Source organism: Condylostylus longicornis, unplaced genomic scaffold (assembly GCF_029603195.1).
Source record: "Condylostylus longicornis isolate FDR11 unplaced genomic scaffold, ASM2960319v2 ptg000034l, whole genome shotgun sequence".
NCBI classification, from domain to species: domain Eukaryota; kingdom Metazoa; phylum Arthropoda; class Insecta; order Diptera; family Dolichopodidae; genus Condylostylus; species Condylostylus longicornis.
Window position 1 is genome coordinate 1,180,401 of NW_026578003.1, and position 288,358 is coordinate 1,468,758.

General features: G+C 24.5%; 1 protein-coding gene across 2 annotated transcripts; it reads right to left on the bottom strand.

The window, feature by feature from the left end:
• Positions 1-24,679: 24,679 nt before the first annotated feature.
• LOC129608763 (LIM/homeobox protein Lhx9) lies at positions 24,680-197,994 on the bottom strand. Of its 2 annotated transcripts, none has more exons than XM_055520462.1 (5): positions 197,904-197,994; positions 100,438-101,448; positions 98,264-98,417; positions 28,627-28,827; positions 24,680-25,429 (listed from the first exon to the last, which is right to left on the bottom strand). In XM_055520462.1, the coding sequence occupies exons 2-5, from the start codon at positions 100,772-100,774 to the stop codon at positions 25,240-25,242; spliced, it is 882 nt and encodes a 293-aa protein (XP_055376437.1). In that variant the 5' UTR covers positions 100,775-101,448; positions 197,904-197,994; the 3' UTR covers positions 24,680-25,239. The 2 variants fall into 2 exon arrangements, with proteins under 2 accessions (XP_055376437.1, XP_055376436.1); XM_055520461.1 differs by lacking the exon at positions 197,904-197,994 and adding an exon at positions 187,368-187,441.
• Between the last annotated feature and the right edge of the window lie 90,364 nt (positions 197,995-288,358).

The window sequence follows — 288,358 nt, forward strand, 5'->3', positions numbered from 1 at the left end:
TATTTAAAAGGAACAGTATAGTAGATATACAAAACAAAAATTATAAAAATAGGTCTTATCACTTTAAAAAAAAATATGCGGACTCTTTATAAAAATTCCGTCAAATTTGAATACTTTTATAAAAGTAAAATTATATAATAAAAAAATGTTAGATAAAAATTGCATGAAGCTGTTATTGCTATGAATCTGTACAGGGAAAATATACATTTTAAGACAAAGAGATTTAATGATACAAAAACTTGCTTCCATTTCTATCGCATATGCATTTAATATATTGCGTCCTTTTCTAAATTCGATTAGGCCGATTGAATTTTTTTTTTAAATTCTCTGTCAATTAAAGAAAAAGACTGTATAATTTATAGTTATTTCCCTGATCATTATTTTTACACAACATACCATATTACAATATAAATGTGAGGTTAGTATTTTTATTAATGTACTCTCACATTTTTTTTTTGTCCCATTTCATCATTAAATTAATTTATTTAAGTTATATTATATTTTTCGTTTTAATGTACACTCATTCACTTACTCACTATTATATGCCTCACTCCTTTATTCATTAATCAAAATAAATTCTAAGAGCTCTTCTTACTCTCTCTTTCTCTCTCTCTTTCTATTCTCAATATTGTTCTGTTCTATACGTTCGTGCAGTTATGCATTATATATTTTTGTATAGATGGATATATATATATATATACAATGTTTTATTATACGTATATAAATAAATTAAAATTATTTATGTATACACATTTATGTTTGTGTGATTTTACTAATTAATATTTTGTAATTAGTTCTTATATATAGTTTTGGTTGTAGATGGATTAATATAAAAGTTAATTAAAAAAAAAAAAAAGAAAATAATAATGAAAAAAAAATTATATATATATATATATATATATATATACGTTTATAAATTCTTAAGTTTTGGGGCAATGCAAGGTTATAATTTTAAAGAGCTTATTAAAAAATATAATGCAGAAGAAATAATATTAATAAGTAAAGAGAGGAAGGAAAAAGAGGAGAAAGAAGAGTTTCGAATTAAAATTTTTTTTTTTTATTTTAATTTTATTTTATTAATAAAAATTTATAAAATATAAAAGGAAAACGTTTTATAATTTAATTTTCACTTTAATTCTTTTTATTAAGAGCTCGGAGTGAAGGAGGTGGGAAAAGGGGGGGGGTTAAAAATTTAATTTTTCAATAATCGGTTAAGGACTCCTTAATAATGTTTCGTAAAAGAAATAAAAATATAAATTTTATAGAGAAAATAAAAGTTGGTCAATAATTGACGGTGTGGTAATTATTTTCAATAAATAAATTAAAATTATAGTGATTTTTCATTTTTAATAATTTCGGTTTTTGATTTCTTAATATAGAAGAGGAAAATTTTCTTGTTAAAATATAGTTTTTGAAATATTTTGAAATTAATGAAAGTTACTTTAATTAAAATGATTATTGGAAAATTTTCCTAGAAAACAGTTTTAATTAAAATTGAATATTAAAATCTAGAATAAATTCTTATTAATTTTTGTAAAAGTGCTTCTTTTCTCCTCTTTCACTCCTAGAACTGTGTAATAGCAATGACTTCATAGTAGTCGTGTTTCAGTTTTATAAAGTCATTACAGCGTTATCACTTTAGCTCAGTCTTCTTTTTTAAAATCATTTTGGCCTGACGCCAAATATTTTTCGTAATTAGTCGTATTTGATAAATTTTTTCAATCTTGAATAAAATTTTAATTTTTCTTTTGATTTAAAAATTTTTATAGAAAATTTAATTACAAAAATAAGCCTTTAAAATTAAGTTACAAGATTGTAAATAATGCTCTGAGTGAACTTGTTTTAATGTTATTCTATATACCATTTCCCTACTTCCATACTTGTAAAAATATTTCCATACTTTCAATTTGGAAAATGTTACACAAGTTTTTACGTCAACATTGTATTGTCATTTTTGTTATAGCTTGTATATATGTATATTTTGCTAGACATTTCACTATTAATTTCAGGTATCCTGAATATTTTCCAGACTTTATACAACAGATCAGCAACGTAACGTACAATGTAAAATTTGAAATAAAAAAGCTAAAATTTGAATTAAATTTGAAATTAGAATACAAATAACAGTTTTACTTCTCATATTAAGCATATAATCAACTTTGGCCGTTTATGCTAAAATTTGGCCCATTTTTTAATTTTTTCATGAGTGATAACCCTTTGGAAGTTACTATATTCTGCTGTGGTTTTTCTTTTAATATTAAATATTTAAGGTTATTGATATTTTTTGTTTTTTTTTCGTTTGTATTTAAAGTGGAATATTATATGAATGCAATGGTAATTTTAATGATCAGACCAAGAGTGCGTGAATCCAACATCTTCTTTAAAAGACCAGTGCCATAATCACTACGCTATTAGTTATAGAAATGTTTTTAGGAAAAAAAATTCTACAATACGGTCAAACATTATAAGTGAGAGTTTGTTAAGAAATTTGAAATTTTTTCGATTTCAACCTTAAACGACGCTTATAACTGGAACATTGTTGAATAATTTCGCAGATTTAATTTTAGCATCTTCTCTTTCTATAATGACTAATGAACTTTAGTATATAGGACACTAACCTTTCAAGTCTAGTTTTAGTCAAGTTAGTTATTCTAGTTTTAGCTAGCAATATTCGTTTGTTTAATTGTTTTAGTTTCTTATAGCGATGATTGGCATTAAGGAAGTATACCATAAAAGATTATATAACATTATTATATTAATGATATTAGGGAAATGTCTTTCTGGATTTCATTAAATTTTTGAGACGCGGGAATATATTAATAGTTTTGACCTAGTTTTTCCATGTCCAATTGATAATAGAATCTATGTCTCATTTTAAGTACTCCCAGTGTTAAGCTTTTTATGATTTGTTGTGAACATCAAATTAATTTTAAAAATTTAATAAATTTAATACTATAAAAATTTTGAAGGGTTCTAGAAAATTTCAATTTAAAATATCAAAGATATTGTAACTATATTTATCTACTTCTTTAGCACTTTACCAAAAATTTTTTGAACAAAAGTGCTTGTTAGTTTCACTCTCTGTAAACTTTTTTTGTTTACAAAACTTCTACACCCTTGAAGATAGAAAGAAACTTATTTCCGTAGAACAAAATTTTTACCAATCTCCTCCCCTCTAGAAGTTATACCCCACCAAAACCCTTGAAAATGCCCCTTTTTAATTATTTGTTGCAATGAAACCATAAGCTTTTTTGAAATTTTGCAAACGCATAAAGGCAGTGGCTTGCTTCCCCTAGCGCAGCATACTATAGATAAACTTTAGAAAAACAAAATGGCCGTTCAAATTTACTATCTATTCTATATATTCCTTTATCCAAAGTCCTTTTTTTCCAAATTTTTGATGTCATTTTTCTTCTAGACCCCTGCCTGCAGAAGCTTGAAATTTTAGCGGCTTTTAGACATTAACAAATTGTTCATTTTTTTAGAAGAAAATTTTTTTCCATCTCCACCCCCTCTCAAGTTATCACCTCTTGAAATTTGTAAAATTTGAATTTTTGACACCTTATATTTCCGAAACCGCAAGCTTTTTCTAATTTCTATAAACACAAAAAGCTAATGGTAAATTCCATGAAATTAAAAAATATAATTATTTTTGTTAACTCACACAATTAACTCTTAAAATCGAGCCTTATGTTAACTCCCCTTTACATTAATTTTTGCTTTTTTTCAAAGACTGCATAAATCGTTCATCCTAAGTATATGCAATCCTAGAAATAGTTTTGTATATGAATGAAAATAATTTTAATAGTGTGATAGATATTTATATAGACTGTATTTAAATGCAGAATTTCACTTGTTGAAGGGAAAAGTGCTACAATACAAACCATTGGTTTGACCCAACTTTATTAATTGGAATATTGCTATAGGTTATTGTTGTATAATCTGGAGACATATTGTTCCTTAGATTATTAATTAATGTCAGTATATATTTTGACCTTAAAAAATATACTCTTATTTTTAAGAATGATAGTATGAACAGAAAACAAAACAAAAAATTCCAAAAAAATTCTTTACAATTTCCGAAGAAAAACATTTCATATACTCAATTAGTTTAATTAAATATTTAATTCAGTATTGTAAATGGTATATACATATACATATATACATATTGTTTTTTTTTGGTAAATGAATTAATTGACATGACATTGTAATACAATTATTTAGAATACTGCACCTTAATATTATATGTGTATTGTGTGTATACAATAGAGACTCTATTATTTTTTTTTTAATGTCCCATCTTTTTAATTACTTTTATTTCCAATTTCACAAATGTATGTATGTATGCATGTAATATATATATATATAAGAATTAATAATAATAAATTAATCAATCTTCTCGTTTTTTTAATTTAATTTAATTAAAAATATTTTTTTTACAAAAATGATAATGAATTCTTTATATCCTTTTATACATTAAATACATTATGAAATTCTATAGGGGTGCGTGCTCACTAAAATAGGATATTCAATTATATTTGTACATATGTATACATATATATTCCAATTCATTTTATTCGCTTGTAAAAACTTAATACCCAGGATATATATCTAGAGATAAACATGTAATATACATCCATATATAATAAGTATTATATATATGTATGTATGTATGTGAATTGTATGTGTATGTTATATATAAATTCCCATGTCACTTAATTAAATTTATGCTTTATAGATTATTCATGATTATTAAATGTGGACTCAAAACTGAAAACAATTAAAAAGGAGCAAAAAGATAAGAAAAGACAAAAAAATAAAAAAAAAACGTGAAAAAAAGAACAACAACGGAAAAATTTCTCTACCGTCACTTACACAACACAAAATCTATGTTTTTGTTTCTTTAATTTTGTTTTTTGTTTTTTTTTTTGTTCCAGTCTTGTACATTTACAATAAGTATGTAAGTAAAAGCATGTTTGCATGAATGTGAATAACAGGAGCAAATAATTTTTTTTTTAATTCATTATTCTTATTATTGTATACACTCATACATACTTCATATATCCCATAATTGTGTATAGAAAATTAAAGAAAGAAGGGGGACAGAGAGAGAAAGAGCCCTCTTTAAAATTTTAATTTGTTTCCCTTTTTTACTGTTTTCACTTGTTTTTTTTTTTTTTTTTGTTTTTTAATTAACATTACCTTGTCCCATGTTTATGTTATTACCAGATGTACACAAATATTGTAGATAGATTATGGAAAGAAAGAATGAAGAATATTATGAAAGCAACAGAGTAAAAAATACACTTTATAGGAATAAAAAAAAATGGAATCTTAAGAAAAAAAAATGTTTAAATATGTGACTATAAGATTAACGTGTGTGTGATATACCGGGTACATAATATTCAAATAATCTCATTGACATTCCATATAAATATTTTTTGAAGTAAAATCGGTGATTTTAAGGAAAAAGAACAGGCTAAGCTAAGTTGGAAAATCATATTTTTTTATAGTAAATTCGAGTATGTATATGCAAATATTAATAATAACGGTATAGCACATAAATTAAATTATGTAAAAAATTTCAATGTGCAATTAATTTTAAAATTTTTTAATTCGATTTAGACGATTTTTACTAGTAGACACAGATTTTACAATATTATTCTGTGAAAACACGACATTTAAATATTTTTAAGACAAAATTTAAGAACTCAATGCGTTTGTACCTAGGGCCTACAATAGAATTGTTTCAAAACTGGAAAGAGAATATAGTTATAGTGTCAAGTCATTCGGCATTAATATATGACCAAATTATAATTAATAATAAAATGAAACAATAATTCATCCTAAATTTATGCAATTTTTCAAAAATATTAGTATAACAATTTATATTTAATTTAAATTTATTGTATACAAATAATTCGATATTAAAACTGTTGCAAATAAAGATTAGGCTATTGTAAAAAAGAACAAGACAACAAGAATAATTAATAACAGTTTGAGTTATGCATACTTAATTAAATTGACTTATGATGAAATTAATGTGCGTATATTTTGTATATATTTTACATGAGAATTGTAACTTAATTAAGTTTCGATTTCAAGTTCTAGTATTTCTTGCTCTCTACGAAAAAGGAATTTTAACTTTTATACTTATCCTATATTGCATATTAAATATATTACAAATTTTTTATTTTTGTTCATAGTACTTTGGTATTATTTTCTATTTGGCAATAAATTTTAAATTTGTGGCACATACTTACCTCCAATTTGTATCATTCCGGATATTTATACCCACACATTCATATATATGTTAATATAATATTGAGTAGATGTTTAAAAATTTAAAAATATTATAAATCGAGAAATCAAATTCATAATTTTTTTTTTTCATATTTTTTATACAAACATGTAGTAAATTTACTCCGAATATATTAAAATGGTTTATCATTGATTTGGAATTTTGGAATCTATATTCCAATTATATATAATATATATATCAAACGGTATATACTAATATTGTAAACATTGTTAATAAGTATAAGTATACTAAAACATACACTTATACATACCCATATACATACATAATATAGACATACTTCCGATCCCACAAGTTTTAATGAGATTTTTAATTGAAATTTTATTTTCACCTTTAATGCTTTAATTAAACTACAAAAAAAAAAATAAAAAACGAACTAGAAAATGAAAAGAACACAAATAAAAACACACAAGAGAGCTATGGAGCATAAGAAAGAAAAGAAAGAGAGAACAACAAAAGAAAAACAAAAATAATATTCTTAAACTCCTAATTAACAGCCCGAAGATAAAATCAATTTGCTTTGTTTAGTATTCTTGGTAATATCATTAAATTAGGTGATGGTATTATAAAATCTGTACTCATATATACACAAACACACACACTCTCTTACATGTTACCTATTATATATATTTATATATGAACATGAATTTCATTACATTTTTTTTTTATAAGAAAAAAGAAAAATAGCTAGGGAAACACTTAACTTGTATTACTTACCTGTAGAAGTATAAATACAATAAAGTTGGGTCAAACCAATGGTTTGTATTGTAGCACTTTTCCCTTCAACAAGTGAAATTCTGCATTTAAATACAGTCTATATAAACGTCTATCACACTATTAAAATTATTTTCATTCATATACAAAACTATTTCTAGGATTGCATATATTTAGGATGAACGATTTATGCAGTCTTTGAAATAAAGCAAAAATTAATGTAAAGGGGAGTTAACATAAGGCTCGATTTTAAGAATTAATTGTGTGAGTTAACAAAAATAATTATATTTTTTAATGTCACGGAATTTACGGTTAGCTTTTTGCGTTTATAGAAATTTTAAAAATCTTGCGGTTTCGGAAATATAAGGTGTCAAAAATTTAAATTTTACAAATTTCAAGAGGCGATAACTTGATGAAGCGTTTATTAGTGTCTAAAAGCCGCTAAAATTTCAAGCTTCTACAGGCTGGGATCTAGAAGAAAAACGACGGTAAGGTAGATAACGGTAAATTTGAACAGCCATTTTGTTTATCTAAAATTTAACTATAGTATACCGCGCTAGGGGATGCAAGCCACTGTCTTTCTGCGTTTGAAAAATTTCAAAAATGCATATGGTTTCATTCCAACTAATAGTTAAAAAAAGACATTTTTAGAGTTCTAGGGGGTATATCTTCTAGAGGGGGGGAGATAGGTAAAAATTTTGTTCTACGGAAATAAGTTTCTAGTAAAGATCTATGTACATACAAAATTTCAGTTTCTATCTTCATGGGTGTAGAAGTTTTGTAAACAGATACACGGACACACGGAAAGACGGACGCACGGTCGGACGGACGGACGGACGTACAGAGTGAAACTAATAAGCACTTTTTTTCAAATTTTTTTTTGAAAAATGCTAAAAAAGAAAAAAAAAAACAAAAGAAAAACAAAAAACACATAGTAAATTTATAATGGAAATTGTTTTTAATATTGGAACTCAACAATAATTCTCTTTAAAACAAAAACAAAATTTTTGAACAACCAAAAGATGCATTTTGGTTTTTAAGATATTTAAAATTATATTAGATAATATAAGTATGTATGCAAGTATATAGATGTGTACATATTCCCATTACACAATATTTATGTAGATTAATATCTAAGTATTTTAATCTCAACAATATTATTGTTGTTATTTTCTTTTATTATATATATAAAAGACTTCGTGTGAGGTCCACGAACTTCATTTTTTTCTTTTCTCGTCTTCTTTAATATTCTAGTCTATCTCTCCCTCTCTTTATACCTAATTAATATTAAAAAAACAAAAAAAAAAACAAATGGTAAACATGAAAAAAATGTAAGAAAAACTATAATTAAAATACTTAATTGTTGATTTAAAAAGGAAACATTGGGAAAACATGAAACATAGTTGCTTTTTAACTATGATTTTCCAAAATAAAAAAAAAAAAAAAGATTACTACAAAAAACCATTATTTAATTGATCATTTTCAATCGATATTTTTTTTTGTCCGATAATTAATTTGATTTTTATTTTCCCGGCTTAAAACACACAATCATCTCGATGAAAAGTTGAGATTTTAAAATTTACTGTCAGGACAAGTTGGATTCAATAATTTATTTGTGATTTCACAGCACAAAGAATATTTCACTAAAAAAATTTGCGAAATCTTAAAATGTAATTCATTTTGGATAACTTCATCCGAATTTACCTGTAAAAAATTCATATTCTTTGCTTTTCATTTAATATTCTATAAATTGCACTAAAATTGTAAGAGCTGTGTAAGAGAACAAATACATTAGTTTTTAAGTATTAGAGAGAAAAATACAACAATTGAGAAGCCAGTAAATTAATATTATCACAAACGAATACATCCAAAGAACACTGGCTATCCATGTAAATGTGTAACCTCGATGTTGGGTTAAATTTTAATTTACATCCCTAAATTTTGTTGTTCAACATGGAATCAGAAGGCAGGAGATATTCGCGCCCACTATTTTTACAATATTGCTTAATGAATATTTTGTAAACAAGAATCACTAGATCGAATTTTCTAATGTCTAACATCGATATTGCCAAAATCACATACGAACTTCCATCACCTTGTTTAAAAGGATTTAAAGCTGAAAATACCAAATTTTAGCATTATTTTTCAGTGTTTTGTGTACAAATAAAAGCTTAAATAATAAATCTAATGTTTCTAGAAGTTTTGGAAGTTCTCTAAGATTTTTGAAATTTATGAGTGAATCTTTAAATCTGCTATGTGCAGAAAAAAAAAAACTAAAAATTTTGTATAGTTGGTAATAATCCAAACCCAAAATAAAAGGGTTCAAAAAAACGTCTCGTTTCAGCATTATCGTGCACCCGAACTCATAATTTTACGGGAAAATTTTTAAAAATATTAACTAGGTAACGATCGGGAAATTTACGGAAAATTGTTAATTATTTTTTTTCTAAAATAAATTTCCATTTTGTCTCATTATATAGACACACACCAACACAAACACATTTTATATATAAAGTATAAACGAAGGTTGAGAAAATAAAAAAACTGAAAAGCAAATAATTGTTGAACAGTATAAGGAATCGAGATTATGTTACTGATATTATGATTATTATTGGATCGTTTAATGACGGTGACGAAGGGGTTGGTTAATGTTTAATTTATAATTGTTTTTAGTTCCCTCTTTTTAATTATTTCAAATTACCGGCAATTTTTTTTTTCTCATGATAGAAACAAAAAGAAAACAAAAAGTAAAAATAAAGAGAAACTACAATTTTTTTTTTCTCTTATTTGCTCTTTCTTACCTTTATATACTTATTAAATATATTGTATACATATTTATATATAATGTGTATATGTGAAGATGTTCAAATAAATTAGTATGAAAAAAAATGAATTTATTTTTTTATAGATTTGGGTTTTTTTTTTGTTTGGTTTAGGATGTTGGTATAGGTCAAGGTGAAAAAATAAAATTAATTTTCTAAAAGGATGGTTTTTATAATTTAATTTGGAAGAAATAATCCGAGTAAAATACACACGTACACTCACTCGCATGTCCATGTTAGTTCCTCATATCAAATAAAAATATTTTATAATATTATTGGCAACTCTTTATTTTTTTTCAGCTATTATTGCATTAGAACACAAATTTATGGTAACAAATTGCAGTAGCAACTTAAGTTTTACGAAAAAAAAAACATCCAAATTCAAGGAGCTCACAAATGAAAACTGAATTTATGCACTGAATTCCTTCAAATTTCCTAATTGTTTTCCCATCGTGTAACCAAATTTTCGAACGGACGAGGACTCGCTTTAGTAACTACATAATAACAGCATGATTTTTGTTGCGATAACGGTATTCTTATTTAATATTATAAAACTATTGAAGAGCTAAACACAACCTAAACTTAACACATATTAAAGGTGGGGATTAGGATTTGATCTTATAGGCAAAATAAACATTTGTAGTATTCCTAAAAAATTAATGAAATCGTATTTAGTATTAAAGTGATGGTCAGAAAAATGGGGGCGTTTTTAATAATTCAGCTTTAATTTAATAGTGCAGTGTAACTCGTTCAATATTTACATAAGCAGGTGCTGTAAAAACTACAAAAAAAAAATAAAAGCAATTTAATACTTTTATAATTATACAAATACAAGAAATTCTAGAAAATATCAATATTGTGTGTGAACTGAGACGCACTTGATTAGTTGTACAATTAGTTGTACTTTTAACGTCAGTATCAGAATTGAAAATTTTTTAAAAATTTTACTTGCTGGCATTACAAGTTTAGCAGATCTTTCAAATTTATTTCAAGGTTCGTAACACTTAATTCATTTGGTGTTTTGTCCAATTTATGGAGATGACAAAATAAAAAAAAATTTTTCTAAAGAATTTGATTTTTTCAAAGATTTGTTGTTTTTTTTTCGGAACAAAAATATTATCCTTGTTCGTCTCTTATTGATACAATCTCTATATATTGATTAATTTTTTTTATGACTTTCTCGTGTTCTTAAATTTTACAAAATTCATATTGATTTAAAATTGACTCCTTGAATATTTTTTTCAAGGATTTTTTTGTTTGAGAATAAATTGTATCTATTCCAATAAATAAATTTATTTTTGGTGGGTTTATTTGTTTATTTGTTTGTTTTCTTTATTTATGTGTTATACACACAGTTATACATAATAATATTAAAAGGAAAAGAAAATCTTGAAAGAGAATGCCTTAATGTCTCGACTACCAAAAAAAAAAAAAAAAAATCTTTATATATAAAAATCTCTAAAGTACAATCTCTCATGGCTAAGATGACAGAGGAAGAGAGTGGAGAAAGAGAGCAAATAAGTTACGACAGTAATCTATCCGATTGGCAAAGATTGCTTTTTTCCATTTGTTTTTCCATTTTTTTTTTGTCATCGAAGTTCCCATTACTATTATAATATAAATTAATATTAGTAGATTATTGTATGCCATAGATGTTTATGTAAGGATAAATATAAGAAATAATAGAGTAAATTATTGAATATTTATATTGTAATAATGATACATTTATAATATTTAAGATAAATATTATATTATTGACAATGTGTAGTGTGATAATTTTTAAATGGATGAAAGTTTTTAGTTGGATTTTTTGTCGAAAAAAAATAAACAAATAAATTTTATCAATTCTGAAATGGTATATATATGGAGGTTAAAAATTGAGGTCAAATCGATTATAAGGGTCTAACAAAAAATTGTAAATTTATTTTAACAAAAAGTTGATCTATATTAGTTAAACAAGTTCTTACAAAAGGAGTTCAAATGCAAAAGTAATTTTACTTCAAAAACTGATTTCGAAAATTTATAAAATTTTCTTTATTTTTAAATAGCCTACTTAAATGCTATATAAATTAGAAGACGGAAGTACATCCATTAAGTTGGAAAATTAAAATTGAAAACTGATACCAAGTTTGGATTAAAGTAGAAGAAACTTGGATATGAATGTTTTTTTATTGCAATAGGTGAGTTTTGTTGCAATTCACCATAGTGACGTATTTGCTTTATTTAGGTTTGCATAATTTCAGGTGGCTGTTTACTTTAGAATACTTTAGGAGGCTTAAAAATGTTAATAAACTCTGACAATAAAAGTCTCTTTAAATCTCTTACATTATTTACTTATTAATATACATAGTATAATTATTTACTTATTAATATACATAGTACAATAAAACTTATTTAACCGAACGGTTGTATAGATAGATCAAAAAATTTTAAAGTATGAGGAAGTACATATGTAAATTTAAAAATTAGAATGTGTCAGCCTGGGAGCTATTTAAGCTACCACACTCTTAATACTGTTAATTACTATTATAGTTAATATTGGTCATGCATGTTGGTCACGCATGTTGGCCACGCGATTCGGTCATGCAAGTTGGTCATGCAACTTGGTCATGTAAGTAGATGACGCAAGTTGGTTATATCAGTTAGTCATGCAAGTACGTCAACAAGTTGGTAATACAGGTTGGTCATGCATGTTGGTCATGCATGTTGGCCACACGATTCGGTCATGCATGTTGATCATTTATGTTTATAATGCAAGCTGGTAACAATGTTAGTCATGCATGTCGGTCGTGCATGTTGGTCATGCAACTTAGTGATATAAGTAGGTGAAGCAAGTTGGTTGTATCAGTTAGTTATGCAAGTACGTCAGCAAGTTCGGTCATGCATGTCGGTCATGCAAGTTGTTCATACATGCTGGTCATGCAACTTGATTATGCAAGTTGGTTATGTAAGTGGGTCACGCATGGTTAACTATACAAATTAGTCATGCAAATACGTCAACAAATTGGTCATACCTGTTGGTCTTGTGAATTCTCATTAATGTGGGTCCTTCATGCTGGTCTTACTACTAAATACTTATGCCAGTTATTAAACATACTATACCGATGTGCACAACCAACTAACATGAGCAAACGAAATGATCTCGTTTTAGTATATATACAATTAAAATTTACATCACATAATTTTTCGATGTTACTGAGTTTTCAATTATGCTACAACTACAGAACGTGTAGCATGTGGTTTTTAAATATGTTACAGCTTAGATCAACTACATTTGAATTGAATTTTCTCAAATACTTAAAATACGAACAATAATGCGTTTAATAATTTTCTTTTGATGTAATAGCATGCAAACAAACAAATTCATATACTTTATCTAATATACCTACATACATATATTCATATATGTATATAATATTGTTAATATGTTTTTAGTTTTTTTTTATTTTTGTTCTTGGTACATAAATAAATAAAAGCCGTTATTTCATTATATTAAAATCATTTTTAGATTTTTATATTATTAATATTGGAATCTTATAGCACAAGGTTATAATATGTGGTTTTACATTGTGTGTATGTATATATGCATAAACATACATAATATATGTGTAATTGTGCATTTGTAACAAATTTTGTGTGTTGATCATAAACATTTTTTTCCATTATTATAATTTTCATTTTTTTCCTTTTTCGTCCTCGCCAATATTGCGTTTTTCCTTTTTACTTCTTATACTATCTTTTGATTTTCTTTTGGTTTGGATAATATTTTCTTCTTCCTGAAAATTATTTTTGTGTTTTCTTTTTCTTCTTCAAAAGACTTGACTGACTGAAAGAAAATCTCTTTCTTACCAACAACAAAAAAAAAAAAAACAAAAAATGAATTAATCATTTCGAGAAGAAATAAAAGCAATTTGGGATATTGCCCGACGTAATGTAATTGCCACCACTAAGTCCCCTTTCAGTCAGTGATTATTGTGTCGGAGGATAAAATATAAAAATTAAAAATAAAGAAAAAAACAAACTGAAGGAAGAAAAAATTGGAAATAATAACAATAATTTGGAGCAATGTTGCTATATTTGTTATTTTACTTGTTGTTGCTTTTACTATTATACTCTGTTACTGTTACTGCTGATTACAAAGCTGATATCATTACTGTTATTATTTCTACTATTCAACCATAAATACCAATAAAAACAAAAACAACATAATGTAATCATCTCAAATTCTTAACATCTAATATGTGTACGAACGAACGAATAAGTTACGAACAATATTTTCGACGAGAAATAATATTGATATTTCAGGTATGAGAAAGAGTAACTGTGGTGTGAACTAAAATATATACTTAATAATATATATAGGAGACAAAACAAAATAAGATGAGAGAAGAAAGCATAGTCTCTTCTAAACGAAATGAATATATGAATGAACTATGATGAAAAAAAAAATTATATTTTGAAACTATACTAAAATACATTGTATGATTGCATAAAACAATAATAATAAAATATTTATAAATATAATATATTTTGTAAATACATACAGTGCTGTGCAAAATATTACCAACATTTCGAAAATATAAATAATTAAATTTAATTTTACGTAAATTATTAAATTCGCTTTCATCACTGAAATGTACCATCTTACATGTTTTAGCGGGACAATTTAAATATTTACAAGAATTTCATAAAATCGAGCGTAAGCCGAAAACAAATTATTAAGCCGAAAACAATTTTGTTAAGCGCGCAAATATTTACGCATCTTTTTTCAAAACTAACCTTTTCTCATAATATTTTTTTTTTAAGCAAAGTTTTTGAAAAAAAGATCTGTAGGCTTCAGAAGTTGTTCTCAATTGTACGTGTCTCTGAACTGTACTTGTGTACATATTCAAATTAAATTTTTATACAATCTTCTCTTAAATGTGCAAACTGATCTTTCGTTTTTAGAATTTTTTCTTTGTCGGCCTCTCCTAAGTTTACTATTTTAGTATTTTTGCATGACTGATATTTTTTTTATCCAACAATAAGCAACATACTTTAATTAATTTCGTATTTTTGGGCTATTTTTATTCGGATCACTGTACGAAAAAAAATCATTAAAATTGAGAGTGTTCCTTATGCTTTTTCTGTAGCTTACTTGCTGTTTGCAGTGAACTACAAAAAAATAATTTCATAAATAAATTTCAAATAAGCTAGAAGATCATTTAAACTTTTGTCATGATTACAAATTATATATAGAAGAACATTAAAGTATTTTCTTGAAATTCCATAAATTCAGAAAATTTGAAAAAAATTTTTAAAGTACAATATTTGATTGCTATATAATTTTGCACAGTACTGTATGTGATTGGATGTACTCTACATATAGACAATGTATATAATAATATTATTATTGTGATTATTATAATATGTGTACAATTATTTTATTATATTTATGTACATACATACATATCTACATACATATACGAAATAAAGGATATTTTATATGATTCCTTCTCTCTCCTTTATTTTCAATTTTGTTTTTGTGTTTCTTTGCACAGATAATGTTTTTTCGGGTATATGCTTGGTACTATATGCTTAAGTTTTTATAACAACAAAGAGAAACTTCCTTTAATATCGCAAGTATAAATTGAAAAAGCAAAAAGAAAAACAAAAAATATAAGCAAGACAAGAAATAAAAAAAAATATAATGGAAGAGCGAGCAAGAAAGGAAAACGAAAATTATTTTATTGATTTCAATTATTTTAAGATTGTTATAAATTATTAAAAAGATATAAAATGTATTGAATTAAGGTTTTTGTATAATATTAAGTCGTACTATAATGTATAAGATGTTATTGGGGTTTTTTCCTTCTATATTTTCCTTGTGAAACACATACACACACATGTATTGTATAACGTGACGATATGGTGTGTGTGTGTTTTTTTTTTTTTTTGAAAATTGAAATCCAGTATATGTTCTTAATAATGAACAGAAAATTGAAAAAAATCCACTTGAGTATATTAAAAATATAAGAAAAATGAAACAAAAATGAAAAAAAAAAAAAACGAATCATAACACCAAATTTTCAAGATGATCTCAATATAGAAGAAAGTTGTATAGAATTCAGGACATTATAAAATATATGTACATATACGTGTACATAAACCAATTATATACCAATGATTATTGAGTAAATTTCATAAATGGAAGGATAAATTAAATGTAGTGTAAATTGAAAGTTTTTGATTTCTTCCCTTTTTTTTTGTTTTCTTATTTTATTTTCCATTATTATTGTTTTTTTTCTTTTGATTGATTCAAAATTTCTTTCTATTCAATTTTTCTATTTTAATTTATAATATTTTATTGTTTTTTGTTTTTTAATTTAATTAAATTGAAGAAATTGAATTAAGAATTTATTTCTTTCCCTTTGTATATGAGAACACCATTACTATGAAAGTCATTTTAAAATATTGTGACATTTGTATTTTGATATATTTGTATTTTATAGTGACAATAATGACAAATACAGTGTTTAATTCGATAAAAACCTAGATATATTATGTATGTGTAGATACTGGTTTAGAATCCTTCTGAAAAATTTAATTAGCTTTATTCTAGTTGTCAAAGTAGAACGATAATTGTCGTTATAACTTGAATTTGATATTCTAAGCGGCGATCGTAGTGACATTTGTCGGGGTATAGCGAGAAAATGTGTTTCAGCCATATTCCAGTTGTCGTTCTGATGCGAGATATGTCGTAGTGAAACGACGTTTTTTTGTCGAAAAGTATTTAACAAGTGACAAGCAAAAAGGATACACCAAAAATACAAGTTAAAACAAAACAATTTAACAAAATTATAAAAAAAATTAATTTTATACATAAATTAAGTCATAAAATTTAATTTTTGTTTTTAGCGTGAAAGAATTTATAAATTTGAAGAATTGGAAATTTCATAAGAGAGAACGCCTTTTACGGGTACTCGTTTTTCCGTCGAATATATTCGGTAAATATACAAAGGCCTCCTTTTGGAAGTATGTAATGGTTTATAAATCTGTGAATAAAATAAAATGTTTGTAACTAACTTACTTGAAAAAATTTGGTAAATCCAATGAATTAGAGCTGTCGCTAATTTTAATTCTTTTGATCCTTAATTGTTGCTTTCTTTTAATTTCATCACTACCGGAATGAGATGAATTCGTAAACCATAATGCAAATGACATTTTTTATTATTTAAAAATATAAACATATACACTGAAAATTTTTTTTGGTTTTGAACTTTACTCGCCAAAATTTCTTTTCTTAAGAAACGTTTCATTTTCGATTATTTTTCGCACTCAAGTCACTCGACAACCAAAATACCACATTTCAAATGATGTGACAGCGACAACAACTAATGTCACGTAAGTGACGCGGCAACTAGAATAAGGCTCAATATTTTGAAAGCGGCTAACTGATTTATTAAAAATATTCTTACTTATTCATAGTTTAGAGTATCACGTAATATACACGAATATCGAATATTCAAAATTATGGATGGTATATAGAATATGGATGAAAATAAATAAATAATATGAGAGCTGGATAATACAAAGTGATACAACATATGAGACTTTCTTCTCAAATTTGGTATTACTAAACTAAGCGTTGGCTTTTTCTTATAATTCATGTCTCAAGATAAATACATATTATGTAAGAGAGGCAGACAGAGAGAGAGAGAGAGAGAGCCTACGTTTTACAAGCCCATTTTAAATCGCCCATTCTTATACAATATACTAATAATATTATTTTATGAAATTTTTAAAATCAAAATGAATATTCTTAAAAAAAAATAATTAGTAAAATATTTCTTAAGTGTTATAAAGACTTCTCAAGTGGGTGACTGTTATTTTGACTTCCATTTTATAACCAAGCTGTTATTTTAACATTCATTTTACTATTAAATAAATACATTTCAATAATAATTCCATCAGAGTGCATTACAGATACATTAAGTTAATAACAAACCAATGCTAACAATTTCAATTTCAAATTTGAATTGCTTCGACTACTATTGTTGTACTGAAAAGCTTGAATTATCGATCTCTCCTCACTTGTCAACTAGGTAAAATTATTAAATTTTAAATTTTCAAGAAAGCAGAGAGGGATAGTAAAAGAGTTTGCTATCTCTCCTATCTTTCTGATTCTCGATCTGTTTAAAATAATTTTCAACGAGCAGCATTACTTGTCTTACTTTACAGTTCTGTTTCTCTTCTGTTCTTAAAATTCTCTGAAATTTTGTAATGTTCAGTAAAATTCGGCTTCATTTTATTTGCATTTGAAATTGAAAAATTAAAAAAGAAAAACATTTTAATTAATTTTTAGGAATTTTTATTCGACAATTAATTTTAAAACTTACAATTATTATTTTTTTTTTTTCTTTAATCTTAAATTAATTATTTTCTTTATTATTTTACCTTGTTTTTTATTTTATTTTTTGCTTTTCATTTCGTTTATATTGGTATTTACAATTTGATTTTTTTTGTTTTTATTTTTTTGTTTCTTATGTTTCTTCTATTTATTATTTATTTTGAATTTTGTTTTTATTATTAATTTTATTTACAATATTCGGAAATTCCGTACTTAATAAAATTTTAGAACAAAACAAAAAAAAATTGAGAAGAATAAAAAAAGTAATGAAAAAAAAATAAGTAAAAAAAAAAATTTTATTATTAATTTTTAATAATAAAAAAAAAAAAAATATTTTTTATCGTTTTTTTCCTGCAACAATATTTTTCGGTTTTGTTTTGCCTAAAAAATTGAGATTTTATTAAGAATTTTATGTACAAAATTTAAAATTTTCCAGAATAATAAGATCCGGGATGAAAATTTTTTGAAATTAATAAAAACCTTAATTCACAATTTATTGTATGCAAAATCATTAATTCACAATCAATGAATGCAATTCAAATCGAAATATTTTTGTATTTAACAATTGAATTCTAAAATTAATTTGATCTAGATTTAATTCCAGTTTTGATTACATTTTTTTTATGAAATTTAAATACTAATTTTTAATTAATAAATTAATTACAAATTTCATTCAAAAATTTTAGTTTTTCCTCAAAATATTTACAAGCATATTTGAATTATTCAGCCAGATCAAGTAGTAAAATTTTAATAAATTTAATTAATAAGAAAAATATTTTTGCAGAAAAAAAATTCTTTAATTAAAAATGAGTTTTTTTTTTAATAACATATTTAATATTTACATTATAAACATGTCAGATATTCTTAGAAAATATTTATGTAAAAAAATTAAAAAAATAAAAATTATAAATTATATTTATTTTTTTATATAAAGAGAAGTTTTTATTTCATTAAAAATGTAAATTTAATTTACACTAACTAAAATATTTGAAATTTATATAAATTTTAATTAAATTATAATACATAATAGAATAATTATAATAAATTTAAAAATCACAATAAAAATGTATGAGTTCTTTTAAGAATTTTTTTTTTTTTTTTTGTTTTTGGGAAATTTGAAATTATTTTAGAATATAGTTTGTTTGAATAGGATTGAAGAGATTTTCGTAAACGTAAAAAAGACTATAAAATATTAAACTGCATGAAATTTGCAGCAATATTGTAGAAACATAATGTGCCAGATATATGCAATATATTTGTGGCAACTCTTATAATTGCTCTTATACTCGCCGATTCTAGCCATTATATTGCTAGATATATAAAACCTCATCAATATTCCTACTATTTTTTTAATATTTTATCAAAAAACTAGATTAGAAACATTTGTTTATGAATATAAATATAATTATGGTTCCCCCAATATAAATCACGATATATTTATTGTGTTTATGAAAAGATCATTTAGTTTAATTAAATTTTTAATATTTTAGATATAAAATTAGAAAAAACATACAGGATTATGTTAATTCAAATGGTTTCAAATGGAACCATTACAATATTTTTCCTTTGAATAGTAAATTTTTCCTATCATTTAATTAAAAAAAAAAAATTGTAAATAATTAAAAAATGTGATTTACAAAGAAATTAATTATAGTTTTATAATTCTATTGTAGATGGCAGTTCAATTTAAGATCTAAACCATCTGTAAAATAAGTTCATAAAATTCTATAAATTATTGTTAAAAAAAAATATTAATTGTTTAATATTTAAGAGTGACAAAAAAATGAACCAAAAACAATTCAAGCATTTAAATAAATCAATGGACAACAATCCCGTAATTGCTAAAAGGAATAGGAAAGTTCAATTCAATTAAAATTCAACAATGTACATACATATGGTAAATTCTTAAACGTCAAATTTTACAAAATCTGAGTTGTCTGAGTTTACGAATACTCTACTGCGTTTTTACTTTCAGTCAAAGCTTAAATTCTTAAACGTTTAAAAAAAGTCAATTAAGCGTCAAAATTGTAGATTTTTTTTTTTTTACATGCAGACAGTCTGACGTAGTAATTCAGTAAATAAATTTGATGTATTGAGTGACTATCATTGCGTTAAAAATAATATAAAAAATATTTTTTTTGTTAATTTTTAATATGTAAGTATAAAATTATTTTAAATCTAAAAAAAAATTTTTTTTTTTTGTTTTGACGTTTACGAATGATCAAAATTCAAAGTCAATTACGGGTAAAAAGTTTACTATATTTCTGTCAGTAAAAGTTTTATACGTCAGACAGTTTGCAGACTGAAAACAAAATTTTGACGTTAAAGAATTTGCGGATAAGTGTGGTGTTAACCTTATTATTTTCGGTAGGTTTTCTAATGTCATGCGATAGCAACATTTTGAATCTGGCGAATAAAAGAATTTAAAATATCATTCGTCCATTCGCCTCGTCCATTCGATTCGATCATAATAAGGTTTATAGTATTGAATTTTCATTCTGCAATATAATTCGCGATAAAGAAGTCATACATTTTCCAATGATAAATTTATAAGAATTGTAAATAATTTTTAATTAAATAAATTATAATCCAAAAGAAAAAAAAAAATGAAGAATTTAAGAAAATTTGTCATGGTTAATTTTTCTTTTTCTTTGTCCTAATTATTGTATATTTTTCTTGCTGCTTTTTTTTTTTGTTATTTTCTTTAATTTTTTTTTTAATTACAAAATTACATACATAATATAAAATAACTATATATATATATATATATATATATTATTTATGTAAATACTTCCTCTCCTATATATAATCATTTCATATAATATGAATTAAAAAAAACTATTAAATGTTACAAAAAAAAAAAATTGTTTTATACAAATTGTAAATTTAAATATAAAAGAATGAACTAAATAACAGTTTGAGAAAAAAAAAAAATGAAAAAAAAAATTAAATTAAATTAAATTTATTAATATTAAATTAATTTATTTGATACAAAAGTATAAAGTATGAAAAAAAATAAAAATAAAAATTACAAATTAAAAAAAAAAATGAAAGATTTTTTCAAAATTTTAATAAACCTAATTAACAAATTAAATAATTACTAAAAAAAAAAAAATTTTATACTGAATTTCATTATTAATAATCAGTTTTTTAATTTATTTTATTTTAATTTTCATATGAATAAATTTTACGAAAATTTCACTTTTTCTTTTTACTTGTGTATATTTTTGCGTACGCACACAATATAAATTTATAATTTCTTAATTTGTATATATATATATATATATATATATATATACAATATATGCGTAATATACTTAAGAAATTGCTTACAATTTTTAATTTATAATTGCATTCAATTTTTTAGAAAAATTCTTGAGCTAAAAAAGAAAATAAAGTACTTTTGGTAAATAAAGTACATTTTCCCAACAAAAGTACTTTATGTTATAATTTTAATTTTAATGTTAAAAAAATTTCATATTTACATTACAAAAATATTATATAAAATAAAAGTACTATAAAATTACTGCAAAAAAAATAGTACTATTACGATAAAGAAAAACCAATTTTGTATTTAAATAAGTACTTTTTTTTCAAAAATTTTTTTAGAAATGTGCTAAAATTATAAAAATGACATTATTATATTTCACTAATTTTATACAAATATATTTTTAAGTACTTTTACAGTTTTTTATATTCGATAAAAATTAAAATTTTAATTTTTAATTCATAAATTTTTAATACAAAAAAAAAAATGTAATGATAAAATTATCAAAGTGTTACCAAATTTAAAAAAAAAAAATAATATTTTAGTAATAATATCCGATAAGTATTTTTTTCATATACATAAGTACTATAAAATCATAAAGTACTAAAAGATTGTCATAAATTTTAGTACTAAATTTTAAATTATTCTATATTTTAGTAGCTTGAATTATTTGAATTATTTTTTTTTAATCTTTAAATATAAAAATGTTGTAAAAACTGTAATTTTGGTACTCGTAATTCTTCTTTTATAGCTCAAAAATTTCAAAAATTAAAAATGTACTATTAATTTTCTTGTGTTCTTTTATTTTTACATTATTGCATTTTTCTTTTTTTTTTTGTTTTAAATTTTATAAGAAAATTCAATTCAAACAGAAAAAATTGCAAGTATTAAAGAGTTTTATTAAAAATCTAAATTTTTTCAAATAAATTTAATTTAATTATTTAGTTCCAATATTTTATAATGAAATATTAATTATAGACTTTGAAAGTTTTACGGAAATAATAATACAAAAATTATTTATGATTGTGTGTAAGTAAATTTGTAAAATATCTTTTGTTTCTGACTAAATGAAATTATAAATAAAGCAATTATTGATTATAAGGTTTCGGAATCGGAATCGTGTTTAACTTTGAATACGAACTTTCACGCTTAATATTTATTATTGTTATATTTAAACATTGAAATTAAGACTCCGAATATTTGATTCGAAACGTTTCTACTTCTATTATAATATATATGTATGTCGAATTTCAACTCCGAACTTTTTTTGTTTGCAACTCCGAAAAAATTGATAAAATATGTTTTACTAAATTTCGGAATATAGTAAAACATATTCACTCCTACTTTATAATACTATAAGCCGAAACATTCGTTCCGATGATATTGAAATTGATTCCAAGTTCTTTATTCAAGCCTAATTCGGAATTGATATTTGAATTGTAATGACAATTCCGAATTCTACAATTTAACTCCGAAATAAATGATAATTTTTGTTTAACTATTCTATTAAAGTATATTTTGTGTTGATTGGAAAAAAAAATTCTGTTTCGAATTGATTTTAATATCAATTTTCTCCGGTAGGGAAGTCGAATGTGACAGATAATTAAATATTTAAAATTCAAGCAATTTGAAAATTTTTAATTTGAATTGAAAATTCTTATAAATCTTATTTAGCGCTATTATAATAATATTTTTTTTTTTACTTTTTTAACATTTTTATCAACCTTTAATGTTTGAATTTTTTTTTTTGATTTTTTCTTTTATTTTCTTAAAAATGTTTAATTTTTTTTTCTTTTTCAATATTTTCAATATAAATTTATAATTTTACAATTTTTTCTTTTTATTTTTTTATTTAATATTATTTACAGTTAATATTTTATTTTATTATTATAATTTTTTTTTTTAATTTATTCTAATTAATTTTAATTGTTTCAATTAACAATTTGTTCTTTTCTCTTTATTTGCAATGTTGCATGTATTGATGTGTGTTTATATATGTTAAATGTGTGAATTTAAATAATTTGAATTATTTTTATGTTTGTCATCTTTAATAAAAAAAGTTGACAATTTGATTTTTTCTTAAATTTTTTTCGTTATTTTTAATAATATACATAAATTATTCTTTATTTTTATTTTATTTTTAATTTTTTTTATATATTATTAATATTTTTTTTTATATTTGGCTCGGTGGCGGCTTGCTAGCTAGCTATACTTAAGAAAAAAGAAAGGTTATTATTTTTTTTTGATTGAGGCAAAAAATAAAACATACTTCTTACAAATACAATAAATACTTCATATTTAAAAGAAAAGGAAGAATATGGGGTAGCTAATATTATGGGATAGTTGCAATAAAACGGAATTGTACTGAATATTTCAACAGATTTTCCAATATAACAATGTAATTTGATCCACAAAATTAGTAAAATCGTAAATTGATTCAATAAATTAGTAATTGTGATCCGTAATTAATGATTTATTAAAATTGTTAAGTATTTTTAGATTATTTTTACGTTTCTATTGTTTCTACCAGAAAAGAAAAAAACTTAACGAAACTTAACGATGAAGTTCATGAACTGAACGAAAAATTAATTTTTGAATTCTATACGGAATCTGTAACTCATGAATTTTAAAATTTTATAAAATTATGTTATGTAAGTAGCTTTGTCACATGCAAAGAAAATACTGAAAAATTTAACGAACTTAAATTTAACGAATGAAAATATTTAGTTTTACATTTCAGACGGTTTTTTTTTTGTTTGTAATTCAAAACTTATTTATTTTGTTTTTATGGAAAAACTGGAAAGAGTCTTGTCAGATATTGCAGTTTTTGAACTGATTTAGGAAAGGAAAATGCAACGAAAATTTAACGAAACTAAAAAAAAAAAATTCAACTTCGCTTTAATTTGCATTTTTTCTTTGTTTTGTATTGGAGCGGTGGCGCTGTTTTTTGTATTGTTTTATTTTTTTTTTTGTATTTTTATAATTTATATGTGTTTGTTTTCATTGAATTACAAGACTAGATAGATTTCATTATTTTAAATGTAATTTAATTTGTTTTTTTTTGTTAATTTTATTGCTGTTCTGAAGCTGAATTTGTTGCTTTTTTGTTTCATTTATGTAAAAATTTTCGTTATATAGATTTTGAGTGTTTGTTTTATTTTTAAATTAATTAAAAATATGAGAGTGTGTGTGTTTTTTTTTGTGTTTGGTTTTTATTTTTTTTACTTTTCTTTTGTTTTGGAAAAAATTTTATTTGTTCTATTTTCTTTTATTAATATGCAATCATATTTTATGTGTATATAATAATTGTATAGAATAATCTTTGTATTTATTATATTAATATTATTACATACATACATATATAAATATTAAATAGGAGGCTCAGGACAAACAACATCACAGATTTCCTGACCATTATAATTTAATTCACTTTTTTTTTTTCATATTTAATTTTTTTTTTTTTTTAATGTGTTGCGTATTAAAATTATTTTTTATTCATTTATTTTGTCGTTGTTTTCATTTTATGTATTTCATTTTTTCAATTTTTTATTTTTATAATTATTATTTACTTTAAATGTGTGTATGTGTGTGTGTGATTTTTAATTTGAAATATTTATATTAATAAATTTATTTTTTTGTTTTCTCTTTCTTTTTTTTTTGTAAGTATTCTATCAACTATTAATAATAATAATAAGAATAATAATAATAATGATAATAATAATAACATTCACTCTTTTGTACGTCTAGGCCGTCCTACTTTCCCTTTTCTAACAGCTGCAGTTGTTCCATTTGTTGTTGTTGTACTACCACTTGCACCACCAGGGCCACCGCCTACAGCACCACCATTACCAGGATTATTTTTAATTATTTTATGCCAATCTTGTTCACATACAAGACTACCAGCTAGCATTGTATATCTATATTAGAAAAAAAAAAAATTCAAATTAAATAAATAAATATTTTTAATATTTGAAATTATTTAATAAATAATAGAAAATCTGGTCAGTTAAACTCATGTACTAGACAATTTTAAGTAAAAAGCTAATATTTTTATTACTTTAGGTGTAAAAAATCTATACATATATGCGGGTATTGTATATAAGAATGAAACAAAAATTTTGTATCACTGTATGCGCGGCGGTTTCTACAAAAACATTTTGAAAAAACCTGTTCGATTCGAAAGTTGTAGCAAATTTTGAAATCATAAGTTGTATTGGCTGGGAAGCTAATCGGAGAAACTTAGAAATTTTCTTCCAGAAAATTTTTGGCAATTAGTTCTGTAATATACTACAAATGACAAAAAAAAGGTGAATTAAATAGGAGGAGCCACAAATACAATTTTGGCTACATATGCTGACGATACCGCAATTATGGCAGTATATAGCATCAAATATTGACGACACCACAAGAAAGTTGCAGCAGACAAGCAATACCTTTGATGCTAGGACCAAGAAATGGAAAATAAAAGTTAATGAAACTAAGTCTACACAAGTATATTTTACAAATAAAGTTCTTGTGAACCCCCCACGTGTTAATTTAAATGGGTAAATGTTACGCAGGAAATGCGGCGAAATATCTAGAAATGACACTGGATGTTAAGCTAAAATGGAAAAAACATATTAAAAAGAAAAAGGCAAAATTAGAATTAAAATATGAAGAAATATATTGACTCCTGGGTCGCAAGTCAAGATTGCCGATACAGAATAAGATCCTGGTCTATAACCAAATTATTAAACCGGTTTGGTTGTATGGTATCCAGTTGTTCACAAACGTTCTAGAATAGGGTTTTGCGGAATATGATGGATGCCCCTTGGTATGTGCGAAACGGAGATTCGCACAGGGATCTAGGGATTCCATGAGTTGGTTGACGAAATTAAAGAAAGGGCGGTGAGACATAGAGCTCGTCTGGGGCAACATATCAACGTAGAGGCCTCTCGGCTTCTTATTATCTGGGATTCTCCTAGAAGGCTAAAGAGGACTTTGCCTTTTGATTTAGCGTAGAATGCCCTTTACCAAATCGTTAAGCGTTAAATATCTTTCAATCTTTATTATAGAAAATGTGATGGTTGGTCTAAGGGGACTAGTATCAGAATAGGAGGAGGAGGTTTTTGTGGTAAAACACATAACTAACTATGGGTTGACAGGGAATGGCATGTTAGTAGCATTCATGCTTTCCTCCTTCCTTCAATGAAAAAAAAAAAAAGGAAGAGCCCTTCTTCCTTTTTTTTTTTAATTTTTTAACTAATTATTTCGGTTGCAATTTTTTTGTATTATTTTTCGCAATTGCACATTTTTTCCAACTTATAATTTGATTTGATTGCGGACTCGTGTTGCACAATATCAATTTAAAATTAAAATAATATTTATTGAAAATCTTTGAATTTCGACCAATTTTAGGAATTTTAAAATTAGTCAACAAGTAGAAAGTAACAAAATAAATTATTAATTTTCAATAAATTCAAAATAAATTTCAAAATTATTAAATCACGAACTATTTTAATTAACTATAATCCAAAAATATTTTCTAAAATTAATAATCGTACAAAATAATCAAAAATTCAACAATAATAACTTTGATTTTAAATCATAATTCAATTTATTTCCTTTATTTTAAAAAAAATTTTATAAATATTTAATAACTAGGTTTCAAAATTTTCAAATGAAATTCACAAAAATGAATTCAAATGAATTTTGAAATGAATTCAATATCAAAAATATCCAAAAATAAAATTTATTTAACAAAAAAAAAAAACTTTTCTTGATTTAGAAGAAAAACTAAAAAAATTTCTAGAAAATTGAAAATTGAATGCATTTTTGTACATTTCAATTAAATAAATTATTGTAATTTGCTAAATTGTCTTGAAAAGATTAGAAAAATAAAAATGAAAAGGCAATTTTTTTCCCTTTTCATCATCATCATAAAGGAAACCAAGTCGTATAGCTATATGCTTCTTTTGATGACACCATAACCGTAATTATATATTTAATTCATAATATTTATACTAAACACATATGCATACTTATGTATGTATATGTGGTGAGCCAAAAATAAATTTATGTACATTTAGATATGTGAATAAGATTTTAATAAAAAAATCAAATGAAAAATTCAATTTTTATACATTTAATGTATGAATAGCATACATATATATATATATATATATATATATATAAGATTTTCCACTTATATATTCTATTCATAAATTATACATACATATATATAACGTAAATCTCTGAGGAACGACGATGAAATTGTCCATGAAATTATTACAAAAAAATAAATTTATCTCATATTTATTTTATACACATAGGTATGTATGTATGTATGTATGTATAAATGAAATTTATAAAGGTGCATTTTTATATATGTGCATACATACATATATTTTTATACAAAAAAAAAATCATATTATAGATTTTCGTAATGATTGAATTGGAAATGACGACAAAAAATAAAAAAAAAAAAAAATTCATGAAAATTTTCCAAAAATCAAAGGAAAAGGATAACGTTTTTTTTTTTTTTTTCGTTTTCTTTTCAAAAAAACATAAATTCCCATAAATTATCCTTTGCAATCATAAAAAGTGCTAATAAATTTGAGATCCTTTTTACTCTCACTCTCTCTCTATCTCTTTTTCTCTTTTCATATAACCACTATTATTTTGTACTTTTCTTTCCTCTCTCCTCTCTATATATAAAAAAAATTATTTGGAAAAACTAAAAGTAAAAATTTTAGCAATTTAGCAAAAATAAAATAAATAGAAAAAAAAAAAAAATTGAGAGAACAGAAAAAAAAAATCAAAACTTTTTCCTCTCTCTTTTTTTCTCATCTTCTTGTTTTTGTTATTTTTTTTTTCAAAGGATTTTTCAATTTATCATATTAGCTTTTTACTTACAATTTTTGCAATCATTGTATCTGTCTCTATTTAATATGACTATAATTTTTTTTTTTTTCGTTATACATACATAGCACATATGTATGTATGTATGTATAGGTATTGTATAAATATTATATTGAAAAAAAAAAAAATAAAAATTGAAAATAAAATGACAACAAAAAAAAAACAAACTATACTTGAAAAAAAATTTTTTTTTTCATTAGCGTAATTGACTTACCTATCACCAGGTCTTAGATGTGCTCCACATTTCGTACACAAAAAGCATTTCAAATGAAATACTAATAAATTGCTTTGACTACTTTTTTGGTTATCTAGATTCGTTGTTTGTTGATTTAATGGTGACACCGCTTTGGCCACCAATTCATTTGGAGGAATTGTTTGACCACAACCTGAACATGTGCCAGAGCATCCAAACATACTGAAAAAAAATATATATAATATATATGTAAGTGAGTATTATATATATAAGACATAAATAATATTTTGTAACTTATAAAAGGAAATTTAATTTAGAAAAAAAATGAAAATAATTTTTTATTATTAAATTTTCTTTTGAAAAATAAAAATAAATATTTTTATTTATTATTAAAGACGTTAATATGTATATATATTAAAGTATGTACGTGTATATACAATATGCGATGATACAGTGAATCAAAAAAATAATTCGTATACATGCCAACCATTTATTTTGATTCTTTCGTTAATATTGTAATTATAAAACTTTATATTTATAACTATTTCGACATAATGATGAAAATTTTATGTTAGCGCCATCTTTTAGTATCCACTTCTAAATAACATATAGAAAAGTTTGACAGTTTACTATAATTTTTACAACATATCGTTGGTATTATTGAATATGACATTAAATTGACATTAAATTTAAATTGTTGAAGCAAATTCAGTGGATTTTTATATTTTAGACCAGAAAATTGTTTTTTTACTGATTGACTATAAATATATATCTAATATACATATATATATACAATGTTAATAAATAATGATCGATAAAGGGAATAAATAACAAAAAATGCAAAAATTTTAATTTGCTCTGGCACCATTTCCAAATTCAACAGAACCAGGATACTAATGCAAGATAAGAGAACTACCTATATATGGGTTAAGAATTAACAGGGATCAAAATGATTATAATATAACAACAAATATAGATTTGAGTATGCATATATGTATTTCAATAAAATGAGTCCTATATGATGATCCTCAATCAGATTTTATATTGTTATTTTATATTGGACACTAATATGTCTAAGATAATAGTTTAAAATTTATTTAATATAACAAAATTAAAACTGTTATATAGAACGATTTAGTCAAAATATTTAAAATTTTAAAAATATTTTTTTCAGAGCTGGCAAGGTTTTAATTTTAAAGAGCGACCCCTTTAGGTAGAATGCTATTCTGTGCTCAATAACTTTTGCACGGGACTTTATAAAAGTATAACATTTATACTCTTAACAATTTATACATACAATTCAATAACATCTGTACTTTTAACAATTATACTTCAACTCCAAAGTTGAACATTTTATACTTCATAAAAGTATATAAAATTTTAAACAATTTTATATTCCAAAATTTATATTGTATATAAATAGCCTCCTAATGTCGTTGTCCTTTAAAAATTTTCATATACATCTGGTAATATTAATTCAATTTTATTTTATAATCAATAAAAATAATTTTCCATCTTTTAATCTCTTTAAATATTATGTAAGTAAGAATTTTTTTACTTTTTATTATAAATTCAGTCTCTATATATATATATATATATACATACATACATCATATACTTGAAATACTAGTATATTAATATTAAAATATAAGTATACATACACGTATAATTTAATAATATACTGTATTGAAACTTCTTTAAAGAAAAATAATTCCATTAACTTAATCGATTACATGATTTTGCTGAACAAAAACAAAAAATAAGCAAGAACACGAAGAAAAAGACGAAAAGATCCTACGTCGAACAGGAGTGAACGAAAAATAATAAAAACAACAACAGCAACAAAATAGAGAAATCTTAAAAATTAATTTTGTTTAATCTTTCCATCCATTTTTGAAATGAAAAAAAAAAAAAACAGAGAATCAAAAGTAGAAATTGGAAAATGAAAATAAGAAAAAATTATAAACAAAATAAAAATTCTTGGAAATTCATTTATACATTTTTACACACCCACACACACATACATTAACATACAAATAAAAAATTATGTGAAATATACTTAAGAATTGGAAATTCCTAAAATGAAAAGGGAACCTCCAATAATAGAAGTAGTATACCCAAAAGAAAAATTTTAAAAAAATTCCCGAACAAAGTGAGTCATCTTTCTAAAAACGGCAACACACGGTGTAAAGAGAGTATAAAAATTGTTGAATATCACCAGTTCCTATCACCGCCGTGCCATCACTTTTCTCTTTTTTTTTCTTCTAAAAGTGAGAAAAATAGTGAGGAAATGCTAAAATATAAAAAAAGAACTTCTTGCTCTAAAAGCTTATCCTTTAATAAACTTTTTTTCATTTTTCTTCTGTTTTTTTTTTGCTTTCTTTCATGGTCTTTACTAAAATCAAGTGAAACAAAATAAAGTAGAAAATAAATAAGAAAAAAAAACAGGATGATTATAGGGGAGGAGTGAGATTATAGAGAGTATAGGAGCCGAATCGTATATAATTCCTTTTTAAAATTTACAAGTATAAATATAGAAGCTAGTGAAATTTAATGAATTAAAAATTTTACCGCAAAATGTGAAAAAACGAAAATAAGTGAAAATCTCATTCCTTTTCTTTTATTACACCTCTCATGTTCTTCTTCACTTGTTTTTTTTCCTTAAACATTCTTTGATTTTCATTTTCTTCAAATATCCTTTTTTCTTTCCTTTCCTCCCTCTCTCTCTCACTCTCTTTACCACCCGATCACTCTGCTTGTATCGTGTAATTTCTATTGTTATTTTTTCTCTTCTTTTCTTATTTTCTACCTTTCTATGGGTTTCAATTTCATTTCTATACACTCTTGTTTGTTTTATTTTTTTTTTTAAGTCCTTAATTTTTGTCGTCGGTCTGTACTTAAAAACAAAAATAAAAAATTTCAATATTCTTAGATCTTATAAGACTGCGTCATAATAAGTGTGTATCTATGTTCATATTTTAATATTTATAAGCTATGACTATATATAGATGGTCTTTTTATTTTTAACTTTGAAAAACAGAAACAGAAAAATGTCAAAGGTATAAAAAAGTTCTATGGAAACTATAAAGAAATTTCACGAAACGATATTGGAAAATATAAAAAACAAAACAAAGTTTTCTTTGTGTAAAAAATGATTTATGTATTAAAAAAAAAAAAAATAAATAGTAATTTCGAGATTAAAAAAAATTTTTGATTTTGTTCAATTGTTTTAATGCGCCGTCATAGCCGAGACTATTGAATATGCCGTTCAAAATCTTGAATATGATTTTTGCTTTGATTATTTGTTATTGATCGCAACAAACACGAATTATTAAAATTATTAAATCTGTAATTATTTTAAGTACATATTCCTTTTCTTATTTTAAGTGTTATATTCCGTTTCTATTGTCCATATCGGAATTGTTACCCTATATCGTAACAATTCAGTTTTTAAACACAATCGTAAAGTATTTAATATAGATTCTACCACAATTATTCGTAACTCAATTTAGTTCATACAAGGTGTTTCACATAAAGTGAAAAATAATAACAGGAATAATTCTTTGATCAATTTCCAGACGAAAATTTTATATATAGGGGGTCACATACATAGATGACACATTTTTGAGTCGGTTAAAAAAAAGTTGCTAGATTTTTCCTGATAAATAAACGGTTATAATTTCGGAACTACACGGCATGGAGTTACTATTACAAGGGGCTTTGCTTTACAAGAAATTGATTTCCCGTCTTACAATCAATTTGATTTGAGCTATAGTTTTCGAGATACAGCTCGCCAAAGTCAGAAGTTTTTTTTGTTTTTTTTTTTAAATTCGAAATTTCTCGAAATTTTTGTGTTATTATTTTTTTGTTCGTTGCGGTACAATGAGATCTAAACGTTAACCCATACAACATTTTCCTCTATCTCTCATAGTTTTGTCAGTAAAACATGTTAAATGTGCTTAAAAATAAGCGAAAAATGTACATATTTCATATTTTCCCTCCCACCCATACAATTCTTTGCTGGAAATTGATCAAAGAATCATCCCTGAAATTATTTGCCACTTTATGCTAAACCACCTTATATATGCAAGATATAAAATTCTGAGTTCAATTAAAAAATCCTACAATTCAGAGAATAAGTTGCACTCAAAGAATACTAACATACGTATATACGCACCCATCATTTTAAACTTGTTGACAGAAAAACTTGATTTTAATCTTTTCTTAATATGACAATATTGTACATAGTGCATGAACTTTTTCTCAGTATTCAAGTATATTTTAGGAAAATTTTTCTAAACTTAACTATTCTAGTATACTTTAAAGTCGACTTCAAATTTGAGACCCTTACTCATACATTTGAAAAATACCACTTAGTCCTTAGTTTATATTTCAATAAGAATTAAAACTTATACAAAAAATACGCATTTATACTTGAATTGTTTTCATTTAAAAAACCAATTTCAAATAAAAAATATGTGAAAAATTTTTTTAATAAAATTTCAATTACATTTTAAGTATAAATATAGTTTTTTTCCCTCTTATGATTCCCCCCATATAATGTTCTCTCTCGTCCTCTCTAACAATGCATAATGTCCAATTACATTTTTTTTTTTTTATTATTTTTCTCAACTCTTATATTCATTTTATTAACTATAATATTATATGAGATTGCATTCAGTTGAACAGGTACAGACAGACGTACTCATTTAATAAGCTGCTGTTGTGTTGGGTGTTATAAATGAATAAAAAATGTCTCTTGTTTTTATAATTCTCTTTATAAAATTTAAATCATGAGAAATTTAAAAGAAAATGAGCTATATGGTGGAAAAATTTTGTTTAATATTAAAAATTACCAGAAAAAAGTGTGATGTGAAATTTGAACGGAGGAAGAAATGGATAGTGAAGAACGAGAAGAGTAAATTGAAGATAGCTGAGAAAAAAAAACAAAAACACAATAACAAGAGACGAAATGAAAAAAAGGAATTTTTCTTTCTATTTTTTTTTTTTTTTTGGTTCTTTTAATTGGTATATATTATATAAAGTGGGTGTACGAGTGGAAATTAAAACGAGTATAATATTATGTAAGTATATATAGTGTGTATAAAATGATAACATACAAACACCCATATTAAAGTTAATATATCATTATATATATAAGGAAGGACTATAAAGAAGAAGGAAATGTTGTCAAAAAAAAAAGATAAGAGAATGGAATTTGTTTTATATTATCGTATATACATATACATACATACATATATATAGGTATAATATAAAAGTAAAAGGAAGAAAATGAAAAAATATAAAAAAAAAAAATAAAAAAAAAACAAAAGGATTCAATTTAATTATCTCATTTAATTATCATATATAGCAGCAGCACCCTTAATATAATAAAATTATTCGTACATACATATACATACATATATGTATGCGTATAAAATCAAAAATATATATGAATATGTATGTATATATACGCAGAAACAAGTGAATATGTATATATCCAAAAACGCGATGAAATTAATTTGATAAATGGACATTCTATTTATATATATATAGAGATATATATAATGCTAAGATATATATGTATATGTATATATATAATAAAATGTATATCCTTTTTTAGAATATACCACAATAAAATTGGGTATATCGTTCTGTTTTAATTGTATATATATTACAAGAGTATATATATATATATTATATTTATAATAATATATTTATTACCGGTATTAGAATTTATAGGAATGCATGTATCTATAATATGTATATATATACTCTAATATATATGAAAGCATATAGATAATATTATAAACGAGTACAAGATTGGGTTTCATTTATTTGAATGTTAGAAGTTAAGGGTTTGCTATTCCTTTTTTTTTTTTTTTGTATTTTTAATATCATTTCCACTTATTTATTAAAAAGTTTTTATTGTATACATTATGGACTCTAAAGAAATCTAGATATATACTATAATATATATACATGCATGTATAATTGTATAACTGCGTAAATTCATTTTGTTAAAATTAATAAATTAAATATATGTGTGTATGTGAGGATCTGGAGGAAAAAACAATAATAATATTCTTCCTTAATTACATAAATATTTGTAATTTCCTTTTATTTTACTCTTATTATAGTTTTAGATCTTTATTTTTTTTTACTCTCCATCTCTTTCATTTGCCAAACTTAAAAGATTTATGGGTATATTGTATAGAGGAAGAAATTTTTCAAGGAGGAAACTACATACATATGAATTTAACAGTGCACATATGTGCGTGATTATGTTCGTAAATATTGGTGTATGACTGTATATATTCTGTGTTAATTTTAATTTTATTTTATTTAATAAAAAAAAAACAGAAAAAGCAAAAGAAGTAATAATAATGAAATCCCAAGCCCAGCATCATGACATATTCTCATATATCATTTTTATTTACTTATTTTTTTTTATTTCATTTTTCATTTCATTATGTAATATGAAGTTGTATAGTTGATATACTGTTATGATTATTATTCATACATAATTTTTGTAATATTTTGTTTTCAGAAAGGATATTTAATAAAGAAATTTTAATATATAATAAGGAAAATGAAACGATTAAGTTAAAAGAATATTGTATATACATACATACATTATATATATTTGTGGTTTTTTAGTTTTAATTGAAAAAAATTATCTTAACAAGTAATTACTTTAAAACTATTCAAATTGTCAGTAAACGTATTCAATTTTTTAAATTCAAAAATGTTAATTAACAAGAATTTTTGATTAATTTAGAAAAATTTCATGAAATTCAATCAAAAATTCAATTTTTTAGAATCTATCTTAAATGTTGTCTTCAATTGCTTTGGATCACAGATTTAAAATAAATTTGAAAATCCAGGGTAATTAATATCAAATTGGATCATATACATATTAAAAATAAATCTTCTATTTAGGTAATTGCAATAAAAATTTGTTTTAAGTCTACCTTAATTTTGGTCTATACATAATAATATATTCTTCAAATTCCCTACATATATATTTAATTTATAAAAGAAAACATTGTTAACTCTAGTGTTACCAACTAAGTCCCTGTTTTTAATGCAAATACCGCAGTCATATTTACACACCAAACCGCATTAATTACATTATTTTATAATATACTCTTTTTATATGTACTTTACCATAATATTATATTTTTTAAATTTATTAATTAAATTTCCATAAAAAAAAAAAACAAAGAATAACTAATTATGTTTTTATAAAAACCAAAAATATAATTTTCAATTTTTATTTTCTTGTTTTTTTTTCCGTCCTCATGCCGTTTCATTTTATTTGAATTATTTGAGTTTAAGATATCTTTAATCATAATAAAATTATAATTAATTACCCAGAGGGTAAGAAACAAAAAAAAAATGGGGTTATACTCGTACTTTCAGTTCACATAATTTTTTTTTTATATTCATAGCTTATGACCGTCGTATTATTCATTATCATATTTACAGACATTTAAATATTAAACGCAAGAACAAAAATGTTACTACCTTTTCTTTTTTTTTTGGTATGATTTAGTCTTGTACGGTACTATACCAAATACGGTATGTACAGTACTATACCTAATATGGTTACCACCATCATAATATAATTATTATTATCATTTAACATAAAAGATAAATGATAAAAACAAAAAAAATATGTAACAAAAAAAATTGTAAAAAAAGCGAATGAAAATCTTAGTAAAATAAAAAAATTTTTCCCTCACACCGACCCTGTGATTTTATTAATGCTATGAAGAAAGAACAAATTTTTTTTTTTTTAGTTTTTCTCATCGTTTTTATTTTGTTGTTTCCAATTGTGGCGGGAAAAGAATGATTTTTATTTCTGGTTTAGTTTGTTTTTTTTTCTTGTTTCTTGATTTTGTACTTATTAAAATTAAAAATATTGTAAGAAAATTTTATTTTCTAATAATTTTATTTAATTTAATTGAAAAATCTTGTTCCTGCAGTCTTTTTTGCTGCAAATACATATTTCTGCTATTTAACATCAGATTTACTTAAAACAGAAACTTCAATTACAAATTCCTCCCAAAATGTATATTTAAAAAAATTAATTAATTAATTTCATTTTGAAACTGTAGCATTGTAAGACCAACCTATCTTTGAATATTATGAGATTTTTATCACAATTATGAATAAGTATTATGATCATATAAAAAAATGAAAGAATTTGTTGTTATATTAAATAAATGCCAGAAATTTGAAAAAAAACTATACGACGGATCGGTCTTTCTTAAATCAAAATTCATAATAGAAAAAAAAAACTAGTGTAACATAATCGAATCTACTAAAATTTCAATATAGTCTTAACTACAACAAGATATTATAAAACGAAACGACAGTACTGTGCCATACTCTTTTATAGTAAATAAATAAATTCTCTCTCTCTTTTCTCTGTCATTATTACATACTCTCCGTATAATTTAAAATAGAATGGTTAAGTGACAAGTGCGATGAAATAAGTTTGATACGATTACTATTAGTTTTTTACTATCATGACCGAATAAGCATAATTAATGTAAGTTTACTATTCTAATTTGGCTTAATCCTATGATTTAAATATATTGCAATTACATTAAAATTCAAAAGAGCATTTGAATGTTGTATAAATTCAATTCTCCTAGTAATATTTTAATTATTTTTCATTAAGCTCTTAATTTTCGTATTTAATTTAATTTCGAAATTTAGAACTGACAATAAAAAAAAATCAATATATGCAAATCATTTATACTACCATAAATTTTGTAATCATACACACCGACATACCATGCTAAATTAATATTCTACAACTAAGACCTAACTCAATTTCATTAATATAAAAAATAATAAGCAAAACAAAAAAAAAAATAAAACCTCTTTTCTTCATTTGAATTAAATTTATTAAGTTCGAAAAGAGCAATGATGTACGACCTTTTTTTTTGTCTAATTTTCTTTTTTTTTTTCTTCTAATTTTCTCTCTTTTTAGATCACACTTATATTAAAAAGAAAAGAAAAACAAAATAAACATCAACTTTATGGTAGTTGTTTATGTAGTCTGTGCCTGCACTACTCTACGGTGGTAAGGACGTTTTTATACCGGTACGAGCAGATATTCGAAGGGTATAATAAATTTACCATTACATTTGTAACACTAAGAAATGGACGTCTGGAATATTATAAACACAAACATGTTTTTGATGCTCGAATTTTGTGTCTAATTGGCAATACCTATGTGTCAATTTGTCCGTCCGTCTGTCTGTTCGTCAATCTGTTCATCAAGCGATAATTCAAAATCCCATTAAGCTGTAGACTAACCAAATTTTCACCAACTTAAAATAATTGCTACCAAAAGAACTCTTTATAATGGCGTTCAAACAAAACAGAGGTGCCAAGGGCTGCCATACATCTTTAAAGCCAATTCGGTCATATTTTGGAAATTTTATGGTATTTAAATTTTCTACAAATGAGTGGGATTAAAGGGCAACTATTCCTTTAGATTAGTTTCGTTGTTTTTGTATAAGTTCTTAAATACTATGTTCAATAATAGAATCATTCTGAAAAATGTATAAGTGCAGGTATCACAGAGTTGACACGCTCAACACAATTTTTTCCTCGTTTTTTCTGTATTTTCTTCAATCATGATATTTTATTTTTCAATTTTCTTCTTATTTATCTCTCTTTGTCTCCCTTTCTCTTGTGTGTTAGTGTACTTATTGTAACACAGTTGAATTTAGATTGTAATATACTTACTTACTTGGTAAAAAAAAATAAAGGACAGAAGATGAAAACGAAAAAAAAAAAAAAAATGAAGATGGAATGTCAGCCGGTCGGTTGAGTTTTATTAAATTATGAAATCTTGTTTGACCATAAAAACAACAATAAAAAAAAAATTAAAGAAAAAAAAAATTATAAGAATGAGATAGAATTGAAGAAGAACGTATATGAAGAGGCAAAATAAAACAAAAAAAAAAGGGAGATGAAAAATCTTATTTGATAGTATCTTAGGCGACAGGACTTATGACTGATTACCAAATACCATGTATAGTTTTAGTGTTGACTAAAGCGCGGTAGTTTGATTTACCATGACAACAATTGAGGTCCAAGAAAATTAAGTTTAAATAAATTTCAATTGGAATTTACTATAAAATAAATATTTTTTTTTCTCCTGTAATTAGAAAACACTACAATAAGTTTAACATAATTTAAGAAATAAATAAATGAACGTATACGTTTACATGAACAATTTGTACATAATGTATATACATATGTAAATATATATGTAGGAGAATACTAAGAATATTTCATACCATTTTCTCATATGATATTTTATGGTACACTATAAGACTATGACTAAAATGAAAAGATGAAATTGTGGTAAGTTAATTAGATAAATGAATGTTAAAAAAACTCATACATCATGTAAATTACATGATATACTTATGTATGTATGCATGTATGTATGTATATTGAGCTTATACTCTTAAATATTAAAAATGAAAATACAGTAAAATTAAATGAGAAAATGATAGCTATAATGTTATACATATGTCTATCAAATACTATAACATTTATATGGGTGTATGTGCCCAACATTTTCTTATTTAATTTATTATTCTATTTTATTTTAATGTCTTGTCCATATACCACACAATTAAACATAAAGTTCCAATGAAATAAATAACATTTACATACGCATATTAACACATGTATAACTGTATATATTAAATTTTATTAATTATACAAAATTCATTATAAGAATATTCAAATAATGATAGCGTTCGTTTTAGGTGTGTATAATATTCTTTTCAACTCTTAAAGAGTAACAGTGGCGATTTAAAAATGAACTAATATATTTTTGAGGGATTTCAATTTAATGACGATTAAAAATTTCAAATTTTTAAAGTTTTAAGTATGCAAATTAATTTTTATATTAAGGTCGAGGGTATAGCAAAATTAATGGTTTATACAAAAAAATATACGAACTCAGCTGTCCTCTTGCAATTTTTGTTTCCGATTCATTAAATCATTTAATATATTCAACACTTACTTTAAATTTCGACAAAACTTTTGCGTATACATACTAGTATATTAGGGGAATTCAACAATAATAAAGCGTATATTGGGGGGAATTCAACAATTATAAAGCTCCATGCAATTATTATTAAGCTGGATGTATATTTTATTATTTGAAACAAGGCTAAACTCGCTTATCAAATTGAATACCATTTGATACCATTAGGGAATTAAATTATTCTTACATACTGAGATGGCACCTTGTTTCTATAAAATCACTTTACATAAAATGTATATTGCAAATGCAGAATAAATATATATATATATATTATGTAAATATATGCCTGTATGTATACATATTTTAATAAAAACAGAGATTTCATGGATCCTTCTTACCTAATGAATAAAACAACTCAACTAATTATTTTATTAATTAACTAATTAATGGAATATTAAAGTGGATTTTTATTTATTTTTTTTTATTATTATTTTTTACTTTCATTTTTACTTAATTTATTTGACGTTTATTTTAATTTTTTAACACAATAAAACTTAAATATAAAAAAAATATCAATTTCGTTGTTTCACAGCAAGAATTTAAAATTGTAAGTTAAAATTTAGGAGCATGGTGGCAAACTTTCCAATCAGTTATGTGTTGACTTAAATTTGTATAACATTAGAGATAATACTGTTGTGCTGCTGGCACAACATATTAGTTACAATAAGTGACATTTTTAAAATGCAAAATATTTTATGGCATTCATGACATTGATGATATTTCGATAATTTCCCCTCAAGTAATATTGTTACAAAGTTATATTATGTATGTTAATAAATTAATGGTATTATACAGTTATTTTATACGTTAAATCTCACTTTTTGATTACATCGGATGGAATGTTATGAGCCTATACAATCGCGAAGTAATTCACCAAAATCATCTCCACATAACCTACATATTCTCCGTAATTATAATTTATCCAATAAAAATATTACTGTGTTCGGTACAATAAAATCAAAGGTGTAAGAAATCTATAGCAGTAGCTCTGTTTTTATTTGCTGTGAGTTAACAATGTTTGAGTTACTTCTTTTAGATGTTATTACAACATATTACGTACTTAAAACATCGCGCCATACGAATTTACTATAAGATCGAAATTGTTTTTAAAAATTTTATTCATAATTAAAGAAAAATGTCAAAAAAAAAAAATTAAATTAATAAAAATTGATATTATTAAATTTTAATAGGCTAAACACATACGTAATTATATGAATTACACAACAAATACAAATTAAACTGACGAAATGTTAAAAATATTTATATATAAACGGTAACTAAACTCTAAGATAAAAATTTTGACATTTAATTAATGTCATCTACATAATTTAATAATTTAATGCGAAATAAAGTTAACATACGCTTAATATAATAAAAATGTGTAATATATAACAGTGTTACCATTTAATTTTTTCTATCACACGCACTATATGATGATACAAGTACGAGTATTAGTAAATTGACATTATCAACATAGATATCGTCGGTTAAGAAGCAGAAAGCATTAAGCCAGGAAACTGTGTTTTGAGTAAATTCAATTTGAAAAAAACGTAAAATTGTAAGTTGCGGTTTTAAATTATAAGAACTTGGTCACTGCATTCCATACTACAAGTATAAGCAAAACTTTTTAATAAAATCTAGAACATTTCACTATATATAAAGTTGATAATTACATTGTTGAATGTAAAATATAACAGTTTATTGTGGCAAAGTAAAATCTACATGTCTTTGTATATAATGCATATACTAGTATAAATATAATTACAGACATATTAAATTATATGTAGATATAATAAGTATTATAACGTAGTTAAAAAATTATAATGATACATGTTGAGTTTTAATTAATTTTTAGGTTGGAATTTTTCTCGTTTTTTTTGCTTTTCATATACATGTGTAAATATACAAGCTTGATTGTAAATTCACACATATATTATGTATATTTGTATATGTATATTATGTCGTAATTAAAATAAAAAAAAAAAAATTTTTTTTTTAATTTCCTTTTTTTCTTCCTTTTGTTGTTTTTCTAATTAAAATTAAAACGAGATAAATTTAAATGCTGCGGACGGATACCATTTGCTACTATACATATTATATACTTTAATGAAATATAAACACACGAACCTACGCCACAAATGAAATATGTATGTATATATGTACATACATATGTGCATAATATAATTATAATGCGTAGGTATGTGAATACATATATTTGTATATGAAATTATTTTGAAGGAAATGTATATTTTTAATTAGGGACGTTTTATATTGAAAAAAAAAAACAGCGGTAATAAATTACATGAAATAACAAACTGTGATGGAGAAAAAGAGAAAGAGAAGTAAAAAAGTTTACAAAATTATGACAGTTTTGATGACATGTGCTTTTAATTTTATGCATTTAAATTATATATAAAATTATTTTTTTATAACTTGTATTTTTTTTTTTGGTTTTTTAATTAATAGTAAAAAAAATAATAATAATTATTTTGTAAAGTACTAAATAATTAATTCCCTCTATTAAAATAATTGTTAATTTAATTGAATATAGCTGATGGTCGTCTTACACTCTCTATAATATAGAGAGTTAGAGTATATGTATAGGTATGGTGTTTATATGTAATTAAAATTAATAACTGTTTTAATATATTTATATGTAGTATGCAAATTAGTCTACATTTAACATCAATTATTTTGCAAGACTTGTCCTTTAACATACTCGTATATGTACATAATTTTGTGACAGAAATTATTTATTTATTTCTAAGAATTTTCTGCATATATTGTTGCAGTTATGAATTAAGTTTTCATCTTATATAGGCATATTCTTAATCATTTTTAGTGAATTGAATTTCCTCAATTAAATTTTAATATTAATTTAAGATAACAAAATATTTTAATTGTATATAATTTATGATGAAAAACAAAAAAATGAGCCTAAATGTATGTTTTATTTTAATTATATCTTTTCATGTTCACTATTATATTAATTACACAATGTAAAAAATATTTGTACAGAGATAGGGTACAAACAGACATATGTAAATCATACAAAATTTGTACCAATAAAACCATAACTATTTAGATTAATTGATTGTATACCAAGGATCGGTAAAATTTTATTTTGAATAAAAAAGGCTCTAATTTGATCAATGATAAAAAGTTCACTTTTACTTTGGTCTCGAAAATCGTGTAAACTTTAAAAAAAATTGCTGAAGATGGTAATAAATGTGTATTGGATTTGTAATAGGAATCATAACGGGCAGTGTTCCCACTCAATAAAAACAAAATGTATCCAATTTCAAGAAAAAAATGTATCCAAAATGTATCCAGCCTCCTAAAGTAGAATTATTATACTAAATCGCCTTATTTTATACCAATGAACTCATAAATAATATTAATTTGCTTTATTCAACAATGTAAGTTTCGTTATTTATAGTAAATTCTTTTAGAAATCACACGCAATTTCTATTACATTTTAAAATTTAAGATCAGAAATTATATGTTCTGTAGCTGTTGAACTATGCGGTAAAAACTATTCAGCACGAAAACGGGCAAATTTTATTTAGTCAGCAAATAACATTTTTTGGAAGATAATGCACTTAAAAGTTACAACACTTTAAAAGTTTTCTAACATTTATTTAGTGTTCGAGAAAGAAACGTATCCATATTTCAGCAAAATTTTAAAATGTAGCCAATTTCGACATTTTAGCAGATTTGAGTATCTTTGTATCCAAGCTAAATTTTAAAGCAAAAATGTATCCAAATGGATACAATTGTATCCAAGTGGGAACGCTGATAACGGGTCATTGGCTTCTTGGCGAATACCCCAGAAAAATGGGCTGCTCTGCGTACGGTCTCTGCAGGGGTTGCTGTGACGAGGAGGAGTAGTAGACGGCAGCTTATCTCCTTTGATCATGTCCAACTTTGCAGAAAAAAGGCTAAAGTTCTTTGGGTCATTTTTCTTTTAACGGACTATGGATCTGGAGAATGTAAATGCTAGCAGTCATAGCCGGTTTTTGGAAAGTTTGGGCTGCTTCTCGTCAGAACGAAGGTTTTGATGGATCCGGTGGTACCACAACAGGCTTTACTGGCCTATTGATACCTTGCGGTAGCCGAGTCGATCTAATCTAATCTAACCTTAGTAATAGATAAAATGGAAAATATTAACCCATAAATTCCACAAACTTGTTTTAAAATCGAGTTTTTTGATTTTTTTTTTAACAACGATTTTAGACATATTTTTTGAGGGTGATTGAATCGATCATACTGAAATTCTGATTTGAGAAGTTTTTCTTCTGTAGTGATTTATAGGTAAATCGTGCTAAAATAATCTATTATTTTTTATGGGTAAGGTACAATTATTCCAAGATCTATCATTTGATTAATAATTTTTCAGGCAAGAACTGCCGAACATATTCTTTAGGAAAAACTTTTTCGCAACTTTTCTTACTTTGTAAATGACTCCAATATAAATTTTTCTTTTATAAATTACAGTCAATCAAAATTTTTTTATTACTCTTGAATTTCGTTGTAAATAATAAATTGATGAAAATTTTTAAAATGTAATTTTAACACAATAATAGCGTTAACAAATAATCAAATTTTGTTATTTTCCAAGAATAAATTAAAAAAGAAAAATTAATATTATTTTATCAAGTTCAATTTGGAGGCCCTGAACTCCTATAAAACCGATGGTAAACATTACAATATCTATGTATGTCTGTATACATGCTTGCTATATTAGACATACGTTTACATTAATTTGCTCTATTCACATCAATCATATACATGATATGTTTTTCATTTATTCATTCATCCTCATCGTTCTTCTTTTTCAACAACATTATTTTTATAAAATATTGAATTACGGCTTAATTACATACAATTTTCAATGATATTCTTTTATACATACAAATATTCATATTTAAGTAAATACATACATACACACCTATAACAAAATCTGATTTGATTTTTTATTGTTTTTATTTCTTTTCTTAATTTTAAATGCCAAATACGTTAACTTTTCAAAATAGTTATTGAAAATTAACCCTAATGAACGTGAACTATATATATTATACCGACACATGTACAAGAATGAATATGTATATTGATTTTATATACAGTAGAAATATTCAGTAAAAATAATCAAATTTCCAAACCTTTCATTTTGAATTACAATTTATTCTTAGACATTATATAAAATTATTTTACATTTATAATAATAATAACAATAATCATAATCAATATAAAATATAGAAAATCTTCAAACCACGACTAAAGGATCATTAATTTTGTGTAACATTATAAGTATACAATTTATACAATATATACATGAATGTATGTACATATTATACAGAATGTAAACAATTTCATTTTAATTTTCTATAGTTTTGAACATCAAATATTCATTAATTTTGTAGAGCGAACAAAATAAAGTCTAATAATTTTGAATGTATGTACACATTGTCCATATATGTATGTAGAATATTAAGTAAATAGAATGAAGAAAATCAAATTTATTTGACATTCGGTGTTAATTTATAATGAAATTCTTAAAAAATAATCATTTTTCCTTAATTAACATTAATGATATAATGTTAATGACTTCTATTCATTATATTACATTATATTATTTTTTTATTTTCCTAGATTTATTTCTAAATTATTTTCATTATTTATTTTATTTGTTTGATATTTCGAATTTCTTTTACATGTGTTTTGGCTTTCTGTATTTGCTTTTAAGAAAATGTTTTGTATGTTAAAATTTATTGTCTGTGGTCAAAAAGAATAATCGCTTATGTCAGTTTCAAACAAGATAATTATTATTATTTTTCGTAGTAAAAGAGTTAGAATTTTATTATATGACTTTAATTCTCTTACTTTTGGAATCAAAGGAAGTCTTCGAAGGAAGCCTTCATTTCAGAAGAAAACATTTTTAGAATCTTTAATTTATTATATGAAAACTTTAGAAATGATTCCTTGAGTTGCCATATTGCAAAACAACAAAAAAAAAAAAACGTTTTCCCTGAAGTTTCAATGTCCATAATGCACACAAAAAACATTCTTTAAAGTCATACATTTTAAATTTTAAAATTTTCTAATATGAAGAAACTTACAGCATTGCAAAAATTGTGTGTTAAGAAAAGGCCGATTCCAACTCAGCACATGACACCGATTTCACTTACAACATTTTATGTCCAAAAACAGATACATTACACTGAATTAGGTATTGTGTTATAAAAACTGGAGGTGTTAATGATTTATTGGAAGAAAAAAGATTTTAAAAGAAAATTTGCGTTCGACAAGTCACTGATCCAAAAAACTATTCGGAACTGGTTTGGTTCCTTGAATATTTCCAAAGCATTTTTACAATATACTCACTTTTTAAATACTGTCCATACAGAATTGTTTTTCTTTTACATTCGGATTTTATAAGTGAATCAATGTTCGTGTTTTTTTTTTTTGACTACATACACAGTTATAAATTAATGTTCAAAATATGATTCATATACATATAAACATTTTTTATTAAATTTCTTTAAATTTTATTATCACATTGGGGTTAACTAAGCAAAAAAAATTACGATACTGATATTAATGTATAAGTTGACATTAAATTGTAATTTAAATAAAAGATCTAATAATTTGCAATGATAAAGGTAATGACATTGAAATTAAGTATATAGAGAACAAAAACAAAAATTTGATAATAATGATGTTCATGAAAGGCAGTAAATTTCTTCAGAATTTAAAGAAGTTCTCATTAATGCCATCTCTTATCAAAAATTATTGTTATTATTTACGGTATAGTATAGAATTGCCCTTTTATTATTCGTTTTCCTCTTTATCTTCTTATTATTGTTTATTTTTCATTTTTCTCCTCTTCATATCTTTATTTGCTCTTATTTACTTCGTGTTTTTATTTTTTTAGTGAAGAAACTCGGCTCACTATTATATTGTGATTTTGTTTTATAAGCACTAAATTGTAATTTTGGGGTGGTTATTAACGTGCTAAATCAACGATTTTTGCTGCACTTAAAATTACCTCTTGTAGATTTGTACAACGGAGATAACAATTGATCGCGGCCGCGTATAAGGATTAATTCTGCGCCCCCTTCAGAGTGCAGGGATTTCACACGCACGAGATCCACCCTCATGATGAGCTCAAGCAACTTGTGAGGCCCGGAAGACCACAACTCCGCCTCCGTGAGAGCAAAACCCACCAGTACCTCCCTCTTTTTATGAGCAAGAGCATCACACTCCCCGAAAACGTGCACCGAGGTCTCCCTATCCTTCCCACAGAATCTGAAAGTGACCTCACTTTCCAGGCCGAGCTGACTAGGGGGCACCTCAATGACCCTGATTCTTGTCCATCCCCATAATTTTCTTAAATCGCTTCTGGTCATAAATTCCCAGCAGGTCCTTCGTCTTCTCTTTGATTCCTTCTTTAATTCCCAAAAAGTAGTATGTGGTCCGATTCAGCAGAAGGATTCTGACCCAAGAAGAGATGTGTTTGCTTCCCACCTCGTCAGCGCATCAGCTGCTTCTTTCCTTCCACGTGCACATGGCTCGGAACCCAGCACATTGAGCTTCTCAAGCCAGCCACATTCTGCCGCTGATGATACCGAAAACGAGTTCAGCGCTCCGATGGCAGTCCGGCTATCCGACATAATCATTACCTACTGTCCCCGATATCCCCTTTTCAGGATTATAAAAGAATATATAAAAATTTGAACCATACAAGATTTCAGATTTTTTCAAATAAATGCCAGCAAAACACTTTTGTGAGTTGTTTTCCATTCATTATATATTAGACTATCATTAAAAAATAATCCTAATTGCCAATTAATTGGTTTCTATATCGAGACTGTATTGTACAATTCCAATTACTAACATTTTCTTACTATTCCTATTATTGTTGAAATTTTATTGTGCTGATTGGAGTTTTTTTTTTTATTACAGAATACAAAATTACTATTCAATAGAGATATAAAAATAATCTTTTAATTAAAAATCTCACACCATCTTAATTCTATATTAATTTTTAAAACTAAATTTTATGATACCAATTAACTATGTTTTCATACATACGTACGTATGTACGTACTTATATTGTATGTGTAAATAATTTGTTTGATTATAATAGAAATAAACAAATCTTTCCAATTAGTATTCATAAATATTACATTGTGTATGAAGTGGGTGCATAATAAAGTCATACTAACTATACGTATAGCTATAAATATAGCTATTCTAAATAAAATCTGTAGGCATAATATTATTTTAAATAACATGCATTAGAATACAATACACACATACATATATCATGTACTTATACTGAAAATTGGCTCTTGACTTGACCACTCACAAACTTCAATACTGAAAAAATAAGTATTTATTTATGTAGATCTACATATGGAAGGGAAGAATTTCAAGTGCGTTTTATTGTTGTACATGAGGTTATCATAAAATTTTCAATATAAAAAATATTACACTATTTAGTTTACACTAGATAAAGTATCTATGTATGTAAGTCCATAAAATACACTTTATTAAATTATGTTTTATGTTGGTTAATAATTCACACATACACATGCTTACATGTACAAATCTCTACAACTAAACACTCTATGTTTTAAGAGTTTGATTTTGAAAAAAAAAATTCAACTCAAAGCCGCAACAGTTTTTCTGTTCAACAACGACAATAAAGACAATAAAAAAAAGAGAATTATAGCAAAAACAACAATAGTAAACAATAAAACATACATACAATAACACAAATAATACAATAATAATAATCAGTGAAGTAACGAGACGACTAATAATCTGAAATGTCAACAACCGGGAGATTTGTAACAGAGGGCTAATTAGTAACAAGTTTTAAATTTCCTTTTTTTTTTTTTTCTCCCCATTTTATTTCATTTGAGTTGAGTGTAATGTGAGGATTTTTATTTATTTTATTTTTTTTTACAGGAGAGTTCATTATAACATTCTGTTATGTTGTTGTTATATTTTCTTTTGAAACCTATACTGATTTTTTTTTTTCTGATTTTTGTTTTATTAACACAATTTATTATTGTTTGCGTGGACTTTTTGGTTTTACAGTGTTGTTTAGGTTGTTATGTTTTTCCCATAGATTTTGAATATAGTATTTTAATTTATGATTTTAAAATTAAAATTTAAAAATGAAAAACAAAAAGAATTTTTTTTTATAACACCGAAATATATGCAATTTATAAGAGCCCTAACAATGTGCATGTGTTTTGTGGCAATAAAATGGTTCTATATGTTTGTAATATGAGGTTATTTAGAACTTTTTAGTTAGTGTTTAATTTAAATTTATGGTCTGTTTAGAAAGTGTATACTAATGACTATTAAATCAAATTGCTTAAAGTAGTTTGATAAAATATCGAAACATTGTAATGTTTTGAATTCCGAACATTCAAATCTATGGCAATGCCTATATAAAATTTGTCTTCAACTTAATCTTTGCCATGCGAGGGCATTCAAATTGCAACGGGTTTGAATTTCCTTCAAAATTTTGACTAAAATTGTTTTCTAATGAAACAATCTATACCGAAACTGTTTTAATTTGATTAATATTTCAATAATGACAGAAACGCCATAAACTATGCAAAGAGTATAAAAAATTAGATTAATCAAGAATTTTTGTATTTCAGTTCCGTTTTTGTTTTCTAAATTTGTTTCTGTTTCTCTAAATGTTAAAAAGATTAAAAAAATATTTTGTGGTCACCTTATTATAAATTTACACTTTTTTTTTTGTGTTGGTTTCATATTTCTTTTCTATAAATTTTGTGGCTTTTGTGTTATAACATGAAAAATAACATAGAAGCACTATAAGTGAAATAAAAAAATAAATTCCATTATAGTTAACAAAATTTAAATTTAGATTTAAAATAAAAAAGAAAATATTGTATACAAAAAGTTTAGTGTTAAGATTTTCAAAAATTATTGTGCTAGAATAGAAATTAGAGTGCTTTTCGAATAGAAGTGAATAACAAATAAAAGGCTCGATTTAAGTAACTTTAACTGTGAACATCATTTTCCTTTAATCAACGATTTACTGTAAATCTACTCGAAATTTACGATATTAAAAGAAGCTATTGAAATTTTACTTAAAGTTAACTATAAGAGATTTCATATTGCTTGTGTAAGATCATATCTCGCATGCAGAAATTTAGAATTGACAAATAATAATTTACACTATATCTTACTTAGTCTGGTATTTGGCGTGTTTCAATAATTTCATACAAATCTTAACATTTTAGAAACAAATTAATTTTGGATTTTCATTAACTTTCACGATATTTTTCATAATAATATTTTTCGGACAAACTAATATTTTATCTTAATTTTAAAAATTGAAATCAAGTGATTCCCTCTGTTATTTAATATTAGTAAAAATGCAAACACGGAGTCTCAATTACTCAATTATAAAATTTTTGTAAGCAATGAAAATTCATGATTTTACATTTAATATTAAATAGGGTTTAATGTTAAATTTAACTTCCCAATAGTACCATTTTTTTTAACGCTATACAAATTTCATCATTTTATTTTTTATTTAGTAATATGAAGAGTTTGTTGTAACTAAATAACATTTTAATTTAAAATATAATTTATTTGTGTACATAGACAAATCTCTTTTATAAAATGTAATTTTAGAAATATATTTCAAATATTTTTCAGGAACAAAAATTTAATTTGATTTGAAATTATAATTTACTTATATAATGTATAAAATGTACATTATTCATGTATATTTTTTCGCCCGAATATATTAATATTTGTGTATAATCTTATTACATGTTATTATCTACGTATCTATCATACCGTAAAATACCCTACATGAAAAATTAAGTACATATTACGAGTATGTACATATATTTAGCAAATTATTTAGGATCATAACTCTACTACATAAGAACATTTGTATTTTCAAATATTTGCTGTAGTAACTTTTTGCTACAGTAATGCAGTCTATCTTTCGACAAACACTTCCAGGCAGGATGAAACAATTTTATAATAAAGTTAGATCAAAACAGTGATTTGTAAAGTAACATTTTTCCTTTGAACCAATGAAAATTCTTCTCTTAAAAGCGATCGATTACAATTTAAATTACTACTTTTATTCATACCACAAAATATTTCTAAAGATTGCATATATTTAGGATGAGGTAAAAAAAAGAAAAATTTAGAAACATTAACATAATGGTCGAATTCAAAGGTTTAATTGCTTGAATTAAGATAATTAATGGTACGTCATTTTCTCTTAGCTCATCATTTATAAAAATTTGAAAAAAGCTTACAGTTTCGGAAATAAAAGGTGCCGGAAAATTCAAATTTTGCAAATTTTAAGTGTCGATAACTTGAAAGGTGATGGAGGTGGAAAATAATTTTCTTTTCATACATTTCGGATAACGCTTAATTTCAGCAGTCATTTCGTCATTTCCATGCTATGCTGCGGTGGATAAAAGTCAGCCACTGCTTTTTTTTATTTGCAGAATTTTAGGATTATGTGTGTTTTCGGTACAATAAATAGTACGGGCATTTTTCCAAAGAGGCTGTTGTTTTTGTAATTACATATTATGTAATAAATTTTCATATGCCGTTAATCAGTTAAAAAAATATTACATTTATTCGAATTCATTATGAATATTTATTATGAATATTGAGTGTAGGAAACGGTAGGGTATATTTAAAATCAAATATAACCGTATATATCAACTTAAAAACATTTTCATTTCATTGTTTTTCATTTAAATTTATTTAAGTACATATATTTATCGCGTGAATGTTTTTATAATATAAATAATCACTAACTGTCAAAATATTAGATTATACGTCAATATAGTTATGTACACATACGTATATGTATATTATGAACATGCATTACCTTTAGAAGTTAATAAAGGTATGTTACCCATTTTATATGGAAAAAATCAAATCAGAGGTAAAATAAAAAATGTTTGAAAATTGTGATGAATTTTCATCGACCAATTATAATTTTTTCTTGTTTGTTTTTTTTTTTTTAGAAAATCTACATTGTCTGTCTGTACTCTTATTATTTATTCGAAGTATATATGTATGTAGGTATATTTGTATATATGAGTATGCGAAAAAAAATTTTGTTTTGCACAATAATTTCAAATTTATTTATTGAATTGGAATAATAAAAAAAAAAACAGTATAGTTAGACACAAAAGTTATTTATATTAAAAATATCATATTTTAAATTAGATGATATAATAAATTAAATTTTAAATAAAGTCAATAATAAGGCAAACCAAATATTTATGCCATTTATAAAAATTACACAAGAATTCGTTTCGTAGTTTTTAAAAATCAAATTTTTCATAAAATTTTTCAATAAAATACTAGCACGATAATGATTTTTATTTTAAATATTACTATTGTACAGGTGGGGTAACAGTGCAACGCAACTAGCGTATAACACCCCTCGAAACCCTCCTAAAATATATGAGATTATCTTGAAAGGTCCGCCGAGCCCGAGATTTGCCAGAGTGTGTACGTAATTCCACAGTATTTCACTTCTAAAATATTGCTATAAATGCTAAGTTATTTTTTAATTCAAGAATTTGCTTTGTCTATCTTGGCAAGGCATATATTTTTAATAAAATTAATTGGAATAGTCAAAAAATTCAAATTTCCGTGAAAAGCAGTGATTTTAAATGTCTTCAATATAAATCAATTACTCACCATTAAAAAATAATTAAGGGTAATACTTTTATTTGGACTTTCATTCAAAATTTTCGAATCGAAAAGCAAACAAGACTGATTTTAGCAAACCATAATTATTTTCATGCACATTTCCTTAAAATATCACTAATATTGAGTTACAACATTTTTATACTAATCATTTTAAACAATCTGTTCTATAATAATTATTGTTATACTTTAGAAGGGAGAAAAAATATTATTTGATATGTTTTTAGGTACGAAAAACAATGTAAATTTGAGGTATGTAATTGAGACATATAATTTTTTTTTCCAAAATATAAAAGATTTTTTTGTATAACAATACAATAAACGTTTAAAATGGGAAATTAAAAAAAAAATTAAAAATTTTATGTAAAGCACCTATCACAATTCAATGTCAACAATTTGTTTATAGTAAAAGTAAAGGAAACAAAAAAAAAAAACAGATTATGTTGTCAGCGTAAATGTCAAACAATATAACAATAATTTTGACATTTGAGACAAATACAAATAATAATAACTAGAATTTTTATAATTTATAATAAATATTTAAATTATTTTTAGAAAATTATTTTTCCCAGCTTTCCAATTCTAGAATGGATTTTAAGATTTCATCGAACAAAATCTGTTTTAAAAATTGATTTGAATAGCTTTTCTTCAATACAGTATAAAAGTCTGTATCTGCGTTAGACAACTGAAATTACGTAATATATCAATCTTGATTGCTTTACAAAAGTATTATTGCATGCAGAACAAAGAAATTTTTATGGGTGTCCTGACAATATTCGTATACTTATGTTCCACATCCTAGATACACTAAATATTCGTTAATATTTTAAAATTTTTTTTAATTTAATATACTTAAAATAAAGGAATTAATTTTTTCTATAATTTAGAGTACCCATGAGTGTGGTATTATTTGGATTTTTAGAATTATTTTGAAATTAACTGTACTGGAATGTATAAGCATGTGTATATATCAATTCTATACCGATTCAATTACAATTTTATTTTAACTTATCTGTTACCAAGCCGCTTCTCTTTGTTAAATAACTAGTATCGATCAGGAGCATTCGGGAAAATGGTGAGCTAGTACCAATCAATTTGCATAGTACTACCTTTCAATTTCTGCAAATACGAGAATCGTTTCACGAAAATCAAATTAGATACATATGCATAAATAAGTAAAATATTGGATTAAATGGTTTAAAATCGTTGATAAATAAGTATGTATAAGCTCATTATTTAACCCCAATATTTCAACAAATACATTTCATTATTGGAACCAAATAGAGTCATATCTTAAAGCATATATATATACACACATATTCATATGTACATTAGGTACTAATTCATTATTAATAAAAATGCATATGGAATTCATGTTAATTAACACAAAAATGGAATTCTATATAAACATTCTTAAAAATAATTAATATTAAAATTAAATCTTGAATTCAAAGTTAAATTAATTTACACTAATTAACCAAAAATTTATTCATGCATAAATTTGTCTTATTCTATATTCAAACATGTACTTGGCGGCCTATGTATGTACATATATACATATGTAGATAATAATGACAATAAGTGCAATATTCAATTGAATTCAACAACGAATAATAAAAAAAAATAAAACAATAATAGAAAAAAAATTTATTTAATCACCGTGTATACAAAATATAAATTAAGAGAAAAAAAATAACAAGTTGCAATAACAATAACAAAATAATAATAATCATGGAAATAATAATAATAATTGTAAACCCTACAGATTTGGTGAGCCACTAATTGGCTAGAAATATGTTATGATCGTTAGTGTCTCTTTCTCTTTCTCCCTCTATCACTCGAATATCTATTAAACTGTAAAAACCGAAGAAAAATTATTACAGATATAAGAGTATAGATATGAAAAAATACCTATATAATAATAATGACACAATATAACAATAATAATAATAATAATAATCAAAAAATATACTAACCTAAATATGTATGTATGTATACATATATATGTATATTTTTAAAAATATAAGTGTATGTATAATTTTATTTATAATAAGAGCTAACAAAGTTAACTAACTAACTAACAAAACGAAATTATATTGTATAGAAAAAAAAGTTTTATATTAAGTACCAAGTTCATATATAAGATTATATATATATAGATTTATAGAGGGAATATTTAGATATACAATTGAGTTAACTAGAGACAAAATATATATAAAAAAAAGTACTCTGTATCATTTATAAGAGAGAGTAACCAGCTTTACTATTTTATCTAATTATTTAAAATTTAGAATCTGATTAAAAATACTTATATGATCACAGCGAGTGAAATATTTAAAATACGATGTTAATAGTCCAAAATTAGAAGCTATATTTTAAACAACTAATATTGACTCAAAATAATTAATATTAATTAATTAAATACTCATTTTTGCGTGTTCCGACAAATTCTCTCTCTCATTAATTCTCCTCTCTTTATTTAAAAATCTTATATATCATTATTATACGAATTCTCCACAAGTATAACAGTTTTCTGTTTTTATAACAAAATTTAACAAAATCAGTTTAATCACATCACACAATAATACTCCTATCGATATTTGGACAGATTTTAAAATAATTTGGTTCGATTTATTGAAATTATTGTTTTACATAACGCATCTGATTGAAGGCAAATTTTGCTTAATTGTTGTTTAAAATAAAAACTGATATATTGTATTTTGATTTTGTGTCAAGTTTTCTTAAACAATGTTTCTGAAAAAAAAATTGAGTTTCGGAGAGATTGTTGAATATACTAATTTTTCTCTAGAATATTTTTTTATATTTCTAGAATATCAAAGAGAAAATAATGAAAATGATTAGAAATAAAAAATCAGGTATTAAAGGGTTAAATCAATAATAAAATTTTATTGATGTACTAAATTTTTTTGTTGATTTTTACGATATAACCGAAAATGTAAGATTTTCTACAACATTATTCGAGTATATAATTAAAAAATTTTATTTTGTTCTTTAAAATTTTCATACTACGTAGGTAACCCTTAAATTATCTTTTTTTTTTTTTTTGTTGACAAAATGAACACGACACAATTCATATATCTGTATTTTTATATAAGATTAAGGATGAATGACGAGACGACGAGACAAGAAACGAGAGGAAAATTGAAAAAAAAAAAAAAAAAATGAAGAAACGAGAAGAGAAAAAGAGGAATTTTTTTTTTAATGTTTTTCATTATTTTTATTCTCATTTTTATGAAAAAAGAAGTTAGTTGCCTTGCAGAAATGACACCTCATTATTTCAACTTTTAGTTCTCATCTTTCCGAGAATATTTTATAATAAATTTATGTGTACATACATACACACATATTTATACTATATATATATATATGTATAAGAAGAAAAATTCTTGTTAAATCTGTTCCTTTTTTTCAATATGAATGTGCATTTACGTATCTCTATACATGCCTATATATATATATACATATTTACATACATACATATGTTATTTTAGATTTTATTCTATATATGTATATAATAATATGGCACAAGTATATATACCTATTTGAGTTCTATTTTCCTCTCTGTTTTATATTTCACGTTAGTGTTACCATATACTAGTTAAATATTTCAAAAATTTTAGGATTATTGAAGTAAGAGACGTGCTTCAAATCTTATAGTCTAAGACATAAGACTATAAGATTTGAGTTTAAAGATACCTTTAAACTCATTGAAGCCAAGTATTTCCGTATGATAGAAAGATAATGAAAAAATGTGTAAATAGCCACTTTAATTTCAAAATTTTGAATCGGCTTTCCTATTATAAAAATTCTTTTAACCCTATAATATCTTAACGTAATTAAGACAAATCAAAAATGTTGAAGATTCGAATCATATTTAAAAAAGAAAAATGAATTTGTTGGAATAAAATGTTAATGCATATTATGGTTTTCCATTTTCAAACTTAAAACTTTAGTCGAATTTTTCCCAACCCATTGCCGTAAAATGTGACAACGTCAAATTTTAAACTTAATTTAGATGGAAATAGAGAATCCCTATATTAGTTGAACATATTTATAATTGGAGAGATTTTCAATACAACTCAGTTTAAATGTAAATTGCTGAATTTAAATAAATTTTAAAACTGTTATACATGCATTATGGAACCCAAAAATATTTGCAACATGCAAAAAATTTAAAGAAATTTTTTTTTTTAATTTAGAGTTCGTGTTCACCATTTTGTTACCATTATTTTACATGAGAATTGAAAATATTTGAAAAATTTTTATGAAATCAAAAAAAAAAAAAGAGAAAAATATAGAAAAAGATTTTGTCACAGTGGGAACACTTGTTCTATCTTCCTTTATTTTTTCTCTTGTTGTTGCTGTTGTTGTTGTCTGTTTGATTAATAAAAGAACGTTAACTCTTAGTTAAATTTTAATTGGATACAATTTTGAGCATTTTTTTCTTTATTATTATTATTTTTCGTTATTATTATTGTACTTAAATATGCTTATGCATGTATATATGATGTATAAAATAATATGAAAGATATAATGTGTATGTTTGTGTATATACTTACATATATTAAAAAAAAAAAGCACTTTGTCAACTCAATAAATTTTTGAATATGGACACAAAAGGAAGAAAAATGGAAGATCATTAAATCGCAGTTAAGGTTGACGAGGTTTTTTGTTTTTTTTTTTTTGTTTTGTAATTTTTCTTATTGTTGTTGTTGAAAAGTTATTTTTGTATTGTTTCTTGTGTTTTTTATTATTATGATTACATTTTGTTTTTTGTTTTGTTCTCTCCTTGACGTTCTCTCCATTCTACTTCACTCTTCTATTTCAAGTAGAGTATAATATAAGTTTTAAATGCATAGTAAAAGATTGTCATTTTTACGAAAATAAAAATTATGAACATGGAGATTAAGACAGTGAACTAAAGAAGAGATATAGAAACCATTAATAAAAGTAAAAAAAAAAATTAAGAAAAAAGAAAAAAAAACTGAATCCGCGCCGTAAATTATGTTTATATGGTAAAAATGTCCTTAAGGGGTATTTCATATTTCCATGTTTCTAATAACACAAAATAAAAAAAAAATAATAAAAAATTTTTTATGTTTAAAATTGTTGAAATCTGAATTCTTGCTGGTTTTAGTTTCTTTTTTTTTTTGTATTACAACAACATCGTATAATTAATGCATAAAGGACAAAGGAATTTTTGGGAGTTTTGTTTAAGTTGACCAGGTTTTTTTTATTATCGTCACACCATTCCTTTTCTTTTTTTGCGTTTTCGATTCATTTAATTTTGAGTTCTTGGATGATCATTAATAAATTTTTTTGATTTTTATATTCTGGTTAAGAACTTGAATGATTTGGTGGTAAATTGAAATGTTCATTATTTCTTGGAAATATTTTGAAAATTTTTCAAATTTTTTACTATATGAAAAATACGAGTAATAATAATTTATTTGAATTTTAGTACAATTAAATGCTTTTTGGATTTAAATTATGCAAAACTCACGGGGTAAAAATTTTGATACTAAGCGAATTCAAATTGCAAAATCGTATATAATACATATCTAGTGTATCTTTGTATTACAGTATATAATACAAATCTATAAATAGATGATTTTACTGGGAATAATGCTTCACACATAAAACTTTTTTATTTACATTACAATTTACTGTTATATACATACATAATTTTATGTTATACCTTGCCAACTGTATGTATAATAAAATTATAACTAATTAATTCTAACTAATCATTGAAAACATCCGGGCTTACATACATATTATATACATACATATTGAAATTTTAAGTTTTCTATTCCGATTTCTGATAAAATCAAATTCAAGCAGTTGAATTTCCATAACACGAGTCAGCATTTTGAAATAAAATTAGTTTCAGTTAGATGAGAATTCGCATTATGGGGTACAATATTAAATGCAATAAAACCAAAATAAATATTAAAGAAGAAAGAAAGATTCTGTCCTAAGGAAGCTCATGTTATAGAATTTTAATTATTTTATTGTATTCAGAAATAATTATGATTTTTTAAAAATTGAATTATTAAAATTGAATAAACGCTTTTCGAGTAAATTTAGTTTAAAGTTTCTACTTTAATTTTTAAAATAATTCTAAAATTTTTACATAATAACTTCTCATGAAATCATATTATTTAACTTTAGGAGGAATATATGCATACATACACATATGTACATTAAATTTTTAAGGATTATAATAAAATTAATAATAATACAAAGCTCGACTAGAGCAATTTTTCCTTATACACAATAATTCAAATTCAAATTAAATCATTTAAAGATTCTCTAAAAGAAATTTCAAAAATTATTTTATAGAAATTTTTAAATTTTTATAACTTAATTTTCTAAAAAAAAACATATACATATGTATGGGCACACCTACACCAGCATTTTGTATTAATTTACATAGAGGAATAATGGTAAATATTAAAGTCATACTTATTCTATTTACATACATATATGGGAAACTTTAAAAAACCGAAGGCTAACACTGTAAGTAATTGGATTTCTTGAAAAGAACAAAAATCTTTTAATTTTTTTTTTTGTTATATTCTAAGAATAAAATTCAATATTAGAATTTTTTGTTTTTTATATTTTTTTTAATTTTCCCTTGTTATTTTGCAAATTATGAAAATAACAACAGTTTCTGTATTACCTACACACATATACACATCTATACTTGCATTAAATCTCACATACATGATATTTTAATCCTTTCTATACATGTAATAATGTTGGGAACATAGTATATAGAAAAAAGGAAATAAGAAAGGAAAAACCTTTTTTGCAATATATAAAAAGGAAAAAAAAGTTTTTATATTAAAACAAATTGTTCTTATATAATACACAAACAAACACTCATGTTTTTAAATGTACAACGCACATATATATATACAAGTATATACATATATCAATTATATTTATTCTATACTCAATGTACACATTATGTAATATTATACTTTTTTGACGTAATTAGATTTAATTAACTTAAAGTTCATTAAAAAATCCTTATATATATTTTTCTCTTTTTTTCTTTGCTCTTTCCCCACTCTCTATTCTCCCACTTCTTTCTACTTTTATATTATTTTTATTTCTTGTATATTTTTAAATTTATATTTTGATTACTTATATACATGTGTATATATATTTTTTTTTAATAATAATTTATAAAATGTCGAGGAGCTCCTTTTCTAATTATAATACTAATACAAGTATAATAAGGTCTAATATATTTGCATATATGTACATACATATGTATATGTATATTTATGCACTTATGTTTTGTAAAAGAAGATTATTAATGTATGTATAAACATTATTCCATATGCATGTACATACATAGGACATAGTTATACGTTAAACAGTCGCCTCGCAGAACCACAATTAGTCTAAGTTGAATATTGAAGCTTTTTCAGGAAAGTCATTATAAGTTTTTTTTTTTGTAAATAATAAAAATTTTATTAATTTTTATAAACCGCAATTTTTTATATTCAGAAATTTAAACCGTTTTTTTACGGAAATGATGAATCACGGCACTTTTTCAATAGAAATATTCGAAATTTGTACAAATCAATAAGAAAAAGCAGGAAATAAACTGAACGGGAGATTATGGCTCCACCATATCAGCAAAAATAATACTTAAATCTCGTAAGCAGAAAAAAAAAAACAATATTGTTTAAAAATGAACTTGTGATAGCTCTGATTTATGGCGACAATATCCACAAGTACATATCGTTTGTTTCCTACTACACTGACATAATCCTTAGCATTGTTTTATAAAGTATTTTAAGCGGCAAATTTCAAGCTAAAGAAATGGTCTTTTTGCACAAAGCAAATTTGTTTTTATGTGCAAATTTTTGTATATAAATAACTCAGAAATGGCATTTTTTGATTTATGTCACTGTTGCAACAAACGAGCGATATATATGTATATTATTATTTAATATGTTAAAGTTAACATGATTTTCCTTTGAAAAGCAATTTAAGACTTCAATTTTTTTTTGTTGCATTATGGATTTTTTGTTTATACGTAAAGCTACTTTATTAGTATACATACATATATTTATATGTATGTACATATATGTACATACTTTTATGCATATTATTAGCATATTTATGGGAGCAGTTGGAACATTGCAAAACAATTAAAAAACAAAAAAGAAAAACGGAAGAAGAAAAATAAGAAAAATACTGTGATTTTTTTATTTAGTTTTTTATTATTATTTTTTTTTAACATAGCGGGAGCGAAAAAAAAAATTTCCTTTCTAAAAATAACAGCGAATTTTGTGCAAATTCTTTACGTTGTTTTAGACAAAAAAAAACAGAAATATTTTTTGTTTTTTTTTTTTCTCATTGTTTTTGATTTATTTTTCTTCATTGTTGTTGTTGTTATTATATTAATAATTTGCAAAATAGTGCTAACAATGAACACTAAAATTAGTTTACAAAATTTTCAAAAAAAAAAAACAACAGATTTGCAAAACAATAAATGATACGAGTATTAGGTTGATGCCAGGGAAATTTGTAGTCAATTTTTTTCTTAGTTTTCCTGTAGTTAATCAGGGAAATTTTTTTTACTATTTGTAACTTGAACAAATTTCAATTGATTTTCAAAAATTTTGGAATTGCAATTTTAAAACGCGTGTTTCAAGTTAATTAACTCAAAATTTTGATTATTTATCAATATTTATTTTCAATTATCAAGTAGATAATTGAACTTCATTGATCAAGATTATGGTTAAAATAATGGGGATTTTGAATATGACAAGAATACGTTAACTGCAAAAATTTATTTGAGTTAGCTTTGTTTATGCACACATATTGTTGTATTTAAAATATTTGTAAGTTCATTCTATATACAGCAAACGCAATAGAATCTGGGTGTTTGTAAATAAAAATTCGATTAACTCCATTTATATTCGCTGTCATTTCTCATTATAATATTAAAGAATTTAAAAAATTTACCCAATTGCTACTTATTTTGAATTTATATTAATATTTTGATAGAAAAAGCTCCTCATTATATGCTCTAAATTTCTGAGTTTTTGATTTAATTTAATTGAGCATGTTTTATTTAGCATGTTTATTGAGAATTTTCAAAATTTGTATTAATAAAATAATTAAAATAATTTTACTTACGATATTTAACAAAAAATTTTTGATTAAATCAGAAAGAAGTAGAAACATACCTGAAACAAGAAAAAAAATTTTTGTTTTTAATTTCATTCAAATAGTCATAAATTTAGGAATCATATAATTTAATTTGTTAAAATGGTTATATAATTTAAAAAAGAATGCGACATGCAAATGAGGAATTCATATTTAAGTCATACAAATGTGGTTTGTTCCCTGCATAGGTCAACAAAATAAATTTTCCACTGATCGTGCATAGACATATTAGTTTCAGGGCGAAAAAGAAAGTTTAATATAAAGAAAGTTTTGTTAATATGATGACAACATTTATCTGAACGGAAGACCCCATGCTTCATTAACCATACTAACAAAAATTATTTATTTAACAAAATTTTTAATATTCTCCCACATCCGCCTTACAAATAACAAAGGTAGCAAAAAGTAAATTATGCCATTTTTTTTTTTTATGAATAACTCAATTCAATTTTTAGTGAAATTTTTTGCATCAGGCTAATGAAAATCCCCTTTAATTTCTTTTTGAAAAAATTTCAATTCATTTCGTGAAGTATATATATTTGTACATACATATGTATGTAAAAACTTTTTGTTAGTATAGATGTATATGTGTGCATGTCTTTTTTTTTTCTTTTTATACTCTTCTTAATTTATTTTACTTTAATTTATTATTTCTTTTTATTGTTCATTTCTTTTCCGATTTTTCTTTTTTGTGTTATTGTCCTTTTCTTGTTGTTGTTATTGTTATTATTATTAACAACAAACACCAATTTATTATACCCCAAACGAAGTACAACAACATACAATATCCCCTAAATGAACAGCAAATTTTCATTGCCCTAGGGTTTATTTTTCTCCTGCACTTTTCACAAAAATCAGGGTGAATGAATAAATTTTTTTTTTTCTACTATTCTTACATTTTATATACCTTTTTGCATTTTTGTATATATACTTTTATACATGTATATAGTATGTACATACACATGTGTCTATTATACTTATAGTTAGTACTCTGTTTAATGAATGTCATGTCTATACATTTATGTGTCTATTCTTTTTTTATAACGGAAACGGAAGTGGTATGGAGGTTACGTACGTTCTATATGTTTGTATGTATGTATATTTATTATATGTATTTGCAATTTGCAGTTTTTTGCTTGACTTTTTCTTTTTCCTTTGCGTTTTCCAGTTTTTTTTGTTTTTTTAATTTTATAAAGAAATATAAAATGAAGAAAACAAAAAATATGAATTTGAAAAAAAAAACGAGAAAAAAATAGAGTTGACCTTGTCAACTCTGTGATACCCGTACGAATTTGTTATCCTATGTGCGAATAACTAATGTGCCATAACTAACTATGGGGCAGACTATGACTTTAAGTTGCCGTATTACCATATTAATCTATGCAAAATTTCAGTACTATGTGTTATTCAAAATACTGGTTGTGCCAAACTACTATTGATGTTGTATGGCAGCTACCAGCAAGAGCCAAGAAATTTTAGCGAATTTTATCAAGCACATCGGCCCTACTAATATACTCACTTGTGTGAAATCTCAATATCACAGCTTTTATAGTTTCTGAGATATAGTCAAATAACTTTTGAAGTTGTATGGCAGGTACCAGAAGGAGACAAGTAATTTCAACGACTTTTACCAGACACATCGGCCCTACTAATATATTCACTTGTGTGAAATCTCAATATCACAGCTTTTATAGTTTCTGAGATATAGCCAAATAAATTTTGAAGTTGTATGGCAGCTACCCGAACCGGTACCCCGATCATGTCCAATTTAAATAGGGTTCTGGCACTTACTACAATAAATCATTTGTGAAAATTTGGTGAACTTAGCTCAATTAGTTTTTGAGTTATCGTTGGGACGGACGGACGGACGGACGGGCGGACGGACAGACAAAGCTAAATCAACTCAGAATTTGACGCTGATCAAAAACATACACTTGAGTCTATATCTGACACCGTTATTTCTTAGCGTTACAAACGGTAAGGCAAATTTAGTATACCCTTCGAACATACGTTCGTACGGGTATAAATATTAGAAATTTTATTGTGAGAAAAATGTAAAAGAAACGGAAGGATTTTAAACCAATTTCATCAGTCTGTCAGAAGACATAGAAAATTTTTTGGGAACAAGAACAAATACAATGTACACAGGAATGTTAATTGCAAATATAGTATGTTTTCTATAATTGAAGTTAATCTAATATTCACCTGCAAAAAGGTGAAATGAAATATGCAACGAGTTTGTGCAGGCGATAACTGTGGGAATCAAAATTATACTTTTACTCGTAAACCTAAATAAAGTGTTCGAAACTTAATTCCAAAATTTGGCTTTAATTAGTTCTAACGTATATTTAATATCAATTTTCATTAAGTATTTTTTAAATCTAGTGTATCTATTAAGCTAACAATAGGGCTAAAAAACTGAAAAAGGCCAATAGTATACTGAGATAAACCTGCTATCAACACTTTGAATCACTTCACAAATTTTATTGTTTTTCAGCTGCAGATTATATTTTGAGTGAAGAAATTTCTCCCGTTTATCTGCTGCAGACATAACATTCCATTTTGAGTTAAGCTTATATGATATAGTATAGTTTATTCTTATTGGCAAGAATATGTGTGGATCGTACACTATAATTATTGCAAATTTCTATAATTTTCTTTATAAAATTAATCTAAATTTTTGTTTTATATTCTACAATTTTTCTAAATTTTCAATAATTAACAAAAATTTTTCAAATTTATTATCAAATTCATTAAAATTCTATTGGATATTTTTCACTGTCCCAATCCCACTCCCTCCCTATATAAATCAAAATAATATATAAATTATAATAGTAAAAGAGGGTTAAATTGGATAAAAACAAGTTTTAGAAATTTGCAGACAATTAACAAGTAAAAGAGAAAAACAATAGCACAACAGCAACAATAACAACTGTGACGATATCGTACTCGTAGAAATGTTGTTATTGTTTCTTTTTTTTTTACTGTTCTATAAAGAAAAAGGTTAAGTAAAATGTTTTTTCTGTGTTTTTGTTTTTTTTTTTTGTTTTTTACTTGTACACCAACAATGAATAAATAAAGAGTATGTATTTAATTCTAGTTGCAAGCTAATTTCCTTCTTTTTTATTCTTCTCTAATATATGGAACAGTCGGCATTATTGTATAATACTTTATTCGAGTTTCTTTCCCTATTAAACCTATAATATGTAAACCATGTGTATAAAAGGTACGTAAGATTGTGAATAATTTTTGCAATTATGTACGAATACCGTTTATTTTAAGGTACACACAGATACATATGCATGTATTCACGTAACCCACAGATTGAAGTATTCAATTTTAAAATTAACACAAAAAAAAAGGAAAATAAAAGACTACACAAATTTTCTATAAAAAGTTTTTGATTTTACAGGTTAGAATTTTTAAAGTATAAGGCTGAAGTTTTTCTTGTTTTCTTTATTTTATTTATTTTCTTTGCAAAATTTTCAAAGTTTTGAATAAAATTTTGTAGTAACTAATAATTTTCTAATAGTATATCGGTATATAGCACACGTACTCGTATATGCATACAAAATTTGGTATGCATATGTAGAATTTGGGAAAATGAGGTATATTGTGTAGATATTTCAAAATTTTCTAAGAAATATTGCATATATGTACATACATATAAAAACAAAAAACTACAATATATAATTATACATAAGCGTTTTTTATTTTGAAAATTTATGCCTTTAGAGTTAGAACACTTCTCGTATATACGAAAACTAAAACTATAAAACAACATATACTCTATATACTCGAAATTTATGGTATTATACGGTTTCTTATACGGTATGTTCATATTTTTTTTTTACAACAGGATTCGAACATAAAATAAGAAAGAAAAACAAAATTTTCTATTTCCTTCCTATATTAGCGCATACAACAATATTAGAAGCATTACAGCAGCATATACAATTTGCGCATTTATTTCGACTTGTGTATGTATAAAAAGAAAGGCGAAAATTCTTGATACTCTTATAATAAAACAATCATCCTAATTGGATTCGTTAATCAAAAAAAAAGTAAAAAAAAAGGAATAAAATAAAATAAACGTTCTCCGGGGTTATTTTTTTTTCCTTCTTCTTTTAAATTTTGAATATTGTAACATGATTGCATTTATAGAGACTCCAGTAGTCACCGTACATTGACTATAATAGTTCTATACCATTCGTCACCGTATATGTTTGTGTGTAAGTTAATATTTATACCATATTGTATATAGATTTCGTAATTTAAATTTCAGTAATAAATTTTATGTGTTATATAATTTGAATGAAATTTTTAGAATTTGAATTTTAACTTATTATATATAATCCTTAAATTATAAACATATTGAATATCAGATTGGGCGGACGGACGTAGTTTAATGTAATTATATTGCAGAGAATAATGAATACTAGTTAATTACGTGTAACTACTAACTAGTAGTATTGTATTGAAGAAAAGGCGTTTGATATATTTAATTTCAATCTGTATAAGTAAATATGGCTGAAATGACTGGAATTACCGAAGATAGTTGAATGAGGAAAGCCATTATGAATTGAAATTTTTACAATAAATTAAAATTATTTGTGATTTACTACTTATTTTCTATACGCAAATGAGTTTTTATTAGAAATTTTGTTTCGTCATAGAAAAAAATTTTATCAACTTGTCTCACAAAGTGCTAAAACTGTTGTTTATATAAAAATACTCGCTTCAATATATTCAACAACAAACTAGCATAGGAAAAACGCCAATATCATAAAATTATTTCCCAACTTAACAGTTTCTCTATATCCTCTTCTAATTACCGAACTATTGCTTATTATTTCAATTAAATATCCAATATATTTTAATGACTTTATTAGTAGTTAATTTCGACTATCGTTTTACAATGTTTTTTGTTCTCCTCCTAAATGTATGCAATTAGAGAGTTTACTACACTGGAAAATAGTTTTAAAAACAAAAAATTATTTTTATCAAACCAGCTATATTTTTAATAATCCTGATAAATTAAGGGAAATGTACTAATTAAATAAAGAGCTACTTGCTTAAATGTTAAAGACTGCAATCATGATCAAACAAGAAAAACGTCCTCTTGGATAGACTCAGAGAATTATTTATTAAAAAACAAATAAAAACAAAAAATTTTCAATAATCAAATTTAATAAAAAAGTTTTGAAAATTGTTCTAGTTTGTCACATTTTCCTTATTTTTATGTATGTACGTTTAATTTGTCTGCATATTAAAATTTTTAAGGTATCAAAATTTTTATTAATATTGAATAACAAAAACATTTTTAATACCATTCACTAGACATGTGTATATGCATCTACATATATACAAGTAAATATACCCCTTATATATTCTATTACTTTTATAATGCCTTTAATTTTCATTGAAAATAATAATAAGACTATGAAATATACGAGTATGTAGACATGTTTATTTGTATACATGTATACATATACATTGATAAATATTATATTTTTTGTTAGAATATTATAATATGACAAGATTTATTGCGGAAAGGACTTTAAATGCTCAAATGCGGTTAAAAAGTATAGCAAATAAAGTAAAAAAAATAATAGTTAAAAAATGTTTTCATAAAAAGAAAACAGTTAAATTGTAGAACAATAATAAAAGCAAAACAAAAAAGTAAAATTTAAATGATGAAAACTTTTATATTCATTCACATACATGCTGACATACATGCATGAACTATAGCAGTTTTTCTTTTAGGTGTATATCAATTTTCATAATAAATAAAAGTGATTAAATAAGTGCCAACAATGTCATTTTATTTTCTATTTAATTTTTTTATTTAATTCTCCATTTTGTTTTTCAAATATTAGTGACATAATATTATGTAAAAAATGGAAGAGAAAAAAATTTCAAAAAAAAAAACAGTCGTATTTCTAATTGGATGGAATGATTTTGTATAACTACAAAAAAACAAGAGAAAATGCATAAACACCCACATAAGTATAATGAGTTAAGATTGAAATGAATGGAGCCCACACTTCATTTCTAAGCTCAAAGAATTAAAAAAGAAATTTTTATAATATACTCGTACCTACATTCTAACATATGTATATAACAGATTCAGAGAGTAAGTCTGAATATATTCTTTATTGAGTCCAAAGTGGTTTTAACTACCGCTTTTCCGACGAAAATTGTAGGTACATAGACCCTTTAAATACTTTTAGTAAATCAATAAAGAGAAAAATGTTATATGGGTTAATTTTTAGATTATATTGTAGCTCCTCGAAAAAAAACAAAAAGACAAAAAGAAAAAAATAACACAAATTTTCGTTCGAGTTTTTGAAAAAAATAAAAAAAGAAAAAAACAAAAATTTTGAATTTGACGAACTTTATCTCAAAAACTACGGCTCAAATTAAATTGATTGTATGACCGAAAATAAAGAGCAATCACTCGGCTGTGAAACCAGAACCCGATGGTTACTCTATGTCATATAATTCTGATTTAGTTATAAGCAGAAAACATCTGACACTTTTTTTTTTCAACTGGCTGTAGCTCGAAAACGAGTATATGTGCGCTTCACTCCCACCTATATACAATTTTTTTTACTGGAAATTTATCAAGTATCATCTCTAAATTTATATGCCACCTTATGCGAAACACCCTGTTAGCATATATTTGCTGAATTATTATCAATATATGTACTTAGAATGTTGTCCTTTATTTATGGTATAGGTGTTGTATATTCTTTATTTGAGGTATAGGTGTTGTAAGAATATATATTAAATTTTCACCGACCGAACATATACGCCCTAAATATACGATATTATTATGTTTTTTATAAATACTTTTAATAAATCAATTAAAAAATAATTAGAATTATTTAAAAAACAAAAATAATAAATTTAATATTTCAAGAATATTTTTTTGTTATTAAAAAAGCTTATATACAATAATAATTTATATTATATTTTTAATTAGTTCTAAAACAAATAAAATAAAAAATAGAAACTTTTACCCTCTATTCTGGTTTAATTATTAAAAGTAAACTAACAATTCTAATTAAATATAAGTGGGTATATGTACATGTTGTACAACAGGGTACTTATATGACATTCCCACAATACAATAATTGTAAAATATACGGAAAAATTATTAATAGTTTCCAAGTTAAATTATTATTTAAGTCTTAAGAGGAACAACAAAAAAAAAACGATGAAAAAAAAATGTGGCTTGTATGTAAGAAAAACTTTTACAATTTATTTTATTAAAAAAAACATTTCACACATACAGTAGGTATACTGATTCTTTATTTCACATAATATAGTTATGTTTTTTATTATATACATATATAAAGCAGTGTTGCCCAACATTTATTACATATACACACAGAAAAAATCATAATTGAATTTACACAAAAAAATTTATTTAAATATTTGAAAATTTCGTTCATTCTTTCCGAATACAAATATGAATGCATTCTCTTAATTCCATCTCAACGTTGGAATAAAAAGATTAGAATGAGAGAAATAAATGTCAAAAACTTTTATTTTATTTATGACGTATTCGTAACATAATTCGGAAATTACAATTTAAACCGAATGTTTCCGAAATTTATACGTATACCGAAACAAATTTAAAATTTTTCAATTAAATAAATTTTACTATAGGAAAAAGAGAAAGCGGGAAGCATTTCACTCATTTGAAATATTTTATACGAGTACTCAAATTGTGTGCATGAGTATTCTATCTCGTTGATTACCTTCTCACTAATAAAGATGTGAAAACATATTAATTTTTTTATGAAATTAAATTCACATTGGTTTTTTAATGTTTGTTTTAATTTTAACTGTCGAGACAATGGAAATTATAGCAGAAAAATTTTAGATTAATTTTAATTCAAACATTGTGGAATACAATATTGAATTAATTTTACGAATACTCCGAAAAAATATTCAAAACAAATGGATACATTTTTAAATCCTTTATTATTTTTAATAATATTCGAGGTACAATCGATATTCAGTACAGAAAACAGATCTAATACGTCTTATTTATCGTCATATACACATTTCCGAAAATAACTTTTGAAATATACTTCCAAACACAATTATATTAATATTTTGAACAAAAAATTCGCTTTAGTTTTTATATCAAGAGACTATTAGCACAATATATCACAGGTATATTATATTTTATACATATAAGATAATTGAATATAAATTATAAGTAAATTAAAGTAAAACTTTTATTAGACATACATATGAATATACATATACGCGTATACAATTTATAATTTAGAAAAAAAAATTAATTTATAAGACTTCCTTGCTATATTATAAATTAGAAATTTCTCTTTTTAAATTTATATCATGAGATATTTTTATATAACATAATATGTAGATATGCGATATATATAATAATACTTTTGATATTTTTATTTTTACTTCAATTTTTTCATGATTTATTCCGATTTAATTATGTGTATGTATATAAGTATAAAAATAAATAAATTTAATTAAAGAATTTTATTGGTTTTTCTTTTTATATAAAATTTATTAAATATTAAAAATATTTGCTTATGTTATTTTATTTTTAATAATTGTTATATGTTATTTTATAAGCAGAAATACATTTTTTATGCTATCAGTATATACGCTAGATGGCCTACATGCTAAGAGCATAATTTTATTGAGCATAATATTTTAATATTAATATAGGGTATATTGTTAAACATAAGATAAATTTAGTAAAATAAGTTTTTTGAAGTCTAATTCATTCATTCTCACGTGATAGAAATTCAAATAAGACGCGAAGCATTGTATTTAAATAGGTGTTTTAAATTAAAATATAGACGGAGAAGGAGACTACAATTATTCGTGAAATATTCAATTGTTGTCCGCAAACTTTGTAAGTATATATTTTACGTTTCTTAAGAATTAAATACATATATAGTCAAAATGAAATGATTCCAAAATTATTAAATAATTTCCTAAACTCATTCTTAATTAAAATAAAATATTACTAAATCGAGTGATTTCCAAAAATTTTTTAAGTTATTGACTGCAGTGTATAATCAAATAAAATTATAATTTTAAATCCAGCCTCAATTTGATTCAAAATCCTTTAACAATATTGAAAATTGGTGGACTATGTATTATAGAGAGATATATAAAGAAAGAGAGAGAAATATAGTTTAATTATTAGACACCCTGTCTACTACATTATGTACAACAGTAAATATAATATGAAAAAAATATATAACACAAACCATTTATTATAAATACGTAAAATATACCATTCCAATTTTTTTTTGTTTTATTAAAATACCCTGTAAACATATATGTAATGTAAGTATATATGATTGCAATACTGCAAAATTAGAAACAATTTATATTGATTTATAGAGAGATTGTGGTTAACCATTAGTTTTAAATTACTCTCCATTTTATTCTCTTATATATGTATATATATATATATATGTATTCGATATTATGCGAAAGATATTTTCAAATTCACCATAAATCTTATTACCAGATATACATACGATATACCCCCAGTTTAATTAATGACGATAAGAATAATATTCTTTATATTTAATTTATTAAAAAATTACTATCATTGTAGAAAAGAGAAAATTTTATCTGAATATTTGTAAATAAAAAAAATAAAAAAAAAATAAAAATGAAAAATATTTTATTGAGGAGAACAGGAAAATAAAATTAAGAAAAACTATTTTGTAGCATTAGCATATTTGTATGTATATGAATAAATGTGTGTTCATAAGACACAATTATACAAAAATAAGAAGAGAGCTAACATAAAATTCATAGAAGTAAAAAGAGTAAACTCTTTTGTTTTCCAGTATTTTTCTTAATTCGAATTTAAATTTTACTCATAAAATAAATTTTAATTGATTTTATAGAAAATTATTCTAATTCTCATATTCTAAAACAATAATTTTAAAATTAAAATTTGAATTTCTAAAAACTATATGATTCGTAATTGTAATAGCATATAGTAACAATATACTAACAACAACCGATCCCTTGAACAAACTCGAATTTGGAAATTTAAAAAAATTATTAAATTTTATAGATAAATTTTTTTCCAACATTTTGTTTAATTTGCCGAATTTTTGAAACTCTTTTTACTTTAGTTAAAATATTCTTTCCCGGAATTCAACAATTTTGTCGAATTGTGTATGAAAATTATGTGTCAAAATTTTTTTTGATATTGGCCAATTTACTGTTATGTAACTCGTACAATTGTACAAGTTAATGTATAAAATTTATACTCTTACTCTTACACTTCAGATTCAGGCACATAATTAAGTCTATATTCTTTCTGATATTCAAGAAAGTTTTATTTTAATAATATTTATATAAAAAATCTACTTGCTTATTAAAATAATTATTATTTCTGTTAAAATTTTTCATTATGTCCATATTAATAATGCAACTTTTATACGGTTTCAATTCATATACCATGCCTGTTATTTATGAATATTTTAGTAAATACATATGATTATGAAATTTCCAATACATATGAGTATGAAATAATACAAGTATACATATACATACTTTTTTCATAAATATTTTAATAAATTCAATGTATACACAACAATTTGCATTTCTATATAATTAGGACATCACAATATTTCCAATAAATATTCCTTGATTATTCTTTAATATTTAAAAGAAGTCTTTATATGAATATTAACTATGTTAATAATTGAAATATTTCATATATTCAAGACATTTACATACATGTTATACGGATATCGCCTATAGTAATTACAATAAAATAATTGACTCTTTATGAACGCATTTCAAGTTCTAATTTTTTTTTTTAAATATTAAAATTATGTATAACGAAGTTCTTATGGGAAAATATTACAAGTAATGTAATTCTGATGCATCAGAATCTATGGGAATGTATATTATATGACGTGTTTATGAATTTATTATTATTATAACAAGAACTTATACCTATACAATTTAGTTTACAATTTTAATAATATTAATCTATGTAAATTTGCATATTTGTACGTAAATATCTGCATTGCTATATGCTTTTAAAAGAATTTCTAAAATTACAGTGAAACTTTCATAATTCGAATCAATTCAAATATCAAAAAATAAATTTGAAATCGAGAACAAATTGAGAAATTGCTATTAGTTTCAAGAATTTCCATGCTTTAATAGAATGTTTCCCCCTCGGAAAACTAACAACTTACTACAGAAATTAATGATTATTTTTTTTTTATTAATAATTTTAATAAATTATTTTTAATTTAACATATGACTTTTGAATAAATATTAAAACAAAAAAAAAAACTGTTATACTTAAAGTTTTACACCCTCAATTTATTTCTCTATATTATCTTATCTATTAAAACAATTAATTTTTTGAAAATATTTTGATAATGACAAAATGATTTATTAAAATATCTATAAAAATTTATGTGTAGAAATGAATGTAAAATTAATTTTTGTAGATATATATATATATATAAATGTAATTTAATAACCTTAAATAATTATCATTATCTACATATAGTTGAAATTTTATAGTAACCCCACTTTTAACAGAACCAAAATAACAAAACTATATACACAATAATTTATTAATAAAATATTATTTTTTTATAATTATTTTAATATCATATCCAATTTACGTAATCAAATATATATGTGTATGTGTAGACGTGTAGATATTAGTGAATGTATGCATACAAACATTAAAAATTAATATTTTTATTGAAACAGCTGTCAAATCCAATAATCCTTAACATATTATCCTGTCTTAATTTTCCCACAATTTTGAATTTTATACAATTGCGATTGTAATTTTTTATTTTTCACTTTTTCTTTTCTATGTTGTTTATTTTTTTTCTACTTTATATTCTTTTGTATATTTGATTAACTTCAATTAGAAATTTTTACATATATACATTTTTACATCTACTATTAAAAAATATTTTTTTTTTTTGTGTTATATTTTTTTGCAATGATTACAAAGAATATTACATCATTGTATGTAATAAGAAAAAATATGATATACATGTACATATATACAACACAAATAACATAAAATTTATATCCCTTTTAAAAATGTTATATTTTATGTATGTACAGCATAATATAACATTATAATTGAAGAAGTAGTAGATATTTGAGGGAATAGTGTGGTGATAGTAGTAGTGATAGTGCGATATACAATATGATTACAATATTGTACTTACATAACATTTATTATGAAATTTCGTATAACATTGAATTATAACGATTATAATTATTATTACCATGTAAGATAAATTGCTTATTATATTTTCTTAATTGCATGCAATATATTATTACAAATTAAAAAAAAGAAAAAAAAATTATTGTATTCTGTATGCATTTTTATGTCTTTCTCAATAAGAACAAAGCAAATTGTATAATCATCCCTCTCCCTTAATATTTTCTTCTATATATCAATTCTTCTTTTTTCATCATCATGATACATACATGACACAACACAGCAATCATAATATTATTAACCGTATAATAATAATATTTTATTAATATCATTGCAGTATAAAATAATCGCATAATATTTATGTACACTATATTATATAAAATTAAAAGAGAAGAACAAAAAAAAAATATCCCAAAAAGAAAGGGAAATAAAAAGGGGGTTAAAAATGAAGAAATATATATAGATAGTAAAATAAAAATTCTCTTATAATAGATCCATATATGCAGAACAGCAGAGAATTAATGGAAAAAGAGAATAAGAGGAGAGGGAGTTTATAAAATATAAAGTCTGTATTAATGGACAAAATAAATTCATTAAAAACTTTTTATAGTACACATTTTATATAAATTTATGCACATATATATATATACGCATATATATATACAAATATATATATATAAAACTTAGATATTAATATATATAGTTATGCTCTTTAATTTAATATATTTTTTTTAATACTTTTCTCCTTTTGCTTCATTTGGAGGGTTCATATTATACACAAATGGGAAACATATGGTTATTTTATTCTATTTTCCCACAAAAAAAAATAAGGACAAGAAAAAAAAAGGCAAAAAATTTTCTATATTTTTTTTCTATTTTTCTTTTTGCTTTTAGATAGAATTTTCATCGCGTTAAAGAGAAAAACATATAAAATTTTTTTGGTTAATTTTTTTTTTTTTTTGTTGAACTTTTTTTTTTTGTTAAACTAATGGATAACAAACATAATATAACAATTTTTTTTTTTAAATTTTCATCTTTTTTTTTAAGATATTGGGCAAGGTTAGATGATTTTATATATGTAAAATTTTAGTTAATTTAGAATAGCTATTAAGAATATGAATTTTATTGGAAAAAAACTTATGCGTATGTAGTAATATAAATCACACTTTTTATGATCTCCAAAAAAAAAAAAAAACGAACAAGAAAAATAAAAGAGATTTCAAAAAATCTCATAAAACCAAAACAGCTTTAAGATTCTTTTGAACAACTAACTAATTTTGAAAGAGATTAATATACATTCTTCAAGCAAAATTTTAATATCTGAATTACTAGACTAAATAAATTCATCATCTAACTAAATCGAATATTTAAGGAATTATTAAATTAAGTTAGATGACAGAAATGAATATTAATAGCAAGAAATAAATTTTGTGAAAAAATACTGCCAAAATTTTGTTAACACCCCATAAGCATATTATATGGTAACATGAAACAGTGAAATTCAATGAAATATTATTGAAAATCATTCAAACCACACATGTACTTCGAAACACTATAGTTTTCTGCTCAATAAGATCGCAAAAGTTTTGAATAAGATCGAAAAAAAATTTGAATAAGATTTTCCGTTTTCAATGATTTTACTAAATTTAACCTAGATTTTCCTCTCATTAATTGTGCAATCATGCACTTTTATTTAGAAAAAAATGACAGCCCGGGATTTATATATGTGTATGATAACGGGCTTTCTTTTATTTTAGATTTAGAGTAACTTTGTTTTCATATAATAAATCGATTATTTTTCTTAAATATCTTAAATACAGTCGGACTTGAAACCACACCAATCACCAATTTTGCAATAATATTAGTTCATGTTAAGGAGAATTTCATTTCCCTGGAGCTTGTTTTAATATAGGGGTTTAATTGTATTTAACAAATTAATCGCCAAGATAATATCAGAAAAATTTTAATTTAGTTAAAAATGTATCAAGGAAACTTAATGTATCACAGAAAAAAAAATTTTTTGCCAAAATTCCCTGCAAAAACACTATTTTTTATGTCACACATGAATATCACTGACATATTTATGTGTGACATAAAATACATTATATGCGCCCTATATTAAAACTTGTTGTCTCGACAATCCATGTCTGTCATATATGTCAGACGCATCCAAACAAGATACAACAAGATACAAGAAACATATATATCGTTTGCGTCGGACATCTGTGATTGACGTGGCCTTCTACCAAAAGGCGTACATCAGACACATATGACTGACATGGCGATTAACGTGTTAAATAAATTAACTTAAGTTAAGTAAAAAGTATTTTAAACTAAATGCATGTTGTTAAATGAAAGGAACGTACATATATAATATCGTATTTCTTATACGTCAGTAAAGAATAGAAAAAACTTTAATTTTATCCATAAAACTCCGTGACATTAAAAATCCTTATTTGATTATAGCTTCAAAATACCGATTTTATGTTAATTAAAAATTTATTTTCACTATATAGAAATTTCATGTAATTTATCAATATTTATATCGTAAATCTTATATAATTCATTAATAATGCGAAATGCTATCGCTATCATCCTTTTTAGAAAAAAACAAGAACGGAATTCTAAAAAAAATCCATTTTAGATAATTAATATTGAACTTTTTTTTTATATTATGCGTTTTTAATTTGTTTTGTTACGAGGGTCACTATTTATATTTGGGGTCCTGGCAATACTAGTGCGGCCAGGTGCAATCTGACACTTCCATTGGAAAGTTTGACATTTTTTAGGACAACTTCACTCAGAACGTTTTGTCATTCGAGCGCGAATTGTTTTGTTTACAGTGACTTGAAAAATTCATCTCGGTCAAAAAATGGAATTGTCCCGTGAAAATTTTCGTGCGATGATTTTTTACGATTTTCGGCGCGGATTATCGAGACAAGAGTGTCTCGATCAACTTGTTGCGACTTTTGGTGATGAAGCACCATCAAAAACCACTGTAAATCGCTGGTACCAAGAGTTTGGTTTCGGACGCCGTTCGCTCCAGGATGAATTTCGTGAAGGTCGGCCAATTTCGGTCGTTTTGCCGGAAACCATCGATGCTGTGCGCGAAATGATAATGATGGACCGGCATGTGACATACTGTGAGATTGAGGCATCTTTGGGCATTAGTTCCACCAGCGTACATAAGATATTGCATGAACATCTTGCCGTGAAAAAGGTTTGTTGTCGATGGATCCCAAAAAATTTGACGATTGCACAAAAGAAGGCTCGTGTCGATTGGAGCAAAGAAATGTTGAAAAAATTCAATCGCGGTGCGTCAAAAGACGTTTATAAGATAGTCACAGGTGATGAATCATGGATCTATGCATATGAGCCCGAAACGAAACAGCAATCGACCGTATGGGAGTTCCAAGACGAGCCAAATCCAACAAAAGTTGTTCGTGGAAGAAGCACATCGAAGCAAATGATCGCGTTTTTTTCTGGTATAACCGGTCATGTGGCCACAGTACCTTTAGTGGAACGTAGGACGGTCAATTCTGAATGGTACACCACCATCTGTTTGCCGAAAGTTTTCGAAGAAATAAGGAAAACAAACAAGCGCCGGCGAATCATTCTTCATCATGACAATGCAAGCTCTCACAAATCAGCTGAAACAATGGACTATTTGAGCACTCAAAATGTCGAATTGATGGGTCATCCGCCGTACAGTCCTGATTTAGCACCCAATGACTTCTTCTTATTCCCTCACATCAAAAAAAAAATGCGTGGACAATGATTTTCAACACCTGAAGAAGCAGTCGATGCGTTCAAAAACCATGTTTTGGAGGTGTCTCAATCGAAGTGGAAAAAGTGCTACGAAAATTGGTTTCAGCGCATGCAAAAGTGTATTGATCTTCATGGGGAATATTTTGAAAAACAATAAAACCATTTCCAATGATAAATGTTTGTTTTTTATTGCTAGACCCGAAATATAAATAGTGACCTTACTTAAATTTTTTTCTTTTCGTTTCTTAATAAAATTAATACTTGAATTAGTGCAAAAATTTTTTTTCCCTCTCTACTACTTTTTGAACTTTTACCTTTTTTCTACTTTTTACTTTTAACGTATTTCTCTTCTTTTTTATTTTTTTTTGTCGTAAATATTTTCTCTATTAATAAAATTAATGTATAAAATTGCAGCAAAAAAAAAAAAGTGTGGAGAATGAGAATGAATGGAAATTAAATTTTTAGTATACTTTGTAAATGAGTTTGCAGTAGCGGAGATGATTTTCTCTTTTCTTTATTTTTATCGTATTAATTTTTAGTACTATAAAAATGTGCTATAAAAAAGTTCTATTTGTTATTTTTGAATTACATTTTAGTACTATTTTTAATTTAATTCAATAATTTAAGGAATGTATAATGTCGTATTTCTTATACGACAGTAAAGAATAGAGAAAATTTCAATTTTGTATGAATATGAGTATGAATTCTAAAGTTCCCGTAAATTAGATCCCGTAATTTAGTTGAAATTCAAGCTTATACCAGCAGTTTTTTCTATTTAATTTTATTTATACTGAATTTTAAATTAAAATTTTAAGGAATTATGCGACAAACATGATTTTTATTTATTTGTAAAATTTTTAAGTATCTATATTTTTATATATGAACAAATATAACACTTTAGTTTTGACATGTGGTATTTCAACAACTATATAAAAAATTTCAATTTCAAGTAAATTGTTTTAGAGTCGCATTCTAAGAGGCGCATCTACGGGATTAGTGAAATAGTTTTCCTTCCGTAAAGAAGAAAAAAAAAATTTTTTTTATTTTATAAAATTAATAACGAAATGATTTTTTTTTAATTCAGTATATTGTTTTTATATTTTAGTACCTTTTGAAATATTAACATCATTTAGAAGGAAAACATCACCACTGAATCTGTTAGGACTTTCCGGTATACATGAAGAGTGGAGAGATACTTGAAAAGGGGGGAGAAATAATATGGCGTGTATGATGTACGTATTCAAAGCTTAAAGAAAAGTTTGATTTGTTAAGAAAAATTTATATACAGAGTAAAAAGTTTTAGTTTTTTTTTTTTTTTTCTGTGAACATAAGGTTTTCTGCATGCCAGCAATTTGCAAAACAACAAGAAAAGAGAAAAATAAATATATGAACCTTACTAATTTAGTGGTTTATTTCATTTTTTTTTCTCTAATTGTTTTTATTATTATTTATTATACTATATTATTATATTATATACTTTATACTGTTATACACAATTATTATATTCGTTTTAATTTTATTTATAAAGCAATATAGCAACTATAAATAGAGCATATTCTCGTTTTTTACCTTTCTCCCTCTCCCCTTCCTATAAACAATATTTCTCTTTACATCCGTTTAAATGCTTTGTTCGCATAACTTGATATGGTGTATATTAGTAAAATGAGTATGGTATGAGAAATTAGTGTGTATTCAACATATTTTAATAAAAAAAAAAAACTTTTATAATATACACAATGTAGCTAATTGGTTTCCATTTATGTATGTATGAATACACATTCGATATATACCTATATATATATTTACATTTATATTAATCTTTTACTTTATATGTAAAAATTGTTTTTTAAATTAAGCTTTCAATTTCGTGCGCACGATATAACTTTTTATAACCTATTATACTAATAAAAAACAAAAAAAAAAGAAAAAAAATAAGAAGAAAAAAAAAAAGGCAAAAAACTCATTCCTGTTCCTATAACTTTTATCCAGCGATTCTAATATTCTCGAAAATAAATACAACAAAAAAAAAATAATAACAAAACATAATCAAAATAAAATAAAAAGGTTTATACTTGTACCACTCCTGCAAAATAGAACAACAACGCAAATACAAAAGAGAAAAAAACAACAACAGTAACACAAAAAATGTTATGTTCGTACGTATGTACACAGTGATTTTAAGTTGAATTAAGTCAGCCATCCAACTAACTAACTAACTAACCAGAGCAAATCAAACCAAAACTCTATCTATAATATACAATATAAGATTAGAGACATATGTATGGCTCTATATGTGTATGCATGTATATGTAAATTTACCTATATTATGCATTATTCACAATCTAATTCATTTAGTTTTCTTTCCTATATAAATTCACAATGTGAACATATGCGTGTATGTTTATGCGCATAATATAAAGAGAATATCCTTGTTTTATTAGATCCTTTCATCAATCTATCCATTTTTTCATTTTGTCTTTTCTTCAAACCTCACCATATAAAAGGTAAGTTAAACTGTTGTTATTTTTTATTTTCTCTTTTTTCTTTGAGATTTTTATTATATTATTTTGTTATTATATAATTATTTTTGTTGTTATAACCTGCTGGTTGCTCCTAATTTGAGTATTATTATTATTATGTTATTATTAATTTTTTTTTTTGTTTTTTGAAGAAAATTTAAGAAAACTGGTTTATTACAATGTATATTGTGTTAGTAAATGTAATAATATATTCATGTAAAATGAATTATGTAAACATATTTTATAACAGAGTTGGAATTTTTCATAGCATACTGTATATATACATATAACTACATATTGTGCAAAAATTCTATTTCTTAAATGGAAATTCCAATATTTCTAAATGAAAATTTTCTCAAAATTTTCAGGATTTCGTTTCAATTTCACTGGTTTCTTAGTAAAGAAGTTTCATACACTTCAAGCCTTGTAATTTTCTAGTTGATCCATTAATTTTTATTCATTAATAGATTGCCTTAACAACTCATCAGAGAAAATTATGGAATATTTGTGAAGTTTCGCTCAGCATTCAACAGCATAAAAGGTCAAATAATTTTTGAAATACATATGTGATCGATGTTCGAAAATTTATATACATATAGGTACTTGCCATAAGATATCGAAGATATTATGTCAACGAATTTTACGTCTCGGTTATATTGTTCGTCTCAAAACTTCCAATAGGACGTATTTTTGGGTTGCAATTTCCAATTCTTAAGGCAATTCCTGAATTTATTATTCAGTAACTGCAGTAAAAATACATTATTAACAAATTGAGCATATAAAAAAAAGATTGAGTTTGAATTACATACAACAATTTCTGCGGACAGGTGAGAAAACTAAGACAAATTTAATTTTCTTTTGAATTTTAAAAGTTAACCTTCTGTATAGTTTAATAACTGAAACGTGTAGACTTTCTTCATTATATTTCCCATTTACGTAAAAATTTCTGATAAAAATTATATAGTATATATGACAAGATATTTTTGAAATTTCTCTTTTGAATTTTATGTATTGTTGAAATAATTTTGGAAAACTACTAAATAAAATTGCTGCCACCCATACGATACCGTCTTGAATATTTAATATAATATTTGATTTTGTCATTAAATTTGTAATTCGTGAGGTTAATGCTACAACTAGATAATTCGAAAATTTTATATTTTAAGATAATTAACTTAGGCGTCATAAAATCGAATGCTCTTCCATCTGTGACCAATATCTAAGTGTTCATAAAAGTATTCTTAAATATTTGAAAATGATAATGCCAAAACTAGATATTTTCATCATAAATTAATTTGCTAAATTTTGTAAAGTCAATATCTCTAAACCAATAATTGCGAGTTATCTAGTTGTAGTATTAAGCTCACGAATTAATTGTAAATTATTAGAATTTCAAGAACAAGGGGTACGTATGCTCATTCTTATTAATTCTTAAATTTATTTAAGCTTCAAATTATTTAATTACTTACTATTCAATTAAAATTAAATAAACTATATGTGATTTAAAAACTTTTTAATCTGCATTTTTTTTTCTAAAATTCAAAACAAGAAATATTTTTTAAATTTTACAAAATAAGAAAAACAACAATCATTTTGTATTTCTATTCATGCTATTTTGGCATTTACAAGATATGCAGAAGAGAAGAAAATAGCGCAAAAAAAAATATTTTTCAAATTTAATTTTAATTTTTAACAAACATCGCACATCATAACGAAAAAATATTCAAACACACATACATCCATACTCTCTTTAACAAGTAAAATTCTTCAAGAAAAATTTTTTCACACTTTTACTCTCCTTTTTTATTTATTTCCAAATCTAGCAAGAAAACGTAAGGAAAAAGGGTAAGAAATTGTTATAAAAAAAAAAACATGAAATTTTTTTCTTCCTTTTCTAAAAAAGTAAAAAATAAAATCACAACAAATACACAGCAAATAAAAAAAAAATTTTTGCAAAAAAAAAATATTCAATCATCAGGAATAGAGAGAAAAAATTATTTGGTACGTACAAGGAAAAGAAAAATAGTAACAATAATAATAAAAGAAAACCAAAAAAAAAAAAATCACAAAAGGAAAAAAAAAGGATATTCTAATTTAATTGAATCGACATTAAATCAAATAAATATGTATGCATTATAATAGACATATGAACGCAATATACATATACATATATACATATAAGTAAAAAATTATTGTACGTACGAGTGTGTATACGTGTACAATATATAATAAATAAGTGAAGATAACAAAATAATAATAATATATTAGAAATAAATAAATTTAAGAAAGAGAAACGACACGATGATAAGAAAGGAGCGAATTCTATATATATATATATATATATATATATATATATATATATATAAATAAAAATATCAAGGGGAATAAACCAAAATGGAAAAAGGAAAACAAAACAAAAAAATAATATATATAATTTTCATGTCAATCTTCAATTTGGGTTTTTCGGATTTAGCATTCATTCATAACATTATTATAATATACTCTCTCACATATGTATATATACGTAAATAACACATCCGCCAGCCACCGCTCACAAAATATATAATAAAATAATAATAATAATAATGTTTCTACTATTGGTGTTATTATTACATGTATTATGTACGATGTTGTTTTTATACACTGTTGTTGTTGTTATTATTTGGTGTTGTGTCATTATTACTGTTACTGTTATATAGGTATTTTTTGTTTGATAATAGAATACAAGAGTATTCTTGTTGCTACTTTTTAGCTTTATTATTTTCATGTTAAAAATTTTTTTGAAGTTAGATAAAGACTATATGTATATATAAGTATGTGTCATGTGTTATATTCAGTATTATATTTGTATACATATATGAATAATGATTATAATATTGATATATTAATATTGATATTATTATTGATGATGATTATTGATGATGATGAAATTGACTTTATTATTGTTGTTATTTTGATTTTTTCTTCTTTTTATATAAAAACGTATGAAAAATATTATTTGGATTGTTAACATAGAAACAAGTCAATATATCAATTTATCGGTGAATAATCTTATTAAGTTATATAAGTATTATATATTATGTATAATGAATATAAATATACACAACAAAAAAAAATAATAATAATAAAAATTAGGAATGTGGGAGGAATTTCATTCACGTTACATTTTAAATTGTTACTTTATTATTGGTTATTTTCCATATATCAAAAAAAAAAAACCGAAAAGCCTATATCATGAACAAAAATAATATATAATTTATTATATTTGTATATATATATACACCAGATATAATGTGTTTTTTTCATATATTATAATAGAAAATTTATTAAGGATTAAGAAAGCAAAAAATCAGAATAAAAAATCAGATATAAGCGAAAAATTTTCAATAATTCGTTAAGGTACATAAGATTAAGACATTTTATAAGAGATAGAAAATTTTGTTGATATACGCATATTTTTATATTTGCTCATTTAAACTGAATACAAAAAAAATTTGCTAAAAACATATACACATGTATGTAAATCAGCAATTAGAAACAATAGATACGAGTAACAAGAGAAGATTTTAAATAAAAAATTTCCAAACAAACTTTTCAATTAAAATTGAAATGTATTGGGAAAAAAATCAAAATTAAATTAAATATTAATAGAATACGGCATTTAAATATTAATAGAATTTATTAGAATTAAAAAATTCCGAAAGGAAATTATTGAATTTTATATTAATGTAAAAAATTGCATACTTTTAGGGGTGCTCATAACCCCCATATATTAAATTATCCATATTTTGTAAAACTTTTCCGTCAACTTTTCTGTATAACAGAAATTATTAATATATAGACAATGAAAAACTATCGAATTTTACAATTTATAAAATCTGTCCAAAATTTACGATATTACAAGTTTTAGCGATATACTTTTCAAATTTCAAATTACTTAAAAATAAATTTTTTAGCAAAAACAAAATATTAAAATATGTTTTATAATAATTATCACAAATTCCATGACTACATATAGTAATTCTTATCATAGTAATTTTGGAAGATTATGTGAAAGTAATTTCAACAAGATTTTTATTATATATAGAGAGCACAAGATTTGTCTTTGTTTCGGATACAGAATTCGAATTAGTGTATTACACAAAATTTTCAGAAATTCGGCTCAAATATCAATGTGATATTAATATGAATAGGACTATTAAATTTAGTATTTTATAACATAAAAATCCAATTAAAATGCAATGACTATATAACCTTTAATACTAAACATTTTCAGTTTCTCTAATAAATTTGCATTTGCATCCTTTAATTAATGCGATTATCCTACTTCAAATAAGTCTACAAATTGGCAAATATCATATTTTTTTTCAATATTTATATTTATAAAACGTGGTGACTACAGTACAGAAATTCTAACATTTTCATATACTATAGCCCAGAAATATGCAATCCATGTAAAATTGATTAAGTTTTAAATTTTTCATTTTTTTGCAAAATTTTACAAAAATTGTTACATATGAGTACAATGATGTGCTATTTATGTGTGTGAATTTATTTTTAAATCTTAAAACAAAGGAAACAAAGTTCAAACTTCCCAACTGTATTTCAAAGGAAAAACCGAACCTAATAAATTTACTACCCACCTTCAAATTATTCATAGGGTTATGATATTGATTTTGGTATTGAATAACAGCTCTGGTTTTTTTAATAGAAACGCAAAACATTCTTTTCTTTAAGAATTTAAAATTCCATTTTAAAGATTTGAAAAATTTTTCAATTTTAAATTTAATTCCGAAAAAATTAGAAAAGAGAAAAACATAAAACAGAAAATTATCAAAACACAAAAAAAAAATGATGCTATCAACTATAATATAAAAGGGTTAAATGGTTACATGTGTATGTATGTGCCTCCATTTTATATGTATTGTATTCTATTTTGTATATTTAGATAATTTTTATTTAAAATCATGTCATGAATCCTTATTTTATAATCTATAATATAATTTTTGATTTCTTTTTTCTTTTTCCATAAAAATCAAAAAAAAATTCATAATATTTTTTTTCCCAACATTTTATATTTGTATATGTAACTTTAGCCTTTAAAATACAAAACAAAAAAAAAAACAAATTTTCAATTATCTAAATCGCGATTCTGAATATTATAAGTTTACATAAATATTGGCACCCATATTACTAAAATATAATCAAAATAATATTTATATATGCACATATTTAAACTACTCGTATATATTTTCAAATATATTAAAGTATATTTGTACACATATTAAATGTAAAATTAGACATGTTTGTATAACATATAGTGTTGTAACCTCTGGTTTAAAATAATATATTGGAATTCAGTTACAATATCAATATAATAGGGAAGTATTTGGTATATTGATGCTGAGACTTACAAATTTAAGGACTAATTTGAGCTATATCGTGTGAGAATTGTTGCTTTCCAATGGCATATTGTAAGAATTAGAAATTTTGTTGGACTATAATCATTTAGTAATAGAACAAATTGAAAATTTATAAACTATTATAAAATGATTTGAACTGTAACCGGGTCCGATTCAATTTTTGAGTATTTGTTTGTAAATTCATTAATAATTCTAACTGCTTATTCTAATCCAAGCTACATATTATAAGAGAAATTAAACCGAAAAATTTCCAATTTCATTAAAATTTTACTTCTAATCTACACCAGAACTTCTTTACTAACTTATAATAAGAACTTCATTTTTAAAAACCTAAATTTTATACCGTATTTTAACATGCGACTTAGAAATTCCAATTTCTCAAAATTTAATTAAAATAAGATTCAATTACTATTTTTTTTTTGAAATTTCGGTTTAATTCTTTTCTTCTTCTCCAAAAAAAAACTGTTTTAAATTTATTTTTATTATAATAATTTTTCTATAGATTGTCCTTACACTGGACTTTATCAAAAGAATTTATATTTTATTGCTCTATTTATGCGAGAGCACTTATTCAATCTTAAAAGAAGCAAAAAATAAAAATAAAATGTAATAAGAAAAAAAAATAATATAAGAAAATCTAAAGGTCATATATAAGGTTTTATGTCAGAAGAGAGAAAAAAAAAATTTCCTTAAAAAATTTCCTTCAACAAAAAAAAAAGTAACAACAACACCATAAATATAAATAAGAAAAACCAAAAAGAAAAACAAGGAGAAAAACCAAAAAAAAAAAAAAAGTAAGAAAAATTATTATGACGAACACACATGCATACAAAAACAAAAATAAATCCTGTTATTTTCGCTTCATCTCTCTCCCTTTTTTCAATATAAGAGAAAAAGTCTACCAAACATCCATTACTGTTCGCAATAGTATCGCAAACATGTGCTCATGTATGTGCACACACATATGTGTTTGTATAGTGATGTCATAATACATGTATATCAGGGTTGCCGTTTTAAAATATTTCAATAAAAATTTGGTTATTTTTTTGTGACTGAAAATTTAGTTTTCAATTTTGTTTATTTTATAGCGAATTTTTGCATCATATTTCATTTGGTTCTTTTTGTAGCAGAATATTGAGTACATACTTAGATAAAATATAAATTTTCTTTTACATACAAATCATTAAATATATTTTTTTTAAATTTTCAGAACGCAACTATTAACTATTGTAAATTTCTTCAAAAATTTTTTAAGCACTTTTGAAAAAAAATTGAAAAAATTAGAAGTTATTCTGTTTGTTGACACTCAAATTGTCATATATTTTACATGTTACTAATCATTGTGCTCATTGTCATAAGTCATAATATGCTCTTAATTATTTTTCTCCAACTTGGAAATTTTTTTTCATGAATGGCAACCCTAATCAAGATTTATATTTGATTTTAAGCATATAAGAAAGAAAATATTCTTATATGTTAGTATATATATATATATATATATATATATATATATATATATATATATATATGTATATTTTGTATTAATGTGAATATTTAAGTGTTATACTATATATATTATATAGTTATATGTAAAGTTGAGAAGTGAATAAAGAAAGGAAATTTGAAATAAGTAAAGTTATAAATTTAAAAGCTTTCATATTATATTTGAAAATCGATTGAATGAAGAAGTTTCAATCTGGAAATTAGTTTTTTTTTAAGTATATAAACATAAATATATGTATATATATGCGCAACAATATGCTATATATATATATATATATATATAAACGAGGATATGAATATACTATTTATGTAAGTGTCAGGTGTTCCCTCTCAAGACTCTTTTGAAAATAATTAAAATAATAAATAAATTTCGAGGTTCTAGGTCTAAAATGAATCAAAATTTTGCAAGGGGATACAATGTAATTTTACTTTAACTGTACCGAAATTTTTTATTTAAAATCCCAACTAAATTCCATTTCAATTTTCTAAGCAATTTCCAATTGGAATTCCAAGTAATTTAAAATTAAAATTTCAAGCAATTTTTGCTCATTACAATACTAATTTTCAATATCGTGTTCTAATATTTTTCGAAATTTCATTAAGAAATTTATTAATAAATTTAAAACAGTGGTATACAATTAACACAATAACACAAATTAATTAAGAAATGACAATTCCGGTTTTTATGACAATTATTTTTTAAGATTATGTTCCAATAAATAACCCTCGCCATCATGCAATTTCCTTTATTTTAAATTAAATAAAAATTAAAATTAATGGATTTTCAATTTCATTTTGAAAATATTTTAAATAATCCTTTGACGAAATTCAATTTTAAAATATTAAGAAGAAGAGAAAAAATTTAAAATATTTTCTATTTAATTTTTCTTTTAGTTTTTATTGATTTTTAAAATATAAATGTAAAAAAAAATTCTAGACACACTGTACCTATATATTTTTTTTTCCATGTAAGTAAAAATGCATGCGGTGTGTATTTGAAGAAAAAAATTTCGTTTCCATATAAAAGAGAAGAAATTTCATATACGAGGATGGTCTAACCTTGGGATATCCGTATAAAAAAGAATCTTTTACATTTATCAATTTTATATAAAAAATAAAAAGTAAAAAAATATGACAAACTATGTAAACAAAATCTAATATTTAAAAAATATATCTAGAGCAGATTTAGTGTCTGAATTCGAGATTTAATTTAAATTATAAATCAGAAATTTTTGGATTGAGATAAAGAGACTTAATTTTCTCGCGAAGACACTGAGTTGAAATTAAATTAAAATTAAAATTAAAAAATTTTTTGATTTATGCGGTGTTTTAGACAGTAATAGAGGGAAAAGCAGGGTAAGTCTATAAAAATTTATTGAACACGAAAAACGAAAATTTGTAAGAAAAGTGTGCAAAATAAAATATTTACAATATTCGTGATGCCAACACGTCATTATTGATGCCATTACGCCATGGTACACAGAAACGAGAAGCAGGGTATTCTCAACCTTATTAATTGTTATGACAATTTAATTTTTACGAATTAAATCAAAATTTTTAAATTTGAATTAATTCGAAGCCAGACTTATTGTGTTTCACAACTTTCCTAAAAATTACAAAATTTATTCTATATGGATCGTCCAAATGATACGTTAAACTTTTATTTTAATCGACAACTCCATCGACAACTTTCTTTAGTAGGAAAGTACACATTTAATTGGATAGAAATTACAAAGTTCCTTCAAAAACATACTTAGCCATCCAATTAGAAAAATTTCAATATAACATTTGGAATGATATTTCAGATATCATAATACCTTCGCAAAATTTTCGATATTCCATATGAGTATATATAAAAGTAAGGAAAAGCACGAAAAAAAAAAAAAAGAAAACTATTTGTAAAAATACGTTATATGCAATTTAAAAAGAATATCTCACCTTTTAAAATAATCTTACTATACCACCATTAAAATCATCATCCTTTTTCAATTTCATATATAGCCCATTACGTATACATGAAGAAAATTGAAAACACAATAAGAGAAAGAGGGATAACAAATGGAAGACAAGAAGTAAATTTCTAGACGAAAAGAAATCCTTTAATGAATATACACATACATGTATGATGATGATAATGATGATGATGAAGATGATGGTAATGATGGTGATTCTCATTTCATAAAAAATATTGGAAAGTTTTATTAAAAAACAGTTTTGATGCTTTTTTACGTTTATTTCTTTACAGTTTGTGTTGCCTTTTCTTTCGAAAAAAATCGAAATTTAATGATATTTTAAAGCACTTCCTTATTTTATACATTTTATATAGTGTGCAATTTATATTTTTAAATGAAAATCATTTTATTATTCCAGAATTCATGTAATGAGGAAATTATATTAAAAATATTTATTTGAAAAATTTTAAAATTCAATAGAATTGAATTTTAACGCGGAATACACTATTGCAATTAATTAATAGTGTTACGAACCAGACCAAAATTATTCTAATAATTGTTATAGTACTGATATAGAATTTTAACATTTTTAATTTTTTATTGCAAATATCTTTATTTAGAATAAAATACAATTAAATTAATTCATTCAGAATAAATTGTATAAGACATAAAAACTAATATTTTTTAAATGATGGCAACTCACAACACGACTTAAACTATAAGAAAATGTAATACGGTATATAAGACTATGTTTGGATTTAAAGAATTATTTGAGAATTCTTGTTGATAATTTAATATATTTCTTTGCTAAAATCGAGGAATATTCCTGAAACTTGAAAATCCAACAAAATGCTGTTTGTGATGAAAATATTTCATGCACAATAATTTTTTTATCTGTATAAAAAAAAATCCACAATATTAAAAATCTTATAGAGAACGGGGATGAAGGAAAGTTGATACAATTATATGACATTCTTATACGATTAACCATAACTACTTCAATTACTTTCAAAAAAAAAACTATAATCTTATATGTGTCACTCATTTGTTCCACTTATTTGTGGAAAATTTCAATGAATACACAAAAAAATTTCTTATGAATTCGCAATGGAATATGGAACCATTATCCAGATAGCATTAAAATTAAATATGGCATTTACTGTATACAAGTTTTAAAGTCATTTAATAAAAGGTACAGAAAATAATCCGAAAATACAGGACAACCTTAGCAATATGCGTATGTATTTCGAAAATTTTAGTCACCATTAACCTTTTAGTTGCTAAACAATTTAATAAATTTACAAATTTATTTAGTATTTCGTGAATGAATCACAAACTAAATCAACATCGAGATTTATTAAAATAAATTCTTATGTCGTCCCAAGAATACTTTTTATCATTAAATTTTAATTATTGTCAAAATGACGAATAAATCAGTTTTTGTTTTTTTTTTTAATTTATTTCATATTCATTATTTTAATTAAGACTTTAAGTATTTTACAAAATGAAAAATAAATTTGAAAATGCAAAAACTTCTTCTTTATTCCCGTTTTTCTCTCAACATTAACGTTTATTACAAAATTTTATGATATAGCCTTCCTTTTATATAAAACATAATTTTTAATAAACTTCCTATAGAGCGGAAACTATCATTAGTATAACGACTGTAATACAAATATGTATGTATGAATGTATATGTTCTGGTATATACAACATACGAGTATACAAAAATATACAAAAAGTTCAAACTACTCATAATTTTAATTCATTTTTATTAATATTAATTTTCATTCTCGTTCTCTTTTCTCTTCTACAAGTCTAAAAATTTAAAAAAAAAAAAAATTCCTTTTGCACAGAAAAAAAAAAAACTCTCTTAACCTTTATATTAAATATGGTTTTAATGTTTATTATAATACTATATGTGTATGTATGTTTGTGTCGGTATATTCTTACAACTTTTCATATGTGTTCACATTACATAATTATCTATATATTTATATGGAAAATTGTAAAATATACAATTATTGTGCATGTTATTATTAGTTTTGCATACTTTTAGGATATATTTCTCTTACTCGCCCTCTCTCTGTCTCCATCTATTCTTTATTCTTCCAGAAACCACCTTCAACATAATATTTTTATTGGTAAGTATACAAAAAACTGAAGACGATGATGATTTTTCATATATTTCATATACTTTAATATTAAAAATCTTTCTTTAATAATCTTCAATAATAATAACAATAATAATAAAGAAAAAAAGCGAAGGCAACAAAAATAATATAAAAGAAAATTTGAGAAAATTTCTTTAAAAAAATAAAAAAAATTTAAAACTTTTCTTCCTTGCCTGAGCTCCAAGGATTTTATACGTGTAATTCTTAAATATTTTCTCTCTTTTCCTTTTGTATAAAAACATAAAAATGTAAGAAATATTTCTAAGAGAAATAACATTCCCCCCCCCCTCCTCTTTCTTTCTCCTAATTAAACTATATACATATATCTGTTCATACTCCCCGCTTCAATCTCTTATTCAATTTCCTTCCTATACATATGTTCCTGTATATTGCATTGAATTTATAATGAAGTTAGATAATTAATATCGATTCATTTTTGATAAGGCCTTAATAGAAAATGCAAGAAGAAAGAAATGCGGAAGATGATGATGATGATGATGGAGAAGAAGAAGAAGAAAGCATCATCAAAATTAAAATTAAAATTTATATAAAATTTTATAAACTGCACAAAAGGATTCATTAGATTTATGCATTGTCCTGTTTCTTTAACTATATTATTGTTTTTGTTCTCGTACACATTATATTTGTTGTACGGACATTGTTTTTCTTTCTCAAGATACGAAGGTAGTTTAATAATTTTCTGAATTAAGATGGCACTTCAATCTCTTATTACTTCTATGTTCAATTTTTTTTGTTTCAGAAAAAATTTATAGATCATATATTAAAATAACTTGTGCTCTATTAAGATTAAAACGAAAACTATGAGTTTGTTTGTTATATTCGTTGAAAAAAAAGAATTTAGCAATTTTAAGCGTTGATTTCGAAAAATCGTAATTCCTCATTCCCAAAATTTTAATATAGCTTAAATTGGATTTTCGAAAATTGTTTTCGAAATTTATTAAAACTGAGTATAAATTAAGTACATTATCAAAATTTGTTCGAATTCTAGGTATTTTAAATGGCACAAATGGTAATTTTTTTACGAGATCAGTAAAATTTAACACTAGACTGGATTACGTCCCTGATATAAAAAAAACTTTAATGCATGTATAAAGATTATTTCATTTTAAAGTCACGACCTTATTGAACTACCCACATAATTTTAAGCTCAATAGAGAATACATACACATTTTTTTTTTTGTTGTATTTTTTACTTTTTGCAATATTTTGTTTTTAATGCATATACTTATTTCTAATAGATGTCAGGTATTATTAAAATAAATAGTGTTTTTATAAATTTTTTTTAAAAGTATGAGAAGAAAAAAAAAATAAAACCGATTTCTCCATATTTTTCAACAGTATATAGGGTAGTCTAATATGCAATATAATAGAGTATTGTTAAAAAAAATGCATAATATATAAAGTAATTGTAACATTTAAAGTCGATTGGTATTATATTGGAGTAGGTAAGTATAAGGAAATTTGTATATCTATACATTTTTTGTTAAAATGACGTTATTTTTTTTTTAGAAAAAGGATATTAAATATTATAATAATTATGGAAAAGACAAGAAGATTTTGTAAGGTTTTTTAGTTTTTATATATAGAGAAAAAGGAAATCATTACTTTCTTAAATTTTGAATATTGTACATAAAAACTATATAGTAATTAACTGGAATGTAATACAGTTTAAGTACAAAGAATAAGTATACATACAAAAACAATTTATTTTATAATAAAAATTCATTTTATAATTAAAAATTTAATTATAATTTATATTTTAAATATAAAAACAATGTCGGCATTTTTATACTAGGAAAACATTTAAAATATTCTTTATGATTAGAAAATGAAAATTTCATTTAATATTTAAAATAGAAAATAAAATTTCGGATTTCTATCCCTTTCGGAATCAATTTTCAGATTCGAATTCAACAAATTTTAATTGCATGCAATGGAAAGTAGAGACTGATAAATTAATAATACTGGTTAAATGAAATTTATTTAATGAGATAACAAACTTCTCGTTGAGTAGCTGTTTAAATAAAGCCTCAAATTATATACATAGAATGTTATGAACCACGAAAAATATTCATATACACTACATATAGTTTCGAATAAATTTTTTAATAGTGAAAACCAATTTAATTTTTTAAAGAGCTTGTTTATACGAGTATATAGAATATTGAATTCCTCCTTATTTTAAACTTAATATCTCATTGATTGAAGATTCAGCAAAGCTCGCCAGATGTCAGATACCAATCAAATTTTGAATTTGAAATAGAATTTGGAACAGCTAGCTCTTTATTGCAAAATTTTTTTAATTTTTATTTGAACAGTAAAATCTCTATAACGCAAACACTGGTGAGACAAAATTCTCTTTGACACACATCTACAATATTTTATTAAATTTTTCACACGAACTAATTTTATTGCGAACAAATGATTCATATTATGGACATTCGACTGTATTAGTATTTTTAGTAGACCAATTAATTCTTAATTGTCCATTTTTTTGGCACATGTGCATATATGTACTTATTATTCAAGAGCATAGCATAAGTCAACTTAAACGTCAAATAAGAAATAAATGTTACTGCACCAATTCAGAACTAAAGTGAGCAAGTCAAGTCACATAGGAATTTTTATGATTTACAGAATAAAATTAAAAATAAATTTATATTTATTTTTTTTTCTCTTTTAAAAGGTAAACGAAGAAAAAAAAAATTTAAAGGTGCGAGCGAACTTTAAACTTTTTTTCTCATTTTTTTTTTTTTGTTTCATTTGTCGACATCCAGATTTTTTTTGTTTTATTTTAATTTCTTTTCATCATCCTCATCAATACCGGGCCATCATCAATATGATATCTTGAAATCAAATATGTCTGAACTATGCAAGCATATAAGAGATACCCAAAAAAAAGAGAATGAGAAAAAAAAATTTTCTATATAAAGAGAAAAAAAAATCAAAGCTTTCACGTTTGTACGAATGTTTTTACGTGTCTAATGATGGTTTCAAGCTATTTCAAGTGTGATCAAATCAATTTTAAAAATTTTAATTTTTTTCTTCTCCATTTTTTCTATTTTATACTATATGATTTCAGACTCACCTTTTTGGATAAGTATTGAAAAAAAAAAGAAGAAGAAAATGAAAAATCAACGATTTTGTTTTTATCTTGAAAAAGATTAAAAATCAAAAATTAAAAGAAGGTAAAAATTGCAGAGCGAGATGAAAACGAAATGAGAAATAGAAAAACACATGAATTACGAAGAAGAGGAGAAGAAAGAGAAAGAATCTTTGGAATCATTATTTTGAGTACTATTTGAAGTGTACCACCTAATTTTTAACAGAAAAGTAATTGAAGCGTAATTCTTTGTAAAACTTTTTAATTTTGTTTTGTTTTTTCGTTGTTTTTTAGTTTTGTTTTTTTGGGCTTGGGCCTTTAAAACTCAGCCATAAGATTTATTATTATTTTCATTATTGTTTTCCTTTTTGTAATCTAAAAAAGGTAATTTTCCCATTAAGAAGAAGAAAAAAAGAATAATAAAACAAAAACAAAAAAACTAAAATACGATTAATTACATATCTTATCGTTGTTATTACCTTTATTGAAATTATTGTTGTTGTAATCATAGTAACATGTGTACATTTTATTATTATTATTTGTTAGGAGTGACCAGAGGTTTTACATTCAATTACAGTAATTTTAATATTATTATGTTCAGATTGTAACAAAAAAATTTTATTCTAAACTATCGTAATCCACGGATATTGCTTCGGAAAAGTTATTCAAATTCATTGGTTAAGTAGGTATCGAAAATGTACTCTAGGCAAGACCATTGAACGTTCAAGAGTGTAGTGTAGGATGGGGGGCACAATATTAAATTACAAAATATTTAATTAAATTGGTTATTTAATCCCCTTTTAAATTTTAATGGGATTGCAACTCTAAATTCAAAACTCTATATATAAAATTTGAGAATATCAATCGGATGTTTAGTTAAAAAAAAGACATATCTTTAAGTTCGACGTAAAATAATTTTTAAAGAAAATTCTAACTAGATTTAGAAGCTATATAGGCTCTACATGAAATCTGATAATTTTTCCATAGTGAAATTCGATAATGAAAATGTTTTTTTTTTTGTGATTTCCTTCCGAAACCAGAAATATTATTGAAAACACTAATATGCATTTCATTACATCTGGTCAGTCTAATTTTTTTATATACATGTACTATTATGTAAGCATAAAACTTTTATTGTCTTACCTTTTTCTATATATATATTTCTTTTTTATTTTCGTTTTTTTTATATATATATATATATTAGCAAAGGTCTTAATCGGTAAGGAGTGTTCTTAGAAAACAGATTAAAGATTAATTGTACGTGTGCTCAAATATCCGTATATCATTATTGATGGTGGGTTGTTATACATACACATGTATGTATATGGTTAGTGATTTACGTTTTGTGATATAAAAGTTACATACGGTATACTATACATATAATATATATAAATATATATGTATATATACAATGTATATAACACTTGTGTATAATTATTGTACCTGTCATTGAATGATGGCAGAGGTTGATCATTTCGAAAAGAGTGTCCATCAAAAGGTAAAAGACGGAAAATATATTATACAAGGTAATGAATTTTATTTATTTTATTATTATTATTTTTTTTTTATTACATTTTCTTTAAATAGCTAGCGTATATAGTACAGATAATATTTTTAATGATTTTACTTTTTCTTGAATTGAACGTTTCTATCATTGCGATTCATCTAAAAATTGAGTATAAATTCAATACTCTTGCTCTTTTTTTATTATTTAAGGGTATGTAATGATTAATTACAAAATCGTAAAGAAAATTCTTAGTATATAATGCTTGTGGGATTGGGAAATGTAGTAAGTATATGAGTTTTGGGTTAAGGTGCAATTCAATTTTAATAAAAAAGCAAAATAAATTTCATAAAGGGTCAATTTTGTCGGATAATTTTTTTCTAAAAGAGATTCTAAAGATAAAAGTAAAAATGTGTAATTATTAATTATCATTAGATGAAAAATTTATAAAGAATTTTATTGTTAAGGCGTGCGTGTGCGTTATATAAAAGATTTCGGTTGTTAATTAAGAATATTGAAACAATGTCCAAGTGTTTCTTTTTCTAATTATTAATTATATTTTAATTATATTTTAATTGCAAATTTAAATTAATTTGAAATTTTACTCTATACCTAAACGCATTGATGTTAAATAAATAGGTAATCATTATTAAAATTAAAAAAATTAGAATATGCAAATTTTTAAATAGCAAAGCATTTAATTAAAATTCACCGAATTTGTAATATAATTTGGAGAGTTTTGCCTTCGAATTTTATTTTTGGTATGGTAATTCAGAATGAACAATACTCGATTAAGAAAATAAGAGCAATAACATTTATTTTACTAAGAACTTTTCTAATACAACTAAATTCTAGGTAGTCGGTAACAAAAAACCACTAAATAGGAAATTAAACTTACTACGTATCAGCTTTTTAAATTTTTCGTGAGAAAGGCAAATTCGAATTCCATTAACAGGGCATTAGCAACATTTATAGGACTACATTTAATTAATAATTTAATTTATGTCATTATATATGTATAAACTAGCAATGTCCCATTGAGACCATGCCTACACCCATCCTACAACATGAACATTTATTGAATTCAAGTAGAAGATATTGGTTCTAGCCGATTTAGTGAGTAATCGAGTTAAATCAAATTATACTCCAATTTTTGTTACAAAAAGTATACTTCTAATTAAAACACATATGGGAATCATGTCATCTACCCGTCAAATAATTTCACATCACCATCATCTTCACCGTCAATCACCGTTACCATTACTTTCATCGTTTCCGTACCCGCCATCGTCTCTGTTTCCGTCTCCGTTACCGTTATCGTCCTCGTCACCGTCTCCGTCTCTGTTACCGTTACAGTCCTCGTCACCGTCTCCGTTACAGTTACCGTCGTCGTCATCCTCACCGTCATTGTTTTCGTCTGCGTCTCCATCTTCGCCACCATCACCATCATGTTGCCATCACGCCACAGACGTCATATTTTCGAAGACGTCATTTCGAAAAAATTAAAAATTTTAGCACCATATTTGAGTGCATCTTCTATAAAACATTCTGAAAACTCTCGTTGACCTCATATTTTCAATAGAACATTAAGTATGGTATCACCCTACATTCATTAATTAATTTATAAAAAAAAAAAAAATTATAACTCTATAATAAGATTATTAAAAATTCAAAATATTAAAGAGAAATTTTAATTTTTGTTTTGCTTTTCCTTCTTTTTTTTTTTAGTACTTTCAATCTTTCGTTGTATCTCTTTCATTCCTTTACTTTTATATTCATTTTTAAAACTTATAATCTTTTAATATCAGTAATTTAATATTTTTTTTTTTCTTCTTATTTTAATTAATTTTTTTGTTGTTATTTTTTTTCTTAATGTATATTCAGTTTCAATTTAAATTAATTTCCATTTCGTATTTCATTTAATTTTAATTTCATTTTTATTAATCAATTATCCTTTCTTTTTGATCCGAGCATACTATTATGTTATGTATATAATATGTTTGTACAGTACAAATAATAATTGCAGACATAATTCCGAAAAAAAAAAATAACAACAACAAAAGTACAATAAACTTTAATAATAAAATAAGAAGAAAAAAAATAACAGAATAAAAAAAAAATTATAAAGTTAATCCATGCTCGTTTAATCCCATACGCGTATATATTCATTTAAATACTTAATTTATACACATTCAAGCTGCATATGTGTATAACAAGTACATTATATTAATGCTCAGATAAATATATACATATATATAGCAATGTTATCATATTAATGCATTATAAAATTGAAATATAAATTATACAATAATAACAATAACAATAATAAATGATAATAAAGTAAATTTCAATTATATTATTATTAAAATTTAATTACCTTGAATAATCCTTTTTGCACAATATAAGTCCACGTCTAGTATAACAACTGGTTCCCATATCAGCTAACATTGCACCACAACAATTACATTTAAGACACGAATTGTGCCAATATCTATCTAAGGCGTGCAATAAAAACCGATCCGATATTTTCTCTATAGAAAAAAAACACAAAAAGACACAAAATGAAAATAGAATAATGATAATTAAAATATTATTGAAAAAAAAAAATTATTTTTTATTTTGTTAAAATAATAGAAAACGATGACTTTTTATTATTCGAGGATGGTTATGTTAAATGTAATTAAAAAAAAATACATACATTTATGAGTATGTACATATGTACGTATATGAAGATATAGGATTCCAAATAATCACGAAATTAAATTCAGCTTCAAGGATATTAATGAATTTTTTTATGAATAACTAATGGAAATCTCTTCATACAACTGCAGAACAGATGGATGACGTAATCAAAGGAACGAGTGAGTGAGAAAAAATTAAAAAAATTTTCTTCTCGAACTGGACTCCATCCACGTACCTGCCGCTTTCTATACAGAGGTATGAGAAGATTGTCGGCAAATTGTTCTTCACATCGCTTTATACTGTAATCCACATGATTATTAAGTATTGTTCATATTGTGATGCTACATTCAATCTACTATTTGAAACACACAATCACAAGAACTCGTTTACATTCATTTTTAAATATTTATTTGAAATTCATTTGAAAAAAATTTAGTCATAACTGGAAATAATAAAAGACCATTGCCCACTATCAAAATCAATTATTACTAAAAGAAAATTTAATGTCTTCATTATTTTTTCTTTCTTCCCAATTTTTTTTCTTTTGATATAGCTATTTAAGCGTCCTCAAGTTTGCCAAATTTTTGACAATACTACAATACTTGGACACTTTATGATAATATGTATATTAAGTGACATTTTTAACAAGTTTTTCAAAAATTGAAAAAAATTTATAAAAAAGAACTATGTGTTCACTTTTCAGAATTTTATTTTGAAACAGGTTGTTGTTTGCATGATTGAAAAGCAAATGCTGCCAGAGGACGAAATAGAAAATAATTATTGTTTTATTATATAAAGGAAAAATTGCCAAATTTTACTTTTAATTATTTGTTTACAATAATAGTGGTAATATGAAGGGGCTTATTAACAGTTTTTGGATGTTTAAGTGCCATGAGTACAATCAAAGAAACTCAATTGTTTATCATCTCATACAATTAGAATTTTTAACACCGACATTCACTTTTTACCTAATTTTATTTATTTTTTATTTTGAATAACGTTTGAATTCATTTAATTGAATTTACATCATTAAAATTTTAAAATAAAAAACAGAAAATAAATAGTTTTTTATTTTAATTAAATATAGAAAATTAATTGATTTGATTATTAAAGGAAATTAATCTATTTAATTAATTTAGAATAATAAATCAAAGTGATTTATACATTTTGAAATTGTACAATGAAAAATTATTAATTTATTCTTATTAAATTTGATTCAGAAAAGGAAACTATAATTATTCAATGGGATTAATAAAAAGTTCTTTAACAAATTAATCTTTAACATTGTATAGATAAATTTAAAATTTAAATTTTTGCTTTTAATTGAGACGCTTAGCGGATTAGTGGTCTACTTGCAAAAATTACATTTCGAGTAAATTGCGATTAAAATGTTAAATATTTGAAATTTTTAAGAAAATTTTTAAAAGGCAAAAACAAACTTATGTCAAATAGGAGTAATCTAAGACTAATAATTAAGAGGAGGAGTAATCTAAGTATTTTGAAAACATAGAATAATTTTTTAGGCCACTACATCTCTATTGAACATAATAATTCATTTTTGCAAGATTGTTGGATAGGCCACTAATTGAGCACTACAGAACGCTTTAAAATTATAATAAATTTATTAATTCATCGAAATTTTATTAAAATTTTATTTTCTATGAAAAATTTTTCATATTTTTTCCATTAAATTATATTAATTTCGTATATTTAAAACTATAATTAACTCAATTTTATATTAAACGCATACATATAATATAATATACTTATATTTTTAATAATTAATAAATTATTTATTTTAATAATAATCATGTAATTAAAAAAGTAATTTAAATAATTTGTTTTTTTTTTTTTTATTTTGTAACTTACCACCACAGCCTGCACAATGTTTAATTGGACTATTATTATTATTATTCAATTGATGATGTGGATGATGATGATTACTATGATGATTTTGATGATGATATTCTGGTGATACATCATCTGGCATTTGTGTCATTTGTGGTGTATGTACACCAATATGTCCATTATGATAACCACCCGCTGATAATGGCGGATAATTATTATTATCTGGACTAGGCGGATGTGTTGGTGATATATCCGAATACGGATGATAGGATGTATTCATTGCTACGGTAGCCGCCAGTTTGACGTTTTTATAAGGCAAAAAATCGGATTCTAAATCTGGTTGCGAGTAATCTGTCATGCAAACTAATTTTCTTTTTTTGGTTTTAATTTTGATTGATTTTTAAAAAAAAAAATATTTTTTTTTTTTAATTATTTTCTATAATAAATTTTAAATTTAATTTTAATTTTTTATTAATATTTATTAATTAATTTCAATTACATTTATTGTTTGTTTATTTTTTATTATTTTTTTGAAAAATGAATATTGAAAAGTGAAAAAAAAAATAAATTAAAAATATTCAATTATAATTTGAGTAATTTACGATCTCGTTTTTTTTTTTATAATTTTTTAATTATTTCACATATTTCATATTTGCGAACGTATACAACCCGAAGTAGAGTTAAAAAAAATAAATATAACAAAATAAAAAACACGAATAAATTAAAGAAAAATTGTTAAAATCATTTACACGCTTTTAAATTGAAATTTTTCACTCTTATGTGGGGTTCACAGGGTTACAAACTTTGTTTGCGTTTTTCTTTTCTTATTTTTTTTTTTAAATAAAATTAATTATCATCTGGTTTAAGGAGTTGAAGATTTAACACACTGATTTTCATTTTTGCTTTTCTCTTTTTTTTTCTTTTTCACCAAAGATTTTGCTTCTTAAAAAATTTTCTGCACTTCTAAGATCGTAATTTTGTGTTTTCCAATTAAATTTTCTGTTTGTGCCGCACAAACACGCTAATGTTCACCTATAAGAAAGTAAAATGGAAAAGAAAAATTAAATTAAAAATTTTTATTAAATGATTTTTTTTTTTTAAATTAAATTCAATTGATTCAAAATATTGTTGGAGTCATAACATTTAAATTAATAATTTTGAAATTATTTATTATTTTCCGTCCATTGCTGTCAATAGGGCAATTATGTCAATATTTGGGTATAGTTAATTTTCATATATTGCCAATGGTTTTCTTTCATCTTTACAGTTTTCAATTTTGTTTCGGCTCTGATTGCTTTATAAGCAAATACAAATTCATTTTATTATTAAAATAAAAATAACAAACAATTCAATAAAATTTTTGAATGGTGACTGAGATTATATTCAAAAGAAGCCTATATTTTTGATTTGAAAATTATTTTACCTTATTTACTTTGTTTATTTTTCTTGTAAATAAATATTAAAGTACGAGGTACATAAATTAATACATAAATACACACAAACTATATACAATTTAATTCTACAACAAAAACACATGTAGTTTTGTTCTATATAGGTAAAATATTTTACGAACAAAACTTAAATTAAAGGGTTAATGTAATTCAAATAACTAAATTTTTATTTGTATATTTTCATATATAGTTAAATATGAAACTAAATTACATATATATCAACTCTACATTATGCGAAATCTTTTCAATATTATTGTAGATTGAAAACAAAATGCCAATTTTGACCAATATTAGTTATGTAAACCACAAAATATTCAATCATTCAAAATTTTGTATTATAATTGACGTTTTATTATATGGTTTGTTGGTATATATAAGTAAATGATAATAAATCAAAATGGAAACATATATATCATTGCATTCATTTACATGCTATACAATATACTTTCGCGAAACACCAATTCAATTTTAATAAACAATGTTATACATACTATATGTACCAACACAAACTTACTTAGTGAACTTTAATATCGGAGAAAACTCTTCTTGCATTTCATATATACACACCTACACTATATTATTGAGTTTGGAATATGAAAGGCTTTTAAAAAAGTAATCAACACCTGCGCAATATTTTTAACACCTATATATGCACATGGATATTTTAGGTTTGTAATCAAGTTTATTATCATCTTTTGAATACATAAATTAATACACACATATATGTAAACTTAAAAGTGCATTAAAAAATAAGATTTAATATTTGTAACAGTAAAAACTATCTACTAAGAATACTATATCTACTATACTAGTACCAGATTTATTTAAATTAATTTTATAATACAATCAGCAAAGCTCATTCTCATATTGAGTATTCTTCATTTTTATCAACAATTTCAGCCAAATTATGCATAATATTTACCCTGCAATTGGGGAAAATTCTATATTAATTAATTTTTAAATCCACTTTTCATGTAAGGAAACTCTATTTTAAATATTATCGCTATATACTAAATTTTACTTTATTTTTAGGTTCATTTGTTTAGGTTCATCCAAAAAAATCAACAAATCAAGTCCGTATTTTTATTTCATTTAAATCTACATGCTTATTTCTCTGTAATATTTTACATTTTAGTCCTGTTAGGGTTTTGAACGACAGTACGTGTTAAGTAAGTGTGATTAATATCCTCAATCTAAATTATTTACGACTTAGCTCTATAACTATATTATTTTTTATATAAACGACAACACTTATATATTTAAGAATAAAATCTTATTTATTACCAGTGTTCAATTATTGTCCGAAATTTCACTGTACAGAAATTTTGAGAATTAATATTACATATATAATATTACATATGTATATACAAATAACACACTTGTATATTTAGGCACTTAAAATATATTATTAATAATAATAATGATGATGATGATGACGATGTGATGATGGTAACACTTTAAAAATTAAAATAAGTGTGAAAAACTCCGAATATTGCAATTTAATTTCTAGAAAACCAGAAAAAAAAATTTAAAATACTAAAAATTGACAATACATGCGTTACGTTCTTTTAAAAAAAAGTAAAAAAAAATATGAAAATTTATTAAGTATGTTTTACGAAACTTCTTTATAAAATTAGTTAAAGTCCTTCAACTTTAACGACTTTACATATACATACATTAAATGGAATATGTTGCATATAGGCATTGAAAGTCTATAACCATGTAGGTATATTTAAGTGTGTATAAAGAGAAAATCATCATCGTCAAGTCATTCTTCTTATTAAATTCAAAATATACGATAAAAACAAAAAAAAACAACAATTTTATTCCCCCTTTCATCCTAATGCAAGTATCTATAAGAAAGACTCACTTAAGTTTCAAGTTTTTTGAGCCAAGATCGTTTTGTTGCAATTTTAAAGTTTTTTATTTTTTCTCTCTTCTTTTTTTTTCTGGTATTTTGCAATATTTTTTATTATTTTTGTAATTTTTCTTTCTAGTACTTCTTAACAGTGTATATGTGCGTGTTTATGGTTCAGTTTTAGTTTTTTTTTTAATCTTTTTTTAGAAGTTGTACAGATATTTTTTCCCAGAACATATGAAGTGCAGGAATTCGACTTGTGTGCAATTTGTCTTTTTAAATTACACTATTATGGTTAATTTTTTTTCCGCTTTTTTAAGAGTTGCGTTTTTTTTTTTCCTTTACTTATGGTTCAGCTGCTTTTTTTATGTATTCAATACTCTTTATGGTTATTACATACATTATAAGCTTGTTTTTAGTTCAGTTTGCTGTTTTTATTTTAATATGTGACCGTGATTTGTTGATGAGTTCTTTGTACAAGTTATATAGATGTATGTACATTAAAATTTACTATTTTATTTCCTAAAATGTAATTAATAGTGTTGTCGTTTTGTATTATCTATACTAATAATGGAAATAATTTAAAAAAATTTAATAGAATATACACTAATATTAAGAAATTAAGCTGGGTGATTAAGGTTGTACAAAATTGGTGTACAAAATTAGCCAAGTAACACCTGATGTGTTGAAAAAGTGGCACAATGAAGGAAACACAAAAACTCAATGAAGGAAAACGTATTTAGAATATTATAGCATAAAATGAAGGTAGGGTAATATTAAAAGTAAAACTACATCTAAGGTTATACAATATTTTTGTATTCTTTAACCGCTCCAATTGAGGGGATGTCGTTAATATTTTAGTTGAGAAGCAAGTACTTTTGAATATACCTACACTAATTTTAAGTATATAATTCTTTGCCTTTTTACACATCTTGTTTGGAATTAAAAATTATTTTTCGATATTTTTGTGTTTCTAAACTTTGTGAAAAAATTGCCTGCTTATAGGATATACCATATCTGTTGATTGAACACAAAACAATAACTTTGGCGTCCTTTCAAGTTAAAAATACGTTCTTATTTATTATAGTTTTAACAAGTTTTATGCAAGTGCTTTAACTTCAAAAATTTGATGGTTATTGAAGTATAAAAAATTTAATAAATGCCAAATTTCAAATATAGTTTTTATAGTAAATTCAGTTATTCAATTGAATGAAGCTCAAATTATATCGTAAATTACGTTCTCACTTATTATGAACGAATGGACTTTTTATACATACTCCGATCAGAATCAAATGGTAATTTATATCAATAATAATGATAATTTCCTTTTGAAAAACAAAAGCATCTATAAGTTTATACTCTCTACAGGTGGGATGGCACGTTATGTCTCTTTCATTTTTATGATCTGAAGATTTATTTAAAAATAATGAATATGAGATTTTTTTTTTATTATTACTGTTTTTATTATGATGCCTCAGTTTTATTTTAGTTGTTGCGTTTTAGTTTTGTGGAGTGCAGTGGAGAGATAACAAAATGGAAAAAAGAAAGGAGAAATAAAAAACGGCAATAAACAAACACCTAACAGGTTTTATTTATGTTTTATTCTTTTTAGTTTCCAGCACTTAAGTGTATGTTTGTGTAATTGTAATGTTTTAGTTTTTTTTTTTGTTTATTATAAGTTGTTGCTCTTAGAGTTGTCGTTTTTCTTCTTCTGTCTCATCGCGCGCGTTTTTTGTTGTTTATAGGTCGCACTTACATGTAATGTCTCTTTGTCTTAAGTCTACCTATCTGTTTAGTTTTTGATGGAAGTTTTATTTTTGTATATATTTGTTTTTTTTTTCTTTTTTTGACTATATACGAGCAATTCGTGTGCGCGAATTCTTTAACACAAATTTCTTATTCTTATAATTTGGTGAGCCAAGAAAAGAATTTTGATCTTCATCGCAGAACGAAAAATTGTTAAAAATCATGATTTTTGTTTTTTTTACTTGCATGATTATTATTTGATTTGATTCCTTGCATATTGCAAGATTTAATTTTACAATAATAAAAGAGAAAAAAACATTCTAGTTTACTTGTGACCATAAAATAGAAAATAAAGTGCTAATGTACATAAAAGGTTGAGTAATAATTTTCATGGCTCTTAACAAAAACAATACATTGGACTCAATTGAATTTAAGAGGAAATTAATGTGATTGTGTTAAATTACAACATAGTGTAATTTTTTAAATTTTGATTAAATTGAAAACAGTCATTAAACAATAACAATAATGTTGGTTTTGATTGGTGCCTTCATATTTATAATGATAATGACAAATTATTGTATATAATTACGACTGAAGTCAGCAATTTTAAATGGTATAATAAAGAGCTTTTCATATGAAATTCAACTCTGACGCTGATTTAGCAAACATTCTGTATTCGTCAACGACTTGATTTTCAATGATTTCGTTCTGTTTGAAGAATATTTAAACAAAATGTAGTAGCGATAATAGCAATCGCAAAACAAGCGCCACTGTCTCGCGCGTACAAATATATAGAAAGACCACTAAGAGACTCTCCGCATTGCATTAAATTTCCCTAGTACAATACGACATGCTTCGTAAATTGAAGAAACCCTTCACGAACTCTTGCGGAAACTTATTAAAACTTCCAAACCGAAACTCCTTTAAAAATATTCTTCTTTTCCATATTAGACGATGTAAATTTACTGTACATATGGGCCACGCCGTCTTGATTGACAAAGATGATGCGGCAGATTCATCGTACTCCAATTAGCACAAAGGCCTCGTTTTGATATATTAAACGATTTTTAAATAAATTAATTATCCAAAATTGCAATAATTAAATATTATCTTAATATTAGATAGAACAACCATAAATTTGTTTTTCTCTTTTTTACATATTATGCAGAAACCATGGAAAAAAAAAGAGAATATATATATCATATTTCCAGTCGAATTGTTTGGTTGCATATATGTATATAATTTTTCCATTGTATTATTGTAATGGATAGAGAGATGCAAAAATATATAAATATGTAAATGACATTTAAGGCGTATGCATTGCAAATTTGTAATATGATATAAAATTGGAACCTGACATTAATAATTCAAAAGCAGAAGCAAAATAAGCAACCACCAGGAAAAATACAAAATGAGTATATACAAAAAAAAAATTTAAAACAATAAAATAAAACTTGATTTAAACAATAAACATGGCATAGCATATAGAGGTACTCTGTTGCCATATCAATTAAACTAAAATGCACAAGTAAACAAAACTCTAGAAATGTAATTATGTATTTTCATATATGTATGTGTACAAAATTGTAACGGCTTGATGACAGAGTGTCTAGAGTTTGTTTGTTTTTTTTTTTTTATCTGCCATTTTTAGTTTATCTCACTCATAAATTTTCAACACACGTCCAGCTGACTGAGATATAGGGAAAAAACAAACTGACACAGAAGAGTTTTTTATCATAACTTACCTAAAAAAAAAAACAAAAACAAAAATAACAAAAGAATTAAAATTCAAGTCTGAAATTCTAGAATCAAAATTGACTTTTATCATTTTATTGATCTGAAAATTAAAATACTGAAATGAAAAATTGGTAAAAAGAAAAAAATACGAGAGAAATAATATAAACTGTTAGTTACAACCACATTGAAAAAAAAACCGGTATTCATACATGTTTTCAAACATGTCAGCTTACATACACCTTTACATACGAACCTATATACTCGTTGTTATTTGAGTATATTAAGTTTGAATATATTTATGCATGTAAATATCAAGTCGCATATACAGTGAACAACACTCAACCAGTCATTTCTTATATTTTAGTTTGTTATTTTCAATAATATTTTTTTTTTTTTGATTTTCAACTCTTACTGAGGTGAGATTTTTTTTTTTTGCTTTTTTGGTTTTTATTGCCTTCCTGTCTTTTTGACTCTTTCAACCATATTATTTGTATATTTTCTCTTTTGTTATTGTTCTTTTTTAATTTAGTTTGCATTTTTGCTCTGCTCTGCTGCTAAATTTTTTTACAGCTTTAAAAATAAAGTTATCATTTTAAATTGCGGTTATTTTCATATCAAAAATTTTAACACATTTGTGTGTGTTATGTTATGTTAATGTTACCAACAATTTAGATACTGGTTCATTAATTAAATGTTTGTTTATTTGTTTGTGTTCTTTTTTTTTTATTTTTTTTTGTTATCGTGTTGTAAAGAAGTGAAAGAGCAACAATATTCAATAAACCATTGAAATATGAGAGAAAGATTAAATATAAATTTATCAAAAAACAATTTAAAAATCAATTTAGATAATTTTAATTTATAATATTTATTTATTTATTCTTCTTGTTTTTTTTGGTCGGTTGATTGGTTAGTTGGTCGGTTGGATGATCGGTTGGTAAAAATTTTTTTTTTTCTTTATTTTGTTTATTATTAAAAGCTGTTACTCGTTTACGATTCTGTTTTGTATATTAAAATTATTTATTCGTTATGATATGAATTTAATGAATTGTTCTTTAACATTAATTTTCTTTTTATATATTGGATAAGTTAGACTGTATAATAACGATAACTGTTTATGGGAAGTATAAGTATTGACATGGAAATGGTGAAAATTATTTAAAAGAAATTCTAATTTAAAATAAATTTATAATGATAATATGATTTTGTATTGGATTACCATATTATAATGTATAAGTATGTATGTAACTAGTTATAAATATATAACACATTTGTGAGACTAATGACATAAGTCAAAATGCAGAGTCATAAACTTGCTTTTATTACTATTACATTTTTAATATATAAAGCATTTCTGTAACAAAATAATACAGAAAATTTGTTCATATACTTGTAGAATAGTTATATACCAATGTACGAGTATTTTAACCTTCGATAATAATTCACACTCGACTATAAATACTTTAAATTCCAAAAGTCGAAGCTATATATTTGAGTAGTGTCATTATTCTTCCCCATATGCAACATGTACTTAGCTCGTTTTCGGATTCAAAAATTCATACTCCCATGACGAAGAGAGAGGAAAACAAAGATTTAAGAAAAAAAAGAGGTTTAGTCTTCTACATATTAAACAAAATCCAATAAATCACTTTTTAAGTACGGTTTATTCAAAAAAAAAAATTTTTATATTCATTGTTCTCATTTTGAAATACAAATATACATTTGTACATTATGTAAGTATGAAATATAAGTGATTCGATAAGAACGATTTTTCGAAACGAATTCATTTTTTTTTTTTTGTTTCTCAAATTTAAAAGTTGAATGCTGTATATATACATACATACACATACATGGGTATACATAATACCAAAATTTGAATTACCTACCCCAAATATTCAAGAAATTCGGATCAAACCAAATCTATTAAAAAAGTAGCGCGTTTCGTCTACAAATTCCTGTTTAATGAAAAAAAACATGTTTTATTTGAATTATTCCCTTAACATTATAATAATTCTTTCTATTGCATACATTCAGGAGGAGGAGAAAATAAAAAATGGTGAGAATAAAACATAATGATGACAAAATTATGATTAAATCAAAAGTTCCAATTAAAATCAAAAATTTAAATTTCTAATTGAAAATTTACCAGTCTTAAAGGAATGAGTTTCCGATAATTCCAAAAATTTAAATCATTATGATGAAAACTATTTAATTATAAGTACAAAATGATAAATTTCGGAGTCATCTAAATCTAATCGAATTTGACAAAAAAAAACTGATTCAAAAAAAAATATTAGTTTTTACTGTTATTTTGAAATGGTGACTTTTGCTCCGAAATATTATTGGTGTTTGTACACAATATAAGTTTTCAAAGAACCCTTGTTAAGTGCATTCTTTACAGATAAAAAATAAAAATAATAAGCATGCTGTGTTGTTTTTCTCCTTGAGAAATATTCTGTCATCGGTTATAAGTTTTTTTCTTCTTGGCCATCGAGATCTTTAAAACTTTCAAAATAGTTCGAAAACAATGTATATTTTTTATAAGTAGTTTTTAGCAACCTGCACACAGTTTTCGCTACAATTTCAATTAATTGAAGCTTTGCGGAGATGTACATATCTACATCAGGTTAAAATGATGTTTTGGATTTGACGTAAGGTTAACGTTTTATTGTGACTTGCCAGATTTTAAATTCAGTTTCTTGAACAATTTTATATTTAAACTACCATTGTATTCTGTTGTTTGACAAAGTGATTTGAAATGCAGTGCCATTTTGAAATTTGAAAGCAAATAATGGTGTTTAACTTGAAAATTCAACCTGTTCAAAAAGGTTTCGAATACGTATATATGTCATTTACTAACGCATATTTATTAATTTCAAGTATTGCAATATGTTAAATCTTAATTAACTTTTGAACAAATACAATATTAATGAATTTTTATTCAACATTTTTACGTACTTCAAATTTTACTTTTAGCTTGTTTAATTAAATTTTTTTCAAATCTAACAATTTCTTCGATTATTAACACAACATTATTAGATCTAAGGGATATACCTAAATCCACGCGTAAAGCGTAGTGCTTGTGTCACAATATTCTCATATCCGTGCATTTTAAATCAAGTGACCTTAAAGAGTTACGTAAGTACGCAACGTACTTTATGACACGCAACGTACTTGGAAGTTTCTTTATTTTTTAAAACAATTTTATAAATTTTTGCTCCTCCGCATCAGAATTATTGGTTCATAATAAAATTCTACACAATTTGCGAACAAGTATTTACACACATCTGTACTTGATGATGTATAGTATTCAAATAAAATGAAACGGTAAAATGTGGCAATACTTTTATAAAATTTATTTATTACGACTTAATTAATATAGGAAAAACAACAAAAAAAACCCAAAAAAAAAACAAACAAATTTTTTTTTTTTCAAAATAAATTCCAATAATAATTAGTTAAAATGTATGCAAATCTTAAACGATATGAATTTAAGTGATATTTAATTACGTCTGTGTAAATGTGTATATATATGCATGTATATAAATATATATATATATATATATAGCAAAGTGTGTAATTGTCTTAATTAAAATTTTAAAATATTTCTATATTTTTTGTGTTTTTCTTTTTTATTTTTTTGCATTTTTACTCGTATTTTTTTTTTTTTACATTTTATTTTCAGATTTTTTAATTATTTTGAAATTTTAATTAAAAAGTTGGAAAAAAAAAAAATTCTTTTTATTTTTTTTTAATTTATTTTGTTTATTGTTGTTGTTGCTTTTATTTCTTTTTTGTTTTTTGTGTTTCTTTTTTTTAATTTACAGCCCTACTCTTTGCTACTGTAAATACTGTGATTATGATTGTGATAATAATAGTGATGATAATGATGATGATGATGATAATTTTTATGTCCCGGTTTTTAAATACTTACAGATATATACATATGTATATTTATGTATGTATGTACGTTTAAAAGCAAAGAGATACATACTATAGTATGTTCATATTGCATATTTTTTTTTTTGATAAAAAACGAATATTGTACTTAAAATTTGTGCTCTCCCAAAAATTTCGTTTGCATGCACATAACAACATAAACCTACATAGATATGTACTTTACATATATTCAAATATATTATATAATAGAGATATATAAAAGTATGTTGCCCCTCTGGGTTTTTTTAAATATATATGCTTTACATACCATCTTTACATTATGTAGAACATTTTACATTTATGTTAGTACATGTGATAAAATGTAGAGTGGCCATATTTGGATTACGGAATAGGGGAAAGAAATAAAATGAGGTCAATGAATAAACACATTTTTTTTGATAATTGATAATTAAAATTAGATAACGAATTAATATTATATTAATAATAAATTTATATTTTACTTTGTATTTAGTAACTCGTTGCATGTTGCTGCTTGTTAGAAGAAGGTAGATGGGCATTTGTTTTTTTCATCTATTTACTTATTCTAGTGCTGTTCAACTATTCAATTTTTTTTTATTTTTGTACTAGGTGCGTATATGAATTAATCAGAAAATGATAGAGCTGATCCTCTCTATTACCATATGAGAAGAACGAATTTTTTCAAATTTATCCCATACACATACTTGTAACAATTATTCTTGCACTTATAAAGACCTTAAACAGGCAATGAGAATGCGTTATTGAAATGATTTCCTTACTACCATAGATATTTCCACATAAATAAAAGATATCCTATGCCTTTTAAAAAAAAATTTTTAATTATATATTCTGTTATTCAGTTAAAAAAATTATGAAAAATGGAACAGTATTGGTAACCCTACTAAAAATAAATACATTTATGCACATACATACATATATACAATTGTTATAATTATTATTATTTTTCATTTTATTTTTCGAATTGTAATAATATGAATATATTAGTATAAATGTAGGTATATTTATTAAATTTTTTTTTTCAAGATAATATTATAATGAATATTATACATATATATGTATGTATGTATATGTATAAATGCGACAACGACAACAATGTCAAACTGAGAGATTTATTAATTAATTAAAACGACAGGCTATAATATCACTCTTTTAATTAAGTTCATTATTTTTAATTGGATGCGGTTTGTTCTTTCGCCGACTTTGAAAATTAATGTCCGCATATCATTTTGTGTAGGTAGATATATGTAAATTTATATATATATTTATATATAAATGTAATTTTGTTGTTTATACGTATATTTACAATATAATAATATATTTTAATGAAAATAAATTAATTTTTGGTTTACATATAAGTAATTGTATAAAATATTTTATTTATTTTTTATAATTAAATTGTATATATACACACAATGGGTATATATATATAAACATGATATATTGTATATAAATGTAGATGCAATGTAATAATGGGAATTTGTAAATTTTTGATTATTATTACCTTTTTTTTCTATTATTTAATTGTGTTAATAATATATTAAAATAATTGCAAACAATTCTTCATAACTACAATTTTAAATAAAGAATGCAGGTGTATCGTAAAGCGATTGAATACCCAAACTATAAATTTTTCAAATTTGCAAAAAAATGACAGAAGAATCTACAATATACGTATAGTATGTGAATGAATGCTTATTGAAATTAGAGTCAATACCATTGAAACATATAAAATTTCAGTAACTTGAAACATAAGGAAGCAGCGAATTCGTTAAAAATTTCTGCAACTACCATACCTGTATTTCCTTTTTAATTTCAAGTTTGGTTTTAATGTTGATTCCCACTCCGAAATGTGAATAAAGTTTTTCTTTTTTTTAGACTTTGAATAATTAATTTTGACCCTAAAGCAGCAGTTGAAATATTTTCGAGTCTCGCAATTCTGTTTTAAAATTTTGTTTATCAGCTATTGAAATTCAATTACATTACATTAAGTGTATATATGTATATTGCATTATATTTTCTATTCAAGTACGATTGTGATTGAATTTTTTTTTCTTAAAAGTATACTTTAATAAAACTCACTTTAATTTTAATTTAAAATCAACATTAGAAGAGAAGCAAAAATCCAAATATATATATATATATATATATATATATATATTTTCTTTTGATGGTCACACATGGCTTTTGATGTTAAAATAAATGAATTGAAAATTTAATTCATTTGTCATTTTCACAATAGAATTCAAAAATAATTCATTTGTTTAATAAGATCTGGGGAGTACGATTATCCTTTCTATCTATATCTATACTATAAATATTTTTTACATTTCAACATTATATCAACAATAGTTTTTGTATATAACATTTAGTATATATATGTATATCATATATTATTTCACTATACATATATCTACGCAATATTTTGAAAATAAAAATAAAAATTCATTTATTTTTACACCCTAAAGGGTGCTCAAATAACAATCGTATATAATTTAAGTGAAAATCGTAAAAGGGGGAAAAAAATATTTAATAAAAAAATTTCAATAGCATATATAAATACTCTTGTTCACATTGTATATTATATAATATGTTCAATTTAATATTCTTTACTTTAAATAAAAAAGAATTTTTTTCGATATATAGGCGTTCTTTAATACATTAAAAAGATAAAAGATGTCGTTTAATATTTTGTAGCAAATGTCATTCCTTTGATTGGCAATTATGGGTGTTACTGCGTTTAAAAAAAAAATATTCTTTTTTAATTTACAATAAGGGCAAGCAATAGTATTCTTTATTTTTCTGTTAAAGAATAGATTAACCAAATAAAATTGGATTACATATTTTATGAAAACTTTTGATTATAAGAAGGGGGAAATTTTTGTATTTGTCTCGTATAATAATTTTATCGGTTAAATTTTTAAGTTACAACAATAAATGAAAAAAAAAAATTTAAAGTTGTCATGTCAAATGTCAAAAATTTGTTACATGGTAGCATTAAGTTAAATGGTTGGATAATATTTCAGAACATTGTCAAATACAACAAAAAAAAATTTATAAAGTCATGAGAATAATAGTCCAGTTTGGGACGATCATTGGTATGACGGTATACCATCTTATGACAGACAACTGTGTATGTTTTCCATTAACAAATGTCTAAAACATTGACATAATTATAAAATCGGCATATTTTTGAATATGTGGTTTAAAGGGAAAACTGCCTAAATTTAGTTGATCAATTTAGTTGATTTTCATAATGCAGGTACATTTTATGATTATTTTAATTTAGACAACTATTGCTTACATCCACAGAAATATTAAAAATTTGTATAACTGAACAAAACTAAACTACATATGTATGAGGCGCTCAGCACATTAGTGACATATCCAACATTTTTGCAAAAATGAGTTATTATTTTCAATAGTGGTGTAATGGTCTAAAGAATTGTTCCATAGTTTTTAAAATACTTAATTTACTCTTCTATTCACTCTATTTTGATATAAGTTTGCTTTTGTCTTTTAAAAATTTTCTTAAAAATTAAATATTTACTAGAAATGTCATTTTTGCAAGTAGGCCATTAATGCGCTGAGCGCCTAATATACATTCAGGTTTTTATTAGCTTCACCGTACACGATGAAGATTCACACGTTTTAAATATGCAATTGATTCACATTCCAAACCAAATAATATCGTAAATATTCATTTAAACTGAATTTTGTGATGTATGTTACAAATAATACTATATACATGCATAAATATATAAAAAATTAATTTTCAAAAAATTATCATTATTTACCATAATTATTTTTGAAAAGAAAACATGGAAAATTTATCACTTTGATATAGAAGAAAAGCAACTGATTTAATTTATTTCAATTTATATATGTAAAAAGAAAATACAGTAATAACAAGATTACTCTTTACACATAATACATATACAATGTATTTTATCATTATTGCAATCATATTCGTTAATTAACAGAGAAAATGTTTGGTGCAACAAAATTGCACTGATAAATTTAATACTAAGATGTTACATAGTATATTCAAATATTAAAAAGTAAAATAAAAAGAAAAATGCTATACAAAACAAGTTTCTAATGGTATAAAATTCAATTACATACATACAAGCATACTCATATTCAATATAAATTATAAAGGATATAGAAAATTCAATATAGTAGCTATTTTATTTGAATATAATTTTATGAAAATGAGTAACAAGGAAAATTGAAATATTTTTAAAATTATAAGATACTTAAGTATGTATAGAAATTTCTAAGAAAACAATTAATAATTTTATACCATGTTTGAAAAACAAGATATGTATAATTTTATTTTCATTCGAATTTTATTAAAATAAAATCTTGACTTCTATTAAGTTCAATAATAATTTCAACAACACACTCTTCATAAAAAATTTTCTGATTTTCTATACTGTGCTCATTTTTATATTATTAAAACCAGACTTCATTTAATAATATAACAAGTATATTATGAAAATTAAAAATTTAATGATTTATTATTCAGGAAATAAAAATATTTTATTTTAATTTTATAAATATACAAAGTAAGTAAGTGATAAATTTTCATAGTGACACATTACGGCCATTATGGATTCAAAAAACAAAATTTGTTTGTGATCAAAATTTTAGGATAACAAACCAGAATACCAAATATAAATTCTATTTTTTAATAAAACATGTGGACGGAACTTAAATAATCTGAATACATAATGAATTGTAAAAATCGCTAATAATTGACAATAAGTTGTCAAAGCTAAATATCGGAATATTATATCTGAGATGTGCGTGAACTAGAGATATTCGCCTCACAAAAAATTTTTACCAATTTCTAATTTTCATATAGAAAAACATACTTACAAACAATTTTTTTCTTTCCTTACAGTTAGTTTCGAAAAATATCCACTTTATATTGAGCTCTATACTATCTACAAACTTTAACATTTTACATAATTCTGACAGATGTCGCTTCAGAAATTATGTATATTTGAAACTAAATTTGTTTACTGTTATTTAAATGTAAATTGCGCCAAAAATTTATTACACAAAAATCAAAACTAAATTACAAAAGAAATCTTTTTAGTTTAAAAAATTTTAAATAGAAAAAAATCTTGCACAAAGCTATTTCAAATTTTTCGCTATTTTTTTTATGATCCACACTGTACCATAATATACGTATGTATTTTGTATTACGTACATGTAAGTAAATACAAAAATTGTTATAAAAATTTTAATTTTTATTTGAGTATCAATTTTATTTTTAATTATAAAATATATTATTAACGAATACAAAAGTATACGTGCATATATGTATGTAATATGTATATGAGTGCATATGTTGGTACAGTGAGATTATTTTCATCTATTAATATTGTTTTGATTTTTGCTTTTGTTATTTTTTTTCTTTTTTTCATTAATTGCAACCATCATTATACCATTTAAAAATATCTAACTAAAGTGTGCTATCTAAATATCTAACAATGTGCAATATGTGGTATATACAACAAAATACTGCATATACTCAAAAAAAAAAATAGTATATATGTATATACATAGTACTCATTCTGAATTTCAATTCCAATTAAGAAACAAGATATGTAGGTACTACTACAATGTACACATATATATATATATATATATATATATATATTATGATGATGATATATATTATGTTCGCATAGAGTATTTACTATATATCATGCATGAATGTGTACACATAAATATATATATATGGAATATGCATATGTAATTATATATTAAATGCGAAAATGTGAATATTATTGTACAAAATACTCGAATATATATATAATATACTCGAATATGTATACGTCTCTATATGTTCATTCCAATTAGATATTTTCATAAAAAAAATAAAAAAAAAACAATATAACGACAACAACAGCACAGAGTGAAGTAAAAGCGAAAAACATGAGTAAAAATTGCAATGAAAACAAAAACAACAACAACACTAACATCAACAATAACAAAACAAAATGAAATTCGTTAAAATTACACTCAACTCATACGAACAAATGCTTTTTAATTACTTCCATCTCAAAATTGCCGCTAATTGGCACACATAAACTTCTTGAATTTCAATTAAAAAAATAAATTTCATTTTTTGTTTTTTTTATTTTTTTTTTTTGCTATTACAATAATGCAAATATACATACGTACAAACGTTCATATATACTTACATGCAAACATAACATTTGTTCTTGTTATTGTTTTTTTTTTTTTTGTATATGTATGTATATATATTTTTGCGCTAATCTTATAAAAATGTTATTGTACCCCAGCATAGTATTTAATATTTACATGTTAATATACGTAAGCTTGTATATTGTATGTTTGTATGTATATATATGCGAGTAAGTGGGGTTGTATGTTTCGCCTTTTGGGTACCTATTTTTGTTTCTCTTTTTGTTTTTTTCTTTTTTGTATTATTTTATTTTATTTTAATTCAACTCAACTTCTCTCGTGTCTAACAATTCATTTTCGTTTTTTTTTTTAGTTGCTATTTTTTTTCTCTTTACTGTTGTTGTGTTTTTTTATTTTCTTTCTGATATTTTCATATTTTTAAGACCACCTTCACCACCACCTACTTCTTTTTTTACTTTTTTTTTTGCATTCTATCATTAGCGATGTATCGTCTATCTCTCTTATACTAAACTAGAAATTTAAAAAGCTATTTCATGTTGGAAGAAAAAGAAGGAAGAAAACAATATTTTGCACACACAAAAAAAAAAAAAAAACAAAATTATAAAAAATTAAAAATGTATTGAGTAAGTCAGTGTGAAAATTAAGAGTACGAAAAATGTACATTTAAAAAATAGGAAAATTTAAAAGGAAAAAAAAAAAATTTAAAGAGGGAGGTAATTAGCATTTTGTAAAATAATATCCTAAATTAAAAGAGTGTTTAGGTAGTATGAAAACGATTGATCGGAAAATTAATATTTTTTTTTTTTAATATTTTTAAATAAATAATTGCCGAATAATATTATAAAAACTTATCATTTTCTAAAAATGGAAATTTTATGAACCATTAACGACCCCCATCTGGAGTAAAATAAATAAAACAACTTTCGCTAATTCGATAAGATTCAATATTTCATCTAAATGTGATGCCATTACAAAAATTTTAAAACCAGAATTCCGAACCCGTAAAAAGCTCTCTCTCGTGCCTAGCAATATTAAATTTTCGCCTAATATTAGCTCAATCAAAAAATGTTATTAAATTATAAGCAAATTTAAATGATTGTAAGAATATTACAAGTAGTATCTTGTTGTTACGCCTAAATGTATGCACATTTTTTATGAATATATGTAAATTGATATGAGTTTTTCAAATATAGGTAGGAACTTTTGATTTGGGTTTGAGTTAAATAATTTGTAAAATTTTTGAAAATTTTTATTTATTATTAGAAAATATTTTGAATTAATCCAAAACAATCATCCCTGGAATTATATTAAAAATTATAATCGGAATAATAAAATTTTAGAAAATTCGAAAAATTGTCATATCAACAAAATTTTGAAATATTAATTTTTTTTATGTTATGTGCTCAAGAAATGATAACAACTCTTGTACGAACTATTTATATTTCAGTTATGATTCGCCAAAATTTTAACCGACAATTTCAAATTTATAGCATAAAATATGAACTTGGACATTCTAAAGTTCCATAAATTTTATAAAATTTTCTCTGTATTCTTAATATTTAAGCTGTTTGTTCTCCAAATCAAAAACTCGTTGAACACCACTGACTTAAAATATATTTAAACAACATTCTAATGAAAATTCCTCCTAATTTCTTATCATGTTCAAGAAATGAAAGTACAATATAGTAAAATAAATTGAAAAAAAAAATAAAATTATTATTAAAAATTGCTATAAAAAACTGAAAATGTGCTGAACAAAACTATAAAGATACAATCAAAATATTACAATGTTAGAAAAAAAATAAATGCATTTTTTCATTTTCGTTTTCTAATTTTTTATATAAAATCGGAATGCGAAAATTTGATTACATTCCTAAGGTTAAACAAAATTTTTTTTTTTATATATTTTTTATTTTATTTTTTTGACACATGAGAATTAATAAAAGCATCAACATCCTTTACTATAATTTTTAACTAGCATCTACATAATATTCTTTTAATAACGAAATTGCTTTTAGCAAAGAATAAAAGAAAAGAAGTGCAGTAGGTAACCTATGTAATTTCTATATGCTGTCAGTGCCTTTTTGTATATACCTATATATATATATATATATAATATGTACATACATTTCACATACATTATGTATACATGTGTTTTTCGTTTTTTTTGTCAGCATAGAACTTTCTTAAAATTGAATTCTTTTCTTGTCGCTTTTTATTTTTTATTTGTTTTTCTTTTTTCTCTTTTTATATTTTTGTCATCATTTTTCTATTCTATTTTTTTTTTCATTTTTTGCTTTTTATTTTTCTTTTTTACAACATAAAAGTGTGATGCAGAATTGCAACTTCTCACCACAGTTGTGCAAGAAAAAAAGAACAACAAATAAAACACAAAAATTCGTACATAACAAAAAAAAAAAAAAGGACAAAATTTGAAAGAAGAGAAATTTTTAAATAGAGAGTTGCTGTCTCATAGATTAAATTGCTACATCTTCTATATACAGTAGTATATAGAAGATATTTTCGTATAAATGTATAACAGTTTTAATATATGTACAGAATATTTTGTCTATAAACATTTACTATATCTATATGAAACTATATAATTAATATATATATGTATATAAAGACATTGTTCTGTTTTATGTGTATTTCGAATTGTTAAAGCAGAGTAAGACGAGAATTTAAAATGTTTTACTCGGACTCCTTGATTTTTTATTTAATCTCTTTAACATTTATGAAAATTAATTATATGATTCTCATAATTCAATTAAAAATTTTAAATTAAGAGAAATGGAAGAATGTTTTCCAAAATGTTTTCCAGTTATCTGGGGAAAATAGGATGTTTTTGAAAATGCATTTCATAAGGTTAGAACTGCAAAGTTTTCAAAGCTTCATTATACAAATTAAACGTATACTCGTAAATTTTAAAGCTTTCCAGTTCTAATCTTAAGAGTTTTATTTAATATTATATTTTTATCCTTTAATTTAAAATAAAATTAAATAAATATAGTCTATATAGTCATAAAAATTGCATATATCCAGGCGCATATTTCCTTCTACTAGAATAAAAACATACATAAGATTTAATTATAACAAGAATTTAAATATTTCGAAACAAAAATTGACATTAATCTAATTAAGCTTAGCTTACTGTTGAAATTCCCAAAAAATTACAATATGTAATTGAATCAGTTATATTGTCTTTTCCATAATTTTTAAAATTCTATCTAAAATTCTATTAGCATTTTGCTAATTTCTAACTGAAAACAATAAGCAAATTTTTTTCCTCCCGAAACATCTAATGATTAGGGCTATTACGAAAATTTATTTTTAAATGAAATACAAGTATATTTTCCTACATAACTATATATACATATAAATATATATAGAGAAGAAAAAATTATTACGTACCACCTGCGAAATATTTTTACCAACATATATAGGAAAAAAAAAAATACACTGTTTTGTAAAAAAAAATTTTTTATATATTCTATTTTTGTTTTTCTTATTTTCAGATGCGATACGCGGTAGGTTGATTTAATTGGTATTAATCAGAGCGTAATATTTAAGCATACAATATACATGTGTATGTTCCTATATGTAATTTCAATTAAAATAAAATATTTTTTAATGGATTTAACTAGATACATAAATAAAATAATGTGTAAGAAGCAAAAAAAAAAATGTTTTTTCATTTTGAAAAATAATGGGAAAATACAAAATTAAAATATGAAACAAAGAAAATGATATTAAAAATAATTGAAAAATTTTTTTAAAGTACTTGCTATTATTTATATGCTCATTAGACACTAATTGTTGTCAGAGATAAATTATATAGAATTACCAGATATTTCATAAATATTATAGTTGTGGGTTTGTTGTTTGCACCGGTGTAGGTTTTGTTTTTAAAAGAAAACAATAATTTTCTTATTTTCTGAATAATTCAACCTAATTTTTATTTTCAATATAATCTTCAATAAAGCATAATAAGATTTATAATAAAGTTTCATTTAACACCAAATGATTTTAAAATAGAGAAATTACAAACAGAACAAATAGGAAGAATAATATTAAAGATTTTGTCAATTAACTAAATATTGTATGTCAACAATTTCTGTGATAATTTCTTGGGGATCCTATAAGTATGTAAGTTCAGTAAGGAATTAAATAAAGGTGAATGTATATATGTACACAAAATACATATAATTTTATTTAATTTGCCTTGTAACTTTAGAATTTAAAATCCTTTATGTTTAATAATTTAATAATAGAATTTTCAAAACCACTGAATACATTTCATTAGAACCGGTTTCCTTTAACATGGATTACAAATATGTAACATGGTAATTGCGCAATCAAAACTAAAAATAAACAAAATTTATTTTAAAATACAATTTCTGAAATCATAATATTTTTTTTTCAAAACCGACCCCAAGAAATATGCAATTTTTTACAATTTATGTAAATTTTGATGAAAATCTATTTATTTTGATAGATTTACAAAAATTGAACCCAAAACAATAAAATATAAGTACATACTTCACTTTTATAAGTATATACTTATGTATTTATACAATGACTCATTAAAATAATTTTCATATGATAAATATTTTCCATTTCTGCGTTATATATACTCTATTTATTATATTGATCTCGAGACATGAACGAACAAAGAAACGAATATTTATACATACATATATGTATGTAAATATTTTATGTATGTATATAACACAATATAAATAAATATTTAATTTAAAAATTTTAATAAGAAAAATATATTTATAGTTTACGAATGATTAAAAAAAAATTAAACAGTTAAAAAGCCATTTAAATTTTACCCTCCCCCTTTATTTCATAATTTTATTTCTTTCTGTATATTAAAATGTAAATATGTATGTATGTACGTGTTTATATATAGAATCTACTCCTTTACCATAATTGCGATTCATAATATTATCGTGTATAAAATGAAATTGTTTTTTTTTTTTACTTTTCCTTTTTTTTCTTAAAATTAAATTCCATTATAACCCCAATTTATTTCTCATAAAAGAAAATAAGAAAAAAAAACAAAATGAAGAAAAGCAAAAAAAAAAAAAAATTTAATTAAAAAATTACAGCAACAAAAAAAAAATCAATAATGTCCTTTATACATACAAACATACTTGTATATAATTTTATTATATATGTGCTCTTGTTAAATTAGTATGCAACTGGTAACTCTAACTAATCTTCTGCAGTTTAATTTATTACATTCCTAATTCAAAACAAAAAAAAATAATAATAACAAGAAAGTCAAAAAAAAAACAGAAAACATAATTTTAATTAGATCCCCCATTCCAAAAAATAAAAAAAAAAAATAAAATTAAGCAACAAAAACAATAAACAGTAAAATAAGAGAAAAACAAAAAAGTAAAACAAGAGAGAAAATCACAAATAATTTCATTGTCCCCACTATTTTCTCATTCCTTCTATTATACTTTTAACTTAGATTGTTTGTGTGGTGCGTTAGACCTACTCGAGTCTCGCAATTTTCATTAATATTTCGCCAGTTGATATACCCATACCAGAACAATAATATACAGTAATATGTATAACAAATAACTAAAGTAAATGTATAACAAGAGCTCCTTCTCTCCTTTCCTTCCTTCGAAAAAAAAAAAAAAATAATAAAAATTTTAGACTTTAATTGTCTGTTGTTATCCTCGTATACATTTAATTTTTTGGTGAGAAGTAGTTCTATTCAAGTTTTTAATGGTTCCAAATAGTTTGAACACATTTACACAATTTAAGATTAATTTGGTAACAAAATTTCTGAAATTTTTTAGAAATTCAAGCGAATTTGAATGTAGCTTCTATCGATTTCCTCTCGTCAATGCTTCCTTTGAATTAAATGAGAGAGCAGGAGGAGGGTTCATAGGTTTTCGCTCAAAAAAAATATAGGTTTTCGCTATTCATAGGTTTTCGCTCAAAATAAATAAAAATTTGTTGTAAAAGTCTGAACACATTCAAGTGTAAAACAGTAGATTTTGTTAATTTTTTTTTGCAAATTTTGATTAAACATTTAAAAAACATAATAATAACAATATTATAACAACTCTAATATTCAAAAATAAAGAGAGAAATGTTCATGCGAGAGAAACAAAGGTTAGTATCTCTATTCCAATTCCCAAATTTGATATTCCGTTACAATTATTGTTGTCTTATTTTATTATTATTGTTCTTATACTTGAGTTTACCCAGTGTCTGCATGTTATCTATATACTTACATATATTTACATGTATATTTAAAAATGTGGATATAGATAAAGAGTGTAAACATCCTCTTATTTCTTTTCTCTTTTTAATATTATACGGTAAGTTACATGATATTATATTTTCTTTAATTATTATTTCAATTAATAAATATAAATACGTATTATGTTGTATGTATATTAATGTTATATATATATATACACATATGTTTATATAAATATACAAGAGAAATGTATGTATACATTTATATGAATATAGTAATATTGTATAGATAAGTAGTTTTGTAGTAGATATCTGTTGCAGTAAATATCCGAATTAAAATGACATAATTATTTTAATACTACTATCATTTGAAAGAGTTAGGCAATAATGTTATAATTTTTTCGTACCACCCTTTGATAAAGAAAAAATTCCAGTCTGTTAATAACTCTCTCGATTTGTGTCTATTTTACAAGGAATTTTTTCAATTATTAGAAAAATTAAGAAAACAGAATTTCGATCTAAGATCGCTTTTTACTTTCTCATATATTCAATATGGTTAAAATTCTGTAACTAAGTTGGTAACCAAGCAATAATTTTAAGCTTGAGCTGGTTGGAATAAAAATGTAAAAAGTTGGATGATTTTCATAAAAATATAAGAAGTTGGAAGATCAAATTTTTTGGTAAATACACCAAAATTTAAAATATTATTAAAAAACTTTAGGAGTTATAAACAAAATTTACATGAAATATTATTTATAAAGATGTGTTGATTAGATTTTAAAAAAATTTTGTTTATAAGACATTTATTTCTCTAAAAACCTAAACTGTTATACAAATATAACTCATTTAAGAAAAAGTTGAATTTTTTTTCAACATTAACAGTATAACAGTTACATGTAGTGTTACAGGAACACAGGAAAAAAAAATAATAATGTAATTATGTATAATTAAAATTATTTATAAAACATACTTAGTTATAAGTAAGTTTAAATGTATAACAGAATGTTAAAACAAATTTAATTATTATAATGGAAGATATTTATTATATTATGTGTGCCATCTCCATATACATATATAGTTTTCATTATTTTAATGTACTTGTGTATATATGTAACTGAAAATATTTTTAATTATTTGCCAACTCTATTCATTTTAATTTTGCTTAAGAGTTTCAAGTTATTCCTGATTTCTTCTCCTTCCAATTTTCTACTGATTTTTCACATTTTTTTTTCTTTTCTTTTGTTGTTTTATTTTTTTTTTTTTGTGAGTATTTTGTATATTTACATATACATAAACATAGAGTCATACATAAAATTTATTTTTCTTTTTTTATTGTTTTTGCTTTTGTTTCAAAGAAATTATTTAATTTTCAAGAGAATTGAAATTAGTTTCTGACTTTTGTATATAATTAAATGTTACATACTTAAAATGTCTTTTAATATACATATATATATATAAGTAGTAACATAATATACTTACATACATATATCTATATACTAAGTCCTCTTAAATGGTTGTGTGTATAATTGAATTTAGACACGATGTAAAAATTTCTTTAGATATGTTAGATAATAATGTTCATAAATTTGTTTAGTTTAAATTTAACATATACATACATACATGTGTACATAACCATGCATACTAATATATTTATAATGGGATACGTGTACATATACATAAATTTGTAATTCATGCAAGTAAGTTAAAATTTGTTTAAATACATTCAGACTCACAAACTTATACGAAAGAAGTAGAAATATGAATAAAATTTTCAATTATTGCTTATACGACGGGCGGAAAATTTGGGATGCGATTGGACATAATGGAGAATGATGGTGGGTCTCTATATTTCTATATACGAGACATTGGATAGTTTAATAATTTTTCATTGTTGTTGGGTAAAAATGATAAAAGTTTAATTAAATTTTTAATTCAAATAAAAGTATTTATGTAACTTAGTGTAAATTAGATTTGATATCATATAGAATACTTTGGAATTTTAGATAATTCTTCTTACTAACACTAGGGTACTAAACATATGCCTTAACACAAAGTTAAATGCATTTAATTCATATAAGATAAGGTTAAGAATCACGTTACAAATACGACATTTTCAATTCACATAAATTTAATAATAAAAACTAGTTAAAAACTTTTAATTGAATTTGAATTTTTTCTAATTTGTATTTATTATTTTTTAAAGTTGAAATATAGTTTTTCTTCTCAATATACATATTTGAATTGATTTGAGTGTAGAATGAAAAATACTTGTAATACAAGGGATGGTGTAAAATAATTTTCAAAATTCAAAAATTTATGAAAATTTTATGAAATGCATAAAAATTGCATAAATGCATAATTATTTTAAAGCTAAAAAATTTTATATTGTTTAAATAAAATTATTTGAATGAAATTGTGTGTATAGTTAGACTATCCTTGAAAATTTATGTATAACAGTTTTATTGGAATTCAATTCACATACTCTACCATAATAATATAATCAATGTTTTTGGCTTTTCTTAATATTAGACCACTGTATTTAATGAAAAAAATTTCAAGTAATGGTATGAAAATAAAAACAAATGGTAAATATCAATATAAAATACGAAGATGCCAAAGATGTCTAGACAGTATAACAAATACCGAATCAAGTAATCCACAGAACACCCAGACATTATTTAATTATTTTATAATATTACAAAAGGAAATCTTCATTAATTTAGTTGAAATTATCATAAATGCATCAATATTTTTATTAATAATATTTAGATTTAAAAAAAAAAGTAATAATATAACAGATATTTATTTAATTATTATAAAATGTATAAATACATATATTAAAATACTCAGTTACCTTATAACGAGCTACATTTAATTTATTTTAAATATTAAATTTCATGTTTTACAAATTACTTATATATATATATATATAAGTAATAATATATATATATTATTACTTATACTATATATTTATACTATAATTAAAACAATATATTAAACCGTTTATTTTATATTGCTTGTAATAATCCTCCCTATACAGAAATTTGTCTTTATTATTTAATTAAAGTTTTGATTGTAGATTCTTATCCTTTTTTTTATATATATTTTACTTTAATTTTATATAGCCTTTTATATAAGTTACAGCTCTACTATTCAATCTTCACATATCCATTTGTATATACATACACGCAAATAGCATTTTCTATACATACATATATACATGTAATAATATTAATAAGCTTGTGTAAACACTTGAAATTTTATAATTAAAAAATTTCAAAAAAAAAAAAAGCAATAAAAAATCACAAAGAATTGAAATATGAATTGCCAATTAATGATTAAAAATAAAATTAAAATAATAATAACAGCCAGAGAAAATATTAAAAAAATAATAATAATAACAAAAAAAACAAATTTTTTTATTAAAATGAGTATGGATTTTCTTTTATACTCGCAATATAAAGAAGAAGAGAGAATCATAAAAAAAAATATGATTATTCAAATTGCATACACTCTTACAAATAAAGCTATATTAAATATTTTATAAATACATAATTGTACATTATATACCAATAGTAATATATAACCATATAATCTCGGTATTATATAAATATATATAATATATATATATATATATGTATATGGTACGCGTCTTTATTAAAATTAAAAAGCTACCATCATACGCACAATAAATTTCATTTTAATATTATTAAAAAGGACACATAAACAATAAGAATATAAGTATAAAAAAAACAGCACAAATAAACAAAAAAAAAATGAAATGAAAAGTAAAGAACAAAGAGTGAGAACAACAGAGAAAGGGAAAAAACAGAGTATAACAAAAAAAAATAAAATAATAAAAATAATATCAGAAAAATCAAACATATTACGGGAAAATTTTTAATTAAATTTCCCATCGCTCTATAAATCAAATAAAAAAAAAACATAATAAAATAAAAATTTATAAATATGTAAACGTTATGCTTATACATATAGACACATATTTACGTCACATGTATACAAATATACATATACGTAAGTAAATATGAAAATATAAAAAATGTTCATATAAGTACTTATTTATATAACAATAATAAAGAGAAAATTGAACGCAAAAAAAAATTCACTTAAAATAAGAAAAAATTAAGAGAAAAAAGAGAAACTCAAACCAAAATAACAGAAAATATAACAATAAAAAACTGTAAAAAAATTAATAATAATAATGATAATATTAAAATTAATATACAGATAATCTGAGAAATGTTAAAGCATCTTTACAAACAAACACACATAAAATCTACATGGTATTGATTCATATCGGGGCCGATATATGTATGAATATGTACTTGTTAACACTCAAAAATATACAAATTAATGTATAAACATTGCATATACATATTTGTAAACTTGCCAACTACATCATATGAAACTATGTCATGTACAATATTGCTTAGGTTCCACTTAAAAGTATGTATTATTTTAAACGTATGACAATTTAGATGTAATATTCTAAACGTGTAACATTTCCAATGTATAACACTTCCAATGTATAACACTTTATATGTATAATACTTTAAATGCACAACAGTTTTGGTATATAACAGTTTTGAATATATAACAAATTGGGTGTATAACAGTTTGGGTGTATAACATTTTAGGTATATAACAATAGATGTATACATATTCAATTGTTAGATGTATAACACTATGGGTATGCAACTAAAGCAGCGAATGGCAATGGTGAATAAAATTTCCGTCATTACCAGAACAACAGTAGAACGGCGTAAGCAAATATTCATAGTATTTTGCATATAATATCACACACAAATTGAACAAGGGTGATATAAGATTTTGGTCTATTTTACCGACGTCCCTTAAATTCGAGCCAGGAGTTTCGTTTCATTTTGAGTAGTTCCATTTATATATGTGTATTGTATATGAATTTTACTTTTTACCACTCTAATTCTATTTTCAACTTAAATAGGTAATATAGTCCAAAACACCGGACCTCCAAAACACAAACCACGTTAATTTCACGTTAGACAGAATTTGTACTAAGGGCTATTAAAAACAATTCAATAATGCAAATGCAATAAAGCAAATATTTTAGTTATTATAATTGAGAAGGAGAGATCAAAAATTTTCATTCGGATAAAAATTTCTTATGCCAAAAATAAATTTTGTTTTTGCTATATAACAGAATTTTCTCACAGTGAAGTGTTCTATTTAAAAACTTTCTGGAGTAAAATTTGGAGCTTGATATATCCTTTCAAACACAACTTATTACTTATTTTTGCATATATATATATAGCTGATACTCAAATAATACTTATCTACTATAATTCTAAGAATAATATATGCAATCTCATATCTCTTTTAACCATCCCTATATCATCATCACCCAATATACAAAATATAAACCAGTAACATATAACATTAACATTAAAATTCTTCAAACTTAACATGCATTTCACAAGTACCTACATGTTACATAATATTAACATAGACATGAGTGTAGATATGTATATCAAAATATCACACATGTAAAATAAAAAAAAATACGTACATATCCATCTCAAATTCCATCACTAATTGGATTAATTTAATTAATTTTAAGATATTTAATCAATGATCAAATGTATAATGTAATTATATTATGTATATAAATTCATGTATGCATACGTATATAATATATAATATGTATACATATATATCATCATATAACGTCATATATAAAAATTACATACATTATATACAATGAACAGTAGACACATGTCTGTAGATAAAATAGATATTTATATTTTAAAGCATGTGTAATAAATATGTAGTATATATAAATAAGATTATATGAATATACAACTACATACAAACATTGGGTCCTTATTATTATAAAATAATAATAAATAAAAAATAATAATAAAATAAATGAAAAAAAAAGGAAAAATAATAATAAAGGAGGAAAGGAAAATATAAGATAACATGATATGTATAATTGTTATATTGTTATACATAAGCTTTATGTATATACATATAAATAGAAAAATTTGTTATAGGAATATCTTATATATGGGTTATGGCCATATAGAAATAATATTTAGTTGGTAAGAGATTGGTGGACTATGAGAAAGGAGCAAAATTGAAAATCCAAAAATAAAAAATAAATATAACAACACTTATGAGTCATAAGACAGTATAATTATGTATGTAATATTATGTAATGTTTATACTTCCTTGTATTCTATTTATTATAGAATATTTTATTATGAATGGCAGTTTACTTGTACAGAATTTTTAGGGATCTGCTTAAGTCAAAATTGGTAACAAAATTTCATTATTTTAAAAAATTATATTTTGTTAATTATTCTAAACAACTATATGGTAACACTATATTACATACAATATATAAATTATATCATTCCAATTAGAGTCGTATATTAATATACTAAGAAAAAAAATTCAATTCTTTCCAGAACGATTATTGTGGTCACTTAAACTGAGAGCATTAAAGAAAATATTTTGGAAAATGTAAATTTGGCGAATAAATTGTAATATTTTAAAGTCGCAAGATAAACTATAATTTAAAAATAAAAAATCAGCTATAGAAACGTGATAAACTCATGAAATTTTTATTTCAAGAAAGCTACTAAAATTTTAGAAGTAGCAGTTCTGAGGAAAATTCAAATGTACAAAAGACCCTTGCCGGAAAAATTATTAGTATAAAAGGAAAAATCAAAATCTTAAATTCGAATTTTATTTTTTATTTTATTGTTATTTTCCCCTTCTCCTTTTTTTGTCTGTACTGAAAACTTGTTTGATATTTCCTTTTATGAATTTCGTATATCATTAATACGCACGATGTTAAGTATGTCAAATAATTATGATAAAAGGATATTCGCTCTTTATTTTTATTTTCTTAAAAAAGTATCTAATATTATCTGTTTTCTCTATTCTTATGTTATGACAATCAATTGGCTCGTTAGTTTTCATGTAAATATCTTTAATAGTAACTCAATATGAGCATGTCTAGGCAATATTTACATACATACATATATATTTAATCATACGACTTCTATTAGTACTAGATTTATGTGTGTGTTTGATAGTATAAATAAAAGAGAAGGGAAGTAAAATTTATCTACCCCATACGGTTATCAAATATTTGTACGTAAATGTACAATAAACATAAGATGTTATGTTCCAGTTGAGATTTACACACACACACTTATGCAGACATATATATATAAGAATACTAAGTATGGTATAAAATTTTTTTAATATTTTTGTTATACAGTTATAATATAAGAGTTTATGATTTATATGAAATTTTTTTTTTGTTTTTATTTTTTTTTTTTCAAGATGAATTAAGGTGTTGGTGATTAGATTATTAAACTTCCTTTTATTATTTATTGATGTAATTTTCCATTGTAAGTATATGTATTTCTCTTTCTACAAACAAATATATATGTGTATGAATGTATATTACATAGTTTCCAATTTTGATAATAAACTTATCTATAAGGATATTTTGTTGTTACAATGGAATCTGTAGTTTTTCTTTTTTCAGCTTTGCCTTCTTTATTTTTCAATAGGAATAATAATAAAATATTATTTATTACATTAATATTTCTCTAATAATTTATTACTATTAAGTATAATTTTTATACGAGGATAGGGGAGGGGGGAAGAATAACAAAACAAAAATAAAAAATTAATTGTGTAAATAGCAAATTTTATATTGAAAAATCAAGGAAAATTTAATTTAATAATTTCTATTATGTAAAGCCTTTTAATATCGTTACGATTAACTTTTGAAATAATATGTCGACATCGAACTTTATATGATATTATATCATTTACATTATATACTTAATTCAATTGAAATCAAAATAAAATATTTATTAATTTTTGTAATACCAACTTAATTGTAATACGCTCGGACTGTTTTAGCGTTCCCGTTCGACTTCGAGTTATAGAGATCCCACTGTATTTGTTTATGCAATAAACAATTTATTCTGATTTAAAATGTTCTTGTATTTATAAATAACATCAAATTCATTTACATAATAACTTGATGGAATTTGAAAATATTCTACAAGTAAAACATGAATGCATGCAACCCTTTTAAAAAGTACCTGAGAATTTGAAAGCATTCATAGGTTTTGATATATAAAAATGAATAAGAAACATTTAAAAAAAAAAATTGGAATATTACCGAAATAATATGTAATGCAGGGCTTCTATAACTCAGAATTATACTGTTAAAAACCTACAAATATTGAAGGCAAAGATTCTTATAGAATTAAGCAAAAAAGACAAATAATTAAGTTTGATAAAAAATATTAAGATAAATGAAATTAATTAAAATATTTATTTATATTGTCCAACATATTATACGTATGTAATTAAAATTAGAAAATAATGGAACAATCCATTTCACTTTTATAAGAATAAAAATTAAATTAAAATTCCAAAATTCAGGGAACAGTTTCTTTATTCTCATTTTTGATAAAAAAAACCAAAAACAAAAGGAGAAAAATTTTATTTCTTACAAAATTGTATTTTATATGAGCAAAATAAAATCATTACTCTCACATTCTCTCTCACTCTCTCCGTCTAACACTTTCTTTGTCAAATATCTAATAACTCAAATAAATGAAATATATAAAGAAAAAAGAGAGAAAAACTTAACTATGATTAGAATTTTTCGGATATAAACAATAAAATACAAGAACAACAATAAGAACAGTAACAGCAAAAATAATAGCATAGCAGTAACAAAAAGGTGAGCAAAATAATCATCATCATCATCACAAGAATTTCATCACATAAATTGAATACAAAAAACAAAATAAGTAAAGAAAGAGCTGAAAAAAAAAGAAATTAAAGGAAAATCCAACACAAAACAAAAAAATAAAATAAAAAAAAATAAAAAAAAATCTCCCCCTTTTTTATATGAAAACAACAACAGCTAGAAAAACTACATCAAAAACAAAATTAATAATAAAAAAAAAGCAATAGAAAAAAAAAACAAAAATAAACAAAAAAAGGACGAAAAATTAAACGAAAAAAAAAAATATATTCAACTATACTTAGCGGCACCGGCAGGCGACATTTTCATTTAGCTCAATTACGTTCCAAAAACTTATTTTCAAAAAACAAAACAATAAGAAATATATATATAAATAAATAAAACGAAGGGGGTAACATGCCTATCTGACATCATTATTTCGACCCCGCAACAAATATTTTTTCCTTTTTCATGATCCGTTTTCTGTACTCATTTTTTTCTGCTTCTTCTATGTTTATTATTTCAGTTTATAATAACATTTTTCACATACATATGTACATATAAATATAAGCTTAACAAGTAAAACCCTACATACACACATTTATATATTCTTTTTCTTTATTATCCTAGAGAGTATCCACCGCCAAAATATGAATGTTTAGTATTATTCTAGCTAAAGACTAAGACGATAGAAAATTCATCATCCAATAACAATAATAAACTTTAGAACAGTAATACTTCATAGTTCCCAAACAACTACTCTTTCTCTTCTTACCCCTTATCCAATAAAATTGCAAAAATAAGAAAATAAAACAAAAAATGAATAAAAATATGGTGATCACGAGGAGGTCAAAAACAACAACAATCATATCAGAATAAAAACAACAACAATCATATCAGAATGAAAAAGAAACGAAATAATAAAATAATTTTCATCCTTAGAATTTAAAAAAACAAAAATAATAACAATAAATGTAAAGAATAGACCGCCCGATCCGGATAAAATTGGGATTGTAGAAGAGGGTAAACAACATAACCATAAACACATACACAAAAAGGGATAAATTGAATGAAAACGAATAAAAACAAGAAAAAAAAATGCCTTAATTTAATTAAATTCCACTACATCCTCTCTAGGATTGAGATTGAACAAGACCCATTTTGTATATATACATTATATATATATATACATTCGAACATTATGTATGATTACAGCTATATGGATGTAGATTTTCCTTTGTACATTTGTTGTATTTTATATACATATTTATATATGTGTTTGTATTTGATATGAAAATAAACAGTGAAACTGTTTTTAAAATATTCACAACAAAATTAATTCTAAAATCACAAAAATTTACTGTAATTGATTAATTGCTTATATCAAACTATTATTTTAATTTACTTAACCCTTTATGTTTTGAAATATGGAATAGGGCGTTGAGGTTTGAATTAAAATCAAACAAAATTATAGGTTTAAAATCATGGTTTGAGCTCCGATTTAAAAGCAAAAATTTTGTTTTTAAGCAGATTTTGTTTCATCGGAGGCTCATTTGTAGACAAAATGGCTTTGAGAAGCATAATATTTGATATTGACAATTATTAATAAAATTTCGAACTAATTCAACGCTGGTAAATTTAAATTCTATAGAGGTTGTTTGAAAGTCAGTCAGATCTCTGGTGAAATTTTAGAACAATTGTAATAAGTGCAATAAGTCTAAAATGAAAACGGCCTTAAAAAAAAAGATATACTGATTGAAATAGTAGAGATTCTACTGTATAAAAAAAATGTCTCAATAAAAAATATCAAAGTACGTACACATGTATGTATGAATAAACGGAGCGGAATTTATTAATGTTGATTGTATACATAAGCGCACAAATACTTACAGCGTATAATAAATATATTTAACAAAGGCACATAATCATATATATTTTTATAAATCATAAAAATATCCTTGATACCAGACATTTCGTCCTCTGTTTCTCGTAATGAAATTTTATCATTTTCAAAATACCCTTAATTTATATACAAATGTGAGGAGTATTGTTTTTGCATCAAAATTTTGTGGAAATATTATAACTCAAAATACATGCACACTAATTGATTATAACTGTTAAGAAAATTGATATTTGATTAATCAACGATTATAGTCTAGTTTAATTTTAAACACGAATCAGTGGATTCATTATAGTAGGCCTGTTGACCATTGAGAACTAAGAACTACCTCAAAAAAGGAATCCCCTTAAAATCCGATCAAAGACGCTACCTTTGTTTTACAGTTATTTGAAGCAGTTTAGTTTTTCCAATGGCGTTGAGGATCATTTTCCTGTATTAAACTTCACCAAATAATTAAAACATGCTGCAAATTATGCGTTGACCACATCAAATTTTTTTCCTTTATGTTGTTTTGTTCCTATGTTTATGAATTTTCCTAAATCTTATTTTTTTTTTTGTAAATTTATATCAATGGGTGTATGTATAATAAAGCTAAAATAGAAAATATTTATTAAATTATTTTCGTATACACATTGAACATACATAGATATTTTTAGATCATTTTCATTCATTAGAAATTTTTTGGGTATTTTCCTACACTTTGTTGGTCACTCCGGCCCATATCCGGTTTCAATAAAAAGAAATAAAAAAGAAAAACAGAAAGTAAAATTTTGAAATTTGTATGAGACAACGATTTGTTGAAATCATGGAAAGAGATGCCAGATTCTTTAAATTATCTAATGGTATATCTAATTTAGTATGTATGTAATTTTATTTCAGGTAAACTAAATAGTTTGACATTCAAAATAAACAGCAAGGACAAAATTAATAAAAGAAATATAAATTTGGCCAAGTTAAATTATTTTCATGGCCATTATTTTAAAAGGATGCCTTCAACAAATTCAAATTCATGATAGTATCAATGTATACCAATTAATTCCATAAATATAAGGTTTATAAACAATAAATAACTAGAACTCCAACTGAGAGAAAACTGATTTGGGATTATGAAAAATTTTAAATGACAATCTTAGGAATTTAATTTTTTCTTAAATACATCTGCGTTTTAAATCTTGTAATATATTTTTTTTGAAAATTTTGAAAAATACAAATAAATTTATTGCAATTTTTTATCTTAATAATTGTAGATTGTAGATTGCAAAGAAGGGCTAACAATGCACCGCCACCAGCATAAAAGGATCAATTTTGCCCCCAAATAGGTGTGGGATAAGTTCCTACTTCAACCCTTTGAGATGCATCCACCTAATGAATTCGAATAACTTGGAAGGTACGGCAGACTGCAGCTCCGCCAAAATCTCAATAATTAAATTAATACTTATTTATTACCCCAGTAATCGAAAAAATACATTAAATTTCATTTAAATTACAATAACAATTCAAAACTAAATTGATGTAATAAAAACGACTGGTCCATTTGTAAATTGAACTGATTTAAAGATTAATATACTTATGTACACACGTACATTACTCTAAAAGAAAATTCAAATACTTTGCAAATTTTCGTTTTTATTAAAAAATTTTATTTTACACTGAGAAAAATTGTCATATACTGTTATGTTCAAAGTGATTGTCATATACTATGTTGAATCTAAAAGTGAGCTTCAACAGCTGGAATAGTGTTTTTCTTCTTTTTGCTTATCCATGTAACCATTTGTATAAGTATCCTTGAAATAGGTAACTTACAAATAAGAAATCAACAATATATGTTATTATTTGTAGAGAGTCTATTAAAAATATTGAGTTGACGTTAAAAAAAATTTCAAATTAAAAGTACCAGACATTTGAATTTGATTTTGGCCAATAGAAATGATTCAATTACTTTTGTACTAATATATCGCATATACAATGTAGATATACATCTCCTTATACATAACTTTTTATAAATTTTGTATATGCTGATAACAGTCAATTATTATATTGAATTTTTCATATAATACATAGTTAGTTTTTCTCTGTGATTTTTATGCATAATATAAAAATATAGCTTCTCTCATATAATATTGCAATCATATTAATAATGTATAAGGTACAATAAATAAGTGTGCATGTGCGAATGCTAAGCTAGGCGAGTATCCATAAATAAATTGCTTTTTCAATACATACATATACCCAGCTATATGTAAATCTAAAACTAAATGTTGCTCTAGTAACTTGGAAGCAACTAAATAAAAAAAGAAAAAGAAAAATTGTTAACACCACGTGTGATTTCATTTTTATATCCAGAAATTTTTTCCATCTATAAAATCATAATACTAATACTTATGCATTTATATAACTTGCACAAATTGATTTACTACTACTCACACCATATCTACAACAGCTATTTCAAAAGAATATTTTAGGGTGACCATATCAAATTTTTTCATTGGATCCGTTGCAACTAACATGTTTCAATATTATGAGGCAGAAAATTTTAAATACATTAGAAATATTTAAATTTAATTGGGACACAATTAATACCACGCGTAAAGTGTTTGAATGAATGTTTAAAGAAATTAATTTAAAAATTTATGTAATCCCGCGAATATGGTAGTTAAATGGGAACTTTAATTTTAATTGTGTAGTTGTACCTCTATGTATAAGTAATAAACCTACATAAATATCAAGCTATGAAGAAGAAAAATAGTATTTTAGCCGCTGTTGGTAAATTTTTATTTGGTCTTCTTTTTTTCAGTTCTACGTTTAATATTTTTTATTGTTATTACTGGTATCAACACCATTTCATAATGAAACAAAATATGAACTGAAACACACAAACAAATCAGAAAAGAAAAGTGAAATCCAAATTGTGTTCTTTTTTGCAGAATCAGTTAGATCGTAATAAAGGATTAGTATTAGATTTGATCAAGAAATATTTAAGTAAAAAAATTTAGAAGCAAAATAGAAGCTTTGCAAATCTGGAAGTTATTAGAATCATTTTTGATTAAAAAATAAGCACTTGCCCGGTAATTCTTAAAAACAATTGGAAATCTTAGGAAGTAAAGTTAATCACCAATCCTTATTTTAGAGAAGTTATTACACTTTTGGTATAGCCTGAAATTTACATTTAAAAATGAAGTTTTCTTTATATCCGTAGATAAAATGTATGTATAACAAATTTGCAAATCTTCAAAACACACATTAAACACCTATTTTCAAACATGTTTTCGAAATGTTCCATGAAAATGATGGAACATGTCGAAAACTTTATCTGAACTTTTTAAAGACTAAGAGTTTTTGTAGGATTTTCGAATGATATACCAAAACAAATTAAAACTTTCATTAACCACGAGCACTAAACCTTATTGAATGCTTATTTTAGAATGCTTAAACAAAAGATACACAATATTTTTTGTTACTCTTTTAGTTTATTAATTTGCTGTTTTACAACACCTTAGAAAAAACCCAATTAACAAAATTTTTATTATACAAGAGTTACACATGTTCACGTTCTATTTAAAAGTAGTAATATAAAACTTCTAAAGTATAACACTTCGGATGTATAACATTCCGATGTACGGTATTGTATACGTAAAGAATAGTTGATAGGGCTGGTTACGCACGCATAATTTATTCCGCTAGAAGGCTGTAAATGTCAAATTCAAATCATTATAACTTTTCAAATTTATAAATTAGTTTTTGTTATTTTATAACAGAATAACTGGCAAAACAGATAATAAAAGTAGTTTAGAGTGTTATACACTATTAAATCGAACGCAAGTAATAATACGGCTGATTACAAAATTGATGTCCCTGATATTTGTTATTATTTTTTCGTTGTTTCTCTTAATATTTTGTCTAGCTGTCGTTGCTGGAGTTCGATTTCCTGTTTCATTTGGTTTTTTTTTTTCTCTCTTTCTTTGACTCTTTTTTTTTTTATTTGTTCTCGATTTATTTGTTAGTTGTTTTTTGTTAAAGAAAACCCCCTGCATCGTATTTTGGTTTCGAATACAAAGTATATACATATATTATAAACGGTGTGTTTTATATCTTGGGTACAGAGTACAGACGATTTTATTTTAGTTTTATATTTCTGATAGCGTATTTCTTTTTTTTTCTTTCTGCTTCTGTTCGGGAGTTTGTGTATGTATTTTGCTTTTTCTGTCTAATATTTAATAAAAAATTGTAAGATTCTTATATGATGAAATTGGACTTTATATACAAAAAAAAGATTTTTTTTTTTCGTTTTATGATCCTCGTCGTAGGTATTTTGTTGCCAGTCTGTTTTTTTTTATGTGTATACTATGAAATTGCATATTTTCCATTCAAAATGTTTAGGAAGGAGGTGAAACGAAAGAGGGGTGTACCGTATAATAAAATATAATAAAGGGAATTGTTTTGTTTATTTTTTTTCTGGTTTTTTGCGTTGTTGTGTTACTTTCCTTTTTGTTTTATTTATTTATTTATTTCGTATCCAACAAGACTGACTGCTACTGTTGGAATACCTTTCCATCTTTTTGTTTTTTTTTTTGTTAGTTTTTTTATTCAATATATCGGTCGTTTTTTGCTCGTATTTATATACAAAAATGTGTTGTATACCAATATTGTGTATTTGATGCATTTGCATGTATATAGGTATGTAAGTATGCATGCAATATAATATGGTAATGGAGACGACAAGGAATGAATGTCCTTTATTGAAATTGAGAAATTTGTCATTTTGAATGAATGGAAATTGGAATTGTAATGCACAAAATTTAAAATAATAATAAAAGAATTGCAAAATTTTAATATACACAATATACATACGTGTACATACAAATTATACATATGTATATAAAAATTGTATGTGTATGAACGTAAATAAATATAGCTACATATTAATATTATATATGTCGACGTATATTAAAATAATTGAAATAAATTGAAAAAATGCATGAAAACTGGAAAAAAAAAACAAGAAAATGAAAAAAAATCTAATAATTTTAAAGCTCACTCACGTATCTACTACAACAAATAACTTGATTCCATAAAGAAATTTATATTCGAATTTCGAACTATGATAGTGTATAAATTTTCAATTAAGAGATTGAGAGATTTAGGAAATTTATTGAATTTTTCTCTTTGTTCTCATTCTTTTCCATTTTTTCGTTGTTTTTTTCTCTTCATTTTTATTTCAAATTAAATGGTTTTAATTATTTTTTTTTTTTTTTTTATTAACAAAATGCATTTTTAAAAATGGATCAACTATGAAAATTTTATATAATAAAATAATAGACACAAATGCACACCCACTAAACATAAATACATACACAAACAAATAACGATGAAAGTTTTGCAATAAAATATTTTTAGAACTTGAAAATTTTCAAGGTTTTTACTCCTCTTTATTATTTATTTATTTTCAATTTTATTTTAAAGGAGAAAAAAATGAAACATTTTAAAATTTTATGAAAATTTATTTAAAGCGAAACTATAAAATTTTATATTCAACTTTTCAACTAATTATATGTACATACCAAGTACAAAAACATATTTATTAACTGTTTAGAATATTGGGTCATAATAGTGGTACCTGAGCTTAAAGCACGTGTCTAAAAAACAAAATAATTGTAAAGAATGAATCCAATTTACGCATTAATTTGATTTCGAATGTGATTTATTACGCGCACAGAGTGTCCAAAATACGTAACTTGGAAATTTGAAAAAAACCGACAGAAAAAAGGTGTTGCCAAACTAATGAACTTTATAAAACGGATAATTACCACGTGCGACATCTATTATCCAAAATATTAAACATATTAATATAAATTCAGTAAAAAATTGTGTTACTTCCAATACTCTTACTTGGCATGTCTACTTAAAATGAATGCTTTTAACTAATTTCCTGGTAACTCTTTTATTTAGAATTATATAAAATTCTATAAAATTTGCGCTATATATATATATATATTCGAATATTTTAAAATATGATATTTATAGCCTCTTAAAATAAGTATGATATACTTATTCGTATCTAAGTGTTAATAACAATGTCTGTTAACCATAATAATAAAAAATGAATTTATTCATAATTTTATGTATATGGTATAAATAATGTATATATATATAAGTTGGCATAATTAGATAATGTATGATATTGTATGATATTAAAATTAAATGAAAATTAATGAATTACTCTCATTATTATCATCATTATTATTATTATTTTATTATAATTCTCATTATATATTTGAAATTATTCTCATTAAAACTTGTTTTTTACATTAATTCTAACATAATAACATAATTTTAATATTTATTTTTGTACATATGTGATTTTGTATGTGTACATGTTGTTGAGTACAAATTATATGCATATATGTATATACATATAATATGTCTTTTTATTATTCGTATATATGCGTATATGTATAGTGCAAATAAACTGTGTAAATGGTAAAATCTGTGAATATTAAATTTTGTCTTTTTTAAATAGAATTCACTAATGAAATTACTAATCATAAAAAAAAAATATGTAATATGGAAAATATGTACATATGTATGTTATGTAGAAATGTACATTAATTTTTGATAATAAATATATTATATTATGTATGTATATATGTAATACATAAATATATTATACAAATATAATAACATTCAGCAATCAAAGAAATTCCAGTTAAATTTGATGAAAAATGAATTTTACAATTACCATTAAATTCCCATTAAATTAACTAGTAAAATCATTTAATTTTAACAAAAATATAATATATTATATATACATATATATATGTTAAGTATATATACAAATATCACAAAAAACTGTATGCGTTTATATCTACATACATATATGTAATTGGATAGAAAATTGAAAATTTATCTATTTTCCATATACAATCATCATCTATTTAACTAACGAGATTTTCAACATAAAATCGAATATATATACATAACGTATTTAAATACATATACGCATGTTAATATGTATATATACATATATATTTGTGTATATATATATACATATTTTATTTTTATTATGGGGTCAATTTATACATAAATTTTTTATGTTATTTTTTATAATAGTGTGTGTAGTCGGTATGAATGTTAACAGAATGCTTGAGATTCGCTAGTATATAATAACATTAGGAATATAGGTAAAATTTTTATTAAGTTAATAATTAAATGAAATTTAAAAATACGAATATACTATGGGAAACTAATGGGTTAATGATAAACAGATGTAATTATAAAAAGAATTGCATACTTTTTGTTACGGCCTGGAACTCACTCCTCATATATATGAGAGAACTATGTATGAGAAAGGCTTGAATAAAGCCATTTTTTTTTGCTGCTACTAAGAGATTTTTGCCTCTCTCAATACATAAAGCATGATTTTTTAAAAAAATAAAATTTCGATTTTATTTCAAATTGTAATTAAAAATTTTGGAAAAACTTAAAATATTATTGAAATTGTAAGTTGTCCCAAAAAGACCCTGCTTTTTTTAAGACAATTTTTTTTTGAGTTATGATTATTTTTGAGTAATTTAATCAATATCATCATCAGGAAAATACAACTAATTTAATTTCTTCTCTTCTCTTTTTTGTATACCATGATTAATATACAAGAACCATCATCGTCATGAAATTCATTACTGATTCACAATAACAATAAAATCATCACAATACATGAAATAATAATACAAAAAAAAAGAACTTGTATACAAGGCAATAAAAAATATTTTACTTATTGTAAAATTTATAAAATTTATAAAATCTATAAGAAATTACCTTGCGATATCTAATTTACCATCCGCACATTATCGTATATTAATAGTCATGTAAGATTTTGAACAAATTTTACTGGTAATTCCATTGAAAAATTTCTCTAGAAACAATAAAACTTAACTTGATTTTCATTGAATGGGAAATTTTCTTTTGTCTTTTATTGAATATTTTTTCTCTATGAGTCACGATTTCTTATAGTCGTAAAATTTCTTGCTTTTTAATCAACAATTACAAAAACATGTATTGAAAAAATTTCGAAAATTGAAATTTCCCTAATAATTGAGTAATTCAAAAATCTTTTGTAATCAGAACTAATTTTTTAAATTATGTAATTAAAATTTTATTTTAATTATTTGATTAAATGTTTCATATGTTTGTCTCTTTAAATTAATAATAGTAAAATATAAATTAAAACTGAAAATTAGGTTAATATTTTAATTATAGTCCAACAATTTATTTGAATCAAAAATTATTGGTGTTGCCGGTTTGCACATTTCAATGTTCTGAAAACTTTATAACTTTTTTCTCTATATATGCATTTTCCTACAGATCAATCCTAGAAATCAATCAGTGTAAGTTCACGAATTTGAGTTCTTAGATAAATTGAAAAATCAGAACAAAAATTTATATAAAAACAAATATGAAAAAAGCTAAGTTGGTGCAAAATCACCCATTTTTTGCAAACAATAACTGATTCTCGATAGGAAAGCGTCTTACACTGATTGAATTTTGAGCTCTCTACTGAAATCATATGTTAAAAGTTAATATGGAAGAATTTCTGTAATAAGAAAAATCAAAACTTATTTCTAAAAAAATTTTTCTACGAAACTATTTAGGCTGCAATATTTAAGAATAATAAACAATTTTGAAAAAATCAATCGTTCATTATGAAAATTTATTACAATAACAATAATTTGAACTATGTTTTGAAATACAAAACACAAAATTACATAAATTGATTAATCATCGATTTAAGTGCAATAATCGATTGGTTTTTTTCTGTATTAAATATTTTCTGCTGATTTCTATTTTTAATGGCCTTAAAATAACGATAAGTAAGTGTCTGAAAATTTTGTTATATCAAAATAAAAACAATAACGATGCAATACACACGAAATGCATTAACATAATAAAATTACAAATTGCAATCCAGAGTCTCTTAAAATGTATTTGAAATTACCCTATATACAAAAATGGATGCACTCATGTTGTTTTTACAAAATTATTTTATAGAAATTACATTGCAGTATTAACGATAAGTAAAAAATATTTTGTGAATATTATTTATAATTTCAATATACTTTGATTTAAGCAATTCAAACAGCGCTTGTAAAACTATTTGAAGCAAATATAAATTCGAAAAATTTAAAAACAACAAAATCTCTTGCTTAAGTTTATTTATGATTGCTTATGGATTATTTTGATTTTATCAAATATTCTAAATTTCCAATATTTTCTAAATTCCATTTAAATGAAATCTTAGACGTTTACCCACTAAATCGAATTGAAACGAAATCTGAACATAGATAGACAAATTGCAACATTGCTTTTCTAATTTTAAAAGGTTCAGTGTTTACTTAAGTCAAAACTTTTTTACAAAATTAAGTATTAATCTTAAAAATTGACAATTTATACAATAAAAAATTTGTTATACTTATCGTTTCTTAAGACAGACTTGTTATAAAATTAATATATTTTAAAAAATTATGATTCCTCTTATGTAACTAATTCTAAGATCAATGGGAAACTGTTGAACATACCTGTAAAGAAAAGAAGAAAAAATTTATTAATTAATTGCTGCCGTCAAATTTTATTTAAATTTAAAATTTTAGAATTTTTTAGTCAAAACATAATAATACCATAATTATCAAAACAGTAAAGTCAACTTGTTAGAAGCTATAAATGCAAAGGTTTCAAAAGAACTTTTCAAGTTTACAAGTTTGTTTAAAATTTTTATGTTCTGCGCGATTGTCTTGCACTTAATTATACTGATAAAATTTGTCATTGAAAAGTTTGAGACTCACTGGTTCAATTTTATATAGCGCTGGTACTTTTTCAATTATGATTCATAGAATTTTTTCTTGTTTTCTTATTTCTTCATATACTTGCAGTTAAAAAGATTTTTAGTGGGTGTATTAAAAAATTATAAAAAGTTTATTACTTCTCTGGTTTTCAAAATTTTTTATTATTTTATTTGCCTTTTATTTTTGTTTTCCTTGCGCGCTATAATTTTGCAATACTTTGCAATAAATTTTCGCGAAATTTTTTATACCATTTAATATACCATACTAAACAATGTATAATGTTTAATTGTGAATGAATTATGAAATGCATAATTTTTAACGATATTAGCATTTTTACTGATTGAATAGTTGACGAAGCATTTTCAGTACTAATTTTTGCTATTAGTTGCAATAAATGCTATATATATATATATATATATATATATATATATAATATATACATACAAACGTATAAAACTTATATATTAATTTATAAGACTCTTATGTAGAATGCAACAATATACGTATGTGAATTTATAGAATTTAACAATAGAATTAAGTGTTATACGATATAAAAAAAAAATTGTATTTAGCTCAGATCTATTATCCATTGTTCTCTCATATGGAGTGTGTGGTATAGAGAGTAACAATCAAAAAATTTTATATAAAAATATTATAAAGGAGGTGTTAAAGTGTTAATTATTAAGACAGCTAATTTATTTTTTTGTTATGGTAACTAATTTCTGATTGAAAATTTAACAAAAAAAAAGAAAAAATTATTTTGACACTTTTTTTTCCTTTTTTTTTCCCAACACTTTATAATTATATAAGAAAAAGTACTAAATCGTATATAAGTAAAAAAAAATTAATATGGGGGCGGGAATGAGTAAAATATATAACAAAAATATAAAGTTTTTCACAAAATGCCTAACAAATCTATGATGTTGCATTAAAGCGGTCTTAAAAGAAATTCAGTTGCATTTTTTTCATTGAATTATTCTAGTGTTATAGATCTACCCCACATGATTATACTGAAATTTTTATACACGAAATTTTTACTGTTTATAAAACTGTGCAAAGAAATCTCTCCTATATATTTGAAATTTTTTCAACTCTTTTTTGACAACCTAGGATCACACTTGGAAACTGATGTTCAAAAATCACCCGAAAGAAAAATCGGTGATCTCGCTGAGACCGTTTCAACCACATCACATATGGTCATGTTAGTACAATAAAAGGCTTCAAAGACCTCGAAAATTCAATTTTTGGCTATGACTACTGAACGGGTCCAAATTTTTTCCAAAATTTGATTTTCCCGAAAACCATTGCGGGATTACATTTTCTAAACGCAGCATACAAAACATAAAAAATTTACTTAATTGGATTAAAAATTGTTACGAAAAATATTCACATATTCTATTCAATAAAACATAGGACGTATTTGTTTTTTATTAATATTCAATTTTTTCATCAATAACAGAATCTATACCCTACTTTCTTTCCATATAAAAATTTCAGGTACATCTTACCCATTCTGTTGAAATAATTTTTTTCTTAAATACAATTTTGTTTCATAAAAATTCCATGAACATGAAATTAACCAGCTTAAGCTCTTGATGACCTTAAATTAATTGGTGATTCAATTTTTTATGTCTATTTCAAATTTATAAATCTGATTCTCCCTTTTTTTTTTGGTTCTTAATAAAATAAAATTAGTATTTTATTACTTTATTTAAAATTTTTTCCAATAAAAATTAATAAGGACAGCTTAAATTTATTATTATCCCTCAATTTTTTTTTTTGATTTCAGATTGAATTGAAAGAGTTATGAAAGTTATATCTTGTATATTGTGTTATGAGCAATAATTCTGTACAGATGCAAGTAATAAACCCATCTTATTCTACATGTATGCGAAGGTAATAAAATCATAAAATTATATTTAATTGGTCTAAAGTACAAGAAAAAAAAAAATACAGAAAGTTTAAAAATAATTATTTTTTTTTAATCTTAAGTATAACAATAAAATCGAACCCCATAAAATAAAATTATGAAAATGAAGACAATTATGATTAAAGATTTTAAATCAAGAACCGAACAATCAAGAAATTGAATCAAAAATTTTGAATTGGAATAAATATTTTAAACCAGATCTGATTTGTAAACGAAATTCAGTTAGATAATATGCAAGATCAAAATTTTTACTGCATTATTTTAGTATCCTGCATGTAAATTATGAGAAAATCTTCAAATGCCATAAATATTACATAATAGTGAGAGATTTTTGTAAAAAGAAAACGCAAACAGGTTCTTAATGGGCTTTTAAAACACTAAAAATTATGAGGTAGTCACCACTCAACGTAACAGTTACCATGTATGAGGCATAATAAAATTATTGTCTAATTAAATTGAAATTATCTTTCTATTTTCCAGCTTAACACTCCCAATATTGAAATTTAATATTTTGTTGACTCAAAAAAACAAAACAACAATCATATACCACAAATATAACAAAGAACTCGTTTATATATAAACAGGATATGATGCATATTTTAGCTTCATGAAATATGGACATTAAAAATATTGCAAAAATTTGTGCTTATTAAATTAAAAATTGAATTCAAGTTATTTGTTCTCTTTATTACAAACATTGTTGTTAAAAAAATTTAATTTACCAAAAAAAAAAAATTTTGTAATTTTATATTTTATAAAAAAAAGAGGCAAAGAAAAAAATTTCTTTTAATCTTACTATGTAGTCAACACAGTATATACAAAAAACCTGATAATAATATTCATTTTAGATTTTGGTTATATTATATTTCAAAAATCAGTTTATTACCTACATAATTATACGTATATCATTAATATGCACACTCACATATTTCCATGTAGGTAAAACAGAAAACAAGTCACTTTTCAATTAGGCTGACTGGATACTATGACCGGCCATAATAATATTTTAATGGTTGAATCTAAAGCTATAAATATCCTTTTTCATCTTCTTTCTGCACACACTACCACACATAATATTATCTATTAAGCATTCATATTTTATTGTATAACACTTATACAAACTTGTGTATTAAAAGTGAACATTATACAATATCACAGATTTATATACACGCATATATTCAGTGTAATCACCTATACAAATATTTAAATAAATTTTTGTAATACAAGTAATATGTATATACGTATATTTTGTGTATATATAATATATGTCATGAGATTTTTATTACATTCTGTATTTTTATTTTTTTATTTTAATTAGAGACATAGCAGACAATATGAGGTATTTAAGTGCACAGAAATGAGAATATTGTACTCTCAAGTCATAAATTATATTTTTAATGAGATATCATTTGATTTATGTTTTAATATCAAAAAATACCTTTAAAAACAAAATCATATTAAAATTAACATTGAGTAAAAGAGAAAAAAAAAACAAGCTGTGCAAGCAAAAAAAAAGAGGAAAAAAATATTTTTAAGAATTTAGAGAGAAGAGATGAAGAATTAAAAACAGTAAGTATAAATTGTATGTAGCACATAATTGGATGGTATATTGAAGGAGTTTGAAAGAAGTGATTATATTTTTTTTTGTTATACTGTTAAAATTCTGTAGCAATACATACAGTAAAATCTGTAAAAATTGAAATTTTTTGTCAAACAAAAACTATTTTCCAACTGAAAATTTTCTAGATGTAAAGAAAAATCACAAAAATTTCTACAAAACTGAAACATACAGAGTAAATTTAATTTCATTAACAAGTTGGCAGCTGATAAGGAGCTTCAGGGACGTTAACTTGACTTTATATGCCATTTGTTCAGAAAGAAAGAAATAAGAGCAAGGATTCTCACGAGCACTAATTTTGAGGTGGAATAACTCGAGAGAAGAGTAATAGCGTAATAAAGGAAAAGAATCAACTTTTTTTTTCCCCTTCAGTCTCCTGACAATAAAAATGGGTAAAAAGATGAATTTTTGAGTTTAATAAAATTTAACTTGAAAGTTATTTAACTTGTTAAATATAAAACTACACTTTTAATGTATATGGACATTGAGAGTGTGACTAAAAAAATTTTATATGAATATTATTATAAGAAAAATATTTATTGATTTTAATTTAAGGCCAAACTCTGTAGGTGCTTTTTAACAAGAAATCATTGTAGACAATATTTAATTAAATTACAACTATATCTATATGTATGAATGAATTTGTATGTAGTATTATGACATAAGAAAATACTTATATGCGTGTATGTAAACCTCATAATATCCATCGTAATACGAGTACATTACTACTTTATTAAATATTTTCGGATCACTTTTTTAACTTATTTTTAGCACTTTTCTAAAAAAAAAAATTTATAAAAAAAAGTGCTTATTTACTTTATCCGTCCTACCATCCATCTGTGAACCCGTTTACAAAATTTTTAGACTCTTGAAGATAGAAAGCTGAAATATATGTATATAGATATTCTGTACAAGAAAATTTTTAATTAACACCGCCATCTCTGAAAGTTGTAGAAATGTCATTTTTGGCAATTTACTTTAAAGAAACCATAAATATTTTTCAAATTTTGCAAACACAAAAAAGTCGTGTTCGGTTTCTTCTACTGCGGCATACCGTCACTCAATGCTAGAAACACAAAATGGCCGCCAAAATTAACCGTTATCTAAAACCCGTTTTTTTTTTCAAATTCTTGTTATAATTTTTCTTTTAAACGATAGGTTGTAAGGGTCTAAGATCTTAGAAACTATTCAAATATTAATAAATAGTCTTTTTCGTTAGAAGAAAATTTCTTTCAATCTCTACCCCCCCTTTCACGGTATCATCTCATGATTTTTGGTAAATTTGAATTTTTGGCAATCATCTAATTCCGAAACTACATGCTCTTTTAAATTACTATAAATACAGAAAGTAAACAGTAAATGCCATAACATCAAAAAGGAATAATAATTTTTCTTAACTCACGCAATTAGCCCTTGAATTCGAGCATTATATTAATGCTTATTTAAACTTTTTTGTTTTATCATCCTAAAAATATGCAATATTTGAAATATTTTTGTATATAAATGAAAGTAATTTAAATAATGTAAAAGATTGTTTTTAAAAGCAATATTTACACTTGATGGAAAAAAATGTGCTACTTTACAAACCATTGGTTTCACTAAACTTTATTATTATTACTATTATTTCTTAAAGAAATAAGGATATAATATATGAAAATTATTATTTTTTTCTTATACAGAGCAAAATGATATAGACGCATTTAAGTTTATTATTATTCATAAAAGTATCATATTTATACAATATACATATACATTCATAGTTATGTATATATTTATTATAAATACATAATTTGTTAATATTGTGTATACCGGTTTGATTGTAAAACTTTACAATCCTTTTTTTTTTCTACATAAGTACATTATTAATAAATACCTATACTCCATATTGTACAAATGGATACGAAATACATAACTAATATGTGTACATAAGAATGTTTACGTGTATACTCTTATAAGTAAATTTTATGTAATTTAATATTCAAAAATAAAATAAAAATTACAAGAGAAGTTATAATAATATAATAATGGTCTTTATAATGATGGATAATTATATTAGAGCCTAAAGTGTATCCCAGATGAATATTTACATTCTATAATATTATAATAATAATATAATAAGTGTATGGCAAAAACATACTCACATATACATACAATTTCTTTGTATTCGAGAGGCAAACCTTTAAGTTAACATACTTATGAAAATATAAATAATAAAGTACATATGATATATTATGAATAAAATATTAATTGTGGCTTCGAACTACTCTCAAGTACACATACTTTTCTTAGATAAACGCATTATAAATAGTTATTTAATTAAAGATCACAAGTGTATGTAGTGAATTTTCACAAGTTTTCAATTTTTTACATTCCGAGGGGAGATTTTTACTTCAAATTCAATCCAAAGGAATTGTAAATTTAAAAATTATCAATTTTTTAGAAAATTCTATAAAAGAAATATAAACAGAATATTAAAATAATTTTATTCAGAATGATTTTTTCAATTCTTATTTAATGCGAAATTAATAAAAAATATTTGAACGATCGGGAAAATTAACGCAATTCAGTAATTTTTCTTCGAGTATATTTATTTAATTTATATGTATTGTAAAATTGAAAAGGATTCCTATGTTCACCATTATTTAAATATTAATGTTGAATAAACCCTTTAAATTAATGCGATAGTTAAAAAAAAAGGAGCGTAAAATTTTTTTTTATTTGAATTTATTGAATATATTTAAAATTTTGCCTAATTATTTCTTAGATTCCATAAAAGGATAACTATTTAATAATTAAATTTCTATGAAAAATTCTACAATATTTTGGGTTATTTTTTTTTGTTGGATTATTAAAAGTGGGATATTGGAAATGTTATGGTTTTCTCTTGAAAATTTTAATTTGAAATACACAAATACTTGTAAAATCTATATACATACAATAAATATTTATTTAGAAAATATGAAAATCGTAAATCGTTTTTAGAAAATCAAAAATTTAATTCAAATCAATCAATAATCATAGTCCTCTTACGCAGCATGTAACAGTACAAAATTTAACTTGATTCAAGCAACTTACGATCCAAATTGTTCATAATAGCTCTTTCAATGCATTCAAATTTATATTTTCAGTTATATTTTTAAGAAACTCAAATTATTTTCATGGAACTTCGCAAAACTTGCTCAAAATTTTAATTGATGCTAAATAGTTATTTAAAATATTTGATGTTGAGTTAAAAAGTTCCAATGCTGCATTTTATATAAGTAAATGCAATAATAATATTAAGAATTGAGTGAAATTTCATTTCTTAAAAATAATTTTACATTCAATTTTATTAAATTCAAAATTTCACAGAGATTTTAAGTATACTTATATCACTACTCAAATTAGAATAATTATCACAAGTACAGAGTTCATTTTTAATTTCGTAATTTTTCCAAATATATTTACTTAATCTGTAAGACAATATTGTTTTTTTTTTTCGAAACTGAATCATTAAAACTGATAATTATTTACAATTTGAACATAATGTTCAAATTTACTTTTTGTATACATATTCTTATTACCTACTTTATTTATAATCTCAAATTTTTAGACCTACGGTTCATTAATTTATATACATACATAGTTTTTTTAACCTCTGATACTTTGAGATAATTTCTGATTGGCAGACAATGTTACAAAATTCGAAATTATAAATGAATATTATTATTTTTAATTAATACAATTATGTCTGACCTTATTTTAAAATAAAAAAAAATAACCTTTGGAGCAGCAACATTATATTAAAAAAAATATACTTATTTGAAATTAAAATATACTTATTTAAATTGTTTATAAAAATTTTAATAATTAAAATTTCAAATCGTAATTTACGTAATTAAGTAATTGATTTTTCCTAAAGTTCAAATTCTTGTATTTCCAAAATGACATAAAAGTTCTATTTTATTTTTTAAGCCTCCTATTAGCTCTTTCAAAAACTGTTTGTTTAAAGCTTCTACCTTTTTTGGAACGGAAGTTATGAGCAAAAAAAAGTTAGGTATTTTAAAATTTCGCCAAATTTTCTTAAAATCTCTATAACTCTGAAACGGTTCCGATTTAACACTACGTTCCGAAGAAAAATTTTACTCCTTTTTAAATGTCTACCCGATAGTATAGGATGTCCTTACTTGTTGCTAAACCAACTTGTATATTTGTAAGTTATTAGTTATTCAAATATATTGAATATTCTTATTAACGGATCGTAAAACAGACAATTTCATTAATTATAAAGTCATTTGTTATTAAGAAATTCATAAAATAAAATTATAGCAGCTACAATTAATTATTAGTTTCTTTATGCTAACTAACATAACATTTACGGCATAATATTAATAATATAATAATTAAATTGTAACTTCTAATTTTACATATTATCATAAAGTATACAATAATATATGACGCTATATGAAAAAGAAAAAATATAGAAGAACAAGAAGTTTAATAGGAATATAAAGTTTGACTGAGATATTCAAATTGTATACCCTATGCGTCTCTTCAACGTAGTTTCAGCAATGATATGAGAAATACTTAAAGACATTAAAGAGAAAAGCTGCCAACTATAGAAGATATTCCTTTATTGTTGCTAACCAAATGTTAAGGTCTTATTATTCGGTTGTTTCGAGAACATATAGTTTAGCCACCTCTGTACAATACCAAATAGACTAAGTTATAAAAATAACTTTGCTGTTATTTCTTATTTTGATGGTGTCTATAGCAATAAAATATTAATTTTTATATAATATTTTCTCTGCCCTGACTTTAAACATTATTAGTTAGTTTTATAAGAATTAGAGTTTTTTTACTTGTAAAATATTAATTTTAATTCTAATCAGACATTTATTATAAGATATTAATTTATTATTATCTAACCAATTAAATGAACATTTTTATTAAAAATTTCGTTAACAAATATAAGATTATTATTAAATATTATAAAATATTAATATATGAGAAATAAAATCATTATTATTTCATATTAAAATTATATAACTGTTGGTAATATGGTATTTATCGGAATTTTCTTCCTTCTTTAATTTAGTAGAATGTGATAAAAAAGCAAATTTTACGATATAACACTCGTAATTTGATTGCAAATATTATGGTTTTTTTGTGGCATGATATAAGCTATGAATGTATATACATAATATGTAAATATAAATTTAATTATATTGTAAAAAAATATGCTAAAGAATCAATGAAAAAATTTTGTATTAAAAAAAATTTTTAAATAAAATTGCTTTATAAATGTTAACAAGTAAAAATATGGCTAAAACTTGTATTTAAAGAAATTTATATGAACACGTCTTAAATGAGATTTTATTAAGGAACACGAACGAATCGGATTTTCCATATTATGATTTATTCATAGCATAAATATTTATAAAACATTAACAAAATATTTAAATAATAATTAAGTTTCTCTCTCTTTCTATGATAAATGTTATCTTGGTTATTAAGAGCTTCCATCAAAATGTTAAAGAAGTAAAATGACAAGCGGTAAAAAAAATTTTCGTCTTAGATCATCAAAATTTTACCACGGTTAAAATCTCACGCGGTACCATTTTGGTTTGCCTTAATAAAAAAAAATTTACGTTAAGTGAAAAGTTAAAGTTGGTGTTTCTCTTTTAATAGTTAATTGTTATTTGAGTTTAATCTGTTATTTTTTTCGATAATGATCGGTTTACACTTCTTATAGTTTCGGAATTCGTAAGCTTACTGTATAATTAAATATAATTTATTTATTTTATTTGTAATGAATTTTTATTTAAAGGGATACCAGTCCAATAAAACATTTTACATTTAAAAATTAAAATTACGTAAGTAAATTAGAATTATAATAAATGATCATTTTAAAAATAACTTTATTTACAATTTTACTACATGAATTTTAATTTAAATTGGATATAGGAAAATATGAAAACAAAAATTAAAATGTTACACAAAATAAAAATTTTTTCGAAAATTCTGCTACGCAATACAAACATTACTACAAAGTATAAAATTTTAATTACAATTTATATTTTAATTTTTTAAAAATTGAAAAATTTTCTAAGAAATCTCATTACGAATGGTTGCCTTTCAAGCATAACAGAAAAAAAAAATATTAAAGATCTAATAAAACTTCATGGTTGGTCAGCTAATTAAGTTGGTAATTAATTACAGATTTGCTAAATTTACCAAACCATTTTTTTTTTAATCCGAAAAAAAATACTTGGAAGAATTTCATAAGAAATTTTCATATGAAAAAAAAAGAAAAAATTTTCTTTTTATTTTTATTTAAAAAAATAAACTCAATTTTTATTAATAAATGTGAAAATATTTTTTTTTTTTCTTAAATTTTATACACGGACCGAGCTACCACAGAAAAAAAATATTGTCCAATTAAATTTTTGAATAAAAAAAAAATTTTTTTTTTTTTGGTGTTTTTAGTACAATTATATTACGAACGAACTTGAAAATGAATAGGCTGACCAAATACCCAAATAAAAATAAAATAAAAATTTATTTTTGAATTTTTTTTTTGTTCTTTTTTCTCACCAAAGAATATTTTAAATAAATATTATAAATAGTAGTGTTGCCAAAATATAATAATTACGCTAGAGAAATCAAAATTTAGAAAAAATGTTTTTTAATGTTCAGAAGAATTTTTATTGTAAATGTGATTTTGATTATTGTTTCGGGAACCATTGTGAATGTCGCCATCAGATTTACACGCACAAAGAAAAAAAAAGAAGGACAAAAAAACAAAAATAGCATATTATGAAAAGATTCATGTAAAAATGGATTAAAATCGAAATTAAATCGAAAGTTCAAAGTTTAAACAAAATGTCATTTTAAGTACATTTCGTATCTGAAAACATATAATTTTGTTCTACATAAGACAATTTGTTCTGTATAAAACATAAATTTATAAAAACAATGGGACCATTTATTTACGAGTATAATCATAATTTACGTGACATTTTTGGTGCTTACTGTAATATCTTTTTGATTTGCGCCCTAATTTTTTCGAACGCATGAAGTGATTAATCATAAACTACCCTTCAAATAGAAATGTAAGAGGTTTTTAATTTAAATATAACCGTGAAAATGTCACATATTTCACTTTTAAATAATTTTCTTTTTGAATATAATGAAATACATAATAATTAATAGGAAAATCAAAATACTTTTCAATAATATCAAAAAATGGCAACACTTATCATATTTATGTTTAGATTTTTTTTTGTTTCTCTTTCTCTGAATTGAAATATATAGGTATATAATTATACACATACAATATTTTTCTCTCTCTCTATAAAGAATGTGCTTGTTTTTTTTTTGTTATGTACCGGTTCTTTAATTAAGATGGCATTAGCTTAGTAAATTATCATTATCAATGCTTCAATGATAATAATCACAAATCGTATCTGACAAGATATAAAGAATCCCACACCTTTACAAATTTTTATTTCTAATGAGAAAATAAAAAGTAAAAGAAAAATTTTTCTAATTTTTTTTTTTTTTGAGATTTTAAAATTTGAAAAAGTGTTTTGTGAAAGTGAAAATATAGGAAGGTTTAAAAATTTTAGATACCAAATGACATTATTCAAAAATTATATTTTTATCGTATGGGATTACAAATATGTAAGGATGTACACAAGCCCTTAACTACTATTGTTTATGTAATCATTTACTATATTGCATAATGTAATCAATTGAGTTATGATCCTAATTGGTAAGTCTGTGTCAATGGCAAAAACAAAATAAAATGTGAGTTAGTCATTATCAGTTTACATATTATTTTCGTATGCGATCGTAAAAATTTGCGGGTATCGAAGTACAAATAATACTGCTTAATTAATTGGCAATTTTATTAAATTAATTTATATTGTATAAATTTGATATTAATTTTTGAATTAAAAATTTACACGTTTTAGAATCTTTCAAATAGTTCAAAAGATTCCAAAAATAAAAATTTATTTTAATTAATATTCTTAGAAATTCATCGTCCTTTCTGAGTCTCCTTTTCTTTTATTCTAATACAAAATTTATAAATATTTTTTTTAATTCACTTGTAGTACAATTTCAACACCAGAAATTTTCAAGCCAAACAAAAAAGAATGGGTATTTAAAGTAAAAAATTTAAAGAATGAACCATCACCCAAACAGCTAGTATAATGACATAAAGACAGGAATAATAACCAACACTTTAAAATAAATACAATCCACATTAAGTGTATAAAACATAAGTATTCAGTTCTTTAATTCCTTTTTAAATGCGGCATTACTCAACGACAACCAAATAAAAATAATAATAATAAAAATAGTAAAAAAAAAACGTAAAACAAGAAAATAGTATCAAAATTATATTAAAGAAGAAAAGAGACAGAGAATACAAAAAAAAAGAAAACAAAAAAGAAAAAAACAGAGACAACAGGTGGTGTTATTCTCACAGTATTTAAGAGTTTTGATCGTAAAATTTTATGTCTCATTCACACACGAACATAAAACCCAAATAGAATTTTCGTTTTATAAAACATTTATTTTGTTTTGGATACAACAGTGTTATTGTGTGTAGCACACTCATATTGTACATTTTTAGATATTTTGCTGTTAAATCTAGCCAAAAGCAATCATTATCTATATTAATATAATATAGTAAGTGTTTTATTTATGTTATATTTTTTTTTTGTAATCCTGCATGGTTTTTGTTATACATATGAACACAGAAAAGCAAACATATTTAGAACATTTAATTATTCCAAATAATAAAATAAAATAAATAAATGAATTCGAACTTATGTTGAAAATTTCGACTGCCATGCCATAAAAGCATATTCCAATTAAAAAAAATACTGTTTTATAGTATTATAATAAGAATTATATTACATACAAACACAGGTAACATAACCAATTTAAATTTAGAAAGTGCATATGTGTGTATACTAAAAATATAATATTCATTTATCAGTGTATGTACTATACTTATGTAATGTCCTTTAGTATAAAGGGTTTAAAAAAAATAAATTATGACGTGAAATTTTGTTTTTTAAAATATACTCACATAGTTATATAAAATACTTTATTGAATTATGAGCTATTAATAAATAAATAAGTAAAATATACTTAATACGATAAACTGAAAACGTATCGACGACTTATTCAACCCCTCATTCCACTCGTAGAACTCTACGAATTATACGAACTTAGCTATGACGTAGAATTTTGAATGATCACAAATTCCATTCGAAGAGATTTTAAATTAGCAATAGTATCATCATTTTTCGGAGTGACAAAATCAGTATTTCATTTCAGCTATCAAATGTTTATTTACATTTTTTTGTTGGTAATTGATTAAACAACATTCATACAAAAGAATATTTTTTAAGTGTGGAATTTTGCAGTTTCTTTTAGCTTTTGAATATTTTTGAAAAGTGAAATGTAACAAGTATGAACTTTATTTCCTTTCATTGTACCTGTGTTAAATGAACTCAAACTCAAAAACAAAAAATTCAAAACTTAACAATTTTAAACGATTCTTCTCTTTAAATTTCTTGTTACTTGTACGTGTGATTATTTCTTTCGTAGACTTTTGACGTTAATTTTTATCATATGAACGGAATTTATGATTAGGTACTCTTTTATGAATATTCGGGGCAGATTTTTAGTAATTCGAAATTAACAAAATGACATTCGTAATTTTTCGAATTTCAGGGCTACGAATGGAATTAACGATAGGGATGATTATATTTTGAATTTTGTATTGCATATTATTTCTTGCACACCCCTCGTATTAAAGAAGATATGACAAGTACTTCGAAATTATTGTATCTATTTAAAAGAAAATTCTGCCCAACCATCGAAACACCATCAGAAAAACTCGAACATTAGTCTTCACTTATTTCCTATATTACGTTGCATAGTACGAAAATATTAGAATTTTGTTATTGAATAAAATTCTTATTGACAGAATTTTATTTTATTCAAAATTGATAAAAAATTTTACATACCCAATTTTTCACGGTAAATGAAAAGCTAAGCAAATTTATTTATAAATTTTTTTTTTATTCTCATTCTATTTCTTAAATCTATTTTTTATTAGGCCACTGACATTGTTTAAAACAATAACAGAAATAAAAAAAAGCATGGCTTTTCAATTTTTTATTATTGTATTTTTATTTTTTTGCCGACATTTAAAACAAAAAAAAAAAAAAATTGTTCTATCTCTGCTTACCAGGCTGAAAATAATCTTTGAATTTTCAACACAATAAAACTAATAACGTGTAAACATCTTAATAATATAATTTTCAATTCACATATAAATGTACAAATAAAATATATATTTACACATTGAGTAACAAAAAAAATTAATATACGTACCTACATACATACAATGTGTATTATAATAAAGATTTTAACGTTATACATTGTGTGTGTAGAAATTTGGCTATAAAGTTTTATCGAATTGAAATTGTTTTTTTATTTTATTTGTCTAGAATTTTAAATACATACATACTTATAATTTTTTTTTCTTTATTTTTCATTTTTAATTTGCGCTCTTTATTTACAATGTGATGTGACAAATAACCCTATATTTATATATACATATGTACAGCCATGCATTATATGAGTATAAAAATACAGAAAATAAAATATATTATGATCTACACATATGTAAATGAAATACGGTAATGTATGCTTAAAAGTATAGATGTATGCATATATTATGTACGTATGTAATCACGTATATACGATATTATACAAGAAAACAAAGAAAAACATGATTAATAAAAAAAACAATAACAAAACATAAATAACAGTAAAAATGCTACATATTTATTTTTTGTAAATTCAGTACATTACTTTTATAATAATAATATGCAAACACATGTTATTATACATTTGTGTGTGTTTATGAATATAAATCACACAAAAAAATGTGTTTTAAAATTAATAATGTGACACCATATTATGAAAAAATCTGAATTAAGATAATATAAGTAAATAAAGTAACCAAATCATCAAAATAAAAATAATATTGCATATCTTAAGGCGTACTAGAAATAAAAGAGGATAAAAATACTTGAAGAATTTCAATAAAGTATATTCTTAATCATCTAAAATCATTCTAGATTCAACAGTCTGTTGTTCGGACAAATTCAGAAATCCTGCATATCGTAATATTGCCCACAAGTTGCTGTTCTCGCTCTCATGATTTTATTTATCAAATCCTCATAAATTTGTTTAAAAATTCTAATGCTCGCATATGAAATTATTGACCACAAATTGATTATTTTAATGGTCTTTGAAATGCCTGATTTGGTGCTGGAAAATAGTAAAATATAATAATCAACCGTTATAAATTTTCTAATCTGCCTACCCTGGTTACTCTATTTAATATTTTAAAAACCAAAAAAAAAAAATTTAATTTCGTAATAAAACGAGTTTATAAAATAATAAAAAAAGGAAAAAAAAAATTTAGAAGAGAGTCAAACAAAAGAGTTGATTGTACGATACTTTTTTTTTCTTTCTGTAAAATTTTATTCTCATTTTTATTATATTTATGTATACGTATGTATGTATATTATTAAGTAAATATGCACATATTTGTACAAATATGATATGTATATGAAAATATTAAAAATTCAATTGTATATAAGAAATTTCGAGTCAGTTTGTCTAGTGGTTAAGATAAGCTTAAAATAAATGCATTTATATGTAAATATGATAAGTATATGTAAGTATGTTTGTTCCTATATTGATATGAAAGTAAATGTGTACATATATGTTTACATACAAACCTAACAAATCTATAAAACGCGGTAAATAGAAAAAGATGAAAAATGAGTTAAAATTCATTTCCTGTTCATAATTTGACTTTTTTTTTTTGCTGCTCAAAGTAATTTGTTGTTTTGTAGACCCGCTTGCTCGCTAGCTACAGAGTTTTAAAGAAACAACAAATAAGAAATAATTGAGTTTTTTAAAAATGATTAAAACGAGCATTTTTGTACATTAATTTCTTTAATTATCATTAAAAGTTTTTGATTATGAAATTAATGTTGATTTAATTATTACACATGTTCCATATTAAGTACATAATATGTACGTATACATATTTACATGAAATAATAATGTACAAAATTTTGTTATTAATTTTATGAAAATTTTACTCTAATCAATAATTAACTTAATGGTGGCACCAATTAAATAACTAGACAGTGATAATAATTACTTTGTAAGGAAGATCCTTCTATTTTTTTTTTATTAAATTATTCATGATAAGTACATATTATATATACATATGTATGTATGTACACTCAGCTATATACATATAATGAAATTGATTGTTGATTAAATTTTAATTATATAATTATTATGTACATATGTGTATATAGAAGAAATGAACAGGAAACAAAAAATTATATTAGAAAATTGTTTTTGAACTTTTGATAAACCAATAATTTAAATAACAGCTTAAAATTTAAGATTTATTTATGAATGTACGTGTCATCATTATGAGGCGTGAAATATGTACTCGTATGTATGTATGTATTTACATGTAAATGTGGAAATATTTATTCCTATAGCATTCTTCATGGTCGTGATAGTAAAATCATATTAAACTAAATATTTCATAAATTCATATACATACATACATACATACATATATCTTGTACATATATATATTAAAATTAATAAATCAATAAAATAGGTCATTATGATTATAAATTGTTTCTAATTACATATTTAAATTTTTGAAGTAGATGATTATTTATAAAATGTATGATTGTACTAAGACTTGATAAAAATTTCTAATGCATTGAAATATATAAATCTATGTTTGCGTATACAATTATTACAATTAATGAATTTCCTATAATTAAATGAAAGAAAATTTTGAAAATTATAACATAGTTGAATTGAAGCTCTAATGACATAATAATTAAACATTGCCTTACTGTTTGTGAAGAACTTATGTGCCGGTTCATATATGAACGTACATATTATGTTCATGCAAATTTCATATTTTGAAGGGTGAAGAGTGGCATTTGCTCTGAGCCTTACTATCTGTGAGGCCTCAAATTAACAACTCATTATTTTAAACAAAATATTTCAATTGGAGAATATGTCTTCTATGAAGAGAATGTCTTCTACGAAGAGAATTTCTTCTATGAAGAGAATGAAATAGCACCTTCCTTAGATTATGTGTACATAATTATTAAATTTGCTGACATTGTTTTGTGCAATAGTTAAAAATAATATTAAATAAACTAAACATTAAAATATTGTATTTGAAAAATTTCGAGGCCTCTAAATATCAGTTGTACCAGGCCTCACTTTTTTTCGGAAAGCTTCTGTACGTAATTACATACAAAGTAAGTATTGTAATTTTTTTGAAACAGATACTTACTAAATATAAAAATAAAAATCTCAAATGTTTGTCAAAATATTTTTTTCTCAGATTATTATAAAAATGGCAACGTAAATTTTTTATAGGTAGCCGATTTATCGGCTTTTTGATTGCCAGCGCTTATTGACCGGTAGCCTATTAAACGGCTTTTGGTAAAATACAAAATAAAGTATAAATATCAATAAAATTCCATTACTTTAAAACAAAAGGAATTGTGCTTATTCTCAATGCATAGTGAAAATTTAGCCGGTACTGGGAGTAAATTCGGGCGCGACTTAGCCGGTAGTTACTGAGCCTCAACCACAACCTGTCGATAAAGTGTTTAAATAAAACAAGGTTATTAATTCGGAACATAATCCAATTCACTCTTTCAACTTTATATTTTTAGATTCTTTTAGATTTTTAAGTAAAATTTATGAAGTACAATTTTTATAAAGGTGCTAACAAAATTTCAATAAATAAATTTTTTTTAGTAAATTAAATTCACATCAAGCATAGTTTAACTGTTAAATCATGCTTGAAGTGAATTTAACACCTGCCTAACAATAACAGACTCTATTTTAAAATTAAAATCTAACGAACACAAATTACTTAGACTTTCGTGTACTTATCTAATTAGCATAAGAATAATATTAATAAGAAAGAAAAAAAAAATAATTAAAAAGAATCAAAAATTTCTAAAATGTCTAAAAGAAAAACCTTGTAAAATCAAAAAAAGGTTCATTAAATACAAAAATCAATATTAATTAATTTCAATTTGATTTAACAGAATATAGATTAGCTATAATCTTGAAAATAATTAGCTTAAATTGTAATTTAATAAATTATTTATGAAATTTGATTTTAATTATTATTTGAAGTGGCATAAGCCCTTTTTAATGAGAGGATTTTATGCTTTCTGTGAAATTTCAATTGTAAAGTTTAATTATAATGAAAAATAATTCTTATTTAATAGAGGGTTTTATTTTTACTTATTGCGTTACATAACATTAATTATAAAACATATAGTAAGTTACAATTTACAGTATTGTATATAAAGATCCCAACATTGTTGATAGCCTTAATCTTTATATTACACACATACAAAAATATAAACATTTTAAAATATACTTTGTTAGTATGCATCAAGATTAAAAACGCATCATAAAAAAAAAATAGATTTGACCATGTCAACTCTGTGATACTTGTACGAATTTGTTATCTTATGTGAGAGTAAATAAGCCCATTCCATAGCTGACTATGCAATATTTCAGTACTGTGTTTGAAATATTTTCTAATAGCCAAACTACAATTGAAGTTGTATGGCAGCTGCCATGAAGAGTCATGAAATTTCAACGATTTTCATCACAGATAACAGCCCTAATAATACACTTGTTTTTGCGAAATTTCTATATTATTGCTCTAACAATTTCTGAGATAATGCCACATAATCTTTAGATTTATTTGGCAGCTATCGCAAGTGTTCAAGAGATTTCAATAACTTTTAATAGCTACCACTTTACCGTATTTTATTTTGCAAAATTTCAATACTATGGGTTGAACAGTTTTTAAGATATGACCAAATAACTTTTCAAGTTGTAAGGCAGGCTACCCGAACCACTATCTCGATCATATCCAATTTAAATAGGACGTACGTTCGTAATACCTTCGTACGGGTAAAATTAATAATATATGAATAATAACAATTAATAATAATTAAGTGACACGTCAATTTCTCAATACGACAACACTAAGCACTTGTCTTAATGATGTTAATTATGTATTAATATAAATTACGTCGCATACCATTTTAATTTTTGACAGCACTTAAAAATTTTATGATTTTTAGATTAATTATTATCGAAAAATAGTAATGTTATCGTTAAAATCCGTTTAATTTATATAATCAAAACATAAGTACTTAAGTATACTTCAAAATTTGTGCAGAAATGTCTAATATACACAGTACGTATTCACGTATGTGCTTTATACGTATTTTGCAAATTAATGATAAGATTTCAGTGCAAAATTTTAATAGTCGCAAAAAATTGTTAATCTTATTCTTAACATAAATACATACACATATTTATAATATGACGTATGCAGTATTGTAAAGAAGGAACGCTTACGCTATAATTTGTTCACCACAATTCTTACTATACTTTTTTTTAAACTTCGATAGGAGTTAATATAGGTGAGAAATTGAAATCTGTCTATTCAAATAAGGTTATCTTCAAAACAAATATAAAGAATTGTTCTATATTTCATTTAAAAACTAGATACCTTAAAGCTTTTGCAACTGCACAAATTATAATTACACATTTTTATAAATTGCAGAAAAGATTTTGGAATTTAAAATTTTTAACTAAAACATTTTACATATGTTTTATATATAAAAAGAATGCTCATTTTCGAATATTCGAAACTGATTTGTACAGAGAAATCTCAATGCAAAAAACAATCTACTCGCATTGCAGGTTTTTATTGCAGGTGAACACTGGCATAATATGAAAGTTCTATCTATTTTGTAATATGTATTTGTTTTATGAACGAAAATCTGTACAACTCGATTGTAATAGTTGTTCAATATACGTAGAGTCTAATGTATTTTCAAGATTTAATTTTAGAATTTGATATTTATTGTTGCAAACTAACTATTGCGTCAAGCCAATTAAGTGCCCAGCTTATTTTTTATTCTTATATTATGTAAGTATGTATTTCTTGTCCGGTTTTCATAAAATTTACTAGATCTCCAATAAATATTCATCATTTTTATATAGATTGCAAATTTTGATGATCTAATGACTTCTGTACTGATGAGTCCAGTCAGTTGAATTAAGAGTTTTAATGAAAAATCAAAAGTACATACATGTGTACATAAATTTTTTTTTAATATTAGTTAGAATTAATAAAAAAAAGGATGACTGAATACATAAAACACGCCAAGATATTGGAATTCCCATACAATATTTTACTGTTAAATAATTATTGGAATATGAGAGTTCTCTGTAAAATTTATAAAAAAAAAATTCTGTAAATGATATCACGTATATAACTAAGAAAATTATAAAAATTTTGCAATTTCTTTTTTAAAATTTTAAAAAAATTAAATAAATTTTTTTGAAGAAATTTAATTTCTTGGAAATAAAACGTAATACTTATTGTAGTGAAATATAAGACGTAGGTACAACAAAATCTTCTATCGCAAAAAAAAAAACCTCTTAACAAATTAAGTAGTATTAAATGTACAAATAAAGGTGTGTCTGACAACAGATTTAGTGGCACAACACAATAACAAAAATAAAAAAAAATTCAATATGACAAGAAAAAAAAAAAGTCACACACAATTTATTTTTTATCACCTAAAAATATATTTATTTAGGTTTATATGCACATATATATATATATATATATATATATATTTACCAATAAATATGTATATATTTGTATAATATATTTTAAATATACAAACATATTGGTCAATTTGTGTCAACATTGTTTAAATAAATATTGTGTAAACATATTGGTTTTTATACACATATAAATTATATGTACATAAAGTGAGATATGTTGACTTTCCTATATATAAGAAATTTAAGCATTTAAAATACACATTACATACATACATATATATAAACTTATTTACTTAATTATGTAAGTACATAACAATATTAGATATACACACATATATTTTATTATATATGAATATTACTGTTATCCATCATATTTTCCACATAACCACTTCACTTTAAAGTTTATAACAAAATAATGATATTTAACCACAAAAACTGTGCAACAGCACTTTGATAAATAATTTAAAATAAAGCAAAACAAATAAATACCTGCATATACATACATACACATATACATGTATATGTAAGCAACTATAGTTAAGCGTAACAAGTCTGCCATAACCGTAAGAAGTCTAGATTTTCTGATTATTATTAGTTTACATAACAGACACAGACCGATAAATAGGTAGACAGATATCTCTTTAAAAATAGTTTATTTACGCTTCTCTATCATGCGTGAGATATGTGCGTTTCCACCGAAAATTTGACATCCGAAATTTGGTGCCATCACATAACCACCCTTATTGTATGTAATACGATCAAAAATAATTTGATTTATGTGAATACGTCTCAAACCCCTATCGGTATATGCTAGATTTTTACAATATGCAGCAATTCAAAATTGTTTGCAAAATTTTGAAGTAATTTTAGAAATGCATGAATTGATATTTGAAAATATGTTCTATTGTAAAAATATTTATTTATTTAGTAAAGCAAAACAAATAAACACATGCATATACATACACATATACATGTATATGTAAGCAACTATAGTTAAGCGTAACAACTCTGTCATAACCGTACGAATTCTTGAATCTCTGATTAAAATTGTTTTAATATTGAAGAAACAATTCTGTAACCCAACAATGTGTGCAGATGGATTCGCTCTTATTTCAATATTGCTACCACTACTATGCACTATACCTAGAACACACAGACCTTCAGGTCCGGTGTTAGTATTCTTCCAATTTCTTTATAATTTTTCCCACAGCATTATTTTTTATTTATACATAAATTTTATTGAAACCTTAACACTTACTAGCCCCATCTAAAGAGAAAAAATATAAAAGGTAGAAAAAGACAAAAATCGATATTTTCTGATGTCGACATTACATCTCTAGACCATGAATATTAGTAGGTATAAGCAGAATCTAAATGTTTAATAAAAAAAAAGTAAAGAAATGAGAGTTCAAGTGTTATAAAAAATTTTCTTTTACAAATTTCTATATTTACGTACATACGTTATACACGCATACATACATTTATACGTACTCAAAAATTTATTTATATTTTTCCAAGATTATAAATTTCACGCAAAATAAATTTAATATCGCTAAAGATACTTCAAAAAAAAAAAAAAAAAATACGCCATCATAAAATTTTATTTTAATATTCGCCTCTTTCCAATTCTTATAACAGTATATGTATACATATGTTCATATAAGAGTTAGTGTGAATTTTTTTCTGAAAATGACTCTTATGACTCGGTTGATTTTGAAATCAAAAAAATTTTTTTTGTTGCTTTTACTGTTGTGTTCTGTAAATTCTGTTATATTTTTTTTTGTCTGTTCTTCTCTTTTTGTTTTTGGTAGTGATAAAGTTGAATACAAAAGTACATTTTATTTTATTTTACATTTTGTTTACAGTTCTGTGGTGAATATAACCGGAAACTACTATGATTTTTTATGTCTATATAGAACTATACCATTATAAGTTGTAATTTCCCATATTTTAGGTTAGTATTTATACATTTTGTAAATGTATGTATGTAATGTAATCTATTATACATATAATTGGCGATGTGTTCTTATGAACTGTCATAAATTCTAAACATTGAAAATATTTGATAGGCAATTTTGAATTAATTTATTAATTTGAATTTAATTTATAAATACGATATTCCAAGAACGAATCTTGAACGACCCGATCGTCAACCGAAATATAGACACAATTTCATCGATTATGTCATCTTTCATTCTATAAATTATAATTGGAATTATTTCATAACAACACGAAAATCAAAAAATTAATGCCAATTTGATAGGATCGAGAATATGAAATCAAATTTTCAAAGTTAAAGATCAATAAACTCAAGAAGCTAAACGGACATTAAACAACGATGAAGTTTAATACAAAAGTTTGATACACAAATCGAAAAAATTTTAAAATCCTTACATATTACATTTAGAAATTCAATTCTTTTTTTGTGGTATACAAAATATATTTTTGGAAAAATTAAAAAAAAAAATTTATTTCCTCTTCATAATTTTTTTATTTCATTTTCGAATTTCTGGCTTCTCATATTTCCTAAAACCTAAATTCATATTGAAAAATTACCACTTAATGTCATACGCAGTATTTTGTAGAACCTACATATGTATGTACATTAGAAAACTTTTATATTAAATTGCATTAGCGCATACAAAAATGTTGCTACAGTGTTGAAATTCAGTATTCAGTGAACTTTTTTGACATTTTGTATAATTTTTGAAAAACAATTATTTTTAATCAGAAATTTATGAATTCTCTTAATTCACAGTAAATTTTTTACAATTGATAATTATTGCTATTTTAATAAAATAGTTGCAATTTGTTTTATAAGAATTTTATCAATTTAAATCGATGACCTATGTACATATGTATCAGACGTAAATTATATGTTATAAAATTTCCATGTTGCCCAATTATAAAATATCGAAAATAAATATGAATCAAAAGCAAAATTTTAACAATAAATTTATTTTATTTAATTGAACGGTAATAAAGGGGTTAACTTACATTGACATCTTATTTAACTCCTATGTACTCGTACACTATCTAGTTGAAAATATTTGAAATTTAATGATGTTTTATCAGAGCAGCTCCATTTTCGTCAAAATATTAGTTAACTCTTTTGTCCACTTACTTCTTCTCAATTGTTCCGGAGCGCAATAACAAATGAATAAAAAATTTAAATATAAAAGGTAGCATTTATGAAATTTCGCGGAACATACTCGCATGCATGTATTTGAAATTCACCTTTGGCTATCACATATCAATAATTTTTCACAATAAATAGTCTTTCTTGCAGAATATTTACAGAAAGGAGTAAGGCATTTTTTATATAGTTTCCAAAAAAATTATTCATAAAAACTAAAATGAAATCTTAAACGATTTCAATTAATTCTTAAGTATCGTGAATTTTTTTTACATTTCTTTGTTAACACGAAAAATTTTAATAATACTTTCAATGTCAAATATTTTATTAAATTACTGACAGCTATTCAAAATCATCAATGTTATCATTTATAAGAAATTTTTAATTATAGTCAAAGAGCTATTAAGTATACTTTCATAATATTATGTATACAAATTTATTTTAGCAACATTTTACGTGTATAGAGAGCAACATATTGTAAATGCGACTAAATTTCATTCGATAAATTTAATAAATTTTTAATATTATAACTGTAAATACAACTAATATGCGTGTATATGTATATTAAATTTTACATATGTATAAACTCACATGGTGTCGACACAATACAATAATCGTATATATAGTGCGATAATGTCTGTGTTGCATGTTATTGTACTTCAAATATTGAATAAATTTCGGAAATTTTTATTGAAAAAAGAAAAAAATCAGAAAGTGAAAACAATTTTGTTCAAAATTTCAGTTCCTGCTTTTTTTTTCTTATTTTTATAAATAAATCGTTTCAATTTAATAAAATGAAACATCTGGCCTTCTCCCTATATTTGCTATTTACTGCCCTTGTTCTACTATACAATGTTTCTTGTTTTTTTTTTTTTCACTGCGTGTATAATAGAATTGTGTGTTATACACCCTTCATAAACACATTTCTCGTTCAATTCTCGTACACATTTTATTTCCTTTCAATTATTTTTTTTTTTTAAATAATATTTCATTTAAGTAAGAGTATATTCAATGACATTAAAAGGTCATTTTAGTTATATAATAACTCTATAGCATGACAACAGAGAAAATACAAAAAAAAAAAAATATTTAATAATAAAACACAAGGTAGGTCAGTTTATTATACAAAATATTTCCTGTTTATGGGACATTTTACTTTAAAATATTATGCATTCTCGCTCTAAATTTTTGGTGTAATGACCCTTTTTTGACTTCTTCAGACGGAATGTTTTATTACTAAAGCAAATTATATTGCTCAATATATTATTTTATTTTTGTAAATTTGTCATCATCGTAGCAAAATAAGAAATTGAATGATTTCTTTTAATATCGGCAAAAATATTGGGTTCTTTTTTGTTTACTGCATTAAAATTTTTAAACCTAAAATGTTGTAAATAGAGAAGCGATGATTTTGACCCTTTTTGATAAAACTCTGAATGTTTTATGGAAATAATTCATAATTATATTTATTATTTGCACCATTTAAGAAAATATATGTATATCACAGTGAGATAATATATATTAATTTTGCTAGTATGATAAACTAGTAGTCCCTAGAATACTGCACTATTTCAAATGAGTTATTATTCTTACCAAAATAATGCATTCATGATTGACTATAGAGTTATTTTAATAAAATTTCTATAAGTACATAAAATTTAAAATCAAAAACAATTAATCTTCAATCATCCGTCAGACGGCTTCAATGCTCCTTCTTTAATAACTATTTACTAATTTTCTATTCAACAATTCTTTTATTATACACCTAATTTAAGAAGTGTCGGACAATTCTAATAACCGATAAAATGATAAATGATTGCGTTGAGATGACAACAGAAATTATGACAAATAAAGTAACCATAAACAATACCAAAATATCTACACAAAATAAATATTCTGCTCCTGTAAATAAAAAAAAATAAAAAATTCACTCAATTTCCATATCTACCATCACAATATCAACATCATCATCATCATCAATTAATCAATATTTTGAGCATCAGTAGCTTTACTATCATTATAAGCATTCATTAGAAATTTGCATATCTTGTGCAAAACAATATAAAAAACGTGAAAAAAGAAGGAAATAAAAATTAAAAACCCTCTTCAAAATTGTACTAAATGCACAATTCACTTCACACACATAAAATCTACAATTCGATATTGCAGAACGAAGTATGTACATATATATGTAGCATGCAGGTAAAAAAAACGGCGACCAAAAACAACAGGAAATCCATCAAACAGTAATCAACAACAACAACAAATTTGTATGTAATGTATAATAAACAGTTTTTTTTTCTTACAGTAAAATACCAAAAAAAAATTTGATGCTTATAGATGTGCATAGTATTTAATTGAAAGAGAAAACAGTAAATACGAAACTAACCGAAGCAAAGCCGAATTAAAGAGAGATCAAAAATTATCATGAATATTTTATAGAGTAGAGTAAGTAGTAACAGGAAAGTAGCAGAGAAAAACATGATTTCTTTTAAGTTTGACTGTTTGTTTGTTTATGTTCTGCTGCCCTTTTTTTTTTTGTTGTCCATCATTTTACAAATCACATTCACAAACCTACTTAAAACATTTTGATGATTTTAGAGCGTTGTTAAAAAGTGGCGCATTAATTTATACACTCTTCAATGTAATAAAATGCCTACTTAAAAAATATTTTCCAAAAAAAAAAAAACACATAAACTAAAAATGGGCAATTGTTTTTATTTTTTTCTCTGTGTCTTGTGTAAATCAGAACATTTCAAATGTTACCGGATGGAGTCATTGTTTTCTTTTGTAATTTTGTGTACATAAAATGACCGAAAGATCTGCAGATATCCATTATAACGTAATATTTTTTACTTTGCTCTTGTTGTTGCGGTATAATTGTTTTATTATTATTTCGTACGTTTTATACATACATAGTTTTACATACTCGTATTTTCCTTTTATTTTTTTTCAGAATCAAAAAAAATGAATAAGAATAAAAATCAAAGGAAAAATTGGAGAATAATAAAATAGGCAATATGATTTTTTTTTTTTTTTCAGAAATTACGAAAAATTAAGAACGTACGTTATATGTAGTAGTGTTTGCCGCTAATTTTAAAATAAAATTTAATCTTTTATTGCGAGAAGAGTTCAAGAGTCAATAAAGAAAAGAAAATATGTAATTTAAAAAAAATATTTCGGGCTCAAACAGTATTTCATATCATATGAGCTTTTGCATTTTAAATGTACACAATTATATGAAATTTTGGTAGCCCTACTACAAAACACTGACGGAATAGACCCATTAAGAAAAATATTTAAAGCGTAACGTTGCATTTAAGTCGTTAAGGAATTAAGTTGTCTTTTGTTATTTTTATAAGAAATTATTTTTTTTATTTAAGAATTATAAGAAATTATTTTTGTAATTTTAATTATTATAGGATTGACAATATTAAGAGCAATTACGAAAATGAAATTTGACAATTCACTTTTAATATGTGCATTCCTATTGATGTACAAAAATTGTTTTCGGTCAATTAGAAATTAATAAATAAGATTCTATAAATGTAATTTCATACTAATGTTTGCATTATTTTTCAGCAGCTGAACAGTAAGCCGTAATAAAAGTTCTAATTTGACAGATGATGACAGTAACTAGACAAATGAAACATAGTTACTTGACAAATGGAAATAATTGTTTACCGGATAAAAATATTTACGTGAGCGACTACTTTTTGATTCGCCCACCCAATTTTTAATGAAAAATACAGCTTTAATTTAAATTAATCAAACCAATACAATATGAGATTAAATTATGACTACACTATTACAGTTTATCAATCAAGTTCCTATACAAGAATTAGATTTAAATAAAAATTTTTGAATTTCCATTATTTGTGCAATTTTCCTACAATAAAAATCTGTTATATTTTTTTTTTTTAAAACTTCCATACTTGTAAATTATATTATACTTAAATTGATTTTAAAAGTTTTAATTTGCATATAGAAACGTACAAGGCGAGCAATTCATACTATAGAATTTTGACCTAATTAAAATTTACAATATTTAAAATCGTGAGAATAAGTTATTCATGGAGCCAAAAACTTAATTAAAATTTGTATAATTTTTGAATTGAATGGAAATTGAAAATTTAAATTTTAAAATTGTCGCAATATTGTTTGTATAGATACCATAGTATTTAGGCTAGTAATATATGGTAGGCTAAATTTAGAGAAAAAAAAATTTAAGGACAAATAAGGCTATTGAACCCGTTTGTCTTTTTTTTTTTTTTTGAAGCCCTACAATTAATAATCTACATACATATGTATATGCAATCTCAGTTTTTTTCCTTTAAGCTCAGTTTTTTTCCTTTAAGGTACACAAATTAGTTTTTTTTATATTTTTCGTATTATATTGTAACATGGTTTTTTCCAAATTAAAAACAATTACTTAGATCTTAAGCCAATGATAATTTTATTATAATAATAATTGTAATTTTGTGTATGTAGTTATACTTATAATAGTTAGAAATATTATATATGTATACTTAGTATGTAAGAATATTTTATAACAATATGGAACGTTAATCAAGTTATAGAAGTCAAAATTTTATACAGTAGAATCACGTTAATCTTGATAATTAAATGTAAAATAGTAATAAACACAGAGAAAATTCATGTTTCATAAAATATTTATGTATAACAATAATAATTACTATATAAAAGTACGTATAAATGTTGTAAATATGTTTGTATATAAGTTTGAATTAAAAAAAAATATTATAGCGTGACAAGAAAATCAAATTTGTTAAAGTTAGCAGAGGTCATTATCAATAAAATACACGTACACAATAATGTAAGTAATTCACTTTTCGCTTTTTCTTTAAATTTCATAAATAATTTATGATTTCAAAATTTTTATATGTATAATGTATGTACATACATATGACATATTTGATATGTTTTGTTGACATTAAATGACATACATTATGGTGTCAGCAACACCTCTTTAGTCAGTTAAACTGCACAAATAAACAATATCTTTCATAGCATTTATTAAAATATTTTTAATTAACAAAAAATTTAATATATTTTTTATTTTTTCTGTCAAAATTGGTTTGCAAAGTTTTTGTTATATCTTGTTCTAAGATGATGCAGCTAATAATTTTAATCGAATTAATTACCATCATCTTACAACTAAATACTTACTGTAATAGTAATAAATCTGGTATGACAATAATTAGTCAGTTATATTAATTTTTAACTGATCCGGTTCTGACTTGTTCGTCGCCCTATGCGGTTTCCAAAAAAATGCGCCCACCGGCTTTCAAAGCAATAAACATTGCATATTACGTATAATGTTTGCTACCCTGTTTTCCGGCGCTCATTGCGTATGTTTACTTCGTATATATGGTATATCCGACACTAGTTTTTAATGGTAATTAGAGACATTCATTCGTAAAACTGTATAAATCTGCGCAGAGTCGGACTTCCTCCATTAGGGTTGAAATTCTTGTAAATTAAAAATTAGTAAGTATACTGTACAAATTAATTAAACAACATTCCTAATTGTTATTATAAGTGTAGAAATTTTTCAGGCTTTTGAGTTACATACTTACACAAATAAAAAAATTTTAATTTAAAAATTAATAAAAATAAAAAAAAAATCAACTAACTTAAAATCATTATACATTTAACCTCAAATTATCATTGTGTAGTCGACCATGTGCTTAAAGAAGAACTTTTGATTTTCTCATTTTAATGATTATAATGATGATTACGATGATGTTCGGGTACTTAACCTCAAAATCCCAATTAACATTTTTGTTTATAAAATTTATTTTACTATTGGTAACTTATCTACCTACATACATATATATATGTATGTATATAGTTATATATCATGTAAATTATCATACATATATTCCGGCGGCTTATTATTTACATATGTGATTGTGTGTAAGTGATTTAGATATTCTGATCTTTTTTCATGATAGTTAACAGATCGTTTTCATTTGTCATGAATAACAATGGATTTTTACATTTATATTTTTTTCACAAAAAAATTTTCTTTTATTTTTATTTTAATAAGAAACACAAAATAAAATAGAATTTTTGCTTTGATTTTTTCTTTTTTATAAATAAAACTTTTTTCTTGTTTTAAATTATGACAGCATAAGAATCGTGTCGACCTGAGCGTGAATGTGATATTTATATACACATACATACATACATACATAACTTTATATTTTATAAGTCAAAGTCGGGAATCATCAAACAAACATAAATTGTTCAAATTAACAACACTATATGAACAATTTAAATTGAAAGCGTTAAAAAAATTAACTAAACTAAAGGAAGGTAATTTTTAGAATAGAATGAATAAATTTTTATGTTAACTACATAAGCATAACCTTATATTAAAAAAAAAAATAAGAAAAAGACAAATTCAAAGTGTCATAATCGGCAAAGTCACACAAAAAATTTACTAAATCGCTCTCTTTATGACAATTTTTAGAATTTCGTTTATGTATGTATGTAAATGTAGTCACATGCCTGATATGCAGTGAATATAAAATGATTATTGTGATGGTGATCAAGTAAAAAAATAAGAAATTTATAATTAAGATAAATGTTATACATACAATACAATTTATATAACAAAAATTATAGAGGCTGATGACGAAAATGGTGAAGAGTACGGTGTTGGAAAATTTGATTTCCAAATGAAAGCCTGATTTCAAAATTAGAGTATATTAAATATATTAACTTTAATATTATAGTCTCAATTTTAGTTTGCACTGAACACTACATGTATATTATGGATAAAATAATTTATATCGGTTACATCATTCCAATATTACTGTAAGAGGAAATTGCAATATGTTCTTGAGATCCCAGTTAAGGGTTAAACTTTAAAAAAATATTTTGCAAAATTTTAAAATGCTTTATACATTATGTACATACGTACAACGTGCTTACCTATTATTTTAAGTTAACAATTACAAATTCCGCTATATAATTTGCTATAATAGTGTTGCCATCGGTTACGGAAATTGATCATATGGTTTTCTTTGTGTAAAATCTTACATTCGAAATAAAGATCTAATTTATTTTGTCAAACCACGTTTTTTTTTTCGCGGAACTTCGGTTTCCAAGCAGTTTCGAAATGAATAATAAAAAAAAATTTAGATTGTATTGTGGATAAGTAACAATCTTTTAAAGCAGAACAACTCAGAATTTTAATTTGCTCTCCTAATATCCTCTTTTCTTCGAAATTTTCCCCTTTTTGAGTGGTTCAACATAATTGAAAAGGTTTTTCTTTAAAAATATTTCAACTAGTTAGGATTCCTTTCTGTCGCTTAGACATCATTGTAAATATACACACATTAGCACATTAATACACAAATATTATTGTATATCCGTAATTATATACATACATATATGTATGTGCGTACGAAAATAAGAACGATATTATCCATAAGTATATACGAAAGTATGTATGTAAGCATGTATAAAATAAAATGATGATTGTTTAAAAAAGAAAAAAGAACCATGAACCGCTTGGTCGCGCAAAATATCAAAAGCTCATATTTCGGTTTTTTTTTTTTTTTTTTTTAATTTCAAATGTATAAATTAAAAATAATAATAAAAAAAAAAAAAAAAGAAATGCTAAAAAAAAAATTCTGTATCTTTTTTCTTTGTTTTTTCATCGCTTTCTTCCATCTAGCTGACTAACTAACTAAGTTAAGTATACACATAAAATTATTATTACATATAGTTATAGAATACAAATAAACTCAAATATAATATACATACCCACTTTTTTAAATATGTATGTATGTATATACAACATACAATGAGTAATATGAAAAGTTCATTAGAAATGCGTGAATCGGGCGGCAAAAAATTATAAAGTATGCGTAATTCCGAATGTTTTCAGAAGAAAAATTTTTATAAGATCAGTTTGAAAATTAGAAATGGCTATGATAATATTAATAGGATAAACGCTTGATATTTTAATTTTGAATTCTTTGTATTCTATAAAACAAGTACCTATTGGTAATGATATGGTAACAGTAGTTGATGTTGATTAAATAATTTTAACAGTACAGTGGTATTATATATAGTGATCTCTATTAGTGGTGAATAAAATAAAAATGCGAATGCGTTCAGTTTTTGTTTACCGCTTTGAATAAATATGTATGTATGTATAGTATGCATGTCAAATGCGTTATTATTTTAATATTTTGCATATAAATTTGTGTAAGTGTGTGTGTATCATTTTAGAAAATATTTTTAAATAGAATTTCTCTCATGAATTTTCTAGATTTCCCTTTTTCAATATCTCTTATAGCTAATTCTTTAATTAGTTTTAATAATTATTCTTTAACCCCCGTGGGCCCAAAACCGCACTGTCACCTCCTAGTGGTGGGCCCCGGTAATGGCGGAGGATAAAGGGGTGATTGAAACGATCAAAGTTACGTTCGTGTCGTGGTCATGTCTCGCGGCGAGCCTCTTGCTTTGTGAGTTTCAGCCCTATATCTATACGTCAGCTGACGACAGGCGTCCCAAGTCAAGGTGGAACAGCATATGCCGATGACTGCGTGGCTAAGGGGGAGCTTAGTCGTTAGTATGCGGACTCTGGATACCAGGCGCCCTCCAGTTTAAATGAGCCTTCCCATGGTATGCCGGGCTCTGCCATGGGTGACTTTACTTTCCCGCGCTACTCGTGGGACAGAAATGGAAAACAACAACAACAACAACAAGACAAATAACAACAGTGACAACAACAACAACGACACTAAGGACAACATACAACCACTTAGTGCTCAAGGGTCTTCGGAACCAGAGCTTCTCTCAACTGACGCAGAGGAGGAACTCCTTCTCACGCCAGTGGAGGAAAAGGCGTCGCCTCCGATGGAGACGGATAATCAGGATCCTCTTGGACCTATTATCCAAAAAACTGAGGAGGACCTGAAAAGGTTGGACATCAGGGGAAAAAAAACAATATTTCTCTGGTGCATCCAAGCGGCGTATCGCGGCTTATATCAGGGATGGCATGTCCCCAGAGGAAGCTCGCAGATACGAGAAGGAAAGGCTGGAAAAGCTGAAGGCCTGCGGATCGGTTGTTGTGGCCGACCATCCCCAAAAGAGGGAAAGGTCGGAAAGCAACACCCCTGATGCAGGGCCCTCAAAGAAGAGGTCGATGAAGGGCAATGTTGAGGGAAAGGTCCCTGGGAACATTCCTCAACAAAACCCGAAAATGACTTCTTATCGGGATGCAGTAGCACAGGTCAAGGTGGCCATCACTCATAGACTGCATCCAGAGGAAAGGCTATCCGAAGTCCAGATGGGGAAAATCAAAGTAGCCATCATGGATGAAATGGATAGGGTTGTGGACTCTCATCCACAATTCACTGCAGCGTTGCAAAGGGACGGATGGATATCCGTAACATGCAACAATCAAGACACCAGGGAGTGGATAACCAGTGTCTGCAGGAAGATAAAGCCTTGGGACGGTTGCGATGTCGTGGTACTGGATGGCGACAGCATGCCCAAACAGCATGTCTGCGTCACCTACGTACCAAAGGACGAGACAACCGTCAGTCTCTCCAGGGACAAATTTCTAAGTAGGATAGGGAAGCAAAATCCCAGCCTCAAGATAAGTTCCTGGAGGGTGCTGAGGATGGATAAGGAAAAGGACGGGGGCTGCTCCATCACCTTTTCCGTGGATGATTCCGGATTGGAAGATCTACGGAAAGCGGAGTTCCGACTTTTCCTGAATTTCTTCCGTGTTACCGTTCGGGTTAAAGGAAGAAAATCCTCTCAAGGTGCTGGCGGCAGGGCAGGACAAAATAAAAAACCAGTGCCCACCGCGACAACGACAACGACGAGCACTTCAGACCAACCAAAAGAGCCAAAACTCATTGGAAAGTCTGAAGTCGCTCCGAAAATGGCGGCAAGGGAAACGGAAGGACCATCGACCAGCACGCCAAATACAAGCGTCCCGGGGGAACCAAAAGGGCTCAAGCCCATTGGGAAGCCCGGAAATGCTTCGGTATTTGCTGTTAGAGGGGCTAGCGTGGCACCTGGGGCGGCAAAAGAGGCTGTGGCAGGGCAGGCGCCCACCAAGATGTGTAAAAAGGCGAAAATGGGAGGTAAGGCTCATGTAAAGCCTTTGTCTAAAGGGCCAAAGCCCATAGACAAGAGCCGGAGGAAATAATATGGCTGTGAGGTGCATCCAAATAAATCTACAGCATGCTAGGGCATCTACTGATGTTCTGGCTCATAGATTTATGAAGGATCACCTCGATATCGCCCTTATCCAAGAGCCTTACATAGTGAAGGATCAGGTTAAGGGCCTAACAGGTGAGCTATTGAATGATAATACAACTGGGGGCAGGCCTAGGGCTTGCATCTTGTTTAGTAAAAAGCTAACGTATTTTCCCATTCCAGATTACTGTTCTAAGGATCAGGTAGCTGCGTTGGTGAAGGTGAAGTCCTGCGGGGGCTGGACAGAGTTCATTGTGTGCTCATCCTACCTCCCGGGGGACTGTGCCCACCCGGACGAGCAACTGAAGGATCTAGTGGACTTTTGTGGAAGGAGGAACTTCCAACTTATAATAGGAAGTGATGCCAATGCCCACCACACCGTCTGGGGAAGCAGCAATATAAACAAAAGAGGTGAGTGCCTACTTGAATTTATATATAGCAATAAATTAATGATTATGAATGAAGGCAATAGGCCGACATTCATAAATGCAATTAGGGAAGAGGTCCTTGACATCACCCTTTGCACTGAATTTATCGGCAGTAGGGTTGGTGGATGGCATGTCTCAAATGAGACATCCATGTCCGATCATAGGCAGATTAGGTTTGATATCATGGTCTCCGGGGGCCTGGCAGAAGAAATATATCGGGTGCCCCAATCCACAGATTGGAGTCAATTCGAAACGCTCCTCATGGATGGGATTAGATCCGTTCCTGCTTCTGTCAGAACGGTGATGGATATCGAACTGGCCAGCGAGGCCCTGACGGCGGCTATTACTAATGCCTATCACGGGAGCTGCCGTGCTAAGCCGAGGCGGAGCAATAGGAAGTGCCCGTGGTGGAATGAGGAGCTTTCAAGGCTTAGACTAAAGACCAGGAAGCTATTCAATAGGGCCAAAGCGTCAGGTTCGTGGGAAGAGTATAAGGACTCACTCACAAAATACAATAAAGAAATTAGGAAAGCGAAGAGAATCTCGTGGAGGGCGTTCTGCAAGGGCATTGATGAACTCCCCAGCAGTGCGCGTCTTCACAGGGTGCTTTCCAAAAAGTATGCTAGTAGGTTGGGCCTAATGGAACGTCCTGATGGCTCCATGACTGAGAACGGAAGGCAGACGTTGGAGCTTATGGCGTCAACGCACTTTCCTGACTCGGAGATTCTTCGGAATCACTCAAATGCAGTCATCGAACCGGGGGCACCCTGGCCCAGGAGGGATGACTGGCAACGGTCCCGTCTAGTCTTCACGATGGGCAGGATTAGATGGGCTGTTTTCTCTTTCAGGCCCTTCAAATCTCCAGGTGATGACGGGATATATCCTGCATTTTTGCAGAGGGGTTTCCAACATATCGCTAGAGCACTGTTGGGAATTTTTCGCGCCAGCTATGCGTGGGGTTACATCCCTCAGGCATGGAGGGTGGCTAAAGTGACGTATATTCCGAAGGTGGGTAAGCGACCAAGCAACCACCCAAGGTCTTTCCGTCCAATCAGCCTTACTTCTTTTCTATTGAAAGCAATGGAAAAAGTGATTGATAGATTTATACGGGACGGTGCACTGGGAAGCAATCCCTTGCATGAATCTCAATACGCCTATCAGTCGGGAAGGTCTACTGTACTCGCTCTGCAGAGTCTGGTGGGGGTCCTTGAAAACTCACTGGAAGTGCGGGAGGTAGCAGTTGGCTGCTTCCTTGATATAGAGGGAGCTTTTGACAACACCCCATATCATGTCATCTGTGAGTCGTTGCACAAACGAGGGATTGATGCGACGACTAGCAGATGGGTCAATCGGATGCTACAGGATAGGATTATTAAGTCCACCATAGCTGACGATATACTCTTCATCTCCGCTGCAAAAGGATGTCCGCAGGGCGGGGTTCTTTCGCCCCTCCTGTGGTCCATTGTAGTGGATGATCTAATAGCTGCTCTCAGGGGCTCCGGGGCGCGTGTCTGGGGATACGCTGACGATGTGGCCTTCGTCGTGCGGGGAAAATTTGAGAGCACTATTTCTGATCTTCTACAGCAAAATTTACGTGTTGTGGAAAGGTGGTGCAAAGGCGTTGAGTTAAATATAAATCCAAGCAAGAGCACTTTGGTCGCCTTCACCAGACGCAGAAGCAGGGACAGATTAACGAGCCCAATTCTGTTTGGTGAACGTATTAGTTACTCGAGGGAGGTGAAGTATCTGGGGGTAACCCTGGATGATCGTCTCTCTTGGAATACCCATATCGATAGAGTTATCGGGAGAGCTACGGCGGCCTTGTGGACGTGTAGGAGCTTCATCGGGGGGACCTGGGGAATTGGTCCCAGGGTAGCACTGTGGCTATATACGGCCCTTGCTAGGCCCATCGTCACCTATGCGTCGATTGTATGGTGCCGTAAAGCTCAGCAGGCGGGTGTGCGGGCCAAGCTGGAAAAGCTACAGAGGCTGGCCTGCCTGGGAGTGACCGGGGCGATGCGGACGGCTCCCACCGCTGCATTGGAGGTGATGATCGGATTGCCGCCACTGCACCTCCATATATTGAAGGAAGCTCGGCTGGTGACTTACCGACTTCTCTCTGGCGAGGACGGGGCAGGGCTAAAGTTGGCCCACAGAACTCACAGAGACTTCATTGAGGGCGATCCGATTCTAAGGATAACCATGTCAGATACCTGTCTGCCGCGGTACAACTTCGACCACAAGTACGGGGTTCTGTTTCCTGATCGATGGACGTGGGATCGGGGTGGTCCGGTACTTAGGTCGGGTTCGAGCGTGTGGTATGCGGACGGATCCAAAACGGAGTCGGGTGTGGGCTCGGGCGTATACGGTGTCCGCCCGGACACGCGTGTATATGCAACCCTTGACCCGTATTGCACAGTGTTCCAGGCCGAAATACATGCAATAGAGATCTGTCTGAGAATCAATTTGGAAAGGGGGTATAGAAACCGCACCATCTATGTGTTCTCAGACAGCAGGGCTGCACTGCTGGCGCTCCGTTCAGCTCAGGTTACATCCAAGCTGGTCTGGAGCTGCCTTGCTGCACTTATGGAATTGGCATCGGAAAACAGAGTGATGCTCATTTGGGTGCCGGGCCATAGTGGCCATGCGGGCAACGAAGTTGCCGATGAGTTGGCGCGGAGGGGATCTGGGGCTGCCTTTGTGCAGCCGCTGCCTTTCTGTGGTCTGCCTTCTTCCGCCGTGGGGGCCAGGCTTGCCTGCCTACTCGCGGCGGAATGCAGTCGTCACTGGCGGGACACGAAAGGGTGCCGTCATGCGAAGGTGTTTGTTCCGGCGTGCTCCGGCGGATTCGCTGCGGAGTTGCTGGGGATGAGCAGGAGCCGGGTTCGCACTATTGCGAATTTCTTCACGGGGCACTGCCCGGTGAAATACCACCTGCACAGGCTGGGGAAGTCGGGCTCCCCCCTGTGCAGATTTTGTGGGGGTGGCGATGAGACCGCCGTGCACATTCTCTGCGACTGTCCGGCACTGGCTGTTCGGCGCCGCAATTGTCTTGGACATGGGTCCCTAAGTGTTCGGGAACTATTGTCCGACTCCCTTAGGGATATCTCCGGCTTTGTGATTGGGACGGGGATATTATAGACGGGAGAGTGGGGTGGCTACAATAAGTCAAAAATGGCTGCGGTGGCTTGGGGGATGCTCCTGTCCCCACTCAGTTCCCTTAGGATCTACAATCTACAATCTAACCCCCGTGAAATTTAAACATTATCTACAATATATGTATAAGAAGTTTGTATGCATATTATATCGCACCTCTAGTATAATATTACTATATATCAAAAAATAAGATTTTTTAATCAAAAATGTTACTGACATTTTGTATGAAATTAGAAGATTTTTTTATACTTTGAAAATGATGTTAAATTTGTCCCTAAAAACTTTCTTAAAACTGTATTGAAAAGCATTTTTATAAAATGTTGAACCGGTTAATGTCGTAAATTTACGAAAATATTTACAAAACATTAATCCTATGAAAATGAATCAAAAAATTCAGTAATATTAACGAACTATAAAATCTTAAAATTTATTACAATAATAGATTAAAATTGCAGTGACTAGTAAAATTTTAAATATGTAAAACTAATTTTTAAAGTAAAACAAGTCAAAATGATATTTATCGTAAAATTTTTGAAAAATGTGTTATTGCAAAAGAAGCAATTTCTTTGAATGAAATAGTTAGTATTCAAGGCAATAATTATTGTTAGTATTTGATAATAATTCAAATGACAGTAATTCACTTTAGCGGTAATGCGATTCGTAAAATAACAATCAATATTCCATCAAGAAAACAAATTTAGAAGTTGTTCACCACCATATTGTTCACTTTATGAAATGTGTAATTGTAATAAATACCGATATATTGTCACACAAAATTAATCACACTTTCGTAAAACAAAGTACATGAAACGAAACTGTTTTATTTATGTTATATGACTACAAATATCGTATTCATAAGGTAACTAATGCTGTGACAATGTTGTTCCAGAGGTGCAATATATTTGCATAAACGAATAGATTTTCTTCTTTCATAAGTACGTAAACTACATAAGGTCTCGGGCTTAATGTTTCTTTTTTTTTTTGCTTTAATATTTTTTTTTTTGTAAATTATAATTCTTATAATTACTCAGATTGTATTAATGGTTATTTTACATATTTTACTATTTTTTTCATGTTCTTTTATGTTGAAGGTCGATAATTCTAATTTTTTTTTTTACTTGTGTTCCATTCTTTTTTCAAAATTTTCGGCAAAATTCTTTGCTGGTTCGTTGATTTTATTCTAAATATACCAAAAAACAAAGTGATTGCTTTATAATTTTTTTTTGTCATGGTACAGTAATTAAGTTAGTATATATGTATGTATATAAGCAAATGTAAGCAAATATGTATATATCGTAATATCGTAAGTCGTAACGCGACTATAATTTAATTTGTTTTTGTATTATTATGGCTATTGTTTGGTTTGTTTGTAAATTGATTATGTTTTTGTACATACATACATTTATATTTATTTGTATGTTTATTATATTCACAATATTATAAACAGTGTTGCCACTTTGATGCACTTACATATATCAAAATGGATACATTTTTCTTAAATTTTTGAAAGAACCAAAAAATTTTATAGAAAATTTTATAGAAAATGGATCCGTGTTTTTTAAATAACCAGAGTGCTAACGAATAATAAGCATGAAAATGTTATATGCAAAAATGTCATTGTCATATTACGAGTATATTCATATTACATTGCTATTTTTTAAGTATCAATTTTGACACTTGATATAATTTAAAAAATTTCTGTTGGTTGACGACATTATTTTAATTTTATAAATGACAACTTACAAATTATTGGTTCTTTCGTGAAATAAGCAAACATAATATGTATATACGATACATTACACAATTTCAAAAGAAATTATTTTATAAAGCAGAAATTAAATGCTTTTTGAAAAATTTTAAACTTTCAATTTTTGATTGATTTATGTAAAATATTTGAATAAAGACTATATTTGTAGATTTGTATAACGGGGGCAACAGTGCACCGCGACCACGTATAAGGATTTATTGTGCGCCTGAATAAAGACTAAGTAAGATTTGATAGATTTTTTGTCAAAAACTACATACAATTTTTTTTTCCAACCAAGTGTGAACACTGATTATGCCATTGCTTTAATACATTTCTGTGTGAGTATGTATATTAAATTTTGACGTTTTTTTTTATATAAGCATTTTATATAAAATAATAATTATTATATTAAAATACATACATACATACATTTATACATAGTTATATTTTCGCTGAGTCACAGTTTTACATCTTACTTTTTAGATGGATTTGAGGTTTTTTTTTTTTTGTAGAAAAAAATTGAAATAGCGCGGTTTGAAATTATTAGATAAACATGCTAATAATAACAATAATAATAATAATAATAATTGAAAGAGAAGAAAACAAAAATAATAATAATAATAAAATTATAAAGATTGTTTTGAAAATCGTTTTTATCTGTTCGGTTTTTAGGTTGTTTTGAAGTTTTTTTTTTACGATATTATTTTTTTTGTGTTATTTTCTTACTGAATTTCAGTAAAATTAAAAATATAAAATGTTAGAGATGGAAAGATGAATGGAATGAGAAAGAGAGAGAGAGAGAGGGAAAGGAAGAGACGGGATCTGTGTACAACAGATTGAGTTAATTGAATTTGAACATAAGCACTTTTTGGTAATTAATTTTGTAATTTTTAATGTAATTTTATATGTTTATTAATTTTATTTGATGTTTTCTTATTATTTTTATTATTTTTGTTTTTTTTTCTTGTATTTGGTTTGATTTTCTTTTTCTAATTTTTTTTTTTTAAGGAGGTTAAAGTATTTTAAAAAAAAAAGTTTATTTTTTTTTTCTTTATTGATCTTTCATCTCTATCTAACTTTTATATTTTCTGATCTTTTCTTTATTACTATTTTTATTATTTTATCTCCAATTATAGAAGATTTTTTTTAACATAATTGTACAATTTAAACTAATAATTTTTATTATTTTTTTTTCTTCTTAAAAAATAAGAAATTCAATTAATTAAGGCGGGTAATAAAATAATTAAAAATAAGCAAAAATAATACAAAAAAAAAGTTTTAATTATTCTGTGTGGTTGGTTCGTTTATATTAAAATATATTTTTTGTACACAAACAAGTATGTACATACATGTATGTATTGAGAATTTGAAATGTTGTAACCAACAGAGTTGTCATATTTGACATTCGACAACTATAATGGTTTTTGTATTATAGAAATACCAAAGAAAATAATAACAACGATGGTGGCGACAACATTAAAATAAATAATGATTACAAGATAAAATCATAATATATAGAGGAATGGTAATCAAAATATAATGATGGTAAAAATATTGACGTTTTTAACCACACTGGAAAAATTAATACAAAATTTGATTTTAAAAATTTTTTTTTCCCTGATTTTAATCAAATCTTTATTATGCCATTTAATACATGAACATTGTTTCTATTCATTTAATAATTTTATAATGTTAAAATGATGTTTTAAAATACATTACACTTAATGACGAAAGTATACGTACACTTGAAGAAATTTTATAAATTATTTTTATAGGAAATTATATTGGGTTTTTCTAACAAATTTATGCTTTTATAGCAAAAATACATAGAATTTGGCAAACACTCAATTAAGTAATTGAATAAATCAATATGGTTGGAATAACAAAGCAAATGATTTGCAATGTGCTAGCAAAAAAATTGCTTATCTACAATTGAGGCTTGAATTTAGATTTTATTTGAATATTTTTTGGTGTATAATATGAAAGTGTACAGGCTTATAAAATAAGTTTATTTATTGACAAGATCTAAGTGTACTTAGACTTTTGCCTTTGAGTGTACATATGTATCTACAAGTTTACACAGAAAAAACATATTATGTACATTATGCAATGCATTTATAATTAAGAAAATAAACGAGGTAAATATTGTGTTAGCACACCCATTCATAATTTCTGCATTATTTCTGTTTTTCTTTTATATTAAAACATAATAATAATAATAATAATTATAATTATTATTGAATTTTGATTAAATTTAATTGATATTATTTTGTACATTATATGTACATATACCTATATATATATGAATATGTATGAAATTTATAAAATTTTTAAATGAAAAGAAAATTGAAAAATAAATTTTAAGGTGATAATTTAAAAATTAATAGAAAAAAAAAATAATCTCTAATAAGTATTATGTTTTCGAGTATACAGGGTGCTTCAAAAATAAATTCAAATATAAAACTGAAAAATACTTCAAGGGTTCAAATCGAATTTTGAGCGTTGAAAGAATCGGATTAACAATGTAAAAATCGGGATCTGATCTAATTTGGATTTAAATTTAAAAAAAATAACAAGAGTCGGAGTTTGATTACCCTGTTAAAAAAATTATTTACAGTTTTGGGGGAAAAAGGAAAATTACAATATCTCGTTTAAGCATTACGAATTTTAATTTTTATACTGTAAAGGATTGAATTGCTTTGAAATTAATATTTATACACGTATAACATTAAAACAACACGCAATTACATGAACTTAACATTACATTTTACATATGACTTATTAAAAAATGTAGATAGTTAATCTGTCAACACACCCTGTATATGCACGAATAATATTATCACATATCTATTATGAATTTTACATTTATTTTTTTGCAAGCCATTGTATTTGTAGGAAACAATTTTTTTAGGTGGTTTTTTTTTTGGCTTTCATTATCAATTAATTTTATAATTTTAATTATAAATAAAAAATTAGAGAAAAACAAAATTATATTTATTTATTTTTTTCATATTCAAGGAGGTTCAATTTTTTAATGATATGTGATTATTCATTTTTATATTAGTTAAATGTTATGTATGTATGCATGATTGTGCATTATAAGAAATGTTTAATATATTAAAAATTAACAATAAAAATTATTAAATTTTTATCTCCAATTGAAATCTTTTAATAGATTTTAGGATTTTAAAAATTATGTTTAATACAATAAAAATTTAAAAATTGCGTGTGGTGAACATTTCCCAAGTTTATTATAGGCACTACCTCTATTAAAGGATTGGTATACAACAATAAGGTAAATATGCAGAAAAAAAGGGTTAGGTAAAAAGATAAGAAATAAAATTAAATTTTTTTTTATAAATGTTTTTTAATTTTCAATTGCAAATTTATTGTCATTGTCACTACAAATAATAATTTTATTAATAAAAATTAATTAATGGAGGTTTCTCAATTAATCCAGTGCGAACGTATTAATATTTATACCAGTGCGAACGTATGTTCGAAGGATATACTAAATTTGCCTTACCGTTTGTAAGGTTAAAAAATAATGGTCTGAAGTATAGACTCAAGTGTATGGTTTTGATCAGCGTCCGTTTGTCCGTCCATTTGTTCCAAGGATAACTCAAAACCTAATTGAGGTTAGTTCACCTAATTTTCACAAATGATTTGTTATAGTAAATTCCAGAACCCTATTTAAATTGAATATGATCGAGGTATTGGTTTGGATACCTACTATACAACTTCAAAATTTATTTGGTTACATCTCGCAAACTATTAAAGCTGGGGTATTAAAATTTAACACAAATGAATATGTTAATAGGGCCAATATGTTTGCTAAAATTCGTTGAAATTGCTTGGCTCCTTCTGATAACTGCCATACAAATATACAACTGCCATATAACTATTGGAGTTATAATATAGAAATTTCGTGAAAACAAGTGCATTATTAGTGCTGTTGTAAGGGGTAAAAATCGTTGAAATTTCTTAATTCCTTGTGGTAGCTGCTATACAACTACACTAGTAGTTTGGCCACAACTTAGAAAATATTGTAAACACAGTACTGAAATATTGCATAAATTAACATGGTATATGGCAATTAAAAGCCATAGTCTGTCCCATAGTCAGCTATGGCACATTTACTCGCACATAGGATAACAAATGCGTACGAGTATCACAGAGTTGACACGGTCAGCTCTATTTTTTCTCGTTTTTAATTATTATTTATTTAAAAATTAAAAAATAATACCTCTAAGTACATTTTCCCGTAATAAGTACATTTTATATCCAAAGTTAAGAAGTAAAAAATTGAAAATATCCAAAATGGTTTAAGTTACATACCTGAAATTAAAAAAAAAAATTTATTAATCTTTAATATAAATTCATAAATTTCAAATAAAATAGTAAGTCAACACATATGTAAAATGTTAAAATAGAAATTTTAAGTCGAATTTTCATGGACAATAATCCTGTCCAGCTAATACATACAGGGTGATTCAGAAAGGTATACAACAACATATACCATTGGTTAGAGGGTCGAAAATGGGTAAAACTTTTTTTTCGGAGTTTTTGATTATAACTCCCGTTCCGAAAAAGATAGGGGCTTCAAACAAACAGTTTCCGAAAGGCCTAGTGAAGGGCTCAAAATAAACAGCTTGCCTGATTATGTATTTTGTGTACTTTTGAATTACCAATCGTTCGAACTTTAGAAAAAATCAAATTTTTCCCCTTTTTTATTTTTTCAGTTTTTTTCTAACCAGGTAAATTCGTTCAAAAATTTTTTGAAACTTTCAATTTTTTTTTTTACAGAATTTTGGAATAAAGTTTAACGTTAACTTATTTGAATATTTCATTATTTAAATACAAATATAATACACAGTTGAATCTCTGTCTAATAAATACTATACATTCTAATGAATGCTTATGACTGTATCCCTTGAACATGTATAGAGAATTTCCTTATTATAAACAAAAATTCATTGAATTTAATATCCACTAGTAAAAAGTTCCCTTGTGCTTGAAATTCAAATGTCTAATTATACGCATGAAAATTATTCAAAAAATTGAGTTATTAATCAGGCCTGCTTTCGATTAGAACCATAGGACATTGCTTCTACGATTATTGCACAAATGACAATTTATAATAAATTAATTCATTGAATAGATTTTTTATCAATACACCACAGTCTTAAAATTACTCTAATTCAACAAATGAATATCATTTACATTATGTACATGTGTATGTATAAAATTCCAATTATTTTTTAATTTGAAAAATATTAAAAAAAAAAAAAAAACCTATATGTGCATACACAAAGCGGCACGTGATTTCAATTTTAATATTTTTTTTTTTTTGTTTGGAAATAACCATGAAGGAGGAAAGTTTTCCGGTTTTTTGTTTTTGTCCTTCTGTGTACCAATTAAGATTTAAAATATAAAATACTTGCTTTTTTTTTAATTAATTATTTTTTTTTTCATTTTTTAATTGAATTTATGTTTTATATTCTTCCCAAAAATTTAATTATGATTATACAGTCGAAACACTTTAATTGGACACGTGCATATAAGTAAGCAAAACTGTTGTTTTTTTGTTGTGCATAGCAAATTTTACCCATATGCAATTTTTCTAATTCTTTATACTATTTGTATTGCTTAAACTGGAACTCATTTAATAATACAAAACTTTTATGAGCACAAAAATATTCGGCATTGTTTCATATACATAAAGGGTTTTTACATATGAACGTAAATAAATTTTTTCTCCGCTTATAAGCATCAAGGATTTTCGGTTATAAACGCAATTCTGGCAATTACCAGATAAAAAAGAAATTTAATCTAGCGTAAGATTCAGAAAATAATGTAAATTAATATTCAATATTATAACACATCCCTAGTCTAAAGTTGACATAAAAATTAAATTTTTCAAAATAGAGAATGTTCAATTGCAATTAGACTCTATTGCATCTCACATACATTTGTGCTAAAATTTTAATAAAAAGTGTAAATATAATCGCGTTGGACTGTATACTCTATACTGTATTAACTTATTATTGAATAAATAAAATATTTAATAATTTTGCTTTTCTAGAAAAAAATTTTTAAAAAAGTTTAAGTACTTTGTGTTTTTTTTTATAAATTAATTTTCAAATAACAATTTTTTTTGGATTTGCGAATTACACATACATAATGACGTACATTCATAAATGTGTGTATGTAATCAATTTACTATTTTGGTATATGTACACATTAACATTACTATTGTATGTATGAGATGGTATTCATGAATATATTAACTTAAGCAAATAGTGTATGATTTGAATGTATAAAATATAGGCAAAATATTTTTCCCCCCATTTAATTTTTTAAGTGCGATTTATTAAAAAAAAAAAAAAAACAAAGCAAAAAAGGGAGAACAAAATTCCCCTCACTCCCGTTATATTCCTTATTTTTTCCTCTTTACATTTTCTTTATGTTTTTTTTCTTGTTAATCTTTTAGGAAATTATTTCGCCACGTGTTACACACTCTATCTGTTCCTCTAAACATTATAAAATATTTTTTTTTATATCTAACCAAGCACATTCAAAATGTGTATATACTTACATAACAGACAAACATTATTATGCATGAATATTGAAATGAAAGAGTAATGCTTAAGAATATTGAAAATATAAATTTTACATTTGCACAAACTATAACAAGAATTGGTGGATACATACCTACACACAGCCATACTTGTAACATTTAAGTTATATTAATAAAAATATTTGCAAGCAACAATAATAGTAATAATAATAACAGTTATGCATACACATATCATGTGCGTACATATTTGTATAGTTATGCATAGGTATAACATGTATGATTCCATAAAGCATAAATGTAAGAAAACGAAAGGAACAAGAAATAAAATAACAAAAACAACAACAAAAATGTGCTTTTGAAGTTTTTCTTTTTTGATATTTTCATTGAAGAAAATGATTTTCGGAAATCCGATGTAATTTCTTAAATCACAGAGAGAAAAAAAAGTTGAATGAAAAAATAAGAGAAAATTAAAATCAAAGTTGTTATAAAGAAAAAAATCTTAATATGAGTATAAACTATTTTTTAATGTCTTTCTACAATAAGATATTTTACTAGGAGGATACTAAAATTTATACATAGAAAATTTGAACCAAAACAATCACACATATTGAGTTGCAGCTTTTATTATAACAGAAACTGCCATCACGATATTTAATAAAATGTTCTTATAAAATTCTTGGTCCAAAGAACGTAAATGTGAAGGGTAAGATTTGTATGGCAAATTTATTTTCAGGATCTGAGAATAGTAAGATAAGGAATTGAATTAAAAAATAAGATAAATGGAATTTAAATTTTAAATGCACACAATTCTCTAACCAAAACACGCCCCAAGTCCGGTTTTCTTGTGCATGACAAAGTGACACTGAAAAGGTTACTAATACACTGCATATATGTATGTATATGAAACAGAGTTAAGTTCGAATCTGAGTTCAATAAGCAAATAATATAATTCATAGTAAATTAAAACAGTTTTCAAATGTATTATAAACTGAATTAAAAAATTTTAATATTAATTTCAATTATTTGTGAAAATTGTTTGTACATATAACACATTTTCATAGACTTATAGCCATTTTAGTAAAATATGCATGCAAATGATGTTTCGTATATCTGAGTCTGAGCACAAAAAAATATTCGAAGCAAAACGAAATTGATAAGTTTTACAGAAGGGTTAAAATGAATTTTTGTAATAAGCAAACTGTTTTCTACCCTAATAAAATATAAAAAATTTTCAATAATAATTTGAATTTTTCGAAATAAATTACCGTTCGTTTCAATGAATTTTCTCTATACGAGGGTCACTATTTATATTTCGGGTCTAGCAATAAAAAACAAACATTTATCATTGGAAATGGTTTTATTGTTTTTCAAAATATTCCCCTTGAAGATCAATACACTTTTGCATGCGCTGAAACCAATTTTCGTAGCACTTTTTCCACTCCGATTGAGACACCTCCAAAACATGGTTTTTGAACGCATCGACTGCTTCTTCAGGTGTTGAAAATCGTTGTCCACGCATTTTTATTTTGATGTGAGGGAATAAGAAGAAGTCATTGGGTGCTAAATCAGGACTGTACGGCGGATGACCCATCAATTCGACATTTTGAGTGCTCAAATAGTCCATTGTTTCAGCTGGTTTGTGAGAGCTTGCATTGTCATGATGAAGAATGATTCGCCGGCGCTTGTTTGTTTTCCTTATTTCTTCGAAAACTTTCGGCAAACAGATGGTGGTGTACCATTCAGAATTGACCGTCCTACGTTCCACTAAAGGTACTGTGGCCACATGACCGGTTATACCAAAAAAAAACGCGATCATTTGCTTCGATGTGCTTCTTCCACGAACAACTTTTGTTGGATTTGGCTCGTCTTGGAACACCCATACGGTCGATTGCTGTTTCGTTTCGGGCTCATATGCATAGATCCATGATTCATCAACTGTGACTATCTTATAAACGTCTTTTAACGCACCGCGATTGAATTTTTTCAACATTTCTTTGCTCCAATCGACACGAGCCTTCTTTTGTGCAATCGTCAAATTTTTTGGGATCCATCGACAACACACCTTTTTCACGGCAAGATGTTCATGCAATATCTTATGTACGCTGGTGGAACTAATGCCCAAGGATGCCTCAATCTCACAGTATGTCACATGCCGGTCCATCATTATCATTTCGCGCACAGCATCGATGGTTTCCGGCAAAACGACCGAAATTGGCCGACCTTCACGAAATTCATCCTGGAGCGAACGGCGTCCGAAACCAAACTCTTGGTACCAGCGATTTACAGTGGTTTTTGATGGTGCTTCATCACCAAAAGTCGAAACAAGTAGATCGAGACACTCTTGTCTCGATAATCCGCGCCGAAAATCGTAAAAAATCATCGCACGAAAATTTTCACGAGACAATTCCATTTTTTGACCGAGATGAATTTTTCAAGTCACTGTAAACAAAACAATTCGCGCTCGAATGACAAAACGTTCTGAGTGAAGTTGTCCTAAAAAATGTCAAACTTTCCAATGGAAGTGTCAGATTGCACCTGGCAGCACTAGTATTGCCAGGACCCGAAATATAAATAGTGACCCTCGTATTTTGATATTTTCTATATGAAAATGGGAAATATTGCCTTATTAATTTCAGTATTTTATATGAATCCTCATCTTCATGTAGTGAAATAAATTATAGGTTTTTTTTTAATTCAGTTACTTAAAGTTTGTGTAAAATAAGTGTTATACATGTGTTACGCCATGTGATTAATTACTTGCATTTGAACGAAATACAAAATATATTTTTATAAACTTAAATACTGTTCAATTAACACTTATATTAAAATTTAATTTTAAATATTATTTTTGAAAAATTTCAATTCTACTAACATAAAATTTTCCGCAATAGGTTGCTTAATAACTATTAATGGAAATTTCTTCATACAACTGCCGAAAATATATGAATGACGTAATTAAGAGAGCGAATTAAAGGCAAAAAAAAAAATTAAAAAATTTCTCTCCTCCCTTCAATTTTTTTCTGGATTCGAATCAGTGACATATTGCTCTCTACCAACTGAGGCGGACTCTCTACCAACTGAGTTACTATTACTCTTATAATATTACTAATTTATTGCTAATACAACGTGTATTATATAAGATTCTTATAAGAATAACTAATGGGAATTTCTTCTTACAACTGCAGAACAGATGATAACCTGCATAATGTTGATTTTCATAATAAATTGTTTTCCACATTTAATTTTTTTTCTTGATTTTTTCTTTTTAGATATTCATATAGGGATACTTTAAGAGAATGCGGTAATATTTTAAATAAAACTCACTAAACACTGCATTCTAATAAGATTGAACACTTACACTTATTTCTCTGAAATTTATGTAATAAGTTTTAAAGTCTATTCATTGATTGTCTCATCTGTTGGTGACGAGAATATAAAATTATTGATATTTCTTTCGCTTTCAAATTAAGAATTCCTTTCCTCTCTAAAAAATTTCAATTAATTCAAAATAAAATTTTAAATAACTTGCATTGTCTTTACTAAACGAAATTTCATTTCTTAAGAGATGGGAAACCAATTTCATTTAATTGAACCAATTAAATTATGCTTTTTTTTTAAGATTAAATTCAAAATTTTAAAATTTCTGACATACCTTAATCCAAGATTAATTAAATTGTATCAAAAAAAAAAAAAGAAAAAAATCATGTGATTACAAGACCACATAAGTGTTAAATATATACGGACGGCATGGATGCACACAATTCTTTTTCAAATCCTAATGAATTCATTTAATCCGATTTAATGTAATTTAAAATATTTTTTTTTCTCTTTAATTCCAATTCACCCTACTACCCTCTCATACAAAGTTAATAATATAAGATTAATATTAAATAATTTTAGGTTTAAATAAAACTTAAAAAATTTTTATAATATTGTTACCATATGCTTAAATATATTATATTACATATACACATATTAATTAATATGGCCGGTGTATTTGAAAATAAAATTTATTTTCTATCCAAAATCACAAATACCACACCGACTTATACTTAACTTTCAAGAGTAAAAAAAAGGAAAAATATGGTACGTTTTTTTTTTTTTATTTTTAACTAGATTTATAATAGTAGATAACTATAATTATCATTATTACTGAACCGTAAATTAACAAACATAACTCAAATTACAAAAGGAATTGAATGTGACCCTAACTAAATTAATAATGATAATCACTGTTTTGTAAAAAAAAAAAAAACAAGAAAGAAAAATTTTTCAAATATGAAAGCAATGTGCAGGCAAAGACACACACGTAAATAATATGCACACAAAATTAATTCTCTATGCATTTCACATAACTTATACAAACGCTACCCATACAAGTACGTATGTATGTATGTATGGTTATGCGTTTATAATAATATATTAAATTGTATAGCTATAGAATAATCCCTTAGAGTCCTATTATTTTTTATCCTTTCCCTAATTTTATTGTACACTCTGTTTTTTGTTGTTTTCTCGTTCTCTGCTCCTTCTTTTATTTCTTTTATATTAAATTTTGCCACCATCAATATCAACATCACAATCATTATGATCAATATCATTTCATCGTCATCATCATCATCATCATTATGTTATAGTGAGTGATGTAATTGCAATTCTTTCCTTTTATTTTTTTTTTCTCTGTTTCTCTTTATTGTACTTTCAACGAATTCCTAATTAAGGATATTTTTTTCTTGTTGTTGTTGTTATTATTTTCTTATTGTACTTATAAAATATCATCAACAGTTTTTCATAGATGGTATTTTATCTCTTTTGTAGAGTAAACAGGAATCGGCAACATTGAAAATAATACTTGCCTTGCTTTGCCATATATGTTCAAACACAATACGAACACACTCAAAAGAAAACTCAATTTTATTTTTAGACGTTAATACACATTTTATATATTTATGTATGTGTGTTCCTTACTTACACATAGATAAGTATATTGACAGTATATTGGAAATAAATATATAAAACAAGTCAACTAACCATCTGATGCGAATGTCCCAGGACAGTTCCGGATTATATTCAGTACTTCGCATTGATTTACTCTATTTAAGAATATTATCATAATAATTAAATTTTTGTATATTAAGAATTTTACAATGTTAACAAACGTTATACGAATAAATTATGAATAGTGGAATGGCATAAAATAAGAATCGTGGAGATAAAATTTCACAAGTCGACTTCAAAAATGTATTCCTCTTTGTCGCAGAAATCTAATAGACATTATTTTTACTGAGTAGTTTGGTTGTTAGTCTGGCGGTTTTCAGACTGTCCGTAATCTTCTGAACCTTCTAAACTTCGGTTAAACCGACTTTGATAAAATTTTATATGTATGTAAGTAAATGCGATAACTAGATTTTTTATTTTCAAACATATGTATACATATATCCCGCTTTTTCTCACAATTTAAATGGTCAACCTAACGTATACCAAATAATATAAAAGTAAACTGAAACATAACTAAGGGAAGAAATACTTAATTCGAGGGAAAAGATGAAAAGAATTGATGAAAACTTAAAAAAGATAAAATGGAAACAACAATATGAATATAACATCAGCAGCGGCAATAGCGGCAGCCAACAACAAAACGAATAACAGTAAAATAATCAACAATTTTTGCAAGTTTTACTGTTTTTGTTGTTTTCAGTTTTCCACAATTCATCACACAAAGAAGGGAACGATAACATTTTCACGTCGTTATTTGTTTAGTGTGTGTCTGTGAGTACTTTGTTTTTGCTTTTATTTTTCTGTTCGCCTTGAATCAGTATAATAACGGCGGCGTACACAACACAGCATAGAAATGATAATGACGTATCGAATTGAATTGAATTAAAATTTCAATTGAATATGAACGAATGATAAAAAATAAGAGCAGGACAAGAAAATAAAAATAAAGAAAACAGAAAAATAAAAATTGTTAAAGAAAAATAAATGATTTTACTCTAAATTCTAGGCCTCATTACTGTTTCTATAAATATGTATGTATGATAGCTGGTTGCCGCCACCGCCGTTCGATATTATTTTAATTTATAAAGAATTTTTTTTTTTTTTTGGAATAGAACGAATGTGTGAAAAATCATTATCCTTACCGGTTATAACATTTCAATTGAGACGGTATGCAATTGTACATACAATGTATGCAAGTTTGTACGTATGTACATACATAACGTATTTTATTTTTACGAATTTATAAAATGTAGAAACAGAAATGCAGGCATAGAATCAATCCATTTACATACAATATTCAATATTCGATTTTTTTCTGTTTTAATTTTTCTAATTTAGATTTTTAAGAGCCAAAATCTATTATTTTTAATTGGAAATATTGAATTTTAAAATTTATTTTAGTGAACATATTGGAGCTGGAATTTTGGAAGAAATTATAATATTCATGCTTCACACGTATTATAGGATTACCAATTCATTAGTAATACTAATGTTATAATGAAGAATTAAGAAAAGAAAGACTTGTATGGCTTTATAGTCTAGAGATTGGAACAATATTATTCTCACTTATAATGAAGATTACCTTCACAAGACTCATGATTAACCTTATAAAGAAGGTGCTTTATACTATAATTGGAATCCCTTGTTGAAAAATTTAATATTAAATTGAATTAAAAATTTTCAAAGTTTCTCGCCCAATTATGGCTTACAAATTGTTAAACCTTGATTCTAAAATTTTTTTCTAATTTATCAAAATTAAAATTAAGTTTCAAGACCAAATCGATTTTTAAGATGGTAATTGTACAAAAAAATTTCAGATCTTAAACTGTATAAGAGAACAGTGAGAAAATCATGAGTACAACTAATACCTGTAGTCTGTATTAGTGTAACTAATACATTTCTGGTCGAAATAATATGAACTTGTACTAATTTTTTTTTTCTCAAATATAGTTTTTTTGGGATTAAAACAAGTTGGCAACTTTCACGCTACAAAATTAAATTGCGATTATACTACCAATTATGTTTCTGCTATTACAAATTATTATACAAACTGAAATATATACATATATGTATATAAAATCCGGTAGTTTCCTTCATAATTTTGTACATGTGCAAGAACGTAGATAAGATAATGAAAGTAGAACAAAAATAATGCAAAAAAAAATAGGGTGAGAATATTAACAAAGTTAGAGGAGAGCGCGCATAAATTTTGTGAATGAAAAATATATAAAATTTAATTTTGTTACCAGAATGGTAGAAAAAATAGAATACAAGTCAAAAGATTTCGATCTGTTAAATTTTGCGATTGCGAACGAAAATTTTAACTTCTAATTGGCTTATACGTTAAAGTCAATGAGTATAAAATCAAATTGCAAAAGGGTAACTAATATCAATGTTTAATGTGCGTATGAACATGTGTTTGCTAAAACAAAAATTGATTTCAAATTAACCCCTTCCATTTAAAATATAAAAAATAATATGAGGACATACGAAATCGAGTTTATTATATGATTGTACAAATTAGATGCTGTCTTTACCAAAATTTATTTTAATGAGACTATACACTTATCTTTACCTATATTTACTATAAATACTCATATTACACGTTTTTCAAAAGTAAATTGTTTTCTATATTTTATAGAGTGTTCTGGAAATAAAATGATAACTAAGTTACACCACAGTATACGCACTATAAATTATTTATGTGAAGAGAAAAATTTGTTTTTTTTTTTTTAAATTTTCCATGTTTTTTCCATTATTATTAAAATACAGCGAAAACAAGCATTAATTAGACCTTAAATGAGATTTCAAATTCAACAGTAAAATAAATCTGAAATGTGAATAATTTAGAAATCAGGAGGTGATGTTCTCGTTTTCTAAAATGGAAATTTATTAAATGATCTTATATACAGTGCACATTACTTAATGCGAGACACCTTGTATTTAAAGAGTTTTATTGAAATTATTGTATAAAAATATGTAATGATTGTTTATGAAATAAAATATGAGCTGCGCTAATTAATACAAAAAGAAATAAAAGTAAAAAATTTCTTAAAATTAAGGTTATTAATGAACGTTACTTATTAATTGTATCTATTACAACGTTGTGCTGGGCAACAATAACAAAAATAAAGCAATCTAACATTTGTTAATAAAAAGTGTCTTGTGCACTATACAAATAGTTTTCATATTCTCAATTCATACCTTTTTAAGAATAATTGAAGGAATACAGGTCTTACAGGAGTAATCAATAGTAATTATTAACTATGAATTAACAATTATGTCGGATGTTGCTCCTTATCGATATTTGTGGATTCTGAAAATTTCAAACAAAACATGAAACACCAAATTTAAGTTTTATGATTTTAGAAATATGAACTTTAATGAACAGACGGTCGAACAGATATAGAGAATTGATTCAGAATTTGACCTTTCAACTTAACATCGCTGAAAAATCTTTCGAATATTTGTCTACTTGGACATAATTAAAAAGAGTTTACAATGCTAAAAATGATAAATTTATTCCGTTATAATAATTATAATTAAAAAAAAAATAAATTAATAATATTCACAACTAGTAATTGTAAAATAAACAATCTAAATTTAAATAACTTGCGACAAAACAAAAAACAGAACATAAGAGAAAAAAAAGAATTTTTGAATTAAAAATAAACCACAAAAAAAAAATAAATAAAATGCTTTTCCATTTCAAATCTAATTTTCATTTGTCATTATAAGAATCACAATATATCGCCGCCCACATACTTATAATAAGAATTAGATCTAATGTAGCTCTAAATGTGAATGTCTCATTAAAAACTGTTTATTATCTTCTTTTTGGTCGCTTTCAAATCGCACATAAATTTTATTTGTTGATGAGGACAAATAAAAAAAAAACAAATAAAATCGTTTCAATCTGACTGAATCCGATACCCTGCATTTGGAAAATTTGAGTATAAAAACTTGTTTTTGAAATATAAGTATAGAATTATTTTTCTAATGGCAGTTATTTGAACCCTTTGACCGAATTTTTCCTAGAGCCGTCCCTGGCACAAAAGAAAAAATTTATGAAATCGTTTTTAGTTATTTTTAATCGTTTTTGAGTTATTGTACGATCGAACGGACGAGTGAATATGTCTAAATGAATGCAAAATTTCGAAATCAGAACGCTGAGCAAGAATATACATTTTCCTACCGAAAGACTCGGCTCGGCTCCTTCATGTAATTACAAATCCATACCTAAGTTAATATACCCTTCCCAAAGGTGCAGGGTATAAAAATATAAAAAAAAAATAAAATTATAATTATGTGTCATAGATAAAAAAAATTTTCCCCAAAAATTATATTAATTTTTGTAAATGACTCATTTGCATGGTAAATAAATTAAAAGGATCAAATATCAAAATAATTTATTATTAAACTTAATGATGATTTCTAATTTTATTTAATATTTGTACAAACTAATTTATGGAGAATTTGCTAAGAAATCTGGTGAATATAAGATTTTGGTATTATATACAGCGATTTCGACAAAAAATCTAACCAATGAAAATATAATGCGGCAAGTAAGCGAATTAGCCGACATTATAAAGAATTTTACAATACAATTAATAAAAAAGAAAAATTTCATAGATAGTATCGAATGCTTCGAATTCGACGGCTCGAGAGAATTCGGCAAATTCGGCAAAATTTGAAAATGCTTTAGAAAATTAATAATTTATCACTATGAATTTTTCAATAGGTAATTTGACATTTTTTAATTTAAGAAAATTTTAATGACAATAGAATTATGAAACTATAACAAGGATTTTATTGAGGAAAAAATAAAATGTAAACTATTTATTTTATTCTCATTGAAATGACAATCGATTTTGCATCTTTTCTCATACCGTGTTACTCTTTTACAAAGAAAATAAAAATGAAAAACTTTAATAGATTTCTTTTTTCAATCAACAATTATATGCCACAAACCAACAAACCATACCCATACCCATACCATAAATGTATGCACAAGTATATGTACCAATACCATGAGTACCTAAATACATATGTATATATATACAAATGTAGGATCGTAAGGAATATTTATGAGAGGATAAGGTAGACAACAATATGCATACTTACATTAACTTACATACATATCTACATAATATAAAGTCAAGGCCAAAAAATAAAAGAAGGAAAAAAGTGTGTTAAAAAAAAAAAATCATGAAAAAGATGGAGAAATAAAATGAGAAATTCCAATGAATTACAAGGGATGAAAGAGAGATAGGGAGGACAAGGGAACAAATAGGATGTCATCTTTACAACAATAACAAGAAAATATACAAAAAAAAAGAAAAAGAGAAATATATATATAAGTAGAACGAGAGAGAGAAAAAAGAAAAATTGAATGAAAATCCTGAATGAAATGTGGAAAATTTTTTCATTTTCTCTCAACTTTATATTGATTATTTGATTAGGGACGGTTTTTTTTTTCTTCTTCTTGGAAAAATGTGCAGAAATTTGAAGCAGCTTATTTATACATAATATACTTGTTGGTATATAATGTTTATTTTATTATATAAAGAGCATAAATATGACAAAAAACAAAAAACAGAATCTTAAAAGTCTGTGAGCTTGAAGGATAAGTGTATTTTTTTTTTTTGTTTTAATGTTAGGTAATTTATGTATTAATTTTTTTTTTTTCGTTACATTTTCGTTAGAACTTTGTCTTTAAGGTTATTAACCATTAAAAGAACAAGATTTATATTTTGTCGTAATTTTGTTAAGTAAAATATAAGAGTACATTTCATTATTATTTTATTAATTTAGACAATGTTTGTCGGTATGTTTTACTGTAATTAATAAATTATTTACTGTATTGCATTGCATCGTATTCTAAATGTAAATTAGAAACTAATTTATTTAATATATTTTGTCCAGAATTAGAATTTGAAATTGCATGGCTTAATAAAAAAAAAATTTGATCTTAAACTTACGTATTTTATGAGATGCCCTTCTTCAGGCGCTAGCAAGCAAAAATCTTATGAAAAGAAGCAAGAATGATGCAGTGTTAATTGAGTTTCTTTATCAAAATTAAGTTTACAAGTTATAACGGTAAAAACTTGATATCTTTACAAATTATAAGTGATGACTGATGAGAAACTGCTAATAGCCTGTAACATTTCAAAAATATGATTCGTGTGATGATTTTCTATATATTATGGTTAATGTTTACCAAAAACCTAATCTTTATATAGATTATTCGAGTAGCCTTTATCTTAGAATATTAATCTGTACATATGCACACTTGTTTTATCCATTTTTGTAATTATTTTCAACAACATACTTTCAATTTATACGAGTATTCATTTTAAAATTTATGAAATCATAACGCAATTCACAATAACATCAGGTATGTGTAACGCGTTTTAATTTAACATTATTTTTTTACATTTTTTATTTTCTTTTCTTTAAAATGACTGTTAACAAAATGAAAATTGATTTTTTAAATTCTTAACACGATTTTTACGCATTTATTCATTTTGTAACACTTCATAACTTCTTAGACTCAATAATGAAACGTACAACACACGGTATTGCTAATTTTTTCAATCAAAAAAAAAAAATTACACCCAATCATTATTAAAACAATTATTTATTGCTATTGTCATTTTTTAGAATTAATTTTAAAATTATAAAAATTACAATACAAAAAATAATAAAAGAAAAATTTAATAAGAAATATGATTTTTGCCCATATTTGTAAATCAATAACCATGATTTAAATAAAACTAATTGAATTTTTTTGGCACCCCCTTTGGGAAATTAAACTCACGTACATACTAAAACATACATACTTGTGTTTCTTTAACTTCATATATAAAAGAAGCATATATGTAAGTATATTCGCTTTAGTATGCCACAAGCAAGACAGCGAAGTCTAGTAGTAGAGTTTTCCACTTAATCAAATTTGACTTTACATATATGTCATGTATTTAAACAGCCGACAAGGTACACAAGAATGGGAACACAAAATGGACACATTAAATTTTATAATAAATACCCCACTTCCACTGACTTCAAAAGTTTACGGTAATGAGTCATCATATGAAAAAATTTGAACTATTGCAAATCAAGTTTTGCAAGAACATGTTAGGACTTCAAGCGCTTATTAAATTTATTACAACACGAACGATTAAATAATAAATCATTTGACTGATTCTTAACTTATTATTATGCAATAATTAGCAAATAACTACAAAAAGTCATCTTGTTTTTACTAGGTGAATACCTTATGTAATACGCAGCAAGAACATTTTAGACATAATTGGAATAAGTAGACAGTTCATAATCGAACGTACAACAACTGTCAAGTTTTGACAAAATTTTAGTTTTTAAATTGGAAACCAATGCAAAAATATTAACCCCTAAAACCGATCAACCAATGAATGCATAATTAAGATATTTTAATATTTCAGAAATTTTTAATGATGTAAGATGAAAGAAGTTGAACTGAATTAAGTGAATGTATCTTGACTTTCGTAAAAAAATTTAATCACTTACAACAATTAAATTCAGACATTTGCCAGGAAAGAAAATGCCGCATCCTGCCATCAAGCACTTCCTTTCAGTGTAAAACACCAAAGTAATTCAAATTCGGAAAAATTTGACAATAGTTTTCTATTATAAGCATATGTAGCTACATATGATATTATTTCGCAATTTCTTTAAAATATTCTAATATTCTTCTACTTAGTGTGCTATATATCATTCATTTAACCGAATACATACATATAAAAATACTGAAGGTAAGGTAAGTATGAAAACTAAAACTAAAACTATAAAACTAAACAAAAAAATTTATAAACAAACAGAAATTATTCCAATCATAATTCAATTAAATCACCATAAATCATTTATGCTACTGACAAAGAATTTTAAAATTATTCTGCAGTTAAACAGTTAATATAGGCAATGGAAAAAAAAACAAAAATAAGAAAAAAGAAATAACAAATCAGACGTCTGACTTTGAGTTTCTGTTATTGGGGGAAAAAAAAATTGAGTCATATTTTTTCTTTTTATTTGTATTTCTCTTTTATTTTTATTTTTTCTCATTTTTCTCCGCATACTTAATTTGTTTTGTAACTGAATCGATTCTCAATACATAAATGGGAGATATCGTTTTGTTTCAGGCACTGACCTTGTCTCTCCTTTTCATTTCTTTTATTATTATTGTTATTGTTATGCTTTTCTTTTCATTTTTTTAATCAATTTTCTTATTAAATATTTATTAAAACAAAACAAAACAAAAAAATATTTTAACTCTTTTTCAATTTCAATAAAATTTTATGACATTCTCTTATTATTGTCGTTCTGATTGTTTTTGTTTTACTTTCTACATGAATTTTAAATCAGTGTTAAAGATCTACTAAATGTGTAGTAAATCTGTTACCATATTAACACCAAAAAAAAAATTCAGAATTTACTATTTTGCTTAGCTAAATCTAGAATTTTTAATGAATTCGCCGTAAAAATTTCAGCAGAACAAGAACTTTAAAGTTTTAGACGTCAGATTTAGTTTTTCTACTTTTTGGGAATTCTATACGCTCTATCTCAAAATTTAACAGAAAAAATTAACAGAAAAATTTATATGAAAAATGGGAAAGAATCGAAATGCATCATTTCTTGAATAAAACTAGTTGTAACAGCTAATACAATAGCACCAACATTTTTTTGTTTGACAGATCAGAAAAAATTATTTTTTACATTCTGCACAAAAAACGGAATTGTAAAACGTTTAATTAGAAATTCTTTAATGTTTTTCTTAGTAGCTAGTTGTGTTTTACGGGTATATAAATAAATTACCGTTTCCTACCTGTATACTAAAATGTGCTAAGTTTAATTTGAAAAATGTAGCAAATTTCACTACATTTTAAAACAAGTTTGGCTACAACATTGATTTCAATTTGAACAAACTCCAACTCTCCAAATAAGAGAAAAAATTATAAAGTCATGTCAGTTTCAATTGTTGATGACCAAAATGAGAGTTATTTTGTTGTTGCTTTTATTTTTTTATTATTTTTTTTTAATGCTAATTTTCACACTCAAATATTCATTGGAGTTGTAATGATAATTTTATTATTATTAATAATAAAAACATAGTTTTTAAAATGCGGCAAATAAAAGAATTTTTATTAATACAAAAAATATATTTAGGTATAAGTATGCAAGTATGAAGAAAATAATGTGAGTGTGTGTAGAGTATAGATATACAAATAATACCTTTTATTTTCATTTAAAAAATTATAAAGTTTGAACACGTTTTTAATATTAATATTTTTATTTTACCACGGGAATTCTTTATTTTAGATAAGTACAATAAAAATTGAGAAAAAAAAAAATTTTTTTTCTCATTTTGTGGTTGTTTTTGAACTTTAAATTGATTTTTAACAAGGAATAGTTATTGAGGAGAAACAAAAATGGAAAGAAATGGAATTTCAATTAATTTTGAAATGAGGTGAAACATTTTACTTATACTTATTTTAAATAAAATTGGAAAATTAATATTTTATTTAAGTATAATAATAAAATAGAAATTTGGAATACCAAAAATTAATTTTTTTCTAATTGAAATTCTATGACCAATTACAAAAAACACATAGTATTATTATTACTTTTATATTACGGACATGACAATGAATTATAAGTAGGTACTCGTAGATGAACTCCATGAATCAAAGATGTAAATACACATGTATATATCATGTTTTTGTCATGAAAAGTCCTTAACTTGTCGAAATATTTTGTTTTTTCTAAATAATAACGGTTATCATAGAAAAAATGAAAATGTGGACAAAACACAGGACAATGAACTTTTAATAGAAACTAGAAACAAAAATTTTTTATTGTTAATTAATAATATTTAACACCCATAATATCTCTTATTTGAAATGGCTCTACTAGCTTTCTTAGACTCAACATTAACGGTAAAATAATTTATAGTACATTTATAATTTTAGGAAAAGTTGGCTTCAATTTTAACTTCAAATTTAAATTTTTGAATGAAATTGTAAAATTCGCACTTTCATTTTTCGAACAAAGACAAAATTTATGAGGAGTTTTAAGAGCAAGTGAATTGGTGCCAGGGCATATTGTATTTGTTATTTCAACATTTTAAATTTATTGTAAAGGCACAGAAAAAAATACTTCAGTGTGATCTTTTTAAAGGGTTTTAAAATGTAAAATTTTGACAGATAATTCACTGCAAGCTGATCTGGAGACACTATTATGAGTTTTTAAAAATTAAAAAAGAGGTCAATAAACTAGTATTTTATTGCGATATTTGGTATCGCAATAATAAAATAATTTCGAAAATAAAGTTGGGTCAAACCAATGGTTTGTATTGTAGCACTTTTCCCTTCAACAAGTGAAAATTCTGCTTTTAAATACAGTCTACGAGTATGTATACCTATCACACTATTAAAATTATTTTCATTCATATACAAAACTATTTCTAGGATTGCATATGTTTAGGATGAACGATTTATGCAGTCTTTGAAATAAAGCAAAAATTAATATAAGCAGGGGTTAACGTAATGCTCGATTTTAAGGTTTAATTGTATGAGTTAAGAAAAATAATTATATTTTTTAATATCATGGAATTTACCGTTAACTTTTTGCGTTTATAGAAATTTGAAAAAGCTTGCGGTTTCAGAAATATAAGGCGGCGAAAATGCAAATTTTACAAATTTCAAGAGGCCATAACTTGAGAGGGGGTGGAGATGGAAAAAAATTTTCTTCTAACGAAATGAATTATTTATTAATGTCTAAAAGCTGCTAAAATTTCAAAGTTCTACATTATGGGGTTTAGAAGAAAAACGAGATCAAAAATTTGGAAAAAAAGGACTTTAGATAACGGTAAATTTGAACGGCCATTTTGTTTTTCTAAAGTTTAGCTATAGTATACTGCGCTAGGGGAAGGAAGCTACTGCCTTTCTGCGTTTGCAAAATTTCAAAAATGCTTATGGTTTCAACAAATAGTTAAAATAGGCTATTTTTAGTGCTTTGGGGTGGTATAACTTCTAGAGGGGGGGAGATAGGTAAAAATTTTGTTCTACGAAAATAAGTTTCTAGTAAAGATCTATGTACGTATTAAATTTCAGCTTTCTATCTTTAAGAATGTAGAAGTTTTGTAAACAGACACACGGACGGACGGACGGACGGACGGACGGACGGACGGACGGACGGACGAACGGACGGACGGACGGACGGACGGACGGACGGACGGACGGACGGACGGTCGGACGGACGGTCGGACGGACGGACGGACGGACGGACAGAGTGAAACTAATAAGCACTTTTTTCAAAAAATTTTTGGAAAAGTGCTAAAAAACTCAAATAGTCTCTATTGAAAATAATTTAATGTGTAAAATTTTAAATAAATAAATAATTAATAAGTAATAAGAAATAACAATAATCTATAAATAATTTCGGGGTTTGATAAGAGCAACAATAAAATTATTCTAATTTAGAATTAGCATACACATGTATGTACATACATAAATTAAATCACAACAATTTCCAACAACAAAATAATGAAATTTTTTCAATCAAATAAAAATTTATAATTTTTACAATTTGTATCGTAAATCTTTTCAAAAAGACAATCACATTAATCAAAAACTAAACGTATTATTTATAATTTTAATTTTAAAAATTAAAGCTATTTTAAAAATAAATTCTCATCAATCTGCATTTTTACAAGTATGTATTCCAAAAATTTGAAACTGAAAGGGGTGTTCCTCTATATAATTTTTTATTTTCTTATTTTACATTTCGTTTAGATTTGAAGCGAATATACATTATGTATAACAATTATATGTATATGTATAAAATGCACGTCAATGAATCATAAGTCATTTTATAAGTTGAGGTTTGTGTTCTGCTCATTTTAACATTTATTTTTGTCAAATCATATTAAAATTTTAATCCTTTTGTTTTCTTATTTTTTGAATTCAAATAGGCTGGCTGGCATATCTTTCCTTCAATCACAAATACAATATACATACATAGTATATTTGTGAGAATTTAAGAAATTTATCTCACATGTGTGCGATCCGATGGTTTTAGCTCATATTAATTACTCTAATGAGATCATTATATGGTGCCGACAGCTTGTCTTAAAATTTTTTTTTTTTTTGTTCTCCGTATTTTTGTATTTCTTATTGATAAATTTTCCTATTTCTTTCCGAACAATTTTTTTTTTCGACTATTCATGAGTGTGTTTGTATGTGCGCTGGTACATACTTATAAGGTTTCTTTTGCTGTTTCTTATAATTTACATATTTATTTTTATTTTAATTTGGTAAAAAAAATTTTTTCGCATTTTCAGAAAATAAAATTAAATTGAGAAAAAAATAAGACGAAATTAAATTAAAAAGTACCCATGACTTGTTTTTTTTTTATATTTTAAAAAAGATTTATGTGATTTTAACACATTAAATGAAAATCAAAGAGAAAATTATTATTTTTTTTTATACATACATAAAAAAGGGAACAAGACTTTGTGAAGGGGCTATTTATAGGGCAACTATAAAAAGAGTTTTTGGTGTTTGTTTCTTTCTTGTTTTTTATTTTTCTCAAAATCCCTAATGATTATTTCGTATACGTTTGTATTTATTGTTGGAATATAAATAAAAAGTTAACTGTTTAGTTAACTTTATAAAATTAGGCAATATAAGCAATTGAAATTGATTTGTACTACACCATTAAATTTAAGAGAAATGCAAGAATCATAAACTACTTTTGCCTTACGATTCAAATTTTGCCATTATTCAAAATGGCATGCCTGACATCCATGCCTGACATCCAAAATGCAGTGAAAATAAATTTACTGCAGTTTAACTGCTTTAGCAATCAATTAAATATTTTAATTATTGAAAAAATCAAAGTAAGAAGTTCAAATATTTTGGATCACTATATCGGCAGTTGGAATGTTTGTACAAATATAGTATAATTTGATTTTGACGTTTAATTCCATTCAAACTTATATTTTGTACGAAAAATTAAAAAAAAAATTATTTGATCTCGTCAAAGTTTTTTGAGCGAATAAACTTAGTGAAATTGTCTCGATTTATTTACAACGCTGTTTGCTTTCTCACTGCGTAATTAAAAACCATTTTTAGCAATTTGGAACTACATTGTTAAAAATTTTTATTCTACATTAATACAACATTTTGGATGTCAGGGTATTTCAATTATATTTTCTAACGCCAGTAAAATTATTACAAGACTTGGAAATAATAAAAATTGTGAATTGGACATATTATGTCCGTATTTCAATAATTAAAAGTGTAAAATAATCATTAAGAATTAATTATTAAAATCGCTAATAACAAATTCACGAAATCAAATAAATCATCCATTTCAGTAGGGCATTATAAAAATAAATTTTTGTATTAAACCCATTGTAAAACGAGAAGAAATGATCGAGAACGGGAAATTTTTATTTTTTATTTTTAAACGCAATTTTTTTTTTGTCATTTTAATACCCGAATTGTAGTATTTTTCTTGTTTTTTTTCTTTTGCTATTTATAGAAAATTTAAATTTTAAAGTAATTTTTAGCTGACGGAACATAAATCAAGTAAAAGTCTTTATTTTTTAATTTTTTCTCATGATAACTTTTTCTTCTTTTCGAATTAAATATTGAAACAAAAATACATACATACATACATAAATATAATTGTCAATTTATTTAAAAAAAAAAAGAAAACAGAGAAACAAATGAGAAGAAAAAAACAAAAATTTAAAAATAAAATTCTAATTTGAATAAATAGATACGTAAACGGAAACGGCCTCATTACTCCCTCTCTTTTTTGTTTTTGATATAAAACAGACAGACAGCGATCAGAAAATTAAAATAAAACAAGTAAAAACGTTTCAGTCGGTATAAACCGATTGAATTATACCCTGCATCTTTCGTTGTTGTATAGCAATTACTCAAACCTGTGAAACCATTTTATAGAAACTTTACGGATATGTTTGACCTATAACAGACACACAACTGCCAAGTTTCATGAATCTGACTTTATTATTTTTCCAAATATTTAAAATTGGCTTTTGGAGTTGTATGGCAGGTACCCCAACCTGTCAAGCAATTCCACTAAAACTTCAGAAATATATCTGACCTATAATTGGACACATGACTGCCAAGTTTCATGAATCTGACTTTATTATTTTGCCGAATATAAAAAATTTGCGTTTGGAGTTGTGTGGCAGCCACCCGAACCGGTGCAGCTATCTCATTAAAATGTTTAGAGCATATGTAGAATATAATTGGACACATGCATACAAAATTTTATATTTGTACCTTTATTAGTTTTTGAAATATTTAAAATAAACTCTTTGAGTTGTATGGCAGCTACCCGAACCTGTCAAGCAATTTCACTAAAACTTCACAAATATATCTGGTCTATAATTGGACACACAACTGCTAAGTTTCATCAATCTAACTTTTTTATTTTTCTAAATATTTAAAATAAGCTTTTGGACTTGTATGGGAGCTTCTCGAACCTACCAAGCGATGCCACCAAAACTTCAGAAATATCTTTGACTTATAATTGGACACACAACTGCCAAGTTTCATGAATCTGACTTGATTATTCTTCCAAATATTTAAAATTAGCTTCTGGAGTTGTATGGCAGGTACCCGAACCTGTAGAGCAATTCCACTAAAACTTCAGAAATATATTTGACCTATAATTGGACACACGATTGCCAAGTTTTATGAATCTGACTTTATTATTTTTCCAAATATTTAAAATAAGCTTTTGGGCTTGTATGGGAGCCACTCGAACCTGTCAAGGGATTCCACCAAAACTTCAGAAATATCTTTGACTTATAATTGGACACACAACTGCCAAGTTTCATGAATCTGACTTGATTATTCTTCCAAATATTTAAAATTAGCTTCTGGAGTTGTATGGCAGGTACCCGAACCTGTAGAGCAATTCCACTAAAACTTCAGAAATATATCTGACCTATAATTGGACACATGACTGCCAAGTTTCATGAATCTGACTTTATTATTTTGCCGAATATAAAAAATTTGCTTTTGGAGTTGTATGGCAGCCACCCGAACCGGTGCAGCTATACTATTAAAATTTTTAGAGCATATGTAGAATATAATTGGACACATGTATACAAAATTTTATATTTGTACCTTTATTAGTTTTTGAAATATTTAAAATAAACTCTTTGAGTTGTATGGCAGCTACCCGAACCCGTTGTCCGAATTAGTCCAATAACAATAGGGTTCGTCCTTGGCACAAAAGAAACAACTTGTGAAAGTTAGGTGTCGATTGCATTATTCGTTTTTGAGTTATCGTGCGATCGGACGGACGGACGGACGGACGGACGGACGGACGGACATGTCTAAATCGACGCAGAATTTTACGCTGAGCAAGAATATATATATATGTCCATACCGCAGATGACTCCTTCAAGTAGTTACAAACTCCATACCAAAGTTAATATACCCTTCACGAAGTGCAGGGTATAAAAAAGAGGTAAAATATTTTTTCTCTTTTTTATACCCTGCACTTCGTGAAGGGTATATTAACTTTGGTATGGAGTTTGTAACTACTTGAAGGAGTCATCTGCGGTATGGACATATATATATATTCTTGCTCAGCGTAAAATTCTGCGTCGATTTAGACATGTCCGTCTGTCCGTCCGTCCGTCCGTCCGTCCGTCCGTCCGTCCGATCGCACGATAACTCAAAAACGAATAATGCAATCGACACCAAACTTTCACAAGTTTTTTATTTTGTGCCAAGGACGAGCCCTATTGTTATTGGACTAATTCGGACAACGGGTTCGGGTAGCTGCCATACAACTCAAAGAGTTTATTTTAAATATTTCAAAAACTAAAAAAGCTATAAATATAAAACTTTGTATACAAGTGTCCAATTATATTCTACACATGCTCTAAAAATTATAATGGGATAGCTGCACCGGTTCGGGTGGCTGCCATACAACTCCAACAGCAAATTTTTTATATTCGGCAAAATAATAAAGTCAGATTCATGAAACTTGGCAGTCATGTGTCCAATTATAGGTCAAATATACTTCTGAAGTTTTAGAGGAATTGCTTTACAGGTTCGGGTACCTGCCATACAACTCCAGAAGCTAATTTTAAATATTTGGAAAAATAATAAAGTCAGATTCATGAAACTTGGCAGTTGGATGTCCGATTATAGATCAGATATATTTGTGAAGTTTTAGAGGAATTGCTTGACAGGTTCGGGTACCTGCCATACAACTCCAGAAGCTAATTTTAAATATTTGAAAAAATAATAAAGTCAGATTGATGAAACTTGGCAGTTGTGTGTCAAATTATAGGTCAGACATATTTCTAAAGTTTTAATGGGATTGCTTGACAGGTTCGAGTAGCTCCCATACAAGTCTTAAAGCTTATTCTTAATATTTGAAAAAATAATAAAGTCAGATCCATGAAACTTGGCAGTTGTGTGTCCGATTATAGATCATATATATTTGTGAAGTTTTAGTGGAATTGCTTGACAGGTTCGGGGACTTGCCAAACAACTCCAAAAGCATATTTTAAATATTTGGAAAAATAATAAAGTCAGATTCATGATACTTGGCAGTTGTGTGTCCGATTGTAGATCAGATATATTTGTGAAGTTTTGATGGAATTCTTTGACATTTTCAGGTACTTGCCATACAACTCCAAAAGCTAATTTTAAATATTTGGAAAAATTATAAAGTCAGATTCATGAAACTTGGCAGTCGGATGTCCAATTATAGGTCAGACATATCCGTGAAGTTTCTATAGAATGACTTCACAGGTTCGAGTAATTGCTACACAATAACGAAAGGTGCAGGGTATTATTCAATCGGTTTATACCGACTGAAACGTTTTTACTTGTTTTTTTTACATTTTGTTGTTACATGAAATAGAGACATGGAAACCAACAGATTTACAAGTGCATCAATATTCTTATATGTAAGTATACCTAGTTATTTGCAGCGCAACGCAATTTTTTAACAACTTAATAAGCAAATAATTCTTAAAAGTTCACATTAATCATTTCTACATTAAGCATATACAAAAAATTAATATTAAACATCAAAATTATTTAGAATTATGTACGTATATTCAGATAATTTCTAAAATGAAATTCAACATACATACATACATGCATGCATGTAATGTAAATATTAAAGGAAGCCCGTCAAAGACCTATAATGAACATATAAAAATTGTAACATTTACAACATTTGTAATTGTGTTATTTTGATCGTTTTTAACTAAACAAGAAAAAACATTTTTCTGAAAAATTTCTTTTCTATTTAATTTTTTTTCCGAATAGTAGGGTAATCATAGAGCAATTTAGACATCTACGATTACGTTTGTACACAAAATGTATGTCCAATAATAAATTTAAATTATGGAAATTTATTCAAACAAACAACTTGTTGCGCCTCAAGTTATATAATAAAAATTATTAAAACCTTTAATATTAATTTTTTTTTTATTTTGACAATTTCGAACCTACATATTAGTTATTAGAGACAAGAATCGATACCACTTTTAGGAGAAAAAAAAACGGTCAATTTTCGACTTTTAATTAGACACGATATCGGTGTCTGAGCTTTATTAGCTTTAACATAAGTTTGGTTGGTTCAATGTATAATTGAGCGTTTTTTAACGTGCGTCCAACCTCAACAGAAATCATAGAAATTGTTGGGTTTGCGAACCTTTCTAACAAATTCTGACTTAACTAATTTATTTGAAAATTCATTTTTAAGAAATGTTATTTTGGAATTATATTGGATTTTAAAGTAGATAGGTCTCAACGAACTAGACCTTTACAAGGTGAACGAATTAATTTTGTTGTATCTCCATTTTATTCTTGGGCTAGGCTTTATGTATTGAGCTTCAACAATTATATAAATATGTGTATGTTTGTATATAACCATTTCTATTTTCTCGTGCAACTCTTCCTTTGCTGCAGTTTCAGGCTAGTACTCATAAATCTAGCATACATATATTTATATCATTCCGTACAATGTACATATATGTAAGTGCAATCGGATCTTGTGCTGGTCTCATCGAATTTCTATTATTAAAAATTTGTTTTTGAAGCTTCGAATTTGAAATGAAGAAATGTAGAAAATATTTTTCAAAGGAAAATTCTGTTTTTTTACCAATAAAATCTTCATCAAGATCACGGTTGATGGCAAAAGATATTTTCTTTTTTGTTTATGTAAGAATAAATTTTCCCATTTACAAAAATATGATTGAGTTAAAAAGTATATGTATGTACATACACATAACGCATGTACACATGTTTGTACATACATTTTACATGTAACATTTTTTTTTCTATTTCAATTGCGAAAATAAGTTGTAAATAGCCGATTTGAAGAGAAAATGAAAAAAAAAAAAAAATTTCCATGTTAGTACAGTTGTCATTTGTGTTTAATAATTTTGTTTTTTTTTTTTTTTGTATTCTCTTTTTTTCTTTCTTTCTTTTATCTAGATAAAATAAAATTTATAGCTAAATAGAATTAAATGCTAAACTGTCTTGTTGACAAATTAGTCAAACTTTAAATGTCATTTTTAGTACACAGGAAAAAAAAAAAAAAATAAAAATATTTTTTTTTTCTAAAACATTTTCTGATCTTGTAAAAAAGATTATTTGCGTTTTATTTTTTAATTTTCTTTTTTGTTTTTACTTTTATTACATATTTCGAAAAAAAAAATTCACACATTTGTATCGTGTTAAAATTTTAAAATGCTTCATTATATCATTGCGCTAGATTATTTAGATTAATGAGTCGCTTTAAGATCTTTAAAACGTTTAAAACATTTTTAATAAGTTGTGTGATTTTATAAAATTTTGACAAGTTCTTGAGTGAAAAATTTGCCTTAACTATCAGAAATGTTCAAGATAAAAACAAATTTAATAGTTTTTTTTTGCGTTAAAAATAAGCGTTTAGAAGTTCTGTTGTCACTTTCATTACACTGCCATCTATAACGAACTAAAAGAGGACAATATTTATGTCAACAGAATTTTTAATATAAACGGCAACACTTTTCAACGTCAGTTTTCAATTTTAACTAAAAATTACAATATAATTTTTATAGGTTAATGTTAAAATTTATTTTAAACCAAAATTAAAATATTTTTTGGCAGAAAATAAATATTTTAAAATAGTTCTCTAGTTAACAAAAAAAATTCACTAAAAATCTGTCACACAAAAATCTACATTTATCCGCTACTTTCCAAATTTTGTTGCATTTTATATTACTGATATATTTGTAGCATTTCATGTATTTGTTAGTATTCTAACAGTTCCATTGTAAATATGAGTGGCATATATATATATATAACACAATTGTTCTACAGGAAGGCAAAACAAAGGGAAATCAATTCTGTGTTCGAACAATTAATAAAATAAAATTTGAATTTTAATTCAATTCAATTGAATTTCCTCTACTGTCAAGGCAGGTTCGTTATGCACCAAGTCAACAAGCGATGAAATTACAAAATTTCCTGTATGTACGTTCTAGTTATCAGTAGCATTTTGAAACCTTTATAAAATTTTTGAAGCTCTCGCCAACATTTTAATGTTGTACACGTTCAATTCCAAAAATATTTAATGTTTACTAAAATAGCATAAGTGTAAGTTTGCAATTCATTTGTATTTCTTTCAAAATGAATGTCGTTTTTTTTTTCCTTTTAATATTTTATGTAAATGGTTTTTAATATTTTTTTTTTTTTACTCTTTATTGCATTTAATGCATGTATTTAACACCCTTGTAATTCATTTTTAAAAATTTAGCAAAATTAAAAATATTTTTGCAAATTATAAGAAAGAGAAAAATAAAAGTAAAATAAAAAAAAATATTCACGTTTCTTGGCTCAAATGCATAAATTTTCTTTTAAATTTAGAATAAGAAAAGAAACAGAAAAAAAAACTAAGAATAAAGTAAAAATTCAGAGGAGAATTTTTGCATATTTTTGACAGAAAAAATATTGTTACTTGACATAATGTCAACATTTTCTTTTTTCCGAAATTTGAAAATTTTTGGTAAGTTTTACGCTCTATTACAAAATAAAAGTTGCTTTTTTTATTTTGGGTAATTGTCATAGATTTTATCGTAAAATTTGTTTAAAAAAAAATTTACGACAAATTAATTTGGAAGGAAACGTTAATTATTTGCATTAAGTAATTGCAAGCATTTTTGCCTTAATTGGGGGTTTTACTGTTTTAAAATGGATATTACTATTAAATTCTTATACTCTTCTTTTTAAAGCAATAATTTTAATCGTTTTAAATTTGACGTTTGAGTTCTGGGTATTATTTTCCTAATATGCTTAATTAATATTATTGGCCTAGCCATTACTATAAAAATTTTTTTGATATTAGCCAAAAATATTCATTTGCTTTTACAAATATTCTCAAATTTCCTTAAATAAATGACAAGACAACATTAAACTTCTTCATAAGAATATTAAATTTAATTTTAAAATTTAAAACTGTTATACTCGAATTTATTAATCTAATTTATTTAAAAACTGTAGGATACTTTACTGAGCCACTTTTGAAGTAAATGAAAAAACAAAATATTTGAGAGTAATTCAGATTGGTATGTAAATAGAGAGATTTATTTACTGGAACTGCTATTGTTATGTAAACTGATTTAGTTAGGATGCATGTAAACAAAAAAAATGCGTAATTAATGTTGCATTCTTATGTTTTATTCTTATGTCGTATACTACTGATACTCACATTTTTTTCTGAATGGTCTTTACTTTTAAAGCTTAAAATGTGTCTAAATAGTGTATGTAAGAATATAGAATAATTATACCTATATGTTGTACTTTCAACTCAACTCAAAACCAAGATTTGTATGAGGACTATATAAGTAGTAACAATAAAACGTGAAGAAAAAACACAAAACCTTCCACCCACAAAAATTTTAAAATTTTTTAATAATGTCAGAATTTAAAAATAAATTTGTTAAATTCAAAAATATTTCAAATATTTTGGTTTATTGCCAATATACATATGATTACGAAATAAATTAATAATCTATAAAGTTTTTTTTAAATATTTGTAATTAATTTATGTTGATTTATTAAGCAAATAACAATAACAAAAATATTGCATTTAATTTAAAAAATTCGACACGATTACAAAATTCATTTGGTGTTATAATTTAAATTTGGAATAATTGTGTAGGAAAGAACCTACCTAACATAAGACGACAAGTAATAATTCAAAAAAATTGCTGATCTACATTTTGGACATATTGCAGAACACAAAGAAATGAAATATAGTACTCGTATTAACGCACGCATTTTTTGTATCAATTGATGTAACATGGGATTTAGAATAAAAAAAAATTCTGATTTGCAATACAATTCAATTGGTACTTATTACTTGGCACTTATTTGTTAACTAATACGAAAATTTTACTTTTCAATTATTCATTTTGAATATTTGAAATTTGATTGCGATCCTTTCATAATTGTCAACGATTTGACGATCATGTGTAGATGAGTTTTGTTATTAATGTCTAAATCGTCGATCGTTGCAATTATTTGCATACATATGTCATTATCATTATGAAACTTAAAGTGACGCTGTTATAAAAACTAAAGTGACGCTGTTATAAAAATTAAAGTGACGCTGTTATAAAAATTAAAGTGACATAAATAAAAAGTTAATTCTTACTCCACACCTGATTTTCGCCACTAAAATACATTTTAAAACATTTTTAATAAAAACTTTAGTTAATTAATAAATAATTAATCAAATACCTTGATTACGTCTCTGATATCTTGTAAACATAAAAATTTTTAACAATATACATATGTAATACATTTTGACATTTTGCAGTAACAATAAAAAAATTGCGGCGTTGCATTGATTTTTGTCAATTTTTGCGTTAGAACCAGATTATGATCCATGTGAAAAGTTATAATTTGACGATAGTCAAATTGATTACAATTATAAAAGGTACCTTATTACTTTTATATTATTTTAATGCATCTACAAGTAAAATGGAGTTGCCAGCATATCTATAATTTAGCTTTTATTAAAATAACTAAAAATATTTGATTTAATTTTGATATAAGTATTAATTGCTCATCATTTTGGAGCTTTTGTATACGAACTAAGTAATGAAATAAAATTAAATATTGAATTCCAGATGACGGAGCATTTGTAAGAAATACATTTTAATTAAAATTCAAGAGTTGAGTTAACCAAATATTTTTCTTGTTACCGAGGTCTTTAAACTCTACATTTTTATTAATAATTCAAAACTCGGGTTATGTAATCGATGCAAAAACAGAATTTTCTTGTTCTTTAAACTTTAATTTCACACAATAATTTTTAGTACGGTTTCTAATTTACTTTTTTTTTTTGCTATTTCAATAATAATTTCGAGTTCTTAAAAATTTTCTATAATCTCAATGAAAAGTTCAAATTGATCAAGAATTTAGAGATTCGGTTTTTTTTTTTAATTTTAACATTTTTCTTCAATTATATTATTTTTATTATAAAATCGATTATTCACGTTAAAATAAAATAAAAATTAAGAAAAAAACACAGTTGAAAATAAAAATAAATTTTTTTTTTCTCATAAGTAATCCTTTAAGCGGAAATATCTCATAAGCTGACTTTTAACCTCATAAACTGATGATAAATCAAAACCCCTTATATTTTTCTTGTTTTTTATTATACGGAAATAGCAAATCATTTTAATTTAATTTTATAACCTATAATTGATTTTAAAACGCAAAAATAAATCGTACCGGTTCATAGACAAACATAAATAAAAAAACAACCATAGAGTAAGTAAAAAATTAAAATCGAGGAAAAAAAAAAAGAGTTGAAAGATTGAGTAGAAAAGAAAAGTGAATAATAATTTTTGTTTTTTAATTCATTTTTTTATTAAATAGTTTTTTAAAAAAATATTTATTGACTATTTTTGAAAATTTTGTCTATCTGTTGCACCTTGTTGATTTTAAATTTGATTATATTTTGCTTTTTTAAAGAATCAACAGCTACGAGTTCAAATTCAGAGTAATTGCATTTTTGTAAAAAAAGAGCACAACACAAAACGTAAATGTTGACATACATAGAAAATTGAAGTTAGACCATGATGCAATTCTTAAATAAGCTTGAGTACAAATATCTACCATATATTTCCGCAAAGGTAATGGAAAATTCCAACATTTTCGAATTTTCGCTACAAAATATTTAATGTAAAATTTATTTTTACAAAAACTCCCTAATTTAAATTTAATTAAGGGTATTTAGCATATTGTTATTAAAAACTCTAGATTTTTCAACAATTGAACAGCGAATGCAAATTAAAAAGAAATTATAATAACGCGATTAAATATAAAAAAAACGGAAAAGGAAAACAACAGCCTTACATGTGACAAAATTATACCGAGGAAATTGTTTAGAAGTGACCGAATCAAAACTTTTTTAAACAATTGGAAGACAATGAAAAATTTAATTTTTTGTAAAACATTTTCTTTATTATTTTAAATTCATATTTTTTAATATAAATATTTTATTAGTTAGAGATAAATTCTCAAATTTGACATTAGAATTAGATTATAAAAGCAGAAAATCGGTATATCCTATACCTATAATTCATAAGTGAATTAAGATAAGCATACTAAATTATCATAAATTGCTTGGAATAGCTCGAATAAGTGCCATACAGCTTTAATACAATCATAAAATATCACATTGCATGAACTAATTAATTTTCACATGAGCAAACTTAATAACAACGCAGCAATTCCATTAAAAAAAAACTTAGTATTAAATCCTTTTCTTAACAAACACCTTACTTGCAAATTCTTACAAAAGGTTTGTACATACTAGTATCATGGAATTAATACGATCAACTTTACCTCTTCTCATTTATATATTTCTGGAATCAAATACTAAAAGTGGAAATCTAACATTTAAATTTTATAATTTTCAAAATATCTACATACTTATACTTAAATGAATAAAATCTTAAAGTTAAAATTTCACTTTTGTAAAAAAATACAAAACAAAAAAATTAATTTTCTCACGGTAATTATTTTTGTTTTTTTTTTTTTCAATTTTAATTGCGGTAATTTTCAGCACGTTATAATCATTAACATAAGTATTTTGCATGCTAACATACACATACATATATACAAAAAACCCAACCATTATACTACATGCTTGTAAGCATATACATATTTTAAATGGTTGATTGAATAACATATTGGTGCGTTGCCTATTAAGTATCAATGATTTTTGTATTATAAATTTACCATATATACACGTATTTATAGATATACAACTAAATGCAAGTATTGGTATACATTTAGTATATGTACATATGTAATTACATTAAAAAAATATTCAACACTCTTAGTGTAATTTAAATTTAAAAGAAAAATCAGGAAAATATAAAAAGACAAAAAATTTCATTTAAGTCAAGTACCAATTTCTTATTGTTTGTTCCTTTTTCCAACAATTTTGTTTTGTATAATTAAAAGTTCCGCTTTACCAATCACATAAAATTCCCAAGTTCTCTTTAGGCAAAATTATTTTGTATACATATATAAAAAGTCTATAGTATATAAGAATACCAGAGTGCCTATAGTATGTATTCGTACATACAAAAGTACATACTATTTATAAAGAATAAAATTTTAAAAAGTTGTGGAAAGAATCGGGGGATTTTTTTTTATATAATGGTAATAATAAACGGTTCAATATTCAATTAACTTTTGACGATTGATTCTTTTTTTTTTTCACATCTTTGAATTTTATGTGTAAATGTACATATACAAGTAAATATGAGAACAGTTGTATGTTAGAGTGTATGTAAACATTTAAGTAATGTTTTAACCTTTCTGATGATGGTTTTATCTTTTTGACTGATTGACCGTTTTCTCTTACCAACTGATTTGATTTTCTTCTTCTTTTTTTTTTTTTTTTATTGTTCCATTTGTTGGTTCACTTTTGTTGATTGACTGTATAATAAAGTAATCAATTCTATAGTTAACTTTTTTTTTTATCTACATACATATCTATGTATAAATATAGATATAATTTACATATTATATATGAGTGATTAACATTGACATAGTACGTACATATTCTTGCAAATAATTCTACATGTTGCTGGCAAAATACGATAATAATTACAAAATAGATTGTAAATTTTGCAAGGAAAAGTTGACAAATGTACTCTAATCCATAATTAGTTGGATCTGTTGTGGCTTCGATTAAGCACAGATATGGTGTGTAGGTGTGAAGTAACTCTCCGAAACTGAGAATAAATTTCCAAAGCTCCACACTCCAATTTAAACAAAAAATTAACAACACAAGTATGAAATTAAAAATGAAAGAATATTGTTTGCATACGAGTGTTTTTCTAATGCTAATGCAAATTAATCTCTAAAATTTGTTGAACATCGGACAACTAAAAATATAAAAGAAGTGTAAATTAAATTTTTACCAAAATATTAATTTTTTGGTGAGTGATATTACAATATCAAAATTGTTCTATATCTAAATTGTAGCGTAACACAACCCTGAAACCCATATCTACACAATATAGATAACTCAACCCATCTACACAATATAGATAATTGAACACAGCAATAACCCTAGTCTCAGATTTTGATTTTGTAGCATCCGATATTAGCGGACGTCAGTCATATAAATTAGTTACGTATTATATTTTATAACAAAAGCATATTCTCGCCCATTGAATTTCCGATATAACAGTGGTAATGCTTAATTTTTGGCCACAGCATTTTACTTATCATTTAGGCATAAAATTATACCTATTATAAAATATGCGTTCACATATATTTTTGAAATTTAACAAAATCTATGTTTATTAGTAATTTATTAGAATTTAATTTGAAAATTATGAATACAAGTTGATAATGCCAAGTTGCATTTACTTTTAAATTTAATGTTTAATGAAATTTTTGTCTAGACGTAAAATTTTTAAATATAAAAATTGCTGGTAACATATAAAATTGCAAAAGAATACTAAAGTAGGTAAATATGTATATGTATGTATGTATAGATTTGTAATATAACCACATGCATGACTTTATCCGGTCTGGTAAATTTTTTTCTTTTTTCATTTTTTTTTATTTTTTTATTTCTTTGTTATATCCACCATCATGAAGCTGTTAACAAATTAAGAACTTTTTAATGTTTTTTAATGAAAATTCATGACCAGTTCAATAATAGTTGAATATTATGCATATAGGATGAAATAGAGAATAAGAGATATAAAAAATAACAATGTTAAATTAAAAAGAAATATCTTATATATAATGGCAATTTAATGGGTATCCAACATCCTATAAATTATTAAGGAAATATTTTTTTGAAAAAAAAAAAATTCTTTAGAGAATAGAGATGCCAATAGATTTTCAATAATAGTACATTGGGTTCATTAGGTCTAGTGATGATAATTAGGTCAGTTTCATTCAATTTTATATAATTGTTAAATTGGACTGTTAAATAATGTAATAGGATAAACAATATTACTGAAAATTTTTTAAAAATTCAGGTTGTAATTGAAAAGATTTTTGATATTGAGTTTTTGTTAAGAAAATACTGTCTTCTACTATATTCTAAATTAACCATATTGCGATTCCCGATCGCTAGACTATGCTGTGATATTTGTTAAAACTCTCATATTTTCTTTATCTGTTCAAAAATTCTATTTAAAATGGAAAAATATGATTTTAAAAGAAAAAGTTTCCACAATATACATATTTAAAACATTGAAATTGCTCCGCTTAATAGATTCGTTAAACTTACATAACGATAATGCATGAGCAAAAATATCGAATCAAATATCTTACAAATTTCCAATATAACACCGTATTATTATTTTTATTCACAGATTTGTGTTCTACGAGTTGGTAATCCAAATTACAAATGGATTAAATAAGAAAATTCTAAAGTAGATTTAGAAAATAAAATTTTTTTTCCTTAATTTTAGTTGTATTCTTACTTTTAACTCTGTTATGTGACTCAAAAATAGTAGATGCAAGTACTTATGTACCTACAATATATGTTTGCATTTGTATGTACAAGTGTAATTCTCATGAATTAAGATATTATGTATCAATATATATGTACATACAAACATAGAATATGCATTTAACTAATCATTTATCTATTCATCTTATCCTTTTATATCTTTGCAGTATCCTCATTTCATTCATTTTTTGTTCTCTTATCTTATTCTCTATTTACATATATGTATATATGTATATACAATATAATAGTTAAAGTGCCTGTATCCTACACATCTCTCTATTTTATCTAACTATTTATTATCAATCTATAATATCTTTAGATATCCATCTATCTGTAAATATATGAATATTATATATGTATACATATATATATATATAAATGTTTTTCTAAATTATAGACAACCGGAAATTATTGTTTCCTCTGTTCATTTTGCGCTCGGCTTGATGTGAAACCATTCGACCAAAGCTGATGATAAATTTTTCCGATTAGTGACATGAATTACGCTTACACGGCTTTAAGGTTTTCTTTTTGTTTTTGTGTTTCTTATTATATTTGTAATTGTTTTTGTTGTTATTTTACTACTATTTTTCCTTTACTGTTAGTTTGTACGTTTTCTGTTTTTGTTTTCTTTTTTTTTTTTTTTGCGTTTTCATATTCTCTTCTTTTACCATTTTTCCCCTGTTATTTTTGTTAGTTTCATTCTTATAAAAATGGTATAGGTATACCTATTTTTATACCCACGTTTCTTTCTTTCGTTACATTTTTGTACTCTGTAACTCTATGCTACACTCTAGTACTAACATTTCTGACTTGTATTTTTTAACTGATTTTTTTTTTTTTCATTTTTATTCCGTCTGGTTTTACTTATATATTTTCTTCTTGGTATTTTTATAAATTTTTTGCTTTTTTATATTATGAAAATTGTTTTTTTATAGTTGAGTGAATGTGAAATAAGTTGAAAATCAAAAGAATAAAATCAAAATTAGAATGAGATAGAAATATTATGTGAATGAGACAGAAAAAAAAGGAATAATATGTACGTACTTTACCTACGTCTGTACGTCTGTACAAAAAGAGAGTTATAAAACATAGTAAGAAGAAAAACACAAAATAAAAACAGTATAATAAAAATGTAAAAAGAAAATTATTATCTATTCATCTTGGATGGTTGGTTTATGCTATGTTAGACCTAGAATTGCTACAAGTTACATATTTTTTTTCTTTTTATGTTCTATAATTTTTTATTTTATTCTTTTCTCTGCTTTTTTTATCAATATTTGTCATGTAAAGTACATGTATATTGATTCCTTACATTTCTGATTTTATACTTTTTTTTTCTTATTATTTTTGATGTTTCATTTTAACGTGCTATGACCATAATGGGAAGAAATTGTGAAGATCTTAATAATATTTTTCATACTTATAGGTACTTGTATATCTATATACAATGGTTCTAAAGTGTTTGATATTTAAAATTTGACCACTAATAGAGAGGTTAATAATGATGATGGTCATCTGTAATTAAATATGCTATGAAACTAATTTTCTGTCGTTCTACAGTTTTTTTGTTTATGATTTTGACTTTGTTTTTTTCTCACAATCTTTGAATTTGGATTGTTTTTTCTTTATTATAAAAACAGAGGTTTTCAACTAATTACTGTGTTAAGGAATAATAGTAGGTATAGAATTATTTTAATTTCGTAATACCTATATATGTACAGTAAGAAATGTGAATTCATGGAAATGCAAGAAAGAAAATAGTCTAATACATGACAATTATTATTATTTTTTTAATTAATAGAAAAGAAACTGATAATTTTACTTATATCAAATACAGATAAAAATGGTGTTTCCAAAGCATTACTTTTGCAAATCTGATTTAGCAAAAGTGTTTACTTAATCAATGAAAACGTAATACCTATCTAGCATGCTAAATTAAAATTTTTAATAATTGAGAAAAATCTAATATTTGAGTTTAATTCATTGAGCTTAATTGAATATTTGAGTAATAAAAATTAATCAAAATAAAAAAATTATGATATAAAATTCTACAAAAATTTATATTTGAATTATTTATTGGGAAAATATGCATTAAAAATAAATAATTGAAGCAATTGCGTTTAAGCTCACGATTCTCGTTGTATGTACAAATATCTATTTTAAAGCCTTCATAATTAATTTAAATTCTTAATTGCTCGAACGATGTAATTATTTTTATAGCAATTACTTATTATATACAAAAGCTCATTCGATTATACCTAAATCTAAATACGAATCATAATTTAAAATATCATCTAGAGCAAGAATCTAAAAAGAAAATATTGAAAATCACTGTTTGAATTATTTCCTTTTTTTTACTTAATTTCTTAAATAGTTAATTATAATTTAGTTAAAATAAAAACATCCGGATTAAATTAAAAGTTAATGGTTTCCGAAAAAGTTTTACTTGATGAAAATTTAATATTTTTTTCGTATGGGAAAAAATTTCTTTTGGTCATAAATCCGATTTACCCGAAAAACAAATTTTACAATAATTATTGTGAGAACAATATCAAATACAAGAAAAAAATCATTCTTCAACGGCGAAAATGAAATAAAAAATTAAATTATTTATATCCGGTGATTAAAAGTAAACTTTTGTCTCTTATTTTCTTTTATAAAAAATATATTGTTAGTAGACTCACCAAAAACTAATTTTAATCAAATCTTGTTGACAATTACCTGGAAAATACAAGAAAAAAAGAAATAAATTAGTATCAAAAGAATATTTAAAATATATGTATGTACATATAATATATGGTAGCAATATGTAAGTGGGTAGGTAGTTATGTACCTTTTTATAATGGGAGATTATTTTGCTTCAATTGTTACAATATACACAGCGAACCTTTGAGTATGACAAATTACGACCCCAATAAAGTATTAAACATTATACAGTTAAGAGATATGCTAAAAGCAATAGCAAATAACGTGTTGTAGCGCAGTATAACTTAAACAATTCTAATATTTAGCATTCGAATTTCCGAAATTGGATTAATCTTTTAATTAAATTGAAACGCAAACAAAAGTCAACAAATTGGATTATTTGTTAGTAAGCTTTTTAGACATGCAAATATGCATGTAAGGAGCTTCAAAAATATTTACTTATAAGATGGCATTACATTTTATTAACTAGCGTCCCCAATGAACTTCTTAGTGATTTTGCAACGATTGTCCACGCATACAATTGTATATATCTTTCAATTTATTTGCTTTATTTAATTTGCATATTCACTCCAGTTACTCAAAAATCCAAAATAAGCTATTCCAATTTTATTTGAAATTCTTTGCCTTTCTTTTAAATTTTAGAGAATACCAAACGCTAATGATTTTATACATCTAGATATTCATTGTAAAAACATATTTTTCAATTTCTTCTTCATATTTATTTCATTTTAGTTTCAGTTATTGGTCATTTTGATTAATCGTGCACAAGTTTTCTCATATGACCATCTCGTCAAAGAATACAAACGACAAACACTGTAGCTATGTACATGGCTATGGTCATGTTTGGCTTTACGAAACATTAACTAAGTAAAACCCGTTCTCAAAAATTTAATTTAAATTGAATCGAAACTACGTTTAAATTAAAACTGTCTTAAAATGAAATTAAATCACTGCCAATAAAATAATATGTATGAACTACAAAATAATTTAAAGCGGGAAAAAATTAAAAAATATCAAAGCAACGCAATGATGAATGACACTAAATGACAATAGAGTTGGCACGCCACGTTTCATTATCAGTGGCAGCACAGTAGCATTAAAGACATTATAAAATCAAATTAGCGACTATTGTTTTTATAACATCAATTCAAACCTGAGGAAGAACTAAAGCAAATAACCTGTGTACCATTAATAATTGACAACGATTAAGTATATTTACAATTCTACGAAAGCTTATCGAGAACACATTATAAATTTTGTAATATTAAAGAGAGTTACGTCTTGTCTAACGTTTATTATAAATAAAGAATTTCTTAATTATTTATTTTGAGCTCCTCTTTTTTTAGGTCCGATAATATTGTAAATAAAAAATTTTGTAATCTGAGAGCTCAATTTGAAAAATGAAACAAATAGAGCTTTTCTGTCGTAAAATAATTTTTTATTTATTATAAGTGTCATCTGAAATTTTTTTCGAGCGTTTAGGAGAAAATCTGATCGTAAGAAAAGCGAATTGTTAATTGTGAGCGCTCTGAGGTAAAAAATAAACACGAATCTATTTTTGACAGATCAGAGCGATGTAAAAGCGAAACTTAAACACTTATTCTTTACAATTTAATGAAGGAAAATACAAAAATTATTACATTTATTCTTCTAAGTTTTTCAATAAATAAAACGCAAACATTACCTATGTTGTATCATAAAAAAGAAAATAACCAAGTTGAAACTAACTAACTGCAAATTCAATTCCATTTTGCGCTCAAATACGCATGGTAGATTTTCAAATGTAAATTTTTCGGTTTTAAATTCACTAGTTACATTATACATAAATAAAGTAAGTAAGTATTCTAACCTTCATTTTTTTTCAGAAATTAGAAAAAAGAAAGAACATTTTTAATTAGAAAGCAACAAAAAATAAACAACTTTTTGGTTAAACAAATAACAAACTAATCTAAATAATAATCTTGTGCGATTTTTAAAAATTGATAATTATAATTATAAAATTACCATATTTTGGCATTACATATTATACATTTTTAAATAAAAATTGTAATTTATTCTAATTGCTTTTTTAAAAAAAAAAAATTGTTTAAATCAAAAAAACATTATCTGGAACTATAATTAAAAAAATATCGTTTTTGAATTCCAAAATTATATAATTAAAAGCCTACAATACCCGCAAGATTTTTTTCATAATAGCTATGTATATTTTTTGTGATACATGGTTGCATAAATATAGTAGAAATGAAAGCCAATAATTATCATTTTAACTTTTGGTGTGGGGAAATCATCAAAGATATAAACGAGAATGCTATAATAATTCTGAAATCAGAATAACTTTTAAATAATGTCTATTGTGTGTATTCATACTTTTATATATATACTGTATTTATGCTGTAGTGTTGTTTTTACATAAAGAATATAAAGACTTCTAAATCGTGTATTACCCTCGGGTTAAATTATCGAAATTAACAAAAATAAAATGAAAAAAAAAAGTAAAGAAAACACAGAGTAACTATCACGTCGGAAAAAATCTACACAACGTTTTATTTTATGAAATTTTAATGGGAAGTTAATGTTTGTAAACTAAACTTCAACTAAAACAGATAAGAAAACTAAAGAAAAAAAAATAATACAACAATTACAATAATTATAGTTGGAGATACTTAAGATAAAGTGAATATTTTTATTTTTGGTTTTAATGTTCTTTTACACGTTAGGTACAAAATTTTTTTCTTAATTTTAAGAAGCAAGCACAACATTTTTTGCAAAACAGCTACATATAATAAATACGGTGACCACTTATTTGATTTTTTAAGATGTTTTTATATATTGTAATTTTTGGTCAAACCAAACTCGAACTTTGAATTTAAACTCAGTTACCTTTGTAAAAAATACTAAGGTTTCTTTTGTGACCGCGTTTATTTTTCAAATAAAATTATTATTAAATTGTTAGTTGCATTAATTTTAACATATACTTTGACGTTGTCAAAAAATAACTCAGTTTATTTTTTAATCAAGTTATTTTAAAACTAGCGACAAGTTTTTCTATTTTTTATTTTAAACGAATTATCTGATATCCGTTCCCTTATTTTACTTGCATGAATTTATATCGGAATATTTATTATTTTTGTACATTTGAAATTCACTTATCTCCAGTCTCTACTATTTAAAAATCTTTCTGACCAAAAAATTAAAAACGTCGAAATGATTGAAATTAAATAGGAAACCCTAAAATGTCACTTGATTTTATTTTATTAATCTTTTGCTTGTAAATTTTCTAGCTGTTGAACGCTGCGCCCCCAATTGTTTGAATTAAGGTTGTCAATTATTTTCGAAACTTCAAAGAAGAACTTCAATGGCAAGCACTTTGGAAAATGGTTTATTAAATACCAAGTTTTGCCAATATTGTTTAAAGAAAATTAAAAGTTTTAAATTTTCAATTAGTCGCCATTATGAAAAAAGTAAAAATGGAAACTGTAACTGCAACATTACATTATTGTTCAAGATAACTAAACATTTTAAATTTTTTATAAAAAGGCAGTACCATGGAAACTTGGAGGAAAAGCCCTAAAGATACTACAAAAATTTTCAGTTTTAAATTAATATTATTTGGTCAAAATATTTTACCTAGTCGGTAATTAACCAAGTCAAAGGTATGCATAGATGTGTAGAGATGTATGGATATGTATGTATGTAATTAATCTTTCAACTTTATATTGGGTAGATAATATACGTGCATCTATCCATAAATTTATTATAAATAAGAAAGGTGAAATCGATTATTGGGACTGTTCCTTTATGCAAAAGTTAATGAAATGCGGTCAATTTAACATTTAAATTTTGAAAAAAAAATGCTTCAGGAATGTTTAATGCATTGCATACAAAAGCGAAAAACAAATTAGCTACATATACCTTATATAATTTCTTAATTAACCAGTGGACAAATAAGTATAATTATTATTATCATATACCTATTAAATTTATTAATTTATTAAAAAATATTAAGAAAGCTAATCCAGAATAATGTAAGAAAAAGCCAAGTTTTGAATTTTATTGCAAATACATGTGTAATTATACTTATGTGGAGACATTTTTAAACAAGTGCTATGCATATTAGAAACAGTCACTTCTTTTGAAAATATGTTGGTAGGTAAGTATACCTATATAGTTAAAGTGATTCATTTTATGGTACATAAACCATATTTTATTGAAACAATTTCATTATTCAAATTTCAGGGATACTTATTTATAACGATAAAGAGATTAATTTTGGAATTTAAGATGTTGCAGAACACATTTTTAGAAATTTCTCAGAAGGTTAGTACTTTTTCGATACTATTTCAAAAATATGCTAGATTATAGATGAAAATATGCTATATGATAGAAAGCCTTTGCCGTGGGCCCCTTAAGCATTTGCATTATTGATAACAGTTTCAATAAATTGATTATTGTTCGGTAGAATATGAGTTTTCTCCTTGTATTTCTTACGTCGTAACAAATTGATTCTAACTTGTTTTATGTATGATATGTATATTTAAGAGCGGATATAAAAAATAAGGAAATAAAAGGTGTAACTGGGAATGAAACCATAAAAATAAGCGTTGAAAAACTAACCCAAACAACGTTTCACCCAGAATATTTTTAGTAGTAGATATACCTAAATAATACCAATTTTTTTAATAGTTTCGAATGTATGAACAAATATAAATAAAAATATGTATGTTGGTACCTACTTTCCTTATTTACAATATAATTCCTTACTATAGTTTTTGTGTCTCCATTAAATTTAGGGGTAATGCGGCGGGATGTTGGATAAATACTTAAATACATATCTATTTTTTAGGTATCTCTACCTATTATTATAATATTTACAAATAAATATTTACATAATACATATATACATTATGTGAGCATATAAGTATCTTAACTTCGAAGCATAACATACAATACCTACATGGTGTTTTTAAACGGTGTTCTTTATTATTTACGCCGCCGTACATAGATACCTATGTATGTTATGTGTATTACATTCAAGCCATATTTATATATATATATGTAATACTATATACGTACTAAATCCTATAGATACGATTTAGAATAATAAATAATTCTAGGTTATACTTTTTTTTCATTTTCTACTTCGTTTTGGGTTCAAAATGAACAAAATTACAAGAGTATACAAAAAGGAAAACTTATAGAACACTCTTAACAAAATTAACGTGTGGTTAAATTCCCTAATTATAGGTTTTCTTTTATTATTGTTTTTTTTTTGTTAGTCCGATTTTGGGTATATATAAACACAATCAACTATGTTTTAGTTTCTTATAGCCTTTGGCTTAAATAAGTATTTTTTTTATTTAGGTTTTCTTGTAATTTTGCCGTATTATTGCTGTTGTTTTGTAATTCTACGGTGTGTTGTTTTCCACTTTGTCTTTTTTTTTCCCAGATAATTTGTAGGTTTTGTGTTTAACTTTAAATGTTTTAAATAATGATTTTATTTTTCTTACTTTTTTTTTCTCTTTGGTTGCTCTGCTTTTGGTTTAATATTTTTATTTATTTTTTTTTTGTAATGCTCAACCAACGCTATTGTGAATGCATAATTATTATGTATGGAAATCGTTTCTAATATTTTGTTTTTTTTTTTCATTTACGTTTAGTTGTTATTTAAGGAGAAACTTATCTGAGTGTGTACAAGGTGAAATTATAGTGAAAACGTAATCGAAATAAGTAACTGCTGTTTATATAAGGTGTACAAATTTTTTTGCTATTGGTGTTTTACTACGAAATTCTTTTAAGCAACAAATGTGCTATACAGAAGGAAGTTTTAAGGTTTCATGTTTTCATCACATTCCATTGCAAGTTTTCCACAAATCCGATATATTTTTTACATTTGATTTTTAGTAAGTCTTTAAATAATTTCTATTACTGGCATGGTGCTTCGTCATATGTTTTCTTGCCTGTTTAATTTCCTATTTTATTTTGTAATTTTACATTCAAGTTTTCGTAAACATTTTATAATTCTTTAACGTTCTTTCTCTGTGGGCACTTTTTGTTCATACAATGAGTCTGTAATTATTATTGAATTTTTCTTATAATCGAATTTATTTAATATTTTATTATATCTAGCATTTGTATCAGTTTTACCTACATACAACAATTTTATTTTCAGTTTTGTATAATATTACAATAATATAGAATTCTTAAGGGTGTTTTGTTAACAATAACATAGACTGATTTTAGATATAATGTAACGTAGATCGATTTTATTTTAATTTAATTCAAATGTTCCCGAGAGTAGATATATTGAATCTAAATATTTACCGACTAACTGATTTAATTTATATATAAAATTGAAAATTTCATTTCAGGCTCTTCAGGATTAGTCAGATTTTTCGACGCAATTTATCATTGTTTATGTTTAATATAATATAAAATCTACACTTTTGAAGCATAATATTTTCATTGCAACCTCGAATTTTTGTTTATTTTCTCATAGAAATTCATAATTTCTCCACAATTTTTCCCATTAATACTTAAAATTCATATTTTGTTAGTTACTATTACTTATACCATTCCCTATATACAAAAATAAAGTAAGAACAGAGATATAACAATCTATAGTATAAATTATTATAAACGTAGATATTAAATTTTTATTATTTCTTGAATTTCGAATGAAGAAATGTTAGTGAAGACAATATACTTAATCTGTTCTCCGTAACTAAAGATTAACGTTAATAAAAGGGTAATTTGAACAATTAAAGAAATAAGTTTCAATAAATTTAAAGCAAGGAATAATAATTGCTTTAAATGAACACAATTTCTTTTTAATGTTGCAAATTTTTTAAAAATCATTTTTTTCTTATTCTATATAATTATAGTATCCATAAGTATTTAATAAATTTTTATTTAATATTTTGTAGGTACCCAAAGGTATAAATTGATGAAAGTAATAATATTTTATGTACGGAACATTTTCTATTTGCCCATATTTATACGAAAGCCACGTGAAAACTATTATTTTCCCATATTTTTATTATTGCTTTGTCGGATTTACAACATAATGCATTAAATCATTAAAATCAATATAATATTTAGCTTGTAAGTTACTATAAGTACTAAATTATTGAATCTTTAATTAATTTTTGAAATATCATATTAATAGCATTTTATTTTAATATTATGGAAATAATCAAATTCAAATTTAATATTAGGTACAATAACATTTAAGTAAAATATTAAAAATTAATACGTATACCTATATATTATATACCAAAAATCAAAAATACAACAGATAAATAAATAAATATTTTATGTAAAATTAAAATAAATAAGATTAATAATAACAGTGGTATTTAAACTCTAAAATAATATTATTGTATAATGAATAACAATAATAATAATTTTATATCTTATGTAAACGTAATATAATATGACTATGTATGAAAATATAGAAGGTAATAATTAAATTTATAATTATATACACAAATATTTATTAGAAATAATAATTAAGTTCAATAGCGCTATATACTAACAATTTTAGCTTTTGACCTATAATATATAAAATATATAATGAAAAAAATCAATCATTTATTTTTTCTGTTCGTCCTTTTAAACAATTTGTATATTGTTTAATAGGTACTTCTTTTTAAAAGTACAAATTATTATATATATGTTGTATATAATTGAAAATCAAAATATAAATATTTTGATAAATTTTATATACTAGTTATAAAATTTTTTATTATTATTCAATGAATAATGTTGCCAATTTCATATAATTTTCTGACATTGTCATAAAAATATGCAAATATCCTCATTAATCAGTACAAATGTGCGAGTCATACAAGTTTAATATTCAGTTATTAACATTAATTTGACTTATTGCATTACTGCATCTAAACATAGGTTACAATATGTGAAAAATTGACTCACCGGTGATACTTTCGAAATACATCAATCTTTTATTTATTTTTAAAAATTAATTTTTCCTTAAGACTTGGCTTAAATGTATATTACGATGTCATATACTATGAATACGACAACATTAGTTGAGTTATTTTACTAATTTAAACGATTTAAGCATGCTTGCGTACATATGTATATAACGTATGTATATAAATAAATATCATTTAGGGTAAATATTATTTGCATATTACAAAATTTACCAAATTTTGAATTTAATTGTTATTTATTTAGAAAATTAGGAAAATTGTATGTAATATACACATACGTTCGAATGTTCAAGTATTTTTATTAAAAATAATTTTTCAACCACTCAATTTTCAATTAAATGATTATTAAACTTTCAGTTTAACAGTCGAATTATTTTTTTTTGTTGCACAAAATATAAAAAAATTGTTCGAATATGGAAATTAACTGGTTCATATTATGAATATTATTATTGTTATAAAGCAAAAAATCTGAATGTACTGGTTTTTAAATTTTTCTAAGAACAATATGTTGTAAAAATATAAGGCTGCTTTTATTATAAAAATAAAAGCAGCCTTATATTTTTATCTTAGAAACATCCTTAAAAAATGGTTAACTGTTATGTAAGCTGTATTACTACTCATTAATGCAAATTAAATATAGAGCTTTCTTCAAATGCTTATGTTTTCAAAAAACTTCCTTGGGAACGTTTTTTTGTATATTTTGTTGTATTTAGAATTGCAATTTCTGTTTAAAAACTAATAACCGAAATCAAAATTTAACAGAATCCAAAATTTGTATCCAATTTTAAACGGATTCAACTGTATTTTCTATTACAATAATAACATAGAAAGCAAAAGTACAATTTAAGGTTAAATTCAATATAAGTAAGTAGGTATTTAAAATGTATTTATTTAGTAAATTTCACTTTGTACTGTTAAAATTTCAGTTATTATCTTGATATACCTAAATATATACATATACATACCAATTTTTATATAATGTTATAATTTTGTAATTTTTGTAATATTATTATTATATACTTTTATGTACACGACCCACCGCATAATCAATTGAACGAAAGAGAAATTTTTATAGTGGTATAAATTATAAATAATTGATATTTGATATAAATAACTACATAATATGTACATACATATATATCATAAAATGTTTAAAAGGTTAAACGGCGCAGAGGAAATGGAAAACTTATGGAGACTCTAGACTATAATGTAGTAATTATAATAAAAAACGATGTTAGGGTGGAAGGGGGAAGTATGAGTAGATGGGGTATGTACAATGTACAAGTATAAGTATGGAGAAAATTTTTTATTGCATGCAAAATTAGTAATTATAATGCCCGTATGATGGTAATCGTAGCAACAAACAAAATAATTACTATTATTATAATTTTTTTTTTTGTATATTGTAATGTTTTTTAAATTCTATTGAAGGGTTGGTTAGAAATAAAATTTTTATTTTATTTTATTGTTATATTTTTGTTTATTTTGGCTCTTTTCTTTTTATATAACATTTTATATGTATTTTATAAGTATATGATTATTTCAAAACTTTATTATTATTTATTTGTGAATGTATAATATATGTATGTATTCCGAAATTGTTTTTGTAATTTATTATTTATATTAAGAAACCAATAATTAATTCAAAGTTTATTTATGATTGTGGCAAAATAATGGGCGTTATTATTATTATTTTGGTATTTTATTATTATAAATATGAGGTTTTAAATGGTTTTATATTTTATATGATGATAATATAACGTGTCATTGATATCAGTATAACAGGTATCTATGTATATATAACTCATATATAAAATATAGGGAAGGTTAACCTAACTGTCCATATAATTTCATTATAATTGAAGTTTTTCATACTAAAAGTAAATTGTTATAATTATATATATTCAATGTATTTTTGTGTTTAGGTTATGAATTGTATTTGTTTTATAAAGAGAACTTTTAATGAAAATATATATTTAAAATTACCATTTGTTAGTATAATACTTGATTTAGTAAAATTTTCTAAATTTATAACTTAAGAAATAAATTACTATTTAAAATTTCAAAAATTATGATGTATATTATTTTAAACGAAATTGCCTCAAGACAATTAGTTACAATAAACTCAAATAAAGTGTGTTTCTCAATTTGGATAATCATTTTTCTTTTTCTTTTTTTAGGAGTAACATTGATTTGGATGAGATGTGGTTTCTACATGGGATGCCTACAGTGACCATAATTATCGGGCAACTGAAATTATAATAAAACATTATTATAGTACATCAATTCGTCATGAATGGCTTAGGCGGAAATTTACTCGAACCTATTAATTCTTCACTATATTTATATTGTATATAAGTATTAATTTACAGTTGCTTAGTCTATGGTCTTCAGTCTATGTAATTTAATTTTTGTTATAAGTTGAATATTTTCAATATCTTCTAAAAATATTTTGAGGGCAACATACCGTATAAATATTTTTTTCAAATATTATTCTGTATAAGACTTTTAATTTCACATTAATTGCTAACTTCTTCCATAAATTAATTAATTTTAGTTATATTTTATAAAACTTTTAATTATTAATATACATATAACATTAAATTAATAAGTATACTTAACATAATGATTGTTCATTTAAATTTAACATACTCACATGAATACATATACGGATTATGATTTGCTTAAAAATTTCAAATTTATAAAAAAATATATATAAAATTTTAAGAAAATCTAAACCGCACCTTATTTAAACATCTTATATATTAATACCGTAATTGTCATATTAATATAAAAAAACAAAAAAACAAGAAAATAAAATTATTCGAAATTGTTGTTATAAACTTGAAGTAGTTTATGTAAAACATTTTTATATCATGACTTCTTGATCGTGTTAATCGATCATGAAAGGATGGAGTTTTCGTGTTAATCGTGAAAATTTTCTACTATTTTTGTTATTTTATTTTTTTTTTTTCAAATATAATTTTCTGTATATGTAATGCGCAAGTGAATGTTCATTATAATTAAGTTTGCGTGTAAGAGAGTTTTAGTTTTTCCTATTTTTTTATTTTTTTTTAATTAACAGTTTTAAAGCATCTTTTACATTTTGAAATGTTTTTAAAAAAGGTTATAATTTAAATAAATTTGCACTCAACCTTTTTAATCTATTTGGAATATTTTTTTTGTTATTAAGTACCTACATAATATATTATAAAAGAAAATCATTTGAATATATGAATGTAGTTTTGATTTCATTTTAATTATTGTATGATCTAGTAGCTAGTTCGATTTAATAAAAGAATATTTTATTAATTTGAAAATTTTGATAGGGTTTAGTATGTCTATGAACAATTATAAGGTGGTTGGTTTTTTTAAATATCGTAAATAATAGTATGAAATTTGGATGTATGTAGATTTGTTTCCAGTCATTTTAACAGAACGATTTTAATTTTGCAATAGATGATTACGTTGTTAAATTATTTCATTTTAAAGCAAAATCAATTGTAATGGCTTACATCCATTATAAAAACGGAGATGATTCAAACGAACATTATTATAGTTTAGCACCTATAGGTATATGCAACTGAACATAAGTTTCACTGAATATTTGTTTACCTATAACATCTACTATTTAACAGATTTGGGTAAAATAAATTTCTTTAATAGATTTTCAATTTTCTATAAGTAGATAAATAACCAAGTTCTTGTATTTTCATAGTTTCATTATAATTACTTTAAAGACATTAAAATTTAATGAAAAAAGTAAAATCTTTAATAAGTATACCAACATTATAATTTTATTTTCCACGTACTTTTACGTGTCCTTTATATATTACTTATACTTTGTAAACTAAAATTTTCATTGTTGCAAATTTAATGTTCATTTTATTTTAATATTCTCATACATACATATATTTTTCGATCTACTCCTCATTAATTTCTCTCTTCCTATTATCTTACCACACCACTTTTCATTATTTCTTACTATGGTTTCTTTCTTTATTATTATTTTTTAAACTTAAAGTAATTTTTTTTTAAATGAGTAAATAACGGAATTTCAACAATAATATCTTATAGTAAAATTGATAAGATACATACATACATATATGTATATACTTATAGGATAACTAGGTATTTTTTTTTATATGTATGAATATGCATGTTTAATATGGCTTTAAATACACCTGGCTAGGTGTATATATTTATTTATTTTGATTTTAATTAAAATAAATAATGTTCACACATTATTTTGTGGTTAGCAGCCGGAAATTAAAATTGGGAGCGCAACACACCAAACCCAAATATAAAGAAAAACAACAATAACAATAATAAATTATAAGAAAAAATAAATTAAAAAACTCAATATGTGTACTTACTTATATAAAAAAGATAAAAAAGACAAGAAGACAACAACAACAATAATGGCAATAAAGATGAACCCAATGCAATTGGATGCTTAAGTTTTCTTATACATTATGGGTTTTTTCATCAAAAAAAAAAAACTTATTTTTTTTTGTTATATGAGTACGAAAGATTTAAATTATAAAGCGCATAACTAAATATATGCATTATTACCTGTAATGAAATAATTATTCAGTGTTACCGTTACCACTAAGTCAACAAATAAAAATGTCAAAAAACTGTTGGTGAAAACGGATATTATTTATCTGTATTCCAATAAATAAATTGCGTATAACAGTTACGAATTTTTTTTATTTTCAAACTAAGATTTCCAATCAATTCTCTCGTTCTTTTGTTCTCCTTATAAGTAATCTCTAATTGGAATTTACAAATTAACTTACATGTCAAATTATCAAATATAAGTTCAATTACTCCAACTATTTAATATCTAAATGGTAACACTTAAAAATTTTAATTTTACCATATGGTATGGCAATTTAAATTTGTTGTCGTATTATATGCGGGAGAAGATTACTTTTTTTTTTTATTCTTTTATTTTTTCTTCATTTTGTTCAATATTTTTTTTAATTTATGCTTATCACAACGGTACTTACAGGTAATTAAGAGAAAAATATATAGGGGAATAAAAAATATTTAATGTGAAAGTTAAAATAAAAGTTGATTTTAGTATAAAAATACAAAAATAATAATAAACGATGAAAAAAATAAAAGAAAGAAAATTTAAAAATATTTTCGGTGAGAATCACCTGCATAATACTTGTTGTAATATCTAAAGATGGCCGTGTATATTGTATATGTACATAATATAATATAATAGATAAGCAATAATGGTTATAATGTGAAGAGTATACTTAATGTTGAAATTAAAATAGTATGTCAGTATAATTTAAATGACACCATTATTATAGCTATTATGTGAAATACTTGTTAGGTACTATTTTATTCAATATTTACGGTATTCTATTTAGTATGCTTAAACTACAACTAAATATTAAGTAATGGCAACTGTTATTTGTGTATGTACATATATATTTTGAATTTATATTTGTGGAATAGTATTATCAAAAATTTTAAATTTACGTTATACAAAAGTTTTTAAGGTTAAGCTCGAATAGTAATATTTTACGATAAAATACATTTATTTTTAAAAATAGTATGCTATTATTATAAAATTAACAAAGATAGTAGTTAATTAAAAATGAAACAGTGTTTATTATGTGAAAACCGGCATTTTTTAAACCTAAATTTTGACAACTCTCAATAGAAGCTAAAAAGGCTCTTATTTTCGCCATATTTTCTATTCTGCAAATTTTTGAGGAGTTCGGGCTGGTTTAAATGAGCGGCGGGAGAGGGGGATTTGGCGGTAACACAAAGGGCGGACTAAATGTAGCCTTTAAGGTGCGGCGTTAACCACAACTAAGCTAACCTACTTCTTACTTAAAAAATTTAGAAATTTAGCATTGTTTTATGCTGCATAATTAAAATGAAAGTAAAATGCAAAGCTTTTTTGGCAAATATGTTAAAAATTAACCGCACTGGGCTATTTTTATTACTTGTTTAAAATGAATTGAAATTTGTTGTGGTTAGGTTTGATTTGATTATCGAGAAGAAATTTAAGAATAGTTTTAGTTACTTATTAATTTTTATTTTCTCTTATTTTATTTCATTCTATTCAAATATTAAATTTGTGTTGTTTTTTCGTAAATTATTAATTCTTAAAATATGTTCAAATGTATATGCAATTATTACTTTAATTTACGATAGCTTGTACTTAAAATATTCAGTATCTATTCGCAGTACCTATATAATAACGATATTTTCATAGAAATCAGTCAGTGTTGACATAGAAACAAAATATTGCATGCAGCAAATGAAAGTTGTGTAGTTAACAGCTAAAAGTCAAATGATTCATTCGAAATAAGATCCGAAAATAACAAAAAAAAAAAAAAACTTGAAATATTATGAAGAAAACAAAATAATAAAAATGAATTAAAATAAAATATTTAAGTAAAATCCGCAATTAATTTAAAATTTACGCGTTTTTTTTTTTATATAAACAGTTATAATGATTACATAAACCGGAAGAATTTTGTTTTTTTTTTTTGTTAATTTTTGCATTTTTTAATGGTTGTCAAATTCGCATTTTTTATAATTACTATTTATATAAATTTTAATTTTTTATAGCGACACCATCTCAAAATACCTTATTAAATATCTTGAAATATAAAAATGTGTGTATAGTGAAATTTAAAATACGATTATTCAAAAATTTTTTTTTTCATAGTCAAACCGGTACACTTAAAAAAAATTTTTTAATTTATTATGCGACAATGAGTTAATTAAAAAAAATCGAAATAAAAAAAAAGACGTGCTCATAAAAATAATATAAAAGTTACGCTAACTTTTTTCATGTTTTTCAAAAATTTTATTTGTTTTGTTTAAAAATTTATTAAAAATAAAAATTAAATAAAATTTTATAAAATATTTGTAATGATTTATTATCCACTAAAAAAACATTTTTTTTTTACGATTTTATTCTTCTTATTATTTTATTGCTGAAATCCGCCTTGGAATGATTCAAAAAGAAATGATTAATAAACAAGAAACGTTTTCTTTCGAAAGAAATCATTTTTTGATGAAAGAGACTATAGCAATTTGAGATCAGAGAAATATTTTAAATTTTGTAATTGTCATATTACAAAAATATTCAAAGATCGTTTAAATTTTGATTAATTTTTACGATATGATTTTTAAGATTTTTGAATTAAAATTAAGATTTTCGAATCAATGATTAAATTATTTAAATGGCGTAATTTTAAAAAATATTTCAAGGTATAAAAATTAATATTTTTTTTAATAAAATATATGAGCTAATCGAATAATTATTGAAAAAAAATGATTAATACTTATTGGATAAAACCCAAAAGTCAAAAGAATATTTTTGATTTTTCGTTCAATAGTCAAGGAAATGTAATTTATTTTGTTACTTGATTTTAGAATTCATTAAAAATATTTTAATTATATTAATTTGTTGATATTATTTAATTTTCAGGATTTCAAAACAATAATTGTGACTAAATTATTTAAGAGTTTTCCTGCTTTTGGATTTCTTAATGAAAGTGTGCCCTTAAAATCTCTGTTTCACTTTCTTGGTAAAAAGAGTTTTGGTGTTATTGGGAATCGAAAACGGGATTCTATGTTTAAGTAATTGTAGTTTAAAAATGTATATACAATAAAAAAATACGTTCAGCCAAATGTAAGTAGTTTGTGAATTGTCCGTAAAATAGTACCTTTCAATTTAACAACTATAATTCACAATTAAAATTTTTCGGATTTTAAGAAACTTTAAAAATGAAAAAGAGGGCGACGTCTACCAAAATTTTTACGCAGAATATACAATCTACTTTTTGTTAAACATTTTGGTATACAAATATATAATGTATAGACTGACAATTCTACTTTAGTCAGCTTTAATTACAAAAATAAAAACATAATGTTTCTACTTACATTTTAATGTTTTCCTCTTAAAAATTAAAATTTTGGAATTATGTATAATATTTTTTCAATGCAAACTGAAATTTTTGTCTACAAAAATATGTCAAATTGACGTCAATTTTGCTTTTTTTTTGACATAATGGTACAAAATGAATTTAGTATATTCTTACTTTCGTTAAAAATTCAGAAATGGAGAAAAATTAACAACGTCAATTTGACAGCAGGTCTTTTATTTTGATAAACGAGGAAATGTTCTACTGTTAAAATATCTACTTTATGTTACATTTTTTTGCATACATTTAGGAGAAATAAAATTGAAACTTTTTTATTAGAATAAAAACTGAATTAGGTTAGTTATTCTTATTATGCATGAAGCTAAAAATCAGAAAAGGGCTATAAGCATAATTTGGTTTTTGTACCAGAAAGAACAACTGATCGAAAATTTTTAGTTAAACATATTTTAAGGGAGAGAAGGAAGAAAATATCGTTATTAATGAATTTTTTTCTCATCAAAATATTTTTGAAATTTGATTTTGCTATTTTAAATTTTTGAAAGGAAACAAACCAACATTTCGACGGCACAGGGTGGAATTAACTTTTTTTTTTTTTTTTCAAGATTTTTACAAATATATTATTAATCAATTTAAATAATCATTCAAATTAATGGCAGCATGTTCCATGTAGTCCAACGTCAGTCTTGTAATTAATCAAAATTAAAATATTTTTAGTTGCAATATTAAGAAAATATATATAGGTATGTACATATATGTATGTATATGCATACAATATTATATAATCGCGTGAACGAGGGTACGTTTATTCAAAACTTTCTAGTGCATGAGCCAACACATACAATTTTATTCATATATAAAAATCTCCTTGAAATACAAATTAAAATAAACTTAATTATATTAAGACCTTCTAATTTAATGATGATTATTTTCCTAAAAAATGAAATTACCACATTGTATAATAAAAAAAAGAAAACAAAAAACAAATTAAAAATGAAAGAAAGAAATAAAAAATAAAAAAATCCGAAATTGTTTAAATAAATTTTATTTTCGCGTTTTTGTTTTCTCTCTCTCTCTCTCCCTATCTGTCTCTTTTAATTTTTATAAAAATCCACATGCCGAGACAGCACTCTAATCATTGCAAAATCATTTATTAAATTCCTCAATTTTAAGAATGCGTTTTAAATTATAAAACAATAAATAATCGCAAATAAAGTAAAGAAATCAAAAATAAAAGAAAAAAATTAAATTAATTTTTTTTTTAATTTTGTATATGTCTATATACACATACATACATATATTTACATCATTATGTAATTTTGGTTTGCAAGGCAAATTATTAATTATGAAATCAAAAAAAAAAAAAATGCCACGTAAATAACATGTTTAGTGTATTCCTGATGACTATACAGTAAGTTCAGATAATATTTGAAACTACTGGAAGGCGCAGATGACAGTAAACAGAGAGATATTTGAAACCAAAGAAATTACCGTAGCATTTAATGAAATAAAAATTCACTATAATTATGTAATTAATATTCACAATAGTAATGACATTCAAATACCTTGCCCTTAAAATACCTAACGTTGTCTAACATAATATGTAACTATTCTAAAATTAGGTTTTCAATAAGCATTTAAAAAATAAAAAGCCGAATTTTAAGCCAGTCCTTATGTTCTGTAGGTGCTTAGATTAAATTAAGAATCCTAAAACTAGTGTTGAAATTTACTTGTACTTATTATATAAGAATTGTTATCATACGAAGATCGCGTTAATCATCAAACAAAAAAAAGCAATCGTATTTGGTAGTGGGATAGTAAAATCACTGCCTTTCTGGAATAGTAGTTAACTGCCTTTCTCTCTTAACCCAAATTGAAATTGAAGCTTAACAACTGCACTTCATAAGGTAAATTTTATTCAAACACCGAATTATGGCAAATCGCATGGCAGGGAATTCACATTTTTAAATCCTTCTACATTTAGCATAGTTTAAAATTATTCAAGTTTATAATACCAAAAATTATTGTTAATCTTTATTAATTTAATTTTGCTAGATTTGGTATTAGCATTTTATCTTTCAATCATAAAATCGAAAAACTAAAAATTCAGATTTTTTAGTAAACAACAAATTAAAAAAAAAAGCGGGGAGAAACAAATCACTGGAACAAACTTAATAACAAAAACAATAAATCTAATAAATATACCACATAACATGCTGATAAAAATTATAAAAAATAATCATTTATCAAAGAAGTTAGGTGAGTCAAAAACAATAAAAAAACTAAAATAAAAAATAATATAAAAAATGTTTCAGCAGGACACGCAGTATGTGGGGCGCTCAAATTCTTCATGTCAGTTTTATTTATTTATTTTGTTTTTCTTTATTCTTGCTGTCTGTTGTAATTTTATTTTTCTATTTCTTGTTTCTTGTTCCCCTCTTCTATCATCTCCTTCAGTCGTCTGATTTTTCATTTTTGCCTGCCCTTCATACCTATTTTTTTTTATTTATTATAAAGCTATAATTTAGCTTTTCATTCATTTCTTCAATCAAAATTAATTGAATTTCCTTCAATCAAATTAACTTCGCGGGATGCATTTAAACTAAATCCATCATTATTATGTTCGGAATGTAATTAACTGAAATGACTCAAATTCATGTTGTTTAGTTTTCGTTTTGTTTTTTTTTTTTTTCAAATTTTTTATGTGTACATTTTTTGTTTTTCAATGTTTAATTTAATTTTCTTGTTCCTCCACCATTTTAAGTGGAGAAAATGGTAATACCAAAAAAATAAAAAACACAAGAAACATTAAACATCATACATGTATGTACATAATGTATGTAATAAAATGTGTGTGTATGTATGGTTTTTTTCTCTTATTAATTTTTGCTACAATTTTTAATATTAATACTTTAGTTAAATTTTTATTTAAAATTAAGGTAACCAATTCAGTTCTTTAATTATAAATTCGAGTATTGAATTTCCTCCGTAAGATTTGGTACTTTTTCCAAATGATATGATCATTTTTTCGGAGTAAAATTTCTTTTTGTGCATTGCCCAACTATCTTATAATAATATTATAACTAACATTAAAAATAAAGGCTTTAAAAGTATGCGAAAATTTTTCTACTCCGAATTTCAATTACCAAACATGACTCCGAATTTCGAATTTAAATTTTCAATGATGTTTCGGAATTCTATTTTTCAACTATACATAATTCCAAAATTTTAATTTTTCAGGATTACTTTCAATATCATATTTTCAAATGATTCCGAATTTCAGTTTGTATGAAAATTCCGAATGCCAACAACTTATATTATTAATAAATAAATTTAATTATTTTAATTTTTTAATAATTTTAAGCTTAGTTAAGTAGTTAGATTTACATAACTGTAATATTAAAATTATTAAAATATTTTTTAAATATCATGGTTACCTTAAATATACGGCAACAATTTGCTCTTATACATACTCAAGAGTATGTACATTATGTAGGAATGTAATTACCAGAGCAATATTAATTTTGTTTTGTTTCTCTTTGTTTTTTTTTTTTATTTTTGTTTGGGTGGGGTAAATTAAATTTCAAGGAAATTAATTAAAATTTAGAGATGAAGTGCGGAAAGTTTAGTAGAGAAAAAAAAAAAACGAAAATAATAATGAAAATTTAAAAAGAAATATAGCAAAGCAAAGCAGAAAAAAAAACAAGAATCTGTTGAGTGTGCATACGGTTCGTATGTCAATTTATATATTCGTAAATATTATGTATATATTCTTAATTATAATTATTGCTACACATGTATATTTTTGTTCCTGCACATAAACATACCTGAGCTCATTTCTAATTACCATTATATGTTTTCCAAGAAGAACCTAATTAACGTTTATTTTAATTTGATATTGTTATATAGGTTTGTAGGTATGCATGTACATCCGCCTATACTTTTTTAGAAAAACGTTAAATATACATACATACTTACGGTACGTATACAACAAAATTTTATTATGTGTATTATTTTTTCCGAAAAATATTTTTTTTGTTTTGTTGTTGTGAAACGCTATAATAAAAATTCGATCTTCACGTTTTTTTATTTTTGCTTTTACTGTTGTTTATAATTTAAAGGTAATATGGCACCTTATAAAAATTAGTTTCATTCTTTTGTTATTAATATAATATGAACAACAAAAAAAAAAATGTATATTAAATTAGCTTGAAAATTAAGAAGAAAAGTAGAATAAGAACAACAAAAATTCTATATTTTAATTAGTTAAGAGTTTTTATTAATCAGGTAACAACTCACCTTAAATTTAGGTACATACATGTACACAAATACCTAGTGTTGTATATTATGTATAAGTGTGCGTGTCATAGTACCCAACGATATGAATATCTCATGCTTAAAGTTTGCCTATCTATTTATGATTTGTATTCAAAAAAAAAAATTTCACCGGGAGTGAGTGTAGGTACACCTTTAATTTTTGGTAATAAAAATTAAGAGGCATGTAAATTTAAAAATGTTTATGTACCACAATTATTTTCATGTTTTATGATTTCTTTTTCGTGTATTTAAAGGGACAATAATATTTTTTCGATCTGTAAATGTAGATGTTTTATTCTTTGTGTCTGGCTATACTACTATGCAAAAGTATATTGAAGTTTTTGATGGTAGGTATTTAATTTTGTTATCATAAACATTATTTCAATAGAAATGATAAATGATAAGGGTGATAATTTAAATTGCTTACTAGCAAAATTAAAAATAACCTGATGGTAAGCATCAAATGATAAGCATCACAAATTTCATTTAAAATGCAATTGTAAGCAAAAATAAACAAAATTGTAAGTATCATAAATTTGTATTGCAATGTCGCCGCTTAAAGTTTAAATGTAGGATTACTTAAATTACTAATATAATTATTAGATTATAAGAAATTTCGGTTATAAATATTTCCGAATTATACTTAAAATATTTTTTTAAAATGTGGGTACCAACTTCATGCTATATATTCGCAGTACATACATATACTCAATTTAGTACAAAAAGAAAATCGGCGGCAACAAGGTAATCTGCTTAAGCCGACATATTATGTACCTACATATGTAGCACAAAATCTGAATAATATTTCAAATATTAAAATATATGGGTATTTGAATTCTCGATATTTGGATTTGTAATTCAGCACAATTCAGCATGTTTTTGAGGGTCATGATGTTTAATTGAGGAGATAAAACCGCCTCCAGAAAATTTCTGCAAAAAAAATTTTTTTTTGGGAAAAATATTTTATTCTTCAGATTTGGTTTCAGGTAACGTCACAAAATTTCTAGAATTAATTTTTCGCAATTAATAAATCTGTATAAGAAATCGATTTTTAAAATATTTAAAGTTCAAGTAGAAATTTCAAATTTAATTACAAAAACAGAAATATATTCGTTCGAATAATATTATTTCGCGTTAATCATAAGTTTATGATAATTTCCTTTCAAGCTATTACCACATTCTGTCGTATAGAAAATCATTCTTGATATATATGGTCATATAATGGTCTTATTATAAATTATGGAGATATCCAAATATAACGCATCGCTCAATAAGTTCGTAAGATGGGATATAGATGGCGATACAAATACCGAGTCCGTATAGTTTTTAGAAAATACCAATCTTCAAACGAAATCTGTCAAAGTTTCATGACATTCGGATCATTACCTACCAAGTTAGTGTGTGAATGATTGAATCAACTTTTGTTAATTGAAAAAAATGGAAAAAATTGGAATTTCGTGCGCTCAGTATGCATTTCTTTCTGATGGGAAAACACAATGGCTTGATAAGTGTTATTCGGATTCCACTCCAACGAGGCAAATGGTTGAAAAATGTATTGCTGACTTTAAACATGGTCGTACAAACACCTGAACGGCTCCGGTCGCCCAAATTCGGCAGTTACGAAGTAAATATCAAAACACATAAAATCGCCTTATCCGACCGCAAATTGAAATTGAAGGAGATTGCCGTGAAGAGAACCGCTAGAATGACTGTATCGCCTTAAAAGAAGTCTATGTTGATGAATAAAATAAAATTAAGTCAAAATGTTGTTGTGTTATTATCTATCCTACGGACTTATTGCTCGATGCATTATGTGAATACATTTGTGTACTTATAGGTTTAATTTGTTTTTTAATAAAATATGATAATTTTATTATCATATTTTATTAAATTTAAGGTTAGTTATGCGCAAATATTAATTTTTATTTTAGGTCATTTGAAGTCATGATTCTTTGTTTTGGAAATGAATGACCACCAAACATGTGAAGAATTCATTTAAGTAATGAAATTACATTTCACCAATACAGAAATATGTGCATAATTTTTTTTAACATAAATTTAGAAGCGTATTTAACTAAAAATCTTTAAAACATATGAACGCACCTGAGAAGAAAACATTTTTCGAATCAATGTGATTTTAAAACTTTTCAATATTTTTGTACAATTAATTTCATTTTTATAGCTTTGAAGTATTGAAATTTCAAACGCTTTGGAATTAAAAATTTCCTTTTATATTGCATACGTTATTTATTTATGTATACAGTTCCGGTTTTACTTGTTCAGCGCCCTAAGCAATTTCCAAAATACACCCCACCACCCTTCTCAACGAAACCGTTCATTTCAATTCATAACAATTTGTTTTCAGTTCATAACAATTTGTTTTAACTTTATTATACTGAGTGCAAGAATTATAAGTCATAGAATTAAAGACTGGAATTAAATTTTCAGCTTGTTGTTTTGCAATGTTTGTGTACAGGTATATGTGACCAAATTAATTTTGTTAGAAATAGAAGGAAAAAAGTGTTTGAAAAAGACCTAAAATGAAAAAAGTTAAAAATATTTTTAAAATTTTCTATTTTTTTTTTATTTTGAATGGGGCATCTGTTTTCTGGCGCCCTTTGTAAATGTTTATTTTGTTGATATGCAAGTAGTAGATCCGTCGTTGTATGCATACAAAATCAAGCTTTAATAGAACCAAAATATTTTATTTAAAATATTTGAAATAATTTCAAGAATATTAAGAAAAAATTAAATTATAAAAACAAGATTTTATAGTGAAATTTTTTAATCAATTAATTTTTATCTTTACATAACATAAAATTGCATTAGGTATGTAAGTATAAAAAAAATCTTTAAATTTTAACTTTTAAATTTTAAAATAATTAAAAAATGAATGCAATAAAATTCTCAATAAAAATTTTATTTATTTTTTTTTTTGTTTTATTTATTTTTAATTTTTCCATTTTTAATTATAAACTTTTAAAATTTCTCTTCGCTTTAAAATCTAATGAATTACACCCACACATATAAGATCAGTTTTATGTTACTCTTGTTTTAGTTAGATCATATACCAGAGGTGGGAAACACTTTACCCATGGAGGCCAAATTTAAAACAACAATACCCATAAAGCTTTTTTACAGTTATTGCTGTGCAAATTCAATTTTTTTTTTAATTTTGAAGTCAATATTTTTTTATACGTACAAAAAATAATAAAATTAAATTAATAAATAGAAATAACAAAAAAAAAAAATAGCCTCAAATTCATTGTTTGATAAATGTAATTCAAGTTAGACTATATTTAGCGAGATACTCGCATCAGTTTTCTTTACATGAAAGTAATTGAGTATTTATAAAAGGCGACGGTGGTCGCATAAAAAACCCGCGGTTGCCGTAGGTTCCCCACATCTGTAATATACTGTTGAATTCCAAAAAATATTTATGTTTTCTTCACTTTTATGTCATTATTTCTTCAAGTTTTAAGTGGGGCAGGAGGGGGACGAATAGGGCGAAGCACTTAAGTTAAAAATTTAAGTTAATTTTTTTTTTTTTAATTAATTTTAAATGTTTTTGTTGTTGTTTAATATTGTGTGTTGTTTGGTTGAATAAGACAACAACAGACATTCCAATGTGTTTTAATGACATCGTTGTTAACATAAAATAAGATTTAAAATAAAAATTAAAGTAAAAATAAAAAACAAAAAAAAAACATTCTCATTTTGAAGTAAAGCCTTTGTTCCACCTACAAAAAATTAAAAAAAAAAAAAAAATAGAAAGAAATTTTATCCTTTAATTTCAATTTTAATTTTAAAATCGAATCCTTTTTCGAATATCAGACGAAAAAAAAAAATTTCAGGCGTGAACAAAAAAAAAATTTTTTTTTTTCACGTGAAAATCGATTTTTACTTTTGCGTTTTATTCTCCCGTTTAAAGTAGTGATTTGTTGTTTTAGCAATGCGATCCCACATTCAAATTAACGTTGATCTTTAGGATTTCATTTTTACTTTTTAATGTGCAATACTGTTTTTGTGTCTGCTGTTGCTTTTTGGTTCGAATTTTGGCAAACTAATTATTATTGTTAAACCGTTAAAATATTAAACAGGTTTTTTATTTATTTTTTTTTTTTATTTTGTTTATCTACATATTTTGATTAACCGTTTATGATGCTTGTAAAAATTACGAAATTAAGGGGTGTGTAAGTATTTTTTTTTATGGTGTTGTTGTCCCCGTTTCTTGGTATATTTTTTTTTGGAATCGATAATAATTGCATATATACATACCTTAATTAAAAATTATTGTGAAAGTTATTGAAATATTTTTTATGATATTCGTGAATTCTGATTAAATCAAAATTAAAATTTAAAAAAAAAAAATTAAAAATTGAGGATTTTTTAAAATGAGAAAGCATAAAATTGCATAATTTACAAAATGAATTTTTTTTTTTGAAATGTTCACACCCGTATCTCAATAATGAAGTGATTTTCTGATTATTTTTAAGTAAATCAACAATTAATCTAAAGTTAATATTATCAAAGAGATCTAAACTCAAATTTACAAACAATTTTTTTTTTCCGAATATTTCAGGAAGAAGAATACAATACAAGGATCTGGTAATCAAATTACATGGAAGAGTAGGGAGTATTTCTCCATCGGATCCTTATTGCAGAAAAACAGGCTACGTTGTCACATTATGTATTCATATTTATCATCCCAAAAATTTCTTGTTCTCATTATTGCAAAAGTTTATAAAATCTAAATACCTAAAATATCTAAAAACTGATGTTTGATAAATAACATTATTGTTGATGATTAACTTTAAATTCAATTATAAAATCGTATAAATACTTGACACACATGTTCACATCCTTAAATCTCTTTAGTTCTAATTGATTATTAACCTTTAACCGATGAGGTGATAGTAAATTTTACACCTTCCACGTTTTCTATTATAATAAATTCCTTATATTTCTCTCTCTCACACTTTCATATTCTCTGCGCCATCATATATGTTTACTGTTTTAATTTCTCTTACTCAGTTTTAATTATGTTATCAGTCGCAGCGCCACCAAAAGTGAAGATTTATTTTCGAAATGAAATTATTTTGGTAATATTTTTTATGCGAAACTTCAAAATAAAATTTTTAAAATTTTTCAAAAATATTTTTAAAATTAAGGTTTTTTAATACTACTGAAGTTTTTCAGAATTAGAATTGTTAATGAATGTGAACAATACTTCCTTGACAGAAAATTTTGATATTCGCTGTATTTAATTCTATATCTGTCAACTTTGAGTGTTAACTAAATTCGTATACGAGTTGTGATGTCACATATGATTGTGAATGTCCTTAATTTTTCTTTTCGTGTCTGATTTGATTCGAATTGAAATTGTGATACATTCACTTCACAGTTGTTTCAGTTGATCCCTTCAAGATCTTCATTTAAAATTCTTATTGAAATCTGAGTTCATAAAGACTATATTTTTTATCAAATCTTCAAAATAAAGATTTCTTTTTAAAAAATGAAGAAATTTGGGCTAATCTATTTGGCAGCAGTGATCGTATGTAAAACAATTACGGCGAAGAATACGAACTTTCACCTCGTATTTTAAAAATGGAAAATACGCATATTTTGCCAATGTTTGTCCAACACAAAATTAAATTGAAAGAAAATATTCATTTAATTATTTTAATTTATTTACGTAACGAAAAATAAACTGGAATTGTAATTTAATAGTCTCTGATCATCTAAGACAACAAAATGAACTTTGATATGAAAAATATTTTCACTAACAGAAAAAAAAAAAACCAAAGTTCAAAAATTAATTCCAAATAAAATTATAATTAAAAGTTCATCTGAAATTTTCTTGTTTAAAATACAAAAGGTTTTGGATTTTTCATCTAAAAATTAAAATATTTTGCCGTATTGAGCACAAGAAGGGAGGTAACGTGATGGCACCAAATTTCGGATGTCGAGCATTCGGTGGGAACGCACTTTCCCATGGGAAGGAAGGGTAAATAATGAGCGACATCTCTCTATTTTTAGAGAGATGTCGCTCTCTCTTTCTGTCTGGGTGTGTACGCGTCTACACAAAGCGAAACTCCACTCAGAGCCAAATTTACATTCTTTTTAGACATGTTAATTAAAAGTTTACCAACTTCATTAAAATTGGGAAGAAGAGTTTAAAAAGCCATTTCGTACTTTTCTGTAACGCTTTCGCTAAACTGTAATATATATTGCGGTTCGGTTATGTGCTGACTACACCAGATTTTTTTTCTTATTTTTTCAGTTTATTCAATTTTATTTCAAAATTCGGTAATGTTATAATATTACCACCTCAATTTTTTTTTATTATTCTATAAAATGAGCAGTTAAAGGTTCAATTATTATTAAGTACAATGAAATAAAAAATCAAATTTCTTCACAAACTTTTTAACTATAGCTATAAATAATAAATTAAAATTTTTAAGATTAAAGGTTAAAATAAAAAGTTTAGAGAATAAATTTCAAGGAAAATTAATAAATTTGCGATTTGAATATTAATTTTATGATAGAAAGAGACAAAATGTCTTTAAGGATTTCATAAGAAATTTTTTGAATTTTGTTAATTTTCATTTTTTTATTAAAACTATATTTTATTTAGTTATGAAATATTTCAAAGTTCAATTGTTCTAATAATAAATTTCTATTGTATTTACTGTCAATTACTTAACACAGTATAATACTCAATTAGACGGAAATTGGAACGTTTATTCAATCCCACGTTCTCAAAAATTATTAAAGAAAATTAAGAAAAAATAAGAAGAAGAAGAATGTAAACCATTAAAGAATAATTCAGGTGTCTCAATTATAATTATGACCTATTTGGTATGACTTGACACCAATTTTCATTTTAGTTTGTATCTTTTCTGTAAACTGGTTTTATTTTGTAACTAAATTACATACTTACTTTTAAAATTTCTTAAAATTTCTTAATATTTCTTGTGATTATTTTATTAGAAAATATTAATAGAATTTTTGTATGGGTGTAAAACTCGTTTCTGTGCATAAATCGTATTAGGTGAAATCCTTTTTCACTGTACGTTCTTAGAAATTTGTAATTACTTTTTGAAATTACTTATATTTCTAACTGGAAGATATGAGCCAATATATGGATTTTATGATTATAAAATTTATGTTTCCCCTTATTTAATTCTAAAATAAGTAGTATGTTGTTGTTATAAATAGTGAATTCGCCGAGAAATTCGACGAATATCACAGTTTAGAATAAATTTTAGCGAATGTGCCTGACTTTTTTACGAATTCGATAAAAATCTTGGGAATGCAAATATTAAGTGACAAATTAGACGAAATTGCAAAGTTATAAATAATTTCATTTAAAATATTGTTAATGTTAAATAATGTACTCGTAGAAAAATTGGGAAGCAAATTTATTGGTCAAACTATAACACCAAAATGTTAGCGAATATGGCAGCTCAAAAGAACTCGACAAGGTAGCTTATTTGTCATACATACTTAATGGCAATGTCATTTTAACTTGTTGATAACTTGATTTATTTAAATTTTTGTAGAAATTGAACTAATGCATTATTTTTTTTTTTCAGTGTGATGCCAGTAGCAATAGACAAAACAAAGGAATTCGGTGGGTCTTTGCACAGCTATAGCTCTGGACAAAGTGGATTTTTTCAAGTGCGAATGGCAACATATGCAACGATCGGATCCGAACAGTTTAGATTTTGGCATCCAATCCAAAAAAAAAATTTTACCAGGTAAAATAACTAATTGAAATAAGAATAAAATTAATTTGTTCTATTGTATTATAGGTTTTTTGTTTGGCCAATCTGCTGACACTCAGAAATTCTAATCTGCTTATATTGAGAATAGCAATGACTGTTATTTGACAATGTTAAATGATAAGTAAATTTATTACTACTTTTAAATATGTGTTCCAAATTTCAAAGTAAATTATAGTACTAAAATTATTGATATTCTGAAATTATATTTTAGTGAAATTTAAATAAAATTTTCTTTGAGTGTACAAACAAATGGTGACATTATACCTTATGTTAAATTATAGTCTATGTGTGTGTATATGCAGTTAATGTAAAGGAATACTGAAATATTATGTAAAAATGTAATATGTGAGGATTTAATGGTTTCAAAAACACCTTTAAATAAATTATAATAAGTCACTAATAAATCTAAAATGAATTTTTTTCTTTGTGACATTTTTATGTTTTGTTGCCTTCTTATTTTTATTTGTTGGTTTGTGTATGTATTTTTATTTTAGAAATAAATTTTGAAATAATAACAAATGACCTGACTATAATTTTTTCGTTTTCCATTTGTTTATGGTTTCTTTTTATGTTTTCCTTTTATTCTTATTATTATTTTCTGTTTGATTTAATTCTTATTTTATCGCTCGTCGTCAAACAATATTATTAAATGCGCTATCAAAGGAATCAAATTGTTTGTATGTCAGTGTATATGTATACGAAAATAAGGAATATTTAAAAGTCAGCGATAGAAGAAAAAAAACAGTTTTTACCTGGACAAAACTTTGTTTTCCTTTCCTGACTATTTATTTCTTTTTGCTATTCTCATCCCACATTTTTGAAAGCAACTTAAACTGTACAAACAAGAACTGATTCGTAAGATTTCTAACGAAATGAAATTTCATATTAAATTAGAGGTATAACGATTGAGAACTTAAGTTTAGAATTGAAATGGAAGTTGAAGAGAAAGAGTGAAGGAGAAATCTCGCGGACGGCAATTTTAAAAATCGAAATATTTTTGAAGTATAGCGTAATATTTTTTTTGCTTCTTCAAGGCTGAGATAGACATGAAATTTTTAGTTTTAAAACTGTTTGAATTGTTGAACAATTAAACAAATTAGACTGTATGGTCGTAATTAAGCAATCAAACAGATTATTGTAAAAGTAAAAATTGCATGTCTGTCTGATATTTTAATATTTATTTTGAATATGTAAGTACTCGTATTTTGGTTTGTATTCACTTACTTTACTTACTTATTTACCTACTAGGACTATAAGTTAAAAGTATAATAACCTAAACTGTATGAGACTGATCATGAAATTCCTGAACCTGACTTAACATTTTTTTTCCATTTGCCGCGGTCCTTGGCGGCTCTCCTCCAATTGGAGTGTATTCACTTACTTGACGTAAAAATGATTTGATTATTTCGCATGTCTACTATTATTTAATAGACTTTTTTGAAAACGAATCGGATTTTTCTACAAATCTATACTGCATCTGTAAATGAGCTCTTAATTTGATTTATAAATGATGCAAAATGATGATATGTTTTTAAAGTTAAGAACTGATCTTCTATAAAACGGATATCAGTTGAACAGCAATTCTGAACTATATCCCAATGAAGACTGAACTATATCCCAATATTTGCTTATAGTTTTTGCATGTGCTTATCAGCCCTGTCTGCGCCTTTGCGTATCTTTCCGTGTATTTCTGCGTACGGGCAAATTATTTAATGTTTAATTTTTCTTTCATTCTTATTATTAAACTGACATACACATACGTCAATTAATATGTGTTTAGTACTCGTATATTCTTTAGTTTTAGTCTCCATTAAACATATTTTATAGTTAATGTTATTTTCCATAAATTTTCAGAAATCAACGCATAAATAATTATTTATGTATTAAGGTAAAATTACTAGGATTAAAATGAAATTTTCCTATGTTTTTTTTTTTATTATTCTTACTAAATTGTTATTTTTTTTTACTTCTTTTTAGAATTATTATTGTGAGGTCTTTGTGATATACAAATCCTTAAAAAAATATTAGACTTATATTATGATGAAACGTTTGTAGCTTTGTGCAAATAAAAATGTTAAAATTAATCGTTTGAAAAAATTAGAAAAACTAAATGAAAATAGAAAAAAAAATTGGGAAAACAATAAAGTATGTATAGAAAATGTCATATGATTAAATTGAAAATCCTTCGTGTATAAAGAATGATTACAATGTAGTGTACATAGCTACATATTAAGTAAATGTGGGGATATAGTATTTGTGATTTTTTAAGGATTTTCATAAGAAAAATATTATGATTTATAATTTTTATATTAAATCAGAAAATTTTATAAGAATTGTGGTGATATATGAGAAATCTTAACCAAAATTTTATTTTTCTCTACTTATATTAAGTTTTTTTTTTCAATTATATTTAAATATTTAATTTATTATATTTAGTGTTGGGTTCAGTTTAGCATAATGTGATCGAAAATTTTAAAGATTTTCATATTAAAATTTTTTAAGTTTATTAAGTTTGCCATAATAATATAAAGTAGAAGATAAGCCATGCAATTATTTTGTAATACTTGTTTGGAAGTTAAAGTCTATTAGAGACTAGAATATATGCATTTGCAAATTCTTTCCATTTATGAAAAATTTATTAAAAAGTAAATTAAAGTTAAGGTTGTGTTGACATTGAAAGACACTGTTCTATTGCAAAATATTTCATTTGTTGACATCGCAAAAATATTATGAAAACATTAACATTCAAAGACTAAGAGAATGTACGGTGTATAGCATGTATAACGTGTTAAATGTCATCTGCCGTCTTTGAAAATTTTCTTTTTGAAGTGGCTTACATTTTAATGACCTATTCAAATCATGAAAATCAACTTCACTTTAATACAAAAATATTTCTATAACTAACGTATGTATGTATGCAATCATAGTTAAGAAGTTGATCAACTTTTAAAAATTTCCAAAAACACGCTATCTTACTTAGATTTTTCATATTAAAAAAATTTCACGTTAAATTAAAAGTAATAAACCTATCATTTATTTTATAATTTAATTTTAATGTGATCATGACTAAAATATAAAAATTTTTTTTTATTTTTTACTTATTTATTTGGTTTATAAAATTAGTAATTATATTCACATATTTCTTTTCGTAAATAAAATGTTGATCACATCAGCCTTAGATCGCGGGTATGAATAAGAAATTATTTAATTCAAAATATGATGAAATGTTAATATTAATCATCCATTAGAAAATGTAAAAATTCAATGAAGAAATTTAAAATATTGTTGATGGAGTTAATGGAAAAACACTACGAAAAAACACTACTGTACGAAAGTTGAAAGAATGAGCACGAGTGCGGATAGTATAACAATAAAAATGACAACATTTTTCTAGTTACTACTTATTTCTTCGAATTGCGGCTTTTGTTTTGCTTTAGCAGCAAGATGACAAACATCTCTGCTGTCTTCAGTTGCGCTTATTGTCCGCAATTAGGTATACCTGCGTTATCCGGATAGGACAACATAAATTTTCAACTTGCATCAAGTTTAAAAACTCAAGTTCTCTAACTTTCCTATGAGATCCAAATACTAACTCTTGGAAGGTAACTATTTCGACAAGATGAAAAATAAGTAGTCCGTAAAGTAGTAAAGTACTCATTTTTTCGTTACCTCAGAGAGAAAAATTTTCCATAACTATATAAAACCTTTCAGTCACATACAGTTTGGGTTATTATACTTTTCACTTATAATTTAACTCACAATTAAGTTAATCAAATTCGATTCAGGCATTAAAAACTAAAAATTAATTTCATGAATTTTATACAAATCCATTGCGTATACTCGTATGTATATACAACTTAACTTATAGAAAATCACCATTTATATCAGAAAACTGACTAATAATCTTCTGCAACATACTTATTATAAGAAATCAAAATCCATTTAATCACATTATACTTTTATGGCATCTTTAACGATATGTTGGAGGAAGGAGGCAAAAAAATAAAGGAAAACTTTAATAACCGCTCGTTTTCAGATGAACTGTCTAATCGGTCACGTTGGAATCAATTTGATTAATTGCCACGAATGGTATGTGTAGGCATATTATTTTCTCATCTTCTTTTCTCTCTTTTTGGATTTTTTCTAAAAAATCAAATGATTTTTTTTTAAATGTTCCTCTTCTACAATAGATGCTGCTGATGATATTGATTGTATTTTGATACTTGGTATACTTATAGCGATATTAGTATACATATACATTTGATCATTCATATTTTTTTGAATTTAAGGTATTACTATAAGAAACATATAATGACTAACTATATGGATAATAATGATGACATTGATAATGATTATTATGATGATAAATATTGCATTAATGTATTATGATGCGGATAGCCTTTGAATGAGAGCCCTTTCACCCACATTTTTTTTTAGAAAAATTAGAAAAAACTTGACTTGCATCTAAATATAAAATTTTATATATGCAGAATAAGCACAAAATGTTATGTTTATGGCGAAATGAATTTATTTTCAATATTCTTGAGACGAAAAATGTGGTGTGTATACGGATATGAGCTCATTTGTAAATTAAATTTTTTAGTTTTTATTTGTTTAAGTGTCACTTTTATGTTTAGGGCAATTTCAAAAATTGCAAACTAATTGAAATTCAACCGAAACAGTTTTAAATTTTTGTTTTAAAGTTTAGAAATGGGCGAAGAAAAATTTTTTCACTGTTGTGTGGCATGTGTAGGTGCGAGATTGTATTAGTAGATGTTCAGTGTTTTGAGTTCTTTCTGTACACACTCTGAGAATATTGCATTTATTACTTTTATTCCGGTTACTATCGAATAATTTTTTGCATCTGTAAGGTGTCGTTGGGATTTCGAAACGCTCAAATTATATACAAACTTTACCTGGCATAATATTTTCAATTTTGTTTAAAACTCATTTTCTGTTTACGGTAGTGGAATAGTTGAAAAGTATGAAATCATACTCTTACATTAGCTTTTATGCGACTGTTATAACTGTTATACAACTATTATGGGTGTTATATAACTGTCGTAACTGTTGTGTAATAATTACAACTGTTATACTACTACCATAACTGTTATACAACTATTACAACTGTTATACAACTATTACAACTGTTATACAACTTTTTGTTTTTTTACATAGGATTTTTCTTGCAAACTTGAGAAAACAAAGAGAACTATGCAGGTGACAAATTTTCCTTGCAAGAACTTCAATGCAAGCTTTAAGTGCAAAATGTTTCAATACATTTTTTAGCTCAGCATTTTTCCTTACACAAATTTTAAGTATAAAAATTTTTATAGTTTACACAATAAGTAATCCAAAAATTTTTTTTTCGTTTTAATATTTATATTTTTAATGTTGTTTAATTCCAGGAATTTTCTTTTTTATGAATGCGTTGTTTATTTAAATTGGTTTGTGATTTGGGATCAAGGTACATAATAACTCTAACAATAATTCACATAATAAGCAATTATAAAGAATTCATTAATAGTTAAAGTTTATTTTATGAATGTTGAACCGATTTCTAAGAATAAAATATTTTTTTAATCTTACTAACAAAAGCAAAATAAACGAAATAACAAAATAAAAATTAAACATTTTGTGCTTAATCGTTTAATCTCCTAAATGATTTCAGTCTCTAGAGAAAATAAAAAAAAAAAATTATTCAGACAGTAGAGTGTATATGACATTCACTGAATTTAGAAATAAATAGAAACAAGAACGAAAAAAAAAAACAGAGAAATATTAAAACTGTGGAGATTTTTAATATTTTTAATGAAAACGTCCTGTAATCGTCTACACACTATATAAAACAAGTCATAAGTATCACCTTGAATCGCCCGAAATATTGTCATTTGTTTTTTTTTTTCTAAATTTCTGTTTTTGTTTTTAACAAGCAATAAAATAAATTTTTAAGTAACTATATACAAATTTATGATTCTATTAAAGAATTTTTATAAAATAAAAATAAATTTTAAATTAAAATGTATTTGAGATCACGCTTTTTGCTAAATACTTTACAGCTTCTTTTGAGGCCAAATAGTTTTACACTTAAATACATAAGCATACATATATTGTATAAAAACACCGAATTATATATTATTTAAAACACATACAAACAAAATACAAATTTAAAATAAAAGTATTGTGGGGTTATAAAATTTTTGAAAAAGAAAATATAATTTCTTTTCTTTTTAAAAGCGGATTTTCTTTTATTTAAAAGTGATTCATTCACCCACTTAGGGACCGATGTGTATAGGGTAAAACAAAATATTTTATATAAGAGAGCCATGTTCCTCTATATGGATGTATTTAGTTAAAAAAACAAAAATTAAGCGCATTTCTTTTTCTTATATACGAGAGAATAAGAAAATCTAATTGAGTATTAGAAAAACAAGTGAGAATTTCATGTGCATTTGTATACTGAATATAGTGCGTGTTAAACACTGAATTTTCATAATAGTGGAATTGTTATTAAAAAACTAAAAATCTGTTACACTCTTAAGCTAAGTAAAGCTTTTCCACGAGTTACAAAATAATTGCTATTGGCCAATAATAAATGTGTTTAATCTATTGGTAAGTATTTCGTTTCTGTTCCGTATTGCAATAAGCCGATAAACGTTATTCACACATTCTAATAACAAATTTATTCAGCAGCCTCAAATATTTAAATTACATAATACTATTAATTGATAGTAACAATTAATAAAATTTTAAAATTCCCCGTTTAATTAATACTCAAATTAGAAGCTTTGATATCACACCTGCCTTTTATATAATGTAATTTAAGAAATATGTCTATTAAATTAATGTTCAATTAGTATTAGTATGACACTGAGAAGAAAGTGTGACGTAAAAACTTAAAGTATTAGTTAGTAAGGTTTTAATTATACTTACACGATTTTTGTTATTTAATAAGTTTTTAATCAAGTTGTTTCAATTATAAAATTATCTAATTGAAATTTCATTACAAGAATGATAAAGCATTATTTGTATTTATTACAGGCTCCTGTAATACAATTGAAGTCTAATTTTCGAAATTAGATAGTTAAAGTCTGCGGCTATTTTGGTGAATATTAATAGGTAAAATATAATAAAATTTATAAGTATAATTTCTTGTATTTATAGAATTTTTTCAAGAAAATTGTTTCCTAGAAAGTAAATTTCTACCATGGACCAAAATCATGTTTTTCGAATTACGAAGCTTTTTGCAATTCTTAGAATCTGAAATCATTAGTTAAGGGACAAATTTTACAAAAAACAATTAATAAATATTAAGACTTCCCGATTAAAAATTTGGAAATGGTCAATTCTAATATAATAAAGAAATTTTTCTACCTTCAGTAGGGAAGAAAGGACTTTTGCGGTATTGAATGATGCACTGCAAGTTCTTAATCAAAACTAAAAAAGTTTTTGAAATACTATAAAGTTTAACGCTACCATTTTTGTGTGATGCGCAAGTATGTCAGAATTAAAGTCAGCTTTTCGTTTAATTAATTAATTTCAAATAAAGAATTAAAATGAAATGGAGCGCGAATTTAGATCAAATTTGTTGAAAGCGCAATTATTTCAGGGCATAAAATGAAAAACAAAAGATAAATTTCAAATTAACTTAAAAGTTTAAAAAATTTACTTTAGTAAATTTTCAATTTCCGACATTTTATTGTTAAAATCACTTTTGCAAAGAAATTTTTTTAACATATGCTCATATGTTAACGCTTTTATAAAATGCTGCATGAGCTGCAGAACATACTGCAAAACAATACTTCAAAATCGAACAATACAAATTTGCAGTTCTTTAATAAAAAAACATACTGCATGTCAAATCTAACTAAGAACTGAAATACCGAAAAATACCGAACATGTATAAAATCATCTTGAGGTTTTGATGCTCAGCATACTACAAATTTGTCAGTTCTAACATTTTCAATTTTATTATTTATTTCTTACATTTTAATTTAAATAATCCTGTTGATTTTGGTTATACGAATAAATGTGAACATAAAATCGAGAGGCGCTTCCTCTACTGATTAGATATTCCAAACGAATTGCAAAGATAGCTTTAATTAGAATTTAATAACCCCGCTGTCTATAACAAGTTCTTTAACAAAATATTATCTATTCCAACAATTTGATTCGGAAAATAATGATTATAATAATGACTCAAATACTTATTATATATTTGAATTATATAAAAATGAAAAATTTTAAATACATACACACATTTGCATGTACATAAAATCTGTATATGTGTATATAGGCATTCATATTCAAATATATATTATCTAAATTTATAAATTTAATGTCTATGCATTTATAAATAATAATAAAAAAAAATATTCATATTATTCTTTTTTTTTTAAGTGGCAAAATAAGATAAATAATAAGTTTTATATTGTTAAAATTTAATTGGAATAAATTAAATTTATTATATATATATATATATATGTATATACTTATGTAAATAATTATACATTGTGTGAATTGAAATACATATATTTAATATTATATTTTATAATTTAATTTAATATAGAAATCTATAAATAAATATTTATGAAAAAAAAAAAATTATTAATAATGAAAAAAATATAGAGTTGATCTTATCAACTCTGTGATAACCGTATAAATATTTTCCAGGATTTATGTATATATGACAGTCAGCGGAACGATTTTTCGGCTCTCTAAAATGTTAACCAGGTTATTAAACTTATTAAAATTATTTTCCAAGTTGTGTGGCAGAATTTATTAAACTGTAAAAGTAATGGCTTTTGTATCAAAATTAAGGTATACCGTGTATATGCTTTATAGTTTCCGGGATAAGAATATAGCAAGCTATTTTTAAAATTATATGTCAAATGTACGAACTCGTACTTTAATCGGACCTAAAATAAAAAGAGTTTATGGTGTGAAAAAGCTAAGTAATTTCCTTCTAAAATTTTATTTATACTATTTTAATGCATTTTTGAATTATGTTTGATAGATAAACGGCCAAAAATTGTTTCAGAAGTCAAAACTCAGAAGTTAACACTGCGATCAAGAATTAGGTTAAGTTTATGTTGACAGATCTTAAAATTTAATTATACTTCTGTCGCAGCGCTATTCTAAAGCAGAAAATTAAAAAACTAGAGGAATCATCTCTACTTTTAAAAACATTTGACAGTACTGGATAAATGGCAATAAATTTTTGAAACTTGCATTTAAAATTTATTTGAAATAATCAAAATATTAACTTACATTGATTCCTTCATTTTTACTTTATAACTATAGGTTTTAAATTGTATTTTTAGGTTATGTCAGTGTGATGAGTACAATGACAATGCGATGAGCAGATTTTTTAAAGTTCTTTACACAAAATCAATCTACTTTTTGTAGTATTTTCACAAAAACGCACTACATTTTCAGATATAAGTAAGATCTGCCAACATGAACTCAACCTTAATTCACATGCCTGTCATCTCAGACATCTATTTCATATAGCCTTACAAACGGAGTGTTAAAATTCAAATATCTTTCGAACGTTCATTCGTACGAGTATAAAAATATATTATTGTAAGACTACGAATAGAATAATGTTTCTGTATGTATATGTATGTATTTATATATGTATATATAATCGTGTATGGGCGTTATTTAAACATTCATATTAAGTATTATAAAAATTGAAATGTCAAAATCAATTTAAAATTAATTTTTATTTTATATTTTTCTTATAATTCTTTTTTTTGAATTTTCTATTTTAGTATAGAAAAAAAAAATAAAAAACAAACCAACAACAAAGTTTTTGTTATTGAGAAATAAACTTATTTATGTCTACACTATATACATACATACATGCAAATTATATTCATAGTATAAGAGATATTTATATTTAAATTAAATTTTATATTTGCTTAATAAAATTTTAAAATAAAATTAAGTTGAACATAATATTTAAAAATAAATATATACATATATATAAAATTAATATGTACGTACATACTTAATGTTAAATATTAAAATAAAACTTAAATGTCATTGTGTTTTGATTTTATATTGAAAAATAAAAAAAAAACAAAAAATTCTAATGTAAATTAATACAAGTATGTGCGTAATCAAATTAAAATGTACACTTGATTATATATATAATTATTAGACTTGAGTATATAAAGAATATTTTAGAATATTTATTTGTACTTATGACCTTTATCATAAACAAAACAAAATTTATATATTTACCGTTAAAATTTAATTATAATTATTTTAGAAAAAAAAAAATATTAATTATTTTGTGAATACGTTAGAGTCAATTGTTTTAATAAAATTGTCTCTGTTTAAATCAAATAATATTTATGTAAATTGAACCCAACTAAAATTCCGAGTCTAGAATTTCTAAGCAACTCAATATACAATTATAAATATTTTTCTGTCCTCCCAGAGGCAAATTCTAGAAGCTAGCGTTTATAAAGAAAAGTCTGTTAAAAAAACCTCTTAAGTTTTAAAGAATTTTCCATTCCTATAAAGGACAAACTAAATTTCAGAATATGAATTTGAAACATAGCATTTTGAATAATTCAAAAAATATTTGACTTTGTTTCGTGCACCCATAATAAACTTGTTGTTCATTATAGTACATACGTACAGAATTTAAAAATTCTATTAAATTTTAAATTCAAAATGAGAATTTATTAAAAATTTTTACAATTATACTTACCAATAAAATTTAAAATACGAATATACTTATACAAGATGATTTAAATATATTAAATAAATTTTGATGGGATAGCCTTACCTAAAATCACAAAAAAAAAAGAAAAGATATTAAAATTTTAATCATTAATTAAAGAATTTATTAAATAAAATATAAAAGTATAAATTAAAATTTTGAAATAGTAAAAGAATTATCAAAGGAAACTCTCATCAAATATTAAATGAATTTAGAAATGAAAACGGCATAAGTAATACTATAAATTTTTCTGATTATCGTTGCTTAATAATAGTTAGCAATATATGGTGGTAACAATTAGCGTTCGTCATTTGGTGACCGGCACTAATCAATAATTAAAAACTTATTCTTTACTACTTTTGTTTCCTAAACAGAAAGGAAATTGTGAAGTATTGTAAGCGTGCTCTATATTTAAGAACATTTTATATATCGCGCATTTGACAAGATCATGAGAACATCTAGACAATAATATTAAATTAAATTGAAATTTTAGGATATAGCGTAATAAGTATGCAAAAAATATTTATATTTAAAGATTCAAAAGTATAAAAAAATTTTCTGCTAGTTTTTCGGTACAGCTATATAAATATAAATAAAAGTTGGGTCGTGATAAATGGACTGCCACTTTTAAAAGATACTGGTGTTTACCGTTATTTTTTGTTACTATTTTCGGTAATTAAAAATAATTCATAATTGTTGGTTTAATTGTAGTTCAGTAGTTTAATTTTAAAACTTCTAATTCGTTATTCTAACACCATAAAAATTATTAAGCAGTTAAAAGAATTAATAACAGAATTTATTCATGTTTCTTATCTGAAATTTACTCCGGTACATGGTTTTATTATTTTATATGTATCTAGAAAATTAAATGTCAAATTTTTGAGATATTCAAAATTACGGATTGCCTTCAACTCTTATAAAATATAACAGAATTTTAACGACTCCAAAGTAATTTGTAGAGTGTTATACAAGGTTAAATGTGAACGCTTACAAAACGCGTACAAAATAATATTTCTAAAAATCATAATAAATTTTTAACATTTTTTTTTAACAGTGTAAATCCCACAAAATTTTATAAAAAATATGAAAAAGGGGGTAAAAATATGCGTTAAATTTCTGGTATGTCTAAGAAATAAGTGTGCCTTTCAATTTGTAATAATATTGATTTGATATTTTCAAAGATAATTTTCTTTCCATTCGTTTTGATTTTTGAAATTCCAGGATTTTTTTCTTTTAAATTTATTGTTAATTTTTTTCTTTTTTAAATTCTTTTATATAACTTATGTAGAATAATTTTTTTTTATGGTTTTTTCAACCATTTTTGTATTATACCAGTTTGTATAACATACTTAAATTTCCTGTATAACGTATAAATGGGAATGGCGACAAAAGTTAAATATTATTACAAAGAACAAAAAATATAAATTTTCGCTTAAATTTTAAGACATGTACAGAAAAAGGTTAAATATAGTCAATGAAATACAACATATTTGGTGAGAAGTGTATAATTTTACACACTTACTCAAATTGATTTAATATACGAAAAAAGAAATGGAATTGTTTTTTGCTTATTTCGAAAAAAATTAAAAATGATTCTCAAACAGCGTTCCCACTTGGATACAATTGTATCCATTTGGATACATTTTTGCTTTAAAATTTAGCTTGGATACAAAGATACTCAAATCTGCTAAAATGTCGAAATTGGCTACATTTTAAAATTTTGCTGAAATATGGATACATTTCTTTCTCGAACACTAAATAAATGTTAGAAAACTTTTAAAGTGCTGTAACTTTTAAGTGCATTATCTTCCAAAAAATGTTATTTGCTGACTAAATAAAATTTGCCCGTTTTCGTGCTGAATAGTTTTTACCGCATAGTTCAACAGCTAAAGAACATATATTTTCTGACCTTAAATTTTAAAATGTAATAGAAATTGTGTGTGATTTCTAAAAGAATTTACTATAAATAACGAAACTTACATTGTTGAATAAAGCAAATTAATATTATTTAAGAGTTTATTGGTATAAAATAAGGCGATTTAGTATAATAATTCTACTTTAGGAGGCTGGATACATTTTGGATACATTTTGTTCTTGAAATTGGATACATTTTGTTTTTATTGAGTGGGAACACTGTTCTCAAATTTACTGCTACAGAATAGAATTTTCTAGAGAGAGAGAGGGAAAAAAAAAAGAGAGTTTAGTTTTTGTAGAATGTAGAATAAGATCTTCACTGTCAAGTTTTCTCTTTCAGTTTATAGCTTAAAAAAATTCTTGAAAACGATATTTTTTTGACAGTTAATTTTGACACAAGTCCTCTTTTAGTATCTTGCAAATGTAGAAAGTTTGTCACTTATTTTTTTTTACCTCATTAAAAATAATGTTAGTGTTTTAATATTTTATAAGAAAATACTGTTACGGTGTGCCAGTAGAATGCCATATAACTTTATATTTAATAATATTACGGACGAGTTTTCCGAAAAAAATTAATATATAAATGTTTAGAACCATTGGACTGCTCTTGGAATGATCACTTTATAAACTACTTATTATATATAAAATAAACTACACATAAGTTTTTATGTCCTTTTCGTACTCTTGTACTTTCATACCGTTTTTCTCTGATATATTTGCGTATATATCTCTTTATATATACGTAGGTAATAAATAAATAGGACATCAAATTACATGAAAGAAATATTAGCCGCGAAAATTATATAGTTAAAGTAAATCTCATATATATTTTATTTTGATCTTATACTTATGTTTCAATATACAACATAATAAATGTAGTATGGGTGTGAGCTCATTTTAAAAAAATTAAAATGTAAGTGAAAAATGCAAAAGTTATAAAAATTCTACGAGTATTCAACACTGATAATTTTCTTTACACTTTTAAAATTCAACGAGGTTTGCTGTAAGAAAATGGTTTAACTGACATTTTGTCGTGTTATACTCGTAATATGTACGCGCATACTTATTTGTCAAGTTAAAGATAACAAAAAGTGAATAAATAAAGTAAGAAATGAAAATTATTAAAGGGATATTTTTAGATGCGGCTATTAGATTGTTTTGATTTTGACTTGAAATGAAGAAAAGATTAAAGAAAAAGATACCAAAATTTTAATTTTTCTTCTCTTATCTCCTTTAAATATTTGCACAATGTTTGTTAAATTAATAGAGACTGTAAAAGAGTGGGTCGAAAATTTTCAATACTCTTGTATAGATATATAAAGATCTTTATATATAACATATATAAAGATATATGTTAAGGTATTCGTTCATATAAAAATATTGGATTGCTTTTAAAAGTAAAATATTTTATTTCTTACATGTGATTCTTAAGAATTTTTCAATATTAGACTTTGTTTTAAGAAAAGAATTTTTCAAAAAAAGAAATTCCGAACATTTTTTAATTATGTTTAACTAGTTTTTATTTGTCTAAGAAAAAAATTATCTGAAAAAATAATAAATTTAATTTTTATTTGTTTGTTTTTTGTAATAATTATTTAAAACATGAAAATAGCCGTAAATTTTTCAAAATCCTTAAAGAAATAATTGACGCCCGAGCAACGGCTCACAATAAACACATCCAAATTTAATATTATACATCGAATTGATATTTCCACTTATAAGTTAAAATTCATGTAATATAAAGTCACTTTTTTTTTGTTGTAAATGTACCAATTCTAAGCAATATTTGAGAATATTTAAAAAAAAGCAGAAAGGGGAAATGTTATACATTGTATAGAAGTATAATTTTTACAGAGGTTTACAGGGGTATGAAGGAAAATTTGCCGGCAATTTCTTCATACCTTTGTAACTCAGTTGGTACAGAACGTTCACCTAAAAAGTGTTAGATCACTGGTTCGAGTCCAGTTCGAGGAGAAAATGTTTTTTAATTTTTCTATTTTTACGCTTCCCTTTGATTACGTCATCCATCTGTTCTACAGTTGTATAAAGAAATTTATATTAGTTATTCTTATAAGAGAGCGGCTTTTTATTCAACAGAATAATTGGCGCCTGAGCAAAAATTTAAGCCTTATTTAATCTTAAAATAAAAAGAATTTATAATTTCTTAGTTATAAATTATTTCTATAGTTTTATATAAGGGTTTCTAGCGAATAAGCGTATTTTATGGACGTGCATATTTTAATCTAATTTTCCGTTATATTACACATCACCTTGCTTAATGCATTACATAAAGAGCATAGTTAGAATTATTTCTACTTTTATAGTAACTTTTAATTATATTTTTTTCTGTTATACTTATAAGCATATAGTATAATTTGTAATTAATTTTCTAAATACATTTTAATGGATAATTAATATAGTTAAGTGTTTTAATTATATTTTTCAAATAAATTATTCAAAAATAAACAAAATGAGCAATAACAATTTTTTTTTTGAAAAAATGTACAATGTTAATTGGGTAATTGAATATTAAGTATAATGGTCTTTTAAATGAAAATTTATTGTAATTTGGTTAAGATATTGAAAAAATTAAAAAAAAAAAAAATCTAATTAAAATAGAAAATTATAAATTTTTTATAATCAATTCAATTATCAAAATTTTTGTAAATCAATAATTAAATATTAAATAATTTATTTTGCATAAACGAATATATGTATGTACTAATGTATATTATTCTACATACTTAAATATAATTAACATTTTTTATTATTAACAATTTTAATATTTAAATAATTTTTATTTACATTTCTGATTTACAAAGTACTTATATATATAAAAAAAAAAATGGCAAATGATGGGGGAGAATAAAAATGTATTGTAAATTGGCGTACTGTAAATACAATTGGCACTTAATTTAAAAAAAAAAATTTATTCACTTAGAAAATCTAAAAAAAAAAGCAAAAACACTTATTTTATTTAGCTATTAGCCAGTTTATAAATTAATTATTAAGGTAATTATCATAAAAATTATTAGTTTAATAATGCTAATTAAATAATTGAATTCAATAATAAAATAATAATTACTTATATTAAATAAATAAAAATAATAAAAATTTTGTAATTAAAAAATAAATATCAGAGACGTATTTTATAAAATATTTTAATTACCAGTATAAATGAAAATCTGTTATACAATGTGATTTTGTAAGTATGACCGCGCCAATACAATTAATTAAGAAATGAATTTAAATAGAAAATATTAATTTGAAAAATTTTAATCAATTATAAAAAAAATATTGCTTTTAAAGCAGATAAGAATAGCAGAACAAGAGTCACAAAAGCTCATATTCCGGAATATATCGAATAATTTTTCAGAAAAAAAATTAATTGTTCCCAACTAAAAAATGTAAAAATTCTTCCGACGGTTTTTTTGTTTTTACAAAATTTTTTTTCTACGAAATCTCTGTATTACTCTCTGCATTTTGCCACATTTTAAATCTTTAAATGTGCCACGTAGACCGACTTCAACTTTAAAGAATGTGGAGGAATCGTTGTATATATTTTGTTCATTATGCAGGTTAAACATGTTAAAATTTATGTTAAAAGAATAAAAGCTTAATGATCGTGGATTCTAGATTAAATACTAGCACTCGGTTTAGGTCCGGAAATACGTATTTTTCTTTTCGATCTTTCATCGCACGAATTATAAGAAATACGAACCAATTAATAGAATGTTTATTAATGTTAATAACTATAAAAAATTTTGTTGATTTGTCCCAAATTAGAAAACAACTTAAAAAAGTTTTGTTGTTAATTTTACCATAAATTTTTCTTAATTGTCTGGTAGTTTCAAAAATTTTGGTATTTTAAAAATTTTAGTATATAAGTACTTACTTATAGTTTAAATTATTGTCAATTGTATAATTTTGGTTGAGTTAAAGAAATAAATAATTGTATAAAAATTGAAAAACAAGTAAGTCTCTAATTAAAATTTGACAGTATAATGATTATACAAGTATTAAATTTAACAATTAACAAGAAAACGCTTTATCATATTTTTGGGATGAAATCTATTAAAAAACAATTTAATTGAAAGAATAATTTAATTAATTTACAATCATTTAAATTCTAAGTATTTTATTATTTTATTATGAGAAACAAAAAATGCCATTTACTTATTTTAAGTTCTATAGAGAAATTATTTACAATATTATGGATTAATTATAAAATTTTCAATTTAAATTGAATTGATTAATGCTATTATATTTAAATTTAAATATAATTTATTAAGAAACGTAATATCCGAAATTAAAAAAAATATTAAATTGTGATCACCAATTTTATTAAAAGTGAGTATTTTAAGAATAATTTTATGAACACATTTTAAAAACTAAAGTTTTCAATAAAAATTTCATCCAAATTAAAATTGAAATAGTCTAACAATTAGAACAAGTACAGGTATCCTTTGTATAACGCGGTACTTATACAACACGTTTTCAATATAACGCGATTTGGAAAAAAATTCGGTTTCAGTACAACGCGAAATTCGGACTTTTATAACGCGAAGTTGAAAATCCCAATATCCGATAAAAATATCTTTATCATTGTTTTCACAATCATTTTGGCCATTGGGATGTGTATTCATATTTGTTTTCAATGTAAACCGGGAATTTCCCATTTTTGCCTTCGAGACGCTCCTCCTATAACGCTCACAACTTTCTCGAAATAGGATGTTTGAAGACAGCGAAACAGATTAATTATAATGAAGTTTGTTTTAGTTTTTTTTAAATTTAATTATATGTATGAATCTATTTTATTTTGTTTTTTGAATTATTATTTTTATTTTATGGTTTTAATTTTAAAACAAAATCTGAATTTTTGAGTTGAAATATATGTTATTTCTTATTAAATATGTATTTTATTTTGTAAAAAAATTTATTGGAACATAACCCCCAAATTTATATGAAAACTAAGTCTTATATAACGCGAATCACATAACGCGGAATTTCCCTGGAACGTAACTATCGCGTTATACAAGGGATACCTGTAATTATATTTTATTTGTGCTATATATTTTAACTGTTATAATAAATAATTTTTTCGATTCGGTTCTAGAAAAAAATTCCAAATTAAATTTTTTCCAGTTCAATATTTTAATGTTAAAATTATTTTGGATTTAAATTTTGAAAAAAATTACTTCAAAAACTTTACACATATTCTTTAATTATTAAGCATTTATATTTGAGCATATTTTTCTTTTATAAAATTAAAAAATATTTAAAAATGTTTTATTTGAAAAAATTTTTTTTTTTTTAATTTTAAACCACATAAAATTTTCTCCGTAACTGTAATTCAAAAGTATTTTTTAATAAAATTACTTTTAAATCTCTAAGCAGAAATTTACTCAAAAATTTGAAAAAAATTAATTTAAAATAATTTTATTTTCTAAAAAAAATATTTCTATTTTTTTTTTATTTTTGTTTTGAATTTTTATTCCTTCCCATTATTATTAATTAAATTAAAAAAAAAAATGGTGTTTTCTTTTTTTTTTGTAATTAAAATTGCTTTTTAATAATTACCTTTCAATCTAAAACCAAATTATTGGTCTCTCTTTTTACTCTTATTATTAAAATTCCTTTTATTATTATTTTATTTTTTGTATATTCTTCTCAAAAAAATTTCCGTAATAATGTGCTTATTGATTTTAATCCATTGACAGATGTCACTGCAATTCCGATTTAATGTACAAAATTGCATAATTAATTGCAATTATAGTGAGCTTTAAATGAAAACTGCATTTTACTGAGACAAAAAATAGTCAGGGCGAATTAAAATAAGCCGACGGGTCGATTTTCTTAATTTTGACTAGAAAAATATATTTCATATACTTATTTAAATTTGAGGTTCCTGTTTATTGGATAACTTATACCAAGTTTATTTTGTCCTTTATGAAAGCCTTTATAAAATTAAAATTTATTTTCTTCTCTTAACATAAATTCTCTATTTTTGGTTTTCTTCTTTTAAAATATGAAATTGTTTTTCTAAGTGTTGAAAAATAGAATAATCAAAAAATGTTTTCAAAGTTGTACGAACCTTATGATTTGTCACTCTTTTACGAACCTTATGATTTGGCTTTGTTTTTATAGTTTCATTAAAATTTAATCCCTAAATTTGCTATTCAGTTGGGAAAAGTTGAAATATTTGTCAATTTGTAAATTTCTCCCCACTCTACATTATTTCTCCAAAAAAAATTATTTTAACTCAAAAAATATATCTTTTGACGATGTATTAATCATTTAATTCTTTAGTAATTAAATAATAAAATTTTTTATAATATTCTCCAAAAATTTCTCCAAAAAATTCTCCCAAAAATTCTCCAATATAAGTATTCTCCAAAATTTCTTTAAACTTTTTAGATTCATTTTTCCAAAATATCAATTAATATTTTGCAATTAAAATTAATTTGCTTTTATAATTAAGTATAAAGTTTTGAGATTTTCTAAAGAAACCGGCTCTTTTACAAACCATTTATTTTGCTTTAAACTTGAATTTTATATATATGAGATTCTACTCTTTTGAAATTTTAAAATTAAAAAAAAAAAAAACAAAAAAAATGAAATTATTTTATAAAATAAATACGTCACTGTTCTGATATTTATTTTAAAAATACCATTAAATTAATAATATATAATAAAAAAAAATAAAAATAAGGATAATAGAAGAACAAAAAAAAATAATAACAAGCGACAAATAAAAAATATTTATTCTAAAAAATTTAATTAAAAATATTTTAACTATTATTTAAGAACTTATCTACTTATATATAACACATATAAGTATAATATTTATATATGTATGCATTTGCAAATATAATGTGCATTAATATGAATTCATAGATTTATATGTAGATTATATATGTACATATATACCTATTAGAGTAAAAATATCTAAAATTAAAAAAATTCAATAAAATTCTTGTTATTTAAACCAATATAATATATACATATATAGGTATGTACATAATATTATCGAATTGCATATTATATTAAATTTTCTATTATAACTACATGAAATGATATATATATATATATATATATATATATTGATATATATAGGTATTTGTATAGTTTTTTTATAATGTATTACATAAAAAACCTAATATTATATTAAAAAATTTTTTGATTATAAAATTTCTAAAATAATTTTCCTGTATATATATGTATACATATACGTTAATATGAATATAGCTGTATATATATACTTGTATGCTTAAAAACATTTTTTTTTATATTAAAAACTATATTAATTATTGTTTAGAATGCTTTTACATAAATATACCTTTGATATATATATATATATATATATATATATATATATATATAAATATATATACATGTATTTCAATATCAATAAATAATATTATACACATAATCTAACATGTTTTATTTATTAAATACATGTTAAATACATATATGTATATTAAGAATGTACATCTATAAATATTATTTAGTATGAAATATAAAAATTCATTAGCATAATCAAAGCGCATATTAAATAATTAAAAGGGCATATTTTAAAGGATCCAATTAAAATTATTTGAAGCATATCAAAGCATTCATTTTATATAAACTATTTATAAACATATAAGTATACATATATATATATTGTTAATATACATGTGCATATATACTTAAATATAATTGTTTTTATATTATATTGCAATTATAAATAATCATGTATATATAAAAATTTTAAATAGTATGTGTATTAAATATAAATTTAGAAAATAAAGCAATAATTTAAAATATATTAAAATATATACATATATGGTTATATATAAATAATTTATTTTTCATAATATATTTGTATATGCATTGTACATGCTTATAAATCAACTTGTGATATATAAACTAATAAATAATAAATGTATGCTATATATATATATCTACGTACACAAATTTAATCATTATAAATATTTCAATATAAGAATATTTTATTATATATATTAATATATTGAATAAAATTTGATTTAATTAAAATTCCTCTAATGATTTAACTAAACAACATTTTATTATTTTCAATATTATAATATTTTAATATATATCCATATAATTTTTATTATATATATTATATGGAATATAATAGTATACTTATGTATTATAAATATTATCATTATTATTATTATACATTTCATATACATAATTATAATATTAATAATTATATATATATATATATATATATATATATATATATATATATATATATACATATGTTTATAGAAATAAGTAAATTTTATATTCCATAATATGAAATTTTATCAATTTAAATAATAAATTGATTATAATCTAAGGATTTATTAATGATTCTAAATGACTTATCCTCAATTTATAACAAGGATAATTATTATTATAGAATTATTCTCATTATAAATAGTTAGAATATACATTTTTTTTTGTTTCTTAATTGCTGCATTGCTTTATTTTATAAGTAGACATATATATATCTATATATATACATTATAAATAATATATATCATATGAATTACATATGATATATATTATGATACCATATATATCAGTATATGGTTTTAATTGATTCCATTTATTTAGTTTTAAAAATATAATTAGTTTTAGCTATTTTTTTGTACAATTGTAACTAGTATATGCACATATGCACATATACATAATTTTGTAATTTTTTTTATTAGTATTTTATTTCACTCTCTTTTACTTTAATTTTGAAATTATGAATATATTTTAATTATTATAACAATATAAACGCTGTAGAATTCTACACAGTAGAACTCATTTTTATAAAATATGTTAAATAATTAGAAAAAATTTTATTGTGGTGGCATATTAAAATTCTAATATTAAAATTAAATTCCTAAAAGCGAGAAAGTGCATATTTTTATTTCGAACTTATTGTGATTGGTTTCAATGTTGTCCAATGCGGATGTCATTATACAATGCAATTAAATTATTACCGACCGCATTGTATACAATAAGGAAGATACATTATGTCCTGACACCGAAAATCCCCATGTCGAGTTTTCTGTGGAAATGTGTTTCTCCATGCTAGGAAAACATAAATAAACTGTTTTTAAAGAAATGTCGGTATTTTTGTGCAGATCAGTATCTCAACTTCGGCTAGACCGACTTTAACCAAAATTTTTATCTGAGTTCTTATCGAATATGAAATATTTTAACAAATTTTTGAGGTGTGTCCGGTCTCTGGAAATAATCAGTGCATTTTCCTGAAATTTTATATATTACCTCCTTCTGAAAGTACGAGAAACTGCCTAAGTTTTGGAAGAGATCAGGAGTCAGCAATTTAGCGTTTACTACGGTTTAATATTATGGATTTTAGGGTATTAAAACAAAAAAGGGAACTAGAGGTTGAATTTACATCTTTTAACATGAAATTTTCAGATAATTTGAATGACATGAAACCCTACTAAGAACCAAATTCACACTTTTTTAGGCATATTAATTAAAAACTTTCTAGGGCCCCATTAAAATTTGAAAGAAGTATTTAGAGACAATACACCTTACATATTCGTATTTTACTGTATTTATTCATACATTCTAAATTTGTGTAATAAGATAATAATAATATAATACTAATTCATTTATGCATATACGTATAATGTATGTGTATATAATATATTATAAAGAGTATAATAATAAAATAATTATAAATTGAATAATTATAAATTTTATAATATAAATTTTGTAAATGATAATAAGTAATGCAATTATTTTAATTATATTATTATGATACAGTTAAATTAATTTTTTTTTTTTTTGATAATAATATTTTATAGTTTTTATATTATACTCATATTATAATATAAAATTATTATACTCATATATACAAAAAATTTAACTATCATATAAATCCAATTCTAAAATTAGAATAATAACGTTAAATTTATGTTTATTTTTTATAAATATTTTAATTAATTTTTCTTTTTTAATACAAAATATATTCATTAATCAAAACAAAGAAAATTCAAAATTCAGATTTTAAGATTCTTAATATTTAAAATTTAGATTATAGTGTGATTATAGAATGGTATAGTATGGGTAAAAATATTGAATAAGTTGCACCTTAAATGTCCCATTTATTATATATATATATATATATTCTCGTGTTTACGATATATAACAATCATCCACGAAATTTTAAGAAGTAAATTGGGTTTCTTGTACGAATATTAATTTTAAAAATCAAAGATTTCCCAGATTACCTACCTACATATTAAGAATAGCTTGAATATCTTAAACATTTGTAAGGAAAATTAAATTTACGTGATTGTTATTAAATTATTGTTATATAATTTTTTAATAATTTTATATTCTATAAATCATTATCGTAAAATATTTACGCATTTTGTGTAGCACATTTTGTTCATGGAATTTTTTTATATGAATTTTCAAATCATCTCCTTTTTATACAAAGATAATAAAAAAACTTGTACCAATTTTTTAATAAATAAATATTTTTTAAAAATTGCGCTGTTTACCATTATCAAAGTATCAATTTACAAAACTAATATTTTTGTTATATACTATTTTTAATATTCATTTTTTTTCTATATAAAATAGTTATAATTTTAGTTACTTATACTTCTGTTTAGAATTGACAATATAAGTATAACAACGTTGGGAATTTGTTTAACATCCTTTTTTCTTTAATAATTTTTATACATAGTACACATAAGATCATAATTATTAAAAACAAAAACAAAAATTACATCAAAAAGCACATATTTTCAATCACTGATTACAATGTAAATTAGCTACAAAACTGTTATATTATAATAAGCAGGTAGCTATTTACGATAATATAAATATGTTTACGCCTAATTTACTATATTTGAAAGAAAAAAAAAATATTTGTAAGCACACCTAACTAAAGGGTGATTTATTTATGATTTGGTATTTTTAAGTATTAACACGAAATCCATTGTAGTGCCATTTTAACATTTCGAATTTGGCGCCCGAATAAGGGTTTCGAATAATTAATATTTAATATGAGTAAAATGAATATGAGTTAATTGATAAATATTTCTGAGGAAAAATCATTAATTTCAAGTTTTACACTTTCCAATAAGTCACCAAGATCATTGCGATTTTATTACCCTAGAAAATTTTGTTTGTGGTTACACTAGGTATACTTATTGTTTGCATCTTCTGTTTGATCCATTGGAGCTTTAAAATAGGTGTTATATTAGAATATAAAACGTATAATTGGTGATATCTTGGCCGAAATATGTTATAATGTTATTTAAAACTATAGAAGTGAATGAAAAACTTAAAAGTTCATTTAAATTTTAAAATTATTAAACATTTAGAAAATCACCCATTACAACATTACCTATAGCCTATTTATTTTCATTGTTTATGCGGTTCACTTCCCTATAAATACTTTTATCGGCATAATACATCACATAGGCATTAAATATACCAGTTTTTGTAGGTGAATTAAAACAAAAAATTACATGTCAATAATGATAACAATATTAAAAGTATATAAAAGAGAAAAAAAGAAAAACAGATCATCATCATAATGCATTGACGTTTTTAAACATAATTTAACAGCCCATAGTTAGAAATTAACAAAGCGTATATATACATATATATACGCTTATATTTATAACATTATATTACATTATATTCAATCAATATCGTTTAATTTTCTATAAAACTAAAATAATAACTGATGGTGTTTAATAACATAAAAATAATAACAATAATAATGTAATAATAATAAGTAACTATAATTTTATATAATAAAGTAACAATTTTGATGATAATTTTATATAATAAACGACGATGTTCATATAATAATCACCCATACAAAATATTCTAATATAAATTTATAATATATTAACATATACCCATACAAATATATATATGAATATATAATTAAATTTTATACAAAAGGTATACAGTATAACAGTTAATATAAAAAATTATATATCAGTAGTATTATATATCATGTATGTATATAAAATGTAAAGGTATCTAATGTGAATATATACTCGAATACGTAATTTGATTGATTATTGAAAAAATACCCTTATATATCAAATTACGATATATATGTACATGCCATGTGCAAATGCATGTAAGTATATTATATTATTCATACAACAAATCAGTATACATATATACATGTATGTTATATTAGTTTAGTGTATTTTTTTTGTTATATTATTAAAAAAAGAAATTCATATTTACCACCTCATCTAATAATATAATGTGTTTATATTATGTACTTACAATCGAATTATAATTTATTTGCTCAACACAATTTTTTTTGTTTCATAGTATACCTTAAATATATGTTTAGTAAGTACAGAATATATTATATATATATATATATATATATATATATATATATAATATGTACATATATTTAAAATATATTAATAAATTGACATTATTGTAATGTGATTAATTCTATATAGGAACAACAAAAGAAAAAAAAAATGGAAAAAATTAGTACCCCTAGTTAGTAATTTGTTGAATTTACTTTGACATATTAAGGTGTATATAGTCTGTAGTTAAGTAAATATATTAAATTTTATTGTTATATTTTTAATGAAAGATTAATCAATGGAAAATATGGGAAACGCCGTACAAAATGTATATCGAAAATGACACTGATATAACATGATAGAAAATTTAGTTTTAGAATTTTAAAAAATGTATAGATAATCGCTTTTAAGGAATGCGGTCTTTAATCTTCACTTCGAAATAGTAATTCGAGGTGATTTTGTAATAGTAGCTGTGTTATTTTATATTTAAATTAATTTTCATATGTAATTTCAATAATTTAGTCGGAAATGTATAAACTTGTACTGCCTTATTTTCAGTTATTCTAGTCGTATTGTAACAGAAATTTCATGTATTTATGAAAGCATTGGATTCTGCGAATATTTTAGAGTGTAGCTCCTGGAAAAATTTTACATATATATTTTACAGAAACCAAACAGCAACTTGTATATAAGTTATGATACCTTTAAAATAGGTATGATTAGAATTTATAGGTATGGTACCTTTAGAATTATATACGGAACTGAAAATAATTTTTTACTTTGTTGTAAACAAAAAATAAGTATAACAGAATAGCGAAAACAGCGAATAAGTAACAGGATAGCTAAAAATTTGATAAAAAAATCAGTGAATTTGAAAATTGAAAAATATTCAATAAAATTTTTACTATTTTTTGGTGAATATTTGTACTATTATTGAAAATGACAGAACATAATCGCCAATATTTCAAAAAGTTACTCTACAATGACTTAATTGATCAAAAAAAAAAAGAGAATTTTTATTTTTTGTAATATGCTATCAAAAATTTTATTTATTACTTGTAGTTATCGAAATTTTTTTTTTTGAATTTCTAAATTTTCCACATTAATTCCTCTGAAATGTGTAATTCATTAGAGTCGGCATATGAAAAGACGAAAAAAAAGGAGTTTACATTTTTTGTTCAACTATATTTTCCAATTTAAAGAATTTTGCAAAATATGCAGAAAAATTCTCATTCAAAGTTATAATTTATAATTCAAGTCCAAAAATATAGTTGATAAAAAAAAATGAAAAATAAAAGACACTTTTATAACATCAATCAAAAAGGATCATAGCGCTAAGACAATAATATTTTTGAAAATAGTGAAAGAGAGAGAGAAAGAGAGCGAGAAAAAGAGAAAAAATCACATATTTTTATCAATCCTTTTGTTTTTTTCTTATTTTTATTCTAATATGACGGATTCTCTATCTAACTCACGTGACATATTCAATTTCATTGAAATTGATTGCAATATTTTTCTAAATTTGAATTTATTCAATATTTTGTTTTTTTTTTCATATTTTCTTTTTTCGAATATCTCATATAACTGCACAACTACGGTATATATAAACACATGAATATAATGTATATGAATATGTAAATATGTGAATTACATATATGTTATGTAAATGAATATTACATGAGAATTTTTTTTGTTCTTAGTGATTTTGAAAAGAATTTTTAATAAACAAAATCAAAATCCTAAAAAGGAAAATACCATCATTATTATTGTTTATATATGTACGTATGCATGTGTATTGTGTATAAAATATAAAAGAACCTAAAGAAGTTTTATATTTCTGGGACTTGTTCATTTTATTCGTAATAAAGTAATAAAGGTATTTTACTGGTAAATGGTATGTAGAATGTTAAGCGTGCGACACTTTATGCAGAATACGTTTTTTTTGTTTTTATAAATTCTAAAATAATAAGATTTAAAGAAGAATTCGGGCATTGACCTGTTTAAATTTTGTAGTTTTGTCTAAGTAGAAATAAAATATTAAATGGTACTTATAGACCAAATATATTCGTGTGATGCAGATTGGATTAAAATCCATTTAAAGAATATTCTTAAAATTTTAAAAATAAAATAATTAAATAAATTTTTTTCTAAAAGTTCGATGCCTTGTCTTTGGCAAATTCAAATTTAAGAAATTTGTGTATAGTTAACTCGAAATTATAAAATTTTTGACTTAAGCAGTTTAGTCGTAATGTGGTATACATAATGAATATACCCAAAATTTTTATTTAATAATACGAAATGATTAATTCACATAGTTAACATGAATAAGTCAAAAAAAAAAAAATTAATATTTTATATACTGATAACTCCTTTATAATTTGTATTTGTATAACAGTAATTTTTCAATTTTACTTAATTATAATAAATTTCATTTTCTTTTTAATTAATTACATTCTTACACACAAATTAAAAATAAAAAAATTTTTTTTTTTTTTAATGAAGAAAACTTATTTAGAAAATTTCAATTCTTATTTGAAATCTAGAGAGAAAAAAGAGCCAAGAAAGTTATATTATACATTGTAAAAAGAGCGAGTGATAGAAAGAGATGAAAGAAATAAATACATAAAAATTAAATGAAAATGTCTTGCCTTTCATGGATAGTATGTAAGTAACCCCCTGTTGTGTTATGCCGGTTCTTAATTTTCTTTTTTTCTTTTCTTTAATTTTTTTTTTTTCTTTCATATAAAATTTTTTGTCGTTTTGGCCACCTTAAATTATATTTTGGTACTTTTAATAGAATCTTTTCTCATGCAAACAAAAGAAAAAAAGTAATAAAAAGGAATAACCAACAAAAAAAAAAAATTGTTTGTATACTTATGCATGTATGTATATTTTGTTATATACACATATTATGTATATAATTTTATATCTACCCGTATAACGTACAGTATATTATGTATATAGTATAATGTTAAGTTATAATCATATGAGTTTTTATATTCTTTTCAGCTGTTGTATATTTTTATACATATATATATATATATATATATATACATGTGTCTATATATATATTAATTCGTCTGTTTATCGTCTGCGTACCTATGTTCAAATAAGTAAAAAGATTATCTTAAGACTTACCAGATCGATTTAGAAATTTTTAAATTATCCATATTCTTCAATTAAAGAAAGCTACTAATTGTAAAATTATCATGCATATAATCAGGCAAGTATGTGGTTTAAATCGATCCGGAACACTTTATGAGGAATGATGTTATATTTTAGTCCAAATTACAAAACAAAATATAATAATATTCAATAATATGATGTAATTTTGCATACTTTTAGGAATATTGAAATTTCAAGACAATTATTATGTGTAAATATATATTCGACTAATTTTCAATGATCACTGAGTTTTTAAGGGCGCAGACACATATGGAATTTTTAGTTTTGCAACTATTTCATTGCTTATTTGTATTTCATATGTTTATATTTAAGGGCGTGTACATGCAACTGTATAATTGCATGCAATTAAACAATCAAACAGTTTGTAATTTTTTATAAACTGATTGCAATTTTTAGTTAACGTAATCGATTTGCTTTGACGCAATAGTTTAGTTGCTTAGATATACGCGCAATGATTTTATAATCAAGCAGTAATTGCAAAACTAAAAATAACCAAAAATGAAATTATTAAATTTCCAAATTAAAAAAAATGATAAGCTGGCTACCTTAAATATTAAATTTTTTTCATTTTCATTCTTATTTATTTTTTATTTTTATTTTCTTTATACTTATATAAAAAAGTATAACTAAAATTCATTCAGTCAGTCATTCTGGTTCACATTTATTATAGAGCATTTAAAATAATAAAAAAAAAAAAGCATTCCTTCTTGTGATGTCTAAGAAATTCAGAAGTTCAGAAGGACTAACTACATATACATATATTTTATATGGTATGCACATTATACATATCTATAACTATCTATATATATATATATATATTACTTAAATATATGTTTATGGTTTTGAGGACAAAATATATAATTGTTATACCCGTACAGTATTTTCATTTTTCAAAGAGTACACATATTCTCTTTGATTATGTAGTATTAATTTTATACATGTATGTATGTATGTACAAAACTACATATATGTAGGTGAATAATGTTATGTACATATAGGTGAAAAATGTCATTTAATGGTCCAAAAATAAAATCAAACGATCTATATAAGTAGATAAAATTTTTTTTCATATACACACCATTCATGTAATGTATATACATATGTATGTATGCATGTTCATTTAAAGGGTATATTAAAGGTGTATAATCTTAACTTGTATATATATACGTTAAGATATCACAAAACACTTAACTTTAGAAAAATGAAAAAAGACAAAATAATAATATTATTTTCTATCTCTTTTTAACATTTTATTCAACTCATTGCTTTTATATTATTACTCTTTATTTTCAATATTATACGTTTACTCTTTATGGAAAGGAATTTAATTATGAAGTGACAACCGTATATGGTAAACCCATCTTCAGGATAAAGTGTGAAGTTTCATTATAACTATTTTTTTTTTCTTTATGAAATTTTTTAAGATAAAAATATAATTGAAAGGCAAAAAAAGAAAATGAAATTAATAAAAAATGTAAGGATGAAAAGAAAAAAATATTCTAAAGTCCATTAAAATATATGTGTATGTAGCATATAGGGGTGTATGATGGCCATTCGAATATCGAAATTTAAAAATATAATTGAAAATTCTATAAGTAAGAAAGCAAAAAAGTACCTTAACTACTTATTTTTTTTTGTAAGAAGCTTCAGTGATTTGTAATTTTTGCATATTATTACGAAAATTTTACCAATGGATTCTCCAATGGACCAATGGATTCAATTTTACACACTTTTGGGCAAAAAAAAAAAAATAACCCATATTCTGCACCATGTTTTAACCTGTGTGTTACGGCCGAAAAATTTGAAAAATTATGCAAATTAATAAATATTTAGTGAATAATAATAAGGTAATAAAATAGTTAGTTACCTTGTAAATAGTTTTCTCAAAGTAATCAAGGTATTTGTTTGTATAACATCCTTAAAAGAGCCTTACATTTTTAATTCCTTATTTGAATCAATTGATGTTCGCATCGTACAGTATTAAATAAATTAGAATTCAGACTGTAGACGTAACATTTGATTCAAAGAATTTTTTTATGGTCTATGTAATACAGAGCAAATAAATACTGCAATAAATTTGAAGACAAAATTAAAGCTGGCAATGGTGTTGCAATTAAAGTTTTACCGTTTAAAGAAAGATTATCATATCAAAATAAAAAAGTAAGTAGTATAAAATCACAAATTTTGTTCATCATAAGAAAACAAAGAATAACTTAGCAATTCTCATAGAAACTTCGAAGTTTACAATATGTATATGCCGTGATCCTAATGCTGAGCCATTCAATGCAAGAAATGCAAATTGTTATTAATGAGCTGAAAGACAGAGAACAGAATCTATTGTATGTTTCAAATATTCTAAAGCTCAGAGTCTTCCGGTGTAAATGTATTAATTAACGGTAAAAATGACAATACCGACGGAATTCGAATATTCTTCTTATTTATGTAAAATAAAAGTATTCATGTGTTTTAAATTTAAATTATAATTTTTCTTTATATATGTACTTACGTACAAACGAATAGAAACGAATACGTAAAAATAAGCAATTAAAGTACCTATATATTTATTCTTACTAAAACCACATTTATTGAATTTAAAAAAAATTTTAATTAATTTTAGCCTGTATCGTAAAAATATGTGTATAATTTGAGTACATACCTAGAACATTCCTTTCAAAATAATTTTACTTTTAATATTTATTTATTTTTATTCATTCAAATTGAGAACAATAAATTTGTTACCTTTACTAAATACTTGATTATAATCAAATTTTTACTAAATATTTGACTATAATCAAATTTTCGAATAATAACACAATATATTGTGTGTATGTATGTAAATATATTTACATTTAAATAACAACTATAGGTTCATTAATTTTAGAGAAATTGAAAATATTTTAGGTATCATTTTTTAACACAACATTAATGTAATCTCTATATATACAGGTAAAGTTTTATATAAATAAAATACAGTAAAACTGTGATAATTACATTTCTTACAAGGTGCTATTTAGGTCTACCTCTAATTTGAAGACTTCATTATATTCTTATAGTGTTAAATTCAAAAATATATTTTCAAACCGAATTCAGGAATTTCATTTTACCAAGAATAAAATTTCAAAGCCAATAATTAACAATTAAAAGAAATTCCTATTCACGTGAACAAAAAATATAAATATGAATTTCAATGACATTTAAAAACGGGAATAGATATAATTGATCGTATCAACTCTTTAATATCCGTACGAATAATTGATTTTAAATATCGGACATACAGTTGACATAAAACCACTTGTTTTTTATATGTCTAATGGGCACATAATCAAATTTATTTGTTCAAAATTTCAGTTTTGTAGTTTCAATAGCTACAGGGCTATGAACAAACAGCTTATAAAGTTGTATGGCAGCTTTCACAAGCGAGAAATTTCAACGGCTTTATTTGTTATTCAATATATTTAATAGCTAAAAATTTCAATATCGTAGCTTCTATAATTTCTGAGATATATCCAAATAAATTTTGAACTTTTTATGTCAGCTACCTGAACCAATACCTCGATCATATTCAATTTAAATAGGGTTCTGGCATTTACTATATAATAAGTCATTTGTGAATATTTGGTGAACTTACCTCAATTAGTTAATTTGAGTTATTGTTAGCATAGAGACGGACAGACGAACATTCATGGTTAAATCGACTCAGAACTGGAGGCCGATCATATATTTGAGTTTTTATTTCAGGTTATTATTTCTTAGTGTTTTAAACGGTAAGGCAAATTTAGTATACGAACATACATTCGTTCGGGTATAAAGACAATCGAAAGATCCGGTCCGTAACATTTATATAAAATTCTACTGTATATTCCAAGTAAAATATGAACAAAAAAAATTTTTTTTTTTCCAAAAAATTTGAAGGATTTTATTTATACCCATACGTACATATTATAATATATTCAAATATATTTCATATATAAAAACAAGTGTTTATAAAATAATTTGAACATAAGTATTCAAAGTATATTAACTAAATTACATATTTATAAATATGATTATATTTGAGAATAGTATATAATCTTTACATGTGTATATATTTTTTTGTAGAATTAAATAAAGGTAAGCTCACATATATATGTACGTATATGGATATAAGTAAGTATATATATTTATGATATTCATTAAAAGTTTATGTATAATTGTTTTCCCTACACAACCACGCTCTAATTAGAGCAAAACCTTGTCCAAGATAATGAACTAAAATGCTATTGTTATATTTTGTTTATATCAGTTAAATAATGAATAAAACATAATATAAATAGAATATATATATATATATATAACTCGTACACGGAATATCTCTAGAAATTATTCGTTATATTTGATTTTAAGTGCGATATATATATATAAATATGCGAGTATGCATATATTATATAAAATACATACGTAGATAAGTAATTACATTTAAAACAGTAAACGAACCCAAGAACATCGAATTTGTAAAAAAAAAATAAACGAAAAAAAAGTTTTGGATTCGAATCTTAATTAAAACATAACAATATACAAAAATATAACATGAACTTAGGCCTACAACGTAGCACATATATAGCATACATATAAGTATATATAACATTATTTTTGAATAGAATATTTACAAATACCAACAACAATATTTGAGACAATAATCAACTAACCTAACAACTTCTACTCATACTATTTAAATAGTATAAAACTCCTTTATAAAATACAGTTATACACGAAAAAAAGTTCTAGACAAAACAAGGATAAAAATATATGTATATATATTTTTTTTTAAATTATACGTAGAAACAATTGTATAAGAATGTAATAAAAGGGGTCTTAAAAAAGTATATGAGTATATTAAAAAAGGAAGAATTCGAACATTTTAGAATATAAGTATGACTATTACCCCTTGTGGCCTTTATACTACCCCCTTTTTTTTTATGGTTTTTTATATTTCAATTTTTTGTATCGGATTTTAGAATGGAAAAAGTAAATTGGTATATTATGTACATATTTCGAAAGTATTTATTTTTGTCATAAATGTTGTATACGTTACTCTGTTATGTTGCTGGCCCGTTTCAACTCTCCGCTACTCTCCGAATCCGTACTACTTACTTTCTTTTCATTCTTTTCCTATAAGTAAGTACATTTGACAAATTTTCTATATAGATTTTTGTAAATAAGTAAGTAGGTATATGTAATTGTTTTGTTTCTTTTATTCTTTCTCTTAAATTACATATACAAAAAATATTTTATTATTGTGTGTTATTCGCAATTGCTTATAAATGTTTGTATATCATTACGTATATATATGTATATGTTCTGTAATAGTAAAATAATTACGTCGCTAACTTTATTTTATCCCTTTTGGGAAAAAAAAAATGGAAAATTGACTGCAATTTAGTTTTGAAATTCAATTTGATAAAAATTATTATAATTTTACTGTACACCTGTCATTAATAAATATGAAATAAATAATATAAAATTTGTAGAGTTATGGGTTTATTTATTATTGAATATTTATTTGTATATATGAATCATTTGGGGCATTCTATGTTGATATTGTATAAATAATTCTAAAAAATTAAAATTATAGAAATAGTCATCAATATTTACATTTTGCATATTATTTGTATGTATGTATATATATTTATTTCATTGAAATATTTCCAATTATAGAAATTTTAATTGGTAATTTTGCAAAATTTTCCAAATTTTTTGAAATTATACGAAGATGGTTACAATAGTTTTGATTAAATGAGGTATTCAATAAATCCGGCGATTCGACATTGGTTGGAAATAAATTGTACCCAGATCCTGTTTTTGACTATTAAAATACTTTCTCATTTTTCTTATAAATGACAATTCTCTCTTTTTTTTTCTCACACTCTTTCATTATTATCTTTTATAGCAACCGTCGGAAAATTTTTATGGGTTATGGGTAAATATTTTCTATGTGAGTATAAGTGTGGGTAATTCGAGTTAAAAAAAAATAAATTTAAAAAATAACAAAGATATGATATATATATACTTGTGGTTTGTTTACATTTTTTTGCGAATGAGAAAGTTATCTCAAAATTTTAGTTTTTGCTCTCTTATTGTTTTAAATTTCTCACTTCACTATTATTTATGATTGAGTTCTCAAAATTTTTTTGAAAAACGTTTGTGAAATTTTAATAATTAGCCGACATCGAATACTTTTTTTTTTGCAAGCAGAATGAAGTGCCAAATTTTATGAAATTATTGGGCCACATGACGCTCATGGATCTACTCTGCCGACGGCTGCTCTATAGTATTTTTTTTATTTCTTCTAATTAACAACGGATTAGGAACTTAAGAAATATGAATGAATTTAGAAAATAATAAAAAAAAAATAATAATACAAGTATTACTAAGGTTGTGTTCACAGCATGACATAATGGAAAAAAAATTTCATAACTTGTAACTCGTAATTTATACTTAACCCATAAATTATTCAGATTATAAATTCTGTGATTCTCAAACATTTTTAGTTTACTTTTTGTAATGAACCGGAATTTTATTTTATTTCATTTTTAGATGAAAATTCTGTGATAAAAATAGTTTAAATCTCATTTAATGGGCAATTTTTGATTAATAAATTTGAATCCGATGTTGATTTAAATCTTGAAATCTTAAAATTTTTAATGTATAATTCTTCTACGAGCGTTCTACGGCCATAGCGAATGTAATTGCTAGGGATCTATGGTGGTTTTTGACGAGTTCGGGCTGGTTCAAATTCAAGAAAACATAGTTCAACAAAAAAAAGAGGCAGAAAACAATCCGACGGTAGTACAAGACGCTTAAGCGGCCTTGGTGTATTTGATCAAAATTTTTCGTCTAAGTTTTTCGCAACCACAATCAGTTTTCTCTAAAAATCTCATATTATATATTAGGTACTTCTTTATTACGAATGAATATATAAAGATGGCTTCGAATAATAATTACTAATGCCGACAGGTGGCTTTCACATTTTGTATAATTATAGACCTGGCTTCATTATTTATGTCATTGTTGAAATTATTGTAAATCCATAGGGGGGAGAAAGTGAGGAAAAGGAAACCATTTTATTAATCTCCCACTTTTTTTCAATGATATGTTAATTCTGATCTGATACCAAATTTAATATTTTTTTGACAAACAATTCCAAAATTTTTCATGTTTTTTCTCACAGTTGTTGACAAAGTTAAACGCGTAGTTCGGCAAAATATTTTCCTCACTTAAAATTTCATTAAATCAAATGCTTTCCAGATATTTTTATTTTTTGCCATTTTGGACACTATTGGAAGCGTTGCGTAATGTCACGATAATACGACCGTCTTTCATTAACCTTTTTACTTTTGTGTAACAAAATATGCGTAAGTACTTATTAAGTGTTAAGCACTCTTTACAAGGTAATGATTATGACGCCGATTTTTACTCCTGAATAACAAAATTAGTATTACAAAATTACTTGAAATTATTTTATTCTAACCATTGTTCTTCTAGTTATTGATACCGTACTTATTAAATATTGCAATTTACAGTTTTAAAATTAAAAATTAAAAAATTATATGCTCTTCACACGCATAACTTTAGAGCTGTTTTAGTCATTTTTTTTTAAATATCTACACAAATTATATTAAATGATGCATTAAGCATGTTGGTTGGTTATG

Excerpts from the sequence above, each read along its gene's own strand:
- LOC129608763 (XM_055520462.1), bottom strand. The coding sequence starts at position 100,774 with ATGACAGATTACTCGCAACCAGATTTAGAATCCGATTTTTTGCCTTAT. Across the intron at positions 28,828-98,263 it reads TGCAAAAAGGATTATTCAAG|TATGTTTGGATGCTCTGGCA; the intron begins GTAATTAAATTT and ends ATTTTTTTTCAG. Across the intron at positions 25,430-28,626 it reads CATCTAAGACCTGGTGATAG|ATATACAATGCTAGCTGGTA; the intron begins GTAAGTCAATTA and ends TTTCTAATATAG.